Genomic DNA, 286,407 nt, shown 5'->3' on the forward strand with positions numbered 1-286,407 from the left:
AATAAAGGTGTCAGTTTTGTACCAGTTAAAAGGGTAAAAACCTACCATTATATTTTGCCACTGGTAAAAGAGATCTCATAGTGTAAACATGCTCTGATTATTATATTTGTATTGTCTTTGAAACTCATTGGCATACACCAGAAAATGCTAGAATTTTTTTTTATTTTTCACCACTTGTTTTCGGCAGCAGATTTGCATCTGTTCAATGTTTGAGTGGATTTGTTTTAAACGGAATGAAACAAAAGTACATAATTGTGTTTAATCAGCATCCTTGCTGAATTAAGGGATAACCAACGATGCCAATAAACAATGTATGTTTTAAAATGTGCATCAACAAAGTGGCAGAGATGATTGAGTTCTTCTCTGAAAGGGGAACACTTCAAAAGCGGGCAAATTGGAGGAGGGAAACAGAGAGAGAGAGAGCACTGTACCTGGGAGCGGTGGGAACTCAGAATAGTTTGTCGACGTTTGCGTGCGGATTTTGAGCAGCCTGTCAAGGTTGTGTATAATGCAGGCAAGTCCCACTGACCTGACGCATACCCAAGCGACCGACGCGAGGAAGGGACCGCACGATAGTATAGATTCCAGCGCTAAAAATATACCACTGGACGAGCGTTATGGCACCGAGCAGTGGAGGGGGGCGGGGGGTTAAAGATTACTGTGAAAAAAAATAACAGCGGCAAAAATATATATATGAGCACTAGTCACGGCTTAAAAACACTCAAGGGATTCCTGGGCCTCTTCACAAAATATGTCAGCACGAATGAGAGGTGGCTTTTTTTTTTAACAGGGGAGGGGATTTTTATTTATTTTATTTTGCTCACTCGCATTACCTTGGGGAGTTTTGTTGTTGTTTGTTTTGTAGGAAGGGCCCACATTTATCGCAATTTTTTTTTTCATAATGGGTCATGCCTGACAACTTGCCTTGCACTACTTTGCCAGACGGAGGGAACGAATGGGACATGGGGACATACGTTCTGCCTTTTTTCACAACAATTATTTCGTTTTATAATAATTACGCTGTGTGCACTTGCGTTATCCCATCCTTTCTTCTGCACAGAACAAAGGGCATATTAGAGTGTCCATGGAATTTTTTAAATATATATAGGAGATATTTTGCGATTTGGGGAAATTGTTGGAACAAAATTGGGGCCATTTATTTGGAATTTTAAACAATTATTTTAAATGGCAAATTGTTTGCAATCAAATCATATTGCTGAACCATTTTTTTTGTACAAATAAAAACACGTTTTTTTAAAAAATGTGCAACAAACGTATTAGCGTTGTAAATTCAAATATTGGTTGGTAAAACTAATGGAACCGGCTCAAAATACATATGTAAGTCATATTACGTGCCCAAAATGCCTCTCTTTAGAATGAACGCAGCTAATGAAATAACCGGTGAATCGCTCGCGTGATTGTGCGCTCGGCAGCGTGTTGCAGTCGACCTGTTGCCAAGTGAGATTTTGAATCTTGCCACTGCGTCACAACGTTGGGGTTGAACTTACCAGGTTGGAGTTTATGCATCTTGTCGGCGAGGGGACACGTGATGCAATCCCGGCTCGGGGATTGGACGCTGAGGCCACGCTCAGAAATAAGTTTCGGAAAGAAATGTTCGGAACTGGCAAAGCTGAATACGGATAAGTGTCCATGGAGCGTAGCTGCATAATGTTAAGCTAATACGAATAAAGCAATGCTAATTAAAGTAATGTGCATTGACTCTTGACTAATTGGCTCACGGAAATCAATACAATTGGTTCCATTTAATGTAACAGTCGATTTGAATAATTGAATACGGTATCGTACGTGGAGTGTAGTGAGCTGTGGCGATTTGGGCAGGAGGATTTAGCAGCTAATAAAAAAGTAATATTTTAAAAAAAACTTTCTTTAAAACACGTTTTTATGAAATGTACTAGTAATGGCAGAACTCCACGACTCCAGGAAGTGGCCCCGAAGCTTGCCATAACGTAAGGGACCGTCGCCAATTACAGCCAACGTCAGTTGACCATGGACAATTAGACCCAAGCCGAAATATAACATAAAAAATGTTAAAACAAAAATGTTTTATGATAGAATATAGTATTGTCATCAGTATGACATAAGTATACCAAGTTCGCGGTCGATACCACATTGGGAAGTGGGTTAAAATTGAGTTACAAGATTTGAGGATACAACAAAAACGACAACAGACAGACACAGTGAATTAAAAGAAAGCGTGTAAAAAAAACGCCCTTTAGGTGCCATTGTCAGTGGGTAATATATCGAGCGGCTTGGTTATTTGGGTGACCGGTTGAGACTGGCCGATGCGGTGGAGGTGCCTCCTCTGCTCACTCTTGCAGAGACGCAAATTGCCACCCACCACCCACCCACCCCCTAAGACTCTGGAGGAGCACTTTGGAGATGAAGCGTTGCCCGCCCCGGTAATCTCAACCGGGCGTGTTTGTTTGTTGTGAGCGCTACGTAAGATGGGATGAGGACACATCGAAACTTTGACGTAAATCTGTCCCCGGGAATGGTATAAATATATTGTTTGACTTTTAAATATGGACCTGCTGTCGATCACGGCGGGAGAGAGAGAGCGAGAGACACGGACAGAGCGGACGATGGGCCGGCGACACAAACTTAAATAAAGAAATCGGGTTCTCTCCGGCACGTGGTTGCTGTATGCAATCATTCCACTGCCGTTCAATAAACACTTCAGTACAAAGCGGAACAGCGGTTACAAGCCGTGTTTATTCCATTAACATCACGAGTATTCATCACTGAGGCCACACTACCATCGAAGATAAGCGCTCGTAGCACATTTATTCCACTAACGTATGAACTTATAAAAAAAAAATATGTTCGTAGATAAAGCCTTCGCATACATCACGTATAATGACATTCTTGCAATGACAGATTTCGAAGAATTCAATCGACTGAAATCTGCCCGAGGATGGATAAACTAAAGTATCGTAGCAGGTAATGCAGATTGTGTATAGCGTGAGGATTCGTGAGCGTGACCGTGACCATTTAGTCTTGAGAAATATTGAGCAAATGCCCAGAGCCCTTTCTACAGAGTTTAATTAAAATCTGATAAAAAAACGAATTATGACTAACTGGCCCAAATATCCAACACAGACCACTGCGTACGTAATCGCGGCTGTGTTGTTGTGTGGCTGCCCAATGTGGTTTCTCAGTTGTGTACCGCCTCTTGCGTGCCACGATGTCCGACGTTTCGCTCCACGTGCTGTGAGAGCTTCTTCAGCAACTACAGTACATCCCAAAGAAACATCGGAGAGCTACCCCACTGCAAGACAGACGAAGCAAATGCATAGATGTTTCCACTCGCACCCGACGAATACAAAAGTAAACTAATGATTAATGTGCGATCGATTCCACGAATTGTCACGATTCCGTTCGCCGCAATTTTATTAAAAAAAAATACGTCGATTTTTTTTGTTTTAACCTCATTGCGGTAAATCCATCGAGCGCCCTCCTATTGACCGGCTGCAGAGGTCACCACGGACCGATCGCAACTGGCATGTACGATCATCTCTCGACGCGTGTGTCGCCGCCGGCTTCACAATTCAAATGCCTTTCTTGTAAGTCGGTAAATCGGCGTATCCGTGAACACGCCTCGTCCTAGTTGCTGTACTTGGCTTGCCGTCGTTCGCTCGGGGGAGCCGGGAGAAGGAGGTGGAGTCAGTAGCGCGCTCGCCGGCACACATCGCACTGGCACTCCTTGGCGGTGAACACCTCCATCACGTGGTTGCTCGCCCCGCACTTCACTCGCGTTCGCACCTGCGCAAGAGCGTGCGACACACGGTGACGCTCGGCTCGACGATTTCATACCGAACGCGCAGCGCCGCGCAGTAGCCGCTCACCCCTCCAAGGTGAGGGAGGAGGCATCGCAGACACAGAGCGTGGGGAGGCAGCAGCAGCAGCAAGCAGCCACGCGGGGAGCCGGTGCCCAAAATTGCACAAGCTCTGCGATCCTCTACGTACAAAGGTGCTAATCGACCAATTGATCGATGTTTATACAATGTGGGAGACAACCAGAGCCCCGGGCTAAAATGCACACGTGCGAGGAGGCAACACTCGATTCCATGCAGATATTACGGGGAGAGACACATTTGCTTTGCTGCAATCTCCTGGCTGGCCATGGTGATGGCACATTGACAACAATTGGAAGGTAAATTTCGATTTAAAGCTTTAGTGACTGCAGGGATTCATATTCTTGGTTCTTTCGGTACGTTTTATTTTTATTATTTTATAATTTCCCTTCTACGTGACTTTACCGAAAGAACCAAGAACACTGGGAGGTAATTTCACGATTACTTTCCTGTGGGGTGGCTCAGAGTTCAGCGTGCTCGCCGACATTTCTGAGATGTCCTATGTAGAAATCCAGATTTCAACATCATGTGATGAAACTGAGCTCTCAAGTTTAGCGAGCTGATGGTCTTGGCGATTTGCACCTACTGCACACAAAAAAAGCCCCATCAAGTTAACTTTCGTTTTGCACTCAAGCTGGCCAAATGTTCACTTTACGAATGTAAAAAATCGGTTCGTCATGCGACAATCTCATAGCGGTGCGTATGGGAAAGTGTGACATCCATAACTGCGTAAAGGATGCAAAAAGGCATTTTAAAAATTAATTTTCAGGAGCACTCCAAAAAATATCGTCTGCGGCTATTCTGTGACACACGGGCGCGCAATACTCTGCGAGGTTTCCAAATGGGTTCTTTTCAAATTTGACTAAACTGGAAAAAGGAGAAAAAAATCTATAATTTCTGCACTCGAAACAGCGCACTCATTCTGACGAGCACAAATCGGCGAGAGAGAGAGGCAGTCTCCTTCCATCAGTGGGGCACTCTCCAGAATAAAATGCGTGCGGCTGACCTTCTCGAGCCGCCGGATGGTGCAGCACTGCGCGACCGAGGTGATGTTGTGGCGGTAGTGGCTGGCCTGCAGCACCGAGTACTTGGAGGGGAACGCGCTCGACTCGCAGAACCCCACGCAGGCGTGCACGCGCGCCAGGCACGCGCCCCGCTCGCGACGCAGCGCCAGCTCGAACGCTGGAACGCACGCACCAATACGTTGCGGACACGCACGCACGACAAAGACAAAGAGACCCCGTGTAGCCTTAACAGACTGTTGGGTCAAGTGTTGTCTATGAACGACGGGGGTGTGTGGCCAGCACCACGTCCCGTCGCCTCCGTCTCCCCAGCGGCGACGTTTACACGTCGCACCGGGTACTCATTTGAGGCTGAGGCGACCTAGATGTGGCCCAGGACCGATTCAGACAATCATCACTGGTGGGAATTGAACTCGAGTCTCCGGGGTCGTAGAACAGCAAGCACTACCGCTCCAAATGCACGCATCCACGCACGCACCAACACACGCGCGCAGGTACCTTGGTTTAGGCCGAGTCAACCTAGGGAATTCCGAGGTCATGTTCAGAGACCAATTGGCAAAAGGTGATGCGCGTGCCCAGCAATACAACCGCAGATTTTCAGGAGCGTCGCGCAGTGCGTGGCCCACATTGCGACCACCACACGGACATTCGTAATACACCCGTACAACACTGTGAAGAACGCATCACAAGAGCGTTCACGAATGCCACTGTCATCACTGGCATCACGAATCGTCGTCGTCGCCATCGCATCGTGTCCATTGCGAATGTCTGCAGGTGCGTGACCAACGTTGTGCAAGTTTGTTTTTCAGACATCCTCACTCTCAGTTTAACACGTAGGGCTTTCGCGACCAATATCATCCACAATAGAGGGATTTTTTTGGGTTAGATATATATTCATATATTTTCATATATTTATATTTGGGTTAGATCGCGTAAATGGATTCTCACTCATCAACAAGCATCATTATCGCCATCTTCGCAATCGCCAAACCACGTTCATTGTCCTCCTCTTTACCCGCAAACGTGTATGCGTTACAAGTGGTTATCGAATAGCGAGCGTCATCATCGTCGCAAGTAGTCAAGTACCCTGGACACCATCGCAATCGAGATGTCCGATCACAAGGCATCATCCGGTTAAAAAACAAAACAAATCTTCAATCGGAATAATAGGGGTTTTCCACTTTTTTCTGGCAACAAAACTGAAACCTTTTTTTATAAGGATTCATGTCTGCATTAACCACAATACTTGCAGTCAAAATGCAAAAAAACCCACACTATGATAATATATGCATTGTCCTTGAAACTGATTGTTCCACACCAAGGGACGGCTTTCTTTAATTTACAAACAAAATAAAGCAATTGCCGTAGGTCCGGCTGGGCGAGTGCGTGAGCGTTCAAGGTTGTCTCGCTTACGGTAGGGGTGGCATCCGGGCTTGGAGACGGCCGGCATCGCAACCCCCAGGAGGCACAAGAGTGAAAGCATGGGCATGGTGACGCGCTGCATCAAGGCCTGGCAGAGGGGATTCGAGTTTTAGAACAGAGACAACGGGAGTTGCACGAAAAATAATCGCTCGACGGGCTGATTGCGCCGTCCGTTGCGTTCGACCCTTACACCCCGAAAGGTTTTTTTGTTGTTGCAATTGCGATCTTCTTCAATCGGTCTGTAACCGTGTACTCACCAGAAGGTTTCCCTTTCAACAAAGAAAATGGATGGTTATTTGCCAAATGGGGATTTTTTTTGGGCATGGAAAACATTCCACCAACGATTGAACAAACTTTGAAAACATCACGCGGCAATAACCCCCCCCCCTCAAAATATAATCCTCAATTGCGTGCGACAAAGGCAACAACCATTCAAGAGTACAACTTTACAAACATTGACAATACTTTAAAATCGTCACTATTATTGTTATTAAATATAATACATAGTGAGAACAACGCGCGTCTAGAACAACAACAGCAACAACGACTCTAACGAGAAACTTGAAAGGTATTCAGACGCACGGCTTTTTTGACGCGGGATTCAAATGCACGCGGCGTCCCGAGCACACAAACTCGTCCAGGTACGAATTTAAAACCGCCGCCGCCGCCGCTCGTGGGTTTAAAAAGGAGAGGAAAGCGGGCGAGAGGCGAGAGAGAGAGTTAGGGGGGGGGGGGAGAGGCGGTGAAAGTGTCACCGGCAAACCCGTGCCTCCTGACCGCTTAAGTCCTAGCGAAGCGAGAGCGGCCCGGACGAACGAGACTCGACTGTGCGTGGCTCTGTGAACGATCATCAAAAAACGCACGCGGGGTTTTTCCAACCGCGGGTTACGGCTCCTCTGCTCGTTCGCACGCTCGTGAGAAGACGGGCTAGCTTGGTGGCGGCGGGGGGGGGGGGCTAGCAGTGGAGGACGGGGAGGGGAGGGTGGAAGTAGGGCGAAGGACGCTTTCTGATGTAAGCGGACACCTCTGCACCGTTCCACATCGAGAGAGAGGAAAAAAAAACTCCGTACGGGCAACAGCGCTCGCTCGCTCGCACGCACCGCACACACGCACCGCACGCACACACGCTCGCTCGCGCAGACACTCACTCGCGCACGCACGCTCACTCACAAAGAGACAGGAGTGGAAGACAGGCAAGGAAAAAAAAAGTTGCTGGGCAGGGTGAAATCCAATCTCTTTCATTGAGATGCTGAAAAACACACAGACCTTGAACCTAATGAAACCTGAAAAAAACTTAACTTCCTACAGAGACATATTTCAACAACTTTTCTGAATGGATGCCAGTATGAACGTGAAAGAAAGTAAATGTGTCTAATTGCGTACTATAATAATGACAAACAACATCCCGAATACCTTTCTTTACTGAACTGGCTTTCTTGTTTTCCGCCGATATGAGCTAAAATGTGTTAAAATTACCTCGAGGTGTGTCCAGAATTGTTAAATGCGTCGTTACAGCTAACGAAAACTAAAGACAAAACGTACTTTAAAAATCCATATTTCAGTCCAAGTGACGCCGAATAACTTTTCGCCAGCTTGAATGAAACTTCAGCTCACGGGTGTTCTTGCTGTAACCACGCCGGACACTTTTGCAAGCTCGGCGATGACAATGCCAGCTGGCAAGGAGCAAGATTAACTTTGAAATGTTGGCCGCGTGAGGTTCGTGATAATTGTGTAGGAATGCACATTCTCAGCAGGGCATTGGCACGAACTGGAATAAATCAGCTCCTATGCTTTTTGCCGATCATCGGACACTGTGTGGAGTCACTTGCCTAATGCGGAAGCAAACGGGGGGGCAGGTGGCATCGCAGGGCCAAAGATTTGTGTTACCCAAGCTTTTCAAATGCTAATTTATGGGCGCATCTACAGTGAGTTGTCTGAAAAAGACGAGACGTCCTAAGATCGTTTTGGAAATGGGAGCCGTATAAATAACACTGTCAGATGATCGTCTCGTGGCGTTATGGGGAGCACATTGAACTCGCAACCCAGAGGTCGCCGGTTCGATCTGCCGGCACGGCAGTTGAAACAACAGTGCTAGTTTCTTAAACGCTCCAACCCACATCACACCCACCACGCCTCTGTGCACCCAAGCAGTGTCGATGGGTCACACCAAGTCCATTGATCGGCAGGTCGCGTGTGGTGGGGTAAAGTGTGGGTAATTCCACCTATTCAAATACGCCTCGCCAGCTTGAACGAGTGGGCCACATTACCCTCGAGAAAGTCTCTCCCGAGTGAGGTCTCCCTTCCACCAGCAATGGCATCAGAAAAAAAACTGCAGGGCCACACCTTTACCTTTGACACGACTGTCCAACACAATTCGGTCCCAAGCTCCCTTCCGCTTGATGGGGTCTATGCCTAACTCCAGAATGAGAATCGTTATTTATCTTGGAGACATCCGATGGGTTACAATAAACAATACAAAAACATGATAGGAGTGCAAAGTATAGGAAAGGTAAGCCAATCATAAATAAACTAAAACTAAACTCTTTATTTTACCAGGTAAAGCCCAGAGCTATTCGTTATTTTCCAGAAGCGACCTGGCCACAAATGATAGCCTAACTAAGTGGCTTATTGAGAGAAAATGTTTTCGCGGCCAAATTCTCCAAACGCACGTTTCTGTGACGATTTACTTAACCCAATCGTGACACCAAAGAAATGTGGAAACTGATGATGACGACGACGACGACGAATGCGATATCTTTGCCGTCATTGAAGCATCTCAAGTATAAAATAAAAAGCTAGGGGGTGGGGGGGAGGGGTTCGGGTTCTCCAACGTATTGTGAATGAGGGCCTTGGTTTTTTGTTTGTTTTTAAATGCGATTCTTCACAACGCCAACCGCCCTCCGCGGCTACACCGCGGTCGCGCACGGCTGCTGACGAGGAGGAGGGGTGGGTGGCTTCGTTGAGAGCGCACGGCAGAGGTCGCAACCGGGTACCCGATACCCGTACCCTGGTGCGGCCGGGTACGGGTAGGCCGCGAGTCACTGGTGAGTCACCGTTTGTCACTCATTTCGGGTAGGGTACGGATACGGGTAGGATACGGCTACCTGTACCCGGCCGGGTACGGGTACCCATTTTCGACCCTTGTGCGGCCGGGTACGGGTAAAGAATCAAAACCCGTTTGCGACCTCTGGGGCACGGGGAGCAGGGCTCCCTTCGAGCGGGTGGACGAGACTTCGAAGGGGAGAACTCCCAAGGCGCTTCAACGTTTGCCGACCCGTAGAGGGCAGACTTGTTTACGTGAAATCGGGGGGGGGGGGGGGGGAATCAACCCACCCCCCCAACCCACAAAACGCGTCAGTCTTAAAAAAGGAGTGTCGGATTTGGTTTTGTTTATTTAAAGGAGCGTTACAAACCATTCTGAAATTCCACCCTTCACAGTTCTCAAGGTTTTGGGGTGGGCTGGGGGGGTTCCTCTCTCGGGGTGTTGTAAAAATTCGAGCCTAAGTGACCTTCTAGGTCGGCAATCAACTGCCCGACAGCTGAGGGCAGCAGGAAGGGATGGCGAGAGGTGATTGCACCGTCGGCAGCGTCCACAATGACCTCTTGACCTTCGCTGGCCTGGAGAAAAAACACATTTTTGGTCATTATTTTATTCCTCCCATTACATTTAAGAGATATATATATATATATACATAATATAAAACCTTTGACCGAATCGTCTGGAATGTGCCCGATCTCGACAGCCAAGCAGGCTTGAACATGAATTGCGCTTTGGTTGGGTGACCACCGTGCATAACAGGTGTTAGAGGCTTGGGGGTTGAGGGCAGCAGAGAACGGTGCAGGGATAAAAACTTATTTGCGGCACTGTACTTGTGTGCTCAATCATGCTTTGCTTGGGAGATCAGACGAGAAGAACTGCCCTTCCGTCGATGAGGTCAATGAGACTGCACAGCAACTCCCGTAAATTGTTCAAACGTAACAGTGCTTCACTTTACTTACCCGCATTCGAGCTCTGAATAATATAATCAAGGGTAACATCGCTCTGGCCGCCACGCAAATGGACATTTCTCCGCAGCGGCGGCGCAATGCGAGTAAAAGTTGTGCCTCGCATCCCCCACTACCCCCCAAAGGGTGTGTGGACAAACGAGGGTCACTTTATGGGGGTGGCAACAAAATGTAGTTCTGTGACATCCCCTTCCACGGGCTGTTCACCCTTAGCACGGGGTCGATGGAAGCAGCGAGCTGATCTGCGAGGTCTCCGAACGGGTTTCCTTTGGGGCTTACGACGCCGAAAATCAAATTGGGAAACGTAAGACGAAAGCATTTAAACGAAAAACAGAAAGAAGCTACGGCTAAAGTGTTCAAATGTAATTTACCACCTTTCCACAAAGAGTCTAAATGGCAACGCTGCAATTGTATTTTCTCCTTCAGGTAACATGCTCTTGTTGTTGTGTTGGTGGGCGGCGGAGAGGGAAAACCACATTCACAGCACATCCAATAAAATGTGCACTTGCTGGCTCTGTTTACAATGCAGCCATTAAGTGCTGATTAGCGAGTGAGTGGCGTGATGGATGGGCTATAAGGAATGCCCCCAATGCAGCACAAACACTATCCAAAGGAGTCACGGTCGTGGTGACCTTAAGCCACCCCGGGACCAGTTAGCCGATACCACGCCAAGCCGGTTAGAGCAGCTGCTCTCCCGTTCGTTCGCTCGCTCGCCCACCCACTCGCTCGCTCGCCCACTCACCCACTCACTCACGGGGTTCTTTCAGCAGACGGGTCCCAGGGTGTGCGAGCGCCAGAGGTCGCAACCGGGTACCCGATACTCGTACCCTACCCGATCCCCGGCAACCCGTACCCGGCCGGGAACGGGTAACCGTTTGCGACCCTTGTGCGGCCGGGTACGGGTACGGGTAGGCCGTGAGTCACTGGTGAGTAACCGTTTGTCACTCAATTCCCAACGTCTTGTCTCTTCTCACAATTCAAGTTCCTAGACTCAACCCACCCGCGCCTGCAACATGGCTTCATCCCAGAGGTCGCAATCAGGTACCCGATACCCGGGTACGGCCGGGTACGGGTACGGGTACACGTTTGCGACCCTGGTGCGGCCGGGTACGAGTACGGGTAAGTAATCAAAACCCGTTTGCGACCTCTGGCGAGCGCGGCTCATGGAGCCATCACACCAAGCCGGGATGGCTCTGCAGAGGCGCAACGGTGAGCGCATCGCCGCGCTGCGAAAGCGACCGCCCCGAGTTCGATTCCCGCTCGCGGCCGCCAACACCGGTGACGATTATGTGAACCGGTCACTGGCCTCGCCTAGGTCGACTCAAATGAAAACCTTGGTGCGATGCCGGTAAACATTGTGAACATCGCCACTGGGGAGACAAAGGCCGGGTGTGGTGCTCGCCAACCACTCGCTCGTGTGCCATGCTTCATAGGTGCTCGCTAACAGCACTTGACACAAAGTCTGTTGTGGCTAGACCAGGGTTGTTGTTGGTGGTGGTGGTGGGGCAACCAAAATATCAAGAGCAGATATTTTTTTGCGCGATTCGGTAAGCAAAAAAAAGCAACTCAACATTTAAGAGCCGCAATGCGAATACGAGACGGTGGTCCCTTAACAGATCACGTCACTTAATCGGTCCTTAAAGAGCCGCACGAGATTCCGGATCGGCAGGTTGCCGAGCCCCTGGCCGCTATACGGGTGGACGGGGGGTCCTTCGCCCGACGATGCTGGGGAAGAGACGAGGGGGCAGAGTCACCGCGGCGGAGGCGAGCGAGCGGCGATGCGCACGAGGGACAGCGCGATGTCGACGGACACGTTAAAGAAACACTTAGCTTATTGTCCCCCGAGTAAATCTCTGCGAGACGCAAAGGTGAAGGTTTCATTATTAGGATTAAAACGAACAAACGGCCGACGCAGACGCGATGTATCACGTTCGATGTGGTGGTGTGGGGTGGGGGGGGGTATAGCCCATCAGTGCCAGGCTCTGGGGTCCTCGTGATGCCGGCACCGGGGCCGCATGGGTTGATGGGGCGCGAGAATATTTCACGCTCCGACCACGCACCTTCTGCGCGGTTAAGATGCACACCGTTTGTGAAAGTGAGCGGACGTCGATGTTACGTCGCAATGTCACCTTCGCGGTGCGCGAGTGTGCGCAATTTTTTTTTTTGGGGGGTCGGCGTGGATATTCAACGCAAGGGTTGGGTGTCGGGACCCACTTGAAGAATACGACGGATTCACAGAGAGGGATGTCACGTTCGGCTTAATTTTAAAAAGGGCCTTATGCATTAGTCATACGAAAGAGCACATGTTACGTTACATACATACGCCATAAATGCACGTTGTGATTTATTTTCTCACATTTCATAGTCAAAGCTTTCAGCAGGTCGAAGTCCCAGTGACTGCGTGTCCAAATGAGCATTGAGGCCGTGCTCATCCCATGCTTAGGGCTTTGGGCTCGCGGTGGAAATTACACATTCCTATGGCGGGAGCGAGTCTACCCATAGGGCAACCGGTGTCGACTTCCCCACAGTGGTACTTACGGTATTTTATCGGGCCGAGTCAGCCCTCAGGCAGGATTTGAACTCGCGACTTTCTGATTGTGAGCCGCTCGCTCAACCTGCACCGAGTCAGCCAATTGCTGGTCACCACGTTTGCATGTGTTCAATGGACGGACATTTGTTCGATGTTTTCAACTCTTCATTTTGCTTTAATCGACGTGACTTTCATACCTGCACAGTTCATCATTTACCGATCGTGTACGCAACAAATATCAAACTCGCATTGTGTGCGATATTATCTATGCACCTTCGATTAGCACGGTTGTCTGTGTATGGTGCGAAAGAAGGGATACTTTTATAGATAGATAAATATATTTTCAACGTGATATTTTCTCGTGCCCCACCGGCTGTTACAGTTCATCGGGGAAAAAAAAAGATATTTTCGTAAAGAAGCAACATTTGGCCAAAGTGAGACCAATAAAAGTGGTGAGTGGCGTGTTAATGAGCGGTTCAGGCACTCGGGCTGCTCTCAGCCAATTGCCGCATCGTCTGTGAAGTTCAGGGCAGATACGGCGACAAGAAGACTAGTGACGGATCAATAAGGGGCTCAGATTCAGACGGCCATTAACCCTCCTGGTGCACGCTTGTCCCGGCTGTGCCGCTCGTTCTTCGGCTCGATGTCCGCGGCATGTCGCTCCACTTGCGCGGGAGGTTGTCTTGTCAGGACAATGCCCGTTGTTGCAAAGAGGTAGAGAGATACACGGCACGACCGCGCAATACCTACAAAAAGTATTGACCCCGTCCGTGGCTCGGGGGAAGCGCGACTTCTCCCGAGTGTGCGTTCCGTCACGCCAGGAAAACACTTCTTCAACGTCATTCTTAACAGGCGCATTATTCTGTCTTTTTAAAGCATATAAACATTCGGAGTGCTGAGCGCGACTTATATTTAATCCTCCTGCGCACGGAACGCTTAGCCGTGCTAAAAGCGTCGAATAATTACTTGCGGCCGATAGCGATCAAGAGGAAAACTTGCACAACGCTTTCCCGTAACCGCTCGTTGCCCAGCAAGTCGGATAATGGCAGGGAAAGTGTTAAAAATGCATGTGCAAGTTTCATCTTTTTTTTTTTTGGCCAAAGCCTCCTCGCATCAAGTGTGCGCGTAACTTGAGCTTGCAAGTGGGTGCAGCGGAGACCTTGCAAAATTGTAAACAAAACGAGGGTAAAAATGAATGATATACTGTATGAAGGGTCTGCATATATGCACGCGTGTGATGGGCCGGTGATGAGATTACAAGAGATGGCTCTGAAATAAGTGGCACATGTAAATATTGTTTTGCTCTGTTTAGAAATGCCACACTTATGCTTAATTTACATAGTCTCGTATAAAATCTTCAAAATAAATATGTAATGTTACGTATTTTATTCATAATATTTATATAAAAAAGATTAGCGTTTGCATCTTTTGCAATCGAGTATCAGGTTCCCAAAACCTCTTGATTGCTACGTAATAATCTCACAAGTAACATCATCCACCTGCCTTATTATTTCATTAATGTTCAATTATCGGTCTGGATTATCGCACAATATGCCATGAGGCCAAGCCTCTTGCATACTAAGAGGTTGCACTTGACTGGGTAGAAATAGACTCAGCCTAAATAATACATACTTCTAAATACGTTAAAATACATTTATGAAACATTAACAGATACACTGAGATTGGCATGAAGAAAGTACCACAATACGTATAAAAAGGGGAGTCAGACAAGGTGACACCTTTGCAAAGTTATTGATTTGCATTGAACTGCCCATATAGGACTCACCACTGTGATCTCTACATTAGGTCAAACTTAACATCTCTTAATGTTCGACGGCTTGTGCACCAGATCTTATTTATTCACGATGTACAGTACTTACAAAAAAATCCGCAGACTACTTGCTGGATCTCCTCTCTGTTTCAAAGAACAAATTTGAACTAAGGTCTTCGCTCAATTACCAGCTTCACATTCCCTATTGCCGTACAAATACTGGAGGAAGGGCCTTTACTATTGATGCCCCCAGGGTCTGGAATGCTATCGCCAATAACCTGCAACTTGAATCATTACCTATGAAATCTTCACTCAAAACTGCTCTAAAGGAGTTGTACACCCCTAGCTGCCACTGCTATTCAGTGGCCTAAAATAAAATGTTTCGCTCCGGATGACCGCTGCAAAGTATGACCTGTGTTTTGATTTAGTGTGCTGATCTTTAAAGGTGCATTGACAAATGTTGATACTCCTACTGATGCTCCTGCTGTTGTGGAGTGACTCATGCAGCCAGCTATGGCTACAGGGTTTTAGTGGTACATGTTGTTCATGTCGTTTATTGTAAAATTTCGGTCACAGTTCCTATGATCACTGTTAAATTGCTTTTATGGCTTTATTTTGGTGATTTCGAAACATTTATTTGGTTTGGCCATGTTTGTTTGTTGTAGCACGGAGTTAGAATGATGGCTTTAATCTAAGTTGTCTTGTGGTTGTTGTTGTTTGACTTGCATCCCACTGGGATTTTTGCACACAGCGTTGGTGTACGGTGATTTTCTGGAAACATTTTTTGCTGTTTTTTCCTGGATTTTTTTGTTTGCTCATAGTCACTTTAAGATGTTTTTTTGTTAGTTTGTTGCGGTTGCACCTGATTCAAGAGCCGAATGGCTCACATGGCTATACCAAATAAATGAAACTGACCTTTGCAGATGTTTTCTCAACAATATTTCTGAGAAGCGAAGGCGCAAAAGATAAAACGAGAGTCAGAATATGTATTTGTACTGGAGGAATCCGATGAGTTATAAAGCTCGTTTTCACAGATGTTCAGTTGGGGCACGGGGTAAGAACGCTACAACAACAAACAGTGCAAAAAACCCGATAGTAGTGCAAAGTAAAAGAAATGTAAAAAAATCACCTAAAAACTTAGAAATAAAACTAAACGATCTTTCTCCGACCAAGCAGAGTTCACTGATGTATTAACTTATTGTTCACAAACGACGTGGCCACAAATGATAGCTCAACAAAGTGGCTTATCACGTGCTAATTTATAGCAGCAAAATCATCTCAATAATCTCAATGCATGTTTCTAACTGTGGAAGGGAAAAACCGGCAATTGAACAAAATTAACCATCTCGGACTTTCTGATGACACGGTCATTGCGACGAGCAATGGAGATAATAACGTAATAAAAAAGGCTTCAACAAAGCGAGGCTAAATAACAATTCAAGCACGAACAAAACACAATTTTGGCACAATAAGTTTGCTCAACAATCGAAGAATGCTGTCAGAGGAACTCAATGGGAAATGTATACCTTGGGCAGTTATTGTCAAGTTGGACTGAAAAAAAAGAAAAATGATGCAATGAGGAGGCAGACAAGAGTGGTTTGAAGTGCTCTTGGCGAGATGAAGTTGACAATGAAATGTTTGACAATGAAAAGCAGCATGCCATTGTGTCTCAAGAAAAAGGTTATTCATTTAAAGTTGTGCATTAAACCCGGGCTTTGACGTACGGATCAGAAAAAATATTCATTGACAAAAGAAAATGGAACAACATCTGAAAGTGTGCAAAGAAGCAATGCCATTACAATGGTAGGCAGGGAAACGGACACATGTGTTAGGGAACATATGGAGGTCAGAGACATCAGACAACATAGGCCCTTAGGAAGTGTACGTGGGCACGGGTAGGAGACATCACAAATAAGGTCAAGACTAACGTCAGATTAGCAGTCAAAGTCCGTCCACTGCAGAGATTTCAGTGACAACATAATCTCGTGCAGCAGGAGCCGAGTGGAGTGTTGCATCACAGGACGGTGAGCAATGATGACGATATGGGGATACTTTCACCCACCTGTAGATAGTGGCTGATGATGATGATGACAACCCGTGTGCTCAGCGCAAGAGGACTCTGGGTTATTGACAAACACCAGATTCGGCCCACTGAACTATTTTGTTTTTTTTCAGAAGCGACCTGGCCACAAACGATAGCTCAACTTAGTGGGTTATGGACGTGCACATTTCTATTAACCAAATGCTCTAAACGCGTGGCGTTGATTCTAAATGTGGAGGGGAAAAACCGGGGAGAACATGCAAACTCTAAATACACGGGTGTCAAGATCAGGATCGAACCCACGACCTCCTGCATACCAGACGAGGTAGCTAACAACTCGCCACCGTCTGATCTCCTTACGAAGTCTCGCCGTCACCTCCAGCTTCCAGTGTTATTCTGCGCGACCAGGCGGTGAGAAACCAAGGCACCAGCATGAGCTTGATTGGCAACGGTGACCTGGGGCCTTGAGTCTGCCAGCTGGGGGGGGGGGGGAGCAGGAGGGATGGATCCCAAAAACCCGCACGTCGGAGGGGTGTTGAAATTGTCGCGGTTCGAGCCGACCTCCGTCCTGCTGTTCGTGTCTCCCAGGGACGATGGGGAATCGATTGGAGGGGAAGGGGGGCGAACAGAAAAATCACGTCCGGGGGGGGGGGGGGGCGGTAAGGTTCCGATTGCAAGGAGCGTAAGGGAGTAAAAACCACAAACACCACCACCACGCTGACATCCGTCTCGCGAGAGGATCAGGTGCAACAGCAGCGACGGTCAAAGCCGGATCATCATCAAGCGCAGCGAGAGCCGAGCACCGGAGCGTCCTTTGTAACCGAGACGATGTGAAGAGGACAGAGGCCCGCGCGGTGAAACCGACTACATCAGCGGAGATCTGATATCGGCTGTAAGGGCACGGCAGCAGCAGCAGCATTGGCGAAACGGCGCTCGCGAGCGCTCGCCGTGTGCACACGGCCGCGGGTGACTTTATCTCTCTCATCGCGGGTCTCAGCGCACAAGGCGCTCAATCAAGCGGCGGCAACGAGGGGCAAGACGGCGTCCCCCCCCCACGACCCCCTTCACCATCCCCCCCATCAACTCCACCACCAACCCCCCACCCACCCCCCCACCACCCCTCCACCACCCCTCCACCCCCCCCACCAACCCCCCCACCACCCCTCCACCACCCCCCCACCAACCCCCCCATCACCCCACAACCCTCCCCCCACCACCCCACCAATCCCCACACCACCCCCCCACCAACCCCCCCCCCCTCAATCCTCCCACCCCTCCAACCCCCCCACCCCCTCTTTACAACCAGAGCAGGCGGGGTTCACGCTGACAGGCAACGCCGTCTTGTCGCCAACGCTGATCCCCCCCCACCCCGCACCCCCCACCCCGCACCCCCCAACCGGATTTCGCCTCTCGCGGGGTTCACACATTTCATTTAAAGCTGACAAAACATGTTTTTGGTCCTTTGAAGTAAGTAAAGAAGAAGTTGTATTTCACTCTTACGAATTTTTCAATCAAGGCATGCATTTTAACTTACACAACACACGTGTGTATGCAGGTGGTTGTGATAATGGTGGGAGCAGTGATTGGTGGTTTTGCTGATCGTTGCATAGGGGTGGAATAACGCGTAGATGTATCAACTCAGAGTGATTATTAATCTCGTGTGAATGAATCAATGTTTTTTTTTTATCATAAATATTGTATCTATGGGACCCTTTTTTGCCAGCATCAATATGCTGAAAAAAAGAATTGGCTTTACGCTTTCCCGCAAGAACACAGGAGGTGTTAAGATGTTCAAACACCAAATAGACATCCATCACGAGGCATCATTAAGTCTACATTAACCACACACGCTTGTGGCAAAACGTGCACGCAAACTGCGCCTTGTTAATGTGCGCGCTTCGTCCTTGAAACTGATTGGCCTGCACTAGAAACGGCCTCCTCTATGGCCTTGTCTCAACACCAGTGCGAGACCCAGAGAACCCCAAAAGGCGAAGAGCACAACGAGATTGCCAACATCAGAGTATTCATAGCCCGGGTTGAGCAGTTACATCTATGGAACCCTTTTTTGCCAGTATCGAGATGATACATAAAAAACAATGTAATGGGTTGCATCTCACTGGGATTTTTGCACATAGCGTTGTGATACGGTGTTTTTTTTTTTCTGGAAGATTTGCTGGTTTATTCAGGATGTTTCTGTTGCTTGTCGTCGCTTTAAGATGTTCTCTGTTCATATTTTGTTTGTTGCGGTTGCACCCGGGACTCAAGAGCCGCATGGGCTCACAGGGCTCCACCTAATAAATGAAACTTGAAACTATTCCTCCTGCAGCCACTAGAGGCGCTGCCATGTACCGTATTCATCTTCTTGGTTCTTTCGGTAAAGTCACGTAGAATGGAAATAATAAAATAATAAAAATAAAACATAATAATTTACTTCCATTCCACGTGACTTTACCGAAATAACCAAGAAGATGAATCCCTGCAGTCACGAAAGCTTTAAATCGAAATGTACCGTATTGCTCAAGTAATAATTATAATAAAATAATACAATTATAATTATAATTCACCATTGAATGCAGTCACAGCCATGAATCACAGCACTGAGTTAAATCACCGAGGGAAGTGAATCGTTGCACCCCTCCTTGATCAATGCCTTCAATGCCGAAACGAGACTGGCAACATCCATCCCATCTGCCTCAACCATTCAGCTTCCCCGTTCTCCTCATCCGGCTCGTGCAGAGGGTAGAGAGGTGATCCCGGAGCGAAAGAAGATGCACGAGAACTATTCCCAAACAGATCATCGGTTGGATACGTACGGTACGAAAGAAGTTTTACGTACACACACACACCCTCCTTAACCCCCCCCCCCCGCCTGTTGTTCTTATAAATGTCACCATAACTGCACCACCACTTTTAGTCATGATAACCCCACTCTTTATCATCTCAACCACGATTATCTTACGCACACTTTTATAATTGCTGTAAAGCGTGCCTTGGAGCCAGGCGCTGTATTTATATAAACATAAGAGATAAGCACAAACACGTGGTAACACATCGGAGAGTTACACAGCAGCACAACCACGAACAGCTACGCAGCGGTGTTATAACGGCAAGCGGCATATGAACAGCAACAACGGGTAAATAGCCGTAACATGTTATCCACATGTTAGCATGTTATCCACATGCTATGTACATACAATACAGCGCATAGCGAGGGCCCTATTGAAGCTGGGGAGCGCCGTGGCAGAGGGATGTTGACTACCTCGCCTGGTATACAAGAGGTCGCGGGTTCAATCCCAACTTTGACACCTGCATATTTGAAGTCTGCATGTTCTCTCTGTGGTCGTGTTGATTTCTCTCCGGGTCCTCCGGGTTTTCCCCTCGACATTTAGAAACGTGCGTTTAGAGTATTCGGCTGCTAGAAATGTCCACGTGATAAGCCACTTCTATTTAAAGCTTTCGTGACTGCAGGGAGTCATTTCTTGGTTCTTTCGGTAAAGTCACGGGAAATAATAAAATACAAATAAAACAATAAAATAATTCTCACGACGGCTGCTTGCGTTGTGGCCGAAACTTCGTGAGAATTATTTTATTGTTTTATTTGTATTATTCTATTATTTCCCTTCTACGTGACTTTACCGAAAGAACCAAGAAGATAAGCCACTTCGTTGAGCTATCGTTTGTGGCCTGGTCGCTTCTGAAAAAAATATATAGCGCAGTGTGCCTGAGCTACCAATGTCATACACATGATGCAGAGATTGTCCTTGAATAGACATATCCACCAAACGAGAATTGCTATTGGGACGAAGTTGTCACAGACAATTGCTCCGACGACCCGCTGAAGATTCCAGCTTCCAAAAAGCGGTCCTTCCCGAGGCGACGTCTCGACGGGGGTTTAATCCCAAAAAACCCCACGCGCAAGGCAACGTCTCCGTGAATGTGCCAAGAGATGAGATGTGCACACAGCCCGTATAAACTCTGCATACAGTTAAACGGCCTATCAATTAGTTGTAATTGCCCACAGAAGCCGTGTTTTTTTTCCCAGCCAGGCACTGGACGGCCATTCCAGTCGACGTTGGCTCGGCGGCATTTTAGGAGCAGAGGCAGAGAGAAATGCAATTAAAGAAAAGTGCTGAGATCAGGACCCTTATAAGCCCAGGCAGGGGCAGCGGTGAGACCGAAAGAGTCTGCCAATGCTCTGTCTGACGGATGCATCAAACGCCCCCCCCCGCCCGCCGCCCGCTTGCCGCAGGGGTCAGGGCCATAGAGGTCAGAGGTGGCCGGCAATGTAACCGCATTTCCCATGGCGCACGCCAACGGACACGCAGGGGTGGCAATCGGGCATCGGCAGGTTGGGGGGGGGGGATAAGCGGTGCGGCGAACGCACCACGGACCGGGCGAGCGAACATCGACTGCGCGGGCCAATTGCTCCGGCCAAAAGTGATTGACTCTTGACATACAGATGGGGGTGGTGGTGGGTGGGCGCGCGGGCGAACGATCGACAATGGACAGCGAATGCGCTATAATGAACGCAACGAGAGTTAAGTGGTGCCCCATCGACTCGAGGGGGAACGCCGCAGTCGTCTGCATCCGGATTTCATCTGAGTTTAGGTAAAGGTGCAGCCCACCGCCCCCCCGCAACTTGCTCGCTCGCGCGCCGCTGCTCGGCCAAAAGAAACAAACAAAAAGGACCTCCGCTGGAGGGAGCTCCAGAGAGCAGCCTGCCCTAACGTTTAACAGTACTCTTTATTGTCAGCCAACACTGGTGTAAACATGGGCATTTCCGCTCCTTTTCTATTATGTACATCCACAGTTACTTGCACAACACGTCCCTGACCACGAGTCCATTCATCCCACATTTACTTGCGCACAAACAGCATAACAAAGAGCGGCTTAATCGTATCTAATTCATTTACCCACCCAGCAGTATAACAAAAGCAGTAATTGACCACTTCACAACTCCTCCCCCGCTGCCCTTCCTGGCTCCTCCCCCCTTAACCACTATATAAGGTATATTTTGCTGTGACGGTTTCACCTGAAGACGGAAGCTTGTGTTGCCTCCGAAACGTCGTGATTTTTATTGTTTTATTTTTATTAATTTTAATTTCATTTTTTTACCTACGTGACTTTACCGAAATAACTAAGAGTATGTAAGAGGGTTGTGCGTCGGCCCTCCTTCTTCAACCCTTCCACGGTGGCCAGATGTCTCGGATGGAGGTGGGAGTAGCGCACGACTGACTCAGCCACAGCAGAACTCCCCCCCCCCTAATCGACTCGCCGCTGGGCGTTCCCATTTCTGCGCGTTGGGCGAATGTCATTGTTTGTTACAACAACAACAACAACAACAAAAAGCTGCCGCGCGTTGTTTCAGCTGCCGTGCAGAGAGATCGAACTGGCGACCCCCCAGACCCACCCACCCTGGATTGCAAATCCAAATTTGTCGCACCGGCAGTTCAGGTCACGTTAACAACCCAACAAACAAAAACAAGAGAGATGGAGAGAGAGAGAGAGAGAGAAAAAATCCGATTGAAATTCTGGTCTGTGGCCGAATCTCGTCGGCCATTAATAAAACACGGACGTGACGGTGCTGCTGCTGCTCTTTGATTTCAGGAGCGCTCTCCAAAATGCAACTGATGTGGCGACGTGAACAACGAGGGAAAGCGTGCAGCTGGGGGACCGTGAAGGAGACCGACCTGGTTTCGTTTCACGTCGTAGAAAGAAAAAAACCGATGGCGTCTCAAGCGCCGCTCGGCTTGCCGGAGACTCAACACGACAGGCGGATTTTCATAAACAGGAGCGTTCGCGTGCGCCAAGGAGCGTTCACCAAAGAGCGGTCACGTGCACCAAAGAGCGGTCACGTGCACCAGCTCGTTCACGTGCACCAAAGAGCGGTCACGTGCACCAAAGAGCGGTCACGTGCACCAGCTCGTTCACGTGCACCAGATCGTTCACGTGCACCAAAGAGCGGTCACGTGCACCAAAGAGCGGTCATGTGCACCAGATCGTTCACGTGCACCAAAGAGCGGTCACGTGTACCAGATCGTTCACGTGCACCAAAGAGCGGTCACGTGCACCAGATCGTTCACGTGCACCAAAGAGCGGTCACGTGCACCAAAGAGCGGTCACGTGCACCAGATCGTTCACGTGCACCAAGGAACGGTCACGTGCACCAAGGAGCGGTCACGTGCACCAGATCGTTCACGTGCACCAAAGAGCGGTCACGTGCACCAAAGAGCGGTCACGTGCACCAAAGAGCGGTCACGTGCACCAGATCGTTCACGTGCACCAAAGAGCAGTCACGTGCACCAAAGAGCGGTCACGTGCACCAGATCGTTCACGTGCACCAAGGAACGGTCACGTGCACCAAGGAGCGGTCACGTGCACCAGATCGTTCACGTGCACCAAGGAACGGTCACGTGCACCAAGGAGCGGTCACGTGCACCAGATCGTTCACGTGCACCAAGGAACGGTCACGTGCACCAAGGAGCGGTCACGTGCACCAGATCGTTCACGTGCACCAAAGAGCGGTCACGTGCACCAAAGAGCGGTCACGTGCACCAAGGAGCGTTTGCGTGCGCCAAGCGGGCACGGTCTATGGATGAGTAATTTCGTATCTTGGGGACGGGGGGCAACGACGTTGTTGTTTGTTTGGAACGTTATCGCGCGCCAGCATTTCAATGCGAGGCACTCTGCGATTAATCAAAATCGCCAACAGAGTGGGTCTCATCGTTCTGTGCTTATATGGATTAAAATGTCACTCATAAGGAGTACATGTAGTGTGTGTGTTTGTGTGCGTGTGAGAAGCACGAATTTGGCCACCAGGGTTCGGATACCCGCTCACGGTCAACACAAGTGACGAGTATCTGAACCGGTCCTGGGCCTCCCCTAGGTCGACTCGGCCTCAAATGATGACTTGGAACCGGTGTGTAAATATTGTACCTTCACTTGAAAACTATTATCATTGGTTTTGCCCGCATCATCGTTTTGTGGTCTGCAACAACAAACATATTATAACACCACTACCAACAGTCCATCTAGATGAAAAGCAAACAGTCTGTTTTGTCTGTGTGCATGCGTGTCTCTTCTCTTGGGGCGTCTGAAAAGACCAGTTCTTCAACGGTGTACAAATAATCCGCAACACAAACTGACAAAAAAATCGATGCACGGAGGGGAGCGAGTGTCAAAACCCTGTACATCCACTGCTAAATGGAAGCAGGGAAAGATAAATATGTCTGTGTTTATCTTCTTGGTTCTTTCGGTAAAGTCACGTAGAAGGGAAGTAATAAAATAATAAAAATAAAACATAATAAAACAATTCTCACGACGTTTCGGCCACAACGCAAGCAGCCATCCTCAGGCGAAGAATGAAACACCCCAAGCTTGGAGCGTATATTTAAGCTGGGTTAGAGGGGGGGGAGGTGGGAAGAAGAGCGCCTAAACAAAATAATTTGCATATCAAGAGGAATTCAGCATATGGAAAATGCGTAGGAGGTGGGCGGGGGGGGTTCCAAATCAATACTATGCCCGTGCATTATGCAGGATTAGCAGCATCAAAGGGGGGGGGGAAGTGGGGGAGCATTAACAAAGGAAAGGAATGTTAATAGTATGTAGCTGTAGTTACTAAACAACCACGTAAAAAACTACAGTATAAACTGCATGACAAACTAAAGTATAAACTACATAGCATCATCAGTAAACTTACTATACTCTACAATAAGCTGAGTTACTAACAGTAAGTAATACATGAAAAATTCTACGTTGTAAAAAATTATATAATATGCTTCCATCTAAACTTTATTCTCTTACATCACACGCGTCTATACCGTACTATATACTTCCATAGGCAAAACCAACATTAAATTACATACTGTATTGCTATAAACCACCCTATACCTTATACATTTTTAATATAACACTATGTATTATTCTACCCACCCTAATGTGTATCAAAATGGTTTATTACGTCCTTCCAGTGATTGCTAAGCCAGAATCCATCTTCTCGGTTAAAATTGTCTCTGTGTTTGTAAATGTGGATCGCCTCATGTACGAATCTCTCATGATAGCCAGATGGCTTGCAGAGAACCTCTGTCTTGGAGAAGTCAATGTCATGTGAGCCCACTGAGTTGTAACAGTGATCTGCCACGGCTGAGGTGTTTGTCCTACAGTGTTTCAGGTCAGCTTTATGTTCACGGATGCGGTCCGAGACATGTCGTTTGGTTTCCCCAATGTAACTGCTACCACAGAGGCAACTTAGTTTGTAGACACCAGGGTACTGTATGTCTGGAACCACATCTTTTACAGACGGTACCAGATCACGGATTTTATGTACTGTGTTGAATCGGACCTGGATCTTGTGTTTAATCAGGATTTTGGAGATCTTTTTTGTGACCCCAGCAATGTAGGGTAAGGTGATGGTCTTGAAAGGCTCCTCAACAGGATCCTTCTTGGTGGTTGGAGTGATGGCTTTGCGGATTGTGTAGTCGGAGTAACCATTAGCCTTAAGAGCTTGGCGTACGTGTTTGAGTTCACTGGAAATGTGTTCATGGTCGGAGATGCATTGGGCTCTATGATATAGAGTCTTGATGAGGGAATTCTTCTGGGATGGATGGTGGTGGGAATCCGGTTTTAGATAAGCATCCGTGTGGGTGGCTTTCCTGTAGACAGAGTGGCTCATTGAACCATCAGGTCTCCTTTTGATTAGGACATCCAAAAAGGGTAGCTTGCCATCATTTTCGACTTCCATGGTGAATCTGATGGCTGGGTGTATGGAATTGATATGGTCGAGAAATTGGTCTAGAGCAGGCCGGCCATGTGGCCAGATGACAAAAGTGTCGTCTACGTACCTCTTCCATAAGGTCGGGCGTAGAGTGGCAGTCTGGATGGCGTCCGTCTCAAATTTCTCCATGAAGATGTTGGCTACAACCGGAGATAAGGGGGAGCCCATTGGGGTGCCCTCAATTTGCTTGTAGAAGGTTCCATTCCAGGTGAAGTATGTATTGGTTAAGCAGTGTCTCACCAGGGGGGGTACCCCAGCATTCAGTCCTTGATGAACCAAGTCTTCAATGATTGCGATGGTGTCAGGCACAGGCACCTTGGTGAACAAGGAAACCACATCAAAACTGACAAGCAGGTCGTCTGGGGACAGGGCAATCCCCTTGATTGTTGATACCAGGTCAGTAGAGTTTAGTACTGCAGAGGTGGTTTTTCCAGTGAAAGGCCGTAGGATTTCGGACAAAAAACGAGCCAGTTTGTAAGTCGGGGAGTTGATAGTAGAGACAATGGGACGAAGAGGTGTATCTTCTTTATGTATCTTTGGCAAGCCGTACAATCTTGGTGGCCTGGCTGCAGAAGGTTTCAACGAGAACTGTTTGGTCTGATCAATTAATGCGGTTGAAGCAGAAATGATGTTGTTGGTTTTGGAGACGAGGCTGTTGGTGGGGTCTCTTTTTATTTTTGTATAGCTGCCATCGGTGAGTAGTTCTTGAATTTTGTTGTTGTATTCTATTTTGTCCATGATGACAGTGGCATTGCCTTTGTCGGCTGAGAGGATGACAATGTCATCCCTCTTTTTTAATTGAGCTAATTCAAAACGCTCATCTTTGCTGATGTTGCTAGCTGGCATCTTAGCGTTTTTGAGGGTTACAGAGATTTCCGATCTTGCTACGTCTGCAGCGATGTGACTCAAGCCCTTGAGAGCTACATCTACTCGAGCAATTATATCATTAACTGGTATGTGTCTAGGTGTGACTGCAAAGTTTAGTCCTTTAGCTAAAACGGATTTCAAACCTTCAGAAATAGGACTGTTACTGCGATTAATTACGACTTTGTTAACATCTAGCTTTTCAATGTGTGGGTCCGGTTTCTTGTTTGAGAGGCGGTTGAATTTGGAAATCAAGTTGTCCTTACATTTAGTCGACATAGCGGCAGCTGAAGAGGCAGTCATTTTTTCCACATGTTCCCAATCCGATGTGGACATTGTTGCACTCAAGGATAAGTGTGATTTGTAGAGTGTCTTGTCTAACTGATCTAGTTCGGTGCGCGTAAGTCTGATTTTCTCTGAGATAAGAGCTAAGCTAGTTCTAGACAGAATTCGTTTCGCATTAGAAGAAGTTACAGCAGCAGATGTTAGTGTAAATGCGTTCGGTATTACCTTAGAGTCGCGGCATCTCTTCAGAAAGGTGAGAGACTCGATTAGCTGAGCCTTCTTGTCCCGGAGCTTGTTGAAGGATCTCAAAGTTATGTGGAAACCCTCCCCGTAGAGGCGGTTAAATTTCGATTTAAAGCTTTCGTGACTGCAGGGATTCATCTTCTTGGTTCTTTCGGTAAAGTCACGTAGAAGGGAAGTAATAAAATAATAAAAATAAAACATAATAAAACAATTCTCACGACGTTTCGGCCACAACGCAAGCAGCCATCCTCAGGCGAAGAATGAAACACCCCAAGCTTGGAGCGTATATTTAAGCTGGGTTAGAGGGGGGGGAAGGTGGGAAGAAGAGCGCCTAAACAAAATAATTTGCATATCAAGAGGAATTCAGCATATGGAAAATGCGTAGGAGGTGGGCGGGGGGGGTTCCAAATCAATACTATGCCCGTGCATTATGCAGGATTAGCAGCATCAAAGGGGGGGGGGAAGTGGGGGAGCATTAACAAAGGAAAGGAATGTTAATAGTATGTAGCTGTAGTTACTAAACAACCACGTAAAAAACTACAGTATAAACTGCATGACAAACTAAAGTATAAACTACATAGCATCATCAGTAAACTTACTATACTCTACAATAAGCTGAGTTACTAACAGTAAGTAATACATGAAAAATTCTACGTTGTAAAAAATTATATAATATGCTTCCATCTAAACTTTATTCTCTTACATCACACGCGTCTATACCGTACTATATACTTCCATAGGCAAAACCAACATTAAATTACATACTGTATTGCTATAAACCACCCTATACCTTATACATTTTTAATATAACACTATGTATTATTCTACCCACCCTAATGTGTATCAAAATGGTTTATTACGTCCTTCCAGTGATTGCTAAGCCAGAATCCATCTTCTCGGTTAAAATTGTCTCTGTGTTTGTAAATGTGGATCGCCTCATGTACGAATCTCTCATGATAGCCAGATGGCTTGCAGAGAACCTCTGTCTTGGAGAAGTCAATGTCATGTGAGCCCACTGAGTTGTAACAGTGATCTGCCACGGCTGAGGTGTTTGTCCTACAGTGTTTCAGGTCAGCTTTATGTTCACGGATGCGGTCCGAGACATGTCGTTTGGTTTCCCCAATGTAACTGCTACCACAGAGGCAACTTAGTTTGTAGACACCAGGGTACTGTATGTCTGGAACCACATCTTTTACAGACGGTACCAGATCACGGATTTTATGTACTGTGTTGAATCGGACCTGGATCTTGTGTTTAATCAGGATTTTGGAGATCTTTTTTGTGACCCCAGCAATGTAGGGTAAGGTGATGGTCTTGAAAGGCTCCTCAACAGGATCCTTCTTGGTGGTTGGAGTGATGGCTTTGCGGATTGTGTAGTCGGAGTAACCATTAGCCTTAAGAGCTTGGCGTACGTGTTTGAGTTCACTGGAAATGTGTTCATGGTCGGAGATGCATTGGGCTCTATGATATAGAGTCTTGATGAGGGAATTCTTCTGGGATGGATGGTGGTGGGAATCCGGTTTTAGATAAGCATCCGTGTGGGTGGCTTTCCTGTAGACAGAGTGGCTCATTGAACCATCAGGTCTCCTTTTGATTAGGACATCCAAAAAGGGTAGCTTGCCATCATTTTCGACTTCCATGGTGAATCTGATGGCTGGGTGTATGGAATTGATATGGTCGAGAAATTGGTCTAGAGCAGGCCGGCCATGTGGCCAGATGACAAAAGTGTCGTCTACGTACCTCTTCCATAAGGTCGGGCGTAGAGTGGCAGTCTGGATGGCGTCCGTCTCAAATTTCTCCATGAAGATGTTGGCTACAACCGGAGATAAGGGGGAGCCCATTGGGGTGCCCTCAATTTGCTTGTAGAAGGTTCCATTCCAGGTGAAGTATGTATTGGTTAAGCAGTGTCTCACCAGGGGGGGTACCCCAGCATTCAGTCCTTGATGAACCAAGTCTTCAATGATTGCGATGGTGTCAGGCACAGGCACCTTGGTGAACAAGGAAACCACATCAAAACTGACAAGCAGGTCGTCTGGGGACAGGGCAATCCCCTTGATTGTTGATACCAGGTCAGTAGAGTTTAGTACTGCAGAGGTGGTTTTTCCAGTGAAAGGCCGTAGGATTTCGGACAAAAAACGAGCCAGTTTGTAAGTCGGGGAGTTGATAGTAGAGACAATGGGACGAAGAGGTGTATCTTCTTTATGTATCTTTGGCAAGCCGTACAATCTTGGTGGCCTGGCTGCAGAAGGTTTCAACGAGAACTGTTTGGTCTGATCAATTAATGCGGTTGAAGCAGAAATGATGTTGTTGGTTTTGGAGACGAGGCTGTTGGTGGGGTCTCTTTTTATTTTTGTATAGCTGCCATCGGTGAGTAGTTCTTGAATTTTGTTGTTGTATTCTATTTTGTCCATGATGACAGTGGCATTGCCTTTGTCGGCTGAGAGGATGACAATGTCATCCCTCTTTTTTAATTGAGCTAATTCAAAACGCTCATCTTTGCTGATGTTGCTAGCTGGCATCTTAGCGTTTTTGAGGGTTACAGAGATTTCCGATCTTGCTACGTCTGCAGCGATGTGACTCAAGCCCTTGAGAGCTACATCTACTCGAGCAATTATATCATTAACTGGTATGTGTCTAGGTGTGACTGCAAAGTTTAGTCCTTTAGCTAAAACGGATTTCAAACCTTCAGAAATAGGACTGTTACTGCGATTAATTACGACTTTGTTAACATCTAGCTTTTCAATGTGTGGGTCCGGTTTCTTGTTTGAGAGGCGGTTGAATTTGGAAATCAAGTTGTCCTTACATTTAGTCGACATAGCGGCAGCTGAAGAGGCAGTCATTTTTTCCACATGTTCCCAATCCGATGTGGACATTGTTGCACTCAAGGATAAGTGTGATTTGTAGAGTGTCTTGTCTAACTGATCTAGTTCGGTGCGCGTAAGTCTGATTTTCTCTGAGATAAGAGCTAAGCTAGTTCTAGACAGAATTCGTTTCGCATTAGAAGAAGTTACAGCAGCAGATGTTAGTGTAAATGCGTTCGGTATTACCTTAGAGTCGCGGCATCTCTTCAGAAAGGTGAGAGACTCGATTAGCTGAGCCTTCTTGTCCCGGAGCTTGTTGAAGGATCTCAAAGTTATGTGGAAACCCTCCCCGTAGAGGCGGTTAAATTTCGATTTAAAGCTTTCGTGACTGCAGGGATTCATCTTCTTGGTTCTTTCGGTAAAGTCACGTAGAAGGGAAGTAATAATTTAATGTTGGTTTTGCCTATGGAAGTATATAGTACGGTATAGACGCGTGTGATGTAAGAGAATAAAGTTTAGATGGAAGCATATTATATAATTTTTTACAACGTAGAATTTTTCATGTATTACTTACTGTTAGTAACTCAGCTTATTGTAGAGTATAGTAAGTTTACTGATGATGCTATGTAGTTTATACTTTAGTTTGTCATGCAGTTTATACTGTAGTTTTTTACGTGGTTGTTTAGTAACTACAGCTACATACTATTAACATTCCTTTCCTTTGTTAATGCTCCCCCACTTCCCCCCCCCCTTTGATGCTGCTAATCCTGCATAATGCACGGGCATAGTATTGATTTGGAACCCCCCCCGCCCACCTCCTACGCATTTTCCATATGCTGAATTCCTCTTGATATGCAAATTATTTTGTTTAGGCGCTCTTCTTCCCACCTCCCCCCCCTCTAACCCAGCTTAAATATACGCTCCAAGCTTGGGGTGTTTCATTCTTCGCCTGAGGATGGCTGCTTGCGTTGTGGCCGAAACGTCGTGAGAATTGTTTTATTATGTTTTATTTTTATTATTTTATTACTTCCCTTCTACGTGACTTTACCGAAAGAACCAAGAAGATGAATCCCTGCAGTCACGAAAGCTTTAAATCGAAATTTAACCGCCTCTACGGGGAGGGTTTCCACATAACTTTGAGATCCTTCAACAAGCTCCGGGACAAGAAGGCTCAGCTAATCGAGTCTCTCACCTTTCTGAAGAGATGCCGCGACTCTAAGGTAATACCGAACGCATTTACACTAACATCTGCTGCTGTAACTTCTTCTAATGCGAAACGAATTCTGTCTAGAACTAGCTTAGCTCTTATCTCAGAGAAAATCAGACTTACGCGCACCGAACTAGATCAGTTAGACAAGACACTCTACAAATCACACTTATCCTTGAGTGCAACAATGTCCACATCGGATTGGGAACATGTGGAAAAAATGACTGCCTCTTCAGCTGCCGCTATGTCGACTAAATGTAAGGACAACTTGATTTCCAAATTCAACCGCCTCTCAAACAAGAAACCGGACCCACACATTGAAAAGCTAGATGTTAACAAAGTCGTAATTAATCGCAGTAACAGTCCTATTTCTGAAGGTTTGAAATCCGTTTTAGCTAAAGGACTAAACTTTGCAGTCACACCTAGACACATACCAGTTAATGATATAATTGCTCGAGTAGATGTAGCTCTCAAGGGCTTGAGTCACATCGCTGCAGACGTAGCAAGATCGGAAATCTCTGTAACCCTCAAAAACGCTAAGATGCCAGCTAGCAACATCAGCAAAGATGAGCGTTTTGAATTAGCTCAATTAAAAAAGAGGGATGACATTGTCATCCTCTCAGCCGACAAAGGCAATGCCACTGTCATCATGGACAAAATAGAATACAACAACAAAATTCAAGAACTACTCACCGATGGCAGCTATACAAAATAAAAAGAGACCCCACCAACAGCCTCGTCTCCAAAACCAACAACATCATTTCTGCTTCAACCGCATTAATTGATCAGACCAAACAGTTCTCGTTGAAACCTTCTGCAGCCAGGCCACCAAGATTGTACGGCTTGCCAAAGATACATAAAGAAGATACACCTCTTCGTCCCATTGTCTCTACTATCAACTCCCCGACTTACAAACTGGCTCGTTTTTTGTCCGAAATCCTACGGCCTTTCACTGGAAAAACCACCTCTGCAGTACTAAACTCTACTGACCTGGTATCAACAATCAAGGGGATTGCCCTGTCCCCAGACGACCTGCTTGTCAGTTTTGATGTGGTTTCCTTGTTCACCAAGGTGCCTGTGCCTGACACCATCGCAATCATTGAAGACTTGGTTCATCAAGGACTGAATGCTGGGGTACCCCCCCTGGTGAGACACTGCTTAACCAATACATACTTCACCTGGAATGGAACCTTCTACAAGCAAATTGAGGGCACCCCAATGGGCTCCCCCTTATCTCCGGTTGTAGCCAACATCTTCATGGAGAAATTTGAGACGGACGCCATCCAGACTGCCACTCTACGCCCGACCTTATGGAAGAGGTACGTAGACGACACTTTTGTCATCTGGCCACATGGCCGGCCTGCTCTAGACCAATTTCTCGACCATATCAATTCCATACACCCAGCCATCAGATTCACCATGGAAGTCGAAAATGATGGCAAGCTACCCTTTTTGGATGTCCTAATCAAAAGGAGACCTGATGGTTCAATGAGCCACTCTGTCTACAGGAAAGCCACCCACACGGATGCTTATCTAAAACCGGATTCCCACCACCATCCATCCCAGAAGAATTCCCTCATCAAGACTCTATATCATAGAGCCCAATGCATCTCCGACCATGAACACATTTCCAGTGAACTCAAACACGTACGCCAAGCTCTTAAGGCTAATGGTTACTCCGACTACACAATCCGCAAAGCCATCACTCCAACCACCAAGAAGGATCCTGTTGAGGAGCCTTTCAAGACCATCACCTTACCCTACATTGCTGGGGTCACAAAAAAGATCTCCAAAATCCTGATTAAACACAAGATCCAGGTCCGATTCAACACAGTACATAAAATCCGTGATCTGGTACCGTCTGTAAAAGATGTGGTTCCAGACATACAGTACCCTGGTGTCTACAAACTAAGTTGCCTCTGTGGTAGCAGTTACATTGGGGAAACCAAACGACATGTCTCGGACCGCATCCGTGAACATAAAGCTGACCTGAAACACTGTAGGACAAACACCTCAGCCGTGGCAGATCACTGTTACAACTCAGTGGGCTCACATGACATTGACTTCTCCAAGACAGAGGTTCTCTGCAAGCCATCTGGCTATCATGAGAGATTCGTACATGAGGCGATCCACATTTACAAACACAGAGACAATTTTAACCGAGAAGATGGATTCTGGCTTAGCAATCACTGGAAGGACGTAATAAACCATTTTGATACACATTAGGGTGGGTAGAATAATACATAGTGTTATATTAAAAATGTATAAGGTATAGGGTGGTTTATAGCAATACAGTATGTAATTTAATGTTGGTTTTGCCTATGGAAGTATATAGTACGGTATAGACGCGTGTGATGTAAGAGAATAAAGTTTAGATGGAAGCATATTATATAATTTTTTACAACGTAGAATTTTTCATGTATTACTTACTGTTAGTAACTCAGCTTATTGTAGAGTATAGTAAGTTTACTGATGATGCTATGTAGTTTATACTTTAGTTTGTCATGCAGTTTATACTGTAGTTTTTTACGTGGTTGTTTAGTAACTACAGCTACATACTATTAACATTCCTTTCCTTTGTTAATGCTCCCCCACTTCCCCCCCCCCTTTGATGCTGCTAATCCTGCATAATGCACGGGCATAGTATTGATTTGGAACCCCCCCCGCCCACCTCCTACGCATTTTCCATATGCTGAATTCCTCTTGATATGCAAATTATTTTGTTTAGGCGCTCTTCTTCCCACCTCCCCCCCCTCTAACCCAGCTTAAATATACGCTCCAAGCTTGGGGTGTTTCATTCTTCGCCTGAGGATGGCTGCTTGCGTTGTGGCCGAAACGTCGTGAGAATTGTTTTATTATGTTTTATTTTTATTATTTTATTACTTCCCTTCTACGTGACTTTACCGAAAGAACCAAGAAGATGAATCCCTGCAGTCACGAAAGCTTTAAATCGAAATTTAACCGCCTCTACGGGGAGGGTTTCCACATAACTTTGAGATCCTTCAACAAGCTCCGGGACAAGAAGGCTCAGCTAATCGAGTCTCTCACCTTTCTGAAGAGATGCCGCGACTCTAAGGTAATACCGAACGCATTTACACTAACATCTGCTGCTGTAACTTCTTCTAATGCGAAACGAATTCTGTCTAGAACTAGCTTAGCTCTTATCTCAGAGAAAATCAGACTTACGCGCACCGAACTAGATCAGTTAGACAAGACACTCTACAAATCACACTTATCCTTGAGTGCAACAATGTCCACATCGGATTGGGAACATGTGGAAAAAAATGACTGCCTCTTCAGCTGCCGCTATGTCGACTAAATGTAAGGACAACTTGATTTCCAAATTCAACCGCCTCTCAAACAAGAAACCGGACCCACACATTGAAAAGCTAGATGTTAACAAAGTCGTAATTAATCGCAGTAACAGTCCTATTTCTGAAGGTTTGAAATCCGTTTTAGCTAAAGGACTAAACTTTGCAGTCACACCTAGACACATACCAGTTAATGATATAATTGCTCGAGTAGATGTAGCTCTCAAGGGCTTGAGTCACATCGCTGCAGACGTAGCAAGATCGGAAATCTCTGTAACCCTCAAAAACGCTAAGATGCCAGCTAGCAACATCAGCAAAGATGAGCGTTTTGAATTAGCTCAATTAAAAAAGAGGGATGACATTGTCATCCTCTCAGCCGACAAAGGCAATGCCACTGTCATCATGGACAAAATAGAATACAACAACAAAATTCAAGAACTACTCACCGATGGCAGCTATACAAAAATAAAAAGAGACCCCACCAACAGCCTCGTCTCCAAAACCAACAACATCATTTCTGCTTCAACCGCATTAATTGATCAGACCAAACAGTTCTCGTTGAAACCTTCTGCAGCCAGGCCACCAAGATTGTACGGCTTGCCAAAGATACATAAAGAAGATACACCTCTTCGTCCCATTGTCTCTACTATCAACTCCCCGACTTACAAACTGGCTCGTTTTTTGTCCGAAATCCTACGGCCTTTCACTGGAAAAACCACCTCTGCAGTACTAAACTCTACTGACCTGGTATCAACAATCAAGGGGATTGCCCTGTCCCCAGACGACCTGCTTGTCAGTTTTGATGTGGTTTCCTTGTTCACCAAGGTGCCTGTGCCTGACACCATCGCAATCATTGAAGACTTGGTTCATCAAGGACTGAATGCTGGGGTACCCCCCCTGGTGAGACACTGCTTAACCAATACATACTTCACCTGGAATGGAACCTTCTACAAGCAAATTGAGGGCACCCCAATGGGCTCCCCCTTATCTCCGGTTGTAGCCAACATCTTCATGGAGAAATTTGAGACGGACGCCATCCAGACTGCCACTCTACGCCCGACCTTATGGAAGAGGTACGTAGACGACACTTTTGTCATCTGGCCACATGGCCGGCCTGCTCTAGACCAATTTCTCGACCATATCAATTCCATACACCCAGCCATCAGATTCACCATGGAAGTCGAAAATGATGGCAAGCTACCCTTTTTGGATGTCCTAATCAAAAGGAGACCTGATGGTTCAATGAGCCACTCTGTCTACAGGAAAGCCACCCACACGGATGCTTATCTAAAACCGGATTCCCACCACCATCCATCCCAGAAGAATTCCCTCATCAAGACTCTATATCATAGAGCCCAATGCATCTCCGACCATGAACACATTTCCAGTGAACTCAAACACGTACGCCAAGCTCTTAAGGCTAATGGTTACTCCGACTACACAATCCGCAAAGCCATCACTCCAACCACCAAGAAGGATCCTGTTGAGGAGCCTTTCAAGACCATCACCTTACCCTACATTGCTGGGGTCACAAAAAAGATCTCCAAAATCCTGATTAAACACAAGATCCAGGTCCGATTCAACACAGTACATAAAATCCGTGATCTGGTACCGTCTGTAAAAGATGTGGTTCCAGACATACAGTACCCTGGTGTCTACAAACTAAGTTGCCTCTGTGGTAGCAGTTACATTGGGGAAACCAAACGACATGTCTCGGACCGCATCCGTGAACATAAAGCTGACCTGAAACACTGTAGGACAAACACCTCAGCCGTGGCAGATCACTGTTACAACTCAGTGGGCTCACATGACATTGACTTCTCCAAGACAGAGGTTCTCTGCAAGCCATCTGGCTATCATGAGAGATTCGTACATGAGGCGATCCACATTTACAAACACAGAGACAATTTTAACCGAGAAGATGGATTCTGGCTTAGCAATCACTGGAAGGACGTAATAAACCATTTTGATACACATTAGGGTGGGTAGAATAATACATAGTGTTATATTAAAAATGTATAAGGTATAGGGTGGTTTATAGCAATACAGTATGTAATTTAATGTTGGTTTTGCCTATGGAAGTATATAGTACGGTATAGACGCGTGTGATGTAAGAGAATAAAGTTTAGATGGAAGCATATTATATAATTTTTTACAACGTAGAATTTTTCATGTATTACTTACTGTTAGTAACTCAGCTTATTGTAGAGTATAGTAAGTTTACTGATGATGCTATGTAGTTTATACTTTAGTTTGTCATGCAGTTTATACTGTAGTTTTTTACGTGGTTGTTTAGTAACTACAGCTACATACTATTAACATTCCTTTCCTTTGTTAATGCTCCCCCACTTCCCCCCCCCCTTTGATGCTGCTAATCCTGCATAATGCACGGGCATAGTATTGATTTGGAACCCCCCCCGCCCACCTCCTACGCATTTTCCATATGCTGAATTCCTCTTGATATGCAAATTATTTTGTTTAGGCGCTCTTCTTCCCACCTCCCCCCCCTCTAACCCAGCTTAAATATACGCTCCAAGCTTGGGGTGTTTCATTCTTCGCCTGAGGATGGCTGCTTGCGTTGTGGCCGAAACGTCGTGAGAATTGTTTTATTATGTTTTATTTTTATTATTTTATTACTTCCCTTCTACGTGACTTTACCGAAAGAACCAAGAAGATGAATCCCTGCAGTCACGAAAGCTTTAAATCGAAAATGTCTGTGTTTGTTTATCCTGGATCTACTGCTGCAGCTCCTGTAAGTTATGACATCTGTGGATCTTCGCCACACCGAGCTCGTGCGTGCCGGCCGACGATCCTACGAAATGTCAAAGTATAAGTGCAACGAGTGGGGCATGAAGATGTGACAGCAGTCATCAGTTATATTAATTGTCCGGTCCCATTATCATGTTATTATGTTCATTTCCCATCACGCGATCTAAATTTAACTCTGCCGAGGTTTTTTTTGTTGCTTCATTCCCCAAGATAATTCGTTTTATAAATTAATTTATGCTTTAATTAGGTAATTAAATTTTCAATTTTCAAACCGAACGGAGAGAGAGAAAAAAAATCGTTCAGCGTTGGGAATTTGGCCGACGCTGCTCAGCGATGCCGTCTCGGACGATGCAATTGACGCGGACAAAACGCGGCACAGTGCTCTCCCCGGTTTTATTTTTTAATTTACTACTGTCGAGCATTTTTAAGTTTGCACTTACCGTATTAATGTAATTTGTTTACGCTCGTTTATCCAGGAAAGCCTCTCCCAGTGTTCAGGAGGATTCTGGTAAATGTTTGCATCATTCGTGTTTTTCAAATTCGTGAGTAATGTTCTTAACATTTGGCAGAGTTGGACCATGACGCCAGCCCACAATGGCCTAACTCTCATGCCAACGGCGTCACAGGACCCATGGCATCTACTGTGAAGCGTATTTTACGGTTAATGCATCGCATGTGTTAACCAGGGCGGCCTACTGGATTTGAACCACTAACGCCTGCGGCAAGATGCGAACGCGATACCATTGGGCCAGGTCGTTGCAGCCGCACCACTGTTCTTTGGATAAAAAAAATGAAACAAAAGAAAAAAAAACGCCAGCCCTAGCCAGCATCTGGACTAATCTTTCGAAAATTATACGATACATTTTTTAAATTAAATTTGCAAATCGCGTGAGTAATAGCTTGCATGATGACATCATTACACGTGGACGCGAGAGCGTAGCGTCGACCGATGAAAGATGGAGACAAAAATCACTGAGTGAACCCTGCGCACCAATTGTGTGTGTTTTTTTTTAAAAATTCATTCAGCTGACAATAAGTGAAATGAGATCAGACGCGTAAGAAAAGGGTTTTATATCTGTGATTAATTTTGAGTGGGGGTGAGATCAGGACAGGAAATATAGTGGTCAAGCAGTATATTTGGCAATTAATATAGGCCACAGGCCCTTTTATTTGAATAATTGTTAGGCCACACCAGATGTCACTGTAATAGCTTTCCACCATCTGTGTGTAACGGATTTGAATTGCCAGCATCTCTGCCAATTAGGCATAAAGTACGAATTAGACCGCGATTGTAGCCCAAAAATGAATATAATAAACGTATCCTCTCAGAAAGTGGAAAACGTAATAAGAGGACGTCTACCAAGGAGATGGAGCCATCAAATCAACCCGTGCAGTTGCCAAGTGGATAATTACATCACAGGATCGTGAGAGATGGCAGAGGTTATGGGAGGCCTTCGTCCAGCAGTGGATTGACCATGGCTGGTGATGACAATTGTTCAAGTAAAATATTCCCAGGAGGAGGTCTTTATTGATGAAGTGTTCAGGTCCATGCAAGCGGCATGTATATGGAAATTTTAGGCAAAATAGAGAAAAAAAATAAAACTTTTAATATTCTTTCAATGAGAAATATTCAAATCAAGATGTTTAAAGTGAACTATTTCCTGACGAGATGAAAATAATAATAGATATATTAAAACTAATTCTAGGTGAGCAGTAAAAAGATGTCCTTATAAGATATGTATGTACGCTGAACTTCTTTCGCGCCGTACATAGTCAACCGTGGTAACCGGGGGCGCGGGGGATGAACAAACTAAAAACAAAAATCAGATAATTGTTTTTTTTTTACCCTTTTATCTGGCAACAAAACTGACACCTTTTTTTTACAAGGAGTCATGTTTGCATAAACCACAATACCTGCAGTCGTAATGCAAACAAAAAACATAACTCTGATAATGTATGCACTGTCCTTGAAGTTGATTGGTCCACACCCGAGACAGCTTTCCTTAGAGCCTAGTCTCACATGGTGTTGGACCAGATGACGCCAAAAGGCGCACAACTATATTTTAAAATGCATAGCTTCCTAGTATCGGAGGGAAGAGCGTTCCATACGGACGCAGAAGCGCATCTGAAAGTGCGCGATGCAGTGACCGTCTCTGATCGATAGCCAGCCAAAAGCCGCTTCTGCTATTGCTGCGAGGACGGCCATTCCTGAACCTCTCATCATCTCACTCAGGATGGACACGTGCAAGGGTCACCAGCCAATTTACTCCCATAAATATTCACGATATGAGAATTTATCCCAACATCAATTTCCCCATCGCTTTTTTACTTGAATTTCACATTCGTGTTGTATTTATCTTGTGCATTTCCGTGCTTCCAGTGGCTAACATCGATTACGTTACAGTTCTTCAAGTGCAGTTAACTCAACAAAAAGCCTCCCGCAAAGCAATCATCGTAACCTTACAACGTGTAACACGTAAAACGCGCGTGCTGTTCGTCACGCAACAATAGTTCCGATAAACTGGTGATTTAAATGATTATGATGACGTCATCGTAGCCCGGGTGTGCCTTAAATAACCGACTTTTTTTTTAAGAATTAATGTAGCGTGTTATACTTCTGCTCTTGGGACTGTTAATTACGTACTTTAATAGTTTCATTATATCCTATTCCATGCTCGGCTTAGCAATGCAATACCAAGTATCAAATAGGTCAATGTTTTGGTTTACTCTCCGACACACCGGTGTGCTGAAGTACTAACTAAATTGGCACGTTGTGTTGACGTGACAACCCTTAATAATTATTGGCTGTGTGGGGTGGTGGTGGGTTTAACGGCACATTTATATTTGCGAGATCTAACCCAAAACAAAAACTCTTGCTGTGGATGTCACACCTGATGACGATTGCTTGTGTTGCAGTCGAAACGTCGTGAGAATTTGATTGTTTAATAATTTTGTTATTTTTTTATTTCCTTTCTACGTGACTTTACCGAAAGAACCAAGAATATGAATCCCTGCAATCACGTAAGCTTTAAATAAAAAAATAAAAACCCTTCAATTATGGACAATATTGGTCGTGAAAGCCTTACTAGTACGTGTAAAAAAAACCCTCCACATTTCAACGCGTGAAAACAGCGACAACCCAAAATGGGGGTTTACAAATCCATTAGGTAAAAGGTGCAGCCGTGCAGTTGCTTGCTTGTGCAGCCGCAGCAAAAAAAAGAAATTGAGCACAAAAAAAAAACATCCGGCACAATGCGCCTCACTCCACGTGAACTATCGCATCGGCCGTGCCAGCTCCTCTCTTGTATTTAATCTCGAGTCGACGTTGTCGCTGCTGCCGCTGCTGCTACTGCCGCTGCGTTACTCGTAACAGAGATTCACGCGGCAATTAGCGCGCTACGAAGAAGTAATAACAGCCGGGAATAAACGGATTCGCGCCCAACGTCCAAACGCCGCCGACGGAGGTGCTCCGATGTCAGCACGCGCTACGATATTGTCGCCGGCGATGATTACCACCGCATTCCAAACAAAACAAAAAAAAGCGAAACTCGTACGGGGCCCCGCTTGGCAATCGAGCAAGGCGAACCAAAATAAGAGGCAAAGGTAAAACTAAAAAATACGACTCGCTCAACAGGGCGAATAACACACGAAACATTTTTTTAATTAGCAGTAAATAAATTCGCGTTATTGCGGGGGTCGTGCGGGCGGAGTGCGAGACTCATGAAGCCTCCCTCGGCTGGCGAATTAGGCTGCGTTTCTTATAGGCAACGGTGGTGATGCGAGAAGGTTAACACGGTAGCCTGACGACCTTCGGTGATGAAATAAAGAACAAGCATCGATGTCCTCATGAACACACACACACACACAACGCACTCTAGAGCGTCGTCATCATCGTCGTTGGCCATGGTTAATCCACCGCTGGATTAAGGCCCTCCCCCCTCTCCCCACCGAGTGCCTCCACCTCCCACGATCTTGTGACGTTAATAATAATAATTACACTGGTCAACAAAAAAAAACATTTTTTTCTGGCCTGGACTTTTGCAGCTGTTCTAGACTAATTTCAGGGTGCTGATTCCAAATCTGATCTCAGATTTGCTCTATCACATCTCATTTGTATGCTATCGGCATACCCCATTATCATTGATGCTACCCGAAATTAACTCTGTCACTTATGATTGCAAGTTGTTGCGAGTCAGTGACTGCTTTAGTGTTAAAATATGGTGCTGTATTTTTAGGATAGTGTGTTTATAATATCATTTTATGTAGATATCCACATTTATTTAATATTTTTCTTCTGCAGTTTTTATTAAAAATGCAATATTTTATATCTCAAAAACCTGACGTGATAGACAAAAACTGGTGCCAGATTTGGAATCAGCACCCAAAACTTACCTTAAAACCGTTGGAATACCTTATGCCAGAAAAAGTGTGTTGACCAGTGTAATCCAACTAGCACACACATGCACACGAGGAGCAGGCTCATTCGCGCAACATCACAAGTTTCACGTGGACTCTGGGCATCCGCAAGTAAGCAAGCGATGCAAGCGGCTGGAGCAGACGGTAAATAACTGTCGCGTGGCTATTCAATTAAATCCCCCCACTCTTAGGGCAGGTAACGGCTCAATGAGACCAAACGTTGATCATATCACAAGAGCAAACACTTTCTAGTGGAACGTGTTCAACAAAATAAATGTCAGTTAAACATCGGAAGCAGAAACATATTTTCTGTAGTCCACTGTTAATATCGCGGTTTATTCGAAATTTTTTTTTTAAATATTGCATTGTTGTGCGGAGCGTTGCTTAGTTGGGATGTGGATCAAACACGGCGTTAACAAGAGTTTAATCAATGTGAACACCACTGAAAGCGTCGAGGTTTAGAGCCTGCACTTAATGATGTTAAAGATTTTCCAAATCGCACGTAATTTAGTAGCGTTGTTACTACAGCCATCTGAATTAAGCCGGACTATGCCTTGCTTACCAGCCAAGGTTGCACACGCCTCGCCAAGTACAATGGGGCATTTGGATGCTGTTAAACAGGGAATGGGCGAGCATTGCCTCAACGCCTCTCGCCGTGGGTCCATCAAGGTTGGATACTGGCCGCGTGTCGTTTCTCCGTCACAGAGAGTGGCGTCTTGCCCACGTGTCCCTGTGAGAAGTGTGTGCAGCCTCTGTAGGTCATGCTGTGGGTGTTGGGAGCGGCGGTGCAGCGGTTTACCGCGCTGCGCTACGAAGCCGGTCGCCTGACTTGGAATCCCGCTCACGGCCCACACCAGTGACAATCATCCGAACCGGTCTTGGGCTCCAAACGAGTGCCTTGTGCAGTGCGCGTTAAGGGCGTGATGCTTCTTGTCTCACTACGGATCTTCATCGGTGCTGCTCGCCAATACAGTCTGTTAAAGAGGCTGTACGAGGCATCTTTGCCTTTGTGTTGTTCATTGGGTTGTCCACACACCACCAACGACCACGATATTTTGGACAGACAAATTGTTGCGTTTTTTGAGTCCGCGTTTTTCTGCTGCGAACAAGGCGGCATAATTTCGGATTCCCGAAGCTTTACGAACACAGTAGCGCATGAACGGTTAAGCTCAGTACCGAGTTCAGGAGCCAATGGTTTCATAGATAAGATACAATTACGGTGCAATAGTTAAGTTTAGTTAAACATTTGTTAAATAGGGGTTTTGTCTGTAGCACTCGGAATAACGTGGCAACAGTAGTTATTGATACAGCTATCGTACTGTGACGGTTCCACCTGAAGACGGAGGCTTGTGTTGCCTCCGAAACGTCGTGATTTTTTTTATTTTACTTTTATAAATTTTAATAAAAAAAATTTTACCTACGTGACTTTACCGAAAAAAAAACCTAAGAATATGAATACGAATTATTAAAAGGGGTTGGCACATTTATCTTGAACTTCTTTCACGCCGTACGTAGCCAACCGCGCACATTGGAGGTGCAGGGGTGAAAAACAACAACCAGCTCAACTGTATCTGTAATCGAACCAAGGACTTCCACCAGGAACCATGAGCGAGCATAGGACATCCACTCCAAATGACACAGCTTTAGGTGGACTCAACCCATCACCCTTACAGGGTCGATAGAATGAGTACCACTTTGTCGGAGGTGGGGAGTCATTGCCCAAATGCATCGCAACTCGCCCCCTGCCATTGGGAATGCAGAATGTCCACCACCTGGCTCTGTCGCGTTGTAAACAGGGAATGGGCGATCATTGCCTCAACGCTTATTTGAAGCAGCGAAGCAGCACCATCACTCGAATGTGGTCTCTCCCACGGCGATGCCCGGCGCTCACCGACAACACAGCTGCGGGACATTATCGCAAGGTCTGAGGTGAAAGATTTCAGCTGGGGGGGGGGCGGCGGGAGTGGGGGGGGGACCCTGACCGCGGAGAGAAAATATCCCGGCCATTAGAGCACCCACCTGGCCGCGCTAAACAAGACTTTTAAGTGACACCACTGGCGAAGCATTTTTTTGTCTCTCTTCTGCCGGTTGTGCTGTTGGTGCAGCAGCTCTCACCCCGATGCGCTTTCGCCTTTGTCACCGCTTGTCGTCGGGCACGGGTGTCCCGACGTTTGGCCGCACGAGCTAGGAGCTGCTTTGGGTCCGGCACGTGGATGCGAAACGTCGGACATCACGCCGAACGATAGATTCCGCAGCACAACGCGAGAACACACCGGAGAGCCGGGCTTTGAAGTGAGTCATCCGGGCACACAGCGTCGCCAAGATCCTGAGCCGCAGCTACAATGGACACCTCGTGCTCGACTTACGGCACGTGCAGAATTACCGCGTCGAAAGTGGCGAATATTAATAATTAAAGTACACACCCCCCCCCACCACCACCCCATTATCCTGGGATAATAATGCACAGTTATTATTTGGTTCTTTCGGTTAAGTCACGTCTAAAGATAAAATAATAAATTAAATTAAATAATAGAATACGACGTTTCGATTGCAACACAAGCAATCATCATCAGGTATAATGAAATAGCGACATAATATCTAACCATCTCGCTATGTATGTATCTTGTGATATCTGTCTGCTAATATGTCTGTCTATAGTTTTCTGGTTAGATATTATGTCGCTATTTCATTATACCTGATGATGATTGCTTGTGTTGCAATCGAAACGTCGTATTCTATTATTTAATTTAATTTATTATTTTATCTTTAGACGTGACTTAACCGAAAGAACCAAATAATAATTCCTGCAGTCACGAAAGTTCTAAAATTAAGATTTAATGCACAGTTGTTACACCTTTTAATGACTGGATTTCAATCATTCGCCACACCCACGTGCATCACACCAAATTACCCAGCGAGTCAATGAATAGCTCCTCTTAGCGGTTGTTGATTTGAATAAAGAATCGATTAATTTTAAACATTGTGTTGGATGGGAGCGCCTCAAGTGGTTGCAGGGGTGATGTGAACCCAGCGCATTGATCATCATCATCATTCTCAGCCATTACCAATCTCCTGTTGCATGGCAGCATCCCCACATCGTCAGCATCCCCACATCGTCAGCATCCCCACATCGTCGCCATCCCGACATCGTCGCCATCCCCACATCGTCGCCATCCCCACATCGTCGCCATCCCCACATCGTCGCCATCCCGACATCGTCGCCATCCCCACATCGTCGCCATCCCCACATCGTCGCCATCCCCACATCGTCGCCATCCCGACATCGTCGCCATCCCCACATCGTCGCCATCCCCACATCGTCGCCATCCCCACATCGTCGCCATCCCCACATCGTCGCCATCCCCACATCGTCGCCATCCCCACATCGTCGCCATCCCCACATCGTCGCCATCCCCACATCGTCGCCATCCCCACATCGTCGCCATCCCCACATCGTCGCCATCCCCACATCGTCGCCATCCCGACATCGTCGCCATCCCCACATCGTCGCCATCCCCACATCGTCGCCATCCCCACATCGTCGCCATCCCCACATCGTCGCCATCCCCACATCGTCGCCATCCCCACATCGTCGCCATCCCCACATCGTCGCCATCCCCACATCGTCACCATCTCCTCGCGGCCTTGCGATGCCAGAATCCGTTTTGATCCCGCAGTACACAATTTAGTTTTTAGCATGGCCAGATTCTTCACAATCAGTGTTTCTACTGGAGGAATCCGATGAGCTATGAAGCTCTTTTTCACAGACGTCCAGTAGGGGCAGGTCAGAACGTTACAACAACAACAACAAAACACGATAGGAGTGCAAAGAACTGTCTAGCAAACGTAAACAAACCACCTAAAATATGTGCAAGTCAAGTTAAACGACGTTTTATTTTGACCAGGTAAGGCCCACTGAGCTATATAGCGATATGTTTCAGAAGCAACCTGGCCACAAATGATAGCCCAACGAAGTGGTTTATGATCATCACGTGGACATCTATAACGGCCCGAGGAATGGGTGAAACGGGTCCAGAGTTTGCGTGTTTGAAACAAAAGCCGCTCGCTAACGCGAGTCTGGAAAGCGATTAGGTTGAGGGACTATCACACATTGTATCTTTATGTTGGCGATAGCGAACGGAATAGAGCGTGCTTATATATTTATTTTATTTATAACCCTACTGCGTAGGATTGTTGAAGCGGAGATTACAGGTTGGATAGCAAACCCCTGTGCCCCCTGCTCTGGTTGAGAAGTGGTTTCTAAGGCCAAGCCACTTGCACAGTGAGCAAAGGCATCATATATTCTGAGCTTTTTGGCAGGCTGTTAAACTTTTTGCTCGATGATCCATCCTTGGGACCAAAGCCCCCTGTGGCCATTGTCTTGGGCCAAGCGAGCACATCTCGCTATAAGGGGCACAATTTACCGCCTCCATTGGATTTCCCCGACGATGCTTGGCGTATTGTCGGGTGAATTATTGAGCTCCTTGTTTACCATCCCGAGCATTTAATGGGGCGGCCGTTGCATAAACTGCTGCTCAACGCAAGAGTGAAGAAAGGGCAAGCCCCCCCCCCTCTCCAACTCTCCCCCTCCACTTCCCTCCTCCACCCATCCTCCTCCCCCCTCCACCTCCATCCCTCCACTACCACCACCCCTCCACCTATCTCCCTCCCACTTCCCCCGCACGCTTTGCGCATTGGAAGCGGGGAAGCTCCACGTCAGCGTTGCCACCTGTTCTGGATTTCCCAGGAACATGGCGGTCCTGAGAAACGACCTCCGGACTGCAGGACGGCCATGGGGCAACGGCTGCGTGGCCATGCTCGCCCAGATGACGGTGGTGTTGGTGGGGAGAAAGGGAGGAGGAGGCAAAATGAGAAATTTTCCCTCGGGCTCACGCAGTTGAGGGCCCCAAAGTGGGCCTGTGAATGGTGAAATACGGGTGGTTCACGTTTAAAAAAAACGTAATTTTTTTTTGTATTTATCAGTTAAGGCCCACTGAGCCATATTGCTCTCTTTTTCAGAAGCGACCCGGCCACAAATGGTAGCTCAATGAAGTGGCTTATCGTGTGGAAATGTATAGCAGCCAAATATTCGAAACGTCTTGATGTCATTTCTAAATGTGTAGGGGGGGGGGGAAACCGGAGCACCCGAAGACAAATTAACGGGACCACAGGGAGAGGGAGAGACACCCAAAATCTAAATATACAGCAGGCGTCAAGGTCCGGCATCGAACCCACGACCCCCCTCCTGTACACCAGGCGAGGTCGTGTTGTTCCCTGGGTCTTGTGTCCGGTGTCACTAGCTAGACAATTCTGGTGACACACAAACCTGATTGTAAATGTTGTGGATTTACTCTCCAACACACCGATGTGCTGTACTAGTAACGAATTGGCATGTTTTGTTTACGTGACAAACCTTACTAATTGGCCGTGCCGGGTGGTGGCGGGTTTAACGACACATTTATATTCACGCAATCTATCCCCCCCAAAAAAAACCTGTACTATAAACCTGACATGATCATACGAACAGAAACACCTTCGCTTTAATATTCAGGCAGAAAACTCGCGTCTTATAATTCGTAAATTGACGGTGGTCTTAATTGCATAACAATACACTGAGTCAAAAACATTACATTTGTGTGTAGTTTATCCGCGTCGCCCCCCGACTCCTTCTGCTGTGTCAGATACTCGTCTCCTCGTCTCATCACGGAACGCTCCCTTCGTTGTTGTCCTGCCCCCGGTGTTGGTTGGCGACTCTTTACTCTTCTTGGTTCTTTCGGTAAAGTCACGTAGGACGGAAGTAATACAATAATAAAAATAAAACATAATAAAATATTATTATTATATTATTTTATTATGTTTTTTTTTTTACGTCCCTTCTACGTGACTTTACCGAAAGAACCAAGAAGATGAATCCCTGCAGTCACGAAAGCTTTACATCGAAATTTGACTCCTTACTCCTCGCCCGCTTTCGTACCCAGTGGCGGTGTTCACTCTCGAGCCACGGCGGCGCAAGTCGCGCATTCAAATAAATTGGCCGACTAACACGGAAAACTAAAACCATCTTGAGGGCGCTGGGACACACGCGCCGCCGTGAGCGTGGCCTTGCACGAACGTTCGTTGCTTCTTCTTACTCTTCTTCACTTCGCCTCCCACGAGTTTAGCGTAATTGGCCGACAGCTGCACGTTTGCTTCGCTGCTTGCCACGGGTAACATGAGATGCTCAATTCCGGCGCTGGTGGGCCTCACCACCACAGCCACTATCACCACCTGCTGCTACTGCTGCTGCTGCTGTTGCAGTCGGCCACCTGCTTTGTACAGCAGCACGGACTCGGTGGCTCGAGTGAAAGAGGGGCGGTTGAGGCCACAATCAGTGGCACTTGTAAAGCCACTTTCACGGCGCCACACTGAAACAACACGGCTCAGCGAGAACCGGACAAACGTTGTATGTACTGTGTATGTTGAACTTCTTTCGCACCGTACGTAACCCACCGTGATAATCGGAGGAGCGGTGGAAGGACAACAAACTAAACACAAAGAAGCTGTTTTTCAAGCAAAGAGTTTCCAGTCTAGATTTAAAAGTGCATTGCTCCAGAGTGTCTTGCTAACACAAACGTTTGTAGAGTTAAGAATTGCTCCCGCCGAATGAACCTGAATGCATCCAGATCGCATCGGATCTCAGAAACCAAGCAGTGTTATCTGAGATGAGCGGCCAGTGTTGGCAGATCTCGGAAGCTCAGTAAAGGGGTCGAGCCTGGTTAGCACTTGAGAATGTCTGGGAATAACCCAGGAGGTTTGAGCAGGCTCAATATTGGAGCTGACCAGGAGATGGCAGGACAGCATTGGATCCTTTAATCCGTGTGTGGTTCCCTGGCTTCCTCCCACACGAAGAAAATCGTTCACACAGAGGAATTGGCCAAACGTCCGAATGCCAAGGCCCTGCTGAGAACTCCCGTGAGAACACCGTGAGATTCGGATGGTGGCGTTTCTTGGTAAATCGCCCTCACCATGATGACTACTACATAAACGATCTAAATTCTAAAGCAAGTGATATTATCTCGTGGGGTGTCTTACTGTTCAGTATCAATCATCACGCCATTACATTTGATGGAATATACAGTATTCTTACTATATTCTTGGTTCTTTCGGTAAAGTCACGTAGAAGGTAAACAATAAAATAATAAAAATAGAAAACGATAATTTATTATTATTATTTTATTGTTTTCCTTCGACGTGACTTTACCGAAAGAACCAAGAATATGAATCCCTGCAGTCACGAAAGCTTTAAATCGAAATTGAGTCTTCTTACTCTTTCGTGTTGCTCATGGAGATGCAGAGAAACAACTAAAATGTGACACTGAAGGTGGCGAAGCCTCTTCAAAAAGGCCAAGGGCTTGAAATGACTGTTACACTTAAAATGACTGTTACACTTAAAATGACTGTTACACTTAAAATGACTGTTACACTTACTATAACATTTTATCTACATAATTGCACCCAGTCATACTTACAACGTGTTATCTTATTTGTATTTTTGCATTCTAAGATTGTATATTACGGCTAATTCACATTTTACATTTCACATTTTATATGGTCTACTTATTCATAATTTCAAATACTTTAGCCCGTTAGTATTAGTTATACTTTGTAACGTTAGTATAGTTAGACTGTATATCACCTATTGGAGTTTTTAAGATCGCTCAATGTTGAATGTATGCACCTTCCGGCCATAGTAAATTCCGTGTATGTGCAAACTTTCATGGCGATTAAAACCGTTTCTGATTCTGATTCTGATAACCGCGTCAGGAGTCGCGGAATCTATTCCTGTGATGTCTCCTTCGTATTTGTGGATTGGGCGTTGCGTCGTTATACGTTGTATGGTGTGTTCTGGACGACCACAGTCACACACTCCTCGAGAGCTTTCTAATTTTCCATTTGTGTATCAGGTATCCGCATCTACTGCCGTGGTTTGTGCCGATGTTGTGTAGGGTGAGCCATGAGTGTGAGTACTGTAGTGCATTTACATTGTTTTATTTAAAATTACACAATAACTAACTTCTTCTTGGTTCTTTCGGTGAAGTCACGTAGAAGGGAAGTAATAAAATAATAAAAAATAAAACATAATAAAATAATATAATATAATAAAATAATAATATTATTTTATTACTTCCCTTCTACGTGACTTTACCGAAAGAACCAAAAAGATGAATCCCTGCAGTCACGAAAGCTTTAAATCGAAAAATAACTAACTTATTGAAGGTATGAAGTAATCGATAATTGTTGGAATTTACAAACATAAACAAGCTTTTAAGTTTGCAAACCGTTGTGGGTCTCAATGTGTTGATTATGGGTGAATGTTATTTTCATCACGCTCATCTTGCATATTTATTTGCGAGAGGAAAAAAAACTGACGTTCATCAATAACACTGCAGCCTTAAACGTAAACAAACATATATAAACAGCTGACGTTTCGGGCAATGGCCCAACATCATGTGCTATGAACAAGGTCCATTGTTTGAGACGTCGCCTATTATGCATTTGTTGCCTTTAAAGGCCACAGTGTTTTTGGCAAACGTGCCGAAGCTTTAGTTGTTTGCGCACCACTGCCAATGCAGCAGCAGCAGCAGCAGCATCGCCAACTAATTTAGCAAAAACATTTTTTTTGCTCAGGTTTGTACCAACTTTCTGTTTCACAACGTTTAAAGGCACGTTGCTCTCCAGTCACAACACTTGTAATCACAGCGGTGGAATATTACCAGATTAGTGTTCCCACGGGAGAAACATATAAGATAATTAGTTAATTACGGTTTTTTATTTTTTTACAAAATGTCACCGTGGTGTTACAAAGCACGGCTCATTAATTCCCTTTCAGTTATTACAAAGTAAAATAAATAAAAATACGCCTGCATGTAATTATTAACACAAAGTGGTAATCTGTGGAGAAATACTGCACACGTCTGGCGCTTTGAGCTGGGATCACGACGTATTTATCCAGGGAGATGGCATGTCAGTAGACCGCACGGATCGTTATCACAAGCCTCACATTTTGAATCCCAGCCGGGGGGGGGATGGGGGAGGCTAACTCAGACGGTTACCCTTGCGGCGCAAAGAAAATAAGAACCACTTAATGGGGGGATTCAACAATGATTTTACTAAAGTTAGACTCACCCTACACCCACCCCCCCCGTCCCAATATGAATGTGTCATTTCTTTCACTGGCCCACGGCTGTGCGCAGAAGATGAGCTCCCTCATTAGTTCAATTGAGTGGAAAACCACAAAAATTATGTTGGGAAACAATTTACGTCAAAAATGGGAACACAATTTTTTCGATAATGATGATTTTTTTTTTACATCATAGAAATGTGATTAGCAATTTAATTGTGGTATAAATATTCACCGTCCACACAACAAACCAATTGATCGATTGCTTCAACTGCCACGCTGGGACGTCACATTGAAGTGGTGATTTCTGATTCGCAAGTCCAGCGTGCTGACCATGACACCACGGCGACATCCCTCACCATCGTGATGCGATGCCTTTTAATAAAAAATTCTGTTACATTTTGACTTAAAACTTTCGTGACTGCAGGAATTCATATTTTTTGGTTCTTTTGGTGAAGTCACGTAGATAGAAAAATAAGAATAAAAATAAAGTGAATAAAATTAGAAATATTTTTTACCTTTATTTATTATGACTTTACCGAAAGAACCAATGAATATAAATTCTGTACATGACGAGAAAAAAACATAACAGAAGATGAAAAAAAATCGTTATTTTTTTGCATAATGCAAATGGTTTTGTGGTTTTTCTGCGTTGTTGTTGTTGTTTTTTCAGAATTATGGTTTTCTGGCCTGCACTATAATCATGTTATGATGGGGGTTTTATTCCCCCTCATTCACAGATGTTATTATTGTTGGCATTAGCCAAGCTAATGGGCCACAGTATGGAATTGGGGACTTTACACATATATGAGGTTTCCAGAGCCAGGCTTTGCAGCAGTGAGCATTGGTGACATGATTGTGCTGATGAGTCCCAATAGGATTATCCAGTCTAACGTTGTCCACCTTTGATGTCTGTCGGTTGGTCACATTCGCTCACATTTGTTTTAATGGTGACCTAAAACTAAGACGACCACTATGCAGTTCATCATGAACCGCTGATGGTTAATTTTCTTAACGCACAAAGGCTGACTGTTCTTTGCACACGCTTAAAATGTGTTGACTTTTTTCATCGCTGTATTTATTGTATTTATATTTTTGATGCGACCTGTTTAAAACTTTGTGTTTTTAATTTAACAGTTTTTCTGTTTTGTTGATGAAACCCGATTCCAGAGCTTCTTAGCTCACAGGGAAATTCTAAATAAACTGCTCATGAACTATTCTGGGTGACTTTACCGAAAGAACCAAGAAGATGAATCCCTGCAGTCACGAAAGCTTTAAATCGAAATATTCTGGGTGTTGTTTAAAACTGCAAAAACGATCAAACTATTTACATTTTACGAGATGAGACCCACTGAGCTATACAGCTCTTTTTCAGAAGCAACCTGGCCACAAATGACAGCCCAACGAAGTGACTCGTCGTGTGGAAATCTAAAGCGGCCAAATATTCTAAACGCATGTTGATTATTATAAACGTGGAGGGAAAAACTGGAGGACCCGGAGTAAAATCCACACGATCACGGGGAAAACATACAAACTCCAAATATACATGCTTCCGGGTCGAGCCCACGACCTCCTGTATACCAGGCGAGGTAATCAACATCTCTCCACCGTGGCGCGTCCATAAACATGTTCTGTGAGCCCTCAATATCCGAGGCCCTCGGCTAGAGCCGACAGAGCCCTTGCATTAACACCATCCTGGCTGCAACAACCTCCCCGAGCCTTCTCCCCGTTGCAAATTGATCGCGTCGAATAGAGGCACTCTACACACCACAAATAGGGAAATTACATAGCCCCGTCGCTGAGCGAAATCACCTCGCTCCTTGCAAATCACCCTCGAGGGGAATAGCGAAAGAGAATGTTTGTTGTTGCTGTTGGGTATCCAATGTTGCCGTAGTGCACTGCTAGATTTGTACGCCACAGTCAAGTCGATGGGCAGGTTGTGGCGTTCGGTGGGGTAAAGTATGGGTAATCCGATTGCTTCCAAGACACCAAACTACCCTCTTAGCTAGTAGAGACCCTTCCGCCAGCAGTGTCATGAGCAAGCAGTTGCCTTTAACTTTAACCTTTTAATTGTCCTACAAGGAACCGATTACCCCTAGGAGAATGGAACCTGATCGGTCTTGCGGTGCTCTTCTCACGCACCACCAATGGATAACCCCTGCATTTACGGATGAATGCTGTGATTTCGGAAAATTTTATTTCTTAAAAAAAGAAGAGCGTTTTGGGCTTCAATGGGAGATTTGGCATTGTAATTTTGCATCAGATTGCAGCTTGTCTAGCCACCTTGGTGCGATGTAAAACGCTTTACAAGTTACATAAATGCGGCCGGAGGCTGCAATCCCGCGACAAATTGACTTAAATTGTGCTCAATTTTACATTTGGATTGAGGCTTGTATACGGGCACGTGGTAACAGTGTGGTGGCGAGTGGCGGGATGGGGGGAGTGGAGGGGAGGTGGAGGTTGCTGAGCTGGAATCGTACCCAACCACTCAGACCTGTGGCCCTCTGCGCCTTGAGCAGCTTAAGTGGCTTTACCACGCCTCTCTTGGCCCCATCAGAGTGCCGGTCAAGGACCTCTCACCCGCCCGCCCGCTCGGCCGCCACTCGCCCCCTCACCCCCCGCCCCACATCTTCACTCCACTCGTGCACCGCGTCTCCACTCAAAACACCGCGACACTTCCCGTGTGGCATGTGGAAATGCCCGTGAGAAACACCCTGGCCACCGGGGGCCAGAGTCTGGCCTTCGCGTGGGGTGGCGACGCGGCCTCGCGCGGTAACAACGCGTTTAGCCGCCTGAGCGAAATCACCTTTCACGGTTCGAACTCAGCTGCCGCCCCTGGTTATTGCCACGGGGTGTTATTAACCGTAACAATAATATTACACCGACCGCTTCACGTTGGACGTTTAAAGATCCCATGACGCCACGAGCAAGAGTAGGCCACTCTGTGCCGGTGCAGTGGTGCAAATGTGAACCCGTTTGAAAAACAAAAAAACAAAGAATACCTGCAAATTCCTCAATTCGAATATGCACGGCAATATTTGCACCTCAGATTAGCACGACTGGCTACGCACGGTGCGAAAGAAGTTCAACATGCATTGATTTGCTTGCAAAGTCAGGCTTTCCTGGGTAAAAAAAAAGTGTAGTACTGTAGTAGTAATAATAGTAGCATGCACCAATTTCCACAAGACAGCACGCACAGTGCTAGAGATTAGTTATCACCTCCGGTAGAGCGTGATTCTCATGGCGAGTGAGCAGATTCACATTACAAGCGAGACCAAGAGAGAAATAGGGATATTTCTAAATGTAAATGACCAAAAACGCAGCTAAGTAGAATGATCTCATCAGCTTTAATTTCATCGATTTTGTTGTATGTTTTGGTCATTGTGCTCCGTTTTTTAAAATGTTCTGTATTATTAGACCATGACTGTAACGATGGTTACCATCTGTGATGTTTCATTGCTGAATTTTAAATTGTGGCACTTTGGAACCTTTTAATGTTGCAGTGCTCGCTTGTTAACAGATATATTTTTTAAACTCCGTGCTCTTAATTCGTTACACTTTTACAAACGTACTTTCTGTTCGCCGTTTACTACGATGGTTAACTGTGCTTTAATGTAACGCACTATGTAATCACTGGGCTGTTGTGATAATCGCCGTTAAAATGTTTAACGGCGTGATTTATTAGTCGAGTAAATCGTTGTGGTTGCAGTGAATGTATTTTATGCACGCCTCCTTTGAAATCAGAGACTTCTGATCTCAATGTCTTATCTTATAATGTAAATAGCGCTTTTTTTTAATCCAAAGCGCTTTACAAAGGCGATGAGCGGTACAATTATGGTCGCTCAACGTGATACGGTGAATAGGGATGGGGTATGGGGAAGGAGGTTGAGTGGGTGCGGGAATTACGGGGACACCCCTAGGGATGTAGGAGAGGATGGGGCCACGGAGAAAGAGGTGGGGTTAGGGGGGGGTTGAGGGGGGGAGTGGAAAACAGACAGGGGGGGGGGCAGGGCTCGATTAAGATTTTGTAGGCCCCTGGCTACAGGTACTGTGGGGCCCCCAGTAATATTTTCAAAAGGAAAACAAAGTTAAAGAAAAATCTAATGTATTTTTACAAGGCTAACAACAAATAAAATTCAGCATTCACAATCGAAATAACTTTTCACTTCAATCTCTGGATGCCCTCCAGCTGGCTGAGGCCCCGGGGCTCTAGCCCCTGAAGCCCCGTGCCTTGATCCGGCCCTGGGAGAGGGTACTTCTCGCTTCATGTGGAGGGCAAGTTTGTCGCAATGCAAAGGGGTAAGACTGGAACAGGAGCGGAGACTGTGATTGTGCACAAGCAGAGGGAAGGGGGGGGGGTAGAGGAGACATTGCGAGCGGAGCGGGCGGGAGGAGACATGAAGCGAAACGAGGGAGGCGAGGCACGGTGGAGACAGGGTGTTGCCTCACCCCCCCCTTCTCCTAACGTGTGGGATTTTTTCCGGGTTGTTCGGTTTCATCCCACGTGTATAAATTGCTCATCAGCGGAGTTGGACAAACATCCCCAATGTAGTGCGACAGAGCTTGGGCAATTTTTGGTAGCAACGGTTGCGGCTTTCTTTCCCGCTCGTCCATGCAGAGATGATGATGATGATCATCATCATCATCAACAACCAAGATCAATCCGCTGATGGATGAAAGCATCCGCAAGCCGTTACCATCACTCGAGGTTATGCCATCGTGGTTCTGTAAAGATAAACCCAACACGTGCACACGAGCCGAAGTCATCACTCCATCTCTATGGTGAACGTTCGATCGGGCACGATTGCTCTACCTTGCTCTATCGTTATTCCTGACCCCTAGCCATCAAAGGGCTCCTGCCTGGTTTTAACATAAAGTTCAATGGAATGAAACGAACATTTAAGGGGCCAAGTTCAGGGCAGCATATTGGAGTCCTTTAATTTAAAGGTTATACATTTAAAGCGCACAGTCTCCGTAGATTCAGAGGCGTGGCAAACCACGGACGAGCGGGGAAGAAAGCCGCAACCGTTGCTACCAAGAATTGCCCAAGCTCTGTCGCCCTACATTGGGGATGCTTGGCCAACTCCGCTGATGAGCGATTTATACACGTGGGATGAAACCGGACAAATCCCACACGTTAGGAGGGTGGGGGGGGGTGAGGCAACACCCTGTCTCCATACACATGGAAGCAGATGGAGATTAATCCCAAGGTGGCGAGATGTTATCTCCCTCGTCTGGTATGCAGGGGGCGTAGGTTCGATTCTGACCCTGATGCCTGCTGTGCATTTGGAGTTTGCGTGTCTCCCTCCCCGTGGTTGAGTGGATTTTTCCCTGCGTCCTCCAGGGTTTTCCCTCCACATTAAGAAACATTTGTTTCGAGAATTTGGCTGCTATAACTTTTCACGTGATAATCCACTTTGTAAAGCTATCATGTGTGGCCAGGTCGCGTCTGAAAAAAGAGAACTTCATAGCTCAGTGGGCCTTACCTGGCAAAATAAAAAAAATGGTTTAATCTACTTGCTGTGCTGCCTCTTCTCCCGGCGAGCCAGGGTGCGGTGAACTCGACGCCCACGGGAAGGGAGTTTCACGACGCTCGTGCGGTGATCCACCAACCCTCGCACCTGCCTCCACAGCGATGGATTGCGGGTTTGCACCACCACCACCACCACCACCCAGAACTCCCATCAACGCGAGTACAGACGATGTTGGCTGCTGTAAACTTCCACGTGATAAGCCACTTCCTTGAGCTTTCATTTGTGGCCAGACCGCTTATGAAAAATATATCTTTATGCTTATGAAAAATATATCGTAACGACAGACCTGTTCTTCACCTGAGGACGGCTGCTTGCGTTGTGGCCGAAACGTCGTGAGAATTATTTTATTATGTTTTATTATTATTATTATTTTATTATTTCCCTTCTACGTGACTTTACCGAAAGAACCAAGAAGACGAATCCCTGCAGTCACGAAAGCTTTAAATCGAAATATATCTATATAGCTCAGTGGGCTTTACCTGGTTCTAATAAAACAAAGAGTTTATAGTTTAGATCTACGGCATCAACGAAAACCTGTTTCTCTTGTTGGCAATATCGGATGAGCATGAAAAAAACCACGGAAGTTATGTTTCCGAAATATATTTTCTCCATCCTCTCCTCTCTTTTTTGTCGCGGGCTTCTCTCAAGCCCTGCTCACGAAATAAAGGTGTGAGCTGTCAGATCTCAAATGCCCGCACTGAAGTGTGCAGCGGATAACAAGTCGATAGACTGTGACTCTAAGCAACGCTCGATCCATGCGCGCTACGGAGTGGCCGAATGCACCCGCGCCCTCCTACAGAGACGGAGGGCATCCAGAGAGATGGTTTGATGACATCGGCAACTCCCTGCCACCGCATGATCTGTTTCAGCCACGGGTGTAAACGAGAGTGTGGAACAATTTCACAAGGTGTCCAGACACTTGGCATGTCGTAAATGTAACCTTAAACACCGCCCTCATCACCCCTTTCTCTCTCATTACTCGCAATTTGATGAGCCTGTCATGGTCTAAGGGTCAGGGTTTGATGAAATAATTAATTATTTTTAGTCTCACTGACTTTATTTTCATAATTTATTTCAACAAAGTGGGCCTTAATTTTTCTATAATTCTGATTTTGTTTTTCTTTCAGAAGAACAATTAAGTGACAAACAATTAGCTTGGGGTTGCAACGATTCACTCCCCACTCAACGAGCCGTTTGATGGACTTGTCACCATTCGATTCAAGAATAACAAATTAACCTTATGGCAGGACCCCGGGGTCCGGAATAAACGGAAGTCAAAATCGTAATTAATTAAACAAATGAGCGACTCCGTTCCAACGCGCACATAAATGCCGAGGACGAATGCGCAGAAGAGCTGAACAAGCGAATGCATTCCATGCTCGGGTATGGCCAGGATCATAAGTATTCTTAGGTTTTTTCGGTAAAGTCACGTAGGTAAAAAACTTAAAATTAATAAAATTAATAAAAGTTAAATGAAATAAAAATCACGACGTTTCGGAGGCAACATCAGCTTCCGTCTTCAGGTGGAACCGTCGCAGCAATCGATTGCTGTATCTAGTACTTGATCCGTTGTGATTTGTATTTTATTTTTATTTTACTTTTATTAATTTTAGTTTTTTACCTACATGACTTTACCGAAAAAACCTAAGAATATGAATCCTTGCAGTCACGAAAGCTTCAAATCTAGAACTAGAATTAGGATCAAGTCTTATCCAAAGCTGCTCAAACTGCCTACATGACTTAAGTCCTTTATTTGTCATCGCGGTATGCATCATACAGTGAAACTGCTCTCTTATCTTCATTATTATTTGTGACCTACCAATGTCTGCAGCCAGGATCAATCGATGACAATCCTATTACCTGCAGATATTTAACAGATGAGATGCGTTGCAACGTTAATTCCTCCAGTTTGATAATACTTCTCTTGTCCGAATGCATCTGTGCAGATAGGTGTTTTTTTTGCGGTTAAGCTATAGTCCCCACGTACCGCTCGTATCAATACTGATAAGAGGACCGGCGACCCACTACTCTGTAGAGTAACATTGGTATAAACGCTTGTTACAATATGAACAGCGCATTGAAAACGCATACAGTACTATTTAATGTACTGTTTACAAAGTGTGTTCACAAATCCACACTGAGAAACAAGATGATTGACAGAGGGGTGTAAATATTTTTTTCGATAGTGCATTTAAATATAGGTACTGCAGGTAAGTTGTTTACAGTTTGAAAGGCATAGTTTAACAAGACAACACTTCAAACTAGTTGGTGAAAAAGAGCAAAGTTTTTGTTTACATTATAATATGTTTATGCGAGAGCCGGGGGCTAATGGGACCCCAGGGTCCCGCCATAAGGTTCAAATGTTGAATCTTTTACCAAACTAAACATATTCACAAAGATTGTTTTGCTGAATGTCAACTCCCTGCTTCGAAAGTTATTTCTGACGTTTCATTTGTGTTGTTTCCCGTTTTCTTTAATAGAAGTACAGTTTTGTAGACTCTATTAGCCTGAATGTAGCATGACCAAATACACAATTTGTTAAAGAAAAAAAATAGGTTATCTTGCACACAACGCAATGCATGTAACGTGAGCGGAATACATTTGAATGGAAGCATCAGTGGACGGGATTTGCTGCATCGGGGTCTCCCAGATTCCCAGAGACTTGGCTGTGGGTGCTTCGGTGCAGATGCCCAATTCTTCTTCTGGAGGAGTCAGTTTACAGAGTTGGCAACGCTTAGAGATTGCAAATAAAAGCATAACATGTTAGCAAATTGGTGCTGTTGCAAATGTCAACTCCCTATTTGGAACTTAATTTGCAATCCACGCTTGTTGCTTTGTTTGATTAGCTACGTTGCTATCGATGTATGCATTATAATATCACGTGTTTATCTGCCCTAATTTCTTTCTCAAAAAAATAATAATCAAATTCTATCCAATCATTTTCATCTTGTTGCAGCATTATCATTTCTATTTGTACGGCAATGCCAATCAATTACCGTACCTTCAGTTTAACGTGCAGCGATTTCGCAGATTCATGAATCTGAAATGAGACTGATTCATAAATTTGACACTACATTATAGGTGCTAATAATGTAATTTTATAAAAAAAAGTACTGCCATCTTCAGTTTCACAACTGCAAGCACGGCAAACCAACCCCAACACTTTGGAATTGATGAGGAAACGCATCACAACAACATGCAATATGCATGCTTGCAGGCTGCAAATAGGTTGAGGGGCACGCGAACGTAATGCTGCTTGCAAACAGGCAAAACACCCACACCCGTGTATGGCTCGCATGCACGTCCTGTGACGATTGCATGGCACACGCAGTGCGATCTCCGCCTTGTCTGTCACTTTCAGCTGTACGTCGTTTGAGACCACTCGCAAGAGCCGGATAAGAGACTCGTTTGCAAGAAGGGTGATCTGGCTCACGAATTTTTTTTTTTTTAACAAAAAAACGCCAAATGAAAAAAACAACAACAACCGTGTCGCAGGAGGAATTGAAAAATGTTTAAAATGTAATCATCTGCAGAGCAAATGGGCTCGGGAAAATTCTTATACGGTTTGAACGGAGCACAATTTACGACACAAAGCTACAGACACGTTAAACATTGAACTATCGTACAAACATGTAAACAAACAAGGATGCACGTCAAATGCAAGGCTGTTATTGTCGTTGAGTCCTGTACTGTCTGTGCATCGCACTGTGAGATTCAAACAACACCATCGAGTGGAAGACGTGTGTTAAAGTGCCCAAAGTGTTGCCACTGCACAATTATTCTTCACATCGAACACGCTCATCTGCAGGCACGCGATGCGTTGATGAATTGTTGCAATTCGGGGTCGCGTCTTGGGCCCTGGAATCGATTTAGTAAACTTTGGTTTCCCTCCGCATTGTGGTTAAGATGTCGGCGCCTCAAGTGGCTGCAGGGGGGGGGGGGGGGTGGCCACTGAACCCTTTGCACAAACCGCGCATTGAAGCCGAGAGATGTTGTTGTCTTCTTACACCTGCGATCTTTCAAGCGCGGATCATCGCAGACGGCGAGAATCCACACTCATCGATAAATCAACACATCGCCACAATCTCAGCGTTTTCAGTGCGACACTTAGCCGTGTTACTATTACAATGTGTGTTTTGCGGACTGTTTATGCAGATGGTCAATTTATTGACCAATGAATGTACGTATTCACTCATTGCCATTTAGTAAAAGAAAAAAAATGCATTTGGAAAGTACTTACATATTGTTGCATTAAAGTTCATTCTGCAGTAAAATTGCCCGGATATGGTGAGGAAAACGGCACCGCGACTGAACTTGCCCATGCCCCCCACCGCACCTCCGATTAGCACGGTCGGCTACGTACGGTGCGAAAGAAGTTCAACGTACAAAAAAATACAAAGCTCCCTCGTATAACCCGTAACAGACTGTTGGGGCAAGTGCTGTTAGCGAGCACCTATGAAGGCCAGCACGGCACACGAGGGCGTGGGTGGAACAGCACCACGCTCGACCGCCTTTGTCTTCCCAGTGGCGATGTTTACACATCCCACTAGGTACTCATTTGAGGCTGAGTCGACCTAGGGGAGGCCCGGCACCTGTTCAGATAATCGTCAAATGGTGTTGGCCGTGAGCGGGAATCGAACCCGGGGTCGCCAGGTTCATAGGGCTGCTACACCACCGCTCCCCCGCTCCACGCACGTACACACGGCCAACGTGAAGCTTCTGACCAGCGTGGTGAAGTATGGTCAAATACCATCACCCCCCCCCCCCCGCTTCCCCACGACTCTGTACGGCGTGAGGAGAGGCTCTCCATCCAGCACTTGATTGACAAAAAGGGCTGTCACGTGTGAATGTGCAGAAGCTACGCGATGAGAACAAAGCGACTCGCAAAGCCCGGCTCTAAGTTGTGGGACGCTAGCGAGAGAGAGCGTTGTGGGGGTGGGCGTGGGGGGAGTGCCCGATCGACATTTGAATCGTTGTAGATTTGAAGCTTTCGTGACTGCAAAGATTCATATTCTTGGGTTTTTTCGGTAAAGTCACGTAGGTAAAAAATTACTTGATACAGCGAGCGTGCTGTGACGGTTCCACCTGAAGACGGAGGCTTGTGTTGCCTCCGAAAGGTTCGTGATTTGTATTTTATTTTAATTTTACTAATTAATTTTTTTTACCTACGTGACTTTACCGAAAAAACCCAAGAAAATTTGAATCGTTGCGAAAGCCAAGCGAGCGCCGATTGTCCGGGCCTCCACTCGCCGTGTCGATGTCACAATCTGCTCAGTTGCACTGCGCACGAGTGCAGCAGCAGCAGCAGCAGAGAGATCAAGGCTCTCTCTCTCTCACTCAATTTGCGTAAGCAGTTCAACATTAAGTGGGGATGTGGCCCTACACTGCCGATTTCCAAAATTAAAGCCGCCCCGTCCCCAGCCACCCATGCCAGGACAGCTGCAGAAATCCGTCAACGTGTGTGGTGAACAGGGCCGTGGGAGAGTGAGATGGGCAGGGGGGGAGGGGTGGATGTGGGTGGGTTGGTGGGCGGGTGGAGAAACAGCGCACGATAGCCCTTTCAATCTCAAGAGTGCTCTTTAAGACGCGTATGACGAAGCAACCACTTAACCGAGCTAAGAGAAGAGAGATGGAGAGGGATAGAGAGAGGGAGAGAGAGGGAGAAAAACAACTTTCTGGGCGCAGATCGAAAAAAGTACTTGAACCCATTTACCCACCCGATGTTTCGGAGGGACGCCGACGCACTTGACGGGACCACACCGCCAACACCTCTGGCACCGCTGGTCTCCAAAGCGGCCTCTCTGTGTTTGACCGCCGGGCGCTTGCCAAGCTGTCGGCAGACAAGAAGGGGGGAATTTGTGGAAAATGAAAATGTTTGGAGATTAACGAGCCATAGCAACATTTCTGGATTCGTTCCTAAACGCGATCATTATTCAACTGCCGATGCAATGGTAAATGTCAAAGGTCACAGTGTCACACGTGCTTGCGCTCCCATCTCAATTCCTCTACCAGCCTGGCGGCTGTGTTTGGAATTACACATTACTGTGCCGGGGCCTCATATACCCATCGTATCACCGCGGTCGAGTTGGTATGAAGTGGCACAGATTCACCAAGAGGTGCTTTTATTTCCCCAAACCACGTGGAGAAATTAATCGACTGAGTCAACACTGGCCAAACTTTGAAGAAAAAAAAAGCGCCAATGCCCGAAACGTTAATTGTTTGAAACTTCACGAGCAGATAAATTATTCATCACGGCATGTTAACATTGAGCCACACAGTTTATCATTCGCTATGAAGACGTAAGAATACGCCTATAGGAGAATAGAGACGATACAGGAGCGAAAGCTGTAATCGTTTGAACACGCAATGAGAGTGAAACCGGATGGGATATAACTAAATTGTGCACGTGCCATGTTCAGTACGAACATATGCAGGAAAGAAAGATTTTTGACAACAAAAAAATAGAAGACTGAAATTATCCGAATCAACGCGATCGACTCCAGACAGAAGACGACGGGAATATATTTGGATTTGAAGCCTTCGTGACTGCAGTTTTTTTTAACTAAGAGTAGTGTATGGATTTCTGTTTCGGAGGCAACACAAGCCTCCGAAACGTCGTGATTTAATTTAGTTATTTTCCTTTATTATTATTTTATGTCATTATTATTTTTTACCTACGTGACTTTACCGAAAAAACCTAAGAGTATGAATCCTTGCAGCCACGAAAGCTTCAAATCTAGAATCCGTACACTCTTTGTTTTTTTCGGAAAAAGTCACGTAGGTAGAAAAATCATAGATCACGAAGTTTCGATCGCAACACAAGCAATCGTCATCAGGTGGGACAACCACAGCAAGGAAAAAAAACTGCTGAAGTAGGCGAGAGATCTGCCGTGGCACGATGTTAGTCGTGTGGTCACTTTTTAGATGACGAAACAGAACTTAAGAGGAAGAGCAAGAATTGTGGCAACACGTTTGCAGTTGAACCAGATTACTCGCGAACTGGGCTCACAACATTATTGCTTCCTCCATTCATGTGGAGGAGCTATTGTGCGCTTTCGTATACTTCGGTTTACAAAATAAAACCAACTGGTTATTTCGTCGTATCTTCTAGCAAAAAAAAAAACGGGGGTTCTTCTTATAATGCGATAGGTGTTTTTTTTGTATAGCCAGATTTGTATAACTTTCTTTACACCACCAGGCACGAGTTTGCGGGCGCGTCTTAACTTTCGGGAGCGTCTCATAATAAATCAGGAGCATACAATAATACTTCCCTTTTTTGCATGCAAATACATGTGTTACGAAGTGCATGTTGAGCAAATTATTTTACTTCGGCAAACGAGGCCCCCGGTTCGGCATCAGAGGCTGCCTCGTGCTTTCCAAACCGACGACTCGGCATTAAAATACAATTTAGCTCGGCCATATGGTTCTTGAGTGCATAAACAGGCACATTTTAAGCTCTCTCTCTCAAGAACATGCATTTAATAAGGCCATAATTGCTCATGCACGGCATAACTGACAAAAAGGCTGCTGCAGTGTAATTAAGAGTGATGTGCACTATATAAATCGGGTAGCCACGGCATGTTGGTCTTACGCCTTTTCAGGGCGCATGTTCCATGTTAATTATGCGGCTCTCAGCTCAATCCATCGATTTTTTTCGGGGTATTTTAAGCATGAAACAAACATCCAGGAGCTTCCAGTGGGCGAGGATATACATCAAGTGGGTTTTCTTTTTCGTCCAGCAAAAATATACCGACATATATTCCTTGACACATTACAATATCTAAAACTTCACGTTGTGGAACTGAATTATGGTAATTATGGGAGGGGGGGGGGGCTTCTCAAATGCTTGACGCAAGGTCGGGGTGTGTCAAGGGTCCGAGCTTTGGATTGACGCCGGTGATATTTAGTGCCACTGTGGTGAGATGTTAACTACCTCGTCTTCCATGCAGGAGGTCGTGGGTTCGATCCCGACCCCTGACGCCTGTATATTTGGAGTTTGTGTGTCTCTCTCTCTGTGGTCGTGTGGATTTTTCTCCGGGTTCTCCGGGTTTTTCCTCCACATTCAGAATCAACATCACGCGTTTAGAGTTTTTGGCTGCAATAAATGTCCACATGATAAGCTACTTGCTTGAGCTATCATTTGTGGCCAGGTCGCTATATAGCTCAGTGGGCCTTGCCTGGAAAGATTAAAGTAGTTTAGTTTATATTCGCTACGTTCGAATCCATGATTCAGCCATCTTCCCGTTGGTGGTCTCAGTCCGGTCTCCAAGGACCGGTGTGTGAAGCGATCATATTGCATCTGGGTTTTCACTTAATGTGGCAAATATACCCCGAAACAGAAAATAAATAACTACGATAGCCGTGTGACAAACATTTCTATAGCAGGGCACGCGAGAAAACGCGGCACCAAAATTGTGGATACCAGGTCACTCGAAGGGACCTCAGAAATTAGTTCTGTGATATCTCCTTCCACGGACCGCTCGCTAACACTTTGGGTTGTGCATTTCTCTCCGAGTTCCAAACGGTCACCTTATCGCGTGACACAATGACGACAGCACGACTGTAATAAAATTGGAAGTATATTTTTGACCGTGTCAAATTCAAAATACTCATTTACATACGGCATCCAAAAATAAGCTTGTTTCACGAAATCAAATAAAAGCCATTAAAAACGTGGCACGGCATATTTCCCCGCCTATTTTGGCCATTAAAAACAAAGCTCCATGAGTCTTTGGTGCAGCCACTATCCCATAAAAATCCCAATTTGGCATCAGCCTGCCCCCGGTTCGTCAGGAACTTCCACTAAAACCTATTACTGTAATCTGAAATGAAAACATAATCGTTAAATATACCTTAGTTTGGTCAAGCCTCGATATTTACACAGAACCCGGAATATTCTAAATTGCATATTAATAATAAATAACATTCCAATCTAAAGCAGCCGTATATTAATAACTATGTTCCATTATTTTACGAATAAAAAATGTAATATAGTACATTCAACGATACTCACTCAACACTCTATTCTTGATGTCATTATGTATATGGAAATTGTATTAATAGTCGTGGTCTTACTCGTGGTTTCATGCCACCAGCTATTGCATTTTCGTGATTGGCAACCGCCTGGTCATAAATAATTCATCAGCGCCGTTAGGACCTGTTTTCGGATCCGCTCCACAAGAGGAGCATCTTTAAATGAGAATATTTCTCAACAAAATACACAAAAGGCTCACGGTTTGAAATCTGAGTAGCTCCGAGAAGAAGAATAAGAAGTCATTACCCTTCGTCTGAGACGGAAGGCAATCGTCATTGGGGAGCCTCCCGTGTTTGAGAGACTGAGCGTGGTAGTGGGAGAAATTGAACAGGGGGACATCAATCATAACAGATGTTTTTTTTGGGGGAGGGGGGGGGTTAGATCGCGTAAATATAAATGTGTCGTTAAACACGCCACCACCCGACACGGCCATTTAGAAAGGTTTTGTCATGTAAACAAAACGTGCCAATTAGTTAATTAGTTCAGCACACTGGTGTGTTGGAGAGTAAACCCACAAGGTTTACAATCCGAGTACGTAGTTACGCCGGTAATTACAACCAGCCTCATCAGGAGACAGCCAGCAAAAAAAAACATCTATTCTGGAAAATATTGGTCGCGAAATCCTACGTGTTAAACTGCCGATACGGCATTGGAACCCTCCTTTAAAAGAATTAACTCATATATTCCTCATCATCAGCCACGATCAATCCACAATCTGCCACCATGTGTGATCTATCACAATCCTGCAATCATCCATCTAGCGTCTGCGCACGAACTGATTTTACAATAGCATTCTATCTCGACCCTGACGCCTGCTGTATATTTGGAGTTTGCGTGTCTCTCATTCTCCTCGTGGTCGCGTGGATTTTCCTCCGGGTCCTCCGGTTTTAGAATCAACATCACGCTTTTAGAGTGTTTGGCTCCGATATATTTACACGTGCTAAGCCGCTTCGTTGAGCTATCATTTGTGATAGCCAGGTCGCTTTTGTAAAAGAGCTACATAGCTCAGTGGGACTTAGCTGCTGAAATAAAAACTCATCATCTGGCGATGCTGCTGCTGCTGCTGCGTCGGCAGTAGTGCATGAGCAGAATTAACAACACAACTCATCACGTCAATAGCACTGTGGCCTCAAAGGGAAAAACATGTAGAAGGGCACCTCATATATGGTTTGCTTTTAAGGCCACAATCGTGTTATTGATGGACGCGTTGAGTTCTATTTGCTCATATTCGCTATTTTCATTTGACCAGGTAAGGGTCATCTGCGTACTATCACAATCTTGCAGTCATCCCTCTAGCGTCTGCGCACGAGCTGATTCCATCGCTCCATCTCCTCCAATGTCCGTACTCTCTGGGACGTGTTCCGTTCCTCGGCTGCCATCATCGCTACTAGCAACGTGCCCTGCTCATGCCCACTCACTTTTATGATCAGTTTAATTGATGTCGTTAACCATATGTAACAATGCGTATATTATAATATCAGATCATATGTGTTTGCATGTTCACCATAAGTACGTGTGGTTAATGCAGACTTGATTCCTTGCAAAAAGGTTTCTATTTGGTGTTTGGGCATCTTCACACCGCCTGTTTTATTGCCAGCAAAGGTAAAACCTATTCTTATTTTTCATATTCTTGACAATCGTATGCTCTCTGATCCACGTGTAGCTCCACACTTCTCTCGGTATAAGACGTATCTCCATGCTCCCTCTGTGCGCTTTCCCATTCAATGTTTTGTTTGCTTATGACCATGTTTCTGAATGACCTGTCAAAGCAACTCCAATATTACAAAAGGTTCTTAACCATATTTTTGGAAACAGAAGACACTCCTCAACAGTGATTGATATCTCATTATGTTGCTTCGCAAAAAAGGACACGAACGTTAAATTGATCATGCCATCAGTCTCTTGTCTCATGCGAACAATATATGTATTGGGATTTTTTGTTGTTGCATAGTTTATGTAACAGATTGGTCCGTAAATCAACAATTGAGCATGCAGGATTCAGGAGCTATTGCACAACAACAGAGCAACCCCCAGGACTTGTTTTTTTTTTCTATAACTTACGTATACATTTATCATACAATTTCATATGGCCACCTATTATATAATGTATAAAAAAACACATTTTCGGTTCACGTCCAATTGTGGACTATCCTGATGACGCCGCCAAATTGCAGCACTGTTTAATCCATGAGCCCAGGCCAGATTTGTTGACGAATAACTCACGCTCGTCAATAACACTGTGGCCTTAAAAGGAACAATATATAATCGGCGACGTTTTGGGCAATGGCTCTTCTCCAGCGCACGTAAATTAATGTATTTAAATTCAAGAAAACCATCTAGAACATACGCACGCACGAGAAATTTAAAGCAGCTCGTGTACAACTGCTAGCAGGTGGAGCTGATTATGCACATGTATATACATTCAGTAACTTGTATACTTTCATAAGTTAACATATATATGATGTAGGGCTATTGCTCAAAACGTCGCCAGTTATATATTTGTTTTTGTCTTTTTAAGATCACAGTGCTATTGACGAATGTGTTGAGCTCTTTGTTGTTGTTGTGAATTGTGCTTGTGCACGACTGTCAACGAAGCAGCATCAACAAACAATGTGTACACGAACGCATGCGCTGACTCAGGCAGTGGTGGCCAGAGAGCACTGGAGATGCATGGCTGGATCAACAACAGCTGTTGATATTCTTAGGTTTGTTCGGTAAAGTCACGTAGGTAAAAAATAAAAATAAAAATGTATAAAAGTAAAATAAAAGTAAAATAAAAATCACGACGTTTCGGAGGCAACACAAGCCTCCGTCTTCAAGTGGAACCGTCACAGCACGATAGCTGTATCAAGTAAGAGCAATTCCAAGAAAACAGTCCTTGTATAAATACTGATTGAGGGTGGGAGGAGCCAAGGTAGGCCCTGGATATTATTATTGTGAGGTTCGGTGCGGCTGAAGCACGCTGTTAGGAATGAGCCTTTGTTGTGCTTCCGAAACGTCGTGATTTTTTATTTTACTTTTATTAATTTTAATTTTTTACCTACGTGATTTTACCGAAAAAACCTAAGAATATGAATCCTTGCAGTCACGAAAGCTTCAAATCTAGAACAGCTGTTGACATTGCCATGGCCGCACGGGCAAAGCCACTCAGCTCTGTATGTTTTGATTTAAAGCTTTCGTGACTGCAGGGATTCATCTTCTTGGTTCTTTCGGTAAAGTCACGTAGAAGGGAAGTAATAAAATAATACAAATAAAACATAATAAAATTATTCTCACGACGTTTCGGCCACAACGCAAGCAGCCGTCCTCGGGTGAAAACCAGGTCCGTCGAGGCGACAGAGTCTGAATGAAACAGCACACGAGCTTGGAGCATATATATAAGCTGGGCGCCTTGACAAAGGAATTTGCATATCAAGAGGAATTTAGCATATTTATGGAAAATGCAGGAATGTGATTAGTACTACATATGCATGTGCATTATGCAGGATTAACAGCATCAAAGGGAGCTGCAGTTGCTGCTGCTGCAGTTGCTGCTGCTGCAGTTGCTGCTGCTGCAGTTGCTGCTGCTGCAGTTGCTGCTGCTGCAGTTGCTGCTGCTGCAGTTGCTGCTGCTGCAGTTGCTGCTGCTGCAGTTGCTGCTGCTGCAGCAGCAGAAACTGCAGCAACTGCGAAAGACGTCCACAAGACGTACGTAGCGAACCTTGCTAATCTGGAGCCGAGACGAGGCCTGCGGTGTTTCAGGACGCACGTGAAAATGCCAGCGTGCGGAAGCAGAGGTTGCTTGTTTTAAGCCACGCAATTGCAGTGCCAGGCCCAGGCAAACCAGGCGAAGGTTTAGGCTCCCACGTAGATGAGATGGGGCCCCCTGAATTCACAAGAGAATACGTGTGCGTCGAATATATATAATCTCAAAGTTACATCCATCATAATCGCCAGCTAATTAACATAAAAAATAACTATCTTGTATGAATCTATCTTTTGCCATCTAATTAAAATATATGTGTCTACATTTCTGTTACATCACTACATCTATGTATCTTATCTATTTCTCGTTTGTCATCTCACGATGATTTCATATATTTTAAAGCATGACCCACAAGACTAATTTCTGCTCCGGGTCCCCCCTCCCATGTATGTTTGTCGGACTTCTTTTGCACCGTACGTAACCAACCGTGCAAATCAGGCTAGCGACACCACTGGTTCATTCGAACAGCTGTTTTTGTTTTTATTTAAAGCTTTCGTGACTGCATGTATTCATATTCTTGGGTTATTCCGGTAAAAGTCACGTAGAAGGGAAGCAATAAAATAATAAAAAATGTAAAACAATAAAATTATCACGACGTTTCGACTGCAACACAAGCAATCATCATCAGGTGTGACATCCACAGCTGTTTTTGTGTTCAGTTTGTTGTCCTCCAGAACCTTCGATTAGCACGGTTGGCTACGTACGGTGCTAAAGAAGTTCGACACACACACACGTGACTCCACGATTATCAAGAGGCAGCAAACGCTCACGGACAACCGGTTGTGAGTTACCTGTCTGATCGCTCGCACCCAGAGAGAACCTGCCACAGCTAGCTGGCGATAAAACGTTGAGAAATATAAAGAAAAACTCGCACAACGCAACACGAGTTATTTGTTTTGAACACGCGAAGAACACTTGTGCGGCGTTGCACCCAGGGATCGTGTGAATAATCTTCCAAACAAATGTGTTTTTTTGTGATGTTCAAGGAGCCCCTTTTATTCCTGAGCACCTCCCAGCATGCTCCTTCACTCTGCCTATCACACCACAACTGCTAAAATACAACACGGTGCTTCTCTTATTCTTCCAGCTGCTTTGTGCTTTTTAAAAATAAACAACAACAACAACAAACAATCGACGACACATCATCGTTGCCTGTGAAAACCTCAGACAAACCCTGCACCAGGCCTCCTCGCAAACTGGCAGCAAACTCAAGCACAGCACCCCCACCACAGGCACGGCATGCGTTTCAAGTTTCATTAATTAGGTATAGCCTTGTGAGCCATTCGGCTCTTGAATCGGGTGCAACCGCAACAAACAAAAAAAAACTAAAACATGAACAAGAAAACATCTTAAAGTGACTATGTGCAAACAGAAAATCCAAGAAATGATAGCAAAATATTGCAGAAAAATCACTGTACACCAACACTGTGTGCAAAAATCCCAGTGGGATGCAAGTCAAACAACAACCACACGACAACTTAGATTAAGGCCATCAGTCTAACTCTCTACTACAACAAACAAATATGGCCAAACCGAAAAACTTTTCAAAAATCACCAAAATAAAGCCATAAAAGCTATGAAACAGTGCAGGTCATAGGAACTGCGACCGAATTTTCACAATAAATGACGTAAACAACATGAACTACCACCAAACCCTGTAGCCATAGCTGGCTGCATGAGTCACTCCACAAAAGCAGGAGCATCAGTCGGAGTGTCAACATTTTTCAATGCACCTTTAAGATCAGCGCACTAAATCAAAACACATGACAGCGTAGGTCCCCTTCCCGTGAACGCAATCCACGCATCCCCACGCCAAGCGTGGCGCAGCATTGTGTCGTCCCCCCCTCCACCACCACCCACCCTCCCCTTCCATCTCAACCCAGTCCCAGCGGGGCTTCATTTCTCGCGGAATATTTTTCGCGTCGCTGGTCGACTGCGGTGTGGGTTAGTAGCAGCCTTAGCCGTAGCGTCAGTGCCGGATTAAGCTAGTGCCGGGGACTGAAGCATATGGCATAAAGGGGCCCTAAATAAAACATAATAATAAAACACACATGTTTTACTTGCATGGGAAAGTAATTGTATTTTTTCATTTGCGATAAGCCAGATAATACCACAAATCGCTAACCTTAAACACCCAGTTGTTCATAAAAGTTGAAGGCAGTATAGTACTATAGTAATAGAGCAAGTGCAGAATCACTGAACCGGAATTGATAGCTTGAAAGCATTTTGCGCGGGGCCCTTGAAAGTGCGGGGCCCGTAGCATACGCAGCTACTTTTGCCGCTAGGATAATCCGGCACTGCGTAGCGTGAGGTATGGTGGACGTGGTGTGCTGGGTACATATTTTCCGCATTGGCCAGGCTGTTATAAAAATGTCTCGTGGCTCCTCTTTGCCTTATCGCATAATTGCATGAGGGGCCGTCCATAAATGACGTCACGCACCTGGGGGGGGGGGTCAGACATTTGTGACGATGTGTGACGAGGGGGGGGGGGGGTTTGAGAAATGTCACGTCACATCAAAATGCGCAACATTAAATAAATATAGACACCACGTTCTACTTAATTAAGTAGAATTTTTAATAAATGTTTTCTCCTACAACATCAGAGTGCAGCGCCACATTAAATACGCACTACAATGACAATAGTTTAAAGCGATTTGAAGCATGTGTTTCGGGGGGGGGGAAGGAGCTTTGTGACGTCATATTTGAGGGGGGGGGGGTCTGACTTTTTGTGACGCCGTGTGACGATGGGGGGGGGGGGTAAAAAATTGTCCAAAATCGCGTGACGTCATTTATGGACGGCGTCTTATTCTTTTTTTTACACTGTTGTTGAAAACATATTGTGGATGTCACGGGGTGCCCCCCAAACTCGTAGCTTTGGATATCGGAGGGAGGGGGAGGGGAGGCGGGCTGGGTGGACAAGGCACTCTCCGACCCCCTACGGTCGTTACGCACCGCGTAGCAGCGACCCGCTCCGCTCAAAGGAACACGTGCTCGAGCCGCGGCCAGCTTGGGACCCAACGCGGACAATGCGTCGATGGGCGACAATCATTCTCGACTGCGACGGATTGCCGTAGGCAACCTCATTTCGTCTTCACCACGGACTTCCTGTATCACCTACCCCAGCAACATCAGATCCAATCCCCGCCCCTGCCCCTCCATCCATTACATCACCTTCCTCACTGAAGGCCGCCGGACTGCATCTTAAAGCGCCCTCAAAAGGGCGCTGTTTAAATCCGAAGTGAAATAGAATAGACTTGCTGACCATCCGCCCCTACTGGTCCCATGAAGTTTCATAGCTCATCGGATTCCTCCTGCAGTTTAAACAAAACTGCTGTTTCTGAACTCGCCGATAATCACCCGGCTATCTCAATGTAAAATTATCGTTGTTGCTCAACATCAACATCAGCCATAGGCAGAATAAGAAGATCCCGACCATCTAGAAACCGCTTCGCTTGCACTGCAACACCACAGCTACAACGCACGATGAAAGATAACCAAGTGTAAAGATAACCAAGTGTAAAGATAACCAAGTGTAAAGAAACCCCACTCAAACCACAACACAAGAGAGGAAGAGTATTTGTTTTGACCCCGTGATGAATGCCCGTACCACGATACAACATCCTGAAATATCTGCCGGAAGCATCAAACACTAAACAACAAACCCGAGCCGCATCTTCAGAACCAATGCTGAAAACTGGCAATGACATCAGCAACCTTACATTTCTTGTTGGCCACATGATAAATGAGCACAGGTGCTTTGATGTGAAAACATAATAAACCTTTGTTATGCCTGGTTTACTATTCTAAAGACTCACAACAAAACACATTTCAAGTTGCCTGTGGGACCCATGATAAATACGCCGCGCTTTAAAATGCATTGGGGGGGGGGGGACCCACTACCTAAATTTCTAATTGCAACATAATTACACTAACTTGGCGAGAGTGATAGTGGAGAAGTTGGCACGTTACGCATGCTACGAACGCGGCGACCTGAGTAAAGATTTCCAAAGAGTAAAGATTCCCCGTGTCACTGCTACGATCAGTGGCGAGTGGTGTCTGAACCGGTCCTGGGTACCTGCGGCTTTCAACTCACACCGACCTAGCGTGGTGAAGTATGGTTACACAAAAAATAAAATACCCAGACCGCCAAACACCGTGCAGGTGCTTACATCCAGCAGTTGATTGAGGAATGGTTCTGAATAATTAATCAACCTAAGTTATATTCAACTGGCTCTCGTTCTTTGTTCGTATTACGTTTATACTATTTGGTTCTTTCGGTAAAGTCACGTTAGGTAGAAAATAGAAATAATATCTCTTGCTGGTTCAGCAGTTCTACTGCTGGATATTTTTTTCCGCCTGAGGACGACTGCTGGTGTTGCGATCGAAACGTCGTGATATATTATTTTTCATTTTATTTTTCTACCTCCGTGACTTTACCTAAAGAACCAAAGAGTATGGATTCCTGCAGTCACGAAAGCTTCAAATCATCCTATTACGTCTGTTTAACCAACATATTTAAGTAATTATCCCAAGTCAAAGTTCACCAATAGGAGCTCTGCATTCGGATTTTAATTATTCATCCCCGTGAGGGTTGGGATTCAAATGAAGAATGATATCTCGTTTTACTTTGTGGTAAATGTAGCGGCCTCTAGCGGCTGCATGGGGCTACGTGAACCAATTACATACAATGTATACGAATATAAAATAATCAATTATCACGTGCAAATGATTCAATGCATGTAACATTTTTTATTTTAATTGATTAGGACATTCATCGTTATGCCTACTGTGGCCTGTTACAAGCATCCACTGCTGGATGAAGGCCTCTCAACGCTGAACGTGTTGGTTTTGTTTGACCATACTTCTCCACGATGGTCAGTGCGGGATGGTGAAGGCGGGGGGGGGTACGATGAGTTCAGATATCACTGTTAGCCAAGGCCAGGAATTAAACTCACGTGGTGCATTCATGCTCTACACAAATAAGAATGAATACTACGTTTGTGCGAAAACACAAATACAAAGATTCGCCGAATAGGCTTAACAGACTGTTGGGGCAAGTGCTGTTAGCGAGCACCTATGAAGGCCGGCACAGCACACAAGGGGGTGGGTGGCCAACACCACGCCCGACCGCCTTTGTCTCCCAAGTGGCGATGTTAACACACTACACCAGGTACTCATTTGAGGCTGAGCCGACGTAGGGTAGGCCCAGGACAGCTTCAGACAATCGTCACCGGTGTTTTGGCCGTGAGCGGGAATCGACCTCGAGTCTCCGGGTTCGTAGCGCGGCGCGTTAACCGCTACACCACCACGCACAGCTCCGCACAGACCATCCCACCAACACCCACCGACACACATTAATTCCCCCACTCAAACCCCTGGGAACCGATGCATTTTGTTCCCTTCGTTTAGGAAGGCGAGGGCGATCGACTCGACGAAGAACCTCTCTGCGTCGTCATTTCCCAGAGCCACGCAAGCACCCACACACACACGCGCACACGTGCGCAGGGACCACGTGCGCGTGCCGTGAAACTCTGCGACGTCCCTCGCCGTCCTCGCCACGGCCGTCCCCTCGAGGCCGCCCTTGAGCGCTGAGAGCTTCTTTCCGGTGACTTGGCCTCTCTCGCTCTCCCTCTCTCGCTCTCTCTCCTGCCTCGCTTGCAACATCAACGTTTGGTTCCTTGGGTTTCCTCGAGGCATAAACATTGCTCCTCAAAGGACCCACGAAGTGGTGTTCGTGAGCTACCGTGGCTCTCAGCTTACACCGCCGTGCCACAATAAACCCAACCGGGGCCCGCGAGTCCTGAATATCCACCGTGGACAAGCCCCGTTATATTTCGATTTGAAGCTTTCGTGACTGCAGGGATTCATCTTCTTGGTTATTTCGGTAAAGTCACGTAGAATGGAAATAATACTAAAAATAAAACATAATAAAATAATTCTCACGACGTTTCGGCCACAATGCAAGCAGCCGTCCTCAGGTGAAGAACAGGTCTGTCACCTGAAGACGGCTGCTTGCATTGTGGCCGAAACGTCGTGAGAATTATTTGATTATGTTTTATTTTTATTATTTTATTATTTCCATTCTACGTGACTTCACCGAAAGAACCAAGAAGATTAAGCCTCGTTATGTCAATCCTGGTGAACCCGAGTTCGATTCCAAGCCACGGTTAACACCGGTGGAAAGTGATGTTCCAAATTTCGAATCAGTCTCCACTTCGATAGGCCACAATGCTTAATAAAATATATTTGTGAATAGGGCTCCCTGCGTATGTGGAATAGCGACGATGCTTTTAATTAAGATGTGTCTCCGTAACTCTGACGAGGGCTGTGTGAAGTATGCTTCAAATACTTCCATGACCGATACAGCACGCGGACGCCTCCAATCAGGGAAGGATTGACAGAGGGCTTTACAATTATTCCTATTATTAAGACATGATAAATGAAACAATTAATATTTAACGACGAGCCAATATCGGCGGAGCACAGAGGACAATAGAGACCTCGGGAAGTGATCTTATCTTTCCGCACCACGCGACAATCGTCGGTAGCGTCTTTGTCTCGACTGAAATATGAAACATGAAATATTCATCGATACTAATGAGAGAGAGAGAGAGAAAGCAACCCCCGTTACAACAGCTGCAGTAGCCTTAAACAACAATGGGAGGCAGCCACTGGCGGGCAACAGATGCCGCAAGAGTGAAGCCAATGAATGACTGCAGCGAGAGCGAATACGCGGTAAGTTGTACCAACAAATCAACAGCTGCTGGGGCTGCAAGTTAAAAGAGCAGTAGCGGCAACAGCAGATGTGTAGCCAAACAGCGTAGATAGATACAATAAAGGAAACCGCACACACACACACACAGATACAACACGAACAATAGAAAGGTACAGACAACGACAAAACACAGGCGTGGCACCTCTGAGAAGTCGTGGATTGAATGCTGGTGTCAGTCTCCTCTGAGTAATGCAACTTCTCAACTGTAGCGAGGGATGATGTCACAGCAGTGCTCAAACACAAAACGTTCCCGAATTGAATCTGTTTTTTTGATATCTCTACTGGGCATATTGTAAAATCTAGTGTGTTGTAAATTCACTGCTGAGTGAAACCCTCTCGGATCTGTCACTCACCGGGGTGTTTGACCATACTCTTTGGTTCTTTCGGTAAAGTCACGTAGGTATAAAATAAAATGTTTGACCATACTTCACCCTGCTGTTCAGTGAAGGTTGGTGGTATTGTGACATTCTTTACTTGTTTATACAGCAGCGTCCTGATTATGAACTGTAATTGACTCGAGTCGGTCACGTGTAACTTATTTCTACGTTGAAATTTTTCACTTGCGGCATGAATATATTTATTAGGACAATATACAAAGGTCGCATAGACGATGATCCTCTTTCCGAGCTGTATAAATTATGGTAAGGTTTAAACAAAATCAGTTTTAACCATCTCGTTTCTTTAAAAATATCACGTAAAAAAGCACTTTCTCAAAGATCCGGTCTTTGGAATCTGTTAATGGTCATACACGTCTATTGCTATGCAAACCTTGAAGACAAAAAAACTGGTGTTGATCGTGTACGTGCAGTTTACTTCTCCCACTTCGAATTGTTAACACGCCGTGAAGCGGTGATTGCAAGCAACGTCAGTCGAGGCAACTCGCGTGTTTAACCTTAGTGGCTTAAGATATACACAATTATAGATAAGGAGAGACGTCAGCAAGAAGATGCTCCTTCTTCTAACCGAGGTAATTCCATCCTCCGTACGTTTCAACAGCGAATCGTGTCCGGAGATAAAATTACTACGGATGGAGAAAGCATCTCTCTTTGTGACATCTTCCCTTATCTATAATTGTTTAGATATTCAGTCTAAATTCCAACCGCCCTAGTCAATGTATTTTTATTTGGTGGCGTAACATGACAAAAAAAACCTAGAAAACTTATTTTGCATTTTACCAGGTAGGGCCCACTGAGCTATGTAGCTTTCTTGCACAAGCGACCTAGCCATGAATATTAGCTCAACGAAGTGGATTAATAACACGTGCACATTTGCAGCAGCCAAATACTCTTAACGCTTGTTTCTAAATGTGGAGGGAAAACCCGGAGGACCCGGAGAAGAATCCACGGGGAGAGAGACGCGCAAACTCCAAATATACAGGTGTCCGGGGTCGAGATCGAGCCCACGACCTCATGCATACCAGGAGAGGAGGTTAACATATCGTCAAAGCCATTATCACCATCGCCACCGCCACCTCCACTATCACCACCACTATGATCAACATCACCAGCTCCACACACACACCCAGGGTGCGTCTCGCGTGCTCACCGCCGAACACGACAAACTAAACCGGAGGTTTTACATCTCAGACCGTGACGTCGAAACGCGGGGTTCCCCAAAGCGCGGGGCCCGGGGCGTTCGTCCCGATTCGCCATTGTTCTCGGGACGGCCCAGCCTATAACCCTAACACCCCATCCCGTTCCCTCCAAGCAGCGAGGATAATTGCGAGAGCTCGTACATTAGGCGCGGTGTGTTTATTGTTATTGTTACTGGTGGTTTTGTTGTTGTTGTTGTTACAGTCCCTGGGGATAAATCCCACGCTTCAAAGACATAAGAGGGTGACGATTTAAAACAAGGCAGCATTACGCGCCGGTACAAGCCGTGTCTCCAGCCGCTTGTGGAGTTGTAGCCCCGTAGAATTTTGAGCCCTTCCAATGCGCAAGTGCGGCCCTGAACAGACAGCAGAAGACGGAATCTGTGACAGATACTGAGAGTGATGGATGCACGGAGAAAGGCGGTCATCTGAAAGAATTATGGCGAGTGACACGGAGAGACAAACAGAAGCACAGAGTCACAGACGCATAGCGACACGGAGAGAGAGAGGCACAGTTAGACGCGGATATATAGAAACAGACACCTAGACACGCCGATTTAGTCAGGTGCACGCATACAGAGGCACCGTGTATCACGTACACGCGTATGCAAGAGACACAGGCACACGGAATTAGACACAGGTTAACGCACACACACGTGGAGAGACGCAGAGAGGCAGGCCCAAGGCAGCAACACACACACACACACGGTACACAACAGACACACACACACACACAGATACCGGTGACGCTACGTATGCATGTTGCACTTCTTTCGCACCGTACGTAGCCAACCGTGCTGATCGGGAGGTGCGCGCATCTTAGCAGTGGCGTGCGCACAGCGCGGCAAGCATGCATCGCACATTGATCGCTGCTCCCATCATAACTTAGAACGTAGAGAGTCACGCAGGCAGCACTAAACTACGCCACGGATATGCGGAGGGCGGCGGGGGGGGGAGTCTCTGCTTATCGCGACATTCCGAATGCCTCGTGTCGTTTACACACGCGGCACCGTCGATGTGGGTCAATGGAGTGCACTTCCATAACTCTCTGGATCAATTACAATTATTGCAGTCTGTTCTGTTGTTGTTGTTGTTGTTGGTTTTTTTGTTTGTTCTCTCTTCAGTGGGTCACGTATGTTTGTTGGTTGCTGCCACGGTGGCTGTGATGGTTCAGCAACACCGGGGGGGTGACTTGCAATCCAGAGGTCGCCGGTTTGGCTGCTCTACCAACACAGCCTCGATATTCCACCCGGCCAGCAGAGTAAACACGCGGCGGGTTCAACTTCCCACTGCTTACGAAGCCGCCAGCGTGGAAGAGCAGTTCACGTATCGCGTACGGTAGAAGGCCTCCTTCTCGAGCTCCCTGTGGAACGGAGAGGGGCCCACACGGGGCGAAGTCGAGTGGGCCGCGTGAGCGACCCTCCACGGTGGAAGAGGATAGCTCATCCGCCAGCAGTGGCGACAGCGTGCAATTGCAGGGGCTGCGCCTGATCCTCTACACCAGCGTTCTTCACTCACTTCCAGAGGGAGAGGGGTGAGAGCGAGAGGGCCATCACAAATGATAGCTGAATGGAAGTGACGTATCATATTGGGACATTTTATAGCCAGCCAAACACTCTAATCGCGCGACGTTGATTCTAAAATGTTGGAAGGGCGAAACCCGGAGGACCCGGAGAAAAATCCACGCGACCACGGGGAAAGAGACACCAAAAACTCCAAATTTACAAGCGCCGGGGTCGGGATCGAACCCACGATCAGGGGATTCGATCCGCGCGACCACGGCGATGTAGATGATTGGTGCAGGACCAGTTGGGATATCATTTGACATTTATGTTCGCCGTAGCTGAAAATACATCCCAAATAGGCCGTGTTCGTGACGCAATGCACGCTCACCACTGCGCCACTGCTCGTTCATGCGCTCAACATAGCCGAGAACGTAAAGAGAAGGCGAACGTGTTTGTTCACTGACAAGATGACCACTCACTTGCGCCGTACACCGGGGAGATGGAACATTGGAATCACCTCGTGTGCCGGGTGGATTTATTGCATCGCAGGATCGTGAGTGATACCGGCGGCTTTCATCCAGCAGTGGATTGATGGATCGTGGCTGATGATGATGATGATGATAGTGACCACTTGTTTAGATGACCACTCACGTGACCATCTCGAGTAACGAATGCCTCTACATTCTTCTGGAACTCTCAACGACCCCCTTACCCCTGAGCGAGCAAAACAAGGGCACGCGCACACACCGACTGTTTCTCTCTCTCTCTCACTCTCCTATTCTCATAGACTGTACATCTATAAAAGCTTTACAACTAGCGGCATAAATCTTTGCACGTGTATGTTTTCCAATATACTAATGGACCAATTTACAATGATGAGTCGAGCTGCCGGGATGTTCTCTGTGATGGTACATTATTCTGCTCAGCGAAACCTCACGATAACAAAACACACACACACACTCCTGACAAACACATGGCAGTTTACTGTATTCCATTTGCGCATACTTCACCATCACCAGCCATGGCCAATCCACTGCTGGATGAAAGCCTCCCCGAGCCGCCTCCGTCGTCATCTCCCACGATCCGGAGATGTCGTAATTCCACCTCGCACCCGTACACACACGAGCCGCCGAACTCATCGTCGTTCCATCTCCTCCGTGGACGCGCGCTTTGAGGCGCGTTCCATTCCTTGGCTGACACTCAGCTGTGATTCAGGACCGTCTGAAATGACCATCATCATCATTGGGCGATAAATCATCCTGGAATGTAGCGCGCTTGTGGGAACTGTGGGTGCTATCATTATCACTCGCCGATTATTCAATTATTTGTCGCGACTCGATTTGATGATCTAATATTTACAATTATCGTATCAAGTTTTCCTTCCTATTGTTTCTCGTTTGTTCGGTATCAGTAGTGTTTTCAGTTTTGCACGCTTCATTAGTCTATCAATGATGATATCGGCATATAGCTATCGATTTCATGTGAAGGAATAAAGGCGCGGCCCTGCAATTTCTTGCTCAGGCCTCTGCTGGTGGAAGGACCCCCAAATCCCCCTCTAGAGGGAACCTCTAAGAGGTGCTCATCCAGATAATATTGTGGCCTAATCTTCTGCGTTGGCCAGACGTCTTTGGAGAGGCGGCAGTACCAGCACTTGTAATCGCGTACCGTTTGCATCTAACTTACACGAAGCGACTCTTATCCATGCGTGCGTGTACATTGCACCTTAATGACGTGATGCTATTAATCGATTCATCGCTACACATCTGGTATTAACCAACAAGCTGGAGGCTCGTGAGCGACACACACCTTCGCAACTGCGAGGTCGCCTGTTAGAAGAGAGTACAGCCAGTTGCTTATCGCCCTATCCGTGCGCATCATTATTTTCTTTGTCATATCAAAAGCATTTAAAGCACGTAGCCCTTCATCCATCCATTCGCGAAGCAGCTTTTCGTCGTTCATTACGCCTCTTTCAAAGAACACCACCACAACAACAACAACAACAACAAAATAACAATGCATTCGGCCAAACATCTTGAGCGGCATCCTCGCGGTGGTAGTGGTGGTGGTGGGGGAAGGGGGGGGGAGTACTCGTGCTAAAGACTCATTTATTGAGAGGCTCGAGAGGCGCAATCTGCCACTGCGCTGCCCACGCCGCTCGTGCATTCAGCGCAGTGCGCGCAGCGAGTGACTCTTTGCGTCCGTGCGCGCCAGCGAGTTTGAGATTCCCCTCCCGCCCGCCCGCGCGACACACGCGGCTCGCTCCTCCTGCTTTGCATCCTTGTGGGTGGGTGGTGGGTGGTGGTGGTGGCGGAATCTTTGAGATCGCATCGAGACGCTGCCACCTTGAACGCAATCGCATCGAGCCCTCCTCCCCAGCGCGCACGCCTTCTGACATAGACTCGCGACCCCGCGCCCGCCCGCCCGCCACCCCCGTCTCCTCCACCTCTCTCCCCACCGCTCTCACCAACGCAGAGAGCAACCTCCTCCTCCTCCCTCCACCCAGCCCCCCTCCCCCGCAACCTCCCAGCACCATCACCAACCAGCACCACCCCGCCACTTCGGCTCCGTGTCCCCCCTTCCAGTCGGGATTCCGCCACTGTGAGGATGAGGAGACACTCGCTGGGCCTCCTCTCCGTCTGCGCTTCCATCGGCATTCGCAACAACAACAACAGCAGCAGCAGCAGTGGGATCAGCATCAGTATCAGCAGCAGCAGCAGCGGCGGTAGCGGCGGCGGCGGTGGGGGCATCATCATCAGCAGCGCTGGCGGTGGCGGCGTTGCGGCAGTCTGCACTACGCCGCGTCAATGTGACGACCCACACGGTCGTGCAAGCGCGTGCCCAGCGGCTGACACCGTCGCAGAATGCCAGGGGGCCGCAAAGGACTGGTGGCGCCTCAAAACACTTTCCTGGAGAACATAGTCCGTCGCTCGGCCGGTGAGACGTTCCGTTGACGTTGGTTTGGGTTCTTTTTTTTCCATCTCTTTCTCTCTTTCTTTCTCTTTCTCTCGGCTCAGTTAGGGTCGTTCGTGGCAGCCGTGTGTTGTTCCTGCATGCTTTTGTAGCTGCTCGCTAACGGGCTTTTAAACAGCGCTTTGTGCCCTCTCGAAAGCCTCCAATTAGCACGGTTGGCTACGTACGTTGCGAAAGAAGTTCAACATATGTACAGACACACACGCACTGTGAAAGGCTTTGGGGTGGATCTTTGTCTTTGTCTTGGCATGTGCGGCTGCTGTTAGCTTCTGCCTATCGGTCGTCACGCTCTTAACCCTGAAAAAAAAAGACTCGATACACTGGCTAAACGGCAAATAGGCGACGTTTCGGGGCAATGACCCTTCTTGGTTTGCATTTAACAGAGCACGTCAAACTCTTGTCTCGCGTTATCTTGGCTCTCTTCTCCGTGGGTGTTTTTTTTAATAATTGCCACAGTGGGCAGCACAGGTGGTTAATCTTTGTCAGGCATCTCAGTCGGTCAACCCGTGACAAACGGAGGTTCTTGGTTGCGCGATGTCCTCCATTCCTGCCAGCGAGTCTTTCACACTTCACGTGGCGTCGAGGTGCACCTAGCCTGGCACGAGCGGTGACGTCACCTACACGTGGCGAATGCCGACTGTTGTTGTTTTTGTTGTTGGTGGGTGTTTTAATTGAATAAGTAATCGCTGCTACCGAGTCGTTGTTGTTGTTGTTTTTTACGCGTAAGGGAAACTTGACGCGCGCGCTGCTCGTCTGATCAAACAAGTGACCCAGGCAACAATCGAACACGCTCACACTCACACACACACTCACACACTCACACACACACTCACACACACACTCACACACACACACTCACACACTCACTCACACACTCACACACACTCACACACTCAGACACACACACGCACACACACACTCACACACACACTCACACACACACTCACACACACACACTCACACACACACTCACACACTCACTCACACACACACTCACACACGCACACACACACTCACACACACACTCACACACACACTCACACACTCACGCACACACACACACTCACACACTCACTCACACACTCACACACACTCACACACACACACTCAGACACACACACGCACACACACACTCACACACACACTCACACACACACACTCACACACACACTCACACACTCACTCACACACTCACACACACACTCACTCACACACTCACACACACTCACACACTCACACACACACACTCAGACACACACACACTCACACACTCACACACACACTCACACACACACTCACACACTCACTCACACACTCACACACACTCACACACACACACTCAGACACACACACGCACACACACACTCACACACACACTCACACACACACTCACACACACACACTCACACACACACTCACACATACTCACACACTAACACACACACGCTCACACACTCACACACTCACACTCGCACACACACACTCGCACACACACACTCACACACACACGCTCAAACACACACACACGCTCACACACTCACACACACACGCTCACACACTCACACACACACGCTCACACACGCGCTCACACACTCACACACACACGCTCACACACACTCACACACACACGCTCCCACACACACGCTCACACACACACACGCTCACACACACACTCACACACACGCTCACACACACTCACACACACACTCACACACACGCTCACACACACACTCACACACACACTCACACACACTCGCACACACACGCTCACTCACACACACACGGATGCGATGGTGGCATTCGGAAAGCTGCGGTGAGCACAAGGCGTGGAGCGGTGGCACAGTGGTTAGCGCGCTGCGCTACGGACGCGGCCAACCCGACGATCTTTCGATTACCGGCCACGGCTGACATCAGTGGCGAATGTTACCCGAAGCAGAATGAGAAGAATCTTGATCTAGGCTCGATGAAGCCGATGAGCTATGAAGCTCTTTGTTCACGGTTGTCCAGTATGATATTGGACTCCGCGCTCATCCAGCCCCCCTCCCCCATCACCACCACCACCACCACCACCCTTCACCAACCCGCAGTGACCAGCGTGGGGAAGTATGGTCGACAGGGCTTGTGGGATTGACAGAGAGGCCGCGCATTGTTGAATCGCCTACTTTTGACGACGACACAAATCCACGATTTGTTGTTGTTGTTGTTGTTGTTGTTTTTTTCTACAACACGTCATGTTTAGATTCGGAATCTTTATTGATTCTGGAGAAATCCTATGAGCTACAAAGCTATTTTTTCACAGATGTCCAGTAGGCGCGGTCGAGAAGATTGCAACAACACGCAAACAATATCTGTCATTGCAAAATTAATAAGGATACTCTCGATGAACTACCATTAGTTTCGGTTGGGTAGTCGTTGCATTTGGTCTTTTAACAACGCCACATCGGTGTAACTATATCCGTGGCCGCCGGGGGGGTTAGTTCCGAAGAATGATTCTTGAACCACACGCACACCTCTGGGGCGGCCCTGCGAGCGTGTTTCTCTCGGGGAGCGCGTTGGGGTCCTGGCGGCAATCATACAGCGAGGACACAGAACCCCCCTGCCCCCCCTTCGCTGCCAACCAACCAACCAACCAATCCCCCCAACCCCCAGTGCCGGATTAAGCTAGTGTGGGGCCTTTAGAATGTGTTATAAAGGGGCCCTAAATTGAAAAAATAACACATATATTAAAAGACATTTTTTTTACTTGCGAAGTAAAGTAATTGTATTTTTTCATTTGCTATACAGCCAGATAAAACGACAAATCTCCGACCTTAAACACCCAGTCGTTCATTAAAGTTGAAGGCGGTATAGTGCTATAGTAATAGAGCAAGTGTCGAATCACTGAATCGGAATTGATAGCTTGAAAGCATTTAGCGCGGGGCCCTTGAACGTGCCAGGCCCGTAGCTACTACATGTGTAGCGACTTTAGCTACTACGATAATCCGGCACGCTCGTGTAGCCTTCACAAACCGATGGGGGAAAGCGCTGCTAGCGAGTAGCTCCTATGAAGGTCGAGGGGATTGGGTGGCCAGCACCACACCCGGCCGCCTTTGTCTCCCAAGTGGGCGATGCTTTACACCAGGCACAGTACTCGTTTGAGGCTGAGTTGACCTAGAGGAGGCCTGCGACTGGTTTCGATAATTATATAATCGCTACTGGTGTTGATGTTGAGCCGTAAATCAAACTCGGGTCGCCGGGTTCAGAACGCGGCGCGTTAAGCACTACAATTCAGCCCGCCCCCCCACAATCACCACGCATCACCAAGACACAAGCAGGAATAAACATTGTCAATTTACGGTGTTTGATTTAAAAAAAACACTGGATTATGTTCGTTAATGAAGGTGATAAACAATGGGGCATATTCATAACCCGTTAATTAAACTAATCTCTTCAATTAGTTATTAATCCACCACTTGTAATGGGTTTTTAATTTATAACGTTGGAATAGCGCAAACATTCGTTACGTTTTCGGTTGTCAAAATATAACAACTCAAAGGCCCATACTTCCGAAACCAAACACATCGCCGCAATGATTCACGCACAGTAACAGCGATGCCCTTTAATTACCCGCGCAAGCAAAACATCGTTTAGTCTCGGGACAAATGTTCAAGAGGTGCTTTGTGTTGTTGATACGTTTGACCGAATCTATTTTAAGAACACACATTTTTTGTAAATAATGAAACGTTTAATTATTTATCCAGGAGAGCCGCACTAAATCGGAGGCCTATTTCTTTTGTTCACGAGGGTCATGCTGCTGCTGCTGCAACATTGGGGTTTTTATATTAAGAAGTTTGCGGCTAATTAATGACGAGTCGCGTGTGTTTTTTTATTATCCACGTGGGAGGAAATCGGAGCGCCCGGAGAAAACCCCACGTGCGCTCTCGATCCCCGCCGTACAGATGGGAACAGACGGCGATTAGTCCATACTTGCTGTACTGCCTTCTCGTGGCGAGCCACTGTACGGCAACCTCCTCGACGGCTCACGGGACAGCAGTTGCAGAACATTTGTGCGGCGGTGATCCACCGACCCTCGCCTCCACAGCGCTGCGTTACATGACCGTCACTGTCCCAGGCTTAATAGCTGAAACATTTTCTTGGTTCTTTCGGTAAAGTCACGTAGAATTGAAATAATAAAATAGTAAAAATAAAACGTAATAAAATAATTCTCACGACGAATGGACTCTGTCTCCCCGACAGACCTGTTCTTCATCTTCACCTGAGGACGGCTGCTTGCATTGTGGCCGAAACGTCGTGAGAATTATTTTATTATGTTTTATTATTATTTTATTATTTCCATTCTACGTGACTTTACCGAAAGAACCAAGAAGATGAATCCCTGCAGTCACGAAAGCTTTACATTGAAAAGCTGAAACATTGTATGTTTGTACTAGAGATGCCGTTACCCTACGATTGTCTTCATTAAGCCTTTAATTGTGTACGTATCTTAATACGACGTATACGAAGGGGTGGCACGTGCTCTTCAATGGGACCCAGAGACAAAGATTGTATATCTATATTTTATGGGATATATGATGGATGTTTTTTTTTAGATGCCACCGGGCAGAGAAGAGACGCGATTTTATTCTCACGTGCGAGGAAAAAAACACTTCAAAGAGAGACAGCCAAAGGCAGAGGAGAAAAGAAAAAGTCTTGAGTCTTGCGTGTGTACATCATCATCATCATCACAAGCAGCAGCAGCAGCCAGGTCTGTCCACTGCTAGATGAAGGCATCTCTCCAAGTTATTTCCATCCAATCCATGTCGTCCCTCGGGCACGTTCCCTCCTTCTTTTGTCTGCCATTCCATTACCAGTCTCCTTTATCGACCATCATCCCTTCTAGTGACGATGACGACGATGATTGTGTCAACGCACAAGATCCCACTTTTTCTTTGTGCCCCGCTTTAACTTATGTCAATCCGCTGCTGGATGAAGGCCTCCCGTTGCCGTGTCGGTCGACGGGGTGTTGCCTGGCCATACTTCACCACCGCTGATCAGTGCGGGTGGGCGAAGGGGGGGGGCGGTGGGGGTGGTGCCAAGGGTCCGCTTCAGATAATGACCCGGCCACTGATGTTAGTCGTGACCGGCAATTATCTCGCTCGTGCGTGTACGTATGCGTGACATGCCGCACACTTGTTCGTCACGCTGAATCAATCACCGTCCGAACCGTATCTCCATTTCAAGGTGGGCTATAGCTTCAGAGTCATCGAGCCATCGGCCTTCCGGACTCACGTGAGCAACGTATCACTCGTGGCGAAAAACGCAAATCTCATCATCTCCCGCGGTGGTCGTTCAATCGCGCACAACACTGCGCCCCTTTCGCCCTTCCGAGGCCCGTCGGCAGAGCCGTCGGAGACAGTTCGAGTGTGCCCGCTGTTATTCGACAAAATTGTAATACAACCTATTGTTGCTTTATGAGACATCTCCTTTTTGGCGTCATCTGGTCCAACACCAATGGAGACTAGGCTCTAAGAAAAGCTGTCTCGGGTGTGGACCAATCGACTTCAAGGACAGTGCATATCATTATCATTATCAGAGTTGTTTTCTTTTTATTTGCATTTTGACTGCTTGTGTTGTGGTTATTGCAAACATGATGCCTTTTATAAAGGTGTCAGTTTTTTGTACCAGTTGAAAGGGTAAAAACCTGTCACTATTGTTGCTTCACGATTCTCCATCGGCCACCATCCCCATCATCATCATTCCTTCTGCCCATGACGGTCAGGTATCCTGCATCGATGTAATCACGGCTGAAGATCTGAACTTCAAGTCCACAAATCGTGCGTCCGAATCAATGTTCGTCTGTTAGTGCGTCAGTTTAACACGGAGCGGGGCTGTCGCGTCCAATATTAGTCGTAATAAAGGGTTTTGGGTGAGATAGTGTGAGTATAAATGTTGTGTCGTAAACCTACACGACCCGACACAGCCAGTAAGGTTTGTCACGTGAACACAACGCGCCAATTAGTGACTACTTCAGCTCACCGGCGTGTTGGAGAGTAAATCCACAACATTTACAATTTGAGTAGTACGACGTTTCGCTGGTAATTACATCCAGCATCATCGGGTGATTTGTCAGAATATTCTGGCAAAATCGTAAATGTTGTGGATTTACTCTCCAGCACACCGGTGGGCTGGAGTAGTAAACTAATTGGCGCGTTTTGTTTACGTGACAAATCCCTTACTAATTGACTGTGTCGGGTGGTGGAGGGTTTACGACGCATTTATACTGACGCGATCTAACCCCAACAACCTTTTATTATGAATCTTAAGTGCGTCGCCTGCAAAGGGTTCGCCTTAACCCGCTCCCCGGCAGCCACGAGACGCCGCTGTTAGAAGCGCGACACTCCCCGCAGCGTCGCATCGACTCGCAAGCGGGTGGCAGTGGTGGTAGTGATAGTGGTGGTGGCGGTGGTGGTAGTGATAGTGGTGGTGGCGGTGGTGGTAGTGATAGTGGTAGTGGCGGTCGTGGTAGTGATAGTGGTAGTGGCGGCGGTGGTGGTGGTGGTAGTGATAGTGGTGGTGGCAGTGGTGGTAGTGATAGTGGTGGTGGCGGTCGTGGTAGTGATAGTGGTAGTGGCGGTGTTGGTGGTGGCGGTGGTGGTGGTGGTAGTGATAGTGGTAGTGGCGGTGGTGGTCGTGGTAGTGGCGGTGGTCGTGGTGGTCGTGGTAGTGATAGTGGTAGTGGCGGCGGTGGTGGTGGTGGTAGTGATAGTGGTAGTGGCGGTGGTGGTCGTGGTAGTGGCGGTGGTCGTGGTGGTCGTGGTAGTGATAGTGGTGGTGGCGGCGGTGGTTGTGGTGGTAGTGATAGTGGTGGTGGCCGTGGTTTTTGGTGAATAATCACAGCGCTGTCTCCAAGACGACCTGACCGTGACGGACGGTGCGAGGACGCGGCACGAAGACCGCTTGACCTCTCACTCGGGTCCCGGTTGGGCACCCGAGTGAGAGGCCCCCCGACCCCCCCCCCCAGCCGGATGCGGGAAGACTTTACCGCAGTGGCCCACGTGTCCTGCTCGACTCGCTCGCCCGCTGTGGGCACACGCACCCGGCATTGTTGGCGTGTTGCAACGTACACGAAGAGATGGGGGCGTTCGGGGGGGGGGGGGCAAGGAAACTGGGAAAAAGCCCCCCCCCCACCTCACCCGCACGGCACGGCGCTAATGACCATTCATCTGTTGAGAGGCCACGCGCGGCTTGGCGCGTGTTAGAGATCCCATCGCTCGCGACTACAGCTCCGATAAATAAGTATCGATCACGGAGATGGGGTGGTGGTTTTATTATTATTATTTCTGCTGCGCCGTCTTTCCCTCTCTCCCTTCTTGTGATTTAAAGTTGGATTGGAATTAAGAAAGATTGAGGATACAGGAAGGCAACCCTCTCTCCGTTTCCACCCTCCCTCGCTGACGGTTACCACCAGCCCACCATTTAGTCCACCATCACCATCTCACCACCATCACCATCTCACCACCATCACCATCTCACCACCATCACCAGCTCACCACACCACCATCTCTCCATGCCACCATCTCACCACCCTCACCATCTCACCACCATCACCATCTCACCACATCACCATCTCACCACCAACACCATCTCACCACAATCACCACATCACCATCTCACCACCATCACCGTCTCACCACCATCACCATCTCACCACCATCACCATCTCACCACCATCACAATCTCACCACCATCACCGTCTCACCACCATCACCATCTCACCACCATCACCATCTCACCACCATCACCATATCACCACCATCACCACATCACCGTCTCACCACCATCACCATCTCACCACCATCACCGTCTCACCACCATCACCATCTCACCACATCACCATCTCACCACCATCACCATCTCACCACATCACAACATCACCATCTAACCACCATCACCATCTCACCACCATCACCATCTCACCACCATCACCGTCTCACCACCATCACAACATCACCGTCTCACCACCATCACCATCTCACCACCATCACCATCTCACCACCATCACCATCTCACCACCATCACCGTCTCACCACCATCACCACATCACCATCTCACCACCATCACCATCTCACCACCATCACCATCTCACCACCATCACCATCTCACCACCATCACCGTCTCACCACCATCACCACATCACCATCTCACCACCATCACCATCTCACCACCATCACCATCTCACCACCATCACCGTCTCACCACCATCACCACATCACCGTCTCACCACCATCACCATCTCACCACCATCACCATCTCACCACCATGACCATCTCACCACCATCACCGTCTCACCACCATCACCACATCACCATCTCACCACCATCACCATCTCACCACCATCACCATCTCACCACCATCACCATCTCACCACCATCACCGTCTCACCACCATCACCACATCACCATCTCACCACCATCACCATCTCACCACCATCACCATCTCACCACCATCACCATCTCACCACCATCACCGTCTCACCACCATCACCACATCACCGTCTCACCACCATCACCATCTCACCACCATCACCATCTCACCACCATCACCGTCTCACCACCATCACCATCTCACCACCATCACCGTCTCACCACCATCACCATCTCACCACATCACCATCTCACCACCATCACCATCTCACCACCATCACCATCTCACCACCATCACCGTCTCACCACCATCACCATCTCACCACCATCACCGTCTCACCACCATCACCATCTCACCACATCACCATCTCACCACATCACAACATCACCATCTCACCACCATCACCATCTCACCACATCACCATATCACCACCATCACCGTCTCGCCACCATCAGCACGCGCTTTTTTGGCGTGGGACGGCGGCTCACAATTATGATTACGCGTCAAGCGTAGCGCCCCTAATTATTAATTACGGGGGTTGCACGGCTTAATTTTTCACGGAATATTTCCTGACACCCCTCAACTCCCCCGTACCCACGAGCCAACCCTCCCCGCACCCTCTCCCCACATCGACAGCGTGGGGAAGGGTGGGGAATGGACGGGAGGGTGGGGGGATTTTTTGTTTTCTGAGCTCAGCCCCGGCTGAAATTAAGCCCTGGTTAGAGGATTGCATAAAATTGCGTCGATCGTTCTCGGTCATTCATGGATTACGATCTATCCCGAATGCCACGATCCATACATAACGCACGTCGAAGAGCGCGTGTTGTTGTCTGCAAATTGACTCGCGTGACCTGCCCCGGCAGCCGCTAGAGGCCGCTCTAATGTAATCGCGACACTCTCCCCTTCACCCGGATGACTCCTCGACTCCGGGGAGTGGGCAGTGCCGGACGAAGCTAGTGCGGGGCCTGTAGCATGTTGTTATAAAGGGGTCCTAAATTAAAAACAGAAATATTAAAACATAAATGTTTAATTTGCATAGTAAAGTAATTGTATTTTTTCATTTTCCATATAGCCGGATAATACGACAAATCGCTAGCCTTAAACACCCAGCCGTTCATAAAAGTTGAAGGCAGTATAGTACTATAGTAATAGAGCAAGTGCAGAATCACCGAACCGGAATTGATAGCTTGAAAGCATTTAGCGCGGGGCCCTAGAAAGTGCGCGGCCTGTATCTACATGTGCAGCTACATGTGTATCTGCATGTGTAGCTACATGTGTAGCGACTTGTGCTGCTAGGATAATCTACATGTGTAGCTACATGTGTAGCGACTTGTGCTGCTAGGATAATCTACATGTGCAGCTACATGTGCAGCTACATGTGTAGCTACATGTGCTGCTAGGATAATCTACATGTGCAGCTACATGTGTATCTACATGTGTAGCTACATGTGCTGCTAGGATAATCTACATGTGCAGCTACATGTGTAGCTACATGTGCTGCTAGGATAATCTACATGTGCAGCTACATGTGTAGCTACATGTGCTGCTAGGATAATCTACATGTGCAGCTACATGTGTATCTACACGTGTAGCTGCATGTGCTGCTAGGATAATCCGGCACTGGGAGTGGGGGGTTGGTGGTGAGACCTCACAGCGCCTGCCTTTACACTCAACCTATCTCGGTTGGGCAGAGCTGACCCGGATTACAAAAAAATTGCGATAGTGCAGAACACGTGCACATTAGGCTTCACGCGAACCTGCTTATTGCTTAACTACGACGAATGGGGGGGAGCGGTGAAGACGTCGTCTGTCCGTGCTTTTATTGCATCTTAAGTAATTGGTCAATGAGTCACGATCGTGGTGCCGCTGACACTGCGAGGGAAAGCAGCGTGCGTCCAAAAAAAAGCCACTCGTCGGAATGGAACGCTTGTACTGTACAGTAAAGTACTCTAATTTTTCGATACGTATTTTTGTTTTCGCCGATGAATCCGTTACCCGGATAAACCGAGAGTTAACGGCCCTCAAGTTGACCCTGCGGCTTGTTTATCAAACAGGCATGTCACGGCAAGTTTGTGCCTCCAGTTACACATGCCCTTTGTGAACATCTGCAGGGGTGGTGAAACCTCGCAGATAGTGAGTATGTCACCGTCATGAGCCACGATTCATCCACTGCTGGATGACCCCCTCCCCTCTCCTTCACCCCGTTCCATCCCATAGAGCTAGAGCCATCGATGCGATCGTGCGATGCCAAGATCGATGTCGCTCCAGAGCGCGGACTGATTGTATCGCTCCATCTGAATCATGAATAAAAAATCCTGTACTCTTCATGCACATTCAGTACACACACAAACACACGTAGTTATAGATGCAAAGCACGACCAGTATGAACGAGAACAACACCGCTGCCGTGGTCTATCCACTGATTGATGAAGGTCTAAGACCAACACCGTCGCCGTCAAGGACGGGTGATGCCTCCCATTCGTCCCACGATCACAATTGTTGCGTTGTACGCCCTCCTCCACCCGACACAGCCACATGAATACAGTTGTCGCGTGAACAAACGTGCCAATGTTATTGTTGCTTCGCCGGTTTGGCAGTTTAGCACGACGTTCCGCTCGCTTGTCGGTGCAACCAGCATCGGCGAACGTCTTCAATTTAGTGACGTCTCCAACTTTCATTTTTTTCTATCCACGTGCTCATCTTTCCGTCTCTAGGTACAAACCCAAAGCACGCTTATACTGGTAGGAACCTCCTGGTTACACCAGCCCACAGGGGATTATTGTGTCCGTCGTGCAGGGAGGGGCTGGGTGGGGAGGTAGGGGCTGGGTGGGGAGGGTAGGGTGGGGAGGGGCTGGTTGGGGAGGGCGGGGAGGGGCTGGGTGGGGAGGGTGGGGCTGGGTGAGGAGGGGAGGGTGGGGAGGGGCTGGGTGGGGAGGGTAGGGAGGGGCTGGGTGGGGAGGGGCTGGGTGGGAGGGGTGGGGCTGGGTGGGGAGGGGCTGGTCACCCCGTGGTGCCCTTATAAAACTCAACGTTTAACCTACTCACGCCGGCTTGTGCCCGCCCTCACAGTCGGGCATATTTGCGAAATACACCACGCCGCCGTTGACCCTGGCCATTGACCGAGCAACCCAACGTTCCTACCAGCTCCCTACGCAGGAATGTGTTCTTTGCGTTCCTTTTTGCATATTGTTCAGCTTTCGATCACATTTTCCCCCTGTAGGTGTTCGTGTTGCTGATAAATATATGATGTCACAGCAGATAATATGCATGCGTGAGAGTGTCAAAAAACGACTTTCGTTTTGAGAGATCATTTTAGCAACTGATGCATCTCCGTATGAGGCATTGCGAGTTAATTACGCATTTCGCTGCACTTCGATAGATTCCCGTACCCCCTCAAGGGACGCTATGTATACACACACACACTTGCACATTACAGCACAAGCTATCTTCGTAATAGTCACCAGAGAGACCTCACCCAGAAACACTGGTGATGTCATATATGCGCTGTCGCTGCTCGTTAAATGTTAGAATCACTTTTGTCTACTCATTAAATCGAACTCATTCCTCGGATGGAATTTTTTCCTTTTCTTCCAAACACGAGCTCATCACAGTTTAATTTCCTTGTTGTTGTCTTGTTTCGGCTTCTGCTGTTATGATGATGATTATGATTATTATTTATCATCGTCGCGATGAAATGGCACACGCAGAGAAAAATGACTTACGTTTAATAAAACCAGTCGGGCGAAACGTATCTATCTGCTCTGCTTCTCATTAACGTCAGCATAATCCTGACTTCTTATTTTTTATTTAACCGGTTAGTTCGCGACATCGCAAGGCACAACGGTTTTATGGAAGGAGGCAGACCTCATGATTATTCGGCGCAATGGCAGGGGAGAGCCCAATGTTCACACACACACACACCGCGCCAGGCGTTCATTTCACGTTGAGACAAACTGCTAGAGGGCCCAGGACCGAGCTCAGATATGCGTCGCCCCGATGTCAGAAAATGACCGCAATCGAACTCGGATAACGCAAACAAATAGATGCAAGTTAAACGATGGAAATAATTTTCATTGACCGACGTCGTCTGGTTTTATTGCTTCTTAAAGGAATGTTTTGCCTTTCCGACGTGTTCTCGGCCACGTGGCCACAGAGCCATTGACCCTCGACGAGTGAGGAGCAGCTCACAGTGAAACCAGCGAGCGTGGTAAAGCAATAACAACAACAAACGAGCGAATGAGCAACGTTAATTCGCAACCTGGATAATCCACCCACGGAGTACCACCGTTAACCATGGCACGTCTCGCACAGAGACAAAGATCCCCCGTATAGCCTTTCTTTACAGACAGTTGGGGCAAAGTTGCTCTTAGTGAGCACACGCGAAGTGGGGGGGGGGGGGGACGGCACCCGACTGGGTGGGTGGCCAACACAACGCCCGGCCGCCTTTGTCTCCCGAATGTTGACGTTTAACGCACTGCACCAGGTACTCGCGCGTGAGGTTGAGTCGACCGGTTCATTTTCATTTGCCACTGTTATTGTTGGTCGTTGAGCGGCAATGAAACTCGGGTCGCGGTGTTCGTAGCAAAGTTCGCTCGCCAATAGACGACTACACGCTCCTCCGCACCGCGTCTCGCACACGCACCCGCACATTGCCACCACTCGTGATGAAGACACTATTTCTCTGCACGAATGAGTCGCAAGACCCATGTGATGTTCCCAGGTGAATGCTCTTCTGCTGTTGTTGTTGCTGTTATTCTTTCGCTGCATACCAGCGGCATTTGTTGAAACAGCACGGAGGCGGCGGCGGCGGCGGCGATGTTTAACCCGCTGCTTGCAAGGCCCTCTGCGCAACTAACCCAAGCTCTGTTTGTCTCCCGAATCTGCAGACGCAAACTTCCTGCTGGGAAACGCGCAAATTGTCGACTGGCCCATCGTGTACAGCAATGACGGCTTCTGCAAGCTCTCTGGCTACCACCGCGCAGAGGTGATGCAGAAGAGCTGTACGTGCAGGTGCGTGCGTGCGTGCGTGCGCGTGCGGGGGGTGGACCGGGCGGGGTGGGTTGCACACTGAGATTGGGCCACGCGCGCGGGGAAAATTAAAAATATTATTCTCATTTAATATTTTTTAATTTTTTAAAATTAATTTTAATTTAATTTTTTACCTACGTGACTTTACCGAAAAAACTAAGAGTATGAATCCTTGGCAGTCACGAAAGCTTCAAATCTAGAATTAAAATAGAAAGCCACAGGGCCCACAAGGGACCGTGGGGATTCCACAGCCGGCCACGCGGAGCGAAGCAAGCCGCCTTCTAAGGACAGGCGGATGTATTTTTAAGGGAAAGGATTGAGCTCACGAGGTCGTTTGCCCGGTACTGTGACTGGGTTTGGAATTTCAATAATTCCTTGTTGGCCTTGTTGATTTTTCTTTGGTTGTATTTTTAATTGTTATTTTCCGATTATTTGTGGACACCCTTTGCTTTTTTTTCTACGGTAGGTTGACCTTTGTATTGCCGTCTTTCCTCTGAAATGCACTGTGGGTATACTCTGTCGGTGTTATTATGTTGGAGGGAGTGCTGATGCTGTCCAAATGTTTATATTCAATGCAGGCTAGAATTGCTGACACGCGTGTGCGCGCATGTGTGCGTTTATAAAAATAGCTTTCTACAATTTCAACTGAAAAGTGAAATCTCTAGAATCTAGACACATTTTTCACAAATACTGTAGCGCCGTGCCTCGTGGCATCTCAAACGAGGTGCAATCCTTCAAAGCGAGAATCCTAGGCCACAGCGGTGCCTGCGGTCAACATAGAGTATCAACAACAAACCGATAACAACAACAACAAGAGCAATACGACCTTGGCTGTCAAAGTGTAAATTCACTTATGAATGACCAGTGCCAGTTTCAGTAGGATAGCGATGTACTCATAAGTTGAGGGTAGTGTGGTTGGCATGGGCCCTCTTGTAAGGAATTAAATAGCCCCCCTCCTGGCCAATTCCCTACCCCCTTTGTAACTCGGCATCTGGGAATTTTCAGAACCCTTGGGCTCCAGTTCCAGTTGCGCGACTTGCGGGGCACTAATTAACAACGCCGTGGGTGCTAATGTAGATAGTTCTTTCTTAGAAGTGGTGTTTTAATCGTGACAAAGTGATTGCTGTGTAAGTATGGAGATGTGCGCGCTTGAAATTATAGGGGGAAACGGAGAGAGAGAGATAGAGGGCACGGAACGCGGAACACAAATCAGAGTCAGAATTTTTCTTTGTACCGGAGGAATCCGATTATATATTAAGCTATTTTTTACGGATGTCCAGTCAGGGCGGGTCAGAATGTGACAACAACAAACAATATAAAAACACGACAGGAGTGCAAAGCATAGGAGAAGTAAAAAAATCACTTAAAAAAAATTACAAACAAAACTATTTTTTTAAATCTTAACAGGTAAAACCCACTGAGAGATTCACTTATTTTTCAGAAGCGACCTGGCCACAAATGATAGCTCAACAAAGTGGCTTATCACGTGGAAATCTATAACAAAAACAAAAAAAATAGAACTGATCTACATGGAAATTAGACACATTTTACGGACTTGTTCAGAAAAATAAAGCGACCTTAAGCCAGACACATCGCTCGAGAGAATGATGTGATGGCCGACGAGCGATACTAGTGGCTTAGTAACAGCCTCAACGAGAAAACGGACACAAGAACTGCCTTTAGTTTGTTTAACACGTAGGCTTTCGCGACCAATATTATTCATAATAAACGTTTTTGGGTTAGATCTAACCCAAAAACGTTTATTATGCCTTTAGTTTGCTGTCCTTTCCCCCGCTACCTCCGATTTGCACGGTTGGCTACGTACGGTGCAAAAGAAGTTCATACATCCATCCATGCACGCACATACAAGAAATCACCAACCACTGTGGAGCAGCAGCCAAGAGCTCAGCTCGCGTGCAGGAGCGAGATGGATCGCGGCGTCGCGAGACCGTGACGAATGGTGACGAGGGGGGTTGGGGTGAGGGGGTGAGGGGGGTGGGAGCTTTGATCCAGCGGTAGATAGAGGACGGCTGATGCTGATGAGGGGCGAGGTCCCTGGCCCCCCTTTGGGATGCCTCGGCGTGCCCGTATCGGTCACGGGGAGGTCGACCTCTGCGCACTCGTCTGTCCTGACAGCGAACGGTGACGCCGAGCCATTGACTGTGGGCCTCGGTGAAATTGTGGCAACCCCATCGGTTTAGCGTCGTGAGCGGCGGTCTGCTTGTAACGTCACGTTAACGTGATGCAATTACTCTCTGAAGGTTGCGAGGTGGAGGTTTTTTTGTTTCAATTTTATTTTCCGGTCGAGAAAATCCGAAGGAGTAAAAGGAGAGCCCAGTCTGGGATTATAACGACGTGACATAATTCTTCACATTTCAAGATCTAGTGGCTTTTATTGAGAGCTTAATTCTTCACAAAAGACGGTGTTTATTGTCCAAACGTCAAACCACCAGACCCCACCACCGCCTTAACTACGGTACATACATGGATGTGTAATGATTTCAGTTAGAGCTCAGCCCTGGACAGCTCTAAATGAAATCATTACACATGCATGTCTGCATGTAGATATGAGAGTACATGCATGTTTGTATGTAGGTATGAGAGTATATTCGCGCGTGTGTGCATGTATATGTACGTATGCGTGGGTTTAATATATTACCGCAAGCAGACACACACAAAAAAACCCGAACAAGTTTATTGGATTGCTTGACTCTATAGAGTTTCTATTGCAGTAGGTCACGGCATACATCAGTGCCTCCACACCACCTACAACACCGGTACACGATTCATATTGCTGCGTCGTGCGCTGCTTCGTGCTTCGCGCACAAGTTTGTGTTTGCCTGCAGCTTTTCGCAATCTGCGTACGCAGACTCCGGCATGCGGACTCTGTGTTGGGGGGGGGGGTAGCGTGGGGTGTGGGGGGGGGCCGTAGGGGCTTTGTGTGTGTGGGCGGCGGCGGCGGGGGGGGGGGGCTCAGTGCATGCATGTGTGCACATGCTGACAGCTCGTGCCGTGACAGAACGAATAGAACTTCCCCCCCCCCCACTGTTGTGAGTTATCCAAAAAGGCTTGGTGAAAGACGGGATATTCGCGGAAGCTGGCTGTGAGCACGTGGCTATAGGATTATTGCTGCTGTCTGGGTGTTGTTTTTTATGTCTGCGCAAAACACCTCTGTTTATTACAGTGCAGATCTCGTGAAATGTTGTTGCTCGCACCGCGAGAATGTGACCTCGTCAACCGACAGCTACTAAACGTCCAGCGAGGCTGTCCCATTGTGTCACCCCCCCCCTCTCCCCACCGAGGTATTTGTAAACATCGTGATTTTTTCTGGGTTTAAAATATGACGCACGCGTGGCCTCATTCCCGACTCGTGATATGGGCACAACGCGGAGGTGATTTTGTCTTGTTGAACCAGCTGAGAACTGAAGTGCCAAATGTGACCTTGGTTCGCTAAAAAAAAGGAGGCAAAAGCAAAAACAGCAAGTGCAGCAATGACGCAAACAAAAATCAGGGCAATAAAAAAACAGATGTGGAATTGAGAATGAAAACAACCTCATTGCTTAAAAATGATCGAAAACAGTGCACAATCATAATCAATGTCAAGGGGCAAAATCCAGTTACAAAATAAAAATCGGACAAATTACAAAATTTTTATTGTAAAAAAAGAAGCATGCAGATGACAGGAAAGTCCGCAGAGCCACCATCAGAGAGAGAGAGGAACGCTGTTGCTCACTGTGTGGGCGGTGCCAGTAGTCGAGTGGGTGTGGCTGGTCACTGTGTGGGTAGTGCCAGTAGTCGAGTGGGTGTGGCTGGTCACCGTGTGGGCGGTGCCAGTAGTCGAGTGGGTGTGGCTGGTCACTGTGTGGGTGGTGCCAGTAGTCGAGTGGGTGTGGCTGGTCACTGTGTGGGCGGTGCCAGTAGTCTAGTCAGTGTGGCTGGTCACTGTGTGGGCGGTGCCAGTAGTCGAGTGGGTGTGGCTGGTCACTGTGTGGGTGGTGCCAGTAGTCGAGTGGGTGTGGCTGGTCACTGTGTGGGTGGTGCCAGTAGTCGAGTGGGTGTGGCTGGTCACTGTGTGGGTGGTGCCAGTAGTCGAGTGGGTGTGACTGGTCACTGTGTGGGTGGTGCCAGTAGTCTAGTGGGTGTGGCTTGTCACCGTGTGCGCGGTGCCAGTAGTCGAGTGGGTGTGGCTGGTCACTGTGTGGGTGGTGCCAGTAGTCGAGTGGGTGTGACTGGTCACTGTGTGGGTGGTGCCAGTAGTCTAGTGGGTGTGGCTTGTCACCGTGTGGGCGGTGCCAGTAGTCGAGTGGGTGTGGCTGGTCACTGTGTGGGTGGTGCCAGTAGTCGAGTGGGTGTGACTGGTCACTGTGTGGGTGGTGCCAGTAGTCTAGTCGGTGTGGCTGGTCACTGTGTGGGCGGTGCCAGTAGTCGAGTGGGTGTGGCTGGTCACTGTGTGGGCAGTGCCAGTAGTCTAGTCGGTGTGGCTGGTCACCGTGTGGGCGGTGCCAGTAGTCTAGTCGGTGTGGCTGGTCACCGTGTGGGCGGTGCCAGTAGTCGAGTGGGTGTGACTTGTCACTGTGTGGGTGGTGCCAGTAGTCTAGTCAGTGTGGCTGGTCACTGTGTGGGCGGTGCCAGTAGTCTAGTCAGTGTGGCTGGTCACTGTGTGGGCGGTGCCAGTAGTCTAGTCAGTGTGGCTGGTCACTGTGTGGGTGGTGCCAGTAGTCGAGTGGGTGTGGCTGGTCACTGTGTGGGCGGTGCCAGTAGTCTAGTGGGTGTGGCTGGTCACTGTGTGGGCGGTGCCAGTAGTCGAGTGGGTGTGGCTGGTCACTGTGTGGGTGGTGCCAGTAGTCTAGTCAGTGTGGCTGGTCACTGTGTGGGTGGCGCCAGTAGTCGAGTGGGAGTGGCTGGTCACCGTGTGGGCGGTGCCAGTAGTCGAGTGGGTGTGGCTGGTCACTGTGTGGGCGGTGCCAGTAGTCTAGTCGGTGTGGCTGGTCACTGTGTGGGTGGTGCCAGTAGTCGAGTGGGTGTGGCTGGTCACCGTGTGGGCGGTGCCAGTAGTCGAGTGGGTGTGGCTGGTCACCGTGTGGGCGGTGCCAGTAGTCGAGTGGGTGTGGCTGGTCACTTTGTGGGCAGTGCTAGCAGCGGAGTGGTTGTGGCTGGTCACTGTGTGGGCGGTGCCAGTAGTCGAGTGGGTGTGGCTGGTCACTTTGTGGGCAGTGCTAGCAGCGGAGTGGTTGTGGCTATTGAAAAGTGGGCCGAGACTGATGAAGGGAGGGGCTGGCAGCTCACATTTCGTGTTCCGGTTGAGCCTCTTAGAAAGTTGGTAGCTTTACAGAAACCTCTTGGTAGCAAAGCAATTGTTAAACTGGTCATTGCATATAAATGGAGGCTGTCAGTGAACGACAGGTAATTAATGTGAATGCCATGCCACTTTGCCGGCCTTCAACATAAACTTCTGCGTTTTGCCTGTTTTGCCCGCTCGGCCACTCGATCACACAGCAGTGCTTAGAGCAAGTATCTTGTCCTGGATAGAGGAACATTGGATGTACGCAAATAAACCTTTTATGATTCATAGTACGCGAAACATCAGATTGACGGGGCAATAGTACGGCATGTACATTACATTTGGTTCATAAAACTTGGTCAGTAACAAACAAAACAACATTGAGTGCGCATAACAGTATGGAGAGAGTCATGCTTGTGCCAACACTGAGAGACAGCAAGAGGTGCGCGTGGATTCTAGAAGGAGTGGAAGTCTGTTGTGTTGTGTGTGCCGAGGTCACCATGTCTCTCTGTACGACAATGGAGTGACCGCCCCCCCCCGGCTCCATTTCCCCCCTCATTTTATTCAAATCAGAATCAGAATATTTGTTGATTTTGTGGAAATTCGATGAACTATAAAGCTCTTCTTGGTTATTTCGGTAAAGTCACGTAGAAGGGAAATAATAAAATAATAAAAATAAAACATAATAAAATAATTCTCACGACGTTTCGGCCACAACGCAAGCTGCCGTCCTCAGGTGAAGAACAGGTATGTCGGAAAGACAGCGTCCTGTTCTTCACCTGAGGACGGCTGCTTGCATTGTGGCCGAAACGTCGTGAGAATTATTTTATTATGTTTTATTTTTATTATTTTATTATTTCTCTTCTACGTGACTTTACCGAAAGAACCAAGAAGATGAATCCCTGCAGTCACGAAAGCTTTAAATCGAAACTATGAAGCTCTTTATCAAAGATGTCCAGTCAGGGCGAGTAAGAACGTTACGACAACACACACAATACACAAACATGATGGTAGTGCAACGTACAAGAACGGTCAACGAATCACTCGAACACATACAAATCCAACACTAAACCATCCCCATTCTACCAGGCAAAGCCCACTGAGGGATTGGCTTCTTTTTCAGAAGCAACCAGGCCGCAAGTGATAGCTCAACAAAGTGGCTTATCATTTTAAAATTTATATCAACAAAATAATCTAAAAAATCTCAATGCATGCTTCCGACATATTTTAAGGGCGTTTTATATTTCTCGAATCCTTTTGTTTTGGAGTTGGATATGATTGGTGTGAGCATGCGTGTGTGCGTGTGTTTTGTACGGCTTTCATAGGCGCTCGCTGACAGCACTTGCCCTAGCAGTCTGTTAAAGGCTATATGGGGGATCTTTGCCTGTTGTACAGTGCCTCGTGACCTCGAGGGTGAAAGGCACTGGAGATGTGTCAATTATGATTATTATTTAAACCGAACACGTGGGTTTTTGCACCCAACATTTTTGACCTAACCCAAGCATCGATTTATAAATATTTCAAACTGCTAACGCAAGTTAATATCATTGGACAGGATATGTCACCCAAAAGAGATGATAAAGTGGGGCTGACCCGAGACCAGAACGCTTTTGGTAAGGACTTTCAATATAGCGGCCAGGAGAACCATAATGAGTACGTGCAATAATAATCAAGACCCCCCCCCTACCTCTCATACTCAATGGTTGAATTCATTAGGCCCAATCACGGGCATGGAGCATTTGAGCTATAAGCTCAGAGGTAAGGGAAGAAGGGTACGCATGAAAATAGGGTTCATTCCTAAACAGTTTAAAACAGAACGACTTTTATTTTACCATGAACCACAACTGAGTGGCTTACAGCTGAGTGGCTTGTCATGAAAATGTTCTTTTTTTATAGCAGCCAAATACTCGACATGCATGTTCCTAAATGTGGAGGGGAAAACCGGAGGAACTGGAGAAAAAAAATCACGTGACCACGGGGAGACAGACACGCAAGCTCCAAATATACAGGGTCTCGGGATCGAACCCACGACCTCCTGTATAACATGCGAGGGAGTTAACATCTCGCCACCGTGGCTCTGGTGGCGAGATGTTAATTGTCTTAAACTCCTCAACCCAGAACGGCAATGACCGGCCAAACCCCCCCCCCCCCGCCACCACCAACGAAAATCCCACCCCACCAGCTGTGATGAGTCTGATGTGTGCAGCAGCAGCAGCAAGTGCAGCAGCAGCAGCAAGTGCAGCAGCAGCAGCAGCAGCAAGTGCAGCAGCAGCAGCAAGTGCAGCAGCAGCAGCAAGTGCAGCAGCAGCAAGTGCAGCAGCAGCAAGTGCAGCAGCAGCAGCAAGTGCAGCAGCAGCAGCAGCAAGTGCAGCAGCAGCAGCAGCAAGTGCAGCAGCAGCAGCAGCAAGTGCAGCAGCAGCAGCAGCAAGTGCAGCAGCAGCAAGTGCAGCAGCAGCAGCAGCAAGTGCAGCAGCAGCAGCAAGTGCAGCAGCAGCAGCAGCAGCAAGTGCAGCAGCAGCAGCAGCAAGTGCAGCAGCAGCAGCAGCAAGTGCAGCAGCAGCAGTATCAAGTGCAGCAGTGTGTAACACCGTCCATGCGCCTCGGAGTGCTGCCCGGAACGTCAGAATGTTGCTCTCTACCCGTCAATGTATGATGCGAGAGAGGATATGTAATTAAAAAAAAAAACTAGGCATGTTACATGTAAAATAATAGCGATTAAGTGGCAGTCAAGGAATCAAACGCGCGTTCAAGAGGACGAACACTGAGGAGACGGAGCGATGAAATCGGCGCATGTGCAGTTGCTGTGGGGATTATCATGCCACAATATTGCGAGAGACGGCATTGGCTTTGGGGAGGCCTTTATCGAGTACTGTGCGGTAGTAGATTGACCAACGGTGACTGCGATGGGGACAAATCCGCGTGATTCAAGATTTTAATCGTCATCATTTCATTGGAATCATCGACCCTTGCCGATGTGACATGCATTGAATTGCTGCTGTGCTATCAAAACATTCCGGCTGCAATCTTATAATCCGAATAAGAGGCACGCAAGACTCCTCCATCACCGCTGACAGCATCCACTCATGTACATGAACTTGCTGGTAAAGACATCGGAAATAAGCATAGATGCACGTGGACACCGTTACGGTGAACTTAACGTGTGGATTTTCACAGGCAATATCATTCGTTTATTGATTTTTAGCGGTAAGCCACGTAGCGATCTGGCCAAAATGTATTGAGGGAAACTCCTCCACAATCCGACATCGTCATGACATTCTGACTTCAGTTTTTTCCCCCTGCAGATGGTTGATGTCGTTATTTCAAGCTTCGCTTCGTAGACAACGCCCCACATTTAGTTGTCGAGAGTCCGTTCTTAAATTGTCTCGAAGTTAAACGCTTGCACACGTGGACGTTACATTTGTTTGGGATGCGTCGGGTGGTGAAAGGTCTTATGACAAGAAAAACAGATTTGGCCACATCATTGCGTAGTGACCAAACCCCCCAAAAAATCAAGTACTGGATGGCATGTACGATTCGTGGAAAAATCATTGGCTCCATTGTGAAGGTTGTGTCTTGGTGAGTTTGTGCTGGTGGGATGGCGTTGATGGGACCCACAACCACACCGCCTTGTCAAGGTGCCATGTACAACGCCTCTACATGTCCACACCTTGACTGGGTGGTCTCGCCCTGGCGATAGGGTGCGGGGCTTCGCTCGTCACTGCTACTCCGCGCGCCGCAGCAGCTCGACCACACGCACGCCACTCCGTCGACACTTTGACACAGCAGCAATCATCGTCTCCTATTGAGTGACCCGGGACGATCGTCCCTATTGACCTCAGGAGTATCGTCCCAGGTCACTCTTGCGAATGAGGCTATCCCCCTTGAGTTGGTGAGTTCTCACCATTCCTCCTCCCGCCCCGAACCACAGTTAGTCGTTTAGCAGGGTGGCTGGTGGTGTGGTGGGGTCAAGTGTGGGTACTCGCAGATCGTCTGGCCAGCGTAAGAAGGGTAGGCCAACACGAATCCTGTTCAGAGTTGTCTGGAAGAGCTCCGTCGAGTGGAGAGATCTCCACCGGCGCTGACGCTGGTAGGCAATTGCAGGGCCGCACCTTTACCTTGATAAACATTCAAGCGTATTTTGGTGCGAGTTAAATACATAATATACTACAAACAGTATTCTAGTTCACTTAACGTATACGATATACCATACAGTGGTATCCAAATGCATTTTATAGGCATTGTACTCTACATATCGTATTCCACTTCGTATCATAATTCTGTACATTTCATATATATGTGTGTGTGTCGTTTTGTTGTTGTTGCCGGTGTGTACTGCCGCATTATTTGTTTTAGTTCGAGGCGCCGCGTACAGCCCCAGCATAACTGCGGAGGGAATATCAGTCCCAGACTCGGCTCTCTCATCTCCCTGTCAGCCGTAAACTACCGGTCATTGCAATTATTTCACATCACGTGCGGCAATAATGTTTTACCAGGCAGATTCTTATCCGGGAGGTTCTCACAGGTGGGGCGTAAAAAAACAACTGCCTCTGGGAATATGGAATGATTCTCGACGATATATTTATATAAATAAATAAAGCTGCGCGAGGGATTAAGTGATTTAGGATACACTACTAATCTGTGGAGATGTATCGTCCGAATAATTGTGCGTGAAATGAAGCGGGCGAAAAAAATATACGTAACAGCAGCACGTTGCGATGATTCAAATGATGAAATCTTAATAGATTATACAAGCATCTTTACAATATTGACCCCCCCCCGCCCCATTACAGTTAATTGTACAGCGTATGCTGGTTAAACATTCATGATAATTAAACATTTAATTCCAAATCGATTCAATTCTGTTTGTGTATATTTGCAATGTCGCGTTGTATAACCATTGCTCTTTGTTTTCCCATTGCGTGCGCTGCCATGCAAAGTACAATTTTAATGTAAAATGTGAACGAAAATGTGATTGAACACATTTAAAACAAAAAGCCATCTCTGCAAGGCTATTATTAGTATGCACGATGTTATACGCAGCATCTATAATGTAATGGATGAGGAAACGCAACACCTCAGATGCAAAGGATATTAAAATGAACACGGCCATTGTGTCTGGCACGGGAGTGAATCCCATTACTTTAATGTAGCGTTTGTGCAGTGCCATGCAATAGGCATCTCGGTTTTGTATACATTTATTTTTGTGAATCTGCAAATATTATCTTAAAAAAGATACCCCGTGTGTATCTATTTCAGGTATAAAAGATTAACCCTCACCCCCGCCTCCCCCCGTGCGCCCCAACTCCCCCTCTGACCCCCCCCGTGCCCCTTCATCGCCCCCCCCCCTGCACCCACCCCCTGCACCCACCCCCTGCACCCACCCCCTGCACCAATCCCCTGCGCCCACCCCTCCCCTGTGTCCGCCCCCTCCCCTGCGTCCCCCCTCCCTTGTGCCCCCCTGCGCCCAGCCCCTCCCCTGCGTCCCCCCTTGCGCTCCCCTCCCCTGCGCCCCCCCTCCCCTGCGCCCCCCCCTACCTTGCGCCCAGCACCCCCACGATTCAATTAATTATCGTGAGTCAGGATAATGAGTAAATTCAAGAATAATTTCTTCTCGTAACCATTGCGACGAATGCAGCGGGCACACTAGTGGCTCTGCGTATGTCACATGACCCTATTGCATGCAACATGTATGGATCAACAAAAAGTTTATTTATATTCGTTGGGTCTTTCAGTAAAGTCACGTGGATAGGTTCAAAAAATAAAATAAACAAACTACGACGTTTCGATCGCAACACAAGCAACCGTCATCAGGTGGAAAAAATTAACCCGTAAAAACAAAGTTTTTCACTCTAAATCCTTTATATGCGTGGCGGCTAGAGTCCTCTCGTCCTCTGGCTTGAGATGGTTGCCACCTATGGGTCAGATGATTGTCTGCCAGCATTAAGCAATTGGTAATTAAATATTTTAAAAAAAAATCCCTAAACAGTGTAAAATTTTGGAAAAAAAATTTCACTAAAATTAATTGTCACGCACAACGAGTCTGTGTGGAAAATGTCAGCTCGATTGGATCACGGGAAGTGGGTTAAAAAAAGACCGAAAGATTTGCACGGTCCTAAGCAAGCAAGCAAGCACGCAAGCAAGCAAGCACGCGAACTAAATATAAAGGATTTAAAAAAGGGGGAGGAGCCACTGAAGGCAAGCAGTTTTTACACGCTTTCGTTTAACCCACTCGTTGTTGTATCCTCAAATCTTGTAACTCAATTTTAACCCACTTCCCAATGTGGTATCGACTGCAAACTTGATATACTCATGTCATACTGATGACAATACTATATTCTATCATACATTATATATATATATATTTAAACATTCTTTTTTATATGTTAAGTTCCGGCTTGGGTCTAATTGTCCATGGTCAACTGACCTTGGCTGTAATTGGCCACGGTCCCTTACGTTGTGGCAAGCTTCGGGGTCACTTCCTGGAGTCGTGGAGTTCTGCCATTACTAGTACATTTCATAAAGCGTTTTAATATTTTTTTTATATTGCTTATTAAAGGTTAAAAATGGGTGGAGCACAAGCATCTTGGTATCAGAATGAAGTGGGCGGGACACAAGTGTCCTGGGGCCAGCATACGTGGAGAGAAAGCAGAGATGGTAATGAACGGAAGGGTAGATGCATAATCCGTGGAAAAATAACAACTTGTGGTACGCCCAATGCACGGGCGACACCACAAGAACTGGAATTGCTCGTCCCATCTTAATAACATCGGAAGGTGACAAGATGGAAAAATCAGAGCCAGTTATGACTTAAACTGGTTAATGATGTCCTTCCAATGATTGCTGAGTTTGTACCTATCCTCTCGGATGAAATTGTGTCTGTGTCTGTATATATGGATGGCTTCATGAACGAATCTTTGTCGATAAGTACCTTCGTCTTAGAGAAATCAATTTCGTGTGAGCAAACCGCATTAAAACAATGATCAGCCACGGCGGAAGTGTTGGTGCTCCCGTGTTTCAAATCTGCTTTATGCTCACGAACACGGTCCGAGACATGTCGCTTAGTTTCCCCAATGTAACTACTGCCGCAGACACAGCTTAGTTTGTAGACGCCGGGGTATTGCATGTCAGGGATCACATCCTTCATAGATGGGATCAGATCACGAATTTTATGCACTGTGTTAAATCGAAACTGGATCTTGTGTTTGCTCATGATTTTGGAAATAATTTTGGTGACCCCCTGCTATGTATGGCAAGGTGATGGTTTTAATTGGGTCCTCAGATGGCTCCTTCCCAACGGTTGGGGTGATAGCTTTACGGATTGTGTAGTCCGAATATCCATTCATCTTGAGAGCTTGGCGCACGTGTTTCAGTTCACTGGCTAGGTGATGATGGTCGGAGATACATCGAGCTCTATGGTGTAGAGTTTTGATAAGGGAATTCTTCTGGGATGGATGGTGGTGGGAGTCAGGTTTTAGGTAGGCATCAGTATGGGTAGCTTTAATGTAGACAGTGGCCCATTGAGACATCTGGTCTCTTTTCGATTAGAACATCCAAGAATGGTAGCTTGCCATCCTTTTCCACCTCCATGGTTAATTTGATGGCTGGGTGTATGGAATTGATGTGGTTGAGGAATTGGTTCAGAGCTGGTCGGCCACGTGGCCAGATGACGAACGTGTCATCTTCCACAAGGACGGACGTAGAGTGGATGCCTGGAAGGCGTCCGTCTCAAATTTTTCCATGAAAACATTGGCTACAACCGGAGATGAGGGAGAACCCATTGGGGTGCCTTCAACTTGTTTGTAGAATGTTCAATTCCAGGTGAAGTAAGTGTTGGTGAGGCAGCGTCTCACCAGGGCTGGTACATCAGCATTCAGTCCTTGTTGGACCAAGCCTTCAATTATGGCAATGGTGTCAGGCATAGGAACTTTGGTGAACAAAGTAACTACATCGAAATTAACGAGCAAATCACTTGAGGACAGTGAGATGTCTTTAATTAACGATACCAGGTGAGCAGAGTTAAGAACAGAAGAGGTGGTCCTACCAGTGAATGGCTGTAAGGTCTCAGACAGAAACCGGGCCAGTTTGTCGGTGGGTGAGCAAATGGTGGAGACGATAGGACGAAGGGGTGTCCCTTCTTTGTGGATTTTTGGTAAGCCATACAATCTGGGTGGTCGAGCAGCAGAGGGTTTTAAGGAAAACCGCTTGGTTTGTTCAATTAATGAAGCCGAATCAGTGATGATACTGTTCGTTTTTGGTGGGATCTCTTAATTTTTTTGTATAGCTACCATCATTAAGTAGGTCTTGAATGTTGTTATTGTATATGTCCATGATGACCGTGGCATTGCCCTTGTCGGCTGAGAAGATGACGATATCATCCCTCTTTTATAATTGAGATAGCTCAAAACGCTCATCCTTTTTCACCTAAGGACGGCTGCTTGTGTTGTGGCCGAAACGTCGTGAGAATTTTATTGTTATATTTTTATTATTTTATTTCCCTTCTACGTGACTTTACCGAAAGATCAAGGGTATTACAGCCCATTTTCAATCCGCTGCTGGATGAACGCCTCCTGCCCGTGCTATCTGGGTTATATGGGTTGTTTGACAAATCCCTTACCATGGTGGTAAGGGATGGTGGGTTCAGGTTGGTGGTCGGTTCAAGTTGGTGGTGGGTTCAGGTTGGTGGTTAGTTCAGGTTGGTGGTGGGTTCAAGTTGGTGGTGGGTTTAGGTTGGTGGTGGGTTCAGGTTGGTGGTGGGTTCAAGTTGGTGGTGGGCTCAGGTTGGTGGTGGGTTCAGGTTGGTGGTGGGTTCAAGTTGGTGGTGGGTTCAGGTTGGTGGTGGGTTCAAGTTGGTGGTGGGTTCAGGTTGGTGGTGGGTTCAAGTTGGTGGTGGGTTCAAGTTGGTGGTGGGTTCAGGTTGGTGGTGGGTTCAAGTTGGTGGTGGGTTCAGGTTGGTGGTGGGTTCAAGTTGGTGGTGGGTTCAAGTTGGTGGTGGGTTCAGGTTTGTGGTGGGTTCAAGTTGGTGGTGGGTTCAAGTTGGTGGTGGGTTCATGTTGGTGGTGGGTTCAAGTTAGTGGTGGGTTCAGGTTGGTGGTGGGTTCAAGTTGGTGGTGGGTTCAAGTTGGTGGTGGGTTCAGGTTTGTGGTAGGTTCAGGTTGGTGGTGGGTTCAAGTTGGTGGTGGGTTCAAGTTGGTGGTGGGTTCAAGTTGGTGGTGGGTTCAGGTTGGTGGTGGGTTCAAGTTGGTGGTGGGTTCAGGTTGGTGGTGGGTTCAAGTTGGTGGTGGGTTCAGGTTGGTGGTGGGTTCAAGTTGGTGGTGGGTTCAGGTTGGTGGTGGGTTCAAGTTGGTGGTGGGTTCAGGTGGGTGGTGGGTTCAGGTTGGTGGTGGGTTCAAGTTGGTGGTGGGTTCAGGTGGGTGGTGGGCTCAGGTTGGTGGTGGGTTTAAGTTGGTGGTGGGTTCAGTTTGGTGGTGGGTTCAAGTTGGTGGTGGGTTCAGGTTGGTGGTGGGTTCAGGTTGGTGGTGGGTTCAAGTTGGTGGTGGGTTCAGGTTGGTGGTGGGTTCAAGTTGGTGGTGGGTTCAGGTTGGTGGTGGGTTCAAGTTGGTGGTGGGTTCAAGTTGGTGGTGGGTTCAGGTTGGTGGTGGGTTCAGGTTGGTGGTGGGTTCAAGTTGGTGGTGGGTTCAGGTTGGTGGTGGGTTCAGGTTGGTGGTGGGCTCAAGTTGATGGTGGGTTCAGGTTGGTGGTGGGCTCAGGTTGGTGGTGGGTTCAGGTTGGTGGTGGGTTCAAGTTGGTGGTGGGTTCAAGTTGGTGGTGGGTTCAAGTTGGTGGTGGGTTCAGGTTGGTGGTGGGTTCAGGTTGGTGGTGGGTTCAAGTTGGTGGTGGGTTCAGGTTGGTGGTGGGTTCAAGTTGGTGGCGGGCTCAAGTTGGTGGTGGGTTCAGGTTGATGGTGGGTTCAAGTTGGTGGTGGGCTCAAGTTGGTGGTGGGTTCAGGTTGGTGGTGGGCTCAGGTTGGTGGTGGGTTCAGGTTGGTGAAGGATGGGCCCAGGACTGGTTCATATATCACTCACCACTGACATTAGCCATGGCTGGGTAATCAGACTCTCAGTTCACTGGGTTCATTGCGCGGTGCGCCGGCTAACCACTGTGCCACCGCTCCACCCAACTGGGCCGTTGTCTCCAGGGAAATTTAAATTAGCACGGTATGCACTTGGAACATTTTGAAACACCGATCATACTTTTTGGCAGTGGTTATGTTGGCCTATTTGCTCAACCTACCTCCGTTTAAGAGGAGAGGAATCTATCGGTAAAATTCCACTTCCTACAGTACTATGGGATCAGGCTCCCAGTTCTCTCTCACTGTTCATAGGAATGACGCGGCATTGCCCTTTGAGCTTTCTCATCTGAAAAGCAATCCCGGCCAAAAGTCTGTTGTGCTGGATATTACCTAGAAATTCTCTCCACATTGGTCAAACAGTTCGCAATATATCACGGAGACAGGCAAACACAACAATGACGGAGTTTTGGGTATGGGCACATTGTGACCTTGAACTATGACCTTCAAATATAATCCCGGGCTGCCAGAGGATGGTACAGAGAGAAATCGAGATAAATAATTAGATTAGGGCCTTTCACCTTTCGTGGTGGAGAGCGGTAATTGATTGACTATTGTGACAATCAATTATAAAAAGTAATTTTAACTGATTAATCAATTAATCATGCTCACCCATTATATGAGGTGGTATGCACGGGATGTTCAAACTGTGTGGAATGCAGTGTTACAAATGCACGGGTATGATTTAATTAAAAATTCTAAATAATTAATATTACACCGATTGTGTTTTGTGATTAGGACAATAGAAACCTTTCCTGAATATTATTCTGAGAACGTTTTTAAACACGTGGTATATTTACGTTCAACATTTCGTCATACATTTGCAAATCACGACTTCTATAGCATGAGGTTTTTTTCTGCTCCTGTAAACACGGTAGAAAAATCTCCCCCCCCCCCCATTAATTATTCGAGTTTTGGGCATTGCCATCATCCCTCCGGGGTAGATAAAACGAGTACCAGAGGAGTGAGCATCGCTGCAGTGCTCATTTGAGCAGCAGGAAATCACTGAGATTGTTTTACTAAGGCAATTTATTTTATAACTCATAATTTTGGGGGTGGGGTGGGCGTGCCGACGCTTTTCACTTCAATGGACAAGTCCTCTTTCACTGCATAAACGGCATGTGGTGGCTGATGCCTTTAGTAACACGCAGCTTGCATGGCCATGACGAATGCGTGTAATGTGTATTGCATGGCGTAAGTATTGATGCTCGAGTTATCTGTATTGGCCATACCGGCTATTGGCAAACTCGGATAAACTATCTGCAGTCTGGCTCGTTTAGCTGTGGAGGTCAGTACGAACCCTGTTATTTATCTATATATATGTGTGTATATACAAAACCGAAGAGTGTGCAAAGAGGCATTTAGGGATGTATTGGCCATACCGGCTATTGGCAAACTCGGATAAACGATCTGCAGTCTGGCTCGTTTAGCTGTGGAGGTCAGTACGAACCCTGTTATTTATATATATATATACATGTATGTGTGTATATATACAAAACCGAAGAGTGTGCAAAGTGGCATTTACGGATGCACGCACGGCATGGCATTGAGAGACATAAAGGGGAACATGTCGATGAGAGATCGTATGGAGGTTAAATGCATCATTCAAACTGTTCAGGGAAGTAATTGGGCCTGGGCAGGACAAAGCCGCCGGAGGGAATGATGGACGGTGGTCATCAGGGCCATGGAGTGGCCGCTGAGGAACGGAACGCGTCGTCGGAGAGGACGTCCGCTGAGGAGCTCGTGCGATGAAATCAGTCCGTTGTACACTTTACAATCTAGATTTGAATCTTTCGTGACTGCAGGAATCCGTGCTCTCTGGCTCTTTCACTTTACACTTGTTTGTATCTTACGAGCCAAGTCACATCGAGCTACATGGCTATTGTCAGAAGCGACCTGGCCGTCGCAAATGATCGCTCGACTGAGTGCGCTCATCACGTGGACATTTATAGCAGCCAAATACTCTAAACGCGTGATGTTGATTCTAAATGTGGAGGGAAAAACCCCGGGGAAAATCCACGGGGAGAGAGAGAGAGACACGCAAACTCCAAATATACAGCAGCAGGCGTCAGGGTGGGAATCTAACCCACGACCTCCTCCATACCAGCTGAGGTAGTTAACATGTCACCACCGCAGCGCTCCGTGGGTTGTTTCATCGCCGCATCGTGAGCAGGGGTGGCAGCGGCTTTGAAAGGCCTTCATCCAGCAATGGATTGACCACAGCAGGGCAAGTGCGGGCTGACATCAGTTGGCAAGTGATATCTGAACCACTCTTTGGTTCTTTCGGTAAAGTGACGTATAAAGAGAAAATAATAAATTTCATACTAGCATACGACGTTTCGATTGCAACACAAGCAATCATCATCAGGTATAAATGAAATAGAAACACACATCTAGTATACTTATAAATGGAATGTAATACAACAGAGAGTCGGATAACATAACAGTCAACACCCTACCTGGTTGATTACATTCTTCCTGAGAATGCTAAATTTGAGAGAGAGATGAAGCACAGAACCAGAAACATATAGACAGCCATATAAGCAGACAGATATCACAGAGATACATAGAGAGGGAACAAGCATAGGCACACAGAGAAAGCCACGTCTCTGTGTCGAGGCCCTAAATAGAGAGAGTGGGCGGGGGCGGATATCTGAACCAGTGCGGCCACCAACCCATAATGTGTAGTGAAGTATGGTCAAACAACCTGCATGAACGACAGCATGGCGAGGCCTTCATCCAGCAGTGGATTTACAACGGGCTCTAAATGCTATTACTGTGGTACGTAAGTTAATGCTCGGGGAGCTGTGGTGCAGTTGTTGACACACTTCGCAATGAATCCTGGCTTGAGTTAGATTCCTGGCAGGATGTTATTACCTCACCTGGTGTACAGGAGGTCGTGGGTTCGATCCCGACCTGACGTCTGTTTATTGGGAGTTTGCGTGTTCTCACCGTGGTCACGTGGCTTTTTCTCCAGGTCCTCTGGTTTTTCCTTCCACATTTAGAAACATGCGTTTAGAGTATTTGGCTGCTATCTTGATTAGCTATTTATTAGCTATTTTTCTATTAGCTATTTATTAGCTATTTTTCTATTAGCTATTTTTCTATTAGCTATTTTTCTATTAGCTATTTTTCTATTAGCTATTTTTCTATTAGCTATTTTTCTATTAGCTATTTATTAGCTATTTTTCTATTAGCTATTTTTCTATTAGCTATTTTTCTATTAGCTATTTTTCTATTAGCTATTTTTCTATTAGCTATTTTTCTATTAGCTATTTTTCTATTAGCTATTTTTCTATTAGCTATTTTTCTATTAGCTAGTTTTCTATTAGCTATTTTTCTATTAGCTATTTTTCTATCTACGTGACTTTACCGAAATAACTAAAGAGTATTTGGCTGAATTTCGATTGAAAGCTTTCGTGACTGCAAGGATTCATCTTCTTGGTATTTGGCTGCTATACATTTCCACGTGGTAAGCCACTTCGTTGAGCTAATATTCATGGCTAGGCCGCTTGTGCAAACGAGTTACATAGCTCAGTGGGCCTTACCTGGTAAAATGCTAAATATATTTGTATTTTTTTGTCATGTTACACCACCAAAAAAAACCACATTGACGATGGCGGTTGGGATATAGACTGAATATCTAAACAATTATAGATAAGGGAATATGTCACAAAGAGAGATGCTTTCTCCATCCGTAGTAATTTTATATAGCTCAGTGGGCCTTACCTGGTATTTATGAAAACATTGCGCAGAGTAGAATTGTATCTTGTGTAAATTTAATGGCAGTGGATGTTGCACAAAAGTATGTGAGCAAACACTTCACTGCATTTCACTGTAGCATTGTATTAATGGCAGTGAATCTGGCACAAAACGAAGTCATCAAACACTTCACTGCATTTCACTGTAGCACTGTATATAACTGACCTTCAATTTGGTCAAATTCACTGCTCTGATTCTGTTTTCGGTCGCTAGGGTTGAAATTAATTGGAATTCGATACAATATCTGGACAATCACCCAGAAATGTATATTTTGCCATAATGTAGAAACATATTTGTCTCAAGTGCTGAAGAAATAAATAAAGACACCAAATGCACTTTGTTGCTGCGTAGAATTATTTATTAGATTAACTTTCAATAGAGAAACGTCAAACTTAAAGCGAATTTTCGAAATCAAAATTATTTCCGCTCGACCTTCTGCGTGAATGTAACAATCCACCCGCTCATGAATATTAATGACGGGGGGGGGTGCGGCATGTGGAGTGACGTCACACGCTCATGAATATTAATGATGGGGGGGCATGTGGAGTGACGTCACGCGCGTTACACACAAACATACATTCTTGGCTCATTATCGTAGTAACGTACATGATCTCAAATGTACAACACCCCGTGGATTCGCGTTGTTTGTATCAACCATGAAAAATGTAAAACTATGGAAATTAAAAAGTAGCCTTTTGTAGAGCAACGTTAGCATGCCTTGTCTTAATTGCATCTGAATGGCTTCACTGTTAATTATAATCATCGGTCTTGCCTTTAACAGACGAAACTAATCCTTGAATAAGTAAAATTCTTTCGACACACACGGCAGCATTTGTTATTTGTCCTATTTTTACATTCCAGGCCCAGATGCCTTCTGACACTGTTAAGAGAAATAACATCACAACCATAACAACAACAACACAATCGGGCTTGACACCAGTACCGACACTTTGATCGAACGGCACGCAATCATCGTGGGCTTGCTTAGTAAAACGAGTGGTGGGGAAGCGGTGCCTTTGCGACGAAGGTAAACTACACTGGTCAACAAAAGAAAAAACATTTTTTTCTGGCCTGGATTTTTGCAGCTGTTTTAGACTAATTTCAGGGTGCTGATTCCTAATCTGATCTCAGATTTGCTCTATCACATCTCATTTTTATGCTATCGGCATACCCCATTTTCATTGATTTTACCCAAAATTAACTCTGTCACTTATGATTGCAAGTTGTTGCGAGTCAGTGACTGCTTTAGTGTTAAAATATGGTGCTGTATTTTTAGGATAGTGTGTTTACAATATCATTTTATGTGGATATCCACATCTATTTAATATTTTTCTTCTGCAGTTTTTATTGAAAATGCTATATTAAATATCTCAAAAACCTGATGTGATAGACAAAAACTGATGCCAGATTTGGAATGAATCAGCACCCCAAAATTACCTTAAAACCGTTGGAATACCTTATGCCAGAAAAAGTGTGTTGTTGACCGGTGTTATTCATCGTCATCCAGAGATGCGTGCAGGAAGGTGCTCAGCGTTATTAGGCTTCTGGCTACGGGCACAGGCAACTGTTCATCTTGCCGCATCAAAAGTTGCTTTGCACAGAAAATGACATGCTAAGCCAAAACCGCTTTTGCTGTCGCACGCACTCCCAGTTTAAAAAACACACACACGGACCGTGCGATCTTGTCGATGTGCGCAACTATGGGAGCATGTTGCATCGTCGCTGGAGCGTCTCTAAAGCGATACCCCATGAGGGCCCTCCGCCACACCCAGACCGGATGTACATGTCTGCCAATCAATAGATGCCTCCCTCTTATGTTGCCATAAAAATGCCAATTTACATCTCTGTTAGGCATTGCAGTCTATGTGATGATAATAATGATAATGTGGATAATCGGTATTCAGAGTCGAAGTGATGTTGTGATAGAATGAGCCTTGAGGTATTGGTGGTTCATCCTCCAGTTTACAGCTCTGAGTCAATGGTGGAAATTCCATATTTCTATGGCGGGGTGAAGGTGTCTACGCAGGATAACTACTACTGAGTAGGATAAATACTGTTGACTTCCCCACAAAAGTGGAACTAATTTAATCCATCTTCTTGGTTCTTTCGGTAAAGTCACGTAGAATGGAAATAACAAAATAATACCAAATTAAACATAATAAAATAATTCTCACGACGTGTCGAGAAGACAGACTCTGTCTTCTCGACAGACCTGTTCTCCGCCTGAGGACGGCTGCTTGCGTTGTGGCCGAAACGTCGTGAGAATTATTTTATTATGTTTTATTTTTATTATTTTATTATTTCCATTCTACGTGCCTTTACCGAACGAACCAAGAACATGAAACCCTGCAGTCACGAAAGCTTTAAATCGAAATTTAATTTAATCCACCCTGGGTAGATGATGGGCTGAGTCAACCTCCAAGCCAAGGATGTGAACTCGCAACCATCCCATAGCGAGTCACTCGCTCTACCGCTGTGCCACCACCACCTGCCTGGGTTACTCTGCACTCTTCCGGCTCGGGCTACGGCGGTTGTGCCGCGTGGCTCTCCGATGCGTTGACGGGGTTTGTTGTCGCACGGCGTCCGACGTTGCGTTTCACGCGCTGCTGGGAGCTTCTTCATAGCCGACGTTGGAAAGCGAATCTCTGTGTATGAAGTGTGAATGCGTCTTTGTCCGAAGAACTCATCCCAGGTCGCTCCACCCTGTTTCCAAACTTGTTGTTTGAAAGCTGGCGAAGTGTACTTTATGCCAACGGGTTTGAGACGTTGAAAACAAATTGACCTTTGGCCTGATCATTTGGCACATCAACACCCAGCGCTGCTCTAACCTGTCTACAAATTTACGATACCCTACCACAATGTAAGCTACCGTTTTCAAATCTCACAACGGACATCTGCAATTATTGTTGTATCCCTTTTGCATCTACCGCATTACGGTTCCCTTGCGAACATACTTTCCGACACAATAATCACAGTGTTTTTCGTGTTAACGCTATTGTTGCAACATTGCATTAAGCATTATCTATCTTATAACACACCACATCCGCTTTCTTTCCAATTATAATTAACTATATTCCACACAATTAAAAAATTAACCCGTAAAAACTAAGTTTTTTACTCTAAATCCTTTATATGCGTGGCGGCTAGAGTCCTCTCGTCCTCTGGCTTGAGATGGCTGCCACCTAAGCAATTTGTAATTAAATATTCAATTTTTTTTCCCTAAACAGTGTAAAATGTTGGAAAACATTTTGTCACGAAAATTAATTGTCACGCACAACGAGTCTGTGTGGAAAATGTCAGCTCGATTGGATCACGGGAAGTGTGTTAAAAAACGACCGCAAGATTTGCACGGTCGTAAGCAAGCAAGCACGCAAGCACGCAAGCAAGCGAACTTTATATAAAGGATTTAAAAACAATCAAGTCGCCGCGGGGGGGGGGGGGAATAACCTCCGTCAAAGCAATTTACGGTCGTCGAGTCTCAACGGAAGGGTGCCGATTTGGCCCACGGCGACTGTCACTGGCCGCTCGAATTACGAAGGGGAACCCCGATGGCACGTGCCAAATGTCGCCTTGCGAGCACTCAATGGCGAGCAAAGAAGCTTCGGCAATAAGGTGGAGAGTTTTTCCTTCCCACGGGTTCCCGCGGGCTTGGTGAAGGAGTGGCGGCCGCAGGCCCCGTGGCCCTTTGGCACCCACGTCAACACCGTGACACGGTGGGCATCACTGCCCTAGGCCGTGGTGACATCTTCATTCGAATGTAGAGCTACGACGTCTTCTTGGTTCTTTCGGTAAAGTCACGTAGAATGGAAATAATAAAATAATAAAAATAAAACATAATAAAATAATTCTCACGACGTTTCGGCCACAACGCAAGCAGCCGTCCTCAGGTGGAGAACAGGTCTGTCGAGGAGACAGAGTCTGAATGACCTGTTCTCCACCTGAGGACGGCTGCTTGCGTTGTGGCCGAAACGTCGTGAGAATTATTTTATGATGTTTTATTTTTATTATTTTATTATTTCCATTCTACGTGAACTTTACCGAAAGAACCAAGAAGATGAATCCCTGCAGTCACGAAAGCTTTAAATCGAAATTTAGGTACGACGTCGTCAAGTTACGGGTAGGAACCTCGTGGTTACACCAGCCCACAGGGGATTATTGTGTCTGTCGTGCAGGGAGGGGCTGGGTGGGGCTGGGTGGGGAGGGGAGGGTGGGGAGGGGCTGGGTGGGGGAGGGTGGGGAGGGGCTGGGTGGGGGAGGGTGGGGAGGGGCTGGGTGGGGAGGGTGAGGAGGGGCTGGGTGGGGAGGGTGGGGAAGGGCTGGGTGGGGAGGGTGGGGCTGGGTGCGGGGTGGGAGGGGTGGGGCTGGGTGGAGAGGGGCTGGTCACCCCGTGGTGCCCTTATAAAACTCAACGTTTAACCTACTCACGCCAGCTTGTGCCCACCTTCACAGTCGGGCATATTTGCGGAATACACCACGCCGCCGTTGACCCTGGCCATTGACCGAGCAATCAACGTTCCTACCAGCTCCCTCCGCAGGAATGTGTTAATCACCCATTAATTTTACACGTAGGCTTTCACGGGCGATATTATGATCCGCGATCAGTTTTCTTGTTGGGTTAGAGCGCGTGTATGTATCATGACACGTTTGAACTCAAACCTATTTTACACCTGATGATGCTGGTCGCGCAAAATTCCCAACACTTTTCTCGCTTTTCCAACGTTCCTCCTCCGGTGTTGCTAAGAAACAAAACCAATCGGCATATTTGGTCACTTGACAACTTTGTTTGATGGGCTCTGTCGGGTGGTGGGAGGGTTACCGTGGAAAAAATAAGATCATACCCACACGATCTGACCCAAAATAAACTTATTATGATTCGATTAATTTGTTCGAAAAATATTGACCCTTAAGCTCACGATATACGAATCAATGTTTTTTTTTAATTCGTATATATATGTTGAAAGTGATCGCTTCCTATGACACCTGCAGCCACAAGTAGCGGCTACATTCACCACACTTTATATATATATAAAAAAGAGAGAGTGATTCTTGGGATGAAGCACTTTCCCAATAAAGATACGGGACACAGAGCTTGGGAGGTAGTCAGCGCAACTTACAAAAAGGAGAAAGAGGCTTTACCCTTCAAAATGAAAAAAATAATAATAATAACGCAGGGGAATTGCTATTCGCCTTTTGGCGTTGTTTGGTCTCTAGCGCCGGTGAGACAAGCAAGCTGTCCGTGGTGTAGGCCACTGCCAGTTTAAAGGACAATGCATACGTTATTATCAAAGCATATCTAGATTTAAAGCTTTCGTGACTGCAGGGATTCATCTTCTTGGTTCTTTCGGTAAAGTCACGTAGAATGGAAATAATAAAATAATAAAAATAAAACATATTAAATTAATTCTCACGACGTTTCGGCCACAACAAGAACAGGTCTGTCGAGAAGACAGAGTCTGAATGAAACACCCCAGTCTGGGGTGGGGTGAAACACCCAGACGGGGTGTTTCATTCAGACTCTGTCTTCTCGACAGACCTGTTCTTCACCTGAGGACGGCTGCTTGCGTTGTGGCCGAAACGTCGTGAGAATTATTTGATTATGTTTTATTTTTATTATTTTATTATTTCCATTCTACGTGACTTTACCGAAAGAACCAAGAAGATGAAAGCATATCTATTCGCGTGTTTTACCACACACACGGGTGGTTAATGCAGACCTGATGCCTTGTCATAGGAGTACATTTTGGTGTTCGAACATCTTAACACTTTCTGTATTATTGCAATAAAGGGTTAAAGCCTGTTCTTGTTTTTTTTCATCATCTTACTGCTGGCAAAAAGGGTCCCATAGTGAGCACACTGTCAATGTGACGCAGTTGCATTTAATAACTAAACGAATGAACATTTTAAACAATGACTATATCTTACATACATTATTTCCTAACGTGGGTGTCACGGTCCGCCTCCTAGCGATCCGATTGATTGTTACATTTCAAGGTCGCAACTTGTAATTTTTGTTTTAATAAAATGTTAAACACGGTGGCGAATGTAGCAGCTTCTAGGAGCTGGAGGAGTCATGTGAACCCTGAAAACATACATCTAAAAACGTCGATTCACGATTCGATGCACGTTTTGTGAGCTTAAGAATAAAAGCACCGCATCACTAAATCCATTCATCACACGGTGACATCTGTGAACACCCAGCGCCGACACAAACACAACTTAACAAACACCGCTGATATAAAATCAGCGACACAGCGTAGTTGGAATTGGCCCTGGAGCAAGGAATCAAATGGGGGGCCCATGCCTCCATTCTGCCCCCCCTCCCCTTTATCCACAACCCAACTCCTGGGCCGCTGCGGTGCAAAGGCCCCGGTGCAGTTGCACCGCCTGCACACCTGCTAGCTAGGCTACCGACTCTGTGCGCCACGGTGGCGAGATGTTACCTACCTCGCCTGGTTCGATCCCGACCCCAACGCCTGCTGTATATTTGGAGTTTGCATGTTCTTTCTAATCGTTCTCTCTAATCGTTCTCTCTCTCGCTCTCTCTCCCCGTTGTTGCGTGGATTTTTCTCCGGGTGCTCCGGTTTTCCCCTCCACATTTAGAAACGTGCATTTAGAGTATTTGGCAGCTATACATTTCCACGCGATAAGCCACTTCATTGAGCTATCATTTGTGATTGCCAGGTCGCTTCTGAAAAGAACTATATAGCTCAGTGGGGCCTTACTTAGTAAAATAAATTGTTTTAGATTTGTGAACGTTTGGACCTTTATGGGAAATTTACTCTGATCCGTGACTGGTTAAACAATAAACACTTTTTAAACTTACGGATGTGCCGTGCCGTTCAAAGCATTTTTTTTACTTTCGCGAATCGCGCACGCGCGCGCACACAATGATCCTTCCTCGTTGACAACGTTTGAGCATTATAAAGGATTCCGTTACCTTTCTTCTCTCTCCCCGCTACAGCTTCATGTACGGAGATCTCACCGACAAGGACACCGTTGAGAAAGTGCGGCAGTCCTTTGACAACTACGAGAGCAACTCGTTCGAGATTCTGCTCTACAAGAAAAACAGTAAGTGCGCCCTCGGCTCACGCAAATGCTCGCAGACAGCAGCCACACGCGGCATGACGCAGCATGGACGCGGATGTCCATGAGGTTTCAATGCCGGTAGGGGTGAAAACAACTCTACGTAAGAATCTCGGTTTTTTTTTTTAAACAATCACCATCATCTTCTTGGTTCTTTCGGTAAAGTCACGTAGAAGGGAAGGAATAAAATAATAAAAATAAAACATAATAAAATAATTCTCACGACGTTTGGGCCACAACGCAAGCAGCCGTCCTCAGGTGAAAACCAGGTCTGTCGAAGCGACAGCGTCTGACCTGGTTTTCACCTGAGGACGGCTGCTTGCGTTGTGGCCGAAACGTCGTGAGAATTATTTTATTATGTTTAATTTTTATTATTTTATTACTTCCCTTCTACGTGACTTTACCGAAAGAACCAAGAAGATGAATCCCTGCAGTCACGAAAGCTTTAAATCGAAATTCACCATCATCGTCACCAGCCAGTGCCTAATCACTCCAGGTCATCGCCTTCCCTCGCCAATCATTTACAGTCCTTTGTCAATCCACTGCTGGATGAATGCCTCCCACTGCGTGTCAATCATATGGAGCTGTGTAATGATATTTTTACTGGTTCAGACATCGAATGGCTAGGAATTGAACTCGGGTGATGAGCTTCGTAGTGCGGCGCGTGAAAAGTATGGTGCATCCGCACTGTGCGCAAATCTGGAATGGATGTTGGGATTTTGAGAAAAAAATATGCCCACGTATTCACCAGCAAATGATTCAAGTGGCACCCAAGGAATGGAGATGGAGCGATCAAATAAGTTCGTGTGCAGGTGCTGGGTGGATTGTTACATCGCAGATCCGTGATATATTGCAAAGGTTTGGGAAGATCTTCATCCTGCATTGTGACTGATGATGCTCACTCGTGATGATCATTGCCAAGGCCCTCTTGCAAATGAGACTCATCCTGGTCTCGTGATTTTTTACCTTCTTAAACTAATAAACTTGACTTTGATGTTGATGATGATGAATCTCCCAACTCAAAGCTCTGATCCAGTTCATGTTCATAAAGCAGTGCGCTAACCATTTCACTCCCGCTCCCCCCCCCCCATTACTATTTATGACATGAACTAAATCTGCAAACGGCAGCGCTGACTCAGCACCCATGGTATTACCGCGTGCGGGGGTTAACACAACCCACAGAAACACAACAAAACATGCAGGGAAATTAACTTCGCGGCATTATCGTCAGCAAACATATATATTTCGGTCAAAAATGTGTAACCTTGCACTGTATTAGCTCCACACAGCTATATACATTTACAATGGGACCCACAGAGCCCATTTTAATGACACGGAATTTGTTTGCGTTTTTTTTTATTCCTCAATTTTATTTTTTTAACCTTAAACGTGGCCGTATCTGCTGCAATTGCGCAAAGCTCTCCCGACATGCGGTGGTTTAAAAATTGCTTCTAAAGCGTTCACAAGGGAGGATGATAAGGAGGTAATTATTCACGCTGGACGGTCAGGCCTCGACTGCAAAGAGCAACGCCACTGGATTCTCTCCCAAAATTCGCTACCAACGCAAAGAGGGGCGGGTGGGCGGGGGGCTGGGGGGACGACGACAAAACATCGAGCACATTTTCTAAATTTTTGCTTTGTTACAAAAAAAAAAGATAAAGTGCATCGCGAACACGGCGGCGTGGCACGAATCGAATTGCTCGCGTCTCTGCAGAGGGACAGGGAGAGAGCACAACGTGCCGTGGTTGGTGGGGAGGGGGTTGGAGGAAGGGGGGGGGGGTAATTTTACTTATTTTTCCTTTCAGGATATTTAGCAGCGGGGGGGGGGGGATTTTGATCGATAGGAGGGTTTTCAGAAAAGGATATTTCGCAGGTTAACAATTCACAACAGAAATGCCCCGAGGTGAGGGGAGATGATCGGCGCACATTTTGCTCCACATTAGGCAGGCGAACTGGCGGAAATCATTAACAGCGCGTGAGTCCGTTACGCCGATCCAATCACGGAATTCCGGCACAGCCTACCAGCTTAGTAATAATGCAACATAAAGCAAATCTAATCGCAGTGTCACTCAGATGAAGATGCGTTGCAGAGGAGCAAGTTCAAGAGGTCCCGCCCCCTGAAGGAGTGAACGCAAACCCTTCGCAGGGGAAGCTCCTGGATCAGACGGAATAACCGTGGACATCACCAAAGAAGCGGGACCAGCCGTCGGAATAAAAACATCTGCCATATTACTTCACTACGTTGTGGTGTCTTTACAGATGTTAAATATCTCAAGCGTAAAATGATGCTTAAATATTTTTCTTATTAAAAAGGCATGGCATACTCACTTAAAATGATTACAGATCCATCCATTAGCTTCCTATCAAACATATCTACATTTTCCCCATGTGCCATTATTCTTATCTTTAGATCCGGTCATGCATCACATGCAATTTCTTAACGAAGATCAATGGGATCAGTAGACAATTTAGACGCAAAACAATCACGTGAGCAGGCTGGGATTTGGGAGAGAGTTGTTTCCACCGTTGACCAAATTCTTCCCGGTAGCCGGATTATGGAATGTAGAGTAGATGAGCAAACATTACATCTCCTTTATAAATCTGTCGTTCCACGTAAAAAATAAATATATTTACGCAACCCATCAGATGCATGAAATAGACGAACGAATAACAGGCTCTGCTATCTTACAGTGACATGCTAATTTCTCACATTAACATCACTAGCCCTGGCCACTTTTTTATGACCCTTGAGCTACACCCATTTCAAACCTTTAAAAACAGTCTGCCTCAGCAGCAGACCATGCTTTCCCACCTGATGATGGACGCTTGTGTTGCGCCCGAAACGTCGTGATTTTTATTTTATTTTATACCTACGTGACTTTACCGAAAGAACCAAAGAGTATGGATTCCTGCAGTCACGAAAGCTTCAAATCAAGATTCAACGAATAACAAATTGCATTATTCCGAGCTTTTGATGCAGTCGTTCATCAAATCCAAACAAAGGTATTTAGAAACGTCATTAACCACTCACGAGGATGGGAGAGCGACACTGAGGCTGCATGCAAGAATGTAACAGAATAAACATCACTAGCAGAGTTGAGCAGAGTCGAGCAAAAGTATATTCGCGGCGGCAGCAGCATGAGAAGACAGTTTGTGAAAATTGTATTGGAAAAATAGATGCATAAACATAATTCGCTGATGACATAGGCATAATACGAACATGTACAACTGAACTACAGGAAACGATTTCAGGACTTCATAATAGGCGGCAAAGTGGGCCTCAAGATGAATGTGAGCACAACGAAGGTCACGTGCACTACGCTCGCTATACAAATAAAGATATTTGTTGGAGGGACACAGCCGGAAAATGTAACCAGGTACGTATTATTATTATTGAAGGTGGACTAAGATCAAAATGATTAAATAAAGAGGCCAAAGAGAGCAGGTTGGAGTGCCCATGGAAAAATGCACTTGATAATGGATAGTGACATACCAATATACTTACAGAATAAACATTCGTTTCAGTGCATATTTTTTTTCTGGCTCCGACACGTGGATTTGTAAACAACGACACTCGCAAAGGAAACGGAACAAAAGCTGAAAAAGTGCGCAAGAATAATGGAAAGGCAAATGCTTGGAATTGCACCGAGAAACAGAGAGAAAGCAGAACACGTGGGATAGAGGGAATTTATACTGGTAGGAACCTCCTGGTTACACCAGCCCACAGGGGATTATTGTGTCCGTCGTGCAGGGAGGGGCTGGGTGGGGAGGGGCTGGGTGGGGAGGGGAGGGTGGGGAGGGGCTGGGTGGGGAGGATGGGGAAGGGCTGGGTGGGGAGGGTGGGGCTGGGTGGGGGGTGGGAGAGGTGGGGCTGGGTGGGTAGGGGCTGGTCACCCCGTGGTGCCCTTATAAAACTCAACGTTTAACCTACTCACGCCGGCTTGTGCCCGCCCTCACAGTCGGGCATATTTGCGGAATACACCACGCCGCCGTTGACCCTGCAGGCCATTGACCGAGTAACCCAACGTTCCTATCAGCTCCCTCCGCAGGAATGTGTTGCAAGTTAAGAGACGTCATAATGGGTGGTAAGAAGATTCTCAATTCGGATTGGGAAGGACACCATGTCACTGTTGCGGGATGTCAGAGATTGAACGAGACCTGCGATGGAGCGGCAGCCAAAGGAGGGGAAACGCGCCCGGGAGGACGACCGCTACAGAGATGGAGTGATGAGATGAATCTCTCGTGCAGGAGTGAGATGGGATTCTTGCATTGCGAGGCCGAGTGCGTAGGGCGACGACTTGGGGAGGCCTTCATCCAGCCGGGGCGGAAGTATTGTGACTTATAGTGATGAAAATAAAAATGCACAGCACTCGGGGCCAATGAAGCAGCAAAGGTTATGTGCCCGCTAGCCGTCGGATGGTATGGGCTTAAAAGTAAAGACATTGAAGCACGGACAATATAAGTGTGCTACAGCAAATAGCCCGTTAGGGCAATACGAGTTCCATGGTTTTATTTATTATGTACGAATTATGCATCGTTTTACATACTTACAGGGGTGTGACATTATTCTGCATTCATGCATTTCTAACAGGGTCGGCGTTTAACCCGGACAGTCTGGAAATTGCAATTTGTGTTTGGGTGGCAGAAATCGATTTGTGCTGAGCTCTGGTTCTGGTGTTGTGTGAAACTTCATGAGAGTAGTGCGCTGCACAGGTCTGATAATAGACACATTGTGCTGACTGAGGCATATGTCCGGGTTTTGATATTCAGTGGCAAACGTGGCCAGCTTGATTTGTAAGGAAATCCAATCAAGTCGGGTGAATTCCATCCGGCACCATCTTGCCACGGCAACATTATCCCCTCAGGACAAATCCCATCATCACCATTATTAGCCATGATCAATCCGCTACTGTATGAAAGTCTCCCCAAGCCATATCTCACGGTTCTGTGATGTAACGATCCACCCAGCGCCTGCACACAGAATGTATGTATGTTGAACTTCTTTCGCACCGTAGACAAATAGTTCACTGCTTTAGCCCACCGGTGTGGCTTCAACACACCGGTGGGCTAAAGCAGTGAACTATTTGTCTTTTGTCAACGTGACACATTTTTACTGATTGGCCGTGTCGGGTGGTGGAGGGTTACGACACATTTATATATATAACGCGATCTAAACCCAAAAACGTTGATTATGGAGGTGGTGAGATGTGGGCGGTCGCGTGTTCGGTCAACAAGCGGGGGGGGGGGGGGGTAGAGGGGGGGATGCAATGATGCTGTTGGGATGGCTGCGACCCAAGACATGTTGTGTGTCGACACGTCTGATAAAAAAAAATCCTCGAACTCTCTCTATATGAAAAAGGGCAATGTCAGTGTGTGCATTGTAAAGGCCAATAGGTGTCTGGCACGTTTCACGTCAGAATCCTGTCATTCCGTTTGGTCGTGAATAGGTTCTGAATTCATTCAGCGATGAGGTGGATAACAGACAGCCCGATCCAAACCCGCGAGATGTCAACACAAGGGCAAAGACACAAACAAAGATCCCCCGTGTAGCCTTAAGAGACTTTTGGGGCAAATGCTGTCTAGCGAGCACCTATGAAGGCCGACACGGCACACGAGGGGGTGGGTGGCCGGCACCGCGCATAGCCACCTTTGTCTCCCCAGTGGCGACGCTTATCACCCCCCCCCCCCCCCCTAGGGGAGGCCCAGGACCGGTTCAGATAAAGGTCATCGGTGTTGGCCGTGGGCGGGCATAGAAACCCGGGTCGCCGGGTTCGTAGCGCGGTGCGTTAACCACCACACTACTGCTCCCCGTAAAGTCACCACAGCACATATACACACGCACACACACACACGATGAAAAGAGCCATCTCCGGTGGAAGACAGCGTGACACCCTTCACCAGAGGTCGCAAACGCGTTTTGATTCCCTACCCGTACCCGGCCGCACCAGGGTCGCAAATGGGTACCCGTACCCGGCCGGGTACGGGTACCGATTCCCTACCCGTACCCGTACCCTACCCGAAATGAGTGACAAACAGTTACTCACAAGTGACCCACGGCCTACCCGTACCCGTACCAGGGTCGCAAACGGCTATCCGTACCCGTACCCGGCCGGGTAGCCGGGTATCGGGTAGGGTACGGGTATCGGGTACCCGGTTGCGACCTCTGCCCGTCACCCTGCCACCGGTCTACGCAAGACCCGAGCCAGATCGGCGTCTCGCGCACATCTCCGGCGTTTCGCTCGATGCGCCCGCGGAGGCCCGATGAAGCTCCATGGCAGCCGAAGAAGATCCCCGTGGCACGCGGAGGAAGAAAAGAAAGAAGCAAAACAAAACATACGGACATCGCGCCGAACGCCGAATGACACGCGGCTCCAACGACCGCGCAGCACGACGGCGGGAAGCCCACGCGGTTGTCTCCCTTGCTCCTTCAGCTCGTGTCGGAGCACGGCTTTGGATAATGCCGCGGCGGAGATGAGAGAGGCAGCCGCGGCCGTTCCCTTGGTTGAAATAAAAATAGGCTTCGGGTGAAAAGTCGTACAGAGGCCCCCCCTCCCCCCCTCCCTCCCCCCCCCTCGGGAAAATCTGCTTCAACACAACAATGTCCTCATGAGTAGCATGTGTGATTGAAAGTAAATCATAAGTGGGTGAAACACGTGGTTGACGATGCTGACGATGCTGGATGGGGTGATCTGCGGCGGAAAACGTCGTGCGAAGTCGTCAACATTTTGTTTGCTTTTCAACTTTCCCGTTCGCTGAAAAACAATCTAATCATTTGGCGTATTTGTCCACGAGGCAACTCGATTTTATTGGCTCTGTCGGGAAGTGGAGGGTCACAGTAAAAAAGGGGCGTTATGCCTCTTCGACAATCTAATCAAAATTAAACTAATTATGATTCCGAAGATTGGTGATGAAGGTCTACGTAGAAATTGCATTTATTAAACTCCTGAAGCAAGTCGGCTGCATGTTGGCCAGAAAATAACAGTACAGTAAACGGATTAAATAGCATCAGTTTAACACGTAGTTGGCTTTCAAGACCAATATTTTCTATAATCAGTTTAACACGTAGGCTTTCGCGACCAATATTATTCATAATAAAGTTTTTGGGCTAGATCGCGTTGTTTATAAATGTGTCGTAACCCTCCACCACCCGACACGGCCAATCAGTAAAAAAGTGTCACGTTGACAAAAGACAAATAGTTCACTACTTTAGCCCACCGGTGTGTTGAAGAGTGAAAGCACAACATTTACAATTTTTGAGTACGACGCAATTCGCCAGATGATGCTGGATGTAATTACCAGCGAAACGTCGTAACCCAAAAACGTTTATTATGAATTATCTATAATAAAGGTTTTTGTGGGTTATATCGCGAAAAAAATTAATGTGTCGTTCAACCCGCTACCACCAGACACAGCCAATTAGTAAGGTTTGTCACGTAAATAAAAAGTGCCAATTAGTGACTACTTTAGCACACCGGTGTGTTGTTGACTACTTGGTAGTCACTAATTGGCACGTTTTGTGCTGAAGTAGAACTAATTGGGATGATATGTTTACATGACAAAGTTTACAAATTGAGTGGGTGGTGGCAGGTTTAAGGACACATTCATATTTACGCGATTTAACTTAACAAAAACCTTTATCATGACTAGAATCTGTGTTCGGATTTTAGCGGTTGTCCCTCCTGAGTGTGGATTTTCTTTGATTTCTCCAGGATCCTTCCAGAAACCAATCACCAACATTCATAGAATTGGCCAAACATCTTACAGCAGGACCCTCCTGAAAAAAAGTATTGAGAATTATTTAGACTTTTCCTGATAAACCGAGGACATTGTGATTGTTTTATTATTGGTATGAATACCATTTTGTGATTAGTAAATGCTCACAAACAACACTTGTCCAAGTCCAGTATACAACCTGGTTACACACTCTGCAATGTGAATAATGTAAACTTTATTTCTTAAATCAGTCCTTTGTCGATCGACTGCTCAATGAAGGCCTCCCCATGCCGTGTTGCTCAATTCACGATACTGAACCATGCCGGTCTGAGCAGGTTAGTCAGTGCACTACTGCTGTTAGCCATGGCCAGGAATCAAACTTTGGTTGCTGAGTTAACCACTGCGCTACGGCTCCTCAATCATACACGGTTTGATACAAAATATATATCCATTGTTTTTTAAGTTATTATTTGACTCCATCTTGACATGCACATTTCAACCAGATATTTTGTCCAGTAAAGTTTGATTTAATCCATTAAATTGTAAGGGGGTAACAAAAGCAAGATGTATATATATAAAAAAACATGAATTTCATTATTTAAATGTAGATGATAATCTGCCTGGGGTAGCTCTTGGAAAATTATCATGATCTTTTTAATGCATTATTCAAGCACTTTTTTCCGTCCCAACTGCAGGTTACAGAGCTAATCATAGGCTTCATTAAATGCTTTGATAAGCCAAATGAGCCTGTTATAATTTCTAAGTGCCCAGTTCAGGTATGCCTTCTACATTTTAAGTCAATTGAATACTTCAAGCATTACTCTGTGACTCACATTAATGGAACGTATTCAAATCCTCAGCTGCCTGCCAGTTAAGTGAAAGTAGAATGTAATCATAATTAATCATAGCTATTGTAATAATCGAGAATGGCTGCAAGTGGTGGCCGTCACCTCGTGTGCACGAGACTCGGTGGATCGTTGCTGGAGAGTGAGAGATGTCGACCGCTTGGGAAGGCCTTCATCTAGCAGTGGATTGCTCGTAATTGCTGACGGTGATGATGGAGTTGCGACACGAAAGTGCGGAGACATCAGGCAATCCCTGTCACTGGTCGGCGCTCACCAGGACATTGCCTCTGCGTGTGCAGTACTTCGTCTTGGTTCTTTCGGTAAAGTCACGTAGAATGGAAATAATAAAATAAAAAAAATAAAACATAATAATATAATATAATAAAAGTATTATATTATATTATTATATTATTTTATTATGTTTTATTTTTATTATTTTATTATTTCCATTCTACGTGACTTTACCGAAAGAACCAAGAAGATGAATCCCTGCAGTCACGAAAGCTTTAAATCGAAATGTGCAGTACTTGTTGCATTGTGGGAGGAAGACATTTGACACACTCCATGCCGCGCTTGTGCAGGGAGCCCCATCTGGCTCTACGTGCAGGTTGCGCCGATCCGCAATGAGGCGGACGAGGTGGTGCTCTTTCTCAGCACCTTCCGGGACATCACCCCCTTCAAGCAGCCCATCGAGGACGAGAGCACCAAAGGTACACGACGGCGCGCTCGCTCTGCGACGCGAGGCACGGGGCTTTCGTCCGTCGGTCCGTCCACCCGTGCGTGCCAACGACGGCTCTCACCGACACTCGCGCACAGAGTCCCACCCCCACCCACCCCCACCCACCTCCACACTCTGTGCCGCCGGGTGAAATCCGCCGTGCTCTTTCGCGTGCCATCATTCCTGACGGGGCGGCGAAAGTGCCCGCTGCCGTCTGGCTGCACTGCCCCTCCCCCCCAACCCCCCCCCCTTCTCTCGTTGAGCAAAAGCTCGAGCTGAGCCGATTGTCTCTTTCGCGCACCCTCCGAACCCCGCCCGTTTGAAGTGAAGGGACGGCAACAAGAACACAGCAACGGCAAAAGACGGCGGCAGGCCCTGCTGCGTATTTGATCTATTTGATGGAGGGGTTTCTTTTTTCCCCCTTGCATTGCTTTTTTTTGTTCTCTTTCATTCCCCACCCCCCCCCTGAAGACAATCTATTTCGGGAGATCCACCGGTCCAATCAATTTCACCCCGACACATCTCGGTAACGTCGCCACGAGCCGGACCGTCCGCTCGCTCGCTCGCTCGCACGCACGTGCGCGCATTCACGCGCGGTGGAATAGCAGCAGCTGCCAGCGCAACCCTGCACAGCGCACGCGTGTGCGCCTGTGAGCGCACGGAGCTTGTCGGCTGAAGCGCGTTTTGTGCGTCGCTCGGCCCCTTCACGGGCATTGGCCAATCGCTGAGTGAAATCCCGGCGTGAGTTTTCACCGCCGTCCGCACTCCGTTGGTGCCCTGCCGATTGTTTGTGCTGCCGTTGCAACTTGTTAGCGCAGCCGCCTCCGCCACGATCATCGTCGTCGTCATCATTCATGAGAAGCGGCAGCAGCAGCAGCAGCAGCCACGGTCTATCTGCTGCTGGATGAAGGCCTACTCTCACCTCCCGCACATGAGCTGATCTCAATGGTCCGTCACCACGGCGGTCAAACTATCGGTCGTGCTCCTCGGCTGCCACTCCATCGCCGGTGTTATGCATCGCCGCATTGTGACGCGTACAGCATCTCTAATGGCACGTTCATTTGCCGTGCCGAGGACCACGCTGAGATATAAAATATAGCGTGTCACCTCTCCCCCTGCTCCATTGCATGCTCTTAACCCTTGGCGCGATTCTCACAATGACCCCGGCTACTCTTGTAGAACTGGGACAATGATCGGGGTGGATTTGATTCCATTGCGGATAATTGTGTCCGACTATCTAACTCGGTGGTGGTGCTGGTTGGCACGTGTTGGTCGCCTCGCGTATTCCATTCCATAAACGGTTTACTGAACGGTCCGCAATTTATTTTTATCTCCACGAGCTTTCAAATCTAAACATGTCGCTTTCGTGCCAAGACTATTAAAAGGAATGCTTGGAAAAAGAAATCAATGAATACTGACACTTGCCATTCAGTGTAGCCTTTACATTTTTAACAATAAATGTAATTGCTCTGCATGGTTCGATTGGGTGAGTTGTTGCAGCCATCAGTAATCGTGTTGGGTCAGTGAATTAAAATTTTCTCTAGCATCACGGATGACTGAAGTTGGTAGAAGATGTTCCAAAATATTAAACTACTCGAAGACGGATACGTTTGTTTTTTCTAAGCTGAACTCTCTTGGCACGTGATATCAATGCTTAGGGCAAGTTGGCACGGAGAACGAAACATCTTCAGATTTTCATCTGCTCCGTTTTGATGATAGCCGAATAATTGAATTGCTGCAATAATTAGATGAATTAAATCAATTCATTAACGTTAAAATCATCTTCAATATCATACAAATGTAGTTTTTTTTTTTAAATAGAGATGTAATTTTTTGTACATTTCGATTAGGACTTTTTCGTATGCTTAACCCTTACGTCACAGGCACTTGCGCCTGCTTTTTTAAGATGAAATGTAAATACTTTGCGGCTTTTTCTCGTGCGAGCGTTGTGCTTGGTGAGTTCGAGCCTTAGATATAAAAAAGAGACTTTAGTAAAATAGCCGCGCTCGAAAAAACAGTGTTTCCTCCAAAACATTGGCATCGATCGATCAATTCGGTTCGGCATGATGTGGAAAATATTCAGTAGCACAGAGGTTAAGTGCCACTCACGTGCATTAAATTGGAAATTAATGATTAGGGAACTGGGAGCTCTGCTGCTCACCCAGTGAGGGACCTTGGACTTAATAATGAGAAATGTGAAAAGTATATAATGTGGCTGAATAATTTATGGACAAGGTTACGCACTCGTACGTTTAAAATTATTTAGGATTTTACATTATGAAATGAAAACGTGATGCATGTGTGGACGATGAGTGTGAGCGGCGGCGAATAATGTTTAAGGGCAAGGATATTAAAATCGTTTGTGCATTCCTCATTGTGTAAGATTTTGATATTTTTATCGCCACAATTTTTTTTTACGTGTGATTAGCACGTGAAGAAAAGGCTTCAGGATAAGACGATATTATCTTTAATACTAATAATCACAAAACATTTTTTTGGAAAACATGTTCTCGTCTCGTGAAAATATAAGCACGTTTGCGAAACCTAATTGCGACGGAAATGGGTTAACACAGAAAACCATCCACTCATGTTTCCTTAAAAAAGAAAGATCCGTCACGATAAAGCACTGACCAACGCTCTTTTATGCCGCTATTACATTTTTTAAAGGCGCTTGATTTACTGGGCTGTTTTTCCGCGCATGTAAATAGTCCAATTATAATGACCAGAGCTTAATATTTATCATGCGCATTTAATGGTTCGGCCCCGTTTTGAAAGGAAACAAGTACATATAGTTTAACGCCGCGCTAAAACCATGCCCGCTTCCCGCTCCGGGCATTGTTAATGCATTTGCTTCTGATTAGGCGCCGCGGCGATTGCGCAACCCGCACATTTGCGGTGGAAATGGCCGGACTTTCCCCGTGAGAATTACATTTCTACTCCGGGCGATGAGTCCGTTGATTCAATTCGTTTCTCCCCATCGTGCGCCTTAAGGTGAACAATCTCCACTCACAGCGGCAGTTGTGGCATTCGACAAAAACGGCCTCCGAAACTCTCCCTCCGCGGAGCAACATTGGCACACCCCCCAAACGCCGCAATGGAAATTGCCGCGTTCCGGTAATGGCGCTGGCTTTGTCTTGCGAATGCTACGCGCTGTGCACGGCAGGGACCAGTAAAGTCAAAATAAGGAGGGGGAACTTAACGAGAAGCAAAGACTTACATCTAGACACCGTAGACTTACTTATTGTGATATTCATATTCTTAGGTTTTTTTCTGTGGGTCTCTGCGTGAGCATGTGGGTATCTTTGTGAGTTCTAGAGGTCTCTGTGTGAGTCTGATGGTCTCTGTGCGAGTCTGAGGACCTCTGTGCGAGTCTGTGGGTCTTTGTGTGATTGTCTGTGAGTCCCTAAGTCAGAGGTCCCATTATTGCTCGGATTTAAATCTCCACGAGCTTATTACTCTGTGCCTCGTCTCTCGTCCCAATCCACTGTCCTCACATCTCGTCCCACCGCATCCTCCCATCTCTCACGCTCGGTCTCCCCCTCTGCTCCGCCTGCCTTGCACCGGTGGCATCCCTACAGCCCTACTAATCTATGGGTCTCTGTGCGAGTCAGCAGATCTTAGTGTGATTTATGTGGGTCTCTGTATCGGTCTGTGGGTATCTGTGTGATTTCTGTGGGTATCTGTGTAAGTCAATGAGTCACCGTGAGAATCTGCGGGTCTCTATGTGAATCAGAGGGTCTCTGTGCTGGGTCTGTGGGTCTTTGTGTGATTTATGTGGGTCTCTGCGTGAGCATGTGGGTATCTTTGTGAGTTCTAGAGGTCTCTGTGTGAGTCTGATAGTCTCTGTGCGAGTCTGAGGACCTCTGTGCGAGTCTGTGGGTCTCTGTTTGATTTTATGTGGGTCTCTGAGTGAGCCTGTGGGTCTCTACGTGAGTTCTAGGGGTCTCTTTGTGAGTCTTATGGTCTCTGTGTGAGTCTGTGGGTCTCTGTGTGAGTTATATGGGTCTCTGTGTGAGTCTGCGGGTCTCTGTGCCATCTTCTCCTTAAATATAGGGCACCACTGTTGCGAGATGTTAACTACCTCGCCTGGTATACAGGAGGTCGTGGGTTCGATCCCGACCCTGACGCCTGCAGTATATTTGGAATTTGCGTGTACTCCCGTGGTCGCGTGGATTTTTCTCTGGGTCCTCTAGTTTTCCCCTCCACATTTAGAAACACGCATTTAGAGTATTTGCCTTCTATACATTTCCACACGATAAGCCACTTCGTTGAGCCAGCTCGCTTTTGAAAAATAGCGTTTTAGCTCAGTAGGCCTTACCTGATCAAATAAAAATAATACATAGTAATATACAACACGTAACAATATACACATTTGCACACGATTTTATGCACATATCATTCGTGTAAATCGTCATTATTAATCAATGAATTGATTAATCCACGCATTGTTCCCCACCTATTAAGCAAGTGCTTTACTTTTGAGAAGCTGCTGTGCTTGGTGATATCGCTGTAAGCCCATCGGCATAGCCAGAGCACGGTCAAACAAATGGCACGGGAAATATGGCACAGGCAAAAATGGCACGGGGAAAAACGGCACTGGAAAATGTGGCACGGTTAAACAAATGGCACGGTAAAAATTACACAGTCAAAATAGCACAGCTAATAATCGTCGAGAGTTAGTGTTAATCATCTATTTCATTCAGATCTGTATATAACTGTTAGTACAGTACTTCCAACTGTGAGTTTTCACTTATGCCATTTTGACCTGTGCTACATTTTCCTGCGCCATTCCCTGCCCCTCCCCCCATGCCATTTTGACATAAGATCGGCAGCTCGTGGATGTGTGAACACCCTGCTGACCGGTAAGAAATGGAACGTGCACCCATCGGATAGTGGCAACATAGAATTGTGCAATCTGAAACAAATAATCGGCGAATGTTGCACCTGGCACGAGAATGACCGCTGCAGCCTCAGCAGCAATGCACGGCGAGCAAGGCACTGCTTCTTCCATTTGGCAATAGCAAAATAAAAACCAAAGACTGCTTGCTTGGTAAAGTTTTCACATTACAATTATTGAACCTTCTTGCCATCCGAGGATGAATCTGGCTCTTGTGTCTGCAGTTGTGTAACGTTTTCGTTTTTTTTGGAACTCGCACAAAGAAGGGCCATATGTGCGATGGTCTTTGTTGAAATTTCAGGGAAACGGCTCCAAAGTCGCCGGTAATCCAGAGGCACCCCACCACCTGCCCTATTTGCTAGATTGTCAACGCAGCTTCACCAGACCCCCGATACTGCAACAAAATTGATTCTTGCAGCTGAAAATACATTATTTGTGCTTGTTTGTTTCGTTGTTGTTCAAAATATGGCTCTATCATGGGACTTTTTTTGCCAGTAGGAAAGCATGAAAAATAAGAATAGGTTTTACCTCTATTACGCTGGTCAACACACTTTTTCTGGCATAAGGTATTCCAACGATTTTAATGTAAATTTGGGGTGCTGATTCCAAATCTGGCATCAGTTTTTGTCTATCACATCAGGTTTTTGAGATATCAAATATTGCATTTTCAATAAAAACTGCAGAATAAAAATATTAAATAAATGAGGATATCTACATAAAATGATATCATAAACACACTATCCTAAAAATACAGCACCATATTTTAACACTAAAGCAGTCACTGACTCGCAACAACTTGCAATCATAAGTGACAGAGTTAATTTCGGGTAAAATCAATGAAAATGGGGTATGCCGATAGCATAAAAATGAGATGTGATAGAGCAAATCTGAGATCAGATTTCGAATCAGCACCCTGAAATTAGTCTAAAACAGCTGCAAAAGTCCAGGCCAGAATTTTTTTTTTTGTTGACCAGTGTTATCAGAGCATGTTTGTTTGCACGTTCACCACAGGTACGTGTGGTTAATGGAGACTTGATTCCTGGCAAAATGTATCGATTCGCTGTTTGAATATCTTAACACCAGTTTAATTGCCAGAAAGCGTTAAACCTATGAAGATTTTTTTCCATACAAAATGAAGCTATTCGCGTTTCCCGCTCGCGGCCCCTGCTTGACGCAACAACGGAATACGCGGCTGCATAGATTTACGGGGACGAGGCTGCTGCCCCCCCAAAATGTCGATGGTCACAACGAGGCGCGACGAGAAGAAGATCCCTCCGAGGCGTGCACGTGGCTTGGTTCTTTTTTTTGACCCCGCGGGAATAGCGCGGGAGGAGCACTGCAAGCGGGGCTGGGGAGCGGGGGGGAGGAGAGTCATCTCCATCGCCGTTTTTTTTGCGGCCCAGCGTCAGTGTGCGCAGAAGGGCCTTGTGGAGGTGCTTCTGTGAGAGCGTCGCAGCTACTAACACCACAGTGCCCTGTCGTCTCATGCCTCGCGCCTACGAGCGATGGAAACCATGTTCATGGTGGCACAGGGACGTGACCCATTCTGGCCTCCGAAAACTGCACCAGGACCCCATGGATTATGCTCCCCGTGCTCCAGAAGCTGTGAGGCTCTGTGGGCTCAGTGTTCTTTACCCACAACCCACCCCACACGGTCTCAGTTAACAGTGTGGTGGTGTTCCGGGAGGGAGTCAGGGCAGACGTGAGACACGCACTCACACCAATTGCTCCTGAAATCCGTTTAAAGGTGACCCGTTATGCACACACTACGGGGAGCACTTTCCCATTTGGCCTGCAGATGCCCCTACTGGACACCTCTGAAAAATAACGTTATAGCTCATCGGAATCGCCCAGTGTCAATAGAGATTCTGATTCTGAAATAGAGTATTCATTACGTGGCAGCCAAAACATTATTTTACATCCCCAGAGCTGGAATTTAGTCAAATTAAGTCAAAACAAAAATGCAATGTGACGGTCTTCTTGTACAGTAATTGGTGACCGGGGCCGCGACATAAACTAAACTACAGTTGAGGAGGACCCGGTTCAACTGTGGGCGCATGAAACCTGCATTCGATAGAGTAGTAAAAATGCTGCAGTGCAGTTTCAACTTTTGACTTATCGCAATTAATAGTCCGCTGAGAGAGCCGGATTCGAACCCATGCGAAGAATGTCCTGGAAACAATTTGGGAGGGGGCAGTGTGGACGGGGGTTGGGGGAGGGGGAGGTTGTTTTTGTCAAGAGTAGCCGTGAACATTTGTGCAGGCCACCTGCCCGGAATGAGGTTCACGCTCCGCCAGCCACTGGCCAAAGCTCATTATCTCAAATATCTCCAACGGTAGCAACGGTGGCGAGTGGTACAGGCGCGTGCCTTGCGATTTGCTCGCGTAGCGCCACTGTTGGACAGAACGGCCTCCACTGCAGCGGGAGCTATAGAGAGTTCTCCCCCCCCGTCCCACCATCGCCAAAGGAGTTGTTTTTTAGCTACTATCACATGTTAAGGGGTGGGGGGGGGGGGAAGTACAAACAACATCTTGGAAGAAGGTGCGGGTACCCACACTCTACCCCATTATCTGCCGATCGGCTAACTGTGCCGGTGCCCATTTATACAGCCGGGTGGGGACAGAAGCGGTGCAGGAGGGCGGTTCGGGGCTGGGGGGTGGGCTTTAAAAACTTGAGCAGCAATAGCGGACACCATGGCCTGAAATTCTGCACAAGGGGTAATGCGTTTATCCGAGACCCCCGTTATTTCACTGGGAGCAATTTTCTCGCGGAGATACACAGCTCGTGCACAGCTGGGCGGCTATTGCTGTTTGCCGTGCCACCCAGTTGCCTCGTGCCGATATGCTAATCCCGAATGCCTGCGGGCGATAAGCACGCTCGCTCGCTCGCTCTCTCACGGGATGATTCGCGGCAATTTGAAGAGATCGCGCTCCATGACGCCTACAAACACGCCTGTAAATGTGATGTTCTGTGCAAAAATGCGCCGCATTTGAGTGCGGCGTAATCGGAAATTTTTTTGCCGTCGGGTTGCATTTACCCCGGGAGGACCGAATCCACAGGTCCTTTGCCGGAAAGTTGCCAAATAAAAACTCATCACTAAAAAAAGGACGGCAGGCGTTTTATTACTTGAGCAAACCGAATGTCTCTCCAGGTCAATTAGAGATGTCTCAGTCCACGTGGACGGCAGCCAGTGGCCATGTTCTATCCGCTGTTTGGATGCCGCCGGTGCCGCAATCCGTCTCAGGGTGCCGCGCGCGAACTGATCTCGTCGCTCCATCTCCACCACGGCGGATCTCCTGTCGGGGATAATGTCCCGTTACTTATTTATTTGCCATCCTGCCATCAGTGCGGTCCGTCGGTTATCCGTCATCCCGTCTGGCGGGCGTGTCCATTCGCTGTCTGAGACGATCGCTGTTGATATCTCCGATTCGAGACGTGTCCATCTGATCCACGTACCTTCTTCTCCGATTGCTCAGTGTCATTTTCAGCAGCTGTCTCTCTCTCTCTCTGTCTCCCCATGCTGCTTCCCTTCGCTTTAACAGATTTTTTTTCATTTCTTCACATCTCCTTTTGTCAGTGCGCAAGTTTCTGATGCATAGGTCATCGGTGGCAGCGTGCGCTGATTGAAAACTACCAATTTGTGATACGTGTGCGTGTGTTGGCTAAGAAGTTGGCGATTGAACTGCTAAAAATATATCAGTGATGTGATCGTGGCCTTATATAAAATCCCGATGATTGCATTTTAACAATGGAAAACTAAATAATAACCAATTACATTTGAGGCGCTGTTGTAAAATAATTGCTGGCCTACATATATGTATATAATCAAAGACTTTTGGGGCAAGTGGCCATCAATACGCCTAGTCGCCTTTGTCTCCCCAGTGGCGATACTTACACATCGCACCAGGTATTGATTTGAGGCTGAGTCTACCTAGGTGATGGCTGTAAGCAGGAATAGAACTCGGGACGCCTGGTTCGTAGCGTTGCGTGCTCACCATTATTATGCCACTCCATGCCTCATGGTCAGCAACAGTCGCAATCTATCCACTGCTGGATAAAGGCCCCTGTCATCCTCATCTGTCATAGTCTCGCGATCTAATGATCCTGCTCGCTGGCTTAGTGTGAGTTTATTTAGTTGCTCCATCTCCATCGCGGTCACCCTCCTGGGCATGTTTCCACACTCCTGGGTGTGTTCCCGTCTTTGGTTTGCATTCTGACACCAATCTAATCCATCAGCCACCATTCATTCTATCAACGTCTCCTACCCAAAGCCAACTTATACTTTTAACTGTCAATATGACGTCTCTTATTTGACATGTGTTCTCTATGCATGTGTTCTTTGTTCCGTCTTAATGTGATTCCCAGCATGCATCTGTCCATGTGTATTTGGACACATTTCAGTGTTTGTTTCATTTTTTTCATCAGCGGCCATGTTTCCAATCCTCGTCATAATAAATTAATGAGTAAATTAGTCGTTTCATTTACTACGTTATTTATATTCTCCACAATTATGCTAATTATTAATTTGAGTTGGGAACCCCATGTTGTAGATAGAATGGCCTTGCCTACAACATCGGCAGTTTTACCAGTGTAGTGGATTCGACTGAGTTGCAGACGTGCACTTGGAGGCGACACATTTATTTAACACACGGGGTAACTGCCCCTTAACAGAATAACAACCTATGGTGGTGACCACCAGCCTAACTACGCTAATCACACCGTAACTGCTACAACGGACTTGACCGCAGCTCGGGTCCCGGTCCACGTGTTGGAGACTCTGTAGGACGTAGAACGTAGACGAAGGCTTCTTCAGGATGAACAACAACGCCGGTCCCTCTGGGCGACCCGGCTGATATTCTCTACGGTGTGGCTGGCCCCGCCCTTGGCCACGACCACCTTCTAGAATCCTCGAGCAAGATCTGTACCCCAACCACGTGACCACCCCTAGCTCCCACTTGGGGGCCCTTTGTAGACTTAACCGGTCACGTGTCCTCTCGGGTCAACCAGAGTGCAACGGCCTCTAGGAACCCCATCCCTACGGCCGGCACTCCCACACCCCATCCTGTAGGGGCCGGCACTGCACGCCAAGCGTGGTGCCATCCAGCGCTGTCAATCAGTGCTCACCGTGCCTCTCGAGGGCTGGTACTGCACCCACACCACGTGGTGTCCGCGATGTCGCTACACCGCACGCCGTGCCTCTCTAGGGTCGGCACAGCACGGTGACATCCCACGATATCACGACACCAGCAATGATTGAAGGAAGCCTGACTTTTTCTTTTGAGAAGACAAATGTGAGTGTTGATGGCGTACCAGTGGGGATTATTTTTTTTGCATTCAATCAATCCTGCTGAAATTATGTAACCCCAGAAGGCCGTGCAGATGATGGGTTTTGTGTAAGAAATGCGTTTATTATTTACGTGGAGAGTGGGATGTACACGCATGGAGGAGGCGAGTTGATGTGTCGGCTGTTCTTTATCATCTGTTGATGATCAAGAGCACTCCAACCTGCTCCTGTTCACCCCCTTTATTTTGTTCCTCATTGTCCAGCCTGCCTTCAACGTGTGTCTTCGCTGTACATACCCCGCTGCGTTGTTCGTTCGGTTATTCCACGACTGGGATATTTAAGTCATGCACTAACATTTAGGAAAATAGGTCCGCAAATTTTCTTCGATTTTTGACGATGTCCACAGCCATCCAGTTATTTCTTCTGGGTCTGTGAGTTTTATATGTTTCATGCTATGAGTGGCTGTAAGTTGCTTTCTCAAGTGAAACATCTATCTTGAATGTCCTCCTTACATGAAAAGTGATTTGTTTCCCGCGTTATATACGATTTCCTTTTTGTGCTACAGCGTTTTATTATTCTGAATCTATCACGCATTATGGTCCCATCGTTCTCTCTCTAAGGGCTACTATTTATGATTTACCAATCATCAACTTCCCTTTTGATGCTTTCATGCTCCCATTGTTTTGTTGTGACATTTTCAATCATTTTTGTGTTGTGTTTTATTATGTTATTTAAGAATTCATTTCATACATTTATGTCCTAATGGTTTTACCGAGTTCTGCATTCCCTATTTTTTTTCATCATCCATTTTTATACCTCTCCTCTCCTTAGACATTTTGGGTTTCAGATAACTTATATTGGTCGTGGAGGTTGTTTGAATAGAGTGCACCACACTGCTCAGTGTGGGTGAGTGCAGTGGAGTACGTGAGGGCAGGAATAGTTCAGATGTCACTGACGTGGCCATGAATCGAGCTCGGGTTTTCCAGTTGTCAGCTCCACGTGGTAATCACTGCACCACCACTCCACCCCTTCAAAAAACACACATCCTTCCAAAAAGTGCCTTGACTGACTGACACGTGATATGGCAAAAACACACAGCACCAACAGTGGACTCCCAGACTGGTTGCACGGTATTTGTTTACCTTAAAGTGAAAAAACAACACTTTATCGTTTTCTCATGCTCATCGCTTCCTGACTGCCACAGAACATTGCGATTAATGGCTGTGAAACTCCATTCCTTTGGCACAAAACCCGGAGCCTCGGTGGCATGGGGACCAAATCTTTCATTCATTTTTCTTAACTCTCCACGCATCCGCTCCTCCCCGCAGGTATCGTCCGCCGCGACGCCACGTGCGTGCGCGCGCGTGCGTGCGAGCCACGGATCTGTGCGTCGAATAATTTGGGAGAATGTCTCTCTCCCTCCGTGCGATGTGCAGGCTGGGCCAAGTTTGCGCGTCTGACACGAGCCCTCACCAGCAGCAGGAGTGCCCTGCAGCAGTTGGCTGCCAGCGCGCACCGCGGGGAGAATGGACACAAGCCGCTGCGTCCAGCCGAGGTGACGCCCCCCACCGCGCCCCCCCCCCCCCGTGCCACCCGGTGTTCGTTTTCGTAAAAACTAAAAATTAGCACGAAAAGCATTCACCCGCCGAAGCGTGCCCGTCTCGCTCCTCCGTCATTTCGAGTGTCACTTGGCTTCTTCTGCAGATTTATTTTCCTGTTTCAAATAAAGTAGCCATGTGTGTGAACTGGCAGGGAGCCGCAGGCAACGCAGGAGCCGTGCTTTGGCCACCCCTGTTGTTAGCGAGCATCTATTAAGGCCGTGGCCAGAAAATACCATGGCCAATCGCTTTTTGTTCCCCAACGCTGAAGTATTCATAAATCGTCACGCCAACTCCGGTTATCCTCGCAGAGCTTTTGGTTTGCCATCGAGCAAAGACGGTCACCGCATCGCGCGCTTTCAGATGCGCTTCTACGGCCGTCTGGAACGCTCTTCTTTCCCGATATTAGGAAGCCACTGGAGCCATGTACTTTCAAAGCTAGATTGAAAACGCATTCCTTTAGAACTGATTTTTGTGTTTAGTTTGTTGTCCTTCCGCCGCACCTCCGATTAGCACGGTTGGCTACATACGGTGCGAAAGAGCTTCAACATAAGCACATAATACTAATTTAAGGCTGAGTTGCTCTAGGGGAGACACACAGCCACTTGTGATATCACTGATTTCATTGACATTATTATCGTTATTAAAGTTTTCATAAAGATTGCAATAAGTAATAAGAACGGGTTTTATCCAAGAAAGCCTCATTGAGTCTCAAGGCTCTCTTGCACGAGGATCCTGCATTGGGAAATTTGCCAAAATTGCATTCATTTATTTTTGGCAAGACATTACATAAATGAGCATATATTTATAAAAGGTGAGTATTTAAAAAAAACTTCATTACTAATTAGCATGCCTCTGTGCTTCATTTTGAATATGAAATGGTACAATATTTGAACTTCCCACTTTATATGTATAATAAACACAAACGCACACAACGACATGGAGTATTCTCACATCACAGACACAATCAAGCTTTGAAGATGAGGCCAGACAACCCATGGGCACCCTTTGGCATCGTAGTTTTGAAGGGGTTTCGGCTGTCATTGCCAAGAACACCTCAAACATTTGGCCTGCCGATATAATTTCGTATTCATGGCAGCGAAGAACGAGTGTTTGAGAAGGGAGCAGGGATGTCAGAAGACCCTTTGCGCTGGAAATGAGACGACTGAGAAATCCGGAAACATTTCCATTGAAGCAAGACGATTTCACTCCGCTGTTTAAAGTCATCAAGAGGGTCAAATGGCCCGGCAAAGTGTTTTTTTTTTATTTGGTACCCGCTGGCGTTGGCCGAAGTCAAGTTTACAAATATTAAATTGGAAGAGCAACAAGGATTGTCGGATTATAATTAAACGCATATTTCAAGGCTTACGCGACGAAACACTGAGCCTCGGAAGAGCTCCGGAGCCGGTGAACAAACAAAACAAAACAAGAGAGAGCGAGTGAGAGCAGAGAGAGAGAGAGCGCGCGAGAAAGATGCAAGAGATGACAGAGCCAGTAGGAGAAAGCCACAGAGTGAGAGAGAGAGAGAGAAAGCAAGGGTGGCAGTCTTTGTAGGATCATTTAAAAGCAGGGTGGCCTTGTTTTGAGTAAAGAGTGTGCTTTGGGGGTAACAGGCCGAGATGCTTTCCCTAATACTCCTCCGGGCATTACGATGTTTCAGGGGGAAGGTCTGGATTCATAAAGAGATGAGCCAGATGGGCTGAATGGATTCCCCCCCCCTCCTCCGATCAAAAACCTTCTCACGGCTCTTATGTCGCTACAGCCCCCTGGATATGAATTAGGGGTTCGACCCGTAGCTTTACAAAAACACACACGGGGGTGTTGTCCAATGGATTGTAAGACGTGGCGCACTCAATGCGACGTGGAGCCGTGACGCAAGTGGTGAGCGTACCGCGCTGTCAACTCAGCGGTGGGATGTTTGAGTCCCGGCTACAGCTAGCAGCAGTCGTGTCTAAACCGGCTTCTGGGTTCCGCCCTCTCCTTCGAAAAATCGCACGGACCAAATGCGATGAAGTATGGTCAAAGAACCCCCGTGACTGACGCGGCGTGGCCCGGTTTCCGATGTTCACTGATGTTAGCCACGGCCAGGAATTGAATCGAGGTCACTGGGTTCAAAGCGCGGTGCGTAAACCGCCGTGCCACCGCTCCCCACCACCGCCTTATTCGTGGACAATAACTGTATTAATGCCGACACAACTTCTGACACTCCGAGGAAGAGCAATTACCACAGGCATTCGTCTACTTATTATGAGAGTGTTGAGTTATTTCATTTGTGCTTGTGTACCGCTGGCCATGCAATATATCAGCGGTTTTATTTTCTTGTTATGAAATATCTGCGTATGCACATGCAACACTGTTTGTTTGTCAGGCATCGCGTCGTTGATCGCGATTGATTCTTATGCTCGTAATACGTGAAAGGAATCCCACGTTAGAATGGATAATTTAAGAGTCAATCCAAATGACGTGTTCAGCGTACATTAAGTACACTTAATGAAGCGAACGAAGCTGTGTGAAACACAAGATTCGGCACGTTCGTGTATGAAAAAAAACCCACCGAGAAACAACAGAAACGAGGCCAACATTAATTGAATCCCCGATCCCAATCGCCACTCAAGATTCATGACAATTCCTCGAATCGCCGAAGCGAGGAATCGCTGAATAACGGTTCAGGAATTAATGGATTGCATCCGATAAAAGCAACTGAAAGCGACTGAAAAATTACATGGGAAATGCAAAACGCAACTGGGTCAAAATTATGGGAAAAGACAGAGTGATGGAAGACGAAGAAGATTAAGAAGTGGAAGAAGAACAAGGCCAGAATGTGTATCAACTGTGGCAGCACCAAGCCCTGCGCAGTACTAACATCACACGAGGCTATCGGCCCGGTGCTGTAGATGAGAATCAGAATCTGTATTTATTCTGGAGGAATCCGATGAGCTATGAAGCTCTTTTTCTCACAGATGTCCTGTAGGGGCGGGTCAGAAAGTTACATCAACAAACAATACAAAAAAAACAATCCATATACGAGTGCAACATAGAGAAAAGGTAAGCTAGTCACTAAAATAAATATATATAAAGTACAAATTGCACAAGTATATCAATTCCTGCCAATTGCAAACTTTGGACCGGCAGCAACACAGAAAAACAAAAACAACAAAAACAACAACAGTCCCAGACCATTTTTCGATTTCAATCTTTCGTGACTGCAGGGATTTATCTTCTTGGTTCTTTCGGTAAAGTCACGTAGAAGGGAAATAATAAAGTAATACAAATAAAACATAAAATATTTTATTATGTTTTATTTTGATTACTTTATGAATAAAATATTTTATTATGTTTATTTTTATTACTGTTTTATTTCCCTTCTACGTGACTTTACCGAAAGAACCAAGAAGATGAGTCCCAGACCAGATGTCTGTTGTGCAGGTGGTGTGTCTGTACCAGGGCCCCATGCAGCCAGCATGCGACAAAGTGGGACAACATTTGTCGTCATCATTTACGATATCGTCATCATCAATTGTTTATAACTTGATACCACGCCTCACATAAGTGTACGTCAAATCCCTAAGCACCAACAGAATTATAGACGGGGGAGGGGGGGGGGGCACCGTTAATTTTCCTGGCTTCGGGGCCTATGCCAATTGACTGTCGACGGTACCAGAAACGAGTCGGAAACCAAGGACGAGTTCTTGCTGCTCAAACGACCATTGCGGCATTAGTGCTCGCCTCCCCAGTCGTGGGCCAGTGGTGAGAATTCCTCATTGGACTCTCCCACAAAGTGGTCCTGATTTTATTGACCCCCAGCAGGATGATGGGCTAAGTCATACCCCGCTCACCCCACCCCATCCCCCCCAACTGAGATTTGAACTCACAACCTTCCCGATTGCGAGCCGCTCGCTGTACCGCTGAGCCACAGTATTTACGTGATGAAAACAATTCACAAGAAGACAATATATTCTTGGTTATTTCGGTGAAGTCACGTAGAAGGGAAATAATAAAATAATAAAAATAAAACATAAAATAAAATTCTCACGACGTTTCGGCCACAACGCTAGCAGCCGTCCTCAGGTGAAGAACAGAGCTGTCGGAAAGACAGCGTCTCATTCACGCAGCCATCTCTCAAAAATAAAACTAAGTAGATAAAAGTATTCCTTTCACGACCTATCACCTGCACTGGCCCTTCTGGAAGTGTAGAATATCAGCAGCGTTGATTTAAGACAAGCAAAACTCTGGACCGGTTTTGACATGCAGTGTATCATCTGCGGTCAGATTTGCTTGAATCAATGCTGGTGAACTGTTGATATTATGAGCAAGGACCCTCTCTCAGCGACACGAGAGCCCTAGTTATGTATGTGCACTGATTAGGGTTGTCTCCATCTCTCCCAAGGCTCTGGCCCTCCACTCGGAGTGCCTGCCCCAGTACAAGCAGGAGACGCCCAAGACTCCCCCGCACATCATCCTCCACTACTGCGCCTTCAAGACCACGTGGGACTGGCTCATCCTCATACTCACCTTCTACACGGCCATCATGGTGCCCTACAACGTCTCCTTCCGCAGCAAGCAGAACAACGTGGCGTGGCTCGTGGTGGACAGCGTGGTGGACGTGATCTTCCTGGTGGACATCGTGCTCAACTTCCACACGACCTACGTCGGCTCGGCCGGGGAGGTCATCTCGGACCCTATGCTCATACGGGCCAACTACTTGAAGACCTGGTTCATCATCGATCTGCTCTCCTGCCTGCCCTATGACATCATCAACGCCTTCGAGGATGTTGATGAGGTGAGAATGTCCTGTTTCGGTTTTCCCACGTCGGTCGTAACATTATTATTATTATTTTATTTTTGGTTTGCTCAAAAGTGATTAAAAAAATGTCACATGCGGGCGCACAAACGTAAACATCTACTGGCCACCAACCAAACGGCTTCATTTTGAACATCAAAGTGGCTCTCATATTGTTTTTGCTTTTGATCCTCATCGGCGGGAGGGTGACTTTTTTGTCGTTCTAAAAATGTCATGCCACGAGCTCCGAAGCACACGGTGACCTCTGTTGTTTTGTTTGAAGTGGTGATTGGGATTGGAGTCGTGGTGGTAGTGGTGGTCTTCAAGGCGGTGAAGATTTTTGATTAAGCAGGTCACACTGTTAGATTACTGAAGCGTTCGCGCTGTGAGCCCATTATCGTAAAAAAATTTTGCCAGATGCAATCGAGGTCTGCTCGCTGTATGGAATATCTGGGGGCTAAGAGACGAAGTCGGTTTATCTGCGCGGTAATGACTGAACGAATTAAGAGAGGTGGAGACGTTTGACGGAGGCCGATGATAGATGGAGAATGTGTGTGTCTACGTGTGATGTGGAGCTGACTTTACTCGCCGATGACTGGTACCAGCAGTGTTAAGATCGGCCTCTGTGGAGGAGGTTTTTGAAGGATGCTGCTGGGGAGTTGAAGGCAGTCACCCTCCAACAACAAAGGAGGGCAGAGGAGTGGCGCTCACAATAATGGGTAGAATGCCGGGCGGCTAAAATGGAGAAAGCTGGCACAGTGGGGGGCACAGTTGGTGCATCTGTCAGTCATCTCAGTCAGTCAACCCATGGCATCCATACGAGTTTTTTTTGGGTTAGATCGCGTAAATATCTAAATGTGTCGTTAAAACTCGCCACCACCCGACACAGCCAACCAGTAAGGGTTGTCACGTAAACAGAACGTCGCAATTCGTCACGAGTACAGCACACCGGTGTGTTGGAGAGCCAAGCCACAACATTTACAATGAGTACGACGTTTCGCCAGTAATAACAACTAGCTTCATCAGGTGGTGACCACGCTTTTGCGCTCTTGGGCAAAATGGGCGGGGGGGGGATTAAGGAGTCAACGTACATTATACATGTGCATTATGCGAGCCCTTTGATCTTGTCCTTTTTGTCCATTGTGTGTAGTAAAATATATCTAGGTTTGTTCCATGACTTCCTGCAAGCGGGCCTTCGACACTTCACATGGCCTCAAAGTGCACCTAGCATGGCACAAGCGACATAGTGGCGTCACCGCCACGTTGTGGTGAACAGCGATTGTTGTTGTTGTCGCTCATGTTTGTGTTGTCATGTAGATGTGGGGAGCGGTAGTGTAGCGGTCAGTGCACAGCGCTCGAAAGGTCAAGACCCGAGTTCGATTCACACTCAAGACCAACAAACAGTGGCAACGATTTCAACTGGTCCTGGGCCACCCCTAGGTCGACTTTGCCTTAAATGAGTGCCTGGTGCGGCGTGTAAACATCAGCACTGGTGAGATGAAGGTGGCCAGGCGTGGTGCTGGCCACCCACCCCCTCGTGTCCTGTGCCGTCCTTCATAGGCGTTATTCGCGAACAGCACTTGCCCCTCCAGTCTGTAAAGGCTATACGGGGGATGTTTGTCTCTATCGTTGTCTTTGTATATGCAGCCTCAGAAAAAGTTGCTCGGACGAGAGGGAAACAGAGAAGGGATGTGAAGAGATGTAGGAATTGGGGTAAAAAGATAAATGAAAAATTTCACCGGATGAATGTAATGCGCAGTCAACATTACATTTTTAAAAGCCTCTTTTATGGCCGACGTATGTTTCCTGGTAATCCACATTCATTTGGCGGGGGCCTGTCTTTACATAGAACGCGAACATACAAAGTGGTTCTCGTTTTATTGACGCCCTCCCCGCCGCCGTCACCGAGAAATGATTGGATGAGTCGACTACCCCCCCCCCACCCCAATCAGGGATGTGAACTCAGCCCTGTGGTGTCCGAGCCGCGTGCTCGACTGCTGAGCCACCAGGCTGGTTACGCGAATGCAACTGAAATAAACAAGTATAACCCGTAAAAACAAAGTTTTTCACTATAAATCCTTTATATGCGTGGCGGCTAGAGTCCTCTCGTCCTCTGGCTTGAGATGGCTGCCACCTATGGGTCAGATGATTGCATGGCAGCATTAAGCAATTGGTAATTAAATATAATATTTTTGTCCTAAAAAGTGTAACATTTTGGAATTTTTATATCACGAACATTAATTGTCACGCACAACGAGTCTGTGTGGAAAATTTCAGCTCGATTGGATCACGGGAAGTGGGTTAAAAAACGACCGAAAGATTTGCACGGTCCTAAGCAAGCAAGCAAGTGAACTTAATATAAAGGATTTAAAAAGACAAAACCACCCTACACCGTAGAAACGACGACGAGGCTTCTCTCCGTGCGAGCTGTCCCGCTCTCTCACCACGCCTCCCGGCTGATGATTGCTATGTAACGCTGGCCATTAAGTGGCACGTACCGCGAGATTAAAGTGAAGCTCTTGGGCAGTGAGGCGGGGGTGTTTTTTTTTATTCAACGGGTTTACTTCACTTGACTCCTGTGTTTGTCGTGGTCAAATCTTGTAATCGAAATTTGATTCTACCTCCCGTTGTCCAATCAATTACAAATTTTGCACACGTACTCAGATCCGGCATCAATGAATCAATGAATTGGCTCTTTTAACGCATACTCTTAGTTTTTTCGGTAAAGTCACGTAGGCAAAAAATGAAATTAAAATTAATAAAAATTAAATAATAAAATCACGACGTTTCGGAGGCAACACAAGTCTCCGTCATCAGGTGGGACAGTCACAGCCAGATTTGCTGTATCAGCAATTCACATTTTGTATGGACGGCTTATGTGTGTTCCTCTCCACCTCCACACTTTGTTTGCGCGCGATTGGAGTCAGCCAGGGGGGACGCGTGGGAGCTGGGGGGGTGGTGGCAGCGCAGACTCACTGACCAAGTCTGCGCCGCACCGCGAGTCGTTTGGGTGGCGGGAGAGGGCGGCAGGGTCGATTGGGAGGTCCGGTCGGCCTTTTTGTCGGCGAGAGATAAAGGCCCAGGTAACGATAGGGTGCAAACGGCAAAACTAAATAATTGAGGGGAGAGAGAGAGAGGAGAGAGAGAGAAAAGCAACGCGTTGATTTGGCGACGATTGCGATTGTGATGGACCGTTAGAAGGGCGTTCACGCCGTGTGGAGTTAAAACGACGTTCCCTCCTTCCGGAGAGAGAGGGGGGAGGGTGGGGGTGCAGATAAGCGAAGATCTGCCGCGTTGAGGGAGGCCCCATTGCTCAGGTGAGATACGGTCACGTCAGGTGGGGCGGGGGAGAAGGCGAATCGACGCACGAGCGAGGCGAGGCCAGGCGAGGCCAGGCACGCGACCACCGCAGGGGGGTTGTATTCATTACACGCGTCCGTCTCTCGCAAGGGCGGCAGACTGGGAGATCAGAAAATGAAATAGAAGGGGGGTCGGGGGCGGGGAGCCTCAAAGCGCCGCTTGACCTCTGAGGTGTAGGCCCCGTCCGGTTAGGATTGTCGAACTTCAGCCAAACGGGGACCTATGTGTGGGCAGGCAGGCACAGAAGCCTCAAGTTTCACAGCTCATGAATATCGCCGGGCTGTCTCTGCATAATGATACTTGGGAGATGTCTGTTTCGCAATGCTTTGTCTTTGCCCCCCGAAAATGTTATCCCGGCCATGCCATCGGAATCGCGTCACGAGATAAAGAATTCGTTGAAATCCGTCGCACAGCAAGCGCAACCCTTCGTGTTCACGAATGGCGCCCCGGAAGTGGATATCACAGAACTACCACTCGGGTCCCTTCAAGTGACCTCCGACCCACACACACGGGGCAGGGCAGAACGTCCCCACCCACTCTACAAAGTAATTGTGACGTCACAGTAAAAACTTCTAATTTCATCCTGACTTCTGGAATATAGCCAAATGAAGTCCAGAACCAAACTTAATGGGTTTTTTTTAGTATGTGCGCAGTCATTGGTAACCGGGCTGAGACAATCAGCTCACAACACTCGAGAACCCGGTTTAGTCACGGACAGCTGGATGGCATCGAACCCAGGATCTCAGCAGTGCCAGCTCAGACGCTCTAACCCCTCAGCCCCCCCCCCCCCCGTAAAAACAGACCTCAACAAAGCCTCTGGCGCTGGCCCAGACCCCACCCCGCACCCCCCGTGAAGAGAAATACATTTTTCTTTCTCCTGCAGTTTTGCCGCGTCTATTTTAAACCCTTTCATCCTGGCGCCCGTCTCCAGATTATTTATACAAACTGCGCCGTGGAACCGTCCCTCGATGTGTTTTATGGGTTTAAGTGTGTAGACCGTCGGTGGCTTCTGCCTAGGATGCCCAACGACGAGAGGCGAGAGCTGTCCGGAGCTCAGAGTCCACGAGGTAAGAAATGAATCCCTGAGCAGCATTAAATATATATAATAAAACTGCCATACCGAGGACAATAATAGGCCGCGAGAAAACATATCGCTTGCAGCTGTAAAACGAAGGCGGTCGTGCTAATATGAATCTGCGTTTCGCGGCCCTGGGTGTTCCTATACCTGCACTCTAAGGGGAGGTGGTAGGGGCGGGGGGAACACGGCGATTCGCTTGATTTGTCTGAGAATGCAGTGACCTATAAAAACTCAGTGTAGCTGTAAGACGTCTGAGATTACCTCTGTACTGCGAGGGAGGGAGGAAGATGATCATAATGAATATCATTAATCTTGCAAAATCATCCCGTCTGTTATCGTGCGGGCACGCAGAATTAACTATAATGACGTGCGACGTGTCGCGTTTTTGTTTCTCTCTCTCTCTTCCTGTTGCGAAGGTAGCTAGCTCTTTTTAATGACCGTTATTCACGTGGTGAGTTCAAAACCGAGAAAGAGCGTGAATTAAGGGCGCGCGCATTCGTGGGTAATATTCAAGCGCTTTTGGAATCGAGTAAAGCTCTGCCCGGCGCGAACACGGCTTATGAATCACAAGGGATGGAGAGGAGTGGTTGTGCAGCGGATAATGCATCACGCTTCTCTCCCAAATTATTTCACACATTGTGTGGCATCAAAAGTATTTTGGGAACGGTGTATCGAAAGAAGGTTATGGATGGCTGGCGCAGTGGCAATGCCTGTGCCTCGCACCAAGCACTGTCTGGGCTCAATTCTTTCTATGTGGAGGTTGTACGTTCTCCCCCGGTTCTGCATAGGTTTTTTTTAATGCAGGATACCCCGTTGCTCTCCCATAAATAGCTAACAATATTTGCCATAAATCCCAATGCAAATTACTCAATCGGGATTGCACTTGGCGACACACATGGCAATACCTTCCCGAAAAATAATCTTGAGACTCGGTGAGGTTTTCCTGGCTAAACAAGCTTAACAGCCAGAATACTAATAATGAATTATCAACCCAGCGATTTAAGTTCGATTCTGGCTCCAGTCAGTGATGATACCTGAACCGGTCTTAGTAGCCCCCGATCTCCCCCCTTGCCCCCACCGCACCACCTTTCACACTGGCTGGCAAGGGTAGTGAGGTATGGTAAGAATGTTTTTTTTTATCATGGTCGACAAGGCGTGGGAAGGCCCTGCTTACAGACGTGGATTGACAAGTCCCTGCTGAAAGTTCAAACTCGTAGAATTCGGCAGCCTACGCCAGCCTTATTGTAGCTTCACTCCTCGCCCGATGTCCTCTTCTCCCACACCCTCCCCCCCAATGTGTGCAGATACTACTGACTCTATAGTATGAAGGGTGTGTAGGCATATATGCCTGCAAAAATAAAAAATAAACATTTTGGGGGGGGAAGTGAATCATTTTTGGGGGGGTCGAACATTTTTGGAACCCTGTTGAATCAACTTTTTAGCCCGCATCTTGGGGTGGGGGTCCACTTTCTATAACTTTTTGATTCAGGCCTTGTGAATGGCTCTAATTATTATTAGTTGACGGACAGACGGACAAACGGAACGCTAGGATTTCATAGTAGAAAAAGATATGAACTATAGAGAAGTGTAATTTGAAGCCATGTTTATCAATATCTGGCAATGCTATTCTAAAAAGTTTTTTGTCGCAGAAACAGTTTTTTTTATTTTGTTAAGAACACAAAACTTACAAATGCTGATTGGAAACCGCAGGGACCCATTCTGGATCAATGGCAATAAAAGGCGACTTGTTTATTTTACAGCCAGGATTCAGACACTTTTCTTTTAAAAACGACGGAGAGAAGTGGAGAGAGGGAATAGAGGCAATATTGTCTATTCATTGTGGGGCCATTCGCCAGGAATTATAGCTAAGAGGTCACGATTTGGTGTGCGCAGAGGCGCAAGTTTGGTGATTAACGACTCGGAGAGTTGTTGCACTTGTAAATTAGATGATCCGAGAAAAATAATGATATTCATGTGACAAACGATGCTTACAAACATATTGGCCGAAACAAAACTGCAATTTGATGAGGAGATAATACGACTTTGTGATTGTGAAATGGCCCAAGCTTGATGGAAATGTTTTTAGGGGTTGGCCTGTTTATGTATTTTTAAACAACTATTTGGCGATGCTGCTGCTGATGCGTTGACAGTGATGCACAAGAAAGCGTTAACAATGAATAGCAAAAAAAACACCTTCTACACATTCGTCAATAACACTGCGGCCTTAACTTCTTTGGAGCACATACATTATATTTATATTGTTATCCTTCATTTAACCTGGTAATAAAGCAACGAGATTCGTGATATGTATTTATTTACAAGATCTAAGACTCTTTGGACGATAATTAATGTTGCAGTTGAGCTGTGGGTAATGTAAAAGATGTAAATGCGTACCGTGAGATTGGCCTGCGACCAGTTGCTTTTTCAACTCGTCCAACGCACGGCGCATCCACGATACGTGCCATGCTTGGGGACTTAGTGAGGTTTCGAATGGTGCCGTCCGACTGTTTGCGGACCACGCATGTGCCCATCTATGGATTCGTGCATTCAAATCTGTTTGTTATGATCCTGGCGACTTGAGTTCAATTCCCCCGGCCATTGCTAATATCAATGGCGAGTGATCTATCTGAACCGATCCTGAGCCCTCCCATTCAGCCAACCATAAATGACCAGCGTGGTGAAGTATGGTGTGGGGAGGCCTTCATCGTGGAACGAATTGCCACGGGGCTTTGGAATTGTAACATTTTTTACGAAAAAAATGTATTGACAAAATGGATACCACGAGAGCTTCTACACACAACTACAAGAGCAGAAAAACAAAAGCCATTGAACCGTGACCCCCGAATCGTGAAGCATTCCTTGAAACGTCCACGGGTGAATCATCACGTCGCTAACGAGCTGAGCAGGTCGTAGCGGTGGTTCGTGTCCGATTTAAGAGACGGAAATCTCGCCTGACCTTTGACCTCACGACGGGTTACCGTGGCGACTATACTCTTAGGTTTTTTCGGTAAAGTCACGTAGGCAAAAATAAAAATAAAATAAAAAAAATACTTTTTTAATAATAGAAATAATAATAGAAATAAAATAATGAATCACGACGTTTCGGAGGCAACACAAGCTTCCTTCATCAGGTGTAAAAAGGCACAGCAAAATAACTGTTGCGAGAGTTATTTTGAATGGGACATTATTATATAGGGTAAGAGGAGGGGGGAGGAGCCAAGGAGGACGGTGGCAGGGTGGGGGGGAGTTTGGGGGGGTGTGGGTGGAGCCAGGAAGATGAAGGTGATCCTAGAGTTGAGGGGGGGAGGGGCTTGTCTGAATGTCGCAGCCAGGATGGATAATAAAAATAATAGTCATATAAATGTAAATTTTTATATATTTATTTATTTTTACCTACGTGACTTTACCGAAAGAACCTAAGAGTATGAATCCTTGCAGTCACGAAAGCTTCAAATCTAGAATTACCGTAGCGACTGTTGGGCTATACAATCAAGCCATGTGGCTGGCCTGCGGATTCGAAACATTGAACTAAGCCGTTTACAATTGCAGGTCGTCGTGTGCTCGGTATAAGTTAAAGACAGACAGATCATACCAGGCAAAAAAACAAAAAAAACACGTAAAATATATAATAAAAGTAACATTGTACAACTATTCTAAATAAAGCTTGGTTTTTTTTTTTGCAAGCAAACCCTAAGCAGCTTAACGGAACTACGCAGTACGAACATTCTGTTAAATCGAGGATATATAAATAAACCAAGTCTCCACAGGGTTGAGAGCCACAAAAACACGCGATTGAACAGGGTTTGGGTAAAGGGAGGTTTCAGGATGGGATGGAGGAGCGAGTGGAGAGGGTGGCCTGCAATAGCCGTGGTCGGTTTTAAGAGGCCCAGGTTATGGAAATCCCTGCAGCCTCCACGTTTCGTTTCCGAGTTCGACTTTCCCCGCACGCCCCCTTACGCGAGACCTACAATTTCCACTCCTTTGGTGTCCGGCAGATTTCAGCGCCCGTCTTCGCAAGCCAACAAAGCTCGTCGCAACAAATTCGAAAGGAGAGAAAGTTTCCCCTCCCCGTGCCACCTTTCCCCCAAAACCACATCCACCTAGGCGCACGATGTCTATGAAAAAATTCAATCGGATGGGAAATGCTTTGAATTCTCGCAATTGCCAGAGTGGTGGATTAGTGTTTTTCAGCTACTCGCGTGAACATGCATGTGTGTGCGCGGAGGGCACATTGCTGGTTGCTGACAGGGGCAGCGACGAGACGACGACAATGATCTTATCTTCTAGAGATTAATATAACGCCTTAGTCCAAGGCGCTTTACAATAATTATAAAATTGTACGTGAGACGATGGTGGTTAGTATAAAGAGTGGGGTTATTAAAAAGTGGTGGTGCAGCTATGGTGACAGGAGGATAGGTGGGAGTGGTTAACGGAGGAGTAGTGACAGGGGTAGTGATAGGGGTGGTGGTAGTCGTTGGAGTAGTGGTAGGGGTTGGGGCAGTGATAGGGGTAGTGGCAGGGGTTGGGGTAAGCCTGGTCGTAGGGATGGGAGGCTGGGGCAGGGAGTCGCAGTAGCAGGATAGGCAAGGGAGAAGAGAAGGGTTTTTAAGGGAGCGAGCGAGACAGGGCGCAGGGTGCAGGGAGGCACACGCAGGGACGGTAGAGGCTGTGAACGCCGAGGACGGAATGATGATGATGATGGTTGATTACAAGGCAGCCAGCATGCACACCACACCGAGCTGTGAGCCATTCATCCCGTAATCATTATTAATATCACGCAGAGTAAGAGTAATTTATTTGTTTTCGCCTCGTTGTTCGTACACAATGAATATTACGTTTGGTGGAAAATAAAAGCGCGACATTTGTTTTTGTGCCACTGGCACGCTCTGACAACGCCAAAAAACGCCCGTGTATTATTTTACACACGACTCGAGTTCACTGGATGACGCTTGACATTCTTACACAGTCTACGTTATAAAAGCGTCAAAATTCGAGGCGTAAAAATAAATTGTGTGTATATTTAGTGGGAATGTAAAGCTCTATAACTTTGCAATAGCTGTAATTTCCTTGTGCTATACTTTCCAATTTCGTATACATACGATGAGCGTAGTGTGTAATTTTTTTGTTCTCGCTTTAGAATGAAGGCTGAAAGTGGCACATGCATTCGCTTTGTCTCTCTATCCGTCTCTCTGCCCGTCCGTCTGTCACAATAATTCTCCTAAAGATGATCCAAAACGGATACAATTTATCATTCGAAGTTGGGTCGCTATGAATGATACAAACAAATACTATGCCGTAAATATTAGAAAGCCTTGTCGGCCAATGTGAATACGTCACATGCTTGCACGCGTGCCGTACTTCCCCGTGCAGACATGACGCGTGGCATCATGTCGATATTGTGGCTTGGAAAGGGTAACGGCCGTTATCGCTAATTGAATACTTTGGAGGACAAGCGAATACAATACTTCCAATTCATGTTGGAAAAGCCTGACAGATTCCACGCACGTGCAATGTTTTTTTTTTCACCGTCCTTGTCTGAAATGCATTTACATTGAAATCGGAGAGAGTGCCATGCAGCTACGCATCACTCGTATCGTCGCAGCCTTTAATTTTGTTCTCGATTGAGTTGCGTGCACGTCTTCAATTAAGGTGCTGTAAAATGACTTTCCACCAAAGTTGCCGTTGCTCGCGACATTTTTTTTCTCACCGTTCCACCGACTTAACCCAAAACCACCCGCTGTGGAAAAAAATAAAAACCGTTGAATGTGAACGGTGGCGCACTGACAACTGGATTTTCTTTTTTTAAAGCCACAGTAAAGTCGGACACTCTAAAAACCTCTTACGCTTGACAGGATAACACTCTGTTTTTATTGGCAGATGCATTTTAGGACATTTTAAAAGCGATAGCTTTAGTTTCGTGGGTCGTAATTTATGTGGAGGTGACAGTCAAATACGTGTCTGTATAGCGCCGTGATGCATATCCAAACGTGCGTTTAATCCACCGAACGTGCTGTTTGTGTGCACTTGGAACAACTACCGCACGGTACACAGGAAGACAACCGTGACCCCTTACTCCGCACCCCCCCCCCCACCCCCTCATTAAAATTAGAAAAACGAATTCTTGTTTGGGCATTGCAATAAAAAAAGCACCACACGCAGGCTAGAGACTGCATTAAGGAAGCCTGCGATTCGTTAACCCTAGCCCGAACTCAACTCACCCGGAAGCCAAGGCTGAATTGAGCCTGGATAGTGCTTGGATGGGTGACCGCCGTGCATAAGCTGGTTGCTGTAGACTGCGGGGCAACGCTGTGGGCAGCAGAGGGCAGCGCTGCGATATTGATTGTTGTACTCTACTTCTTTGCTCGCCTTGTCTATGCGCCCCCCCCCTCCCCAACTTCAGCAATCCACGCTGACGAGCACGGTAAAGCATCGGCTTCGCGTCTCCGAGCTTCCAATGCGTGGAATATGCACGCACCGTAAATAGTTTATTACGATTGTCAAGTGTGTGTGGGTAGCGGTAGTGTAGCGGTGAGCGCGCTGCGCTACGAACCCGGCGACACGGGTTCGATTCCCGCGCACTGCCAACATCAGTGACAATTATCTGAACCGGTCCCGGGCCTCCCCTAGGTCGACTCAGCCTCAAATGAGTACCTGGTGCGGTGTGTAAACATTGCCACTAGGGAGACAAAGGCGGTCGGGCGTGGTGCTGGCCACCCACCCCCTCGTGTACCGTTCCGGCCTTCATAGGTGCTCGCGAACAGCACTTGCCCCAACAGTCTGTTAAGGCTACACGGGGGATCTTTTTTTGTTGTGTGTGCAAATACATGTTGGCACGGCGGTATGCAGAAGACACGAGCCAATGTACGCACGTGGGGGGTGTAACCCTGATCATCTTGTGCGGCTCTCGCTGCAACCAGTGCCTACCTGGCTGCACAAACGTTGATGAACATACTGCAGATCATCGATTATATCCACCGGCTTCCGCGGGGGGGGGGGGGGGGCATCGGATTTAAAAAAACGCCGGATAATCAATACTCGTCATGATTTAAAATAGCTTATTTTTGTACATTCTTGTATGACATGTTTTTAGGTGTTGTTATGTTTTCGTGTTTTACATTTGTTTACTATGTGAAATTGGCATAAAAAGATACATATAGACACAAATAAATATCTTACTTTCAAAAGTGACTGTATTTACTGTACCGTACTTACCACTCTCCAATCTCGAAGACTATGAATGGGGTAATGTGTATACGTGCAGTATTTCCATGTGTTACATTGCATGTAGTGTATAATGTATTTTAAATAATATTTAACACTGAAATCAAGCAGAGCTACTATTTTTTTTTTCATGCACATGGTGCCGATTGACGGACTAGTAGGCCATTTGGAGCAGTTTTGCCGGAGCGGTTTTGCCGGATCGGCCTCGGACCGCTGGATAATATTGGAAGCTGGATAATCGATGATCAATTGTATTTCCATTGAAAGTCTTTCACGGACAATCGTACCCCCACACCCACGCAGATATGGGACACGCCATCGGTAAGCTCGGCAGGGATTTTTGTGGCGGATTGCCGTCGGGGTTTCGTGGCTTTCGTGAAAAGAATGGCAGGTGCCTTCAAAGGGGACGGACGGATTTATGATATTGGACCGGGCCTGACTGTTGATGAATCTCTAAAAGTCCAAATTAGTTTTCCGCAACCAGCGCTGCTGGAAAACATGGGTCCTTAGGCTGGTGGAAGGAAATGTTATTTAGTTGTACGTGGAAAAACGAACTTTGCTCTTTATGATGATCGTATTTTACGAAAAAAAATATGTAGCCATCCCCGTAGGGGTATGCTGTTGCGCTCTAGGGCTCTCTGGCGAGTTTCCGGATCGTTCCGCGTGTCGCTCGGCAACGATGTCTGGAAGAATGCTTCCGGCACGTGGGGCGAAACGTCAGACGTCATGCCGAACAACGCGTGGCACGACCGCGAAAACTCATCCCAGAGCTAACGGGTCGTCGTCGATCCCACTCCTACTGAATGACGCGGCACTTCAGGTGCATGCTTTGTGGCATCTTCCCCAAAGATCCCCCCCCCATCACCTGTAATAGACTGTTGGGGGAAGTGCTCTTAGCGAGTAGAACCTATGATGGGGCTGCATGGCACACACGAGGGGGTGGGTGGCCAGCACCACGCCCGGCCGCCTTTGTCTCCCTCAGTGGCAATGTTTACATACTACAACAGCTACTCATTTGAAGCTAAGTCGTCTTAGGGGAGGCCCAGGACCGGTTCAGATATATCCCCACCGGTGTTGTCCATGAACGAGGATCGAACTCGGGTCGCCGGGTTCTTAGCGCAGCGCGCCAACCGCTTTGCCACCGCTCGCCCACTGTGCTCATCGCACACCACCGCCGGCACGTTCGTGCGTTGCGGACCATTTGTGGGTGTCCTCCAAGCTGCCAGACGAAGGGTCACGATTATGCCGTCAGGCGGGGACTTGCAGCGAGCCAGCGAGCGAGTGAGCGAGCGAGTGGGAGGGCGACTCTGGGCTGAGTTTAGCCTCCTTCTCGCCTGTCCCTAATGCCTAGGGGCACGCGCGTGACCTTTCCAATTTGCACTCGCACCAGGGCACAGGACCTGCATTTTATTCCTTTGCTCCCCCTATCCTTAGATTTTATCGTCTGCCCTTGGGGATTCTCCAACGAGTCACCGCCGCCGATATTGCTGGGAATGCCTCGAATTAAACGAGAAAACAACCCGGAGGAGAGAGACGAAGCGGTTCGGGCGAGATCATTACGACCGTCCTTTCGCCGCGGCGCACTCGGCCTAATTCATAGGTGCGACTCGCTCGCACCAACTTGGTCGCCAAACCTCCCCCCACCACCACCCTCGCTCCAGCCCCCAGAACCGACAACAGCCTTGCGTCGGCGCTCTACGGCAGGATCCGTCCGTCTCCTCCGTGCGCCGGTGTCCTTTTCCGCACGTCCCGAAGCTCCTCTACCGTGCCCCCCCCCCCACCCACCTGTCGCGCAGGGCATCAGCGGCCTCTTCAGCTCGCTCAAGGTGGTGCGTCTGCTGCGGCTGGGCCGCGTGGCGCGCAAGCTCGACCACTACATCGAGTACGGCGCCGCCGTGCTCGTGCTGCTCGTGTGCGTGTTCGGCCTCGCCGCGCACTGGCTCGCCTGCATCTGGTACAGCATCGGCGAGTTCGAGGTGGTGGACGAGGAGCGCCGCAGCATCCGCACGCACTCGTGGCTCTTCCAGCTGGGCCAGAGCGTGGGCCAGCCGTACCGGCTCAACGCCAGCAACGGCACGCAGTGGGAGGGTGGCCCCTCCAAGCGCTCGGTCTACGTGTCGTCGCTCTACTTCACCATGACGAGCCTCACCAGCGTGGGGTTCGGCAACATCGCGCCCACCACCGACGGGGAGAAGATCTTCGCCATCGCCATGATGATGACCGGATGTGAGTGACCAAACGCGTGACCCGGCCCGTGCCCTCCTCCCCCACTGCCTAACCCATACCCCCCCCTCCAACCGTGCCCCCTTCAGCTGCCCCCCCCCTGCCCCCTCCCATGCCCTCCCTGCCCCCCGACGGCTTGTGCCAAAACGCAGTCGCCAATATCCAGGATCCCGCCCACCTGCTCGATGTAGACGCACGTGTTGTGGCTGCAATGATGTATTTAGCGAGAATTGGAGGCGATGTCGCGCACCCTCTGCACAATGTCATTCCTTAATGCGCGAGCGTATGCAACAACACGCTGCGTTGCATTTTTTAAATGACATTAGCGGTGTGATTGTGTTTGCTATCTTGCCAACGTCATAAAAATGTACGATAATATGAGCCCACGGCTTCACCGTACTCCGCAGACAATACGATTAGTTTCATCCACGTATGGAATTGTGGGGGGCGGGGGGGGTGGCCGTAGTGGTGGTCGGCGTGCCGCACTGTGAGCCCGGCGACCCGAGCTTCACCTTTTTTGGCCACGGCTACAAACATCAGTGGTGATGTCGTCCTGGGCTCCTTCATCATCAGGCAACTGACCATCGTGGTGAAATATGGGCAAAAGCTTCCATGACCGACAAGCATGGGGGGGGGGGGGAAGGCCTTCATCCAGCAGCGTTTTACGACAGGGATGTAAATTCTTATTATTATGAATTGATGAACCTTTGCAGCCCTTCCAGAATGAAAATGTCAGCATGGCTTAATTTTTTTGTAACATTTTTTAATTCCTTACATAAACTGTACTTTCAAAAAATACAACACAGATGTCTTCATGGCTTTCGGCTAACTATTTGTACAATTTAACACGTAGGCTTTCGCGACCAATATTATTCATAATCAACGTTTTTGGGTTTAGATCGCGTTATTTATAAATGTATCGTAACCCTCCACCACCCGACACGGCCAATTGTAAATGTTGTGGTTTCGCGCTTCAACACACCGGTGGGCTAAAGCAGTGAACTAATTTGTCTTTTGTCAACGTGACACTTTTTTACTGATTGGCCGTGTCGGGTGGTGGAGGGTTACGACACATTTATAAATAACGCGATCTAAACCCAAAAACGTGGATTATGAATATTTGTACAATGCACGCAACAACACAATAATTATTGACATCAAAAACTGAGCACATGCACAAACCCCCCCGCCCCCCCAACAATTGGACTGTGTCATTTGCCTCGTGGAATTGCTCGCACGACTCCAGCTGTGCTTATCGCCAATGCAGTCGGCACATTTATAAACATTAACGCAGCAATTGCGTCCCTTGACACATCCTTTGCAAACGGCGTTGGGAAGGTGAGCAGTAATTAAGACAAACTGATCTAGGATTGTGGGAGAAGTGGTTCCCTTTCAACGTGCTAATCAGCACTACGCACACGATCATCATCGTTACAAAGTAATGTTTCTCACGTTGAGCCAGCTCCCCACATGCTCGGGTTAATGTACGCGATTGGAGGGATCGGTGTAGAATGGGGCTGTGCGCAGAGCGAGTAAGGTGCTTGTCTACATTTTACTACCTCCGATAAATATCTTAGAGGATTAGAATTTATAGTACGAATTGTCCACCGCCTTCCACCTGTGTCCCCTTGTTAAATTGTGCAAAAAAACACCCCATGGATGTTAACAATTGCCCTAACGATCGCACGCCATTTTATCAATCAATCCAAGATTCGTAACGTGTGACCGTATTCAGCAAAAAAAAAAACTCAGACGGAATCACGGAGGGCACTGACAAAATTAAACTCAATGAAACTAGACAGAAGAGAAAATAAATGTTCTTAGGTCGGTCTTAAAAGACACCGATTGTCGCAGCTGACCAGACTTTAGTTGGCAGATTGTTCCAGACCACCGCGGGGTGGTAAATATTAACAAGACAGGCTCGGATTATATTGCGCAAAAGTTTTCCAGATTTAACAGGCGCGGTTTTAGTTTTGCCCCGCAGATGGATTTGAAAAAAAATCGAATACTTATAAAAATATATATTTTATGTGAGTGGTGTGAACAAATCTCCTTTATCTGACAAGGTGTGCACTCTGTTCCTGAGATTCAGTGTTGCTTTATGGATAATATCGATGGTCAAATTGACATGTAAGATACAGCACTGAGATATCATGCCTTAAACGTTAGTATTTTGCCATCAGCGGTTGAGTGAAAACCAAAATGATTGGCGTTAAGCTGTTAAGTCAGTGTTAGATCTACAAACGGTCAATAATCACATGAGACAGGTGACTATAGCAGCTCCGCATCCAACGTTGTAGCTGTTGGAGCTGTTGCTCTGCATGCTGTAATGCTCGGACCTCTAATTAGCACGTTGGGCTACGTACGGTGCAAAGTACCAACGTGGACGGATGACATAGCCCTATGGGCAGTGTACACGTCCTTATAACAGGCCCTGAAATAAAAATGAAAAAATATGTAAAAAAAATTGTGTGATTTTGAATTAATATAATGATCAAAGTACCGAGAGCATCTTAAGATGGTGCATAATACAAGCAATATGAACATGAATGGCACCTACAGACAAAGGTAACAATACAAACAAAATAAAAAAATTTGTCAAAGTGAACAAAATGGGGCATCTCAAAATATTAGTCTAATGCACATTTGTAATTACGCTCGATAATGATTGTGTTATTTTACCCAAAAATTATTTTTATCTCGGTACAAAAAAATCAGGCTTCCAAACGCTTCATAAACTCACTGAACTGAGGTTTTTCGTTTTGTTTTTACAGTATTTAAATAAGTAAAACAAATTTACTTATTTTTGCAATTGTCATATCAACATCAAATAAATTACAATGGTGTGGCATTCCAGTGGCATGTTGCAAAGCAACTATTTCCAGGGCTGCAAGTAAGGCCCGCAAAAACATGAGGGATTATGGTTATAATGGCGAGTGTTATGACACGGAGATCAAAAATATCTTGACAACAGACGGCACATGATTTACTATACCCGGAAGGATCTCCTCCATTATGCCCACGTTTGCTTGCCGTGGCGCCAACACTGCAGGCGATGATAATCTGACATTAATGCCTGAGCTGCCAATCTCACGAATTTCCAGATAATTGCGTATGTGACAGGCTAAAGGCTCTGCCCGCATATAATGCAATTCGCCAGCGATGTGCATCGTTTAAGCAAAATGGGGGAGGTGGGGGGGGATGGGAAGTTATGGGCATCAGAACAATCTGTTTGAAAAATGACTGCGAGGCAAGCCATTATTTTGTACAAAACAAATAAATAAACGTCGTCTTTCGTTGTTAAATCAGTTCGGTTATTTACTATATGAATGGTAGTCAACTCAAAATTAAGCCCACAGCCTTTCACTTTCAGCTTTACGAGTGCCACTAAAAAGTCGGCTGTTTTTTTTGCGTGAGCAAAGCATAAAAACTTCACAACCGTGGAATATTTTATTTAGCAAATAGATTATTCGGCACAATGAGTAGGGCTCGCACACAGCACCGGCGCAGCTGCAATATAATTTATAGAGAATGGTCCACACCTGCAAAGAGCATTGTACCATAAAAATGAATAATAACCGCCCATGCAATTATACAACATTGGCGACGTTTAATAAACACAACGGCTGGCATCGTGAAGGCTCCATTGACAGTGACGCTGTGACCCAAACAAATCTGAATTCCCAATTCAAAAACAATTTGCAAAAAGAATTAGGTCAGATTGTTATATTATCTTAAATGTCGTTGATATTTTTACCTTGCCCAATGCATGGTTCACTTGAGTGCAAAACCATTAGAAAAAGCAGTGGAGTGGTTCGTGAGAGTAAATTACATTACTCTCTGTTTGTGCCTTGGTAACAATTAATTTTCTGTGTGAATGGCCACGGTGAACACCGGTGGAATAAAATCCGCCCTGACTTCACAGCCATTATACCGCAAATTTTGAAAGCCTCTGTTTAAGAAAATATATTAGAATGACCGTTGCCTAAGAATTTTTTTTTAATGCTGCTCGGTTACCCTAAGTATGTCTTTACAATCTTACAATGATTACATATTTCATAGCAATTCATATTCATCCAAATCATATGCTGGAACTCGTGCCACATAGTTTTTCTTAGTTGAACCATTAATAACCATTTATTACATTTCATTAGTTTAAACCAGATGCTCAAATGTCACGAGTAAATGGCATCAGTCCAATGACTGCAGAAAAAAACCCCCATCATATTAAACTTAGTTTTGTACTTAATTTGTCTAAATCGCAGCTTTCAGAAGTACGACATATTGGTTTGGCTGCTCGGTAATAAATATTTTTCTCTGTCATCTCACGACACAATGCTGATCGCGCAATCGGGATAAAAAAAACTGTGGGGGGGGGGGGGACGCACGAAAGAAAAATTAAGTAACATTTCATTCACATATTTGTCGTCTTGACGATGATGCATACGGTACACGCGTTACAATATTTAGAAACTAATCCATTCTGTACGTGTATTATTTCGCGATGATGCACAGCGCGGAACCGCACGCTGCTGTTGTGCCATTACCACGCACACTTCGTTGGCTGCATTCAAAGTGGCGTAACACGGCGGTGCGCAAGACTACTTCTTACTCACACGGGTCACCCCAGGTTGTGTGTACTGTGCTGCCTATTTTTTCGTGTGAAATATTACCTCTTAGTGGGGAGAGGCAGGCTCACCTTGGCCGCGGCGACACCAACCCGCCCGCAACAAAATGCCAATGCCGTGTGGCCAAAGCAGAGACGTTGCTCGGATCACGTCCAAACTGCGGAGGAGTTCGCAAGGGATTCTGCCCGCGACTTTTGCAAACGCGCGTGCGGTCGGCCGTCCTGTGAAAACGGGCAGCCATTCGGAGACGCGGGTGCGCGTCACCGTTCTCTCCGTGCTCCGTTGCGAGCGCGTCAGAGTGACGCTCTGCACGTGCAGCCCGCAGAGGGATATTTTGACTTGATTTGAAGCTTTCGTGAGTGCAGGAATCCGTACTCTTTGCTTCTTTCGGTAAAGTCACGTAGGTAGGGGACATAACAGCCATATTTGTTTCTAGCTACGTGACTTTACCGAAAGATTAGAAGCTTTCGTGACTGCAAGGATTCATAATCTTAGTATTTTTCGGTAAAGTCACGTAGGTAAAAAAAATAAAGAAAAATAAAAAATATATAAAAATATTATTATTTATTATTATTGTACCTACGTGACTTTACCGAAAAAGCCTACGAGTATTTAGCGAAAGAACCAAAGAGAATATTTTGACTCATCGTGTGGGGGAAGGGTTTGAGGTGGTGGGGGGGGGAGGTTCGTCGCGGTGAGTTACGGTACGGTCCCCCCGCGCGTTGCACGACAGTGCCCGGGGGTAGGGGTGGGTGGCGAAGGTCAACGGGCAGCGAAGTGTGGCACCGTGCCTCATGACCGGTCGGGTCACGGCATTTTCGCTGCGTTGCCACGACCACTTAAAACCTCGGCTTGGCCGGATTGCAACCTCGGCCCCGAGAGTCGTTCAGCAGCTTTACAGGCGGGCTGTAGACTAGCCACGCGGCCTCCTCAGCTCGACCGCGGGGCTCTCTCTTGCCAAGGGATCCCCTCGGCTGGGTTAGCACGTGGATATAATTTAATTGTTTTACCTACGTGACTTTACCGAAAAAAACTAAGAATATGAATCCTTGCGGTCACGAAAGCTTCAAATCTAGAATTAGCACGTGGAGCCGGCCGTGACGTCACAGGCGCAGTGGAGCCCTCGGCAGTTTTAAGGGACCCACGTTCTCCCACGTTCAAATCAATGTAACTACCCATGTTCTCGTTGAAAACTAAAACGTGGATAGGCGACGCAAGGGCGAGCGGCGTTCGCTGGGGGGATGTGTTCGCGAAGGCGGCGGTTGCGTGTTGTTTTACAAAATTACATTGACTTCCCTTCAGCTGAGGAGGTGAAGGGGAGGGGGGGGGAGCTAAGCCGACTCTTGACCCCAAGCCGTGGGCACAGAAAAATGACTGAACCACGCTGGGCCGCAGCACGCCTTGTATCGGGGTTATAATGACCGTAGAATATACAGCCGAGGCAGGGGACATAACAGCCATCCATATATTAAGCACTGCTGCTGGCAGATTAGAAGGTCACTCAGTTTGTCCACTACTGCTGCTTAATGCGGACGGTGGTGGGGGGGGCTTTGCTGTGGGCTCGCCTGGTGACAGCGTTTACTTAACCACATAATCGCGCAATTGATGGAGAGTAGTTTCGTAAAATGTCGAAGGGGTTTAACAAAGGATCGCTATTTTGTTTTAGGCTGGACAAATGGAACGGGGCTGAGATTTCTTAATGAGGGGGGGGGGGGGGGTTGCCCCATGGGGAGTGACGTCACCCGCTAATGGTTGTTGGGGAGGGGTGCGGCATGTGAAGGGACGTCACCCGCTCATGGTTATTAATGAGGGGAGGGGCTCTTTTGCAGTGACGTCACGCACGGACGTAGCTCTGTGCTGCGTAGATTTATTTTTTACCGTCACTTTCTGTAAAGAAACGTCATATTTGAAGCGATTTTGCGTAATAAATAGTTTAATTCAGCACGACCTTCCTCTGCGTTAGTGTAAAAATCCACCCGCTCATGAATATTCACGAGGGCGATGATTGAGCCTCATGTGCAGTGACGTCACGTGGGGGCGTGGGCCTGATGTGGAGTGACGTCACGCGCGGGACACATTCTTGGCTTATTATAGTGGTAATTAGAATTGAGGTGTATATCTGATAGCTCTGGCCTTTGTGATGTTACTTGCGTTTGTATAGTTTTTCCCTGCGTTTTTTCAACACTTGCAGGTTTTATTTTTTAAGATGATTATTATTATCATGCACTTTGAGATGCATTTTTCATTAAATATAACTACATTGAGATTGTGTTTTGAAAAAAAATCACTGGGCCTGTGGGTCGTCCTTCTAAAGTAACAGCCGCCGTACGTTACCCAGGGCGTAATTGAATTTCTGTCTATTTAAGGGTATTTGTGTTGTGTAATTCAATAGCAACGCTTGATCACATTTCACGGAAATCTGCTTTTTCTAGGATCAGAGATAATGTGCATTCTTTCTAGGCTTTTGGATTAGTCCTACGATTGTGTTTTGATTACCAAAACGAACCCAGTGTTATTTAAATAAAACTAAATTGAGATTGTGTTTTTTTTGTCTAGGCTAGTCGTTGTACCCCCCCACCCTTTCCTTTGTAAATAACAGATTTGGGAGTCAATTATTACACTGCAATCCATTTGTTACAATAATAGAGGCACAGTTTCAATTACGTTTGCGAATACAAGAGCAATTAATGTCTCAATTCCAATTAACGTCACTGTAGGGAATTGGAATTGATCAATAATTCCCATGCAGATCCTGAAAAATCTAACTATGGCTACAAATGACTTCGTGGATGGGAATAAATACGTGAAGACTATTCAAATGAAAAATCTCATTGGATTGAGCATTAGTTGGTGCCAATTTCCTCTTCACAGCCCTGAGCCAGTGGTGGAAATCCCGCGTTCCTATGATAGGGGCAATTGTTTTCTTAGGATGACCACTGTTAATTTTTTCACGAAGTGGTATTTCTTTCATCAACCGTGAAAGGATGATTGGCTAAGCTGATCTCTAACCAGGGCTTCAACGGGTACTCTCTCAATTGTGAGACACGTCTGCTACTGTTGCCCCAACGGGCCGGTTCTACAATTACAATTTCTATAATAGCCTTACTAAAGCTATAGATAACGTAAATGCACCCAGCAGTATAAACAGGTACACAACAGTCGATCGGCTGGTCACATGTGGTGGTATGAAGTGTGGGTACTCCCACTTCTTCCAAGGCATTTCTCATGGAGGCCCATCTAGTAGAGGTCCAACGAGTAGAGGCCTTTCTCGTAGAGGCCTTTCCATCAGTAGTGGCAAGAGACAGCTGCACCTTTAACTTCACCTAGAGCAGTGGTTCCCAACCTTTCTGGAACGGCAGACCACGGTCAGCACTCGAAACCGTTTTGCGAGCTACCGTGCACCAGTGAATGAATAAAAAAAAAACCTAATAATCAAGTACTCTAAACAAGTAGTCCAGTATCTTAAACAGTTTCGCCAACCTCTTTCTGTGGCCTTGCGATTACTACCAGTGTTGCTTGGTAAGCAATTTGCGAGCCACGGAAATAAAGCATTGTATGAACAACATATCATCAATGTTTAAGCCTTAACAATAGTTTTCATTTTCGTGTAGACATCAGAAGTATGCCAAGTTTAATAGAAATTATGTAATTTTTTAAAAGTCACTTTTTCATTTAAATTCCTTGAACTTTTTACATTTCAATGTCACTCAAATTGTGTTATTAAGGTAGTCATGAGACGGAGAGATTTCCATTCCAAACTTTCTCAGCGGGGAGTTCCGTGTTCTCTGCCAAAGAAACAGCCCCAGAAGAGAAGCTGATCGAGAACCATTTCTGAAGTCCCTTCGATCAGTTACACACAACCCACACCAGGCAGCACACATTTCCATATGCCTTTCAAAGAGTGGCAATCAAAATCAAATGGTTGTTTTATTCCCGGGATGTGGAATATAGTGAATTAAGTGGAAGACCACATTTTATATTATTTTCTGTGCAGTCATTAGCGACCTGAGAACATGCATTGCTACACTTGACAACTGTGCTTTATAACAGGTGGCTGAAACACAGATTTTAGGTAATTCTCACAAGCCTTTGTCCACTGCTGGATGAAGACCTCTCCACACCAGAAATTATTTAATCATACTTGACCAGACTGGATGGTGAAGACGGGGGGTGGGGGGAGAGGTGTGGGGGTGGTTGGACCGGCTCAGATATTATTCGCCACTGATGTTGGTCATGGCCGGGAATTGAACTCAGGTCACCAGATGCAGAGTGCAGTGCAATTAAGCAGTGTGCCACTGCTCCCCGCATGAAATGCACGGGGCGCACACACACTTCTCTCTCTACAGAGCCAGTGAACTTCTGCCGGCCGTCGAGGTGAGCACCGTCTCCCCGGCAGAGCCGCTACCCAAGCTGCGTCGTCTCCTTGCAGCTTGAACCAGGTCCACACCTGACAGATCCGTAGCGCAACTTGGTTGCACGCAACTAAATGTCCGAGCCTCTGCCACCAGGTACGAGTCTCTGCCACCAGTTGCTCGCAGCTGTGCAACCAGTTTCTTGCAATAGAGATGGACTAGTGGCGACGCAATTCATCGAGTGCGCATTTGCGAACTATGATTGTTCGTCACAATCTTGAATGTGCAGTTTAATTTCCTTGTCGCGCAGCTGCCTGCTAAGATGTGGAGAAAGCGGTTGGAGGCGATGAAGTTGAGCCATCTTGAGAGCGACTTGGTTGTGCGTCTACTTGCTCTGGTGTAGAACCGGCTTAACGGATATACCTCTTCCTGCGTGCGTGCCTGCCGCGAGTGCTACCATTATCATCGCTGATTAAATTCTCTGCAAGCACCAATGTGCATTGGATAGCATAATAGAATCCATGCGTATGCACGATTTTTCTGCCATTTGCTTTTCATAAGCATTGAATTCCCGAACGCTGCCAGCGTAGAACTTGGTAATTTAATATTGTTTAAAAAATGTAGCGAAAACAAATCCCTGCGAGGATTCCATCTCACCTCTCGCGGACTTGTCAACAATGGTTATAGGATCCAAGCACAATCTTTGACACTGTCGGCCATAAACTACCGCGGGAGATGATGTCCTTTGGTGCCCCATGAATACTTAAATCATGTTTATTAGCAACAGTGAGTGGCGAAGGAAGGCATGACATCTATATATTTCAGTACATTATTGCTGGTGCCACGGGGTTCGGTTCTGGGCTTCCAATTCTCTTGAAGTTGCTTTAACGATCCAGTCGCGATTTACCCTCGAGTGAAAGTGTGTTCATGCGTGCATTTTTTGCCTGCATTTGCAGTTCAAGGCCCGACGATGTTAATAACTTCAGCTGAGTTTGGCTTTTAGTTGTACTGAAGTCATGTTTTATCCTGAGCGTAAAAGAACAACGACAACAAAAGCCTATGGGTGTATTTGGGCAATTCAGCAAATAGGCAATACAAAAATGGCATATTTGATCGTAACTCTAACATTTCATTAGAGCGTTTGCCACTGCTCGGAGCGAGTCAGCTCTGGTGTCTGAAAAATTGTCATGGCTTTGTGGCAGTGAACGCAAGGCTTGACACTGCTCGAAGTAAATGAACATGGGGCTTGCAACGCTTGGGCTTTTACAAATCTATCGGCTCGTATAAACGTGGAACGTTGTGCATCCGAGAAATATCTTGGACAATTTTGAATGTCTTTGTGAGGTCACCCAGTAGCCGCTTCCTCTACGGTGTCCGTGGCTTTCAGTTGCCCAAGTTTCTCCATTCCACCTTTTGTGATCTCATCTCACAAAAGCTTTTGGCTCACGGCCTGCTGCATCTGTCTGTCCCCTTGACTCATGAATGAATGCAAAGTTAACCCCTTCACTGTCGGACTTCAAAACACACACGTATGTGGTTACGCACACACTTACAGGTTGCCACCTGTCCTGGCGTTCCCAGGATTGTTCTCTCTTTGAAACAGGTGTCCAGAAAATGTCTTCCTGGAGCATTACAAGTCCTGGCATTTGTCAGTTGTTTAATAATCCAGCACTCAAGGAAATGCATTTACACGTAGTCCCCCCCCCACTCTTTCAGTGTTGTGCGATATTCTTATTCCCATTATGTGTCCTGTTTTTTTTTTATAGCTCGGAGGTGGCAACGTGCATGTAAACAATAAATCAGACTTGAACCGAAGTGTGACAAAATCACCCAGAATGCACCCCGATCTCGTCAGATCTCGGAAACTAAGCAAGTTTGAGCCTGTATAGTGCTTGGATGGGTAACCATCACGCATAAAGCAGGTGCTGTAGGTCGCCAGAATGGCTATTTGGCAGCAGGGAGAAGTGCAGCATACTGCATTGTTAGAGCGTGCTATGCTGCAAAGTCTACGCTCCCCATTGTCAGTAACCTGCACTGACCGGCGTGGTGAAGTATGGCCAAACAACCCCGCACCGCCCACACGCCGTGGAGACGCCCTCGATCATCCAGCGGTGGATTCGCAAAAGGGCCGTGCATGCACGTGAACTGCACTAAACAAAACACCTTGATTGGAGAATGTAGGCAGAAGGGGCCCGTTGCCTGAGAAGGTCGCCTATGATATATTTGATTTCTTCTAAGGCCATTGTTATTGACGAATCTGTTTTTTTTCATTGTTGCTGTTCGTTGGAGAGTGTGTTTGAGTCGGTGCTTACATTACCGTTAGAAATTTTTTTTTGCCACGCTCCTTGCGCATGGACGTCACGACGTTTGTAGCGCCGCGTGGCACGCCCGCCGCAGCGCTCGCGTTACGAACGCAGCGCTCGTTACAGCCGCGCACGCGCCAGAGCGTACACGGGTGGCGCTGGAGCAATACACCTGCGCAACAGAAGAGACACGCGTTGAGATTAAAATGTGTCCCCCCCCCTTCCTCCCCCCCCGGTGAAGAGTCAAGAGGACTTTTTATTCCACGCTATCAGAAGGTTGACCTACAGCGGGGGACTGCAGACGCCGCTTTTTATTTCTCAGTCGAGGCAGATTCCACCGTGCAGAGCACGTCAGCTCAGATACATCACCGGTCATTAAAGGTTGGGACAATGTGTGTGTGTGTGTGTTGTTGGTTTGCCCAGGCAGAATTCGTTATGGGCTGCGCTGCCAGTGAGGGAACACACGGAGGAGAATATATACGCAGGGTTTAATGGCATCATCCAAACTATTAAGGAGAAGTAAGTGGGCTTGGGCCGGACGGGAAGGGATGATGGACGGTGGCCAACAACAATAGCGGAGTGGCAGCCAAGGAGTGGCAACGCGTCCCACTGGATGCCTTACGAGAAGATGGTGCGCAGCGAGCTCGTGTGCAGGTGGCTGTACGGATGGTTGCGTCGTGGGATTGCGAGAGGTGGTGGCGGCCAGGGGGAGCCGTTCATCCAGCAGTGGATTGATCATAGCTGACGACGACGACGACGATGATGGACAATGAGAGAACTGAGTGCTCAATGTCGATGGTAGGGTTTCTCGTGTTCCCTTTGGGCTATCATTAGAGTCTTGTGGTTAGGTTCACGTGTTATGGTTAAGGAGAGTGGTGAGGTCCTAGATTTGAAGCTTTTGTGACTGCAAGGATTCATATTCTTAGGTTTTTTCGGTAAAGTCACGTAGGTAAAACATTCAAATTAATAAAAGTACCTACGTGACTTTACCGAAAAAACCTAAGAAAATGAGAGTGGTTAGGGTTTTGAGTTATGGTTTGTGTGAGTGTTTAGGGTTATGGGTTAGTGGTTATGGATTATGGGTGAGTGGTTACGTTTATGGGCTACCGTTCGGGGTTATGTGCTACATTGGTAAACACAAGTTAGGACCCAACAGATGATTTGCAAAGCTAAACCAGGCTGAAAGCAAACTAGGCAAGTTCATAAAGTTAATGTTTTGGTTTTAGTCGAAAATGCACAGATGTAGACATGTATGCAAATGGTTACTCTACTTTAAGGAGCTACACATCCAGAAGGGAAACTAATATTCCTGAATATTGGTTCCTCGGCGGACCGATCTTTTATTCCCGGTGGAACAGATATTGACGGCGGGGGTAACACGGGGGGGAGGGGGGTAGACAGTGCCCGACTGAGTGTGTAGAATCCACAAGCCACCATTTGCTTCTCTCTCAATCTGCTCGATTGTCGCGCAGAAGTCAGAGCAAATGCGTCTCAGCTGCGCGCGCACGCAAGCAAGCGCGGCGCTCCAGTGTCAAGCGAGTTAAACGTAATTCCTGATTTTTTCCTTTGATTGGCCGTCATCAAGTTATATTTAAAGAAAACATACAACGCTGCAACGTATATATACTCTGCGCAATATATTATACGCATATGGGCAATACACAAAGACAGCTCAGCCGAGAAGACCGTATACGGCAAGCCACTTATCAATCTGTTGCCGGATGAGGCCTTTGGAATCCCTATAAACAACTCATACATTAAATTTCGATTTAAAGCTTTCGTGACTGCAGGGATTCATCTTCTTGGTTCTTTCAGTAAAGTCACATAGAAGGAAAAATAATAAAATAATAAAAATAAAACATAATAAAATAATTATAATAATTCTTTAACATAATAAAATAATTCCAATAATTATTTTATTATGTTGAATTTTTATTATTGTATTATTTTCCTTCTACGTAACTTTACCGAAAGAACCAAGAAGAACTCATAGATTCCTCCACCCTGTCCCTGGACCCTGTCTGCCAGACTGGCCGTTTTTTCTCTCAACCCTCCGTGCTGTGTTCAGCCGGCACACTGAAGTACACAACACAATTGACATTCCGCTTCTCTCCCTCGCGCTGCCCCACGTGGCGGTCGCTCCCTCCCAACGTCCCTTCGCCCAACGTCCCAGCAACAGTCGCCTTGCAACTTGGTCGCAGGCCCCTCGGTGTGTGTTGGGCCTCGCTCAGCAACCGTGCGTTCAGAGCATTGTGTCTGCTATACATTCCCACGTGATAAGCCGCTTCGTTGAGCTATCATTTGGGCCCCTGGGCGTGGCTCCCCGAGGCTTGCCGTGATTTACAGGCAACGTCAGTTGAGCGTGGACAATTAGAGACGTTAAAAAGATTGTTAAAACATCTTTTCTTTTTACTTTTTAATGGTAGAAAATAGTATTGTCATCAGTATGACACACCTATACGAAGTTTGCAGTCGACACGACATTGGGAATACGGTTGAAATTGAGTTACAATATTTTGGGATATGACAACACACACAGTAAGTTAAATAAAAGCGTGTAAAATGTGAAAAAAAATATGTTTTGGATTTTTTATGATAGCATATTGTGTTGTCATCAATATGACATAGCTATTTCAAGTTTGCAGTCATTAGCACATTGGGAAGTGTGTAAAAATTGAGTTACAAGATTTCTTTTTTGAGGATACAACAGACGAAGTGAGTCAAATAAAAGCGTGTTATAAAAAGGGCCTTACCTGGTAAAATAAAAATAGTTTCGTTTACAATGAAACAAATCTTACAGCCCTTTTGTCAATTCACCCACGCCGTGCTGACCGTGTGGGTTGTTTGACCGTACTTCACCACGCTAGTGAGCGTGGGCTAGTGAAGGCAGGAAGGGTGGGACGTGCTCAGACCGTCACCCACCGTCGTTGGTATTGACCACGGCCGCGGTGTATGCGCGCATGCACGTTGAACTTCTTTCACACCGTACGGAGCCGACGGTGCTAACGGGAGGTGCCGACCGGTGCGCCGCGTAATCCAGCCCCAGACTCCGGTGCGGCTGGAGACAATCCACACGCACGAGAGGGGGTTAGCGCCGAACCTGACATTTCAGCAACTTGCTCTCTCGACTGCTCTCCTGCAGGTGGCTCCTCGTCGCCCCCCCCCCCCCCGGGGAAAAGAATAAACCACCTCTAACCGTTCCGTGAGCCCCAGCTCCAACCTGCGCGACGCGTTGTTCTTGCCCCGCTCCGCCCCCTTCCCCCCACGCAGCCTTGCTGTACGCCACAATCTTCGGAAACGTGACGACCATCTTCCAGCAGATGTCGGCCAACACCAACCGCTACCACAAGATGCTGAAGAGCGTGCGCGACTTCCTGCAGCTGCACCAGGTGCCCAAGGGGCTGAGCGAGCGCGTCATGGACTACATCGTGTCCGCCTGGACCATGACCAAGGGCATCGACACCGAGAAGGTGCGTGGCCAACCCAACAGCGGCCGTCGCCACAGCCGCGACACAACTTCTTAACTCACTAACAAACCTTCTTGGCTCTTTCGGTAAAGTCACGTAGAAGGGAAATAATAAAATAATAAAAAATAAAACATAATAAAATAATTCTCACGACGTTTCGGCCACAACGCAAGCGGCCGTCCTCAGGTGAAGAACAGGGCTGTCGGAAAGACAACGTCTGAATGAAACACCACCAGGCTTGGAGCATATATTTAAGCTGGGTTGGAGGGGGAAGAGCGCCTTGACAAAGGAATTTGCATATCAAGAGGAATTTAGCATATTTATGGGAAATGCAGATATGGGATTAGTCACTACTTGTGTAATGCCAATTGGCTGTGTCGGGTGGTGTCACTGGGTTAACGACACATTTATATCTGTGTGATCTAACCCCTAGAAACCTTTTTCATGAATTATATCGGTCGCGAAAGCCTACGTGTTCAATTCACCAAAACTTTTTTGGTTTAATTTCACCAAGTAAGGCCCACTTCTTCTGTCGCACGGCAACAACCGCAATGTCACATTCAGGTTGTCAAGCCAGATTACTGCGTCGGGAGCAGCGGAGTGTATCGCAGTGACCTCTCCTTCGGTATTGCGTCGTCGCACGTCGTACCGTCTGTTCTGGATCACCGCAGTCGCACGCCACTGGAGAGTTTTTTTTATCCCCCCCGGTTTCCTCCCGGATTCCAGTCACGAATAGAATTGGCCAAACGTCCGACAAGTAAGAGACTCTTGAAAAAGAGTCAAAAGACTCTGTGGGGCTTTCTTTGCCAAAAGGTCCATTTGTATTATTATTATTCGTCCAGGAAAGGCTAAGAGAGTCCCAAGGCTATTTACCCCATCGAGCCCTGCGTTTGGACGTTCAGCCAGTTCTTTTGCGTCAGGGGGTTGTGTATGTGGGAGCGAAACTGCGTTACGAGGAGTGAACCCAGTGTGCAGTTAAGAGTACAATTAGCATACAACGTACAATTCATTACCTTCAATGTACAATTATTGTGGCATTAACGTGTGTTATACCGCATATATATATTTGGACGTGTGCTGGAATCCAAATTCTTTACTGCAATCAGCCCAGCGGGATTGAGAGTTTCACAAAATTCGGGGCAATGGCAACTTGTGCCGCCGGCAGTCCCCACCGCTTTTGACGAGTACAAAGCCACCACGTGCGACGATCAGAATCTGAATCGGAATATTTACTTACGCTGGAGGAATCCAATGAGCTTTCAAGCTCTTTTTCACAGATGTCCGGTAGGGGCACGGGGTCAGACCGTTACAACAACAAACAGTAGAAAAACACGATGGGAGTGCACATTATAGTCAAGGTAAACAAATCATTCAAAATATACAAACAAATCAAGGTAAGCTAGTTTTTTTCAATCTTACCAGGTAAGGCCTACTGTTCCATTAGTTACCTTTTCAGAAGCGACCTGGCTTGCCGGCTCGGCCCATCGGTTCTCCGGGTTGATAACACGAGGCGCCGCTTCGCGGGGAAGTCGGCAGTGGTTGTCACCGTGGAGAGACTCGGCACCGTCAATGGAACGTGGAATCTCCACCACTGGCTGCAAATTGGAGACGCGGTCTTTGAGGGCAGCCAAAGAACGCAGAATGCTCATTTTCAATCAAAATCATGGCGGGTCTCATCGCATTAGTCCCAGGTTATTCGTCTGTTCACCTGCCAGCTAAATGAATTTCCCATGCAGTCAGCTCCCAACGTAACACGCGCACGCGCGCACACGCATGCACGCCTAAATGCATGCACACACGAGTGCACGAGCGTGCAGTAAGCGATTAAATCATCGCGCGCTTTGTAAGAGGCAAGCTCGTTGAATAAGTGTTCTTAAAATTGATCCAGCCGTCGAAAATTATATTTGTCCTCTGCTTTGGCTGATCGTGGGATGCTGTCGTGGAGTGTAATGGTTAGCAGCTCACTAGACTTGTAACCCAGGCGGTCGCCATTTTGTTTCAATCTCCTCGAAATGACCGTGAATGTTTCTTAAATCCCCCCCACCCACCCCCACTGCTTCTGTCCACTCAGCAACAATAAGTGGCTTCAGCGAAGCTAGGCAGGTCGCGTATGGCGGGGTGAAGTGTTGGAACTCCCACCTCTTCCAAGGTGTCAGTTCAGCGTGGACGTGCAGGTCACGACACCACTCTGGGATGGGCGCTGTACAGCTGACGTGAGCGGGAGGCCCTTCCGTTTGGCAGTGGTGCCAGCAAGCAATTGCAGAGATGCACCTTTGCCTGTTTGTGCTCGATCTGAAGGCTGGGAAGGCCAGAATTAAACCAGAAACGTACCTGCGAGCATGTGACTCACTCGTGAACCCGTGACTTATAAGCCGTGAGCCAGTGACCCGTGAGCCCGTGAGTCTGTGACCCGTGAACCCGTGAACCCGTGAGCCCGTGAGTCTGTGAGTCTGTGACCCGTGAGCCCGTGAGTCTGTGACCCGTGAGCCCGTGAGTCTGTGACCCGTGAGCCCGTGAGTCTGTGAGTCTGTGACCCGTGAGCCCGTGAGTCTGTGACCCGTGAGCCCGTGAGTCTGTGACCCGTGAACCCGTGAGCCCGTGAGTCTGTGACCCGTGAGCCCGTGAGTCTGTGACCCGTGAGCCCGTGAGTCTGTGAGTCTGTGACCCGTGAGCCCGTGAGTCTGTGACCCGTGAGCCCGTGAGTCTGTGACCCGTGAGTCTGTGAGTCTGTGACCCGTGAGCCCGTGAGTCTGTGACCCGTGAGTCTGTGAGTCTGTGACCCGTGAGCCCGTGAGTCTGTGACCCGTGAGCCCGTGAGTCTGTGACCCGTGAGTCTGTGACCCGTGAACCCGTGAGTCTGTGACCCGTGAGCCCGTGAGTCTGTGACCCGTGAGTCTGTGACCCGTGAACCCGTGAGTCTGTGACCCGTGAGCCCGTGAGCTCGTGACTCGTGACGCGACGTGTGTCATCTGCGTAACGCGATCTGGCGGTGCGAGGGACACGGTGACTCAGCGCGTCACCCCCCTCTCGAAATCCCTCGCGACGCTCGACTCGGCCGGGCCTGGCACCGCCGCGTACATCAAGAGGCGAAGAGAAGCCGGGCGAATTAATTTAGCGTGGAGGGAGAGAAAAAAACCGTTCTGCTTCCCTGTCGCAAACAGGTGCAAGCCAGGGAGCTACAGTGATTGACGATACAGCCCCGTTGGACCAGATGTGAATGTTTGCGATGGTGTGTATTATTGTTTTTTTAATTGTGAGTAAAAGTTGCGTTTGTTTGATTGTTTGCTTGTTGATATTTTTTTACGTCACAGTGATTGTGAAAAACAACCAACATCTCTCCATGTCCTTGATTTTAAAGTACGCAGTCTTTTTCTCAAGTACATGGAAGCATTTTACTACTTTTGCATAGAATTTATAATACGAAATAATTTGCAGTGCATTATCAATGAACGGTTGGATCAATGCCTCCCCATACCATGTCAGTCATGATGGTTGTCATTTTACCGTCCTCTACCCACATTGGTCAATGCCGGTTGGTGAAGGGAGGCTCAGGACTGGCAAAGATGTCGCGCAGCAAGGGTCTGAGCCGTGACTGGGATTTGAACTTCCACCACCAGTTTCGTGGCGCGGTGCGTTCTCCGTTGTGTCATCACTCTTCATAGTCCACTGCGCCGCACTTGTTAGATGCACGCACGTGCACAACTCTTTGGGATAAAGCCTCGGTTTGGAAGCCCTTTTCGAGTTGGTGACCTGCAAAACAAGGTGAGTCCATTAGGGGAATGCTTAAATATAGCATCAACCAGGTATGACATTTTTATACGTAGCCTTTACCTCTATTTCTGGTGCACTTGCTGAGTTGGCCAGCAATGAGTTTAAGCTAAAAATAGTCCTGTAAATAATTGCTGAGGGTTAAAGCCACGCTTCGCCACTCAAAGGCTTAGGTAGCAATCCAGTCCCATTAAGGAAGCATCCCCTCTCTTTTTCTCGTCGGCCGATGGCGCAGAGGGAACACGCGCGCGGGTGCATGGTGCTCGGACGAGTTAAGCCGTGCGGGCCGTGCGATGCACGCGGTGCGGCACCCAATCCCGCGCTCGTGAACGCCGCTCACACCAGCGCGCGGCGTGACACAGTCACCTTTATAAACAACACGGCCGGGTAACGCGTGGCCTTGGGCGATTGTTGAAGGCGTGGCCGGGATGAACGCGACGAGCTTAACGGGGCAGGACTCAGGTGCAAGGTTGGAGCGGTTTTGTAAAACTGACCGTCAAGAGTGAAAAGCTGAGAGACGGCCAGCCTTCGGAAGAGGGAGATATCCATCGGTGTGCGCATTACCTGCAACCGCACGCGCTGAGATTGACTCACGGGTTGGACAGAATGTGAAACGTGCGCAGGGCGGCGTGACCGAGGCGCGCGCCATGGAAGCATTTCGAGAGGTGTAGAGAGGAACGCACTGGTCAGAGTACGTGCGCACGTTAAAGACATCGCATTGAATGTTCCGAAAAGTAAATGGGCCTTGAGCGGGGCGCATTCGCACAGAGGGATGACGACAAAGTGGATGAGACTGATGGAGTGGACATGCCCAATAGGGATGTCCACAGTGGAGAGATGTAGCTATGAATTCAGGTCGTGTGTTTTGGGAGCTAGATTAACCTTTTTAGGCATTGCGGGACCGGAACAGATGGCGATGGCTTCGGGGAGGTCATCTAGCAGTGGATAGATCTTGGCTAACGATGATACATTTTGTTTAGCAATATAATTATTTGAACAAGTATTTCATTGCTAATCTGCCTGTGAAATGGCGCAAATCCCTGCATTGATGACAGCGGTTTATGTGGTGGCTTTCGAAGCGATTGTTTTTATTTATTTTAATTTTTCATGACAACATGTTAAGTTGTGCGGATGTCTGGCTCACGGACGGACAGACGGACAAGACATCGTATGAGCAGGGCTGCCCAGAGGCGCTCGCAGGCACGCGGGGGAGGGGGGGGAGCATGCCACGTAGGGAGGGCCCCCGTGATTCCACCGTCACGCATTATCGCCGCTGCTGGGGGGTGGGAGGCTAATTTTTGTGTCTGTGAGGCCCAGGGAATATTACCCCTTCACCCCCTCCCCTCCTCTGTCTGGGCAGTCTCTTGGTCCATTCGACAAACACAGGCGTCTCACGCACTTTCTTATTTATCGTCAGTCTCGCGCCCTCGCCAAGGTGCGTCGCGTGCGAAATCGCACGGAAATAAATTGGCCATTGGAGGTGCGCTGCATTGTAATGGGCAGGCGTTTTTTTGTTGTTGCTGGGACCGAAGGGTGGAAGCTTCTCTCCCGCAAGCGATCAATAACAGCCCCGAATCCACCACTAATTGTTCCCAGAAGTGAACTCCTTCACATTCGAAATTCGCGATTTAACTGCAAAGTTATTCACGATGCAGGCGGCTCCGAGTCCACGTTTTACGCACATTTCCTCGCGCACTTATTAGCGCCAGTCGCACATTAATTGTGAACTGTTAAGTGCGTCTCTGAGAGGTGCGCAAGCGGGATGTGGAGGCTGTGACTGTGTCGCGTCAGCCGGAGATCTCTTAATGGACTTTGTTCCTCTATCCATTATGCGCGGTCGTGCGTGGGCTTTGCAACAAAAAAATTACCCCTCAACACTACGGGGTTCCACCGGTTCGTCGAAAAGTATTTTCAGAGTTTCTTCTATGTGTGTCTGCACACGTTTTTTTAATTTTTATATTTTGCTATCGTTGGTAATTTTCTCACCGCGAGTCAAAACAAAATGACTTTGTAATGTTGTGTCATTCTTTTTGTCATCTCTCTCCGAGCATTTCGAAATGCTGAGCTTGGACAGGCACGAGTTATTTTGCCCTTTTAATGTCTCACATATTTATCGGTGATTTGGTTTGATGCAACGATTAAAGTTGTGCAAGTTGTCACGCGGTGGGAACAAAAAACACGTTTACACAAAAACAGCGCGGTGGTGAGCGCGACGCTGTGCTATGAACCCAGTTTCCCGAGTTTGTTAACAGGCCACGGCTAACATCGTTGGAGAGTGATACCATCACGGGTCCTGTTATTGTCCTCTACACCAGCCTGCACTTACCAGTGCGGTCAAGTACGATCAAATCCCCCCTCACCCCCCCCCCACCGATATGACATGCAGATGCCTTCCTTCATCCCATTGGTGGATTAAAAATGGATGGAATTTATGTTTTTATAGTATACGCAGCATCTGTGAATTATTCCATTGATGGCCAAACAGAGATATAGAAATGTTGGCTGTGATTATTACCCAGAGCATCTAAAATATTTATGGACACCTTAGATGAAACCTTCAAATGGACAGGACTTTCGGTCAATTATTTCTGACAAGCAATGAAACAAAAATCTCTTTCCGATTTAAATAAGGCATTGGCCCGGGGTGAATTAATGAGCATGCTCAAAATGACCAGAGGACCACGGTTATATATTTATCTATCTCTTATATAACACCCTATTTATTTATTTGATTTTTGTTGAGCTTGCCCTTCATGACCAAGATGCGTCATCTTGTCTGACAACGTGAGCTCGTGGGGTCAAATGCGTGTGTTAGCCCTGAGCCGCCCTTGATGTTTGAGTGTCTACGTATGAAGAGAGCCGCGCTCAGCAGTACAGAAAATCGCAGGCAAGCAATGGGGGAGTTGATGAGGAATCATCAGCACTGGCCGTGATAACCACTTGAGCTTTGATCTATCAAGAGAACAAGGATGAACGGTCCTGGTTAATCGAGCAACTTACGCCATGACCAAATCACTCCAGAATGCGCCCCATCTCTTCAGATATTGGAAGCCTAGCAAGGCTGGGCCTGGATAATACTTCAAGGGGTGAACACCGCGCATGAAACAGGTGCTCTAGGCTCCTGCGGCGGCTATGTTGTCAGCAGGGGACAGTGCAGCAAAATAATTCGTTGTACTGTACTTCTGTGCTCCTGCACCGATGCTCTCTGTTTTCCCCTAACCCACGTTGACCAGCGTGGTGAAGTATGGTAAAAAAAAACCTTACAGCCCGCACGGCGTGGGCAGTGACCTCATCCAGGAGTGGATTGTTTGTGTAGACATTTATCGACGGAGATATACTTTTAAATATGGAACATAAAAGTGGAGATGGTTTAAGCAAAATCAAATTCACGTAAGTTTTTCAGTAAAAAAAATAACATCACAAACTATTCGAGATAAAACATTTTTTTTACATGTCACGCTCTAAAGGACATTTTTAATTGTGTTTATAGATTGCTTTAATTGCCTTCAAGATTAATGCTGGTCGCGCGTGTTGGATCATCTGGACAGTTTCCTTATTTGAATGAATGCACTTCTCTGCACATCTTCCCATCGGCTTGTTGCGCCGTCCTGAACAAATGAAACGGCTCGGAAATGAATCTGGGCGTTGTGCAAACACTCCCGCGATATACGACCAACTTGAGATAACAAGAAATTAAAAACCACCACTAACCCGGCATTTGATTGAAGTACGTGGGCCCAACAGTAGCAGTATTCATTGATTATTTACCATAAACGCCTCCGGAATTGCATGCATAATTAATGGACGAGGCAGCTACAGCGTTGTCGTGCTAACCCGAGGCCAGGCATGCTTAGAGAAGCAACCTTGCAGCTTCAAAAGAGGCACGTGTCACCCCGGTTGGAATTTCGCAGCTCCATGGTGCGTAGCTGATGCCATGCATTAACTACACTGGTCAACAAAAAAAAAATTCTGGCCTGGACTTTTGCAGCTCTTTTAGACTAATTTTAGGGTGCTGATTCCAAATCTGATCTCAGATTTGCTCTACCACATTTCATTTTTATGCTATTGGCATACCCCATTTTCATTGATTTTACCCGAAATTAACTCTGTCACTTATTATTGCAAGTTGTTGCGAGTCAGTGACTGCTTTAGTGTTAAAATATGGTGCTGTATTTTTAGCATAGTGTGTTTATAATATCAATTTATGTATATATCCACATCTATTTCATATTTTTCTTCTGCAGTTTTTATTGAAAATGCAATATTTGATATAAAAAAAACAGATTTGGAATCAGCACCCCAAAATTACTTTAGAACCGTTGGAATACCTTATGGCAGAAAAAGTGTGTTGACCAGTGTTATAGACCGCACCCGCGTCAACCGCAGCAGCATTTGGCCTCAGACGAGGCGCCAGACGTGCAGATTGAGGTGGCCGCGCGTCCACGCAGTCGGGGGTGGGGAGGCCCTTTGGAGTCAGTTGAAGGGTTCACTAGGACGCCGTCATTCGTGCTCGCGTTGTCGCCCCGAACCAGAGGTCGCAAACGGGTTTTGATTCCTTACCCATACTCGTACCCGGCCGCACCAGGGTCGCAAATGGGTACCCGTTCCCTACCCGTACCCGTACCCTACCCGAAATGAGTGACAAACGGTTACTCACCAGTGACTCACGGCCTACCCGTACCCGTACTTGGCCGCACCAGGGTCGCAAACGGGTACCCTACCCGATACCCGGCCGGGTAAGGGTAGCCGGGTATCGGGTAGGGTACGAGTATCGGGTACCCGGTTGCGACCTCTGCCCCGAACGCAGCAGCTCTGTCGCGCTTCGGATTCCTCCGGTATGAATAAATACAGGGTGCTCCAAAAAAGTGTTAACACTTACATGGGACTATCGTTTTTAATGGGAAAAATAACGGATAATACACTGTAATGGGAGCAAATGTATGTTAAGAGCTTTAAAAAGTCAAATAGTCTCCCATTTGTACGACACCTGGAATCTTCTCCAGGTGGTCTCCAGAGCCTGGAGCCACATTTCTCGTGGTGTTGTTGAAAATTCTCAGAAGTGTTAAAACACTTTTTGGAAGCACCCGGTATTTCTGATTCTGTTGCCAGGATTCGGGCGAACGTGTGACCGAGTTGCAGCTTTGTGATTCGACGAATTTTTCGTTTGTCTCTCCGCACTTTCTGCGGATGTAAAAATAAGAAGCGAACGTGGCCACCGCTCTGCTGATTTGCAGTTGTGCAAGGTCGACGCCAGCATTGATCGCGTGACGCGTCTGCTCATCTGGTGGCGAAATGTATATACGTATCGTTCACGAGTACGAGTTGTCATTCCCCATTTCACGAACGATTTTTGACAACCGAAATCCCACGCACATGTTACGGAATTATTCAAGGGTTCGGTATTTAGTTAAATAATGTTGTAGAAAGATAAAAAAAAAACATGTTACGGGTAATGGCCCTTCTTCTCCTTCATCTCTACTCTGATGAAGAGACATTATCTAATTTATTATCACACCACTGTGTATATATTTCTGTTTCGCGGTGATGAGCGTGAATACACATTGATGCCAACACAGATAATATTAGCGCAATTCATATTCAAACCATCAATGTTCCATCGACCTGAATTGGGCCTTAAGGCCACGGAATCCGAGTGCGATTGTGAGCGCAATCATTGCCCGCAATCGTCTGTGAAGAGTGCAATTACTATGAACAACCGTGGACAATTCGGACGGGATCCCCATACGGCGTCGCAGTCCTGTCCAGCCAATGACAACGGAGCTTGTTGGCAAAGTGCGTGCGATTGACATCGATTGCCCTGCAGAGCGCACGACGATTTCGGTTAGTTACGTGACCACTTTCCGTGATCCGATTGGACGTTGCCATCGCAGTTACCGTTTACGGAGCGAGCGTCGATCATCCGATTTGTTCGGATATTGTTGCGACTACGCTGCACTTTTCTTTCTCCCCCCCCACCCAATATAAAGAAGCGATGCCACACCTGTTGCCAGCAGCAGCACCAGCAGCAGCAGCAGTTTCTGGCAACGATTGTCCAAGTGCACCTTTGCCTTTTGAAGCTCCCGCCAAGCTCCGGCTATCCGGACATCTTCGGCCGTGGATTATTTTCACGAGGGGGTTGGGCAGAGGTCGCAACCGGGTACCCGATGCCCGTACCCTACCCGATACCCGGCTACCCGTACCCGGCCGGGTACGGGTACCCGTTTGCGACCCTGGTGCGGCCGGGTACGGGTACGGGTAGGCCGCGAGTCACTTGTGAGTCACCGTTTGTCACTCATTTCCCAACGTCTTGTCTCTTCTCACAATTCAAGTTCCTAGAATCAACCCACCCGCGCCTGCAACATGGCTTCATCGCAGAGGTCGCAAACGGGTACCCGTACCTGTACCCTACCCGATACCCAGCCGGGTACGGGTAGCCGGGCATCGGGTAGGGTACGGGTATCGGGTACCCGTTTGCGACCCTGGTGCGACCGGGTACGGGTAAGGAATCAAAACCCGTTTGCGACCTCTGGGGTTGGGTGGATGCGGGGAGGGGGGCTGTGGGAGCGGGCCTGGAGGAGGGAGGGGGGGGGGTCTTACAAAAAATAACCTGCGCTGTTTCCTGCCGCTCTTCTCTCCTTTAACGGCAGGTGCTACAGATCTGTCCCAAGGACATGCGCGCCGATATCTGTGTGCACCTCAACCGCTTGGTGTTTAACGAGCACCCGGCGTTCCGGCTGGCGAGCGACGGGTGCCTGCGCGCCCTGGCCGTCGAGTTCCAGACGGTGCACTCGGCCCCGGGCGACCTCATCTACCACGGAGGCGAGAGCGTCGACGCGCTGTGCTTCGTCGTCTCGGGCTCCCTCGAGGTGGTGCAGGACGAGGAGGTCGTCGCCATCCTGGGTGAGGACGCACACGCCTGCTTGCGAACGTTCCCCCCCCGCTCCCACCCCCCCCGCTCCCCATCCCCCCACTCCCCCCGCTCCCCCCCCCGCTCGCCCCCCCGCTCGCCCCCCTCGCTCCCCCCCCCTCGCTCCCCCCCGACCCCCCCCTCGCTCCCCCCCGACCTCCCCCTCGCTCCCCCCCCTCGCCCCACCCCCTCGCTCCCCCCCCCTCGCTCCCCCCCCCGCTCCCTCCCCCCCGCGCTCGTTTGCTCCGTGCATCTGCTCGCTTGAGCGCGGCTCGTGTGCTCGCCCTGCTCGCTGACTTTCCCCGCCCGTGTATGTACGTACGTAGGTTGAACTTCTTTCGCGCCGTACGTAGCCGGCCGTGCTAATCGGAGGTGCGGGAGGGGAAGGATATTTAAAACAAACAATAAACACTGAACGCAAAAAGCAGTTCGAAATAAATGAAATCGGGATCGTGATTTAGACTGGAGGAGGAATCCGATGAGCTATGAAGCTCTTTTTCACAGCGGTCCACTCATCTACCCATCCAACCACTCACCCACTCACCCAACCACTCACCCAACCACTCACCCAACCACTCACCCACTCACCCACCCAACCACCCACTCACTCATTCACCCACCCACCCACTCACCCACCCACCCACTCACCCACTCACCTACCAACTCATCCACCCACTCACCCACCCAACCACTCACTCACTCACCCACCCAACCACTCACCTACTCACCCACTCACCCACCCAACCACCCACTCACTCATTCACCCACCCACCCACTCACCCACTCACCTACCAACTCATCCACCCACTCATCCACCCTCCTACCCACCCACTTGCATGCCCACTCACTGTCATCGCATTGATCTACTGCTCCTCTGCTTCTCCACTTGCAGTTATTAGTTGTGTATTGTGAATGCAAATCATGTTAGCGTCGGACTGCCGCACAAGGAGGCCTTGTTTACAGCGAAATTGAGCTTTTGAAAGTGAAAAAAACGTACATCCAATTAGTTCTGCCCGAACACTTTCTGCACAATTTGAGTTCCGAGGTTGTGCACAGATTTTTATTGGGCCTTGCATATGCAATGCAATTTGAATTTAAGCAGTGTCTGACTGCAGCGCCTTGGGATGCGATATCATTTCGACGCCATGTAAAGTAAAATTGTAAACGCAGTCTCAAGACGCTGTACAAAAAGTTAGGTTGTGAATGAGTAAGTGATTGAGTTCACGCGTGAATCAATGAATGAGCGACTGACTACCTGACTGTACAAGGGAAGGAATATATCAACGAGTGATGTTTTGCATGAATGGGTGAAGTAATTAATAAAGTTATGAGGAAATTAACGTGTGATTGAGTCAAAGATTGAGCGAACGACTACATGAGAGAACGCTTACAAAGTTAATTCATTCATGAATCAATGAATGGGTGAGTGAATTAATGTTGGAATCAGTATGTGAGGGAACGAATGATTAATTGAGTCAATGAATGACATGACAGCCTCTCAAATGTTTTATTTTAAAACAGACTTATGAATTGAACGACCTCATGAGCCAACGGAGGTCGGAATCTCAGGTCACCAAGAGCTTTTCTACCTGACACCTTGATGGCCAAAGTGCTGGGACATCAGGTGAAGTTTCAACCCCAACCCAGGGTGTGAACCGTCGACCCCTTCTTTGTGTTCAAAAGTGGAAGCCTCAAGTGGCCAAGAAAAGCCCCAATTATCAAGTCGTAGGTCACGGTGATTTGCTGCCCAACTGAGCATCGAGGAGGCGCTCGCCTCACGTTCACAGCCCTGCGAGGCCAGTGGTGGGAATTGCACGTTCAGAATCCTATAGATTTTTATTTTCCTGGAGGAGGAATCCGATGAGCTATGAAGCTCTTCTTCACAGATGTCCAGTTCCTACGGCAGTGAGGGGGCGGTGGCGGGCCTCTGCGTAGGACAACCACTGTTGACTTCCCCACGAATTGGTTCCAATTGTATCGACCCAGGAAGGATGATGGGGCCGGGTCAACCCCCCCGCCACCCCATTCCTTGCCCTCCTCATCCAGGACTTGAACTCGCTTCTTTGCAGCCTTTCCCGATCGCCTGCCATCGCTTATTGCCGTTCTTTTCTCTGGGGGCTGTGATCCCCGGTGGTGGTGGGAGCGGGGAGGAGGGAAATGCTCGCGTACGTACCCGCGTTTAATTATTTATTTCGTAAAGCATGCGTTATTTCATATTACAAAAAAATAATAAGAAGTGTCATTGCCCAGGGGCAGGTGGAAGCGAGGGGCCAAAAAAAGCAAGCTTAGTTTATTTTTGTCGTTGAGCCGCTCAATATACGACTCCATTAATGTTTAGCACGCCGGTCTGCCAAGCTCTTAACAAGAACGTCTATCCCCGGTTTCCCTCGACTCCCACGGGTGGCGCGGAGTTCATCGGCGATTTTTTTCATGACGAGGCTGGCGAGTGGGCCAGCAGAGGACGGCTTGTTGTTATTATTATTAGTTATGAATTTCGATTGCAAAAATGGTCGCCGTCGTCATCATCATTGTTGTCGTCGTCGTCGTCTTTTTGGTCATCACTGCCATCGTCGCCAATTGTAAGGCAAGGTATTAACATTTGGTGACAAGACTTCAAAAGGAAGGCTTTCCGCAACCATAGAACGTGGCAGGCCGTTGACCTTTCCCGACGAAACACTCTTTAAGGTTGACTTTTGTGAAAACAAATCATTTTGAAAGAAACATTATTTTTTTACCGCCAATTTTTAATTACTCTCTTCACGGCTAAAGGCTGAGGTTCAAATAAATCAAAGTGTTTATCTATTAGCGTAAAATAGATTAACAAGAAGCACACAGCACCCTCTGGTCCTCTCTTCCCACACACATCCCATCAGCATTGACCACGAGCTAACGAGAGTTCAGTTTCTCAACGAGCCGTGCGGCAGTCACCAACCCTCGCCTCAATACCACTCACCACCCTCACCTCAGAGCCACTCACCACCCTCACCTCACAGCCACTCACCACCCTCACCTCACAACCACTCACCACCCTACCCTCACAACCACTCACCACCCTCACCTCACAGCCACTCACCACCCTCACCTCACAGCCACTCACCACCTCACCTCACAACCACTCACCAACCTCACCTCACAACCACTCACCACCCTCACCTCACAACCACTCACCACCCTCACCTCACAACCACTCACCACCCTCACCTCACAACCATTCACCACCCTCACCTCACAACCACTCACCACTCTCACCTCACAACCACTCACCACCATCGCCTCACAACCACTCACCACCCTCACCTCACAACCACTCACGAACCCGAAAGTCACATTAAACAACTAAAAGTTGATTTTGCTTTTAATAATTCATGCGCGAGAGGCAGGGCTGCACAGAGACTCCCCGGAGGCCCAGCACGGAGTGCCATTTGGCGTCCACTGATTCATTAGCGACACAAACAAAAAAAAAGCCAGGCCCATTGGGGGGAGACCCTTTGGTTTTGCGAGACCCTTTGGCCGTGCGCTTCCCTGATGAGAGGCTGAATAAAGTGCGGCTGAAACCCGGGCTTCGAAACCCAGGTTTCTCAACGGTGCCGGCCCAGCGCTTCCGACACGCGGTATTATCCACATAAGCTACTCGGGCAACCTCCAGCACGTCTTAAAGTTGACACTGCGCGGATTAGCGGTGATCACATTGAGGGTTCGCGCGCAGTGTGTACGGGCGCGCGCGTGTCCGTGCGCGTGCGTGCGTGTGTGTTTTCGGTGCGTGCGCGCGCGCGCGTGTGTGTGTGTTCGCGTGACAGCGAAGCAATTTGTGAGGCTCTGCGAGTGAACATTTGGGCTCTGCCTCCTGGGGCAGAGGTAATGGGAGTGATGCATGCGAGTGGGCGGTTAGGCGATTCACGTAGCAGACGCACAGTGGAAAAAAATATCAATAGGGATTACGCGCTTACGCAGATGCCAGTCGTAGCATCAATGCTCAAAGCTATTCTTTGTTCTGCCGGTAGTTAAACATTGATGCCCGCCGTATTTATAATTCACCCGTTCATAGGCAGTGTCTGTCTCTGCGTAGCTTAAGGATTTTTTGTTGTTGTTATTGAAAATGAGCTAGCGAGCTTAACAGGGCCTTGCACAACCAAATAAGACACAAAGGTGTTTGGGAGCGGATTAAATGAATGACGTTGCTTGTAGTCCGATAGGGGGGGGGGGGGGGGTGGGGGTTAAAATGGATCACTCTGAGCAACAGTGTGCTTATAGCTGTGCGGTTGTGTTTTTTTTCCTTACAACTTTTGCGAAATGATACACAGACTGCCCGTACTCACCTGGGAGGTGTACATTGTGTGTGCGTGTTTATTTTTGCCTTTTAAGTTTTTTAGTACGTGTTTCCAAATTAACAACGTTGCGCGGTCATTAAACATTGAGAAGAGAAACCACTCGGGGCAATTGCCGCTCAATTATACTCTGCTGAGCGGTGAGTGCGTAGCGCACGCTCGCCAACAATTCCAGCTGACACGACAGCCATCGTTAAGGCGCCATGGAAAAAAGAATCCAACTTTAGTGCACCCACAAGACGAGTGTTCAGTCGCGTTCCTTTTCCACTAAAACGAGAGCACTTTGTGAAACGCTGAGCGGTGCTTAGTCGCGTAATGTGTTTCCCCAAAAATAACAGGTAAAGGTGCAGCCCTGCAATTGCTCGCCGAACAATGCTGCCTGACGGAAGGGGGTCTCTGCTAACAGGGAGCTTGAGAGAGGGGGTCGCTGTAAACCAGTTTTATTCAGGGGAGGGCACTTTGGCCGATAAGACATCATCAGTGTGAGGGCAGCCACAACGCCCTGCGAGGGGTCTTTTCACGTTTGCGTATTGCCAGAGGCTGCACTAACGGCCACCTGGGTCCGTTAGTGTGGCCCGCGGGCCTTGCAATGAAGACCGCTGGCTCCAGACGGGACTTTTGCTCAAGCTCCTCCACGACTCGGAAGAGGGTGAACAGTAAAGCATCAACAACAATGTCCTGCATAAGTGCCCGAGTGGCCCAAGTCGCTCAGGGGTCAGAGTTCGTGCGTGTGAGTGTACGCCTCACTGAACCTGCATCTCCGTGAAACTGGGTTCTCGAGTGTAGAGGGTTGTTGGTCTCAGCCCGGATACCAGTGACGGCGTGCAAAGACAATGGTATCGAATTTTTTTGGGTTTTTTGTTATCGATTAATTTCACGAAATTCCAATTCTGAGAATTAAAACATTGTTTTTTGTTTGTAACGTGATGAACAATTCTATTTAGAAGGGCGTGTGGGCAAGTGTGCCCCTAGTGTGTGGGTTAACAGAAAAGGCCACTTGAACAAGGGGTCTCAGAGGTAGTTCTGTGCGACCTCCTTCCACGTGACGTTCTCTAGCAGGGAATGATGCGCTGCTCTCCGAGAGTTCCGATTGGATGCTTTGGTCCGTGACGTCGCGTCGACGGCACAATTTGAATCAAAATAAGAAAAAGGTGAACAATAAAAAAACATCGTGCCAATGTACTGTCAATGCATTTACGTTTCAAATTTGTTTTTTATGCATTATTATTATTATTATCATCATCAGCCACGGTTGAAGGCGTGTGGATGTAGTAATCCACCCAACATGTGCCCACGAGCGGATTGCAAAGCTTCATCTCCCCGGTGGACCTCCTCCATCGGACGCATTCCGCTCCTCCTCCGCTGCCGCTCTGCCACGGTTCTTGACGAATCTTTCTTCATATATTTATCCTGAAAAAATCCGATGAGCTATGAAGCGCTTTTTTTATATATACCTACCACAGACGTCCACTTCGGGCGGACGCACAAGTTACAACAACAGACAGACGCGGAGTGCGTCCTGCCCAACCCCATTTACTTTTATAAACAGTTTGAACGACGTCAGGGCCAGCGAACGCTCTCTGATCCACACGTTCCTCTGTCGCTCAGAGTTTAGTTAAATTAAACATGAAACGTCACTGGAATTAATCACCGGCTGTTGACGTGGTGGGGTCACCTCGTTGGGTCAGCGACGATATCGCGAGAGGGATTCTCTTGACCCTGAGCTCAGCAAAAACAAACATTATCCAACCTGTGTCCTGGCCTCTATATCAATCGTATGCAAACCAAAAAAATATATGCAATCTTTATTACAACCGAGCCTGACCTGACTCTGTTGGATTTAATTAAAAATAGTTTAAATTGATTGGCATTGATCCAGAATTGATTCAAGACTCAAAATGTGAAATTTTGGTCAGCTCCAGTTATTTCACACACGCGCACACAGGCACACACGCACAGAGTGCATCGTAATTAATAAGCTCACACAACGTACACACACATGCACACTCACGCAGCATGCACACATACGCACACACACACGAGCACAGAAACGCATACGCGCACACACATGCACACAGCGTGGAATAGCTCACACGCAGCATGTATATGCATGCACTGCGTTCATAGAAATACATACGTTCACACACAACGCACATACACACAGTACGCACACGCATACACAGCATGCATACACACAGCGTGCACAGAAATGCACATGCGTAGACACAGCGTGCATATACACATACACGTGCAGAAACTCACACACACACACCGTGCACATACATGCATGCACACATACACAGCATGCATACAGCTTCTCACACACGCACATGCACACACGTGCATGCAGACACGCGCATGCAGACACGCACACACACACACATCGTGCATACACCTTCACACACGCACATGCACGCACGGCGTGCATACACGTGCATGCAGACACGCACACACACAACGTGCATACATTGACACACACGCACATGCACGCACGGCGTGCATACACGTGCATGCAGACACGCACACACACAACGTGCATACATTGACACACACGCACATGCACGCACGGCGTGCATACCAGTGCATGCACACATACACACACACATCGTGCATACATTGTCACACACGCACATGCACACACGGCTGGCATACACGAGCAAGCACCCAGGGCATTGCGTGCAGCACGGATATATTTAGCTTCACTGCCTTTGAAATGTTCACGTAGCCCCCTGTGGCTGAGACACAGCACCTGGCTGAAGATCAAGAATCTACTTATGCTCTTTGCTGAATACCTCTGATTGAATGAGTGCAAACAATGTCAATCCATAACAGAGCTTAATGAGGGGCATTTACATTTCCATACGGGAGCCGGCTCGGATGTATGCCTGTCGCATCGCATGCTGGCGAGGGCCCGACGTTAGCTTGATAAGAGTGATAACAATATCATCAACAGCAGCTGCGGCAGTCAAACCCGCCAAAGCAGATTTCGAAGCCGATTAAGGAAATTATCGGCGAGATCTAAATTATAGCGGCGGCGGATTAATGCCGGCGCTGAGTCAGCGGTTGGAATTCCACATTACTTTGACGGGGCTTGTGCTGTTCGCCTTTTTGGCGTTCTCTGGCCTGACACTTTTAAGACGAGGCTCTAAAGAAAGCTGCCTCTGGTGTGGACCAATCAGTTTCAAAGACAATGCCAAATGTTATCAGAGCATGTTTTTTTTGTTTGCATCTTCACCACAAGTACGTGTCGTGAATGCAGACAGGATTCCTTGGTGTTTTAACATCTTAACACCTGTTTTATTGCCAGAGAGGGTAAAACCCATTGTTACATGGGGTTCGGTATATCCATAAAACGGCCCACCGTTGACTTCACCGTACAGCGACACTGGTGTATAGCTGCAGTCTTGCAAATGATTTTCGTTTGTAGTCGGGGCTGAGATTTGTTGTTAGAATTGTAAGAGGGTCCCATTTGGTCTCGTGCGCACGAGGCCGCTCATTTACAAGCGTCTGGCAGAGGCGATGTGGCAGAGGCGATGTGGCAGAGGCGATGTGGCAGAGGCGATGTGGCAGAGGCGATGTGGCAGAGGCGATGTGGCAGAGGCGATGTGGCAGAAAATGTGGCAGAGTCGGGCGCCGCTGTGGCCAGATGTTAACTCCCTCGCCGGTATGCGGGAGGTCGTGGGTTCGATCTCGACCCTGACGCCTGATGTATATTTGAAGTTTGCGCGTTTTCCCCATGGTCGTGTGGATTTGGCTGCTATGAATTTCCACAAGCCACTTGTTGAGCTATGGTTTGTGGCCAGGTTGCTTATGAAAAATAAAATCACTATGGCTCAGTGAGCCATTACCTGTTAAAATAGTTTATAGTATTATACTTGTGACATGAGATTATCAACTTGTATGTATGTATGTTCAACTTCTTTCTCCCCGTAACTGGTGCAGACAATGGTCCCAGTCCCTAAGCTCTCCATCAATCACAGGCACCGGGCCCTCCAGATAATCATGGTGTCAATGATCCTGATTTTGATGGGTGATTCTCATTATGATGATTATGATGATGGGCAGATCATGTCGCTAGAAAGGATGATAACCGGTGGTCGATGCAGGCAAAATGAGGGAGATCGAGTGATACTTGTGCGCAGGTCGCAGTACTCGCTTTTGTAGCAATAGAGGTTTCGTGGGTTCGATCGCGTGAATATAAACGCGGCACCACCCGACACAGCCAATTAGTCAGGTTTGTCATGTGAACAAAACAGGACAATTCGTTACAAGTACAGCACACGGCACACCGGTGTGTTGGAGAGTAAAGCCACGACATTTACAATTCGAGTACGACGTTTCGCCACCAATTACAACCAGCATCATCAGGCGACGGCCAGAGTTGTGGAGAAATCCTCCTCCCGTTTCGCTCTTAAATAGAGGGACAGACGTGACGTCATCACCCGTGAGCCAATCAGGCGCGACGCCACCTGAGCTATGCCAGCCACCCATCTGTACCATCACAAAACCAACGCTTATCTGCTCTGGACCTGCTGCTGTGATCCACGCGGCTTTGGCCAGCAGAAGGGAGCTGTTCATCTGCAGCCCCCAGTGGTCCGGAACGGTCTCTGCCGACAGAAGTCCGCTCAGCCGGGACTAGAAACATCTCTTTACTCTTCTGTTCAGTTTGGTGACATTTTTCTCTGTGCCGTCAGCGCTGCTGACTGCGTTTTTTTGTTGATGAATGCGGCCGCGCGTTACAAATCTTGGATTTATTGATTTGAGCCAGACGGATTGTCGCATCGCAGGGCTGTTGGCTTTGGAAAGGCCTTCGTCTAACAGTGGATAGATCATGCCTGGTAATGGTGATGACTTCATGATGACCATGTTGATCATGATGATGTTGATGATGATGACGAAGGTGATAACGATAATAATGCTGATAATAATCATGACGATGACATTGATTTTGATGATGACAATGATGGCAAATACAATGACGTTGATCACACTAAACACGATGAAGATGACAAGCGTAATAATTAATAAGATGATGTAGAAAGTGGTGATGATAGAGATAGTGGTGACGACGATGATGATGATGATGATGACGACGGCGATGACGAGGACGACTAAAGTAACAGCGATGATTATGACGATAACGATGACGATGGAGATGGTGGTGGCAATGACGATCGTAGTGACCATGACGACGATGATGACGACGACGACAATGATCACAGTGGGCGATGACGGCGATGGCTCGCAGGCAAGGGCGACGTGTTCGGGGACGTCTTCTGGAAGGAGAGCACGCTGGCGCAGTCGTGCGCCAACGTGCGCGCGCTCACCTACTGCGACCTGCACGTGATCAAGCGCGAGGCGCTGCTCAAGGTGCTCGACTTCTACACCGGCTTCGCCAACTCCTTCTCGCGCAACCTCATCCTCACCTACAACCTCCGCAAGCGGGTGAGCGAACGCCGGCACACCACGCACCCCCCAAACCTCACCGATTCCACCGCATCCCACCGACCCCACCAACCCCACCGACCCCACTAACCCCACCAACCCCACTGACCCCACCGACCCCATTAACACCACCCCACCAACTCCCTACTTCCGTCCCATCGGACGCACGCCCACCACCCACTCGGTATCGTAGGTCAATATAAACAAGTTTCCATGGCATGGTTCAACGCAAGTCGATGCTTCGAGTTGGTCTCGGTAGGCCTTAGTTTGGTTGAATTTGGCCTAATTTTGCCTAATTTCTCACAAAAACTCGAGCTCCATGGAAAATAATCGAGTTGTCTAAAAACGCAAGTGGTGAATCGATAAATGTCCACGATTCTTAGGCAGTACCCCGAGTGCACAGCAGCGACCACCAGAGTACACAACAGTGGAGTACACAGTGGCCACCAGAGTACACAACAGTGGAGTACACAGTGGCCACCAGAGTACACAACAGTGGAGTACACAGTGGCCACCAGAGTACACAACAGTGGAGTACACAGTGGCCACCAGAGTACACAACAGTGGAGTACACAGTGGCCACCAGAGTACACAACAGTGGAGTACACAGTGGCCACCAGAGTACACAGCACCGATTGCTTTACCTCTATTCTGTACTTTTTTGTTGTTTCGTTTAGATTTGTTTTCATCATTTTGTTGAGTCCAGCTCACTCTTGAAAACGAGACCCTCATCTTGGGTGCTCACAGCTGGTTTAAGCAACATGCTCTTAGCACGGTATCGCAGTACGTGGCTCATGGGTAAATCAGATACGTCTTCTTTGTAAGTGGCGCGCGCGAATGCGAGTTTCTGATATCGCGCTGCCCGTGGTGTGTGTTCTCACGGCAGTCGTCGCGATTAACCTGCCGCTGTGCACTTCTGACGGCGGTGTTCTGAGCTGGGTTACTGCAGTCGAGCAACAGCCAATCAATGAATTCAGGAATAAAAATAACAAGCGCGTAACAATGCATTGGCTAATACAAATAAACACATAGGCTTTTCACGTGGATGGTACACAGCTAAGTAGACTGCTGTCATGACCAAGTAATATCCCTATGAAGACACGAGGTCTCTTTTCCGCGGAATGTAAAAGGGGCATCCCTGCAAGCGCCTGCTGACACCACCGCTGGCAGAAGAGTCGCCACTCGACGAAGCTCAAATCCCACTGACCCATTCGGCCTAGTCCTGCACGCTGGCCAGACGTCTTGGAAGCGGTGGAAGTACCCGAACTTGACCCCACCACACGCAACTTGCGGATCGGCTAACTGTGGCGTTGTCCTTTTATACTGCTGGGTGGACAGAGGCAGTGGAGCTTGAGAGGGGGGGTTTAAGAAACTTGCGCCATGCTTTCATTTGCATCGTCGGTAGATGGGATCGAACAATATATTTTTTATTTTACCAGGTAAGGCCCACTGAGCTTCATGGCTCTTTGTCAGATGCGTCCTGGCCACAAACGACAGCTCAGCAAAGTGACTTATCACGTGGCAATTTATAGCAGCCAAATGTTTGACTCTAAATGTGGAGGGAAAACCCGGAGGACCCAAAGAAGAATCCATGCGACCACGGGGAGACTGAACACGCAAACTCCAAATGTACAGGCATCGTCAGGGTCCGTATCGAGCTCACGACTTCCTCTATACCAGGCGAGATCGTTAACATCTCGCCACCGTGGCTAGATGGCCTCTGGATTGCGAGTCCAGTGCCCTGACCACTACACTTTAGTGTCTATTCTCAAGGAAGACCAGGGTGTGAAGTAAAACAACGAAAATCTAATCAGTATGCGCTGTTGTGGAGCATTGCGATTAATAAACTAAACACTTCCTCTCTGCCACGAACTAAAATAAAAACAGAAAATAGTGTCAACAAAACAACGCCGGGAAAAAAATCCCCACGGCAAACATACAAGAAACAACATTCACAACACGATTAAGAAGAAATGCTACGGAATAACATTATCTTGCCCCCATTATACTGCGCGCTTTTAACATACAAATTGTATGTTTTGGTAGTCACTCTGCAATTGCATGGCGCCCGCATCTACATATTCCTCCATCCACAACGTGTCATCCGGGCAAATAATGTGGCACCCCCACAGGGTAGTGCACTTGGTACTGCTGAATTCTCCACTCTGTCCTTGGCACAAGAGGGATGTTTTTTTTGTCTCCTGCCACTCCGGTTTCCCCTGCACATGTGAACACTCATTCACTGGCCGATACCACCTTTATATAGAGAGGATTGCAGAGCTTGGCGGGGGGGGAATTTTTAACCAGCTCACCACCATCTGGCTGATGCCTTCCCCACTCGTCTGTGGATCCTACTCGTGCCTCTCAGTCATTCTCTCTCTTCAAGAGTGAGCAATGACGACAACGTCGCCTTGCGTGTTACAAGGTTACGTTGTCGTTATCGTTACGCCATCATAACGACAAATAATAAATGTTGCTCTCCTTTACAGGTGACTGAGCATGATGATATTATAAACAGAGCGTTCATCATAATCGCCATCGTCAGCCGTGATCAATCCACTGCGGGATAAAGGCCTCCCCAAGTCATTGCCACCTGTCACCATTCTGCGATGCGATAATCCGCCTAGCACCTGCACCCGAGGTGATTTCATCGCTCCATCTCCGCGGTGGATGTCATCTCGGTCGCGGTCCGTCCCTTGGCTGCCATCCGTGACCATCGGTCGTCATTCCTTCCAGCAATACGCTCTCCTCAAGTCCGCTTTCTTTTCCGAAACAAAATTGCGATGAACAACAAATCTCTGATCAAACGCGGTGTTTGGGCAGGTTGAAATAACATTCCCCTCTAGCACCTGAAAAATATGTACCCATCCATGCAAGCATCTTCAAAGTTTTACTTATTTATTTCTACTTTGAAGGGGTTTGCAGCGATGATCAAATGTCATTTGCGGGCTGTTATGAAGCGGTAGGCATCACGTGGCCCGCAGGCTTTGAGACGTTAATTTTGCGGGCTGTATGCAGGCCACAGATCGTATGTGTGTGTGTGTATGTTGAACTTCTTTCGCACCGTACGCAGCCAACCGTGATAATCGGAGGTGGCTCCTAGGTTCCTCCACCCGTGCTGTAAGACAACACGTGCAGTGCACGGCAACAATCATTCCAGGCCGATATTCCTTCCCTACTGCTCCCCCCCCACGTTGCTTTAATGAGCTATGAAATGAGGTTCTTTAAAGGTCACGGTCAGAGCACGGGTAGTGTTGCTGACAAAGCATCCTAATCGGGCACAAGTGGGTCGACTGACAGAGAACAATGCTGATGGATCGGACCGAGGTTCGGAGGTAAGCCGGCTCGCTACCTGTCGTGCCGCTTGTTAATTAAGTCTGGACGGCGACGCAGCCGTGTTTTACAATGTTTTGGCCGCGGGGACAACCACGTATACAGATAAAGGTCTCGTTCCCTCGTTAAGCCTCAACGGACTGTTGGGACAAGTGCTGTCAGCGAGCACCTATGAAGGCCGCCACGGCGCGCGAGAGGGGGGTCAATGGCCAGTACTACGCCCGGCCGCCTTTGTCTCCCCAGTGGCTATGCTTATTACACACTGCGCCAGGTACTCGTTTGATGCTGAATTGACCAAGGGGAGGTCCATGACTGGCTCTGATAATCGTCACTGGCGTTGGCCGTGAGCAGGAATTGAACTTGGGTGGCCAGGTTTGTGGCACAGCGCGCTAACCGCTGCGCCACCGTTCCCCATAACCGCACACACGCACACGTGCACGCAACCTTCCCTGCGCCTAACGGTCTGCACACAGCAAGTTAATTGTGACCCAAGTGAAGTCATTCTCATTTGTATCACAAATATTTGAGGATAACAAACAAGACGAGAACATTTTGAGTACAACTATTGTTTAGCTTCTTCCAGCAATTTAACCTCCAACTTTGCGATTTAAAATTAATTGGGATGTATTTTTCCCCCCCATTAATAAAAAATGTTCTCATGTAGGCAAATTTTTTTCTCTCTTTTTTTAATCCCGGGGGGGGGGGGGGGGGGGGGGCGAGAGCGCAAATGTGTGCAGATTGTGCTCGTTTCGGAAACGGTGTAAATTAACGTCCCTTGTTTGCACCTTGCTGACCTCTCCGAGCATACTAATTTTGTCTGCGTCCGCCACCGTGAATAATTAACTAACCTGGCTCCCCATTAGCCACCGTTGCCGCCACGGCGGCGCGAGACGACAAAGGGAGAAGCCTCCGCAGCCTCCGGAGGCGACGCGCAGACGAGTCAATGCGCTCGCCGGCTCATGCCGTGCGCCTACGACGCCTTTGCTCTCGGAGCGACGCAGGGCAGGAGGGCTCGACCCAGGTGCACAGCACTCTGCTGTGACCCGCAGCCCGATGCAGCGCACGCGAAGCGGACCGTGGGAATGTTTCGGGTAGCAGTTCACGACGTCTCTGGCGGTAGGAGAACACGGAGCTCGGATACCCCCCCCCTCCCCACTGTCGCCTCGGCGTGGAGCAGCGGCGCGTGCTCGTGAGCCGTCACGGGGTCACGGGGAGAAGGTTGAGAGAAGATGATCATCTCGGCGGTGATCGTTAGATGGCCCAAGGACTCTTTGTCGCGGAAGCCGCAGTTAGTCCGCCGGTCACGCTGCCAGAGGGCGACAAAGTGCTCGGCGTGCCAGCACTTGTTCGTGGAGTCTGCCACTGACTGTTGCAATCACAGCACGATAGCTTCACTTGATACAGCTATCGTGCTGTGACGGTTCCACCTGAAGACGGAGGCTTGTGTTGCCTCCGAAACGTCGTGATTTTTATTTAATTTTTTATTTTACTTTTATTAATTTTAATTGTTTTACCTACGTAAATTTACAGAGAAAACCCAAGAATATGAATCCTTGCGGTCACGAAAGCTTCAAATCTAAAACTGACTGTTGCCTCCGCGAAACACGACCGCCCGCCCGCCCGCACCGCCACCGATTGAGGCTTTTATTTCGCGCACAAACGAAGCGCCCGCCTCACTGCGATGTGCCCCTCGCGTGCCGGGAACTTCGTCAGGCGACCGAATGAAACGTCGGGACCGTCGCAGCGAACTAACGCGCGGTAACAACTTGGAGGACAACATCGGAGGTGCTGTGTAACGGCAACGGCGGCGGAAAACCGGCGCTTGTAATTAAGCAGCTGGCGCTCGGCAATTGCGCTGACTGCATCGACGTCCAATGGGATGGGCGTCGTATCCTCATGGATTCTCCGGGTGATTTACACCTCGACTTAACATTTATTAACATCGCTGGGATTGGCTTAACAGATTGTAGACTAATAGGGTTTTTCCCCTTTTTTCTGGCAACAAAACTGACACCTTTTGCAAGGAATCATGTTCACATTAACCACAATACTTGCAGTCAAATGCAAACAAAAACAATACTCTGATAATGTATGCATTGTCCTTGAAACTGATTGGTCCACACCAGAGACAGCTTTCTTTTTGTAGACATTCCCTTTCCGGTGAATTAATCACGAGCAGTGTAACGACAGCGTGTGAGTGAAAGCTGTTCGCAACCGGGCCCGGTCTGCTTCCATCAATGTTTAATGCGACACAAGACGGCATTTTGACCAAAAGACTTTAACGTCACAGTTGCGTCAGTTGCCAGGGAATCAAAATGATGGCGAAAAATAAAGCGTTCACCCTTTCCGGCAACGATACAGGAGGTGTTAATATTCCAGATTTGAAGATTTCGTGACTGCAAGGATTCATATTCTTAGGTTTTTTCGGTAAAGTCACGTAGGTAAAAAATGAAATTAAAATGAATTAAAAATAAAATAATAAAAATCACGACGTTTCGGAGGCAACACAAGTCTCCGTCATCAGGTGGGACTGTCACAGCCAGATTTGCTTGATGCAGACTTTACCGAAAAAACTAAGAGTTGGTGTTAATATGTTCAAAACACCAAATAGACAGCCCTCGCAAAGGCATCATCAAGTCAGCATGAACCAGATGCAAACAGTTACGGCTGCTTTGTGAGACTTGTTGCCATTGGGGCTTTTCCGATTCACTAAACGGCAGTCGTTTTTTTTTATTGGACCCGAAACATCAATTGGATAACAAGTGCGCGGGTAAATGAGAATCTGTTCGTTTACAACGTGTGTACAATCGTACTTTGCATATATATATGTCAATTTGCTGTAGAGGTTTCGCAAAGGTGAATTGAGTGCATCTGATGCAAAAAAAAAATGTATTGTCTTCATAGCCTCCAGACTCGAGAGTCATTTGATATTGGCTTACTGCCTGAAGAATTGATTAGTGGGATAACAGATAAATCCCTTGTGATGATCGACCCAAGAGCTGGGAGTATGTTTCAGGCCAGAAGACGCTGGCTGCATTACAGCGCTCAATCTGCGGCCCCCTGGAAAACATTTTTGTTTGTGCGGGGGGGGGCTAGCGGAGATGGTGTATTGGTATTAAGGGCTGCAGACAATCTCATGTGGCCTTTTACATCCGTTCATTTCACGACCCCTCCCCCCAGTCAACCTTTCTTGACAGTGTGAATTGGCAATTTTTGTTCTTGTAAATCTGCCCTTATTGCGTGCAACTCTCTCCCCGACAACAACACCCACATCCGATGTCTACTCCCTGCCCCTGTATCTCAAATCAAGGCTCAATACCTTTTCTACCCTGTCAATGACCGACAACCTCTTTCTCTCTCTGTCAATGACACGCAAATTCGTGAAGCGTTCTGTCAATTAAAAAAAAACGCCCACTGGTGATTTTTAAGACACGCGATAAAACTCCACGTCGAATCGCGGAATGTATCTTGAAACCAAAGTAAAAATAAACACGGAAAACATGAAATGAAATTACATCAGTCGTTCAGTGATTTCGGCATCTTTGCCGGAATTGCCCATCGTCATTTTAGAAACGTGCATCGAGAGTAATTGGCCGCTATGAATGTCCACGTGATCAGCCCACTTACTTGAGCTATCGTTTGTAATAGCCAGGTCGCTTATAAAACATATCTCTACATAGCTCAGTGGGGCCTTACCTGGTAAAATAAAAAAAACGTGTTTTCAATGTTTAGATCCGGGAGAATCACGCGCGCACAAACGCACGTGCGAGTGGAGCGGGAACACAGCTTCGTCTCTCTCTGACCTCCCCCAAACCTTTTTCCCTCTTCTTCTCGTTTTTTAATTAACCAAAACCAATCGAAACGGAGGTCCCTTTCAAATGGCCTCGGCCTGTCCCTAATTTAATTGAATCGATCGACTCCGCTGCCGTGCCGCCTCGAGCGACGCCTGCACGACATCCTCGGGCGGTGGAGGAGGAGGCGGAGGAGGAGGAGGAGGACGCAGGGACGAGTAATTTACTCTCCCCGCACAGCGGCAGACGAGACTCAATCTCGCGGCGGCAGCGGCTGCTGCTGCTGCAGTTGCGTCCGGCATAGCGGGCACATCTTCATCACAAAGACAAAAGTCCCTCCGACAACCCCCGCCACCGTGTCGCCTCTACCTCTACATAACAAAGGCTCAGTCCCATTTACACGCACCTTTACATCATCCGCACCTAGTTTACACAACAAAGGCTCATTCCTAACAGCGTGCTTCAGCCGCACCGAACCTCACAATAATAATATCCAGGGCCTACCTTGGCTCCTCCCACCCTCAACCAGTATATATACAAGGACTGTTTTCTTGGAATTTCTCTCACTTGATACAGCTATCGTGCTGTGACGGTTCTACCTGAAGACGGAAGCTTGTGTTGCCTCCGAAACCTCGTGATTTTTATTTTATTTTTATTTTACTTTTATTAATTTAAAATTTTCACCTACGTGACTTTACCGAAAAAACCTAAGAATATGAATCCTTGCAGTCACGAAAGCTTCATATCTAGAATTTAAACAGGCCGTTGGGGCAAGTGCTGTTAGCGAGTAGCGCTGGTGAAGGCCGGAACTGTGGCACGCGACGGGGTGGTTGTTGGCCACAGCACCACGCCCGACCGCCTTTGTCTCCCCAGTGCTGATGTTTCACGCACCCTACCGGGTTACTCATTTAAGGCTGAGTCCACGTAGGGGAGGTCCAGGACCGGTTCAGATAAGCGTCACTGGTGGGAATCGAACTCGGTTCGCCAGGGTTCGTCGCACGGTGTGCTAACCATTGCACTACCGCTCCCCCGTACATACAGCCAGAGCCGTTTCTAGGGTATGGCGAATCGGGGCGACCGCCCCGGGCCCCGCGCATTGGCGGGGGGGGGCGCTTCCATGTCACGGTGTCATACGAAAGTGGAGGTGGGGGGAGAAAATAGTGGGATTTGCCCCAGACCCGGAACCCCCCACGATGGACAGCCTTGCTTGAAACAGACACACACCACACACACAAAGATAGTCACACACGGACGCCACGCGTGTACGCAGTCACACGTACTCGGTTACACAAACACTGCTTCCTCCCGGGACAGAGCCTGCCTCGCTCGCCTGGCGGCGGCGGTGCTGGTCGTGGCTTAGATCCCCGGGACGACCTTGCAGACCAACACCGATCCGCGTCCCCGGTGAGCGCCGCTTTTGCGTTCGCGGCTTCGACTTAAACTCCGCCGTGCGTTTTTATCCCCGGAATTGAGACGGGTCCCTCGTGTCGTGGCTCGCAAGCGACGTCACCAGGAGCGGAGACTCCCTCCCCCCACCCCGCCGCCACCCACCACAGCTATTTTTTATTTTGATTTTTTCATACAAAGTTCAACGATTTCTAATTCTGAGTTAAGCCATGAAGCGTTCTTTTTTTTATTTATTCCGCGATCACAAATGCATTGGGATCGTCGCACAGATGGGGGGCGGGGGGGACCCGTACATTAACGTGCCCGCAGGAGCGGCACGGAGAGACAGCTGGTGATAAATGTTGACTTCGGCTTGTGGTGTCGCTTCCAGGTATCTTAATCTATTTTTTCGTGACGGATCGTACGTTTAACCGACTTTGACTTGAGACATATACGAGATACGTCGCAAGAGAAAGTAGGGACAACAACCCACGAGCACAACACACATTTGGAAGGCGCACAGCAAACGCCGAATATTCGTCGCTCGCCATGAGCAGTGCATTCACCTTCGCTTTACGTGTCGCAGACAACAGGCGGACGATGTGTACGTACGAGCATCGACGCGTGCTCTTTCGATGCGAAGCTTAATTTAGCCTTGACAGACGTGAAACAATAAAGAGGGCGAAACATAATCCAGCCCCTACCTTCGCGGACGGAGAGCGCATTATCATGCAAATGCAATTATGCGTGTCAGCCACTGGTAAAAGGTCGACAGAAATGATTTGTGCGTTGTTGCGATTGCGTTCGGAGATTTCGGTTTACCGTAATTCCGCACGTGAGCGTTGCTTCTGCCAACTAAGGCGTCGGGGGTCGGCCCGTGTGCCTTTGGCCGACTGTGGCGGTGAGGCAAAGTCACAGGTCAGGGGTCAGCAAACTCTCTGACGCCACGGTGCTGAGATGTTAACTACCTCGCCCGGTATACAGGAGGTCGTCGGTTCGATCCCAACCCTTACCCTGACGCCTGTATATTTGGAGTTTGCATCCATACGAGAGGTGTTTGGGTTAGATCGCGTACGTACGATTTACGCACAATATTGGTCGCGAAAGCCGACGTGTTAAACTTGAGTTTGCGTGTCTTTCTCTCTCCCCGTGGTCGCGTGGGTTTTTCTCCGGGTCCTCCGCGTTTTCGCTCCACATATTAAATCAACATCACGCGTTCAAGAGTATTTGGCTGCTATAAATTTCCACGTGATAAGCCACTTCGTTGAGCAATCATTTGTGGGCAGGTCAATAGGCCCTACCTAGTAAAATAAACAAAAATAGTTTCTTAAAAATGTTTTTGGTTTGGCTTCCTTCTAGCGGCTCTTTGGCTCTTCTCCTGCCGGTAGCCGGTTAAAAAACCCGTAAATCTTCAAAATAATTTAACGTAAGCATAATTGATAAAACATGGCAGGGAAATGGGTAACCTTGGAATGTCTTGGTGACAACAAAATGTAAACAAACAAAAACTAGACCGCGGTTTATCGCATCACCATCTGTGTTTATTGAAGTCAGAATGTGTTTGCCGTCTGCTGTATACCTGCTGCTGTGTTTGTGTGCGTGCACCTCTTGGGTGTGATGCGGCTCTACGAACTATTGTGATCAAAGACACCACAACAAAAGGGCTCTTATACTTTTTTCCTTCGAATGGTTGCCGACCCGTGGCGTCGGTCGCCAGCTGCTTCAGCGTTGGGCGCGCCGATGTTGGATGTCTTATTTGTGTCTCTCGGCGCGGGAACGTTCGTGCGAGACGCGCGGAGGGCGATTAAGCCGATGGGGGTCTCGCTCGTTAAAGGGGGCCTCGCGAGCCCCCCTGCCCCCCCCTCCCACCACCATTGCCAACACGAGGCCCCTCGCGGGTGGAACGCGGTCGATTGAGTGGGAGTTTTAATTTTGTCCGCAAACGACGGTCTTAATCTTTTACTGTCGTTTACTCGCGAACGGCTGAGCCGTGCCCGTCGGCCTAAAATAACCTAAACACGGGCGTTTGGGAATGCAGCCATCCCAGCGTATATATATAAATATATTTGTTTATAGACTCGTGACCTACAATAGGTAATGATGTTATACAACCTATCGTAAATATATAAAGTATGGGTGGCAGCCAAAGAATGACGCTCGTCCTAAAAAAGAAATTGCTTGAATCGGGTAATGTGCAGCGGCTTGGGGTGGAATTCATCCAGCAGTGAATTGACCAAGAAGGCTGATGATGATTGATGTAACTGGGGAGCGCACTGCTCTATGAACCCAGCGACCTGAGTTCGATTTCAGACCACGACTTGAGTAGGTGGAAAGTGATATCTGCATTGGCCCTAACAATCCCTCTCCCCATTCACCTTTTTTTTTACCAACCAGCATTGACCGATACGATGAAGTATGGTCAAACAACCCCCATGGCCGACATGGTGTGCTGAATCTTTCATCCGGCACAGGATTGAATAAGTAAGGCCTGCAAATGATATTTTTTCAGTAAATTTATAATTAATTAATGATAGGTTATGAGGTGGCCAGAGGACATTACAGGAGAGGATTCTTGAATCAATATGTGCAGGGCTTTGAGTGGATTATAACCTCATATTCATTAGTTTTCTCCAGCTACTCTATCTCGTTTGTTTTGTTACACTTAATTAATGGAAACGGCCAAAATACTTTTTAAAGCAGTATTTTCGTGAAATAAATAAAATAATATGGAAAAAAAAATGTGCACATTTCTTTTGAATACAACCTCAAAAAAACAGTCACAACCTTGGCGGAGGTGCCGTACTCCCTTCCTGCCCTTGCTACGTTGCTCGGACTCTCTCCGTCCATTAAGCACTGATCTATGCTCTGCTGACTCAAAAAAGGTATGCAAATTTAAATAAAAGCAACAAAAAAGATGGGGAAACATAAATTGTTCTCCTGGGCATGGTCGATTTGCATGATGCTGATGAACGCCAATGCCACAGGCGCCGTTTTTCATCTTGAGGTGCACTAATGCGCTCGCAAACCCGTTAATAGGTTGTTGTGACCTTCTGGCCCGTCCCTACCGGACATCGGTGAAAACGAGCTTCATAGCTCATCGGATTTCTCCAGGTGTAAATCAAGATTCTGATTCTGAGTAGGCAGGAAGCCAGTCCGCTTGAAACGGGCCCGCTCCCCCTTTTGTGTACAATGCAGGTACACTGCACCATGCAGGGCAGAAGTGGGCAGCCGTGGGCAGGGCAGGGCAGAAGTGGGCAGTCGTGGGCAGTGCAGCAAACTCATTAGTATTCTGCATTCCCTTCCCCCGCCTTCACCAATCAGAACTGAACAGCGTGGTGAGGTATGATCAAATAAAAACACCCAGTTGCTAGCACAGCAAATTGCACTTTTGAAACTGGCAGGCTGTGGTCGATTCCTGGCCAGGCCAGAACATGAGTTGGCGAGTGGCATCTGAACCCGGTCCTGAGCAATCTCTTCACGAATCCACACTGAGCAGCGTGGTGATGTATGGTCGAACAACAATCATAGCTGCCTCCGTGGCATGGAAAGGCCCGTATCCAGCAGTGAACAAAAACAAACTAATGCTCAGCACATTCGTTAATAAGACTGTCGCCTCAAATATATATATAATAGGCGACGTTTTTGGCAATGGCCTATGATTGTGCTTGTGCACCACTACTAAGGCAGCATCACCAAATAATATAATTTCATACAGTAATGGATCGACAATAATGGTGTAATAACACGCTGGAGACGGCTTGTAGAATCGGTCCTTTTATTTCACTTTTTGCAGTTCACAAACACTCCCCGTTGCTGGCAGGCAACGGGAAGCGGGCAGACAGCCACCAGAGACACACCACCACGTGGCACCCGGAGCCCCACTCGCGCGTGGCCCCTCTCTCTCTTCGTTCCGTGCCTGACCCCGTGTCTCTCCTCTCTCCCCTTATTTAATGCCTGGGTCACGTGGTACACTCCAGCCAATCCTCAATAGCCTGCGCCGAATGTTCCAGATTCTCCATCAACTCCCGGGACCACGCCCCTGACTTGTCTTCCCATTGGCTGAGGCCAAGACCAGCGAAACCAATCACCTAGCTGACATCCCGTGATCACGCCGAGGCCATGCTCCCAGGCTCTCCCCCCATTGGCTGTAAAGCGGGACCGGCAAAGCCGATCACCACGTGAATCTAACATAGGCTCTTATTACAATGGGATGCACATGTACATATGCACAAGGCCTGTAATTAATCATCCCTCTTGCGATTCAGTGAATTGTTGTCATTTCTGTTTCGCGATTCGATTCGAAAATCGAGCAATTATATTTCAACATTCGTAACGGATTCTATCCCCTCTTCACGTGGCGGTGAAGTATGGTCAAACTCCCCCTGCCCTACCCCCATCACCTGCCTTTACAGCCCGGGGAAACCTCATCCATCCAGCAGTTGAGATTGTCGCTCCGGAAGATTGTTGATCGATGTTGGGTCACCGGGGTGGCGATGATGGCATTGACAGAGTGGGCCGCGCGAAGGCCGCTTGCCACCTTCCATTCCATCCAGCAGCGGAACGGCTGAAACGGGGCCGCGCTTGTCTTGACGGAGCGCCAGGGCGCGTACATCCGACGGGCAATCGCGCCCCGCCGCCACGACGTTGGAGCGCGTCGGCGAAAAGTTCGCGGGTTGCACAAATAATCCTGGCACGGCGGTTGGAGGTGGTGGCGCACGGTGGGGGAAGGGGGGGGGGCGATGCGGTGGGTCAAGCGCAATGACATGAATCCTTTTGCCCCCAGATAAACACCGGGCGTGAAGAGCACGCGAGAACGTTGGGGGGGGGGGGGGGTCACGCACGACGCGTTGCGGTTGCACCGTCAGCATCCGTAGACAAAGCGTCGGGGAGGCTTGCGGGGCGGGCGGGCGGGTGGACGGTGGGAAGCCCTCTTAATGCCCCCCCCCCACCCCCCCTGAGGCCGCAAGCCACAAACACGGCTCATTACGTTATTCACAGTTCGGTGAACGTGATGTGAGAAAGACGGTTAATGATCGCATAATGACAGCGGTTAGGAGCAACGAGCAACTGTTGTACCCACGTCGCCGACGCCGCGGGAAGGGGAGTCGCGGATTTAATGCACGGGGAGAGAAACAAGGAACGGGAAAGAGAAGGGAGAAAATAACAGAATGGGAAATAAGGGGTGGGGGGGGGGGGAATGGAGAAACAGGACCAAAGGGTCAGGCGAGACGAGGGTAGAGAGGAAGTGGCCGCATAAAGACCTCAACGCGACACGCAGCGGTGTCTGTTTTCACAGGGGGCGGGGACAGGGGAGGGATTCAGAGTGGGTTGGCAACAGAGAAGTCACGTGATTTATGGGAGGCTTCAGCTGAGATATATACAAAATGTGGGTTACCTATTAACCCACGAAAGCCACGCTCAGTCCGAATAATATTATTCATGAGGGTCTTGGTGTGAGCAGTGGCCAGCAAAAGAACACAAGTCGCCGGGTTCACGATGCAATCCGCTAACCGCTGCACCACCACTCCACCCCATAAAAATACGGTGATATTCCGGTTGTATTACAGAAAATAAAAAAAATGTCTCTGCGTTGACAATTACGCTTGTATAAGGCAACACGCTGCAAATATCTTTGTTCCTCTCTCGTTTATCGCAAATGCTGCCTTGTAACCGAAATGTATGGAACATGACATCTCAGCCAATGACCCTATTTTAGAACAATAAAACAAGGGTCAGTGCGCCTCTGACGAAGGGCAATTGCTCACAACGTGATCTCATCGCGGATTTCACCACAACAGGGACCGTGTTCCGCTAATGATGGCAACGAGGAACAGGGCGATCAGTTTGCAGACACCCCACTGAAACAATGAGACGTTTACAATAAGGAGCAGCATTTTATTTCAAAGCCTTTGGAACGTCACAGAGATCACACTGTTGGGGGTATGGGAGGGGGGGGCAGATCAGGAGCGAATCAAGTTAAGGGGACGCGGATTATTAAAAATTTTCACTCGCTCCTCTGTCTCGATACGGCGACATCAATTTCGCAATGTTGAGAAGAACCGAAGAGGCTCATTAGGAGTCGGGCGTGGTGTCTATAAATAGGTCACCCTGTTTATTCAGCTGCGGCATTATTCGGGTCTCTAATATATTGACTTAGACGCGAGCACGCTCCCCGATTTCGGAGAGCAGCACAAAGGCAAAGGTGCCCGCATAGCCTCAACAGACTGGTGGGGCAAGTGCTGTGAGCGAGAAGGACCCTATGAATGCCCCCGCAGCACACAAGGGGTGGGTGGCGTGCGCCACGCCCGGCCGCCTTTGTCTCCCGAGTGGCAGAGCAGCAGCAACAGCAACAGCATTCCAATTACGCGATCCGAGAGACGCCTGGGAGGGTGATTCCCACGGCAGCGGCAGCGGCGGTAGCAGGTAATGAGGGCAAGGAGCATGTCCTGCAGGAGGCTGCGTAAGCACGTGGGGCGTCAGGGCGTGAGCACGTGGGGCATCAGGGCCTGCGCCGTGCAGCGGCAGCAGCAGCAGCAGCGGCGGTCGTCGTGGGCCGTGGGGAACGAGACAGGATGACTCCGGCCGGAGGTGACTCTCAACACCGGGCAGCTGGATGGTGGTCGATGTTGGTATTTTTTCCGTTGGCGCTGGTGGGGTACGTTCGGGGCACGTTTGGTCACTTTTTTTTTCTTTTTCCCACGAGGGTTCGGTAGTTATTGAAGAATGGGTTGGCAATCCCGGCTATGCAGGATCGTGCTATTTCGGGCCCGGTTCCAAGGTTGTACGTTTTGGCAATACCGTCGTGGCCGTTTTGCGAAACAGGCGAAACGGAACGTCGACAAAATCGGACACCGGCGGTCCGCTGACAAGACGTCTGGGGCCAAAGGCGGTGAGCCGCGGCAGTTTCGAAAGTCACGTTGAGAGATGATACAATCAATGCCATGGATTGTCGAAACCGCTTGAGCAACAACTGGGACTAGGCAGTGGGCAGTTTTTTTTTAAGACGTTTAAAATGCAGACCGTGATATGCATGACTCAGTCTGGAAGTTGTGCGAATGATCATTTAAAAAAAATCATCAGTTGCGAACACACGTTGACTAACGCCCATATTCTAATTTTGAAGTAATTTCCTAATTTCCATTTTTAATTCAAAGCAAACGCAAACCTCTGCTGCGGTGAAAATTAATGCTGGGAATTTGTGCAACATGGGCGTTTGCTCAGGACAGCAAGGAATTCATTAAAGGCCGTGAATTCAAATGGGAAATCTACCAAAAACGCAGGCAATTTGTGGTGTATTCTTTGGCTTGTCACTTAGAGTTATAGCAAAGGGGCCGGATTGGTGGGGTCGGATCGGTAGGACAGTCAAAAAAACCCGACGTGGACATTCAACATCTTGCGGGATCTTTTGATCCAATCACACACACCCTGATTTGCAACATTATCTGCTGTTGATCTCAGATGAACTCAATTGAATTCAGAATCCGGTTTCTCAAGAAGCTTCTAGCACGTGGAGCGAAACGTCGGACATCGTGCGGAGGCGCAAACCAAAAGACATCATCTGAGAGCTGTCCAGCACAACCACCAACACTTACACCTTACTTCGTGCTGTTAAACTTTTGCTCGATTCTTTTAGGATAGTTCTCCGAATCAGCAGCACTGCTTCGCACGTAATTAACACTTTACCATTCCAATGACGTACTTGTACGTACATGTACGTCATCCTTTTTTCTTCCGATTTCGTTCAAATGATGTACATGTCCGTATATGTAAGTCATCGGAACGGAACGAGAAGAACTAAAATAAAATAACTTTGTTGGTACCGAGGCTCCCATAAGTCCGTGCGGGAGGGCGTGTGGCACAGTTTGACGGCAGCTATCGTAGAGTGCGGGTCGTGTCGCTACAGTTCTCTGCGGTGAACGGGACACCCACTCTGCACCTTGCAGGTGTCTCAGAATGGAGAAAGGGTTTAAGTGGCGCGCTGCAGTGGCACAGCAGAAACGCTCACTTCTACATGCCCCACGGTACCTCAAGATGCTGTGGAGAAACAGTGGGATGAAGGGAACCTGGGGAAAGGAGATATATGTATTATGTATTACAGAGATTGAGACAAGCCGGTCAAGGGCAGAGGAGGAGAGGATGGTCTCGAGCCTGGATTTTAACAGTGGCAGGGAGTCGACAGCACGGGTTTCTGGGTGAAGCAGAGGAAAATGAGTTACATTCCACTGAGAAAATTTGAACTGGGTGCTTCAACAAAAGGCCTTGGTTGCTGGAATATAGGGAGGGTGCATGGAGGGGAACAGAGTGTATGCGTGTCCGTAGCCAACCGTGCCAATGAGAGGTGCGGGAAATATACGAGTGAGATAAAAATGGTAGAGGAAGGAAGACGTGAGTCAAATGACCTTTTGGGTGGTAAGTGCGATTTTTTTAAAATTGATCCAAGGATTGGATTTGGATCCCGGTGGAAAGATAAAAATATCTTGCCGAGGAGTGCCGGCGCGAAGTCTGCGGCGGGATTTTCGGCATCGTCTTGCGTTTGTCGATGTTTCTTTTAGCAGCAGCAGCAGCAGCGCACACAGCGGCTCAGTCCACGGCGGTGTTGCAGCTTCCATTTGACAGGCGCAGTTTCATGAACCGCACGAGACAGACGTTGCAACGGTAGTCACAGTGGCGGCATCAGCAGCAGCAGCAGCAGATGCATCGCGCGGTAGCACAGCTCGTTCGGACGCGAGTGTTGGCCGTGAACGAAACAGAAACAAACACTTGCCGCAGCCCCCTCCCGGTCTCGTGCACCCACCTCCCCCCCCCCCCATCACGTGCAGCGAGGGCTTTGCCTGGTGTGGGATGACGCGTGGCCTGGTCGGTCATTTGTGCCACGTTGGAAGACTCCGGACCAGCCCGCGACGGCGTTGCTTTGCGGACAGAGAGAGCTCTCGCAACTCCGAGAAAAGGGACGGTCACGTGCGGCAGCCGGCACACGAGGTTCAAAAGGGGCTGGCTGGAAAAAAAGAAATATACTCTCCAAATGTGACATCGACACGGCCAACTGGGAGAAGGGATCAAGGGCAGCAAAAAGACTGCGGTGCACGCCGTGCCTTTATACTGTCTGGCGGCAAAGAATAACACGAACATAGTCATTGAAATCCACCGCAGGATGAAGGCCTCCCCGCACACTTTGTCGTTCAGTTGTTTGACCAAACCTCACCACACTGGTCGGCGCGAGTAGGCGGATAAGGTGCGAGCGGGGGTTAGGAGCCGTGCAGATGACGACTTTAGACGTGGCCATGAATCGAACTCGGGTCGCCTGGTTCGGGGCGCAGGGATTGGCAGTAAACGGTTGTATTTGGACCCCCGCGTGCGTGCGTGTGCGTGTGTGTGTGTTCATGTGTGTGCGTGTGTGCGTGCGTGCGTGTGTGTGTGTTCATGTGTGTGCGTGTGTGCGTGCGTGCGTGTGTGCGTGCGTGCGTGTGTGCGTGTGCGTGTGTGTGCGTGCGTGTATGTGTGCGTGTGCGTGCGTGTGTGCGTGCGTGTGTGCGTGCGTGCGTGTGTGTGTGCGTGCGTGCGTGCGTGTGTGCGTGTGTGCGTGCGTGTGTGCGTGCGGCGGGGAAGGTTGTGTCCCGTGTGTGCGTGAGTGCGTGTGTGCGTGCGTGCGCGTGTGTGCGTGTGTGCGTGCGTGTGTGCGCGTGCGTGTGTGTGCGCGTGTGTGCGTGTGTGTGTGCGGCGGGGAAGGTTGTGTCCCGTGTGTGCGTGAGTGCGTGTGTGCGTGCGTGCGCGTGTGTGCGTGCGTGTGTGCGCGTGCGTGTGTGCGTGCGTGTGTGCGTGTGTGCGTGCGTGCGTGTGTGTGTGCGTGTGTGTGTGCGGCGGGGAAGGTTGTGTCCCGCGCGTTAGCTCGGTAGAGTCCAGAGTTGGGTGGGTGGGAATGCTGCCTCGCTGGTCGAGTTAGTTCGCATAAATCGTCGATCGGTAAATATTGGCCAAGGCAAGACGACATTGGTGTGGGGCGGTACATTACCAGATTCTGCAATTTACTGAAACGACCAGTATGAGTGGTAACCTCTGACGCAGAGTTATAGTTAAAAGGGTAACGTTCATAAATAAATAATGGCATTGCACACAAGTGACTCGGAGTCTCTTTGGTTGGATTTTCATCAACGTGATATATGTACGTGTTCCATTTAAAGAGGGAAAAAGCTTTTGCAGTACCAACATTAATAACGACCGTCATTCGGTGCAGAAAATTGAATGGGTTAACCCTCGGCTCTTTTGTTGGTGAGAAAAGTGTAACTTTAACGGCACGAAGCCTTGAATGCAAACGCACGCGGCTGAAGCCAGAGACAAATCGCCCGACAACGGCACGGACAAAAATTGTCTATAAATCCACCTGTCCATAACTGCCAGTGTTGTTTTTTTGTTGCCGTTGCTGCGAATGAAAATTCGATAAGAAATGAGCCACGGTGCGACGAATGGGGTTTGGCATTTTCCAAAACGCGGGGTCACTGACACTGCATTTACTCTTGGCTAATAAATGGATAAAACGCGGACTGTTGTATTATTCTGCGGCTTCGCATTAACCAGGAGCTCCGAGTGGGGGGTGGAGGGGGACAACCAGAGCCACGCTTTGTGCTGTGTTACAGCCCTCTAACAGCGTGTGTTGGAAAACCGCGGAAGTGATCGGCTGAAATTTGGGCTTGCGTGTCTTTTGTCAGACCCCAGTGTTGCCACCATCTGAGCTGCTCCACAACTTGGCTGCTGGCGGCGTGTGTGTGTGTACGTCGTTAGGTCACCCTGTCACAGACGCGAGACAATGAATGACACCCATCAAACAAAGGGACTCCTATGTATATTGCATGACGCACGCCAGTTATTGTTTATACCCCAGGTGTATGTGTCGAAAGCCTGCTCAGAGAGCCTTTGGGCTACTTATTACTGTGGCCAGGACGCACCATTTCTGTCTGTCTGTCCGGTCTGAGGCCAATTCACTCGATTTCATGACAAGTTACGAAAAAAAATCGACTCAACCAATTGCTAGAAGAACTCAGTCACGCAAACTCCCGATACCATTGCCCCCTCCCCAATGGGATGCTTGGCGAATTCAACGAATGAGTGTTTTGATTAATGTGGGAGGAAATCGGAGAGCCCCAGGGGAAAAACTCAGCACGCATGCATAGCAATTTTCTGGCCACCTCGCAGTCCCATGCCTACAATACCTGGTGGTCACTCACCTGAGTACTAACCAGTCTCGCCCCTGCTTAGCATCCGATATATGATGAGATTGGCCACATTTAGGTTCCGGTGTGGGTCCCCCCAAGGGCCAGATGTTGGACCGTACACTCGGATTTGAAGACCCAGGTCGCCCTCGGAAGAAGAGGCAACGTCGTATCGCACGTCTCGTTGTATTCACGTTTAATCTCCGGGCTAAGCGAAAGACGTGACGACAATCGAAACTTTCGGCGTCGTTCCAACGAAACGAAGCCCAAATCTCGAGCTGTTCCCCATCCGTGATAAGCCGCACGAGAGAGAGAGCGAGCGAGCGAGTGAGTGAGCGAGCAAGCTCCACCGGGGCATTTCACATCATTGCGAGGGCGGAGCGGAGTTTCATTGCGCCGCGCCACGGCGTCCGTCCCAGCGTTGAAGGGGCCTGCCTCCTCTGCTCCCTGTGATAAGCGGCGGCCGCGGAGTCGAAGGGCATCTCGTCTGGTTTCCACCACCACCACCACCACCACCACCACCCACCACCACCACCCACCACCACCACCCACCACCACCACCCACCACCACCCACCACCACCACCACCCACCACTACCCACCACACACCACCACCACCCACCACCACCACCACCACCCACCACCACCCACCACCACCACCACCCACCACTACCCACCACACACCACCACCCACCACCACCACCCCCACTCCCGGAACGCGTCAGCGAAGGGCTGCAACGGCTCGACGAGAAGTGACGCGTTCGTTCACGCGGTTCGAAATCGTGTACACTTTTTCTTCATGGTTCTTTCGGTAAAGTCACGTAGTAGGGAAATAATAAAATAATAAAATATAAAAATAATTCTAACGACATTTTATTATGTTTTATTTTCATTATTGTATTCTTTCCCTTCTACGTGACTTTACCGAAAGAACCAAGAAGATGAATCCCTGCAGTCACGAAAGCTTTAAATCGAAATCATGTACACTTTATTACGCGTTGTTTATTTATTTAAGGGGCGCCACGGTGGTGTGATGTGATCTTCCTCGCTTGGTATGCAGGAGGTCGGGGGTTCGATGCAGACCCTGACGCCTGCTGCTGTATATTTGGAGTTTGCGTCTCTCTCTCTCTCATTCTCCCCGTGGACGCGTGGATTTTTTCTCCGTATCCTCCGGGTTTTTCCCTCCACATTTGAAAACATGCATCTAGATTATTTTGCTGCTCTAAATTTCCCACTCGATATGCCGCTTTGTTCAGCTATTATTTCTGGCTAGGTCCTTTCTGAAAATCAGCTAAAAGCTCAGTGGGCTTTACCTGGTAAGATAAAAAATGTTACTTGTATATTTGTAAGTGATTTGTTTACCTTTCATATACTTTTCACTTCTATCGTGTTTTCTGTATTGTTTGTTGTCGTAACTTTCTCACCCGCCCCTACTGGACAACTGTGAAAAAGAGCTTTATAGCTCATCGGATTCCTCCAGTACAAATACAGATTGTGATTCTGATTCTAGAGGCCACGTGCAACTCCGTTGGTGACGTGCCACCAACGTCATCCTGCTCTTTCGTGATTAAAATAACAATTCGCAGCTGATTGTTGATCCACTTGTGGATGACCGACACACGCGCAGTTGTTATTTCTGAGCCTCCATTATTTCACAAGCGCTGTTTTACCCGTAAAACTGTTGTCCGATTATACAAGGAGGTCAAGGCGCAGCCCTGCAATTGCTTGCTCACACCATTGCTGGTGGAAGTGCCCTCCACTAGAGCGAACTGTTGAGGGAATTCGGTTTTGCGAGAGGTGCCAAATTGTAATTCATTGGTAATCGATAATACCTTTATGGACACACTCTATTTACAACGCTATTTGCAAAGTAATATTTCTAACACTTCCTAATTTATCTAAGCATCGCTACGATCGATTGAAACTCCGCTACTTTGCAGACTGTAATACATTTAATGCGTTGCTTGCCATGTTTAAATTCGAATCAAATCGGGTGGCTTGGTAGCGTTCGTGGCAATTTGTTTCTCCGCTCAGTGAAGTGAAGTTCAAATATTACAGAGGACATTGGCTCCAACAGTGGCGGCGCTGGGCCGAAGTGGACTAAGCAAAGCCTTCGGGCCCCAAGTAGCTCACGGGCCCCCGACATTTTGGAGAAAACCACCCCCCTCCCCCCCATAAACTTGCACCGAATATCTGCCAAGTACATCTACTCTTGATATCTCAACGTCCGCATCGCTAGATTTCCATCTTACATCCCTCGTATCTCAATGCACACCTGCACTGTCAGTGTCCACTTCTCTCTCTGTCTTTTGTCCACAACTCTCCCATCTCACTATATTGGTACATTCACAGTACCTTTGACCCTTCCATCTACTCGCTAGTTTCACCGCATCTCTTACGTACAATCATCATATCTCTATCGCCTACACGCTTACTGTCGTCTCACTCGCCATTTGTAAATTGAAAGGGAGAGGGTAATGGTGGAGGGGTGTTGCCCTAAAACAATTTCTGCTTAGGGACCCCACTGGGCTGGAGCCACCACTGGGGGGGCTCCAGTAGCTCTCGACGAGCCACGTCATGGGAAGTGCCCCTTTGCGCGCACGGCTGACGGCCCACGGCGATGTTGATTCTAAATGTGGAGGGAAAAAACCGGAGGACCCGGAGAAGAATCCACGCGACCACGGGGAGAGAGAGCGAGAGACATGCAAACTCCAAATATACAGCAGGCGTGTGGGTTGGAATCAAACACCACGACCTCCTGCATACCAGGCGAAGTGGTTAACATCTCGCCACCGTGACGCCCCACAGATGGCCAAAGATCTCCCTTTGGCGCAGGATTCCGCCACTGCGTAGCGTCCTTCCGGCGCATTTGTCGTTCGTCGCGACGCCCGACAGCTCCCCTCGACGTGCCGGGCACTCGGTTCCCGTGGAAGTTCCCCGGCGCGTGGCGCGAAACGTCAGGCGTCCGCGCACCGAACGACAAACGCAGCGCCACGCGGTAAAACGTCCCGCAAACACGATTGGAGAGCTAAATTATCTCGTTTGCCGCTGCTGCCAACCTCGGAGTCAGGTAGGCGCCGCGGCTCGCGCTCGCAGCCGGCGGCCGGGGTGAGTGACAGAGACAGAGCAATCGATCAAATCTTGGGAGTGACTCTGACCAGCCTTGCGTGTCCGGGCTGAATCCAAGCGGTGCGCTCGCCGTTTAATTCCTTTCGCCAGAATTGGACTCATTTGGCCCGCGCGGATTAGCCTGACGAGAATGCTCGAGCATTCCGGGCAGGTGGCGCCGCGCTTTCCCCTCCGCGCCTGCCGGCCATCGGCGAGCAGCGGGCCAAGCGGGAAGGCCCCGTCACTCGTCCCTCGGTGCGACTGCGAACCAGAGGGACACGGGGAAATTAAACCGTTATCATTATTGATGGCCCTTATTCCCATTACAGCAATGTTTTGACGTTCAATTACTGTAAATTAGGGTGCCGCTTTTTTTTTTTACCCCGCGATATGTCGTTAAATGAGCGTGCAATAAAGAATTTCAAGTACAAGCGGCATTTGATAATCGCTTCATTATTATGCGAAATTAACATTCTAATGGCGCAGCGCGACGCGGAGAAAAAAACAACGCCACGCTCGTGCTCCGCCGCCGGTGTTCTGCATTGAAACCGGGACACTAAAAAACCCCCCCATCATATCCACACAGGATATAAATAAATAAGGAAACCCGAAAGTTATGCGTGGAATCTTGCCACCTTTCAGATAAGGCCGACTAATCCTGTAAAGAGTGTTTTTGCGTTATCTGTGTCTCCTCACTGAGGCTTTCTAATCGGCTACCGGCCCACACTTTGTGTGTTTTTTAAAGCCTGTTCTGTTCGCTTGGACCCCCCCCCCCACCACCATCCTTCCCAGCGATGTCCAGCAAGCGTTACAAAGGCAGAGGGGTCTCTTTAGATTTTAGCAGTGTGGATTATTTTTTTAAGGCACTTATAATTTACCCCATCCACCTACCCCCTCTAAATGCTTATCGGTTTTTCTCCTTAAAGGGGGGGAAATAAAAAAGAGAAGTTTGCCGTCTCACAATCTTGGGAAAAATGTGCGTGGCTTTTGGGACTTTGCCATCAGCAAAAATTAAAATTCTAGTCATGACCTGCAGCCCTTCATCAATCCACTGCCGGCTGAGGGGCTTTGCCCCATGGCCTTTGGTGATGCGGAGGAGTTGTTTGACCATACTTCACCATGTAGCTTGATGAAGGTGGTTTGGAGATGACTGACCACAGATGTTAGCCGTGGCAGGTTAAATTGTTTGCGTTTGCTGATAGCCGTTGCCCATTACATAAAGGATGTCAGCCAGCTTATCTCTTATCAGGCTCCACCGTAATGACGGGACTCATTTAAGCAGAGACTGCTCTTGGCCTGCAGTGTTGAAACAAATTCCACTGGGAACCATCGATCTGTAGGGCGCCGTCGAGTGATAAGGCCAAAACGTACGCAGCCGTTTTCTATCCGTCGTCGCGACCGATCCCGCTTTGGGCAAAAACTCACCGCGCCCCCCCCCCCCCCCTTCGCAGATGATCTTCAGGAAAATCGCCGACGTCAAGCGGGAGGAAGAGGAGCGGCAGAAGTGCAAGAACGACGCACGCTTCGACCTCCCGGCCGACCACCCGGTGCGGAAACTCTTCCAGAGGTTCAAGCAGCAGAAGGAGGCGAAGCTGACGGCCGAGAAGCAGCAGCTCCGTGCCGACGTCGAGCGGCTCGCCGAGCCGTCGCGATCGCCCTTCCTCAACGGCGCGCTGAGGTCCAGCGTCGTGACCATCACCGAGACGTCGCCCACTCCGCTTCCGGGAAACCAGCTGCCGCCGGTCACGCCGGCGAAGCCGAGCACGCTCTCGCTGCTCCGCTCCGGGGCGGAGGAACTCAGGTCCCCCGCGCCGGTGGCGGTGGCGGCTGTCGCGGTGAGCCGACCGCTCGTCGAAACGACGGGAAAGGTCGGGGGTAGGGGATGGGGCCGGTTAAAGGGGGCGCTGTCCAGCACGGAGCAGATCCCCTGCGGCGGCGGCGGCGGCGCGGGCGGCGGCATCGGCGCCTGGAACCGGACGTCTCCCGCCGAATCCATCGAGATGCTCGCGGAGGCGGTGCGGGTTCGGTCGCCCAACAAGGGGCAATCGCCCGACGCCTGCGCGCAGACTCCGTGCGGAGCGCTCACGCCCGACAAGTCGCAGCTCAAGAAGATGGACTCGTGCGACAGCGGCATCACGTGGAGCGACCAGCGGCTGGACCGCGCCGGCGTCGGGCGCAGCCCGACCATCGCCGGCGCGGCCGACTCGCGGCACGCCTTCTACCCGATCCCCGAGCAGACGCTGCAGGCCAGCATGCTGGAGGTGCGCCACGACATCAGCGAGGACGTGCGTTCGCTCGGCGACCGGATGTCGGTCATGGAGACTCAGCTGGCCGAGATACTGAGATTGCTCGGCGGAGGGGCGTGCACCCGGGCCGCGTCGCCGGCGCGCGGGGGGCGGCCGCCGATGACCGACAAAACTTTCCGGCCGGAGTCGCCCACGACAGGCCACTCGGCCGTATAATGAACCTGCCCCTCCCCCCCGTTACGGACCACGTGTCTTTTAAGTTGAATACCCGTGCCAAATTATAATTATTAGTTTTTTTACTTACATTGTACAGTTGTGATCGTTCAGCAACTAGACATGTACGGCGATGTTGAGCACACTATATTTTATTTTTAATTGCAGATGAGAAAAAAAAAGCAATTAAGCAAAGTATATTCATAAATTGCGTTTATATTGTCACAGGTACTGAATTGTGTCGGGTCAAGAGGGGGGGGGGGTGTTGGTAGGGGGGGGGGTTATTGACCTGTCGAGATGGTCGGGGTGACCTGTGCGTGTATTTAAATATGTAAACGAATGTGGACAATCACAGTCGACGCCGGCTCGCAAGGCGGTGCATTCACTGTGTCACGGAAGTCATTCAACTGGAGATCGTGGGAAATGAGGTTATGCTGACCTGGAATCCAGCGAGTAGCTTCTTTTGCAATAAATAATGCCTTGAAAGATTAACTTACAACACTTGCATGGCTCATTAGCAGATGTGTTGCACACAGCAATAAGCTATAAAACAAACAAAAAAAGCACATAGTCTCGCACATTACTCCTTCATTTTTGTTTGGCCCTGTTCTACGACGGTGGCGATTTGCATTTACCATGTTTCTTTGCAAAAACTTGTTTGAATGTGTCTATGCCCCCAATGAATGTAAACAAATGTCCTTCTATATGCATCCATTGCGCAGCAGCTGCCGCTTCCATCAGAGGGCATTCTCGGCCGCGTGAATCCCCGCTTGGCTCCGCTCTCTTGGTGGTCAGACGCGAGTGACGCCAAAACTGCCCTTTGACTGTCCGTGTGATTTCGGAGCCACGAAGGGTTACAATGATGATGGTACATTTTTGGCACATTTCGGTATTCGCGCTATTCTCACGGCGCGAGAATACCACGGAGGAGCCGTGGTGCACAGGTGAGTATCGACTGCCAGTCACGATGTGGTATTAGCCAATGAAGTAATTTGCAAAGTACAATTTTCAAATAATGGCAAATTCTGAAGGTGACGTCGACAACACACACGGCCTACTCTTTTTTTCGAACAGCGTCCACGGGATCTTTAAGGTCCACTGTGAAGCACACAGTGTGCGCAGTGTTTATGGTTAATAAACACTGCGTGGGTTCGATCTCAACCCTGACGCCTGCTGTATATCTCACCGTGGTCGCGTGGATTTTTCTCCGGGTCTTCCGGTTTTTCCATCCAAATTTAGAATCAACATCACGCGTTTAGAGTATTTGGCTGCTGTAAATGTGCACGTGATGAGCCACTTCGTTTTAGCTCTCATTTGTGACCAGGTCACTGCTGAAAAAGAGCAATGTAGCTCAGTGGGCCTTACCTAGTAAAATAAAATAAAAAACTTTCTGGCTTTAGAACTTAGACCAGCATTAACGCCATCAATGCTGGCATCTTCAATTATGACATGTAACCTCATTGGCTACATGTTGGCAACTGGGCTTATAGTGGGGAACGTTCTGTGAAATCCCATCATCGAAGGGGGGGGGGGGGGTGTGGGCACGAAAACTGCCAGGTCTGGCTAAACTAATCGAGAACAGACAGTCAACTCAGCCCAGTCTTCCACGGTGAGAGCAGCACTTGTTATTATTACTATTTAAATTCCTCTTCGTGGTGTCACCTGTTTTTATCTCACAGGCAGTGGGCTTGAGTTTTAAATCAGAAGAAGAAGAAGAAAAAAATCTCGCGCTTGTTGCCATCTCTCATTTGTGTACCGTCAAGCTTGAAATTTAAAGTCTCGGGCATTTTTTTTTTACTCTCTCGCTCTCTCTCTCTCTCTCTTTGATTCCGTTGAGCTGTCACAGGAAAAAAAAAAGAAACTGGACGTTTGTGACGACCGCACTGCTAGCCGTGAAGTGAAAATCCCAAAAAACTCAGGAGCTACAAAGAGCTACTTTCAAGCAAGGCAGCATTGTGTTAGTGCATAACTGCCCTAATGACTTTGTCCCACTGGTGTCTGCAATTTAACAAACATCCGAGCTTTCCGACGCGCCGATTAAAACATATCCCTCCGAGTGTGGCGAATATCCACTCCCCGGAATTATATATTTTTTTTATATTGTGTATCACATTGACATTTATATGAATGTTGCAGAAATGACGGCACCTTTTTAAATATTGGAGAAAAATAAATTAACTGGCCTTGCTATAAATATACAGAGGAGGGGAAGCGGTGGGGTGGGGGGGGATAATAAACCACGTGACGCATATACACGCATCGTTGTTTCCGAATAAATGTGCACGGTACACCGGACGATCCGTGTGCACGCATACATCAGTCCAGCTGTGTGCGTTCGTCACAATGGTCACGTGTCAACGGTCACGCGTTCGTCACAACGGTCACGTGTTCATCACGAGGGTCACGCGTTCGTCACAATGGTCACGTGTTCATTACAACGGTTACGCGTTCGCTGCGAAGGGTTTTTTTGCATTCTCTAGGGGGAATGCTCAAAAGCGCTACGATTCTATCAAGACGAAGATCCCACCCCCCCACCCCCCCCCCCCGTTATTGCTTTTTTTTACAGGCTGCGTGGTGGCCAAGTGCTGTTAGCGAGAACCTGCGAAGGCCGGCACGACACTGCACACACAAAGGGGGGGGGGGGGGGGGGTTGGTGGCATGGCCAACGCGACTTTGTCTCCCCCAGCGCTGACATTTGCACACTGCACCAGGTTCTAATTTAAGGCTGAGTCCACCTAGGGGAGGTTCAGGACTAGTTCAAATATTCGCCACGAATGTTGGCTGAGATTGGGAATCAAACTCGATTCCATGTTGACATACAGCACTGGGGACTCATTTTGGGGCTGTATATATTTATATACATGCAGGCATATCCTTAAACAGCATGTCATTACTGAATATCTTCATGCATCTTTCTGGAGCAAGGTATGCAGGGAAGCACAGTGCGCCAAGAATTAATATATCAATTGAAGGGATCTCAAAAGTAGTTCAGCATTATCTGCTTCCAGCGGACGCAACACAAGGTCGTAGCACTGCTCTGCCGGCGTTCCCAAAGGGGACACATCTTTTGTCACGTGACACGACAATTTGGGAGTACAATCGAGGGCAAAGAGGCAGCGCCGTGCGAGGAGATGCCACGAATTGAAGAGCCCTCCGGGTGAGCAGAGGAGCGGGACACTGATCGCTCGCTCTCCCACTGCGGGCACAGCTGGCACGGAGCCCACCCCACCTCTCCCCACCCCACCTCTCCCCACCCCCACCTCTCCCCACCCCCACTTCCCCCCCCGCCCGATTCGGATGCGTTTGTGGTAACGTCGTTGCCACGGTGGCTATGAGATGTTTACTACCTCGCCTGGTATACAGGAGGTCGTAGGTTCGATCTCGGCCATGACGACTGTTGTACATTTGGAGTTTGCGTGTCTCTCTCTCTCATCATCATCACGGTGGCTAGGAGATGTTAACTACCTCGCCTGGTAGACAGGAGGTCGTATGTTCGATCCCGACCCTGACGCCTGCTGTATATTTGGAGTTTGCGTGTATCTCTCTCTCTCCCCATTGTCGCGAGGATTTTACTCGGGGATCCTCTGGCTTTTTTCATCCACATTTAGAATCAGCGTGCGTTTAGAGTAGTTGGCTGGTAAAAATGTCCGCGTGATAAGCCACTTGGTTGAGCTGTGATTTGTGGCCAGGTCGCGTCTGAAAAAGAGCTACATAGCTCAGTTGGGCCTTACCTGGTCAAATAAAATAGTTTATAGTTTAGTTCACGAGATGATGATGATGATGACGACTGCTCCACGTTCGTTGACCGGTGTGCAGTGGCGCCTCTGTCGGCGTCGATCGGCCAGATCACCCCTCACGACTGGGACTCTCGCTGTGGGGGGTGGGAGGGGTTGGAGGACTTTAATCGTTCGATGCTGACCTGCCGGTGCTGCCCGATGAGCCCGTTTACATCGCAGCGACGTAGAACGACGGCCGGGTCTCGTATCACGTCGCCAACCGAAGCGACTGCAACTTTTAGAACGTCCGCAGCCTGGCTTAGTGGGCACATCCACGGGTGGTGAATAGGAGAAGCTCTCTGTTTAAATCACGAAGACGTCTCGACGCCCTCCACCTTCCTCTCTGCTCTCCGCGCATTTCGACGGCTTGACCTTTTGACATTGGACACCGTCGCTACCCCGCTGTTTGTTGATTCTCGCGCGTGTGGTTCTCCGCCGACAGCTGTTTTTGAAAAGCCCGAAGCCTCGCGTCACTGTCGAGAGAGTCGGGTTTATTAATTTCCAAATTGTTTTAATGCACGGTATGTTTATTTATTGTCGGCAATATGCCACACGCATTGTGTTCAACACACACAAGAAAAAGTAGGCTACTTGCATAAAAGATGATTGTTGGAAAATGAAAAGTACACTGCGTTCAAAATCTACAAAGTTTGGCGGGGGGGGGGGGATTTTTTTCAGTTTGTTTCACAATCTCAAACACACAAAACCTCCCGAACAGCCCGAAGCGTAACTGTGACCAATGGCGAGCGAACGTGGGAGAAGTGGAGTGGATTTGGAGGGACGTGGGTTGGGATCGGGCGGCAGCACGGATGAGATGGAAAGGCGCAGAACCTGCAATTGCTTGTCCTTGCCATCGGTGACAGAAAGGTTTCCAACGAGAGAGAGAGAGGGCTCTAGAGAGCCATTCTCTCGGTCTATATTCTTTGGCCTACTCTTCCACGCTGGCTAGACGTCTTGGAAGGGCTGGGAGAACCCCACACTTTACCCCGTGAAACGCGAGCTACCGATCGACGAACAGCGGGACATTCATTCATACCCCGGGGTGGACAGAGGCGTGGGGTCATTTAAGAAACTCGCCCTCAATGCTTCAACGTACACGCCGGGGCAACGGAATTGAAACCGGTGACCTTCGTATCGCAAGCCCAGTGTGCTGCCACGACCACACACATCATTCCATGGCCGTGGTAGCATCCTGGGACGGCTGTAAGTCGGGGTGTTCTACGACTGGGCATCGGTTAAAGAAGAGCTTCGCAGCTTATCGGATTACTCCGGTCTGAATAAAGATTATGATTCAACACGGGGATGGGTTCGAGGGGGCGGCCAGCAAGGATAGAGGCGAGCAGGCGGACAAGGGCATTGCTGACTGCCGGCGGGTTTTTGCGTGCGGTAATAACGCGATTTTTTATTTGTAACCTCCTGTGTTTTTTTTAGTGTTGTTGTTAATGCTCTCCAACTAAGTTTGAACGCGCTGACGCATTAGGTCTGGTCCGTTCTGCTCTGCGTGTCTTCAACGGGGGGTGGAGGGGGTCACGATAAATCTCGGTAAACATCGCTAATCCAATGCGAAGAAGACTTCACCCTACATTTATGTTACCGTTCGGGATTTTTATACTCGAGAAAACAGGACGCGTTGATCGAAGAGTTGCCCAAAACTTAGAGGTTTAAAAACAAAAACCCCAGCGATAATTTGCAAATCTTTTCGGCCAAGGGGATGACATTGCACGAGCTTCCCCGTGACGTCAATACGGGGACAAACGCGCGTTGAAGGATGCGTTGCGGAATCCGTGCGTATGCGTGATTTTTCTTCCATGTTATTTTTTTGCGCCGATAAGACATCATCAGTGTGACGGCCGCCACACATTTGAAACCATTGGGGGTTTTATTGCAGCACGATGATGATGATGGGGGGGAGGTGTTTACACCACATGTGTATAGTCAGGGTTGGTGGGGGAGGGGCGGGGGCCGCACTAAAGGCCACCAGGGGGCCCGCCAGTGGCCCACGGGGGGCCTTGCAATGAAGTGCGTTGCCGCGGAGCGTGCAATGCGCAACACGTGCACAACACGCAGCACGTGCACAACACGCAACACGTACACAACACGCAGCACGTGCACAACACGCAACACGTGCACAACACGCAACACGCAACACGTGCACAACACGCAACACGTGCACAACACGCAACACGTACACAACACGCAGCACGTGCACAACACGCAACACGTGCACAACACGCAGCACGTGCACAACACGCAACACGTGCACAACACGCAACACGTGCACAACACGCAACACGTGCACAACACGCAACACGTGTACAACACGCAACACGTACACAACACGCAGCACGTGCACAACACGCAACACGTGCACAACACGCAACACGTGCACAACACGCAGCACGTGCACAACACGCAACACGTGTACAACACGCAACACGTACACAACACGCAGCACGTGCACAACACGCAACACGTGCACAACACGCAACACGTGCACAACACGCAGCACGTGCACAACGCGCACCAAGGGGACGCCTCCGAAGCCTCGGAGTCAGCCAACACGACGAGCAGTGTGATGGCCCATTGGCTGGGGCTGCCGCGGGTCGGACCCCTGTGTTGCTCCCGAAGCCAAAGTGGATCGTTGTTTGTCACACGCCGGTGCGTTGCAGGTTAATGCGAGTGCCAAGTTGGGCTTTCTTTCTTAAGATCGTCAAGCCGAGGAGCTCTGCTGAAAAGGCAGAGAGAGAGACAGAGAGACAGCCTACGTGGCCGCGTTAGCTGCGCACAGATTATCGCGTGAGAAATATCTCGAGTCGGGCTGCATCGGGGATATTGCGACCTCTCCCCCAGCATGTCACTGCGCTACGGTTCCCGCTCACGGCCAACACCGGTGACGAAGTTATAAACCGGTCCTGTGCCTCCCCTAGGTCGACTCAGCCTCAAATGAGTACCAGGTGCGGCGTGTAATGCATCAGCATTGACCAAAGCACCTTTTCGTGTGCTGTACCAGCCTACATAGGTGAGAGGTGAACAGCACTTGCCCCTGAGTCTATAAAAGGCTATATGGGGGGGGGGGTGTCTTTGTCTTTGTGTGGGTGGCATCGCTTAGAGATTCAAGCAAATTCCAGAGAGACAGTCCATGTCGCTTTCACGAGGAGGAGAAAATACCACCGAAAGACAACATCTTTTTTTTTTTTACCGAGACCTCCGCTGAGTTGCCGGCGCTCACCACTCTCGTTGTGACCGCGTGAGGAGCTCGGCAATCCGGGAGAGCCTCGGAGTCGAGCCGCTGCTGCTCCTCCGGATCGAGAGGAGCCAGTTGGGGTGGTTCGGGCACCCGGCAAGGATGCCCCCCCCCCCCCCGGTAGACTCACCCTGGAACTCTACCGGGCAGCAGCAGCAGCAGCAACGTCCCGCTGGGCGAAGACCCCGGGGCCGGCCCAGGACCACGATGCTACTGGCGATGGGACGACGTCGCTCGGCTGGCCTGGGAACGCCTGGGAATTCCCCAGGAAGAGCTAGAGTCTGTGTATATTAGTGTATAGTGTTTAGTAGTGTATAGTAGTGTACAGTGTTTAGTAGTGTATAGTCTAATGTATTGTAGTGTAGAGTAGTGTACAGTGTTTAGTCGTGTATAGTGTAGTGTATAGTAGTGTATAGTAGTGTAGTGTATAGTAGTGTAATGTATAGTTTAGTGTAGTATGCTGATCATTGTTTTAACGCAGTGGGCTCACACGAAATTGACTTTTCCTAGACGAAGGTACTCTGCAAACCCACCGGCTATTATCAGAGAATTGTTCATGAAGCCATCCAGATATATAAACACGGACACAACTTCAACCGAGAAGATGGGTACAAACTGAGCAATCATTGGAAGGACGTTATTAACCAGGTAAAGTCTTAACTGTGATGTTTCCATCCTACCTGCCTATGTCAGCTGTTATTTCCGACTCTCTGTGTGTCTTTCTCTCTTTATCTGTGCATCTCTTTCCGATCTCGACTCCAGTGACCCGGTGCTGCTGCGGGGTCCACTTTCTGCCCCCCCCCCTTCTCTCTCCCCCCCTACTGCCGAGGCCTACTATACACTACAATATACACTACACTATACACTACACTATACACTACACTATACACTACACTATACACTACACTACACACTACACTATACACTACACTATACACTACACTATACACTAAGAGTATGGATTCCTGCAGTCACGAAAGCTTCAAATCAAGATTGAAGTGTATAGTGTTTATTAGTGTAATGTATAGCAGTGTATAGTGTAGTGTATAGTCGTGTAGTGTGTAGTGTAGAGCAGTGTAGTGTATAGTAGTTTAGTGTATAGTGTAGTGTAGTATGGTCGTGTATAGTGTAGTGTATAGTGTAGTGTATAGTGTAGTTTATAGTCGTGTAGTGTATAGTGTAGTGTAGAGCAGTGCAGTGTATAGTAGTGTGTAGTGTAGTATAGTAGTGTATAGTAGTATAGTCGTGTATAGTGTAGTGTATAGTGTAGTGTATAGTGTAGTGTATAGTGTAGTGTATAGTAGTGTAGTGTATAGTGTAGTGTAAAGCATTGTAGTGCATAGTAGTGTAGTGTAGTATAGTAGTGTATAGTAGTATAGTCGTGTATAGTGTAGTGTATAGTGTAGTGTATAGTGTAGTGTATAGTGTAGTGTATAGTGTAGTGTATAGTGTAGTGTATAGTGTAGTGTATAGTGTAGTGTATAGTGTAGTCAAGTGCCGTGTGCATAAAACGCATCGCCCGCTTAAATTAGATGTGACATCAGATTCATTCAAGTTTGCACGTCCCCAAGTCACCCAATAGTGGACGCTTTATAAAACAAACCCGCTGTTCCCACTGCACATGGTAAATCTTCCCCTGCACGTCAACTACAAAACGTCTCCACGTACACAGCTTGTGTCAATCGACTGCTGGATGGGGAATTCTGCGCAAGTCTCGAGGGGGAGAGGGGGGGGGGGGGGTTAATTGACCATACTTCACCACGTTGATCAGCGCGGGTCGCATACAGGCGTGAGCAAAGTCCAGCGCAGACATCGATGTTTTTTTTCTGCAGCACCCCGTTTGCTGCCCACGACGCAACCCCGCAGCAGCCTACAGCCAACCTATTAATGCCGTTGCAACGGGCACGTAAGTGAATGTATGATGATGATGATGAACGAGAACATCGGCACGCGGACTCGCTTGCTGGCGACGACGCGTCGTGCTGGTCGTCTGCGGTCGCTCCGAGCGAGAGGTGTTATTGCCAAATTGTCAGCAACCCACACGCGATGCCTGGTTAGCCGCAAACCGCCCACCCCGTTTCATAACGGGGCCATCGTTCATGGTTCTTATATGTGTACGTTATGAACACGCCAGGTCAGCGTTCTTCATTGCAAGGCCCCGTGGCCTTTAGTGCGGCCTCTGACGTGCGGCCTCCGACAATACACAACAACACGTCACAACATCCCACATCGTCATCGACGTGCTGCTGTCAAACCCCCACACTGATGATATCGGCGAAAGTGCCCCCCAAGCTAAGGGAGAACACTGCTCTAGGTTACAGAGCTCATACAGAGAGGGCTCAGAAGAAGACAAAAGCTGGGATTTGTTTGGAAACTAAACAGTGGAGGTCAGGAATTGTGAAATAGTGAAAAGATAAAGGTGCAATCTTGCAATGTCTAGATCTTGCCATTAATCGAGGGAATTCTAGAGAGCCCTTCGGAGGATATTTTTTGGCCAACTTCCATGCCTGCCACACATTTTCGAAGAGGTCGGAGGAGTGCCCACACTTTACCCTACCACACCCGACCTGCCGATCGATTAACTCTAAAATAGCCGTTTATACAGCTGGGTGGACAGCGGTGGGGGGTGTGGGGGGTTACGGTAAGAATCTTGTGGCATTGTTCCAGCTGCCGGAGCCGGGAGATCGAAGGGGGCGACGTCTGGATCACGTGTCCAGTCTGCTGACCCATGACACCACGACAGCCGTCTGGAAAGAGCGAGTGTCCAAGGGAAAACGTCACCAGCGTTGAGGGATGCGGGGAGTCGTGGAACGAATAGTGGACAAGGCAACCCTGTTTTTCGTCGTTTCAAAAAACGACGTCGATTTAATGTGACAGCAAGCAAACAAAAAGGACGTTGGGTCGTGTTCCGGCACGGTGTCCTGGAATAGACCGATTAAATTAACACGAGATATGTATATGACGGGAAGGGCGAACGTTGGGGGCTTTGGACGAGGAACAGCACGTGGCGTTACGCGCGAGACGACGGAGTCCAACGACGACCTTCGACGAGAGGACGGACAACGAAGTCGGCACCGGAGCGGTCAAAAGTGCGCTGGCCACTTCGACCACGTGGGGGGGGGGGGGGGGGTGATACGACGTCCGATCGAGTTTTTTGCTGTCTACTTCGCCGTGCAACGCGCTGTCAAAGAGCTTCAGCGTGGAGAGAGAGTCACGGTTACTTTGAAACGCGGCGTGCACGCAAAACACATTCACTTTCCGTAATAGAGGTATTTTCGGTTGGATCGCGTAACATCTAAGCGTGTCGTTAACCACGCCACCATCCGGCACATTTATATTTATGCGATCTAACCCCCCCCCCCCCCAAAAAAAAAAAAAAACCTCTATTATGGATAATATTTGTGACGAAAGCCTCCTCCGACGTGTTAAACCAAATGTATTTTCATGTTTCGTCTCGACTCGCGCGGCTCGAGCACGCTGCGGGGTCCCGGGCCACGATTCTGACGAGCGGGCAGGTTTATTTTTTCCAGGACACCCGTTGGGTTTTTTGTTGTTGGTTCCAAATATTTAGCGGTGTCCCTTTGTCTCAATTTGTTTGCTTGGTCTCTCTCTCTTTCTCTGCCCGAGGTCGCTCGCTTTCCCACTGGGGGCGAAGCTGACCCCCCCCTCCCGCGCGCAGAGGCGATTTGCTTTTGGAAAATGGTACGTTACTCAAGTTACATTCGTAAAGAACGGGACAAGTTTGATTCTAATAATCGTCAGCCACGCTCAATCCACTGCTAGAAGAAGGTCGGTGCAAATTGTCGGCATCTCTCACGGTATCGAGATGGAGCAATACACCTGCCACCTGCAACACAAGCTGATTTCAACGCTCCCGTCTCCATGCCGGAATGCTCACAGGTGTATTCCATCCTTTGGTTGGCTGCTACTTCGTCACGAGTCTCGACCATCGTCCATCACCTCTAGATTGGAAGCTTTCGTGACTGCAAGGATTCATATTCTTAGGTTTTTTCGGTAAAGTCACGTAGGTAAAATAAATAAATTAATAAAAGTAAAATAAAAATTAAATAAAAATCACGACGTTTCGGAGGAAACACAAGCTTGCGTCTTCAGGTGGAACCGTCACAGCACGATAGCTGTATCAAGTGAGAGAAATTCCAAGAAAACAGTTCTTGTATATATACACCTGAAGACAGAATCTTGTGTTGCCTCCGAAACGTCGTGATTTTAATTTTAATTTTACTTTAATTAATTTTATTTTTTTACCTACGTGACTTTACCGAAAAAACCTAAGAATATGTCCATCACCTCGTCTTGCGACGTCTCCTGTCCCCAATACTTTGCATTCTGTCGACGTGAACAACAAGCCGAGATGCAGAGAGCCGTTTTGGAAGCGTGCGTTCCAAACTCTGCGTGATGCTAATCTCGACATCGAAACGGAGTGGAACCAACTCGAGGGCTTCAAGCAACGTGCTCAACAAACAGCTGATCGGCGATCCCACGACCAGACTACCCGACCCGCGCCTTACACGGGAACAACGGGGCAGCGCTGAAGCGGATTGACGGCGCCAACCAACGCAAGATGCGGACGCCGAATGCACGAGTGGGAAATTAAAGACACCACTCTGTGCGCGAGTGCGGCTACGAACACTACGCCATGGATTATGTCACCTCGCACTGACACGCACATGACGGTGGTGTGCGCATCTGCATTTAACCAACTGTAAGACTCGCGTCTTAGAACGGAATATATCATAGCTGCTCTTCATTGACCGCGCAAAATAATCGTCATCTTCTTGGTTCTTTCGGTGAAGTCACGTAGAATGGAAATAATAAAATAATAAAAATAAAACATAATAAAATAATTCTCACGACGTTTCGTCATCGTCTTCTCGACAGACCTGTTCTCCACCTGAGGACGGCTGCTTGCGTTGTGGCCGAAACGTCGTGAGAATTATTTTATTATGTTTAATTTTTATTATTTTATTATTTCCATTCTACGTGACTTTACCGAAAGAACCAAGAAGATGAATACCTGCAGTCACGAAAGCTTTAAATCGAAATATAATCGTCATCGTCTAGCAACGTGACATTTTGTGAAGAGTCGACGCGATGCCGCTAAGACGCACTCGTGCCCTGTTCACAAGCTCCTCTTTTTGCGTCTCTCGGTGTCATTGCGAGCGAGCGTCGCTGCGTGCTTCTTTGCGCCATCTTCAGCTCTTGTTCAACCTCATCGACGTTCATTTCGCCGATTCGGACGTCAAATCGGGCAACGTACACTTTAAACAAAAAAAATAATTCCCCCCAAAAAGTCGATCGAGATATATTTATATTCTAACTTATTCAGAATATTCTGCTTTCAGTGGCCGCAGTTTGTATAATGCATAGGGCCTCTGATGCAACCCTCTCTTCCTTCTCTCTACCACTGGCTCCCAAGCGGCTAGGACCGATGAGGGCTCTCATCTATTACGTATACTCAGCGAATACATTTAATGATATTATTGCCGCTTCAGTGGCTCTCGTTAAAAATTGCTGTATCGATTGTCATTTAATCCATGTCCGTGCATCGTCGTTTGACCGAGGTGGCCCACTGTGGCCACATGTGGTTGTTGCTTCTGGCATTGCACAGCGCTGATGAGGATGACGAAAACTGTGCCTCCTGGCTTAGATTCATAATACCAAATAGATCTTCCACCCGGGTTGAGTTTCGGATGTCAGATGTTTTTTTATTGGTGAGGGGGGGGGGGGGGTTAGGCCCAGATTTGGGATTTTATTTCAGATTTTCATTATCTCTGTTAATACATTCATGAAAGGTTGAAAAGGTTCAGTTATCACGCACCAAATGTTTCCATTTAAATTTGTAAATAATAAGAAAATGAATTTCAACTTTGTTTACGTAAAGTTCTATATTTGTATATTTTGATATTTCAAGCAAAAGCTGTGGCACTGAATCGTAGAAACGACTTCGTGCGGTGGCAACAACAGCAACAACAAAAATGCGTGCAAAGTGAGTCCACAGAAGTGACGTCACTCTAACGTGATTTCATGTGACGTCACATTTTAAGATCTAGTAACGTCACATCTTCCATCGTTGCAATATATTAAAAAAAACTTTCATCTGAAACTGCATTTCTAGGGCCGAATAACTAAAACTAACTAAACAAAAATTAGAAACACATCCATATAGTCTGCACAAGGCAAACTTTTCACTGCATGCTTCCATCACATTAGGGATCGCATTTAGTGTTTGAGTAAACTTTATCATTCTGATGATCAAAATAAAAAGTTACGGTACTTAAAAAATATATATACCGTCAGTGTGCATTAAAAAGACGGGAAGCAACACCATTAATGTTAATATAGTAAAAGTTGTTTTCTATTTATGAGCTCAGTAGGCATTCTATTCTAAGTGGAGCCATCTGTGCATTTGGAATGAGTCACTGGTTGGTGACATCGTTCGTGGGCTTCATTAAAAGTTAACAAAGCAGCGGAATCACGAGTTTACTCACAGCTGTTACCACATCCCCCATTAATATTGCATAAATCAAACTTACTTTCTATAGTACTAATAGTGCAAAAAAAATGCAATACGTAGTGCTTTACAGGCATGAACAATAAAAGTTCAATAAAATATCGTTGTAAGACGGTGGCCAAGCGGTTCAGTGGTCAGAACGCCGAGTTGGAACGTGCTGTAGGCCTGGGTTCGAGTCCGAATTGCAGCCTCCTGCGATTTAAACTGTCTTGTCAAGTGTAAATTTAGCTGTGACGGTCCCACCTGATGACGGAGACTTGTGTTGCCTCCGAAACGTCGTGATTTATTATTTTATTTATATTATTACTTCTATTATTTTTATTTTTTTACCTACGTGACTTTTCCGAAAAAGCCTAAAAGTATGAATCATTGCAGTCACGAAAGCTTCAAATCTAGAACTGACTTGCCGAGTTGCTGGCTTCACTACAGTCACCAAAGACGGCACTAAAAAGCCATTGCACGAAATGCGGTGCTTTCACTTCATATGTATGAGTTACAATTTTGGAAGAATAAACGCCGTCTTGCTATAATGGAGGCATGGGAGAGGGCAGAGCTCCCTCCGAGTGTGTGGGTACAAAGGTCAGTTTGAATGGATATCGTAAGACGTTCTATCAATTTTCGATTTTAAGCTTTCGTGACTGCAGGGATTCATCTTCTTGATTCTTTGGGTAAAGTCACGTAGAATGGAAATAATTCTACGTGACTTTACCGAAAGAACCAAGAAGACGTTCTATCAAGTCTGCTTCAGTGTTCGTCTGCGAAATTCCGAACGCTCACGCTTTGTCCCGTGACGTGACGCCGAGAGAACAATTCGGACCAACGTTTTGAAAGGATAAAACAAAGCTGTGATAGATAGCACGTCTTCTATGGGTCTTTCGGTAAAGCAACGTAGATAGGTTCAAAGAAAATAACAAAATAACAAAAAACTACGACGTTTCCATCGCAACACAAGCGGTCGTCGTCAGGAAAAAGGAGAGCACGCTTGGCTACGTACGGTGCGAAAGAAGTCCACCATACGTTTCACCCCTAACTCGATTAAAAGGTTAAGTTATTTCATTATTTCTCGTGCCGACGCTCTTGTACACAACCCCCAGCTCGCGTCGATGCCGCACGTTTCACGATGATAGACACGAAAACAAAACACGAATCTCGTTGTGCCAGCGCTCGGTGCAGGACAGTACACAAAGGGCGACTCTGTATCGAGAATTTAATCTCTTAGAAAGGAATTCTCTATCTTCTTGGTTCTTTCGGTAAAGTCACGTAGAAGGGAAATAATAAAATAATAAAAATAAAACATAATAAAATACAATTCTCACGACGTTTCGGCCACAACGCAGTCACGAAAGCTTTAAATAGGAATGATCTAGTAGTTTCAAGCCGTACCGTTCTTTAAAAAAAACAGTCGAAGTGATGTCCTTCGCAAATGAGCATTGATGCAGTCGGTGCTTATCTCCTGTTTACAACCCTCAGTCAGTGGTGTAGATTCCACATTACTATGACGGGAGGGAGGTTATCCATAGGACAACCATTCTTAAGTTACCCATTAAGGGGTGATCATCTAATTTAGCTATTCCTAATCTCCCTGCATCAACGTCATATCTGAGAATTATACTTCGCTATAAGTCAGAGATCAATATGTATAATTCAAGTATTTTGCACGGTAAAATTTTGACTTAAAACTTTCGTGACTGCGGGAATTAATATTCTTTAGTTCTGTCGGTAAAGTCACGTGTATATAAAAATAATAATTAAATAAAGTGGATAAAATAATAATAATAATAAAAGTAATAAAAAACTAATGTAGACTGTAGCCTGGTTCTTAATCGGAGTGAGTGTACTGGCAGTCTACAATGTAGACTGTAGCCTGGTTATTAAGATTGGTGAGTGTACTGGCAGTCTATAATGTAGACTGTAGCCTGGTTATTAAGTTTGGTGAGTGTACTGGCAGTCTATAATGTACATATTGTATAATGTACATTATAGACTGCCAGTGCGCTCACCGATGTTAAGAACCAGGCTACAGTCGATTAGTTTTTTTTATTCACTTTATTTTAATTTTTATTTCTCCGTGACTTTACCGAAAGAACCAAATAATATTTAGCACGGATTCAAATTTTCACGTATTAATGCCACAAATACAACGCATAAAAGCATTGCTTCTAAAACGCAAACCCCATAAAAAAAACCTCAGTGGATGTGTATGCCAGCATCATTTGAAAAAAAGCACGATTACTGGCTATTCCCTCTATAAACAATTCATGTACGCCGCTCCCCCACCCCTCCCCCCGCAGGAAAAAAACCCCTCATATTTCAGATGAGGAGGTGGGTGATCCAAAATTCACGCGTGGAAATGTAACCACAAAGGAGAGCTGTCAGACCGGTTGGTGTGGACTGGCGGACATCATCAAAACCAACGGGAGTATGTTGTTTGATCACGAACTTATTAACTGAACGTTCACAACGGGGAGTCAATTACCTCCTGCGTGGAGTGACGCCCCGATCATTCAACGTGGCGGTGGGAGACGGCGGGCGGGGTGATTGCGGCCACATGGGGGAGGAAGGGAACCTTCATCTAGCAGTGGATAGAACACACCTGACGGTGATCACCACGATGACGCCGCCACCGCCGCGGTTGCCGATGAACGACTTTAGGGTGACGCCGCTCGACGTCCTTGATTGGCTAAAGATGGCCTTGATTTGCTCAAAGGAAAAAAAGGGTAAATAATTTGATGCCGGGACACCCTGTCCGCAACGCGGTGTGGGCTGCACGTCAAATATTGATCAGGGCGCGGGAGCCGTGCCTGCGATTCCCAGATGCCAAAGCGAGGCGAGTAGCCTGGAGCGTCTTCACTCCCACGTATCTGGGCTTGCCCACCTGAATGTGAAATTGTAGTTGTTGCTTTGCCATCTACATCAGCAGCCGTACGACAACAAGGAGACGAAATCAAGACTTCGACCCTCTTTTGCGCGAGATCCTAACCCAAGCGACGACCTCATTCTAAACGTCTTAGAACGGGTGGAGGCGAAAAAATATAATAGCCATTAAGGTAATTGGTCTCGGTCAATGTTTTCCACGAGTGTAATTTATATTGATCGTGCCGTGGACGAAAATCAATCGCTGGGGCGCTGGGGTTGGTGGGTGGATGGGGAGGGAGAGATTTTTTTTTTAGAGTTCCATTCAATTACTGCGAGAAATCTTGCGAGCCATGGTGATGAAATGAGGTCTGCAATTCTGCAATTAAACACTCAGGACTAGGTCAACCGAGAGGAATGAGGTGTAAATTATCCACGGCTGCCAGGTCATCTGGAATGGCTCTGAACTCACAAATTAAAGACGAGAATGAAGCGTAAAAATAAAACATAATGTACACGTCACCATCAAATGGCTGTCTGTCGTCACGCCTGTAATTTTAGTCGAGCATTTCTGCCCACAGTAATTCCACCCTAAGTGTGCCTGATCTCATCATTATCTCGGAAGCTCAGCAGAGTAGAAGCTGGTTGAGCTGGTTCCTAAATACCGCAACGATCTGTTCGAGTGGGACCTTTTTGGCAGCATCAAAGTACTTGTGGTGAGCATGCAAACAAATATGCTGTGGCAACAGATGCATTGTCTTTGAAACTGATTGGCCTACACTAGAGGCGGCCATTTTAAAGGCCCAGTCTCACCAGTGTCAGACGCCTTTTGGCGTTCTCTGGTCTGCATATTTGTTTGTTTGCATGTTCACCACAAGTACGTGTGGTTAATGCAGTGCTTGATTGCTTGCAAAAGGTCTCTATTTGGTGTTTGAACATCTTAGCACCTGTTCTTTGGGTCTTTCGGTAAAGTCACGTAGGTATGTTCAAAGGAAATAACAAAAAACTACGACGTTTCGATCGCAACACAAGCGGTCATCATCAGGAAAAGGGGGTTAGCTTCTAAAGGCAAATTGTTTAAGGTTTAAATGGGCGTAGCCCAAATGTAAACGGCATGGGTGGGGCAGCTGATGTTAATATAAGTGATTAATTGGTGGAAACCCACCGCCAGCGCTTGCCAGGCGTTGTAGACGTGGGGCGGTGACTTGGCCATGCATTGGCAGTGTTGAGTGCTATCTCGGCGTGGAGCGTGCATTTTCTCCAGGTTCTGCAAGCAGCTTCCCGCATTAAACTAAACAATTTAATGGAAATGGCCAAACATCCCATAACAGGACCTTTCAATAATTGGAATTTTTTAAACGATTTTTTATTATAATCAGAGTCAAAGACCTAAATACATTCGAAACCAATATTTGTACACATGTCTCGAAATATAAACACCATTGAAAATAAATATGGTTTGGCTGGCATCATCATTCATCGTCAACAGTCACCATCAATCATCATAAATCATCATAAATCATCATCCCTAATCAACCCACAACCGAATGAAGGTTTCCCCCAAGCATTGACAATGATATCATAAAAGGTAAAGGTGCATCCCTGTAATTGCTAGCCCTCGACACTGCTTGCGGAATGCGCCTGCACTCGAGGGAGCTTTAGACAGCAGGCTGGTGGACAGAGGCGTGTGGGGTGGGTGGGTGACCAATGAATAAACGCCGCGCCGGGAGATAGATCAGGCGCTTGATGCAGCTAATCTGGCTGTGACGGTCCCACCTGATGACGGAGACTTGTGTTGCCTCCGAAACGTCGTGATTTTTGTTTTATTTTATTTTATTTTCATTAATTTTGATGTTTTACCTACTTGACTTTACCGAAAAAACCTAAGAATATAGATCAGGCGATTTTTGAAATGCGTCCCCAGCGTGCTGACCATTAACAACCACGGCGACATCCCCTCGTGCTAGGCGGCTATCACAATGGCCACCAATGACCACATGCGCAAGAGGTCAGAAATCCACCCACTCTGCCGCACGCGCGGCAGAACCTAGGGAGAGGAGCGTGCGCGCTCTCTGCGCGAGCAATAAAATTCATAAATGATCAAAAGAGCAATCGATGATGGAGCGCAACCATCATCAGCGGTTCTGCGCCGGGAGGGGGGAGGGGGGTGATCCCGCGGGAATGAACGCCGCTTCGCTTCCCGGCCCACGGGCCACATCTTGCCTTGCCGGAGAGCTCATTAAGCGAGCGGCCAAACACAATAAAAACAATAATGGCAGAAAAAAATGATCACGCCTCATTAGCTATGCATGCTTGGTGCGCGCCCGCGAGTACACGTGTGGCCCAGAGGGTGCTCTGAGTTTCGCCTGCGCGAGAGCGATACCAGGGTAGAGGGGACTCGCTCACGTGGCTGCTCCTATCGCGGGTTCTGACCGGCGAACCTCGATCCGCGTGGCCCGCGTGCCCTACTCGTTTGGAGGGCTGGCTTCGGCACACTTTTGAACCCAGCCTGGGCGGTGGGCAGCGCGTCATGTCGCCCGTGGCGTTGGGGCTCGCGGTTCGAGCCCAGTAGCTGCCCAGCCCATGCTGCTGACACTTGGGCTATGCCCATTTTAAACCTTTGTAAACAGTTTGCCTTTAGAGGCTAAACCCCCTTTTCCTGATTACGACCGCTTGTGTTGTGATCAAAACGTCGTGGTTTATTTTTAAAAAAATGTTTTCTTTTTACTTGATTATTATTTTTCTTCTTCTATTTACGTGACTTTACCGAAAGAACCAAAGAATATGTTGTTGTGAAGGTTTGTATGTTGTGTACGTATATGTGTGGGGTGCGGTAGTGTAGCGGTTAGTGAGCTACACTACAATCTCGGCAAACCAAGTTAAATTTCCGCTCACGGCAAACACCCATGACGATTATCTGAACCGGTTATGGGCCTCACCTAGGTCGACTCAGCCTTAAATTAGTACCTAGTGCGGTGTGTAAGAATCGCCACTGGGGAGACAAAGGCGGTCGGGCGTGGTGTTGGCCACCCACCCCCTCGTGTGCCGTTCCAGCCTTCATAGGTGCTCGCTAACAGCACTTCCCCCAACAGCCTGTCAAGGCTTTACGGGGGATCTTTACACTATGTTGAACTTCGATTCGCCAACCGTGCTAATCGGAGGCGCGGTGGAAGGACGGCAAACTTAACGCAAAAAAAAATCAGTTCTGAAGAAGTGAACTCGCATTGTGAGCGAGGCCACCGCGCGCCGGGTCGCAGGGTCCCCAGCGTCGAGGACGAACGCGAGTGCCACGCTTGTCGGGCTGGGCCTCTCCGAGTTGACCTTCATCCTCCTCGCTCGCGCTCGTCACGACCCCAGGGCTATAGCGCGAGAGTGGGAGGAGAGAGACTTTTGACTTTTAAACAACTTTTATTGCCGCCAGCAGCAAAAGCACTGGAGGCGATTTCAATATGAAATACACAAAGTCACCAGCAAACAAAATAAAACAAACGCTACAAATCGACGCGCTGTGGCGCTAAAAGCACCGCGCACAATACAAAAGAAAAGTCACGTGGTGGTTGTGGTGTCATCGCGCACGCCACGGTGACGAGCGAGCGCTTCAGAAGGTGAACACGAGGGTGCCGTGCACGCTGGTACAGAGGGCCTTTTCCGGCTCCCCAGCGTTCGAAGAAGACGTGCACATCACCGACATGTGTGTGGTACGCGTGCTCCAGCCGGAGCAGCGCCTTAAGCAGGCCTCTGAACACTGGAAGCACAGAGCAGAGAGAGAGAGATGGAGAGACAAAAAATCCCCAAGACACGAAGCGAACAAACTCAACTAAGATGTGAACGTGTGCGCCGGCCCTGTCGGTGATCTTGGCTAACAAGCGGTTGTTTTATTATTTGCACATTGAGCAAGGTCATTATTAGCATTATTATTGGAGAGGCTGTCTTCTTTGTTTGAGAGAGAATGGAATTATGAGAGAGCACTTCTCGTTATGGAAAAGTAAATCGAGACGTAGAAAAGCCGACACGAAAAGTTAAACGCTCGGCGGCTTTCGTCAAACTTGCCATTTCGTAATTACCGTTATCATCACGCGTTGGTTTACTTTTTGAAGTCTCATAATCTCTCTACCCCCCCCCCCACCCCCTCGCTGAGGTGAACCGATTTTTAATTCAGCCACATCGCTGGCTGGTAATCTCCCTCCTCCTCCTCACTCTCGCCTTTTGTTGTAGTACAGAGTTAGACTGATGGCCTTAATCTAAGTTGTCCTTGTGGTTGTTGTTGTTTGACTTGCATCCCACTGGGATATTTGCACAGGTTTGGTGTACGGTGATTTTTCTGCAATATTTTGCTGTCTTTTCTTGGATTTTCTGTTTGCACATAGTCACTTTAAGATGTTTTCTTGTTCATGTTTTTGTTTTTTCTTTGTTGCGGTTGCACCCGATTCAAGAGCCGAATGGCTCACAGGGCTATACCTAATAAATTCACTTTGAACTTATCCCCGACAGCAAACGACGGCGTTAATGAGACAACGGCGCTGTTTATCGGTCACGTGGCTTCCCTCCCTCCTACCGACTGCTGATCCCCCGGCTACCGCCGTTCCGTGGTGGGCTGGGCCGGGCGCCTCTCGCCGTCTTCTTCCTCTTCATCTCTCCTGCGGCTGCCCACGTGGACGCAGAGCGACAACGACAACTTCACATGCCGGTGATCGAGCCGAGAAAGTCCGTCGATGTTCAATTTGGAGGATCTTTGTCCCAGGGTCCGCCTGGCGCGTTGTTTGGCCCCCGAATAGGGCCGTTGGTGTGACTTGTGGTGTTGTTGTTGCTGCTCTGGGGACCGGGAGATCGATGATCGATGTTCGGTCGCCCCGGTGATGATGGCATTTCGTCGTGATTTCTCACTCAACAGAGTGGGGTCGCGCCAATGCTGCCTGTCACCTTCCACTGCGCCTCTCGCGGTGAGACGACACCACGCGCCCACGAGGACGTCTTCATCAGAATCACGATCTGTGTTGCTATGGGAGGAATCCGATGAGCTATGAAGCTCCTTTTTAAATCCTTTATATTAAGTTCGCTTGCTTGCGTGCTTGCTTGCGTGCTTGCTTGCTTGCTTACGACCGTGCAAATCTTTCGGTCGTTTTTTAACCCACTTCCCGTGATCCAATCGAGCTGACATTTTCCACACAGACTCGTTGTGCGTGACAATTAATGTTCGTGAAAAAAAATCCTAAATTTTACACTTTTTAGGACAAAAATATTATATTTAATTACCAATTGCTTAATGCTGCCATGCAATCATCTGATCCATAGGTGGCAGCCACCTCAAGCGAGAGGACGAGAGGACTCTAGCCGCCACGCATATAAAGGATTTATAGTGAAAAATTTTGTTTTTACGGGTTATACTTGTTGACAGGTGTCAAGTAAGGGTCACGGGGATCACAACGTTACGACCGCAAAACAATACAAAACACGATAGCAGTGCAAAGTATGGGAAAGGTAAACAAATCGCTTTAAAAAAATATACAAATAAAACTAAACTATATATTTGTTCATCTTACCACGTAAAGCCCACTGATGTATTACCTTATTTTTCAGAAGCGACCTGAACACAAATGATTGCTCAACAAAGTGGATTATCATGGAGGGCAGTTATTTGTGGCATTAGAAGACTCCACTAATGATCTCAGCGAGCGCCGCTGCTGCCACTGCTGCTGCTACTGCTGCTGCGGCTGCTGCTACTGCTGCTACTACTGCTGTTACTACTACTGCTGCTGCTCCTGCTGCCACTGCTGCTGCTCCTGCTGCTGCTGCTCCTGCTGCCACTGCTGCTATTGCTGCTACTGCTCCTGCTGCTACTGCTGCTGCTCCTGCTGCTACTGCTGCTGCTGAATAACATTTGCTGGCACCCGCCGAGCGCGAACGAAGACGAGCATCACTGCTGATGAGCTGGAATCAAACCGTGCAGAATTATGCACCGCGGTGCAGCTGAACTTCAGCAGGAATCTGTCTGGAAACGCTGTGCTTGGAATTATGTTTCGCACGCCACAGCCATATGGAATTATTTTGTCCGCATAACGCTTGTTTTGTCTCCACGTGATTGTATGAATATAGGGTACAACAAAATGGCATTCTGTTTATCGATATGCGTTCACTGTACTCATGCCGATAATCCATACTCCCTAGTGAGTATTCTACATTTCTGGAAGAAAAATATTTCTCAGAAAATTAAGCCCCGTGGGAAGAGCTCCGACTGATGGCACGAGGACTGTGACGAGTGGAGACTGTGACGAGTGGAGACTGTGACGAGTGGAGACTGTGACGAGTGGAGACTGTGACGAGTGTAGACACGCGCGTTTGTGAGACGATTGACAATGCACGGGGTGGATTAAACAAGTACTAAGCCTGGCGAGTAACAGACTTCGTGTGCGCACCGTCTGCTGCTGACCAACGATATGCAAGAGTTCAGCTTCCCACCGATAACGCCGAAGCATCGGTCCCTGTCTGGTGACTGGGAAGGCAACGTCGCGTCTGTATGGAATGCTCAGGCATCACTCGCCACTGCAGCCCTACAACTCGCTCGCTCGTGCCACTGCTCACAGATTTGTACTCAGGATGGTCATGTCTATGCGCCGCTTCTCGGTGGCAGCCCCAACAGTCTGGAACAATATCGCTCTGCACATTCGCAGCTCTACAATCATGCTTTCGAGCGACTCTGAGCTTGGCTCCGCTCCTCTGAGTTGCGGCCACTAAGTCTGCAAATTTGCGCGCGTTACAAATTGAACTATTATTATTATTATATGAGCCGAATGTTTGCGCAACTCCTATGAGCCTAATTTCTCAGTTGGGATCTCAATGTGCTTCACCGCCGTTACCCTCTGCGGCGATGCGCGTTGTCACGAACGGTGGATCAGGTCGCTCTTGCGAATGGGACTCTCCGTCTTGGTCTCGAGGTCTCACCGCCTGGTTAAAGAAACTCAACTTGAGGCGATATTAGCCGTGGACGGCAATCACCCTGGCCATTGGGTTAACAGGGCACTGCAGTAACACTGCACTAACCACTGCACTAGCCACTGCTCTAACCACTGCACTAACCACTGCTCTAACCACTGCACTAACCACTGCACTAACCACTGCACTAACCACTGCACTAGCCACTGCTCTAACCACTGCACTAACCACTGCTCTAACCACTGCACTAACCACTGCACTAACCACTGCTCTAACCACTGCACTAACCACTGCACTAACCACTGCACTAACCACTGCACTAGCCACTGCACTAACCACTGCTCTAACCACTGCACTAACCACTGCACTAGCCACTGCACTAACCACTGCACTAACCACTGCACTAACCACTGCTCTAACCACTGCACTAACCACTGCTCTAACCACTGCACTAACCACTGCACTAGCCACTGCACTAACCACTGCTCTAACCACTGCACTAACCACTGCACTAACCACTGCACTAGCCACTGCACTAACCACTGCACTAACCACTGCACTAACCACTGCACTAACCACTGCACTAACCACTTCACTAACCACTGCACTAACCACTGCACTAACCACTGCACTAACCACTGCACTAACCACTGCTCTAACCACTGCACTAACCACTGCACTAACCACTGCTCTAACCACTGCACTAACCACTGCACTAACCACTGCACCTCCACAACCTCCACTTAGAAGTGCAAATTATGTCGGGGCTGTTATAAATGTGTAAATGAAAACACGCGTAATTGCTTCTATGACCAATAACATCATTACCCGTGATGATCACTATTAATATGCGTCACTTTAAATTCCCCATTATCATCGACTGCACAGCATTGTGCACAGATGGGACCTGACCTGTTTTTTTTTAAGCTTATGAATGGTAAAAATAAATCTGTTTTTGAATCAACCGTCAATCTCGGCGCACGCAAGCTCTCAGTCCCCAAGAGTGGCTTAATAAAGCTTAATCAACTTATTTTCTTCCCATAAGAGACAATTACGGAGTAAATTCAGCAGCAGACACGGCACCTCGCACCGGCTCACGACAGCGCTCGATTTACACAGCGCGTCCGTGCTCAAGGCGAGAATTTGAACTGCTCAGCCGCAGCTGCGTGCGTTGTCCGAGGCAGCAGTCAAAATTGTAATGGCAAAGGTGCAGCACTGCAATTGCTTTTTTCGTGGCACTGCTGGCAGAAAGGAGTCTCGGATCGAGGCAGCTCGGTATAGCCCCCCCCCTCCCAACAAGTGGGAGTTAACCCCACACACCTGCATCGCCGACTGCGGTGTACAAATGTTACAACTGCTGCGTGGACTGAAGAGTCGAGACACTTCGCTTCCACTTTCTCACCCCGGGAGATTGTCGAGCCCGGCAACACCTCTGTATTGCGAGCGCACGGGCGTCGTGAACTTCGTCGTGAACTTCGTCGTGAACTTCGTCGTGAACTTCGTCGTGAACTTCGTCGTGAACTTCATCGTGAACTTCGTCGTGAGCTTCGTCGTGAACTTCGTCGTGAACTTCGTCGTGAACTTCGTCGTGAACTTCGTCGTGAACTTCATCGTGAACTTCGTCGTGAACTCCATCGTGAACTTCATCGTGAACTTCGCCGTGAACTTCAGCGTGAACTTCGTCGTGAACTTCGTCGTGAACTTCATCGTGAACTTCGTCGTGAACTTCGTCGTGAGCTTCGTCGTGAACTTCGTCGTGAACCTCATCGTGAACTTCATCGTGAACTTCGTCGCGAACTTCGTCGTGTGCTTCATCGTGAACTTCATCGTGAACTTCGTCGTGAACTTCATCGTGAACTTCATCGTGAACTTGTCGTGAACTTCGTCGTGAACTTCGTCGTGAACTTCGCCGTGAACTTCGTCGTGAACTTCATCGTGAACCTCGTCGTGAACTTCATCGTGAACTTCATCGTGAACTTCGTCGTGAACTTCATCGTGAACTTCGTCGTGAACTTCATCGTGAACTTTGTCGTGAACTTCGTCGTGAACTTCGCCGTGAACCTTGTCGCACCGCGGCAGCGTCCCCCTCGGGTGCGAGCGAGTAGGCGGGCATATGGATGAGAGGTCTCGATTTAAAGCTTTCGTGACTGCAGGGATTCATCTTCTTGATTCTTTCGGTAAAGTCACGTAGAATGGAAATAATAAAATAATAAAAATAAAACATTATAAAATAATTCTCACGACGTTTCGGCCACAACGCAAGCAGCCGTCCTCAGGTGAATTCCTCTTGATATGCAAATTATTTTGTCAAGGCGCACCTTCCCACCTTCCAACCCAGCTTAAATATACGCTCCAAGCGTGGTGTTGTTTCATTCAGACGCTGTCTCCCCGACAGACCTGGTCTTCACCTGAGGACGGCTGCTTGCGTTGTGGCCGAAACGTCGTGAGAATTATTTTATTTTGTTTTATTTTTATTATTTTATTATTTCCATTCTACGTGACTTTACCGAAAGAACCAAGAAGATGAATGAGATGTCTCGCGATTCCGTATTTAGAATGTTCCACGCGAGACGCGATTGGTTCTTGAACGGGCATGTCGCATTGCGCTGCGCCCTGCTTGCGCGCGATATTTACTCAGTGTAAATACAGCGCATGCTGACTTCCTTGCAGACCGGCGAGTTTATGGCAATGAAACAGGTGTTATGGCCAGCTATGAATGCTTTTATACTTGCGTTGACTGTGTACTGCTCGCCTTTTTGCGTTCTTTGGTCTGACACTCGTGAGACTAGGCCCTAAAGAAGGCTGTCTCTGGTGTAGACCAATCAGATTCAAAGGGAATGCATATATAATTATATTATCAGAGCATGTTTTGTTTGCATGTTCACTACAAGTACGTGCGGTTAATCCAGACTTTATTCCTTGCAAAAGATTTCCATTTGGTGTTTGAACGTTCTGATACCTGTTTTATTGTCAGAAAGGGTAAAACCGATTCTTACTTTTTTTCATACTTTGATATTGGAAAAAAAGGTCCCATTTTTTAAAAGGTTTCGTTACACAACATCTGGCTCAACGGCACTCTGGTAGTGCATAACTTTCAGCAGTATTGATTCGGGACAAACAAACGCTGGGCCTGTCTCGGCACACAGCGTCCCACGGGTAAGATGAGGCCTACGCGAATCTATAGAAACATATTATTCTTTTTGAGTTATACGAGTCTACAGGGTGCTGTGTGAGTCTGTGACTCACGTGCAGGTCTATAGCGCTCCGTGGCAGCTATGGGTGAGTGGGTTGACAAAACAACAACAACAACAACCCACTTCACTTGAGAACCTAGTTTAACAACAGGTGTCTGAAACCTGGATCTGAACCCAGGATCCCATCGGTGACAGCTCCGCTCACTCAACCTGACCTATGAGCCAACCCAGTCACCTTTACAAATAAGGATTTGACCGCAACGTAGGAAAGCCAGCTGCACTTTCCTTTCAACCATATTTTTTTTTTGTTTCCCTTGCGAACTTTTAAAAGCTGCAGGCATTTCATACCAGTGTGCTCTCTCCGTATGCGCTCGGAGTGTGGAATATGGAAATTTGTTCCCATTTGGAAGGAGAAGAAGAAGGCTCTCTCAAAAAAATAATCTGTGGTGCATGAATTGTTCCTTGCCGATACAGCGCCTTTCTAGGTCTGTTAAAGGGAATCTGTTACGGCCCCGGAAACCCATGGCAAATGTACAAAGCACCTTTTATGCCCCACTGCAATACTGGCGCCATCCTTTTGAATTTGCAGTGCGTTTATTGCAGCTGTATATATACACACACACACGTAAAAAAATACTGAATCTTCAAAACGTGCAGGCTTTCCTCTGGACTTGTGTAAATATATGTATTTCTCGATTTAAAGCTTTCGTGACTGCAGGGATTCATCTTCTTGGTTCTTTCGGTAAAGTCACGTAGAATGGAAACAATAAAAATAATAAAATAAAGCATAATAAAAAAAAATAATATAATATAATTCTCTTATTTTATTATGCGTTATTTTATTATTTTTATTGTTTCCATTCTACGTGACTTTACCGAAAGAACCAAGAAGATATGTATTTCTTTTTGCGTTATAAATTAATAGCAATAATTTGTAGTCCTATGCCAAATCATTGCTGAAGGACTCCCCCCCACCCCGCCACTCCACAACTAACATCAGTCATAAGGGTCGTGTGACCATACTTCACCACGCTGGGCACTGCCAGTGGGTGAAGGACCGGTCCAGGCATCCCTCGCCACTGACATTGTGATGTTCAAAGTTCAAAGTGCATTTATTAGGTATAGCCCTGTTAGCCATTCGGCTCTTGAATCGGGTGCAACCGCAACAAACAAAAAAACATGAACACGAAAACATCTTAAAGTGACTATGTGCAAACAGAAAAGACAGCAAAATATTGCAGAAAAATCACCGTACACCAACCCTGTGCAAATATCCCAGTGGGATGCAAGTCAAACAACAACAACCACAAGACAACTTAGATTAAGGCCATCAGTCTAACTCTGTACTACAACAAACAAACATGGCCAAACCAAAAAACTTTTCGAAAATCACCAAAATAAAGCCGTAAAAGCAATGAAACAGTGTTCATAGGAATTGTGACCGAATTTTCACAATAAACGACGTGAACAACATGTACTACCAAACTCATGCAGCCATAGCTGGCGATGTGCTCGACTCTCCAGCCTGGTATGTGTCATTCAAAAGTATGTTTCATCACAGTAGCTCATTATAACGACTGCGCTCTCTATACATAGGTAGTTCACGCCGGCACACACGTCAATCGACAGAGAACGTGTGAAACTCTTTCAGAGGTGAGCACTTGCCAATATATTTTCAGGGCAGTTCGAAAGTCTTTGAAATGTACGATTTAATCAACGCTGTTTTTGTGTGTGTGTGTGGGTGCGTGTCACCTCAAACCACTCTCGCGGTGGCAAGCGAGTGGCTGAAGATAGCGGGCGACCGTTTGTTTATTTATTTTTAACACCCCGCTGGTTAATTTCAACTTGCCGGACACGTTCGGTGGTTCTTGCAACTCCGACGATGATGCGGACGGACCGAGCTAAGCGCCGGTTGCACACAAACAAACACAAACAAAAACAAACAAAACCCCCTACACAAACTCACGGGTCAAGTGCGACCTCGTGCACCGGGATGGTTGGTCTCTATGGTTGGTCTCTATGGTTGGTGTCTATGGTTGGTGTCTATGGTTGGTCTCTATGGTTGGTGTCTGTGGTTGGTGTCTATGGTTGGTCTCTATGGTTGGTGTCTATGGTTGGTGTCTATGGTTAATGTCTATGGTTGGTGTCGAGGCTGTGGGCTTGCGTTTCGCGTTCGTGATGAGACCATGTGGGCCAGTGTTGTCGGTTCGTATGTACGGCGTGTTTGTTGAACTTCTTTCGCGCCGTACGTAGCCAACGGTGGTAATCGGAGGTGCGGAGGAAGGACAACAAAATAAACACAAAAATAAGTTCGCGTTGAGGAGGTGGGTTAGTGTTGTTGGTTAGTGTTGTTGGTTGGTGTTGTTGGTTAGTGTTCACGCTGCGTGCGTGTCCAGGTTGTGGGCCAGTGCTGAGGCTAATAAGAATCGGCCGCGTTGCCGATTGAGAGGTCTCAGATTCGCCCATCGGGAGCCTGAATACCTCCACAACTAAAGCCGGCACGGAGCGACGAGCGGCGTCAATCGCGGAAGGCCGCGCACGTAGCGGAACGGTAGAAGGCGAGGTGACAGAGAGAGAGAGATAGAAAAAAACACCCAAAACGAGAAGGAAATTCACGCGTTTTAATGACTTCACCATTCTTACAAACTTCGCTCGAGATTCAGCAAATCGTCAGTCGCTTGCGATTGTGCGAGTGGCCTTGCCCGCGCTGCCGCAGCATGGACGTCGTGGACGCGATGGGACAGGAGGCGCCCAGATCGGGATATTTTGAAGCGGAGGTCATCGGTGGGCCTTCATGGATTTTTTTAAAATTCCACCCCCTTCCTCCTCCTCCGTGGGACGAGCCCCTTAACCGTGCGGCAGATTCGATCGTGCACGTTCATGTCACGAGTCAACTGGGTGTCACCGGCACTGCCGACTCGTGAGTGGAGGGTGTTTGCGTCACTGGTTGCGGCCATGCATTTGTAGCGTGGGTCGGAGGGAAAAAAGAGGTTTGATTCAGGCGACGATTCGGGCAATTGCCCTTCTTCATATCCTTTCGCGACCCCTAAGCAGCCCTCTATCGCAGTCGCTCACTCCGCGATCCTTTGCACGCTCCCTGCCACCTAAATCGATTCTCTTCCGTCACCGTTTTCTTTTTCCCTTTCAAATGATGCCGAGCCCAAAAAAATGAGATGAAGTGTGATCAGTACGTGCTGCGATGAAGGGTCGTTGTCCGAAACGTTATATAATTTATTTTATCATGAGTGTCGATGTATCGGCGTGTCGATGTGTCCGCGTGTCGTAAAGTTTATTCCAACCCATCCACCTCTGCCTACTCCTTTGGGCACGTTTCAGCTTCGGCTCGGTTGCCCCCTCGTCAAATCAAATTTCCCATGCCATGTGTCCACACGTCGTGTGACTCACACGTCACGCGCACAGGTGCCAGGACTGATCGTTCGGTATGAAAGCGGCGTGCCATGCTTTTGTGGTGCGCCGCGGTGGCGAGATGTTGACTACCTCGCCTGGTGCACAGGAGGTCGTGAGTTCGATCACGACCACGATCCTGTGACACCTGTTGTATATTTGGAGTTTGCGTGTCTGTTTCCTCGTGGTCGCGTGGATTTTTCCACGGGTCTTCCAGTTTTTCCCTTCACAGTTATAAAACGTGCGTTTAGATTATTTGGCTGCTATAAATGTAAACGTGATAAGCCACTGCGTTGGGCTATCATTTGTGGCCAAGTCGCTTCTGAAAAAGAGCTACATAGCTCAGTAGACCTTACCTCGTAAAATAAAAACATTTTTAGTTTGTGACCCAGTGGCAGAGCTCCCAGCATACATCTCTCCTGGGATGCCACTTGGTGTTGTCGCACCCGTCAGTATGTATCTGAGCATGTTTAACTTAGTTCGTGCTAACGGTACTAACCGGAGTTGTGGGGGAAGGACAGCAAACTAAAGACAAAAAAACAGCCCTACAGAAACGAGTGTTGTTATCAGAGCTGTCGTCTGATGGCGAAAGCTCTGACAATAAATCCACCGTCAGCAGGTTCCAAGTGGGTGTCCATGGGTCTGAGTGCGAGTCTATGGTGTTCTATGCCAGTCGATGGCTCTCTGTGTGAGTGCGTGGTTTTCCCTGTGAGTCTGTCTGTGCGACTCTCAGGTTCTCTGCATTATTCTGCAACGTCTAAGCTCATCCGCACCCACCCCCCACCGTTTGCCAACCCGCGTTGACCGATATGGTTAATTATGGTAAAAAGACAAATCCATGACCAACGTGGCATTGAGATATCTTCATCCATTGGGGGATTGAAAATAGCCGGGATGCATTTATATTATTTTAAATCAATGTGCATTCAGTTGACATATCCCACACCTTGTATGCACACACACAAGCACAAATTAAAGTGAGATCAGTTTGGTGAAATGTTTCTTCCAAGACAGAGGCAGATCTAGAATGGGACCAGAGTAGGTACGGTCGATGAATATCAAACGATGTAAACAGGGCCCTGCACAATATCATTCTATTTTTCTCTGGTATAGATCCATAAAAAATGATGGGGGGTCTCGGGAGGTTGGGCAGAATCGCACCATCTCCTCTCTCCCCCCCTCCCACCTTTGAATCCGCCACTCATACAAGGTAAATGAGCAGATCCTCTGTAACGATTACCATTCAATGGTAACATTGTTATCCGGCCAGACGTCGCGTTGTTCTGAATGTGACCAGGAAATGTTTGCACAGACGCGTGGAGGACCGGCTCGTGGTAGGCGATGTAGGCGTGCGTGCATAGCTCTCCTAAAGACAAAGATCCCTCGGTATAGCCTCAACAGACTGTTGGGGCAAGTCCTGTTAGCGAGCACCTATGAAGGCCAGCATAGCACACGAGGAGATGGGTGCACACCACAACGCCCGGTCGCCTTTGTCTCCCTCGTGGCGATCTTTACACACCGCACCAGGTGCTAATTTGAGGATGCGTCGATCAAGTGGAGGCCCAGGGCCGGCTCAGATCACCGTCACTGGTATCGACCGTGAGCGGCAATCGAACCCGGGTGGCGGGGGTTCGTAGCGCAGCGCGCTAATCGCTGCACTGCCACTCACCTATAGCTGTCCCGACCACACACACGCACACGCGCGCTGCTAACCCGTACGCACGCACGCACGTGCGCTCGGTCGGGAAGCTACGCTTCAGGAGAGAGAGAGAAAGTCCATTAGCAAAGCTTGCGGATGACGCAACACGAGCTCCATTAGCGTGCGCCGCGCTCACGTTGCGATCGGAGCGAGGGGAGGGAGTGCAATTAAGAGGGGATTGGGACATGAAACTGCGCCTAATAAAACCGAAAGAGGCAACACAAACAGACGGGTAAGGCAAACGTTAAACAAAGCAGACGGGGAGCGTTGACAAACGATGGAAAACCCCCCCTCCGGCTATGAGCGTTTCATAAACCGCACTTGAATGTCCACGGAGCTGGCGTGCGTGTTTTTGTTGTTGGTGGTTGTGCGTCATACTTCAGGATGTGCGCGTGATTTGCACAGATACATGCGCGTGCACGTGCTGTGCGCACATGCACAAGTGCATCCATATTGCTGTGTGAGCTGAAAGGAGGAGTGTGAATCCACCGCTGGATGAAGGCCTTCCCAACACCGCACAGCTCCGTGGGGGTTATTTGATCGCACGGTGAACAGTGGGGGTTGCTGAAGGCAGGCCGCATAAACATTGGAGCGCGAGTACCGTACAACAAAACACGTCTGCCACTGCTCTCTGCTGGTAACACAGCCTCGCAGCAGCCTCGGGCGCCAGGGTGCTGAGATATTAACTCCCTCGCCTGGTATGCAGGAGGTCGTGGGTTCGATCCAGACCCTGACGCCTGCTGCTGTATATTTGGAGTTTGCGTGTTTCTCTCTCTCTCTCTCATCATCATCACGGTGGCTAGGAGATGTTAGCTACCTCGCCTGGTGTGCAGGAGGTCGTGGGTTCGATCCAGACCCTGACGCCTGCTGCTGCTGTATATTTGGAGTTTGCGTGTTCTCGCCGTGGTCGTGTGGATTGCTCTCCAGGGTCCTCCGGTTTTTCCCCTCCACATTGAGGCACATGGGCTTCGAGAATGTCTGATATGAATTTCCACATGATAAGCCACTTCGTTGAGCTATCATTTGTGACCAGGTCGCTCCTGAAAAAAAGAGCTATACAGCTTAGCGGGCCTTACCTGCTCAAACAAAACCAAAAAGTAACACCTCTTTTATATGCATGCGGGGCGCCCGTCCAAGCACTAACCGGTTTAAATCCTCCTTAGCTTCATGAGACGTGAATGCATCGGATACGTTCCAGGTGATATGGTCAAGGTCGAGGCTACCGTAGCAATCAAATGAAAAATTCGGTGAGTCTATTGCTAGTGGCGCAAAACACAAATGTACAGGCTCACCGCGTTTGTCGTAAACACCGCCTTCTAACGGAAAAAAAAACAAAGACACGCAATAGCCCTTGATTTGTTCTAATCTGAAGAAGGGGAGTTACCATACCCATCAACGTGTGTTACATTGTCCTGTGATATCGCAGTGTTAATGACAAACGTGGGGAACGTTTCTGTTTATTTGCATGTGGGTGGGAGAGCGAGGAGTGGTGGCACAGTGGTTAGCAACAGCACACAGCACTTTGAACCCAACGACCCGAGCTTGATTCCTGACCACGGCTAGCATCAGTGGCGAGTGAAATCCAAACCGGTTCTGGGGCGCCTCTCAATCTGTAAATTCTGACGGATGATGCAGACTACGACGCCCAATTGTGAGCCGAATGAGATTGTATTTTTTCATTCCGAGCAGCAGACGGGATGGAGGACCGAGAGCAACGAACGCTGCACACGAAGTCGCCGGTGGCTCGTCCAGAGCGAGTAGGCGCACGCGCGAAGAAGACGCTTGTGTTGAAAACACGAGTCACGTGTCCCCTCGTCACGCAAGGGGTCTGGTGCAGAATCACAGCAGCGATACGAAATCTCGGTGCACTTATTTGTTGATGTATGTTGAACTTCTTTCGCGCGCCGTACGTAATCAGGGGAAGGACAACACGGTAAACACAAGCAGCAGTTCTAAATAAATGAGTTTATCAATCGACATGATTTAAATGTGCATAGCTCCAAGGGGTTTCCTAATATCGGAAGGAAGAGCGTTCCAGACGGCCGCAGAAGCGCATCTGAAAGTGCGCGATGCGGTGACCGCCCTCTTCGATGGTTAGTCCAAAAGCCGCTGCTGCTGCTGCTGCGCGGATGAACGCCGGAGTTTGGGTCGTGGTTTATGTTCCTTGACGAGATCAGCAAGGAAGTGTGGTTTGACGTCAATTCAACGGCTCTGACGCGAGTTAAAACCTCAAAGGTTTCCACTTCGAAGTTATTATCCATGCCACGAGCGTGTGCGCACGACATCCATCTCTCCCCGCCTCCTGCGTTTCGAAGTTTCCCGGCTTTTGATATTTTGTTTAACGAGACGGAGCGTCCGCGAGCTCGATCTCTCGCCTACGACTTGGCTTTTGTAATTGGTGTGACGATGTCTTAGTGGAACTCCACCGTGCGCTACAGGACGATCACTCTTTCGCGAGAGTGCTGGAGCCGAATGTGCTCAGTAAATAATTCTGTGAGCAAAACACAAGTCACGGTGGGAGGTTTTTTTTTGTCCTTCGTCAAATTATCCGTGTCCTTGGTCAGCGTGGATTTTGATTCGTAAGTTGCAAAGCAAAAAAACCGAGAATATGACGGCGGTTTCCACTCGCGCCTTAAGACGCCGGCGAATCAAAAATTGGGTCCGATTATTTTTTGAACGAGCTGGCGAAGAGGCGCTTTCATGAACGCCGGGAGTTTAGATTTTTTTATTACGAAATATTCATGGCCATGTAGTCCTAGGAAGGTGTTCTGTTCCCTTGCTCCAGCATTGTGACAAAGGGGGTGCCCAGGATTTGTTCGAGATATTACTCGCCGCTGGTGTCAGACGCGGCTGGTAATAGAATCTCAGGTCGCTGGGTTCGGAGAGAAAGTGCGCTAACCACTGCGCCACCATTCCACCCGCTGTTACGATTACATAGATTTTGGATTGTATGAAAAAAAAGGCAAAGGTGGAGCGCTGCAGTTGCTAGGCTCACGCCACTGATGGAGTAAGAGCACCTACTATAGGTGTTTTGGCCTACTCTTCCACGCGCGCCAAACGTCTCGGAAGAGAAAGATGCACCCACACTTTACACCACCCAGTTATACTGCTGCGTTAGGTCGATGAGAAAATTGGCGAATTTGTGTCTTTTCGTTCATATAAAGTCAGAAAAAACAACATATGAATCAAAATGTACATGTATTTATACTAAAGTAATACAAAAATTGCTACAAAAGATTTAGAAGTGAATAGTTTTCCGAGATTTACGACTATACTGTAAATCACATTCATGAATCAGCCCCCAAATGTAGTCTCCCATCATGTTCTCGTTATACTGTCTTTGGTAGCGGCGTTCAAAATCCAGTATATCCTGGTGGAAGCGCTCGCCTTGTTCCTCCGAGTACGCTCCCATGTTCTGCTTGAATTTATCAAGATGAGCATCTAGGATATGGACTTTGAGGGACATCCTACAGCCCATTTTGCCGTAGTTCTTCACCAGAGTCTCAACCAGCTCCACATAGTTTTCGTCCTTGTGATTGCCCAGGAAGCCACGAACCATTGCGACAAAACTGTTCCAAGCCGCTTTCTCCTTACTAGTGAGCTTCTTGGGGAATTCACTGCACTCCAGGATCTTCTTTATATGTGGTCCAACGACGACACCAGTTTTGACCTTTGACTCAGACAGCTTAGGGAAGAAGTCTTGAAGGTACTTGAAGGCTGCCGACTCCTTTTCTACAGCTCTGACAAATTGTTTCCCAAGGCCCAATTGGATGTGCAGTGGTGGCATCAGCACTTTCCGGGGGTCCACCAGTGGCTCCCACTTGACGTTGTTCCTCTCCACAGAGAACTCGGCCCGCTGTGGCCAGTCCCGCCTGTGGTAGTGCGCCTTGGTGTCCCTGCTGTCCCGAAGGCAAATATAGCAGGGAAATTTTGTAAAACTGCCTTGGAGACCCATCAGGAATGGCACCATTTTGAAGTTTCTGATAACCTTCCAGCCGTACTTATCATACTTCAAGGCGTCCAGCAAGGTCGTGATACTGTTGTAATCCTCTTTGAGGTGAAACGAGTGAGCTCGGGGAAGAGACGGGTACTTGTTACCATTATGGAGCAGCACGGCTTTGAGGCTCCTGGATGAGCTGTCAATGAAGAGGCGCCACTCATTCTGGTTACAGGCAATTCCGATTGGCTCGAATAGACTGGTCACATTGTGGCAGAAGCAGAGCCCATCTTGACGGGTGAAGAAGCTGCAAAAAGGTTGGTGACGCTTCCTCTGATCTGCGACTTGCACACTTTCATCCAGAAAGTTCCACTGCTTGAGCCTATACGTCAAAAGCTCGGCATTGGACTTGGTGAGACCAAGATCTCTGTTCAAGTCGTTGAGGTCTTTTTAGTTGGGATAGTATGAGTTCCCTCCTCGGCTCCACATCTGAAGTTGTCATCTGGATCTACAACGTCTTCCTTGCTCTCTGACTTGCTGCTCTCTTCTAAAGACGGCTGCTCTCTCTCCGGAGGAGTGGGTACGGGGAGCTCATGGCAGTGTGGCACTGGGGCGATGGATGAAGGAAGGTCTGGATACGTGATAGCAGGTGCATTCTTGCCATTCCGAAGTTTGGAAGGGTCCACCATGCAGAAGTAGCAGTTGCTTGAGTGGTCAGTGGGTTCCTGCCAAATTCTTGGGATAGCGAACTTCATGGATCTCTTTTCCCCTCTGTACCATCCTACAGAAATATATGTATTTCACCCATGACTAATGTGTAAGAGATTCTCGCAACATTTTTCATATAGGATATATATATATATTTCAATAACATTGAAAATTGTAAAACATTTAAAAATTATAAACTTTTACAATTACATTTTTTTGTACAAATTTTATAACATAAAATTTCGAGCAACAATTATCCATCTTACCTTCCAGAGTTTTTTTGCATTGCTCGCAGGTAAAATGAGATTCCCAGGGTTTGTCTTGATCCCCGACAGGCATACTGAAATATGGCTTGTAGGCCTCACACATCTTAGCAGATGCTTCCACAGAGTACTTTTTTTCGCTCTTGTCTTGATAAATTAGCCACAGACACAGCAAAATGCGTCTGCCGGATGCTTGCAGCCTCTTGATGCCATCTAAAAAAAAATGCAGATATGTATCCACTTAGGCAGCTGGAACTTAACTGAACTGGTGGGCTTAAGGCTACTATTTATATTACTGGAAAGTTCTAGAATGTTCTAGAAGTTACTCCAAGTTTACTCAGCACTGAATCTATCTGGAATGTTCTGGAAAATATGTGAATTTCAAAATATCACTGTCCTGGTCACAAAAGTAAAGTTTGTGGGGAATAATAGCCATTTCCTGTACTTTTGAGGCATAAGCAATTACGAAATAACTCTTACTACCCAGGGACATTTTAGATTTTTTCCCACTGTTATTTGTCTCATGACGTGCGGACGGCATCAAAATTGGGATAACATTGGGAAAGAGAAAAGAAAAAAACAAGCTCGTGACAATCCTGTCAAGGATATAAGTTACGATAATTATTGATTCACAGTTTTCGGTTGTGTGGCTCCGATTTGTTTGGAGTGCCATAGTTTTCTACTTGAGATATAATTTTGGAAAAGAAAGAAGCGTGTCACCATGAACCAATCATGGCATCACGCCTATAATGACATGGCTCATTTGAGTTTCTGTTTTTTTGTCTGAGGAAGCCAGACAGAGTTTCAAGCGAAACGTCGCGTGTCTAATCACTAAGTTTGGTTTGTGAGAGTCGCCCTTCAACTCGCCTGAATTGGTGGAAATGGAAACAAATGGCGCGTTGTTAAACGCTTTTGTACGCCGCCTGACGAATCTAGTTTGTTTGGCCGTGTCGGGTGGTAGAAGATCTCACGACAGACATTTGGTCAAATCGTTACGTGTTGACCACCGCCCCCACCCCTCCCCCGCCCCCCCAAAAAAATCTGTTATGAATCAGTAATGCCAGGATGTTTCCACAGCCACTAGGAAGCATTTTCACAGCAGATCTGCCCTCTCGGGTATGTATGTATATTGAACTTCTTTCGCACCGTATGTAGCCACCCTTACTCATCGGAGAGGCTAATGGGCCGAACCGATCTTGGAGCAGAGCTAGGCACACACCACACTTCTGGGCATAAGTATTAACCCGAGCTGCACGCTGAGAAATGAGAATAAGAAAGCAAACGCATCCCTGTAACGGCGTGCCAATTCGTAATGGGTAACACTAAACGTCAAAACGATGGGTCTCGTAAATTGTGATGATTCGCTGCCTCAACGCTACAAGTCGCGGGGTGGAGGTCGGAGCGCTGCTCCTAATCGCAGCCTCTCCACCTCGGCGCGCTAATGGGATCTGGGCCCCCCGCACGGCCCGAGGCTGCTGCCCAACCAGCCCCATCCACGGCCCCCACCGCTCCCCCCACGGGGCTATTTTAAGCCGCGTAATTACCGCGCCGCAGGGGGAACGCGCGGGGCCCTGCTCGCCTCGGCGCCTCGGCTCATCGGCCGAGATGAGACGCGTCGGACGAACAGGGGCGCTTCTCTTCGCGACGGTCTTCATGAACGATCGAGCGCTGTGCTCCGGTCACTACCGCAGCCGTAATGAATTGTTGCGAGCGCGCGTTCGCGGTGGCGATTTCGGCGCTGTATGACCGGGCCCTCGGTGACTTAATTCTAAACCCTTGAATAGATATCCGGAGGCCAGAGGCTTTGCGGCTTCCGTGCCCTGTGGCTTGCGTGTCACTCCGATGTACTCCGCTGTCAGACCAGACAATTCCCCTTTTCCATGAATATTTGTAGCCCCTCGGAACCAATATGCGGTGATATGAGCTCCCCCCCCCCCTTCCGAATCGTTATACCCGTTATTATTGCTGTCGTTGTTGTTGCTGTAACAAAGCAATATTTCGTTGCATAGACAGGAAGTCAATATCGATGCATTTTCAACAAAAAATATGCATTTCAAGACCGCCTTTCACAAGATTGTTTGTGTTACAATTACGCGGTTTTTATTGTTCAGTACCCTGTAAGTTTTACTTTTGCATACTGCCGTCTCGTTGGTCTATGACCAATGTAGCACGAAAGCCGAACCTCAAATCTTAACCCAGGGATATGAATAACTAGCAGGGAACGTGAACTCGCTGGTGGGAAAACGCAGTCGTTCCCCTGGGTGAATCGCTTTTTCGCAAACTATTTTGTTTCTGGGATACGTAGGGGGGGAGGGGGTGGTTGGGGGAACCATTGTCGTTGTCGAATATTGGTGCCCCTTATTCGTGTTGTAACGTCAATGTGTCTACGCCTGGCGGTCTACACTCGTGCGTTTTCATCTAAAGAAGCACGCACGAGGAGGAGGAGTGGAGACCACAGATTTGTGTCAGTTTTTCAGTTTCATTTATTAGGTATAGCCCTGTGAGCCATTCGGCTCTTGAATCGGGTGCAACCCCAACAAACAAAAAACAAAAACATGAACAAGAAAGCATCTTAAAGTGACTATGTGACTATGTGCAAACAGAAAATCCAGGAAAAGACAACAAAATATTCCACAAAAGCACCGTACACCAACACTGTGTGCAAAAATCCCAGTGGGATGCAAGCCAAACAACAACAACAACCACAAGACAACTTAGATTAAGGCCATCAGTCTAAATCCGTACTACAACAAACACACATGGGCAAACCAAAAAACCTTTCGAAATCACCAAAATAAAGCCATAAAAGCAATGTAACAGTGATCATAGGAACTGTGACCGAATTTTCACAATAAACGACATAACCCCCCCCCCCAAATGAGTTTACACTGGCTACAACGGAAGTGGATTGGTCACACAACAGCAATGTGTGATCCTTAGAAAAAGTATGGACCTGCGTTTAATAATATATAATATGAAAAATTTACATCAGATTTCACTCACTACTGATGTTAGCCATGGCTGGGTATTGAACTGAGATGGGCATGAGCATAGCGCAGCGTGCGAGTCAATGTCCCACACGCGACACCCCTATACCAACATTAGCATCGGACAATTACAAGTTTTTAATGCATGAAAGTGTTACAATGGTTAAATACTGGAGAATGCGTACAAAGGCATGAATGTAAATGAGATCACTGAAAACATCACCGCTGTGAAATTAAGTTACATGGCTCCGTATGGATGGCTGTTTGATTTCACAGTAAAGTACTTTGAATGAAGACAAGTCACGTCCACTTTAAATAATAGCAATCCGAATCTGAATATGTATTTGTACTGGAGGAATCCGATGAGCTATAAAGCTCTTTTTCACAGATGTCCAGTAGAGGCGGGTCAGAACGTTACGACAACAACAACAATACAGAAAACACGATACGAGGGCAAAGTATAGCAAAAGAAAACAAATCACTTAAAAGTATACCAATGCAACTAAAACATTTTTTACTGGTAGGAACATCCTGGTTACACCAGCCCACAGGGGATTATTGTGTCCGTCCGTCCGTCGTGCAGGGAGGGGCTGGGTGGGGAGGGAGGGGCTGGGTGGGGAGGGGAGGGTGGGGAGGGGCTGGGTGGGGAGGGTGGGGCTGGGTGGGGAGGGGAGGGTGGGGAGGGGAGGGTGGGGAGGGGCTGGGTGGGGAGGGTGGGGAGGGGCTGGGTGGGGAGGTTGGGGAGGGGCTGGTCACCCCCGTGGTGCCCTTATAAATGCAACGTTTAACCTACTCACGCCGACTTGTGCCCGCCCTCACAGTCGGCCATATTTGCGGAATACACCACGCCGCCGTTGACCCTGGCCATTGACCGAGCAACCCAACGTTCCTACCAGCTCCCTCCGCAGGAATGTTTTAATCTTATAAGGTAAAGCCCACTGAGGGAGTAACTTTTTTTTCAGAAACAACCTGACCACAAATGATAGCTCAACAAAGTGGTGTGTCTCGCGAAACTTTTGCGGTAAAAGGACGGCGAATCTGAACCGAGACTAATGATTTCATAAACTGATGATTCCATACGGAAATGTTGATATTTTTTTATCCTTCATTTATATACGTGCGAAAATAAATTACAATTATTCACGATCGTGTCTCAATAACAACACATTGTATCGATAAAAAAGTACAAAGCTAGTGCGGGGCCTGTAGTATATGTTAAGAAGAGGCCCTAAATGAAAAATATATATGAAAACACAATTTTTTACTTGCATAGTGAAGTTATTGTATTTTTTTATTTGCTATACAGCCAGATAATACGACAAATGGCTAACCTTAAACACCCGCTACACTACCTCTCCCCACAAGACAGACACGCATATGCACACACGCACAAGAGCATTATTATATAGATGAAAAAAAAATCTCCACATTTCAAAAAACTACGTGGATGGATCACATATCCTCGGTGAAGTACAGAAGCAGGTGAAGGTGCCTACGGAGTGGTGGCACAGTGATGATCGTGCTGCTCTATAAACCCGGTGACCCAAGTTCAATTCCCGGTCACGGCTAACATCAGTATGGCAAGCGGTATCAGAACCAGTTCTTGCCCGATGTCCTGTCACCAACTCGATTTGTGCAGTCTGCGCTGTGAAGGATGGAATAGACAAAAAAACCCACGACCGATACGGAGTGGGTAGAATTTCACCCAGTGATGGATTGAGAACGGCTGTAATTTGCACGTATCATTATTATTTAAGTATATTTATCACCTTTCGGCAAGGCTGCTTTGAGTCAGGTGAAAAGTGCGCTGCCGTGCGCCACAATGATTGCTGGTGTTATACACTGACACGAAACTACAGAGGGAATACAACGTATACAAAATTCATGGCGCAAAAAAAAATCCAAAAATCCACCCATGATAGGTCCCCACTCCTTTCATTTCTCTTTGCGGGGCTGGGTGTCTCGTGAGGCCAACGTTGCTTCATCGTCAGCTCGGTGTATAATGTGGCAACGCTCATTTACTGCGGTGCACTCCTCATCGCGAGTGTGATTATCGTGCGAGGAGGTCGTTACGAGGTCTGAAAATAGCAATTTCAAAGGAGTTCACCTTAATCGGGGGGGGGGACGTGGCTAATATTTACACCCGAAATGTAGCACACTTCCAGATGCAAGGGCACAAGCAATATCCCATCGTTACGCGTGTAGCAGCTCTTTAATGAAACGATGCATACACATCTCGACTTGACCCTCTCATGCATCGTGTGCGCCGTGGTGGGACCGCTATGATTTATACGTCTTCTGTGAAAATTATATCAACAGTTTTAATGCTTTTGGGAGGGCCGTGTTCCTTTGACGTATACAATGAAAACTAAACCAATAAACTATTTTTTATTGTTTTGATTGTAATAATAGTTCCTGCACGACGGTCTTTTAAAAGCTTTCAAAATGTATATGCATTGCGTCACGTGTCAGTATCCATTATTTTTAATTCCTACGCCGTTGTGTCTATTGTGGGTTCACGTGACCTCCTGCAGCCGCTAGAGGCGGCTACATTCACCAAAATGTAAATACAACTCGTAATCGTTACATTGTAGCCCTGGAGAAGAGGAGAGGGGGATTGGAATACCCTCATAATATTTTGACAGCCAATTGGTAATGATAATGTACTTTAGTCACCCAGTACAGCTTCAGTGAGTCTCAAGACCCTATCTTATGAGGGCCCTGCCTTGTTCGGATGTTTGGTCAATGCCATCAACGAGCGAGACTTGGGCTAAACACAACACGCGTCATTGAATGCATAAATAAAGCATAATTGTAGGATATAAATGATTAAGGTTGCTAATTAACATAGAAATATGTTAATAAACAGACCGGTGCATGAAAAATCCCATTATGTTTTTTTTGGTAAAAAAATCTAAATATCCACAGCAAGTAACTGTTGGCACGTTTTCAATTCATTTTAATATCCAGAGCTTTAAAGGCTTACATTAGGCAATTAACGCACATATGCATGCACTCTTTGTTCTCTCTCCCTCTCTGAGTCGTTCTCTCTCGCCGAATCGTTCCAATATTCTACGGTGCATTACAAATTTAAATTCTTTTATATTGGTATGAGCAGTCGATGCAGTGTCTAGTGCGCTGAAAAACGCTTGCCAGAGGCCCAGGGAGAGTCAATATATTCTGCACTGTGATTGGTCTTGACTGGGAATTGAACTCGTGTGGCGGGGTTCGTAGGGCAGTTTGCTAAATACTATAATAACCGCTCCGCACGCGTGTACACAACTACCCTCATGACCGATCTTGCATAGGAAGGCCTTTATCAGCAGTGAATTGCCCAAAGGGTCGGGCATGCATTATGCATGCGTGTTGTGTGGCTACCATAAATAAAGACATAACTTAGTTTCATTCGCTCTTTTTTTCCAAATGTTGGACCATATGAATGGATGACCAAGGTTCAAATAACGGCACACGGTATATCTTCAGTATAATTTAAACCAACTGACATGGCCGATCTAAAATATTTAAGCGTGATTTTTTCTTTTTCGATAAACGTGGAAGTGGTAGGTCAAAATTGCAACAGCAAAAAGGAGACATTGCTGAAAATTACAAAATATATATTTCACTCAGTGGTCGGAATGTGTGGGCGTGAGGAAGGGAGACTGAATATATTAGCGTTCGACAAAGAACAAAGATCCCCCGTATAGCCTTAAAATACTGTGGAGGCAAGTGCTGTTAGCGAGCACCTATGAAGGCTGGCACGGTACACGAGGGGGTTGTGTGGCCACCACCACACCCGACCGTCAGGTACTCATATGAAGCTGAGTCGACCTAGGGGAGGCCCAGGACCGGTTCAGATAATCGTCACTGGTGTTGGCGGTGAGCAGGAATCGAACCCGACTCGCGGGGTTCGTAGCGCAGCGTGCTGACCCCTACGGCACTGCATCTTTGCGTTTAACGCACACAGTAAGTTACTCTATTATTATTATTATTTTTTTTACCTACGTGACTTTATCGAAAAAAACTAAGAGTATGAATCCTTGCAGTCACGAAAGCTTCAAATCTAGAATTAGCACAGTAAGTTGTTGAAGGACTCTCTGACAATGTGGGGACATACTTTTTTTCTGTTTTAAACACTTAGATTTACAACATGTAGACATGCACACAAAAGTTGTTTGTCAACACCAGGGAAGTGCACGCTTGGTCTGGCTCGTAAGGGAGAGACAGGCACAACTGCGCTTCCTTCCGATATTAGGAAGCCACTGGAGCTATGCATTTTTAAATCGAGATTGAAAACTCATTTATTTTAGATCTGCTTTTTGTGGTTAGTTTGTTGTCCTCCACTCGCACCTCGGTTGGCTACGTAAGGTGCGAAAAAAGTTCAACATAGTGGGAAAGACGCCGAGGTGCCAAATAATCCATGCACTGTGAAATGTGCCAGTACACGGGAGCGGTTGTGACGATTCGTCGATGCACCAACTAAAATAATGTTCACTATGAGACCTCCTTTACCAGTGGCAAAATATAGTAATAGGTTTTTACCCTTTCAACTGGTACAAAAACTGACACCTTTATACAAGGGGTCAAGTTTGCGATAACCACAACACAAGCAGTCAAATGCAAACAAAAAGAAACAACTCTGATAATGATTGGCGTCATCTGGTCCAACACCAATGGAGACTAGGCTCTAAGTAAAGCTGTCTCAGGTGTGGACCAATCAACTTCAAGGACAGTGCATATCATTATCATTATCAGAGTTGTTTCTTTTTGTTTGCATTTGGACTGCTTGTGTTGTGGTTATTGCAAACATGACCCCTTGTATAAGGTGTCAGTTTTTGTACGAGTTGAAAGGGTAAAAACCTATTACTATAAAATAATGTTCATCAATAACCGCGCTCGTCTGTGAGTGAACACATTATTTGTCATTTGGGGTTTTCTCCCGGCGCTCCGCTTTCCTCCCGCACGAAAAGCACTCGTTCATTGGCCGGGAACGCCTTCATATCGAGAGAAACGCAGAACATGGGCAATTGTTTGGGTCACGCCGGCTCACCCGCGTGGCCTCTGCCTTTCAGCTCGTCTGAGTCGCTGTTTCTCTCTTCGAGAGCGCGAGCGGCGGACAGCGTGCGGATTGCAAAGGAGACTTCATGGATTAGATCATCAAGTCACTCCTGCCGCCGCTAGAGGCGCCACATCGAACCGCAAACGTGAATAAAGCACCGTGAATCGATTCTTGAACCAGGATCGGGGCCCCAATTGTAACAATTCACGGGCAATCATTGCAGACCGAGACGATACAAAATAGAATGACAAGTTTTAGATTACGCAAGCTGTAAATTTCTGTAATTATGACGATTTCGGCAGAGAGAGCAGTCTGGTAAAAAAAAATCTGTTTCATATATTAACTGTAAATAGCAAGAGTTTAAGTGTGTAAATGTTTTTTTTTTTAAAGAACATAGCGTCTGCAAGTATAGCAATTAATTTTAACTGCCACAATTGCCCGCAATATTAGCTCACCCTCCCCTCCCTCGTGTGCAATTCACGCTTCGGCGATCGCCGTTTTCTGATCGCATTATCCCAAATGTGGCCAGAAACGAGAGAAATTCTATAAATATTAAGCAATATACATAGCATTCCTTCCCACAACAAGCACGATCACAATTCACACCGCAGCTCCCCACCCCCTCCCCCTCCCCTCTCTGTGCGTGCCTCTCTCCCCCTCCTGCTCGCTCCAGGGCTCTTTCCGTAGTGGAGTGGGGGGGGGCAAAGCAAGAGATGAGCACTTCGGAAGAGTCAAATCTTTCGATGATGCCCCCCCTCATGCCTCTTCACCCCACTCCTCCCTCTCTCTCTCTCTGCTGTCGCGGACGGAGATGGCCCGAGGGGGCATTCCCTCTCCCGAGTAACAAGTCAATATTACGCGCCCATAAATCAGCGTTGACGAGGAGTGGTGTGGCAGAACTGCGCCGTGTGATGAATCGCTCCCCGGGCCGGGCCTCCCGGAGCCGGGCCCCCTTCTCATTATTTGCACTTTTCCCAGCAGCAGCAGCAAGTGCCGTGGTAGTGTCCGATTGTAATGCGAGGGGCCCCCGAGCTATGAATTATATCAGCAATACGCGCACGTCATTTTGCTCCAAGCCAGCGTACGTGCATTGGTACAAAAACAAAGATCCCCCAGTATAGCCTTCAAAGACTGTTGGGGCAAGTGCTGTTAGCGAGCACCTATGAAGGCCGGCACTGTGGCACACGAGGGGGTGGGTAGCCAACACCACGCCCGGCAGCCTTTATCTCCCCAGTGGCGATGTTTACACATCGCACAAGGTACTCATTTTAGGCTGAGTCGACCTAGGGGAGGCCCAGGACCGGTTCACATATTCGTCACCGGTGTTGGCCGTGAGCGAAAATCGAACCAGGGTCGCAAGGTTCGTAGCTCAGCGCACTAACCGCTACACTACCGCTCCCCCACACACACCAGTCAAGCAGGATGGGGTAAAGCGTGGGTAGTACAGCCTCACGCCACCCGCCTCTCACGAGAAGTAATGGCCAGAGAAGAATCGTGGGCCAAAATATACTCCTGGATAGATGTTTCTCCGCTTGAGCTACTTTCGCTTTGCAGTTGCAAACCTCGCCGCCACGTGTCTAAATCGTTAACACGGCTATAGCCTGGATAGCGCGAGGGTAGGTGACCCTCGATGCAAAACAGGTGCCTTAGGCTCCCAGGCTATGCAGTGGGAAGCATTGGGGAGGGCAGCATACTCCATTGTTAATCATGTCCTCCACTTCAACATGGATGACATGACAGAATATCTACGAAGAGGGTGGTCAGCTCTTCGACCACGCTGACGATGCCACGAGTGTGGGCGTTTGTCTCGCGATCAGAACACCCACGCACTGGCTCGAGATGCAGTCGCGCTCGGTGTGCGAGCTGTGATTGTTTTAGCCTGGCCTGAGACGCGCTGGGGAAGTGGACGATCACTCACTCGGAGCGGCGGCATTGTCACCTCTCCGGCGATTGGTGCGACGTGCACGGGTGCATTTGGGGGGGGCGGGGGGGCATCGACCCCGTCGCCCCCAGCAGCTGGTCGCATTGCCTGCTCACCCAATTGGTCAATTTGTATGCGCTGCGTGTATGTCGAACTGCTTTCGCGATGCTCTTCAATGTTGGCACGCTTTTCAATCAACGGTTTGTCTGACGCCGCGTGGCAGGAGCTCTCATTTGGAGCAATTAAGTAGCGCGGAGCTGCGAGCCCCATTGTCTCGGGCAAATGGGGCTCGCGGCTGCGTATTAAAGGGGAAGGCAGAGCACGCGGGAGGCTGATGACTTGGAGACACCAGCGGTAGCAGTGACATTAAAAAGTGAGGATTGAAAGTGAGGAGTCCCCTTAACAGCCGCACGGGGAAATGCAAAGTCTGGGCTGCAATCACGTGTGTGTGAGACCCCAGTTGGATCGCCAGTTACTTTGGAATTTGGAGGATAGTGTACGTGTGTTAAACTTAATTCGTACCGTACGAATCGGGAGTGGGTGACGAGATGTTAACTACCTTGCCTGGTATACAGGAGGTCGTGGGTTCGATCCCGAGCCGGACGCCTGCTGCTGCTGCTGCTGCTGAATTAGCGTGTCTCCCTCTCTCTCTCTCCCCGTGGTCGCGTGGATTTTTCTCCAGGTCCTCCGGGTTTACCCCTCCACATTTTAGAATCTTGCGTTTAGAGTAGTTGTCTGCTATACATTTCCACATTACAAGCCACTTCGTTTAGCGATCATTTGTGACCAGGTCGCTTCTGAAAGAGAGCTCGGTTGGCCTCGCCTGGTAAATAAATTAAATTGCTAAAAGAGCTAAATAGCTATAGTTGGATGTTTACATGCGTATGTTCATAGTGCAGCAATTCCACATGGTTCATATGAGAAGAGGAATATGCGCGTTCCACTGTGGTGGTACAAATTGAGATTGAATATAAATAAGGGGACTTCCAGCCCTTGATGAAACTGCTCGTTCGGATATCACGCTCTGCTCGCGGTTAACTTAATCGCGCGCAAGCATGAAAAAAGTTGGTTACCATGGTGACCAAGCTAATTAGACAATCTAGAACATGACATGTCCGAAGCCATTTAGTTATAATTAACAGTAGGAAGGGATATCTAGTTCTAATTAGCGTGTTTCCGCTCTCTATTTGGCCGCTGGGTTTAACTGCCAATGAGGCTTGGCAAGTGAACTCGGGTTCTGAGTTCATGTCACGGTGAGATACATCACTGCACAACACTCCTACCCCCTTGTGGATGGCAGTGGTCGCTATTAAACAATGCATTTGTTCTAAATTTGAAGCTTTCGTGACTGCAAGGATTCATACTCTTAGTTCTTTCGGTAAAGTCACGTAGGTAAAAAATGAAATTAAAATTAATAAAAAAAATAAAAAAATAAAATCACGTTTCGGAGGCAACACGCTTCCGTCTTCAGGTGAAACTTCCCTCCACTTGATACAGATTTTTTGCTGTGACAGTTTCACCTGAAGACGGAAGCTTGTATTGCTTCCGAAACGTCGTGATTTTATTGTTTTTATTTTTATTAATTTCATTTTTTACCTACGTAACTTACCGAAAGAACTAAGAGTATGAATGCATTTGTTCTTGGTTTATTCGGTAAAGTCACGTAGAAGGGAAATAATAAAATAGCAAAAAAATAAAACTATTAAATTCTCACGACGTTTCGATTGCAACACAAGCAATCGTCATCAGGTGTGAAAACCACAGCAAGAACATTTTCTTGTGGTGCTATCGAAACGTCGTGAGAATTTGATTGTTTTATTTTTAATATTTTATTATTTCCCTTCTACGTGACTTTACCGAAAGAACCAAGAAAATGAATCCCTGCAGTCACGAAAGCTTTAAATCGAAATTTAATGCAAATGTTGGTGCATATTTTTTAACATTGTATAGAAGAATGTTTTTTTTTTACTTTTTTTAACAGCACGATGACGTGTTTCTCTTGCTTAATTAACTTGGGTAATGCCAATTAATCGGCGTTGTACAAGTCTTATGCACGCTGCTCTTCTGTGTATGGGTCACTTGACATGCAATATCTGCCATTTGGTACTTTAATAGAAAATTTAAAAAGATATAAACGTGCAATACCCCAAAATTCGCTTGGATGTTTCATCCTTTTTGCTGATCGAATATCTAACCAGTTTTATTGGTTCTCAAACATGTTTATGTAACGATAGTCAAGCACTGCAGGCAGTTGTAAATTCATAAGGGATGCTCTGGTAGGGATTTGCACACTGCAATAACATTTCTCGGTGAGTCCAATATAATTCGCTATATTAATGGATTTCCAAAATGATAGAAACGTATGCAAAGCTCTAACCAAATTACGCGTCTGTAATTGACACGTTTTATTTAAACATATTGCCCTTTACGAGAGACACGAGCAACACAATGCTGCTTTATCCCATAAATTTAAGCTTTGAACAAAAACAATTTAATTGGCCTTTTCAGAAACGTGGACTAATTTCTAATATTATTATTACGTGAATAGAGGTGGCGATGTAGTCTATGCTTGTAACGACGTCAAATACTTATTTTGTCTGAATTCCAATGCACTGTAATGCTTAGCAAAGGTTATTTTAAAAGGTGTAACACTTTTCCCCCATCTGCGATTCGCTAATTGCCTGACACGTGCAGAAATGAAAACGTATATATGCAGCGAAGCAATACACGTGTTTATTATTAACATATTCTAATACCCATCGGAGTTTCAACGATATGTTTCAAGAGGGCCCTGCATTGCGATGTTTGGTCCGTTCCATTGACGAGTCTTGCAATTTGGTAGAAAACTGAAGCGCGTGGCGGAAAGTCACATTCGTGGGGATTAACACGCATTGATCCAAACTGATGGATACAATACAGCTTTGCTGAACATCGCCTGGCCAATTCACCGCTCAGACCTGATTATTCCAGGCAGCCTCCCGCCCAAATATTAGACGGACTCACACCTGCTTAGCTTCCTAGACCCGATGAGGTGTTCACAAGGAGATTCGGTCGCGGCGAACGCAAAGTTTTTAGTTTTCGAAAAGAAAATCGACTTTTAGCGGTAAGCAATTAAAGAGGAAAGCTTTCAAATACTTGCTCCATAAACTTCACAGTTTGCCGAGGCACGTTCGAGTCGTTACTTGGTGACCTTTACAAGGGATAAGTTTGCGAGACGAGCGAAGTTTCGTTGTTTTTATTGCCGCTTTGCTAGAGGCATAAACAAATTTGCGGTGGATACGGGATAATATAACAGCCTCGCCGCTCCCCCCCCCCCCCCCGACTGACAATACTTAAGCAATCGGAAGTTCGTCATCGTATCACAATTTCATGTTATTAGGGGTTGCGGCGTGCACTGGCGGTCGTGTTGTGCTGTTGTTCTCGCGGGGGAAATCTTCAGCAGTGCCGTGACCTTTAGTTTGTATGAGATGCTTCAAGTATCCCGCGTTGTTGTGGAGAGATTTAAACGTTGGTGGGACGCATTTTGCACAGTCGAATGTTTTAAACGCGCGCAGCATTTTAAGAAATTACGAATGCGAACATGCAGGAGCATTTTTACGTAACGGGTTCATTAAATCTGCGTGCCTTTTTTTTAATGGGGCAAATAATTAGGTGAAGTGTTTTTTTGTTAATCGTTTTGTGAGTAATTTACGTTGCAATGCTGATGCTAATGTGAGTAAAATGTTTCTGAAGAGGTAATGCAACAACATTACCTTGACATCAATAGTTATTTCAACGAATGCTCTACGTACAATGTAATGCTAACTTATGGGGTATGCATGAACGAGAGCCTTGTATTTAACTGCAATATCACTTTTACTTCAACGCTGACGTTTATTGCTTTACCAGATTCTGTTATTTTCTTGCATCTGGCAATTTGTTCAGCAGGAGCTGAATGCCAAATGTCGAGGTCTGTGCTGCTGCCGGCCACAACGAGAGGGTTTCAGCAGAGAGTTCGTGTCGTCTTGCTGTTCCTCCTCCTTCTCCGTTGAAGGAGCGCAGACCACTAGGTTTACGATATATGGTCAATCGATTGTGCGGGAGGCAAATCAACTCCCTTTACTTTTTTTGTAAAACCTGTCCCGAAAGGAAGGGGGATGGGGGGTGGGGGCGCTGCTTACAATAACACAAATGCGCTGCGCTCGATGAACCGTGCCCGGCTTTATTACGATCGCAATTTTACGAACAACACGGGAAGCTTTGTGGAGCGACTGCTTTGTTTGCCGCTCGTACCGCACGGAGAAGAGGCGCCGTCGTAAAAGGGCATTTTGTTGAGTGAACGAGGTGGGGGGATGGCACCCAGCATCACTCCCGGGGAGGTCATTGTTGTTACGCATCTTTTTAAAAGTTCATTGGGACCCCAATATTGCATTAGGCTACATTGATCAATTACAATAGCCCTGGGGGGTGGGTAGTGGGTCGTGGGTGGGTCGTGGGTGGGTAGTGGGTGGATGGGGTTTTGGGTGGGGGTGGGTGGGAGGAGGCCTCACCCCCGTACTACCGCTACTGGTGTCCGAATGTCAATTCTTCTTTCAGAGGTTAACTTTCACTCCCGCGCACTGTCGCGGCCCATGTGGGGGGAGCCCATCGCGAGTTCTACAGTGATGTGATGAGGACATGCGGCTCGCAGCTCGAGCAATTTGTCGGAACAGGAGTTGTGATTTTTGATAATTAGAACCAGGCAAGCGAGGAGGTAGTTAAAGGGCATCGGTGCCCTTTATTCGGTGGCTGAGGAATTGGATGCTTCAAAGTGCAGAGGTGGTGGCATAGCTCACAGCGGCAGTGGATTCTTTCGTGATGCATCCCACGAACGTACGATCGGTTCTGCAAACACTGCGACGCAATTGTTTGCGTTGCCTGGAAGAGAATGGCTCTGGCATTAGACGTTGCTGTTTCATAACGACGTAAAAAACAATCATTACGAACTCTTGTGGAAGCCACGGTTTTACCCGCTCTGATAAGACCCAACATGTCAAAGCTAGTCTAGAGTTTGTTTACCTAAAGACGCGCTGTTGGAAAATGTAGCATAGAAGGTGGTTAACCTGACATAGCTAAATACAAATATATGTATACGCCGATACAAAAGGGGAGCTCTTTTAATTGTTACAAAAGCGTTTGCATGTATTTGTTGTTTATTTTATTTGTTAAAATATTTAGTCTGGCAAATCCCTCGAAGGAACATCTCAGTTTACAATTATGTGTAATATATAATCAACAGCTTTACAACAGATTTGAATTTTTTTTGGGGCGGTGAGGGATGTAAATATGCAGTTCCTGCAATAAAAGACTCTCCCAGCATGTTGAACAAAATGACTCCAACAGGGGTTTAAATAGAACGCTCCAAATATTCTTAGGTTTTTTTCGGTAAAGTCACGTAGGTAAAAACATAAAAAAGTAAAATAAAATAAAATAAAAATCACGACGTTTCGGAGGCAACACAAGCTTCCGTCTTCAGGTAGTACCGTCACAGCCACGACAGCTGTATCAAGTAAATGAGAGATTGCAGGAGCTACCACTCCGTTTATATAATGGTTGGAGAAGATGGTGGGGCAAGGGCCGCATACTTTTTAGTGGTTAATTTAGTGCACTCGTGCCGGCCTCACCAATTCTGTCGATAAACTGTGCCCGTGCTCTTCGATACGACATCACGAGACCCTCTCTCTCTCTGTGGGGGGGGGGGGGTGAGTTTGACTTCATGGACATTTGCGAGGCTGTAAAATGCACGGGCGGAGCACCTTTTCGAGCAATCTTCGAAACACAACACAGGGGTGACCTCCACGGCATCGTATATCTCGATTGCGCACCATGTTGCGAACGACTTCCATCACATTCGGCGGGCTACCTTGGGAATGGCGCTTGTGAACGGAGGGTTTCATTTGCAATCGGAGTTTTAACCACCGCCCTGGCAGCCCCGCAGCTTTTTAAATGTTATCACTTGTTCTTTGGTTCTTTTGGTAAAGTCACGTAGAAAATCAAATCAAATAATATTTTTTGATTTTATTAAATAAGATTTTATTTTATAATTTTATTTTATTTATTTTCTACTCGAATACTATTATTTGATTTTATAAAAACAAATAATATTATTGGATTTAATACAATTTTCTATTTTATTTTCTACGTGACTTTACCGAAAGAACCAAAGAGTCATTCCTGCAGTCACGAAAGCTTCGAATCTAGTTTGATTATGACTTGTGTTTAGCAAACTTCACTGCTTTCCGCAACAACAGACGAGTCAGCAAATGCAGTGTTCTCCCTCCAGCGTCCTCTTGGGTTGTAACGCGGTGTTGTTAGGCAAGATGTCCGACGTTTCGCTGCAGACGCCGGGATCCTCTTCAGTAGCCGAATACGTTATGTGGCCACGAAACGTCAGACGTCGCTGTGCGGTACAACGCGCGGACTGTTTTTGTGTCGGTACCGCATGTCGATGACCATTAGTCGCGACGTCCGATGTTTCATTCCACGTGCCGGGAGATTTTAACACGTTTCCTGAAGAGGCTCCCATCATGTGGCTTTAAACGTCGGATGTCGCGTGGCACAACACGTGGCGACAACCCAAAGACACGCGAGCCGCAGCGCACACACGCGAACATCTACACGGGCGCTATTCCGCTGTTTTTTTTCCAAGGGCGCAAAATCGTTGCGGACAGCAAGTCAATAAAAATTTCAATTTCGGATAATTCTACAAAACACACAATGCACTCCTCCTCCTCCTCCTCGCAAGAAACTTCTGCCGCTGAAGCCAAGACGCTTTGTGAATGGCTCCTGGAGGTTGCAGTTTCTATCGCTCTCAAACGGTAATAAATCCAACCGGAAAATCCAATCTGCGTTGGCTTGCGCGGGGTCACGTAAGTATTATTGATAGGGCCCCAACTGCATCGTAACATCGATTGTTGCTGGCAGAGCTGTTTACTTGACCAAAGGCAATCCTGATGGCGAGCGAAGCTTCTTTAGTGCTTTACAGCTGAGTATTTATAAAAGCCGAGTTTGGTGCGCGGGTCCTCCCGTAATGCCGCCGGGAATTAGTCGATCGTCCAGACACTGCCTCCTGTTTATGAACTGGCGGCTATGAAAACAAAGACGGGGGCTCAATGTTAACTCCTCCAATCTTGCGCAAGAGTCGCCTACCCTGCTTTTTGCTTTTGAGCGCTTTTGCAATCGAGCGATAGTGCAGGCGTGAAAACACCATGAATCTTACAATCAACGACCTCGGCTTCTCAACGCAGGTACCCCCAGCACCCCCAGCCCCCCCCCCCCCCCCCTATGAACCTGGGCCTGGTCAGCTGTTCACAGGCATTTCGTGACGAAATATAGTCGGCCGTGCAACATGCCACATTAATACGCATCCATATTCTTGGTTCTTTCGGTAAAGTCACGTGGAAGGGAAATAATAAAATAATAAAAATGAATCAATAAAATTCTCACGACGTTTCGATTGCAACACAAGCAATCATCATCAGGTGTGAAAACCACAGCAAGAAAATTTGAAAAAACCACAACAAGAAAATTTGAAAAACCACAGCAATAAAATTTGCTGTGGTTTTCATACCTGATTATGATTGCTTGTGTTGCAATCGGAACGTCGTGAGAATTTAATAGTTGTATTTTTATTATTTTATTATTTCCCTTCTACGTTACTTTACCGAAAGAAACAATCATATGAATCCCTGCAGTCACGAAAGCTTTAAATCGAAATTTAATACGCATCCGTTAAAAATAAACACCTAGAATATGTATGCTTAAAGTCTAGCGTGTTCCATCACTCGGTGTTGCCTGCTATGACGTGTATCAGACGTACGGACGTCAATGAAGTACAGCACAGTAATGCCCCGATTTAGGTCTCCCCCTTTTTAGTTGTTTCGCAGTTACGTCGTCATTTCTAAACTCCGCTTCCTGATTTGCATCGCCTCAACCCCACACATACGTCGCTAACAGCATCATCATATGTCCCTTCTAGTTATTCGTCGCCTCTCAGCCTTCAACACCTCCACCTGCCCACCCCTTTAAATCGCTTTGATTAACGTCGCTTCGATATCCGTCGTCGCACCTTTTCAGGAACGCATCCCCGACGTAAAACGGAGTATTGCCGCAATTGGAATAAAAATTTACAAGTATCCAGATGCGCTGACGATGATCCTGATGCGATTACATTAAGGGAGGCGATCAATACGAGGAATATATTTGACAGGGAATGGGAAAATATGCATGGAAAATATCACTGGAACAAGCTTCCCCTACATGTCAAGCAATCAGCCTGACCGGCTTTTTTCCTTCGTCCATAAAAAAACTGTCGCTTATTATCATCATCATCATCATTCATTTCTTACCCCAATTCCCCTTCCCCCTCCATTCTCCATCATGAATGCCATCATCCCTCCTTCCCAACTTCGCTACCCACTCATCACACTCACTCATCATAAACCGTTCATTGTGACTTTCATAATTTATTTCGCACATCATTACATTCATGCGTTGCCATCATTGTCGTGAGCTCTAGATTGAAATTTATTTCTTTACAACTGCTGTTTGCGTTAGTTTCGTCTTCCTCGCACCTCCGAATAGTACGATTGGCTACGTACTGTGCGAAAAGTCCAACGTGCATACAACTAATCGCCCCGTTTCAATGTAAATTGCTAATTCTCTGTTCAGCGCCTTGATTAAGGCGCTATATAAATGAAAATGAGATCAGAAATAGCACCGTTTAAAACCCAAGGGGCTTACTACTGCATTAACTACTCGCTAGGGACTGAAACACTGCAGTTTTATTTTCTTGATCGCGTCGTTAATTGGGGTCTCAAGGGGACTTTGGCATTTCTCACGTGGTCAGAAAATAACAATGTCACGTGTTACCCCCCCTCAAAGCAGAGCCGTCCCGAGCGTATGGCGAATTGAGGCGACCGCCCCGGGCCCCCTTTAATAGGGGGGACGTGTCAGATGTAATACTTCCGGTTTAGTTTGAAGGCATCGGGCGGGGGACAGTGGGATCTGCCCGCACCCGCGCTGCCCCCATATGGACGGCCCTGACCCCAGGAATCTGCTGCGTCTCTCCCGACTTCTCCCGGTTTCCTCCCAGCGCAACAACACCGGGACATCCAGGCCAGACGGGCACACAGCCCAGGCTACATAGAGGTGGGGGGGGGGGCAGTTGCCCCATCAACCCCCCCCCCCCATTTAATTCCTTGTGCCAGGGATCATTCCAAACGCTACTGCATGCCACCAATGTAGGGTCATTCTGAAAAAAAAACATATTTGAGACTCGGCATTGTATCATGGATACACGACTGGCATTCCATGATGAACTTAAGACTTCATATTTACGATATAGGAAGATTCCAAACGTGCAAATGCTTTTTTTTTGTTGGTTTGTCGGGGTCGATAAAAATTAGCACCGCTGTGTGGGGATTACAACAGAGGTTCTCCTGTGGAGAAACTTTCCCCCACCATAAGAATGTGGAATTCCCGGCCCCGTCACTGGCTTAGGGCGGTAAACATCGGGGAGATACCACACCGCCTCAATGCTCATTCGAGCAGGAAATCCACTTCTGCCTGCGAGTTCTGTTCTCGCTGCAGGATATTCTGTGCTCGCAAACTTGCATTCGTGCAACGAGCGGGCGTGTGCCCGTGCGTGCGTGCCCGTGCGAGCCACTCATCCGCACGCGAAAGCGCCGACAACTACCGGCTCAACTTTGCTGGCGCGTTTGCTTTTCGGCGGCAGCCAGATGCATTGGGGACCGCCCCCCGGCATTGCCGCAGATGCATTGTGGGACACCCCCCCCCCCCATCTTGGCATTGCCCCAGATGCATTGTGGGACCACCCTATCATTATCCCAGATGCATTGTGGGACACCCCCCTCCCATCTTGGCATTGCCCCATATGCATTGTGGGACCCCCCTATCATTATCCCAGATGCATTGTGGGACACTCCCCCCCCCCCCCCATCTTGGCATTGCCCCATATGCATTGTGGGACCCCCCTATCATTATCCCAGATGCATTGTGGGACACTCCCCCCCCCCCCCCCATCTTGGCATTGCCCCAGATGCATTGTGGGACCCCCCTATCATTATCCCAGATGCATTGTGGGACACTCCACCCCCCATCTTGGCATTACCCCTGATGCATTGTGGGACCCCCCTATCATTATCCCAGATGCATTGTGGGACCCCTCCCTTACCATTATCCCAGATGCATTGTGGGACCCCCCCCCTTACCATTATCCCAGATGCATTGTGGGACCCCCCCTATCATTATCCCAGATGCATTGTGGGACCCCCCTTACCATTATCCCAGATGCATTGTGGGACCCCCCCCCCCCAACTCTGATATTGCCCCAGCAGATGGCAGCCATGGCAGTACCCTAACAAGAATGCACCGTCTCATGAGATAGGGAGGGAATGGCATCGGGTGTCAATATTCTCTGAAGCTCGCAGCGTTAATTTCCGTGAACCCTCCCCCCAGCCAGAATACATCGATTCCAACATTTCAAAGGCTACCTCCTGCCTCTGCAAGTAAGGGTTAGCTGGTGCGGTAGGGAGGGAATAAATATTCGAGACAGACCCTGTACATCACTGCAGACAGATCTTGCAACCCACAATTTGCTCTGGGGAGTCTACCCAGAGTAATTGTTTCGAGGCGCCTCTGTAGATATGAATTATACAGGAGCCGGGCATATAGACGACACTCGTTCTGTGCACTTCGAGAGTGGCGATGGGGACAGATTTGGTATGAGAAGGGAGGATGCCGACGGAGTTGCCCAGGGGCCAATGTGCGAACTCTGCCTGCTACGGATGCGTTTGCGTGGCACCTTCGGGCAAATCAGGCACGTAACGAGGGTGGGGGCAGAGGGTGCCTTACCCCCCCCCTCTCCGACAGACAAAGGGCCATCCATTCAGTACGTACGCATGGAGAGGCGTGGGGTGTACGCTTGTGTATGGGGGGGGGGGTCTACTGACAATGTGCGTACGCATAGGAAACGGGGGGGGGGGGTGGGGGGTGCAGCCTCGATAATAATTTGTCGACATTGGCCTTCAAATGAGTTAGAAAGTCCCGCGGTGGACTATCTGTTTGCTTAAACACGTGAATATTATTAATCCCTGATCGTTGATAGGTGGGGGGGGTAAAAAGTCCGCGTGCGTACAGGGAGGCGGGGAGGGGTCAAGTTGTGACAGATTTGTGCGTACCTACTACATAGATGGCCCCCAAAGATACGAGTTGGGAGGTGTTCCTTGACAACCACCATGAGAGATTTTTCAACAACAGTGTAAAAGAAGAAAAAACGACTTTAAACGGGGTTATTAAATGTTTTTTTAAACTCTTTTGTTTACGTCGTTCCGCGTTTCATTTTAATTCAAGTAGAGCGGGAACGTTTGGCTTCCGCAAATAGCGCAAATTAAATATTGGCGGGCACCACCTGATCGATTGCCGCACCCCCTGAGCTGATAACGTCGTCACTACACCAATGGGGCAGAGCCGTCCCTCGGGGCACGGCGCATCAGGGCGACCGCCCCGGGCCCCGCGCTTTGGGGGGGGGGGACCCGCGCTTCGACATCACTGTCAGATGTCATACTTCCGGTTTAGTTTGAAGGCTTCGGGGGGGGCGGGGGTTTCTCACACGGTGGGATTTTACTCTCGTCCCCTACCCCCCCCCCATTGACGGCCCTGCCTTCGGGTGCAGAACGATGCATTGAGTCGTCGATGAATAATGATTATTGCTTCGTAAGTTCTCGGCCAGTGCATGAAGCCACACGCGTAAGAAAACTGGCGCTGTTCGGCTGCTGCGTGCCTCTGTCAACAACGGGCAATGCAGTGCGTGATGACATTTACGCTGAGATGGAGATGATCCGTGGGTAGGAGAACAAACGAAACAAAGAACCCCTGTATAGTCTGAACAGACTGTTGGCAAGTGCTGTTAGCGAGCACCTATGAAGGCCGTAACGGTACACGACGGGCTGGGTCACCATCACCACGCCCGGCCGCCTTTGTCTCCCTAATATCAATTGTTTACACAATGCACCAGGTACATATCTGGCTCCGAGTCAACCTAGGGGAGGACCAGGACCGGTTCAGGTAATCGCCACTGGTGTTGGCCGTGAGCGGGACCCGAACTCGTGTCGCAGGGCTCGCAGCACACGCGCGCACAAAGGTCCGAGACGTCGTATTGACCGGTTAGAAGGCTCGGCGAGGCCTGAGCAAAGGGGGCACATTGCTGAACGAGAGGCGAACGACGGCTGGGGAAACCAAAAGGAGGTGACCCTTCCCCAAGAGAACGCCCATCGGCTCGTGTGCAGGAACCGCATGCGTTGCTGCACTGCGAGAGCACGCAGGGTGGAAACGAGTCGAGGAAGGCTTCGTCCAGCGGTGGGTAGACCATGGCTGACCATGTTAGCAAGAGCATAGCATCGGTTAACAAAGAAAATTTTTTTGGATTTAAAGCTTTCGTGACTGCAGGGATTCATCTTCTTGGTTCTTTCGGTAAAATCACGTAGAAGGGAAGTAATAAAATAATAAAAATAACAATATTATTTTATTATGTTTTATTTTTATTATTTTATTACTTCCCTTCTACGTGACTTTACCGAAAGAACCAAGAAAAAAAAAGAAAAAAAATCGCAGCGTATGGAACGAATTCGTGTGTGTTTTTTTATGCGCTGCGTTCCCTGAAACTGTTGCAAATGCATCTCATCATTTACCATCACCACGGTCTTCAGTCATTAACGGAATCATCACACGTTGCAGCATGCCATTAATTTATCAAAAATTACCATTAAATAATTGGCATAACATTAATCACAATTATAATTATCACTTGGATAGTGCTAGGCGTATGAAACACCACCCGGATCATTTGTCACCCCCCCCCCATCCCCCAACAGACTATTCTGCTCTAACTGCACAATTGAATAAACACATTTTCATTTGTTCCTTTGGCGATTAAATTTTTTACTCTGAGCCCACGCTGTCCTTCGCCCGCACCTCCCGATTTAGTGCGGTTGGCTTCGTACGGTGCGAAAGAAGTTCAACAACCCGAACTGTCAAATGCAACTTCTTGGTTCTTTCGGTAAAGTCACGTAGAATGGAAATAAAAAAATAAAACATCGTCGTGAGAATAATTTTAGTATGTTTTATTTTTATTATTTTACTATTTCCATTCTACGTGACTTTACCGAAAGAACCAAGAAGATGAATCCTTGCAGTCACGAAAGCTTTAAATCGAAATGTCAAATGCAACTTTTACGCATTGCTTCCGCCACGCACTCCGTCTCCCCGGCACCAGGGACGCAGCGAAGCGGCCAAAGGGCACCTGTGCTGGAGGAACATGAAACCATCCTGGGACGGGGTTTTTTCTTTTCGGACTAAGAGGAGAAGCTTGCGCTCACCCCCATTTAGCCGACCCGCCACGCGAATTCCGTGGCCACCGTGGCCCAGTCTTCTCCTTCCGCGCGTGCCCATGTGTAGATTTGTTGATTGAAGAACGGCGGTAATTTTACCTTGGGGTTCCGACTTAAAGCTTTCGTGACTGCAGGGATTCATCTTCTTGGTTCTTTCGGTAAAGTCACGTAGAAGGGAAATAATAAAATAATAAAAATTAAACATTATAAAATACAATTCTCACGACGTTTCGGCCACAACGCAAGCAGCCGTCCTCAGGTGAAGAACAGGTCTGTCGGGAAGACAGCGTCTGAATGACGAAGAAAAGGTCTGTCGGAAAGACAGCGTCATTCAGACGCTGTCTTTCCGACAGACCTGTTCTTCACCTGATGACGGCTGCTTGCGTTGTGGCCGAAACGTCGTGAGAATTGTATTTTATTATGTTTTTTTTTCATTTTTTTATTATTTCCCTTCTACGTGACTTTACCGAAAGAACCAAGAAGATGTTGCCTTGGGGTTGTTGAGCCCCAAAATAATATGCGTCAGGAGTAGCGGAGTTGAGTTGTGCGTCGCCGTGATGCCTCCTTACGTGTTTGTAAATTGTGCATGGAGTCGTTATTTTCCCATGGTTTTGTCTCGAGTGCCAAAGAGGCTAAGTGGGTGGCCAGAGCAATACACGCAAAGAAAGGGGCCAGGCAGTTATGGTCATAACGTGAGTGAAAAGTACATGAAAATCCAAAGGAACTAAAGAAAAATGTTGTATTCAATTGCGCAGTTAGGGCGGAATAGCGTGGTTGTTACAAATGACCCGGGCTGTATGAAACTAAAACTAAACTTTGACTTAAAGCTATCGTGACTGCAGGAATTCATACTCTTTGGGTCTTTCGGTAAAGTCACGTAGGTAGAAAAATAAAATCAAACACAAATAATATATCACGACGTTTCGATCGCAACACAAGCGGTCGTCCTCAGAAAAAATAATCCAGCAGAGGAGCTGAACCACAACGCGGTATTCGTGGGTCATTGTGTTGGGGAGAACAGGGGGCATGGGTGGGCAGCGTTTGTGTGGCAAACAAACTTTATTTATAAAAAAAAAAACCGGAGAAGCCTGCAGGGCAGAGTGTAAGGTGTCTGATGCTGCTCTGACCACTGCCAGGGAGCTTCGTTATTTGTGCCAGATGGGAGAGCTCTTCGAGGTAGTGAACCCGTTGCTTTCCGGCAAAGATGATTAATGGACGGGTTCATGCAACAGAGGAGGGGGAAGGCAATGCTATGGCAACCCTCGCTCTGGCGATACCTGCACTTCTCAGTTCGGATGCTCGGCCACTCCAATGATGTTTTTGGCAGGCGGAGAAGGCACGAGGCGAGCGAGCGGCGGCGGGGGGGGGGTGGGGCTTACGCCACGAGCGGGACACGCCAGCTGCTGCGGAGATGGCAACGACTGCCGTCTCGGGCCACCACCACCACCTCGGGCCACCACCACCACCACCTCGGACGGAGCCACGCCAACGTCGCTTTCGCAGAAAGTGCGCGTGTGTGGGGAGCCGGTAGTGTAGTGGTTATCGCGCTCCGTTATGAACCCGGCGACCCCAATTCCATTTCGCGCTCACGGCAAACGCCTGCAGTGACGACTATTTGAACGGGTCCTGCGCCGCCTCGAGGTCGACTCGGCCTCAAGTGAGTACCCGGTGCGGTGTGTAAACATCGTCACTGGGAAGACAAAGGCGGTCCGGCGTGGTGCTGGCCACTCGCCCTCCTCGTGTATCGTTCCTGCCAACAGCACTTGCCCCAACAGTCCGTCAAGGCTATACCGAGGGGCTCTTTGTCTTTGTGTGTGCACGCACGCCGCGAAAAAAAAATCTTCTATCGAGTCAAAAACAAAAATCACATCGCGCTTGCGTTTCATCTAGAGAAGTGCTTTTGCAGTGGCGATGAAAGTTAGCGCGTAAATCACGACGCAGGGAAATCAATCGCGGAGTGAAGGAAGGGAACGGGTTAAATGAACCCACGCGTCGCGTGGTGAGCTCGACTATCGGCGGGGCCCGTGGTGAAGGGGCCGCTTTGAATGCCACAAACAGAGCGATTAGAACCCGGCGCGGAGTGAAGCGATCAAATTGGATTCGTGTGCCAATGCGCCCGGTTCTTTCCCCGCATTGCAGGGAGCAGCACTGCGCAGGAGTAGGAGGAGGAGGAAATGTCGGCGCTCTGCGTTCGTGGTGACGACGATGCCGTCTTGGTTTTTGTTTGCTGACATCGTGGAAGAGCCGGAGACCTCTCGTCGTTGAGTCGTCTCAAGTTGAGTCGTCTCAAGTTGAGTCGGAGCGGTTTTCTGCCCAAATAAGGAATCGAGGCGGCGGTCGCGTCTACTGTTTAAGAGCCCCTGCGCCACTGGTGGAAATTCCACGTTCCTATGGTGGGGGCGAGTCTCTCCGTTGACTAACCCGCTGGCCTAGCCACACATTGGGCACTCGTTTAATGATGGGATAAGTCCGGGGGTAGGCAACCTCGCGCCTTTAATTCTAGATTTGAAGCTTTCGTGACTGCAAGGATTCATATTCTTAGGTTATTTCGGTAAAGTCACGTAGGTAAAACATCAAAATTTATAAAAATAAAATAAAAATCACGACGTTTCGGAGGCAACACAAGTCTCCGTCATCAGGTGGGACCGTCACAGCCAGATTAGCTGCATCAAGTGAGGCAATGATTATTTTAAGGGATTACATCTTGAATCATTGCCTCACTTGATGCAGCTAATCTGGCTGTGACGGTCCCACCTGATGACGGAGACTTGTGTTGCCTCCGAAACGTCGTGATTTTTTTAAAATTAATTTTGATGTTTTACCTACGTGACTTTACCGAAAAAACCTAAGAATATGAACCCTTGCGCCTCTTTAAAGACTGCTTCGTGACGTTAGTTATAAAGGACCACCGTCTCATCTGGAAATGGAAGGGGGGTTTTGATCGAATTATGAAAAAAAAAAGTATCTTGTTATTTTGGTTTTCGACCCCTGGCTAAGTGAACACCAACCAGGATTTGAACCTCCTAATACGTTGACTTTTCAGCTGGTCGCTCCACGGCTGAGCCACGTGACCGGATTTCGGTACGATAATGGACAACACAATCAAATGTATCCCAGCACTACATATTACGAACACACACACTGTTCACATTATTTTGTGTACGTTTGAACATTATCACAAAGGGTCATCATTTAACAACCACATGCACATATGGCTGCCTATCATTTGCACTTCCCCCCCTCCCCAAAAGTAGAGTGCTTTGTTTTTATTTTCCATAAATCAGGAGAGCTCATTCTTTCTTCATGGGTGTCCGCACCATGAATCTCCATGCCACATGGCGCTCGGTTTGATTTAAATTGAGTGCCGAGTGGTGGTAGTGGTGGTGGGTGGGAGGTAGGGTAGCTGAGACGAGAGGGAAGAAAACAGAGGACCATTCAGGAGGAATCACGTGGGATCTGATGCAGAGAGTCTGTATGTAGACGGCCTGTAAAGCAGAGAGAGAGAGAGCCTCATTATTATTGTCCTTGTAGAACATGTCTGCGAAACAACGACAAACATGTATTGTGGGGTGGGGGGAGGGAGTGAGGGTTTGGTCACAAAGGAGTCGCTTGCAACGACTTCTGCAGAACGCTCATCTGGTTACGAAGCTCTCTCTCTCTCTGCACGATTTCGAACGGCGGCACGCGATCCCATGACTGCGAATGTGGAAATGCGGTGCGTTGCCCCGTGTTGTTATTGTTGTTGGCGCACAAAGTCTCCACCCGTGTCCCTTATGGTCTCGCTGAATCCGTGTTTTTTGTTTAATGACATCTCTTAAGAAAAACTTCATTTTCTTTTTTATCGTTTTACCTTCTCGTGCGAGAACGGTGTGGCCACCACCTGGTGGCAGGTTTAACGACACATCTACACGATCTCACGCAAAAACATTTATTATGAATAATATTGGTCGCGAAAGCCCACGTGTTAGACTGGTGTGGCGCGCGTTCGACCATCAGCGCGTGGAACAGTTCATAGAGTGGCTATTCAAAAAATATCAACACCCCTAAAGGCTCGCAGTGCACGCACCGGATCGCACCGGCGATGTGAATCGCGTACAACCCGCACCTCCGATTAGCACGGTTGGCTCGGTACGGTGCGAAAGAAGTTCAACATATATACAAATTGGAGTGCTAATGTTTACACTGAGATAATGGAGCTGACGAACTGGGGCAAATGAGAGGGGGGTGGGGGGACAGAATTATAATGGCACAGAATATTTCAGACAGAAGTGACAGTGACTCTGAGATGCGGAGCCAACCTCAGTGTTGCTCAAAAGCCATGCGAGAGAGGGTGGGGGGGCCTTTAAAAAGATGTGGGGCCTTTAATCTAATCCTATTTCTATTCATAGAGGGCCTTCAAATCTTGACTTAAAGCTTTCGTGACTGCAGGAATTCATATCATTGGGTCTTTCGGTAAAGTCACGTGCATAGGTTCAAAGAAAATAACAAAAAATAACAAAAAACTACGACGTTTCGATCGATTGCCTTCAGACGACCGCTTGTGTTGCGATCGAAACGTCGTAGTTTTTGTGTTATTTTTTGTTATTTTCTTTGAACCTATCCACGTCACTTTACCGAAAGACCCAAGAATAAGAGGGCCTTCACTTAAGGCGCTCCGACATAGCTTCCACACAACGGTGACAGAATTGAATGACGTGCAGTCGATGCCAGGGGCGTGCTTCAAGGATTGAGGAATGAGTGACAGCGATAGAGGAGTGCTTGAGGATCACGGGAGGGGGAGGGGAGGGACAGGGAAGGAGTGGAGGGACAGGGAAGGAGTGGAGGGACAGGGAAGAAGTGGAGGGACAGGGAAGAAGTGGAGGGACAGGGAAGGAGTGGAGGGACAGGGAAGGAGGGGAGGCACAGGGAAGGAGGGGAGGGACAGGGAAGGAGTGGAGGGACAGGGAAGGAGTTGGAGGGACAGGGAAGGAGT

At 47.7% G+C, this 286,407-nt stretch overlaps 2 protein-coding genes across 13 annotated transcripts; one reads left to right on the plus strand and one right to left on the minus strand.

The window, feature by feature from the left end:
- Positions 1-2,714: 2,714 nt before the first annotated feature.
- Positions 2,715-43,721, minus strand: GPHA2 (glycoprotein hormone subunit alpha 2). 12 transcript variants are annotated; one of them, XR_013586213.1, is made up of 5 exons: positions 43,451-43,716; positions 6,311-6,407; positions 4,882-5,057; positions 3,449-3,783; positions 2,715-3,250 (listed from the first exon to the last, which is right to left on the minus strand). XR_013586213.1 is itself a non-coding variant. In XM_078602369.1 (5 exons), exons 2-4 carry the CDS (start codon positions 6,399-6,401, stop codon positions 3,685-3,687), a joined length of 366 nt encoding a protein of 121 aa, XP_078458495.1. In that variant the 5' UTR covers positions 6,402-6,407; positions 43,451-43,718; the 3' UTR covers positions 2,715-3,250; positions 3,638-3,684. The 12 variants fall into 12 exon arrangements, 11 of the variants coding, with proteins under 11 accessions (XP_078458495.1, XP_078458489.1, XP_078458487.1 ...); XM_078602369.1 differs by having other exon boundaries at positions 3,638-3,783; positions 43,451-43,718; XM_078602363.1 differs by adding an exon at positions 9,829-9,937 and having other exon boundaries at positions 2,715-3,783; positions 43,451-43,717.
- Positions 43,722-81,280: 37,559 nt separating this feature from the next.
- KCNH1 (potassium voltage-gated channel subfamily H member 1) lies at positions 81,281-221,739 on the plus strand. The gene is made up of 11 exons (XM_078602668.1): positions 81,281-81,613; positions 94,939-95,062; positions 121,190-121,296; positions 130,451-130,579; positions 142,205-142,323; positions 146,754-147,146; positions 160,602-161,031; positions 175,582-175,781; positions 186,194-186,446; positions 196,027-196,223; positions 220,496-221,739. The coding sequence occupies exons 1-11, from the start codon at positions 81,541-81,543 to the stop codon at positions 221,504-221,506; spliced, it is 3,036 nt and encodes a 1,011-aa protein (XP_078458794.1). The 5' UTR covers positions 81,281-81,540; the 3' UTR covers positions 221,507-221,739.
- The last annotated feature ends 64,668 nt before the right edge of the window (positions 221,740-286,407 follow it).

This window comes from Lampetra planeri, chromosome 18, assembly GCF_965212315.1.
Source record: "Lampetra planeri chromosome 18, kcLamPlan1.2.h2, whole genome shotgun sequence".
NCBI lineage: Eukaryota > Metazoa > Chordata > Hyperoartia > Petromyzontiformes > Petromyzontidae > Lampetra > Lampetra planeri.

Excerpts from the sequence above, each read along its gene's own strand:
- GPHA2 (XM_078602361.1), bottom strand. The coding sequence starts at position 6,401 with ATGCAGCGCGTCACCATGCCCATGCTTTCACTCTTGTGCCTCCTGGGG. Across the intron at positions 5,058-6,310 it reads GCCCGGATGCCACCCCTACC|CGTTCGAGCTGGCGCTGCGT; the intron begins GTAAGCGAGACA and ends CGTGCGTTCCAG. Across the intron at positions 3,784-4,881 it reads CCATCCGGCGGCTCGAGAAG|GTGCGAACGCGAGTGAAGTG; the intron begins GTCAGCCGCACG and ends GCTCTTGCGCAG.
- KCNH1 (XM_078602668.1), top strand. The coding sequence starts at position 81,541 with ATGCCAGGGGGCCGCAAAGGACTGGTGGCGCCTCAAAACACTTTCCTG. Across the intron at positions 81,614-94,938 it reads CATAGTCCGTCGCTCGGCCG|ACGCAAACTTCCTGCTGGGA; the intron begins GTGAGACGTTCC and ends CCGAATCTGCAG. Across the intron at positions 95,063-121,189 it reads CAGAAGAGCTGTACGTGCAG|CTTCATGTACGGAGATCTCA; the intron begins GTGCGTGCGTGC and ends TCCCCGCTACAG.